Source organism: Drosophila yakuba, chromosome 2L (genome assembly GCF_016746365.2).
Source record: "Drosophila yakuba strain Tai18E2 chromosome 2L, Prin_Dyak_Tai18E2_2.1, whole genome shotgun sequence".
NCBI classification, from domain to species: Eukaryota; Metazoa; Arthropoda; class Insecta; order Diptera; family Drosophilidae; genus Drosophila; species Drosophila yakuba.
The window spans coordinates 770,585-1,006,700 of record NC_052527.2 but is presented as its reverse complement, the minus strand read 5'-3'; the positions used below and the strand labels follow the sequence as shown (position 1 = coordinate 1,006,700).

The window sequence follows — 236,116 nt, the reverse complement described above, 5'->3', positions numbered from 1 at the left end:
GGTCTGCAGCGACGACGATGGCGCTGCCGCTGCGTATGGCGCATTACTAATACGCAGTGTGTGACAACCACAAGAGACAATTTGGCAGCTGCCAAAGGGTTGGCGGCAGAAACACAGGCTGCCACACACAGACACACGAGCTGGGTATCCAGAGCCAGAGGGGTGTTGCAGGGGCAGCTGAACGTAGGCGGCAACCGGAAAGGCTGCTGCCGTTGCAGTTAAACATTCTGCACCGTCAGACACACACGCACCATGGGTTCAAAGGTCAATTTGGTGAGCCACGAACATGTACTAGCTTGTGAAAATATCCTTTTTCTATCCGCCAGTATGCTGTTATTTGCAACTATGCTTTTATTTTGAAAAACATGGCATTTGTTCGTACTAAAATAGATTATCGATGCTTTTAAGCAATTTTTTCAATTTGACTCCACAGTGCGAAAGTGGCGCACACCACCAAACGAGATGAGGGCGTGACAGGATCGGGTTTCCATATCTGCTCCCTGGGGATATAACATACTCTTACCAGCAACGATGCTTCTGGTCAGCACTGAGCCAAGGAACTTCTAGCATTATATCATTTATATAATGGCTTTGTAAATGAATGGTGCATAATAAACACACAATTTAATTTGTAGAAATAGATACCAAGTTAATATTCCGCAGTCAAGTTATGAGATCCTTTAAGTCACCTGTGTGATTTACCACAAATTAGTTGCATTTTAATGTGAAAAGTCAAGTGGCAATGCCAAGTGATATCCCACTCACGAGGCCATCTCCAGAGCCAGAACCAGATCCACAGGCATCCACAGGCATTGTGGCTGTCTCGAAAAACCAGAAATCGTGAGCGCAGTCGGCAGGATTTGGCTGTGGGTGTGGTGGCCATTGGGCGGGCGGAGTGGGTGGTTAGGTTGGAGTGAGTGGGGAAAACGGGAGGATGGCCTTGCTTTCCTGGGCCGTCCACTCGTTCGCCCGATGCTCGAGTGGCCGCAGGGCAATTGGATATAATTTCTAATTACACGCTTGGACGGACTTTTTACTGTCAGCTTAGTTTACTGATGTCTCTATACTTTGCTCCTTGTGCCTTCCACACACACACACACACAAGGATGTGCCTGTGTCTCTGTGTGTGTGTGTGTTGTGTGCTGTGTAATTTGGTGAATGTACAAGTGTAATTTGGCATTTTGATTTTTAATTGTTTGCCCATACAGCTGGCAGGCATGGAAAAATAATTCCACAACAAGTTTTGGGTTCTTTAATTAAGACAGGACATTTGTAGCCGAGCTGGCTGCCATGGCTGCGCATGGTAATTGTGCAGCAATTACAAAACCCACACATGAAATTTGCATATTATAATTCCGGCTGTAGTTGTAGTTGCACTCCTAGTTGTAGTTGTAGTTGTAGTTGTAGTTGCAGTCGTAGTTGCAGCTCCAGTCGGAATGCGGATGTGCACATAGTGACAGACGACCCTCATCTTGTCCCGCTTCTTGGCCATAAATTGCTGCTGCAATTGCAATTGCAATTGTCGTAGCTTCTCTGCCTTCTGCTATTCAGCTCTTTCAGCTCTTCTGCTTTTCTGCTGGCGATGTCAACACTTGAACACGCGCGCGTAAAAGCCGCACAGCGAAAAAAGGACGACGAAGGACGAGGGACGAGGAAGGACCCCGGAATTATGCAACAGATTCCGAAATTTTTGGCTCAGGAGCAGGGGAGTTTATTTTTGCGCAATTACAAAAAGCGCCAGCAGAGAAAAAACTGACATCACCAGCTTCAGCTGTCAACTGTCGCAGACATTTTTCAGTCCTGCGAGTGGCGTCCTTTTTGTCCTGCATTCGTCCTGTAGCTGCAGTTGTATCTGTATCTGTAGCTGTAAATGTATCTGTAGCTGTAGCTGTGTATCTCAGATGTTGCTGTTTCACGCCATTATATTGCAATATGATTATTATGCGAGCGCCAGAGTGTTGACGCCGTCACGTTTTTGCAGCATGTCAAGTGCAACTTTTGGCGGTGTGGGGCGCAGATTGGGGGCATGGAAAAGTGTTGCGTACTTTCGCTAATTAGCCCATTTCCCTTTGCAACGGACTGCAATTGTTTCGCACCTCAGAAATAGCAGTGATAATGGGAATTGTTTTGAGGCTCTTTGGGGATTGCCTCAGGTGCTGTGTAGATCATGTTGCACAGTTGCCAAATGTAAAGCACACGAAACAAAGCTTTCCCGCACTGCTATACCATTAAATAACCATTGTGCGCACAGTGGCATTGTGTAGTTTCCAAAACATTATTAAAAGGAAAGTACTGATTCTCATACTCCTATATTTCTGGCTCACATACTGATCATTGCATGTGGAAAACTACTAAATCTCCGGCATTGGGCGCCACCAGCACTGTGCGCTTCCCAAAATTGTTCAACTTTTGAAGTTGACCGAAGTGGTCAGGCGGGAGCATTTGCTCGTAACTCCCCCTCTCCGAACTTCATCCTACAGAACTGACCCACTCCAATGACCATGGACCCTCATCAAAAACGATTTAGCAGGCAAGAGCAGAAGCGACTAGCAAAGTTTTTCCTACTTTTCCTACTTTTGGCAAATGTGCAAATAACAAATGATTTCGGAGCTGCCATCACCCACTTGTAAATAAAAGTGCTTCTGCTCCCCCGCCCGTATATTTGTTTGCTGTGTTTGCCTTTGTTTTTTGCGCCTGTCATGGCCGTTTGTGTGCGAGCATTTGCCCTCTGGCCAAATCAAACGTAAGCCACAATTAAAACATAAAAATGCCAAAAGCGAGCGGGGAGCGGGGAGTGGAGTGGGCCTTGCTTTACACACATCAAACAGTGTGTAAGCTTTTTTGCCGCCTGTCGTCTTCAGTTCACTCAGCTCTGGGCCATAATTAGCTCGAATTAGCTGCGTCCCTTACTGCACTTGGCAGGTGGGGTCCTTCCTCCTTCGTCCCTCGCACATCGTCCTTTGCCATCCTTATACTCATTCCCATTGTCCGACTGAGCATTAGTTACCCTGTAGCAGAACTATAGAAAAGGCATTCAGCAACGGTCACCGAATCCATCTTCCAGCTCAGCCATTCCTCTCGATGCCCACTACCCACTCAGACGTAACCCAAGCGAGGATGCCGAGATCTGGTTCAGTCGCTGCCCTGAGTGGCCAGTGGAGCCATCGACGCTGACGATGTCTTGTCATAAATCCGAGCACTCGCCACCGAGGCTGTCAGTAATTAGCGCACTGAACGCCATTCTCGCCACCATCCCCGCCGCAGTGGTTGGCCCACAAAGCTAACGAGTCACTTTGTAAGGAGCCCAGATGATAGGTGCTGACTGGGGGGCAGCGGAGGAGAAGCGCAGGAGGAGGAGGGAGCAACTGGAGCAGTCGGAGGCGTCTGCAATTAGTGAGCAGCTCTCAGGAACGAGCGCATTTAGTGGCGTCTCCCCCTGCAACAAAGTGGCTCCGGCAACATGACACTCTTTTGGATGAGGATGCCTCGTCCTTAGTCCTTCGTCCTTGGTCCTCCCCACAGGAGTGACGGGTTGACGGTTTGACGGTTTGACTGGGTGACGGACAAAGTGACTCTCGACTGTCTGATACATTCATTTATTCGCTCTTGGGCACGTCCTGCGCCTGCCAGCGGGCAACAAGCCGCCACTCGACTTGCCAACCCAAAACCAATTGCTGGGGCCCACCACTGAAGAGCACTCGCTCCTCATCTCCCGGATGTCAAAAGTCATCACCTTTATCGGTCGCCAACATCCCGACGAGGCCCTTTGGAGGAATCCGGCAATCCGGACAGCTTGCCAAGCCGGCTATTTAGACGTGGCATTAGCTGTGGCAATATTATGACTGCAGCAAGGACCAGCAGCAGCAGCAGGAGCAGCAGGAGAAGGAGCAGGAGCACTCGGGTATATTGTAATTCATAATCCTGCGATTTGCTTGCCAGAAGACACAGCGCCTTACTTCCCGTTGTGGTTGCCCACGGCTTAAGTGGCGCCTTTGCCGTCTCCGTCTCCATCTCCATCTCCAGCTCCGTCTGGGTCTTCGACTTGGGTCGAAAATTCTGACATTGATTGTGTTTGTGCTTGGGCTCATTTGAGGCGAGGAGCACCAGAGTGGAGATGGGGGTATCTAAGCCGTTGAGCACTGAAAATATTTCCCTGGGCTGCTTAAATGTCCTGCCAGTGGAGCGGTTGTAAGTGCGCAAGGAATGTGCCACTGAGCTGGCTTAGGGGTTATGAGATGGGCAGCAGTCCAGTGGAATTAATGGGCTCGTCATCCAATCTCCCCAGTCAAATGCAATCGCAGTGCAAACTGCAATCGTTTCACTTCAATTTGTTGTTTTTATTATATGCTCCTTGCCATATCTTTATACAATCCATACATTTCTTTATCGGTATCTTTATTCGCTTAACTAAAATGTACATGTACACAACGGACAAAACAATCTGGAGAAGCCAAGTCATATCGTATATATATATATATATATATAGTCAATAATATGACCCACACCTCAACCCACATCGCTTGGTGCTTGGTGGGTGGGTGTGGGTGTCTCATATTTACAGTATTTTACACGGATATTTAAGCACATTACGAGTAGTTACCCAATCATCGTTCCCACGGATCCACCTTGCTCCTATAGCTGTACAGTAACTCGTTTCCTTAACAGTTAGATATTTTAATTATTGTTCTCTCTGTCGCTGATTCTCCGCTGATTCTCCGCTGATTCCATCTGTATCTGTAGCTCAATCTTTCCGCTCCATTTTGGTATCTCTGTATCTTGGTATCTCTATCTATTTTGTGACATTTTTGGTCGCTGCTTGGATATTTACACGGCTGCCAGCTGCTAATGATATACATATGTATCGAAGTCCTTTGTATAAATTCTGTAGAGTTATCTAACGCTTCTCCAGCCCCTCCCTTCCCTCTCCTCTTCAAACCCATTCCTATATAAAAATATCTCTGCTCTTTGGCCTATAAACTTATTCATTAGCTGGCTGACTACGGAGGCCACTACAGTTGCTAGACATTCGTGACACCCAGCTTGGCCAGGTTGCCCAGCGTGATGGCATCGCCGGGCTGGAGTCTCAGGGCCGCCTTGTAGCTAGCTGCCGCGTGATTGGTGCGTCCCAGCAGATGCAGTATGGCGCCCAGATTGGTGTGGGCATGGGCGTCGTCCGGTCGCAGAGCCACGGCCTGAAAGGAAGACGCACTCCGCTTAGGAAACAGTTCAATTGAAAGAGGCTATCTCGATCGGTGGACTCACCTTTCTGTACCACACCTCCGCCTCCACTTTCCTGTCCAGCAGCCGCATCGCAGTGGCAGCGGCCACCACCAGAGCGTAATCATTGGGCGCCAACTCCGCGGCTCGGCGATGGTAGATGGCGGACTCATGATGTCGCGACTGCAGCGAGAGGAATTCGGCTGAGAAAGAAATACCCCATATTAACGCATATATTCAAGAAGCATATAAGTTAGTACTTCAGGCTAAAGAGATGGGCTACTCACCATAATGATGATACACACTGGCCTGTTCGGGCGCCAGTTTCAGGGCTCGCTTGAACCACATCTCCGCCTCCGAGGCGCGGCTGCTCTGCAAGGAAGAGATAAAAAAGCAAATAAACCAATTATAAATGCCTCCCACTTCGCCACTAATAGATAGATCACCTACATTCCTGGCCAGCGTGATGCCGTAGGAGAGATGGGCGGCCACCTGGTTGGGCTGCAGCTCCAGGGCGGCACGATGGTGTCGCTCCGCCTCGTCCCACTGCTGCAGGCGACCGAGGACATCGCCGATCCGCTGGTAGAGCACCTCCCGCTGCTGCGGCAGTCCTGGCAGCGAGGACAGAGCCTCCCGGTAGATGGCCAGGGCACGTTGGAGCTTGCCCTGCTCCGCGTAGAGGGCGCCCAGCTGCAGGTAGGCCGAGCTGCGAGCCTGGTCATGAGCGGAGCGATCTCGCACAGAAGCGCCATCCAGGTTGGAGCCCGCCTGCAGGATTTCGATGGCCTGCTGCCGCTTGCCCAGCGCTATGAATGATATGCCCAGGTTGAGGTACGCCACTGCAAAGGGGGGAGCAGTATGTGAGTATGTGGCGCCAGTGGACAAAGACCATCTGATTGACTCACCCGCCAGATTTGGTCGAAACTTGATGGCGCGCTGAAAGCACTCGACAGCTGCGGTATAGACCTGCTGATTCTGGTGCAGGATGCCCCTGAAGCGAGAGTGAAAAGTGAAAGTGTTGACATTAATAGAGTGAACTTCTCCAGCTCTCGTGATCTAATTAGAGCGCCTAAATTGGAGGGAGCGGCCTCTTTAGGATTCCCCAGAGCCTGATAACTCGAGTGCCCGGGTGCCTGCAGAGACGCCACTCAGATGAGCAACTGCTGCTACACTGGGAACATTTTCTGGCCACTGAATAGATTAGACCGTAACATGACCAACATAATAAACTCCAATATAAGGCCATTACATGACCAAAAAGTGTCACAGAGGAGAAATAACTACTGTTTTTTGCAGCTAATGATATTTACTTACTGTCCATATCACTTTTGTGCTGATATGTGAAAAAAAAAATTTTCCATTTTTTTCATTTTTTGTAAGGGGTTACATCACGTTTTTTTGCGAAAAAAGGCAAATTTTGACATTTCAAAGTGTGAATGCCATTCGAAAGGAAATTTTACTACGAATGCAACGAGATATGACATTCTGAATTCGGATCAATATTACTCATGTAGTCGACAAAATTCGTACTATTTTTGACCGGAAAATTAACATTTTCATTTTTGACAAAAGTACGACATTCCTCACACTTCTTTTATCGCAGCATGGCAAAAACGTTTTCCACAAAAACGAAAATGACTGGATTTTAAAGCTGATAATCAGCACTAACTATCAGTTACAATTTTTGACTGAATTGTAAAAAAGAACCTATTCAATTTTTGAACTTTTGTGAAGAGTGTTGCATCATATCCTTTTTGTGAAAACTGAATATTGCAGTGCAAGTGTAAAAGCAAGCAGCTTTTGCTTTGGTGTACTTGGAATTATGTAATTAGTTGGTCGCTGCCAAGCTGTTGGCCTTTAAAGCGACGACTGCCTTGCAGTTTTCCGCAACCAATTTCAGCGCGGAGAGGCAAAGAAAGAGGTCCTTTTCAGGTTTCCAGCTTTCAGTCTTCAGTTTCCCCATTCGAATGCGAGCCAGAGCAAGTGCAGCAGCAGGAGCGAGTGCAGGACCAACAATAAAATCACGAATGTTTGACGTTGGGCAAAGTAAAAAATCAAATTACACAGCTCAGTGATTTGCTGGTATCGGTGTGCTGGTTTGGCTGCATGTCCTGAAGGACTAAAGGACTGAGGGACTGACGGAGTGAAGGACATGTGGGCGTGAGGAGGCACTCGGGACTTTGGGGAGATGGCAATCAGTCAAGCAAGCGACGGCGCCGCGAGCATTGCCATTGATGATTTGATCGCAGTAAATAATGTATGTATGTACAGGAATGTGTATCCGCAGGATTGCTTGAATAATGATGGAGTGGGGAAGTAGAGAAGTGGGGTAGTGGGAGTTGGGCTGCTGCGGTTGAGCCGGCAACAGCCAACATTGATTTTCGATTAGCGCTTCGTTCGCTTTGTAGGCAGCCTGTTGAAGGGTTTCCAAAGGACACGGGACACGGGACACAGGACACGGGGTACACATAACGGCAGCCTTAGCAGTTGTGACCTGGTTCTCTGAACCATTGAACCATTGACTTGAGCACCGTGGCATTAGCCCGGCAATGAGGCAATGGAGCTGAGAATCGGGGTTAGTACAAGCAAAATACAAGCAATAATCTGGCTTGCGACAAGCCGCCTGACGTTGACAGACAGGCGGTAAAAAGGAAAACCCGAAATGACGCACTGAATATTCAAAGCGCAACTCCGCGCTCACTTTTCTTTCGTTCGCTTCTTTTTTTCATGTGCCTGCTTTGTATTTCGTAGTTTGTATTTTGTATTTCCGCTTTTCCCCATTTCCACTACTGAGTCGCTGCTGGTTTTTCCTGCTGCTCCGCACCGTTTTATGTCGCATCGCGTCGCTGCTGTGAAATATGCGCAATGAGCAAAAATGCAATGCGAACAGACAACAGACAGCAGACAGTAGACAGCAGACAAAACACAGCCCCAGCGGAGTACTATACCAAACAGAAGGATCTGAACAGAGCCAGCACGCTTACAGACTTTGTCAGACGTTGACAGAGGGACGGAAAGTCGCAAAGGACCAAAGGACGAGAGGACGGAGGGACGGAGAGAGTGTGAAAGCTAAGGACTTTTGTCGAGCATCCTGCTTGGAACACGTGGAAAAAAATCATCAGAAGAGCCTAATCCTTCGGGGAAACCACTTGAGGTATCTCGAAGTACGTCCATGTTACGAAGTACTCATTTACGCACTTTTGCAACTCGTAAGATCGAGAATCTTCGGCATTTACTTTACCTATGTTTGACCTTTAAACAAATACTCGGCGGTTTCTCGCAGTGCATGCATCACGAAATGCGCATAGCTTCTGCAGCGGCACGCAAATGCCCTGAGCAGGATACAAATGGGAAAACGAGACGAAGGATGCAGTCGCATGGCGACTTGGAGGACTGGAGAACTGGAGAACTGAAGCACTGGAGGATTGCTGCGTGTCTCCTCGGGTAGCGCGAAAGGGAAAAAAAGGAAATGGGCTTCATTTGACAGCTTGTTCGGCATTGTATTGCCATCTCGGGGACGGAGTCTCATAACTGGAATGCTGCGCTGCATAAAATGGCCGCGCTAAATGCGCACCCAAGCGAAGGACATTCAGGGGGCGTAGGTGGGTGGGTGCCCGATGTGGGTGGGAAACGCACGGAGAGATAATGAAAATGGCTGCCATTTATCGCATCGCTTTTGCCTGTCACATGTGGGTAGGCAACATAATGAGGCCAGTTCCGGTTTACACGTTTGCAGAAAAACCTAACAGTCGCATGAGCATCGGGCTAGATTGCCAGTGTTACGTGACTTTAATGGAATGTTTCATTGCAACATATTTGAAATCAGCTTCAAAGCAAACTAGCATAACCTCTACCCCCAAAAAACCAACTAGAAAAAGTGCCCACAAACATTCACTAAGTGCTGAGAATTTCGGCAATCGGTTACTCACAGATTAAAGTGCACATCCGCCATGTTGGGCCTGAAGCGAATGGCCTCCTGCAGGACCTGTTTGGCCTCCTCGTATCGCCCTTGTGAGCTGAGTACGCTGCCCAGATTGCCCAGCGCTAGAAAGGCAAATCAAATTAGCTGCTCGCTCTGCTGGCAAGGATCGTCGAGGAGCACTTACCCTTTGGCGGATTGATGGCAATGGCGCTGCGGTAAAGGCTCTCCTCGTCCCGCCAATCGGCGTTCCTCCTCAGAGTGCGCAGGCTCATGGCGGCCAGCAGGACACTGAAGCTCAGGAGCAGGGTATTGCGAGTCCTTGGGCTGCAGGCCATCAGCTTGGCGACGCCGTAGCCCACCAGCAGGCAGAAGCCGACGCTGGGCAGGTACAGGAGTCGCTCGGCCACCACGAATCCCACGTAGAACAACAGGTTGCTGGCGGGCAGGAAGGGCAGTGCCAGGAAGGCAAGGGACATGATGAGCACGCAAGCGTTCCGATTCGCGGACGACATTCCCTCCAGCGCGTAGTCCTTGGAGGAGCTTTGGAAGCCGCTCCCCAAGCTGGAGCTGGAGCTGCTGCTGCTGCTGCTACTGGAACTCGAGCTGGAACTCGAGCTGGAGGAGCTGGAGCTAGAAGTGGAGCTGTTTGTGCTGTTGCTGCAGCTGCTGCTGCTGCGGGAGCCGCGAAAGGCGGAAGACACAAGGTGAGGGTTTTGGGCTGGAGCTGCAGGAACGGGGGTGCTGCCCTCGTAGACGTAGCCACTGCTGTTATTGTTGTTGCAATCGCGACATGGAAGCGCTTCCTGCTGCTGCTGTTGCTGATGATAGGCTGCCTCAAAGGCTTGGTACTTGGTGTTGTTGGCCATCCGCTTGCGCTTGGAGCGCGACTTGCGACTGGCCACCTTCTGGATGTGATACTGGGGGAACGTGGAGCCCACTCCACTGTGGCCCAGCTCCTTCGATCCGCTCAGCAGTTGTCTGCAGCTGCGCCACGCCACGCCCACCAGCACGGAGTAGAAACAGGCGGACTGCGCATTGCGGCGATCCCACAAGGAAGTGACTCTGGGCAGGGCATCCATGCCCCAGTCGAAGCTCAGCACGTTGGGCTGCAGCAGCAGGCGCAGATTGAAGACGGGCAGGTAGAGGAAGGTCAGCAATCTCGTCCAGGCGGAGGGTGTCCTCGCAATGGGGTTGTCCGCGCTGGAGAAGGCCGTCTGCGGTCCAGGGACGATCACCAGGCGGCAGTAGGCCATGCAGAAGAGAGCTCCCAGAACTATGCACACGGAGCGTAGGCGTTGCTATGGGAAAGTAATCATATAGGTAAAAAGAGGGACATTTGTTATGTACTTTCGATATAAGGTAGTTACACCAGCTGGGAAGACAATTTATCATGCATAGCATAGTAGGCTTACCTTGTCCACCTGTCCGCCGAGACCGCGCATCACGTCGAAGAGGGCGCAGAGCAGAAGCGCCGTAATGGCCGTCTCCTTGCAGAGGAGGCCGGCTGCGGCCAGGACCAAGGTGGCTCCCAGGGCCAGCCACTGGCGGGGATCCCCCGATTCGCGCCACCTCATGTGCCGCAGGTAGCTGAGGTACGTGAGCAGGTAGCACACGCAGGCGGCCACGTCCGCCCGACCCACCACGCCGGCCACCGCCTCCGTGTGAATCGGATGAGCGGCGAAGAGGGCGCCGGCGGCCAGGACTGCCCACACGGAGGCGAGGAGGGTGCGCGCCACCCGCACCACCAGAGCCGTGGCCACACAGTGGAGCAGATTGTTGACCAGATGGAAGCCCCATGGCGCAAAGCCGCCGCCAATGAGGTAGTTCAGCCGGAAGCTGAGCACGCACAGCGGTCGCCAGGAGCCGTGGGATCCGCTGTCCGTCAGCGGAGTGCCCCAGAAATCGTTGGAGAAGCTACGCTGCCACGGAGTTCCGCCCGAGACATCCGCATTGGCCAGGATGGCGCGTCTGCAGGGAGAGAAGAGGGATTGGGATTGCGGCTGTTAGTGGAGATATCAGAAGCATCGCACTACACTTGAGGTTTGAGCTGCAAGTCTTTAAGTCACAACTTACTTAACTATAGTTCACTTTAACAACTAATCAAGTAATAAAGGGCACCACACATCAATGGTGCAGTAATCATGTCTTAAATATAAATAAGAGTGGAAAAATGTAATGTTTACTCTTGAAAGCAGTTTTCAAGACATGCTGCTGGTATGAGCTGCCGAAGAATTCGCGTTTTTTTAAAGGAAAATCCGTGCTGTTTGCTTTATACTCTGTTTCCTGTGCCTGGGAATGCAGGCAGCCACCGTTCTGAGAACGACTTCCACTACATTGGCAACATCATCGACTGCCATCCTATTGGCTTTTCCCACACACAAGCACGCCAGGACTTGCATTTTGGTCTTTGGCGGTTGTCCTGCTCCGTACGAGCCCCTGCTCCCAGAGCTCCAGTTTCACCTCCGGCATTTCTACTCCGCCACCTGTGCACTCTCTGCACGCACGGCAGGCGGACTTTTGTAGGATTTTGCCCGGGTGTTCGTGACAACGAGGACGGCGGTGCCAGCAGCTCGTATATCATGGCAGAGGCCGATGGGGTGGCCACAGCACCCCTGTCCTCCTTTGCTCCCCTCTCCACCTCTCCACCTGTCCACCTGCCCACACCTGTGCCACCGCCAGTGGTTCACATAAACAAATGCCACTCTAATGCCGCACAAAGTCGGCGGCGCTGCCGGAGTGGGCTGAAATTCGATTTTAAGCACCACTGGAATTCCATTGCAGCATCAAGGCATGCCGCAAGCAACGCTCCTTTCCCTTCTTGACTCACTCTTCCTTTCCTCCTACATTTTTTGTAATGTAACGCAATTCAGGCTACGCTATCGCAACTTTAATAAATTTGCCTGGAAGCCTGAGCGTTTCTCCCCCGATTTCTCAGACATAATGACTCTTACCTGTCGTCGTAGACGAAGCCAGCGCCCAAGGTGTTCAGATACAGGACGAAGGCCAGGCTGCAGCAGAGGAGGCACGTGAAGTCCATGCTGCAAGAGAAGGAGAAGAGAGGGGGAGATGAATCGATTAGTTTTGCGCTTATCCACAAGCTATTACGGAAACTATCTTGAAATAAAGTGTGCCAGCAAAGTCGAGGTCTTATCGGTTAGATTACAAATTAAATTGATGCCAAGACAAGTCCATAACACAACACACTAACTTAGTTTTGGATCAATGGACAGAAAGCTCAATAGTTGGAGTTTTAGATCAGTAAAGATAGAATAATTTCCTTCGCTTTATATGAAAGATAGTAAGGTATCCTTTCAAGTGTACTCCTTATATAAGTAATAAGCTCGGCGACGGGCAAAAGTTGTGACATCCATCCGAGATCCTTTTGCAGTCCTGTTTTGCAACTCTGGACGGATCATATTTCCCATTACGGGGATTCGTGGAAGGCCTTTGTTGTTGCTGCCAGCGGCAGTAAGTAACTGCTGGCAGTAGCTTTTCACCCGCTTTTCCTCTGCTTTTCCTTCGCTTTCCGCTGGCTTTTCATTCCTTTCGGAATCGGGTGGCTACGTACAGGTAAATTGCATTCATGACTTCCTCCTTTTTGGCGCATTGTTGTCATTTCGGACTCCCTGACAGCAGTTGTTGTGCCGCCTTTGTTGTTGTTGCCCACTGCCCGTTGCCGTTGATGATGTTGCCACAGCCATTACACATAATGAGAGCCAGCAGTCTGTTGCTGTTGCATTTGCAACCCACCACCCACTCCACTTGCAGTCTGCCCCAGCTGCCGACTCTATGCACATTTGTTGCTGCGGTTGCCAACGTCAACACGCCGGCCGGACTCCCTTCCTCCCCCCAACTCCCCAAAGCCAAACCCCCGAGATACATCACCCCTTTTCCCCCACCCTCGAGCATCGTTGACACTAAGAGTCGCAGCAGTTGCAGACAATAAGGGCTATCAACAAGCCTCGGCGGCGATGTTTGTCCGTTTGTCCATTTGTCCGTTTGTCCGTTTGTCCGTAAGCCAGCATGTGCGTGTGCAGCAGGAGTCCTTGGCTTCAGCCCGGCATAATGGACCCATGAGATCCTGCAAACCGCATTCACATTACGCCATTCCCAATTCCTTTCATGTCCTGCTGCTGAGTGCGGTAGGTGTAGATGCTTTGGAGCACCTCGGAGTTAAGTATCTAGCAGTGTATATTCATTGAATATTGCTCCAAATCGATAATGCACGAATGAATGTTCAAGGCAAAGCTGTTTTCTAAAAGCACGCAACAATATATTTTGATTTGAGTAAGTAACCGCCTAATTGTCGAATTGATCTCAAAGCTGAGAAGATACATAAAGCCCGACCAGTTACAGACTGAACTAGCTCACCCAGTGAGACCAAATTGCGCCACATCAGCAGCCTCTTTGCCTTTTTCTCGACCCACTGAGCTTGGGTACATGCGAGCAATAAGCAGTTGGCTTAGGCCGCGCTAAGTCTTATGAAGGGATGGCTAAGTGGGCGGTATAGTTTTGTCGACGTTGACACACTGAGAGATTTGCGCTTATGCACGAGGTCCTGGTCCTGAGCGGCGTTGGGCCAAATTAGCAGCATTCAATATGCGAGTAAGCCGCAAACAGAAAATGGCAGCAGCAGCGGATGAGGGGACGCACATTTACTGTGGTCGCACCCGCTAAAATTGCTTTGCTAATGAGCCATAATGATGAGCTTGGCCCCTAGTTCTTTTCCGTTGTTGTTCTTTGTGGCCTTTCGTGTGTTTGCCTGATTGATTTGCCTGTAGTTTGCTTCCGAGCCATTGACTGGGGGCCATCATCTCATCTCGGGACTATCACTCTCGCAACTTGTCAACTCACTTGGCGAGCGACTCGCATACCAATTATCCACGATCCACAAATAATAGCCCACAAGTTCAAGGAAGAAGGTCCTTTGTTTCACTTTCCCGCCTTCCTTCCGCTCAATCTTGCTGTTCTCAGCGTTCCTTCCCTCGCTGGCACACATCACGGCTCATTTGGGCCATAAATCATGTTTTATTTTCGTAATTAGCCCGACCGCCGCATAAATAACGGGCTTTTCATTGTCTCAATTTTCATGGGCCCACCAACTCGCTTCGTTGTGTTTGCCTATTTAACAGTTTCAGGTTTATTGTTGATTAAATTTCCACTTTGTCTTATTCTTATTACTTGCCACCGCCGTCGCACTTTAAACTGTTTGCACACAAGTTCGAGTCCTGGCACTTGCCATTTTCCTTGCCTTTCCACTTGGCTCATGCCAGTTGGCACTTTTGTTTTTATTGCCCTGCCACCTGCCATCCTTTGCTGCTGACCTAGTAAATTGTGTCGTCTAATGGTTTTTCTTTTTCTTTTTTGGTTTTTTGCGTTCGCCGGCTGCCACTCCCCACACAACAGTCGGCGTTAGTGTGTTTTTTCATCGCTGCGTTTGTTTGTTGTGCCTTTGACAGTTTCCGCTTCCGTTCGGGCAGGTGTTTCCCTGCCACCGCCAAAGTTCCCACCTAATGTTCACCCACAGAAGCTCGCTTAACCCTTGGCTTTACCCCGGATGCAGCTGGAATTCGAACCGCCCCCTCAAATTTCGCATCGATCTTTATGAAGTGGCATGAGCACTGTAAAAATAGGGAGTGGTAACCCAAATACGATGCGCTTTTGCCGGCAAACCAGTTTGCTAGAGGGGAGTACACAACTCCCACCATTGGACTTCAATTAGATGAATGTAATTGCTTATAACTAATGCATGTACATATTAAATTCTTATCGATTTTTTATCTGTGTAGCTTGGCAGAAGGCATCACCAGGCCAGGGTCACTCTGCAGGCCACAATTAGCCGGCAGCAGCGACTTTGGGTATTAAAATTCTAAATTAATTGCCCGGCGAGTGGCGTTTGGATGGCCCAAATGCCAAAAACAGCAGTGGCAGTATGGAAATTAGAAACAGGCGTAGGTCCATGGACCCTGGAGACTAATAGACGTGAAATTTAAGCGCATTGAATTAATTTCCCTGCACACACACACCCCATACGAATAAAGTTATTTGGAGCTGGCAGCAAAAACTATAATTAATAGGCGTTTTTATTTCACTTTGCTTGATTATGCATAAAATTAATTATATGCCGACACCTGCGGCCGGCACCCCCTCACCCCCTTAAAGGGGTTAAAACCACCCCCAACACCCGCAGCAACTTGGGCATACTTTTTTCGCTTTTACTGCCCCGAAAGGTAATCGTTTGCCGCTTAAATTGCTGTCGAATAGGGCTGAAAAGGGCACACTACGGCTGAGTAGAGCTGCCAAAAGTGAAAGTTTATTATTATGCGGTATGCAGCGTTGGCCAGTTGCCCCACACACTGCACTTTGAATGGGCAGCTGTAGTTTTGGGGCTTCCCCTTGCCCTCCGCTGCCAATCTACTCCAGTTTGGTTCGTCCTGCCCAACCGGACATCAAAATAATGAACGGAAAGGCAGCCATTTTGGGAAAGTACCGTAAAAATGCCGAAAACGTTTTTAAAATGAAACGATTACACCATTGCGGCTTGCAAACGACCAAGTTATGATAATGTTTGGCCAACTAAACTCGTTTAGCTTGCCAAATACGACTGCCCCAACCCCAGAAACTCCCCCTATTTTCACAAAAAAAAAAAATCCCACCTATGTGTGAGTGCGGATGTGCAAGGTAAGCCTCACAGCAAGTGCGCAACACATGCAAACAACTCGAAATCCGAGTGCAGAGGATCGGAGTCAGTATTCCGGAGTCCCTAGTCCATTGGGCACATTGTGGATGCAGTCCGGCCCGACTTTCCGGTCAGTTTTCGCTTGGGAGCGGACTGCCCTTGCTGCTGCCAATATTTTTTGAGGTATTTAGAAGCCGAGCTGAGCTCTGTGGGTGTCTCTTGGAGCAGAGAGGCAGTATAAATGTTTATTGGCTTCAAATGCACTCGAAGAATGGATGCATCATGCATTCAGTTAACTAAAATTATGTAGTAATACAAGGTCAAGTACTCACTAAAGTGCAAGTTAAGTATGGGTCAATCGGATTCAACATTTTTTGAGTTTTCCAAGGAAAACGAAGACACCCCTATTTCTTTTAGTGTGAGAGTCAGATTGCAACCAAAGCCAGGGACAGACTCAGGCTTTTTGGCAGTTTTATGCTAATCGCAAAAAGGCAGTTCTTCCACTCCCAATCCTACACACACACACATGCATAACACATGCCCACACACACACTCGCCTTTGGGGGGCGTGGCTGTTTGAGGTAACTTTTCATATTTCGGCCCTGCAGTAAAGTTTTCGCTCGCTTTTGGGGGTTTTCCTCGAGTTTCGGTTTCGGTTTTATAACTCGTTGAACATTTGCCCAACGGTTCGTACAATTGCAGCTGCTTCCCGCATTTTCCCGTGAAAAGCTGTCTGAGCGGCTTTTGGCGAATTATGAAAGTGGCGCAGTTCCGCTTCGAGGCTTTGAACTGCGACGAGATTTGAATACGATCGCAAACTATTTCGGCAATTCGACAATAGGTGATATAGGTACTAGTCTAGTGTATGCCATGTAACCAGAAGTGGTGTCTTTATTGAGCATGATTAGTTTTCCCCATCGTGAGATAATGTATTTAAATTAATGGTGTACGCCCTGAACTCAAAGCCATAGCGACAGACAGCTCCTTCAGCCGCGCATAAATAATAATTAGGTAATAATTGGCATCTGTCAATTAACAGAGCTCGATACGCTCTCGAGTTTCGCCGGCCACTTTCCCCACTTTCTCCCACTTTCCCCCACTGCCCGCTCAACACTTCACAGCCATAATTTAATTTAAATGCCCAAAACTGTGAATCGTTTAATTATGTATTCGCTGGCACAAACACACACACACTCGCACACACACACACACAAAACACTTAACAGGGCTTTTGGGGAGGAAGGATGCTGCGGATTTAGTATGCCAAAATGTTTTGGCGCCCGAAAAACAACGCCAAAACCCAAAAAGCGGAATCCAAAGAGTCTCGATAATCGCAGTGTTGGGGAAACGGAAAATTGGGCGGCGGGAAAATGCGGCGGAAAATGAGAAGCTGCGGCCTATTTACGAATAGCATGATAGTGTGCGTAAGTGAGCGTGTGTGTATTTGAGCTGCGTTAATTGAATGCGCAACTGTCGTGCCACTCCCCCCACCGCCTTACCCCTTCCCCTTCTCATTCCCCTAGCTCCCCCATCATCTGCGTAAGCCTGTTGAACAATTATAACTGGGATGTCCAAATGCCAAGTGCCTTGAAATTGAGTCCGACGACCAACGTGGCGTATGCGTGTTGCTCTATATGCTAATTAAAATGACATGTGTCTATGTGTGTGTGTGTCTGTCTGTTTGTCTGCCTGTTTGTGTATCTTTGTGAGTGCGAGTGTGTGTGTGTGTGTGTGCGACTGTGCGCTTTGTGCTGTTTGCATTACATAATTATAATTACGCATACGCCATGTTGGCGCACATTTGATTTGACCGTTTTGCTCCACTTGACAAAATTTCGGCATGGCAGCGTTTCAAAACACATTATAAGTATGTACTTTACAATAAACAAAGTTTACATGCTATGTTTCTCGCAATTTGCAATCAAATTTACTCCCAATTTATAGATATTTGGTATTATTAATCATGCCTAATCATTTTTCTCCGTGTACAAGTGCAGCATTTGTCCATTTGCTCCTACTGTGTGTGGTAAATATTTGCGATACTGTTGCACTTGCACCGCCAGTTTCCGACGAGGCGCCCCGTTTTTTGTGGCATTTTAATAGTGGGCATCGAATATTTAACGTTTTGACGCGTATCTCAAACAACCCGGAGGAAACTCGCCGAACTGGTTGCCAAACTGTGCAAATCGAAATATTAACTGGCAGTGGGAAGATACAAATAAATTAAACACGCACTTTAACCAACCATGTTGGCGCCCATCAGGTGTCCCTATGATTTTCGAGCGGGTATGGGAGCAGGAAAGGAATCCAATTGCTAACCGCAAACATAATTAAAAACTTTGCACGACCACAGTCAATGGCAAACGCGATTGGGTACCGATTTTCGGACATTACACAAGTCACGTGGATCTGTGGGTGGAGTTGCAAGCGTTGCAGGAGTTGCAGGAGTGGCAGGAGTTGCAGGAGTTGCAGGGGTTGCAGTTGCAATAAAATTGAGCGGAAATGCTACCAAACTGCAATTTTCCCTCCGCTGCCTCGCATCGCAGCGTACGTGGGCATAAATCCAATTAAATCACAAGTTACGCAATGTGATAAGTCACGTTGTTTATTGTTTCAGCGCACACGGCGCAGTTGTGGGAAGGGGGGGAGGGGAGGGGAATCCTCGCACACCGCAATTTATGCACAACCGACAGGCAAACACTGCGCAACAAACAAACAACCCACGCTCCGACAACAAATAAAATAAAATAAAAGGAACCTGGCGAAAAAACCAAAAAAACGTAAAAAAAACAAACAGCATCCACACGCTAAAATGAAGCCCCATAAAATAGTGCACACTAAACGCAGTCTGCGGATTTGGCCATCGTATATCAGCCGCGAACACGCAGAAACCGCAGTGGATGCAATACCCGTAGTTCTCATAAATGGATAATCCCCGGGAATAAATGATCCCGGGCTTAACTAATGCAGTCCGCTTAACTTTACAGCTTAGAGGCGCCACTTGGCCTCAATTAAGGTAACCAAGTAACTGTATCGCTTTCTATAATTTAATCATTAAACTGGGAAATCTTCCAGGAACTTAGTTCGATTTGGTTGAATTTAAGCAGAAATCTGTCTTGCCACTGCTCGCAAAGGGACAAATGGAGAAACGGACAAACGGAGAAACGGACAAATGGAGAAACGGACAACCCGGTTTTCAGGTTGACCAACTTTCATTCCCAATCCCCGAGCCTGCCTGCGGTTCTGTCTCCCACTCATTATTTACTTTTGGCCAACTCTCCTTTAAGTTCGAGGAGCGGGCAGAAAAAAGGCTCAAACCCGCTTGAAATATGAGCTGAAAAGTGGGAGCTGGCAAACAATTTTTGAAGTGCGTTTGCCGCACATTCAAGTTTGTGTGGCTTTCAGCGCTGCTGTGCAAACTTGATTATTTCTGTAGTTCCAAAAAGGTAAGCTGGTCCCAAGTTTATTGAAGCATCAATTTTTTGCCGGCCAAATTATTTATTAAGTTCCCCAAAAGGGCCAGACACCGACTCGCAAGACTCGCCGCAGATTCGCATGAAAAGGGTTTTTCGCCAGCAAACTTTTAATGTCCTGCAAGAAAGTGGAAATGAGGAAGGCACGGAAAATCAGCTTTAAGGCAGCCCCACATCAAAGTCGCGATTCCTTTTATGGTTTTTTAATGCCGCAGCATTATTAGGTGCCTTCTATGTACCGCCATTCGCCATTCGCCATCGCCAGCGGCATAAAACCCCAACGAGCGGCGCGTCGGAGCGTTAAAATTTGTCACGCGCTCCGCGGCACATGGGGCGTATGTGTAATTTTTTCGCACTGCGCCCGAGGCGAATTTGCGCATCGATCGATGTGTGTGTGTGTGGCAGTGTGCGGCAGCTGGCAAATGTATATCGCAAACATTTCTATCAATCATTCAAAGCGATTGATTCGCAATGCAAACGGAGCGCTCTTCTGACCTCAGTGCACTTGCAAAAATGCTTTTTTGTTTGGTTTGAACAACATTTGAAGAATCCAACTTGCAAGTTAGTTATAAATTCATATATAAATTTAATAAATATGTCAATGCATTTATTTAACTTAGTATACAAATCAGAAAGCAAGCAGTATAGAGAATGAAGATGTATAGAACCTGCAGCTGCCGGATTCCATTGCCAAAATAATGCACATTGCAATATCGCTACAACTCACACTCTGAAATTGACAAGCGACAGATTTTGTGCCATTGTGCAAAAATGCTTGTCATCTGCGGGCTAAACCAGAGATGCAGGTGCAGAATCAGATTCAGATACAGATACAAATGCAGATACAGATTCAGATTCAGATTCAGATACGGATTCAGATACAGAAACAGATGCACATGCAAATACAGATATACAGTCCGAGCAAACAGTCAAATAAACAGGATTTTGGGGGGCGTCCACTAAATGCTGGTGGCCAGCAGTTTGCTGTTGCGAATTTGTATCTGCTATGAAATGTAAGAATGTAATTGATGTGCCATTTGCGGCGACGTGCTGATCGGGCAGGCAGCTCTCGCCAAAACCCCTCGAAAGCGTTGCAGGTGGTGACCCCGACATTTGCAAGATATGAGCGCCAGTGCACATGGAAAAACTGTGAGCTTTTCCGCATTTCATGCTATTTGCCGGGCAAACTATTTACGCCTGTGTTTGCTCACCAGATTGGAAAATGAAATGTGTTTGCACTGAATTTGTAAATGAAACTGCTAATTAGACTTGGCGGCGCATAGCTATTCGCAAATATAGACACCACAAAGTGCTAAACTTGCATGAGTTCTTGTTTGAAATAAATAAACAAACTAAACAAACTTGTGGGTGGAGCTGTATGATTTACTTTAATAGTATTACCCATTTTTTCTATCTGTGATTTCTTCGCTCGCTGCATGCCAAGCACAGCATTTTAAGTGAATGAAATGAAAACAAATATGGCAAATTTACACCATATAGAGCGCACACACACCACTGCAATTGTTGTGCGCGTGTGTGTGGAAGGATTGGCATATCTGCGGTGGTCCTGCGGTCGTGGCCAACTGTCCATTATGCGGCTGCCTCATTCGCGGATCCAGGGCTCTTATTTCAGCCTGGCCTGCAGTTCGCCATCCTAGCGTTATTTAATCGATGATGTAACCAGTGGAAAGCGACAGGAAACCCAATATTTCGGTACAAAGTCCAAAAAAATCGTTATTAAAATGCTGCAAGCTCTGAAAAAAACATCTAAAACCCGAAATCATCAGAGCTTGCTGCAAACACAGACTAATTGTCGATTTAACAGCCATTCCGATCCATCTCTCAATATTCACCGAGCGCATTGCTGCCTTCCGATTTTCCCGACCATGTTTGAGATGGGCAAATACAACTTACTGATTTTATTGCAAATTGATTTTATGTGCACCTGCCACGCCCACACACCTATAGCCGCCCCCTTAACAGACTGACTGCCAGCAGTTTAATTCAAACAAATTTTTCATGTTTACATTGCAGGGCGATAGTGGAAACTTTTTAATCAAAGTTAATTGGAAAGTTTTGCTTTGTCATTCCACACACACACACACACACACACACTCATGGCCTCACGCAGACAGAGACAGATGGCTCTATAGTCTGGCCAACACACACACAGAGCCATACACGTGCATAAAAAGGCAAACTAAAAACTGAAAAGTAAAATGTAGGTTATCCTTCAGCGCACACAAAATGGTTCTCGATTCTCTGTGGGTTACTCCATCCCTTCCCCACCTATCTGTCTGTCTCTATCCCCGACCTATCCCCATCTCTTTCCCCCCGCCCTGCAACTATCTCTACTTCTATCTCCATCTCTATCCCTATCTGCTCCTCCATCTCTGGCTGCTGTTGGCCGCCCACCTTTGATGATAAAATGTCATTTTGCTCGTTTACGTGTTCGTCGTGTGTTCGTTCGGCCTTCTCTGTTCCTTTCTCCTTTCTCCTTGCTGCTGCTTTCTCCTCTGTTCTGCTGCCATTGCCAGGGCTGACATTCAACGCTCTTGATTAAATTTTATGCAGTTTAACTATTTCTTTTTGGCCCAGCGGCAGAGGGAGATGGATAGAGTGGTCTTTGCGCCGCTCTTTTTATTGCGTTTGAAGGCTGACGGACGCATTCAACACTTGGGAGTACACTGGGAAAAACATCTGCATACTAGCATGCACCGAATAATTGCACCACACTTAACCTGATCTATATGACTACCAATGCTATGGGGACTTTTTCACTGTGCAGTCCTTTCATATCCTTTCATACCCCAGTGTGTCTTGTCTGTAAGCTTCAGTTTATGCTGCAACCGGAAAATTAATCCTAATGAGTGCTGACACACACACACACGACAGTCGGTCGGGAAAAAGAGGAAAAGCCAGTGGAAATGGAAGGGAGGAGAAAGGAGAAGGGGAAGCGGTGCAGGCAGTTTGTTTGCGCATGTGAAGCGATTTATGCTTTTCATGCCCTTTCTTTCCTGAGAGGTACATTCATCACGGATCCAGAGTCCTGAATAGCTGAAGGGCTTTTGGAGTATCTACTAGATCCGCAGTGAAACTTGAAGTTTTCCACATGCGATAGGTTACTCATAGAGTTCGATTACTTTTTACATTTATTATTTATTTTTATTTACTACTTAGTTTAGAGCAATACATGGTATGTATAAAATGTACTTTAAAAACCTAACTTTTTTGAATGCATAGTTTTGGTGCCTAAAATACATCAAACGCACATTTTTGTTGCTAGAGCTTCTCGCAGAATGTGAATAATTTAAGAAAAGGGTATTTTTGGCATCGTTTTTCCGCTTATCTCTCGCTTTTCTCTCAGTCCCGGATTTCTCTACCTCTGTTGCTTCGGGCCGAGTTTGTTTTTGCTGGCTCTGTTGTTGCACACGTGCGTCACATGTAAAATGCAATTCCCACACACACACACGCACACACACTGGCATTCAGCTGCAGTGCCTGTGTGTGAGTGAACCATGTGTGTGTGCTTGAAGGGGATTCTCATATAAAACAACATTTTGTAAGCATTTTATAGGGCCATAGTGCGGCTGACTCGCAGTGAATGGCTGCTTGCCTGGTCAGGTGGTAGAGGTAGAGGTGGAGGTTTGAGGGGTTTGGAAAAAAAATATATGAGCATTGGGGGGAAGCTTCCTTTCAAAAGTGTTAAATGCCGCGTTTTGCATTAACTTGCATTGCTCGTGCTTTCCGCTTTTCCCCCTCCAGAGCCCTTGGGGTGGTGGTGTCTTTTGTGGGGCTGCCATTGAAACGCGACCGTTTGCCACTGGCTGCAATGAAATCAGTGTCAATGTGGAGGCAGGAAATTCGCTTTGCGATGCGTCAGCTTTAAACCGTTGGCTGGGAAATTAGCTTAGGGCCGGTAGAGGATTTATCCGCTCTCAACTGCAATAGCAACGGCAACGGCAACGGCAACGATATGCTTCGATTCCAAGGCACTCGACTCCATAACTTGCTCCATTCGATGGCTTTGGCAGCCATAAATGCCGTGCGCTGATGTCGCCGAGTCACGTAAAAGTGTATTTAGCCAGGCCATGTGTGGGTGCCGTGCCTGGCACCTCGGCTAAGTCCACCTGACCCGCCTGCTCCACCTGCTCCAACTGCTCCAACTGCTCCAACTGCTCCACCTGGCCTCACCATCAGCGACAACAATGGGCGCAAAGTAAACAAATTAAAATGTGTGCACAGGCAGTGGCATATGCGCTGGGGTGTCGTCAATTAGGCAAAGAAAACAAAAAAGCGCCCACGAAAAAAGATGATTGCATAGCTCTGGGGGAAAAGCGGGTGAAGAGCGGGGGAAAAACGGGGGAAAAGCGGGTAACGTGGACAAATCATTTTGCCAGCGATTTCAGCGATTTTCGAGTGCGCAAATTGTTCCCCCTGTGTGTGTCCTCGATTTCGGCCCACTTGCTCACTTTGCCAGCCAACCGGGCCATCAACAATTGTGGCAGCACACCCCGCCTCACTTCTTTTTCCCCCTCCCCTCCCTCCTTTGGCCAACAGCTCGCATCACATATTTGGTTCATGGCAGATTACGTATACGCCCAGTTTGAAAATCGTTTGCATTGCGCAAGGGAAAGGGCTTGGGCCCTACTAAAATGCAGCCTCTCGGCGTTCCAGTTTCAGTTATTTGGGCGGCTTTTGTGTCGACGATGTTCTGGTAACAAAAGAGCAGCACGTTTTAACTTTTTGTGCCCATTACCTGTACACCCAAGGCCGCTGAAAGAGTGCACAATAATTGCAAGCCTAGAACACGATCCTTTCACTGGGTTACATGGAAAACCGAAAGTATGCAGCATATTTTAGCCAATCAGCTTTCTACAGACCGAAAATAACTCTTCGCAACTCTTAACAATTAAAAAAATAACTGAATTTTTAAACTACATTACGGAATTGAAACAAAGTGCCCCACGTTGGGCGCCAGTTCTTTTTATGTAGCTTTCATTGTACTTCTATACACTTAATTCTTTAGAACAACTCAGCAGCGAAATGCTCTAAATTCGAGCATACCCCAGGCACTGCAGCACATACTTGATAGTTTTTTCGGGTTTTGTTTCTGCTCCTTTTTGCGCATGTTTGACATCAATATAACTTTATTCCATATACCAAACCACCCGGCCAGCCCCACCACCCCGCTCGATTCACTTGTTCCAAATGTGCAAGAGTTGCATTTTTCGTAGGTCTGTGCTGTTTGCTTTCGTTTGCCTATAGTGCTTTGTTCAAATTGTCATTTGTTACTGCTGTTGCAGCTCGCTTGTTGTTCTTGCAGCAGGCACATATGGTAATGCGTTCTGCTTGTTTCGTTGCTTGTGGCTGGCAAAACATTTTCATGGTTTATTCGATGCTGCTGCCACTGCTGCTTTTGACTGCTGGCAAAGATTTGCGCTCAGGAGGAGGAGGCACCACCCCTTTTGAGTCCATTGAGCTGGGCTCTTCCCGCATCACTTTCCATTCAAGCCGCAACCAAAGTTCGCCTGTAGCTGCGTTTAATTATTTATCGTGTTTGAAGTGTGCAAAAAACAATAATCAGCAAATTTACTTTTATCTGTCACGCCCACCACGCCCCCTTTCCCACCGCCCGCCTCGTGACATTTGCAAATAAATAGGCAACTGTAACAGTGGCAACAATAACAAGCCAAATATAAATAAACCCGTAAAAATGGGAGCAACAACTTTTCACATGCGCGCAATTTATGGTCGAAAATGAAATTGCATTGTTCACGAGTGTATATGTGTTTCTATATGTGTGTGTGTGTTTGCGTTTGCAGTTTAATTTAAATATTTTACACTCGCACATCGCATCTCCACTTTTTTGCAGCGCTGAATTTGTGTGTTCGCTGCCCGTTCTTTGTTTTTGGGTCTTTAAAGTTTGCCAGTGGCTTACCCCCGCTCCCCTTTGCTCCCCCTTCCCCACTGCCATGCTCCAATATTTAAAATATGAAGACCATTAGCTAAATATTGGCTTTGGCACGCTCACGCACACGCCTGAAAAGAAGGGAAGGCGGCTAAGAACATCCCAGGAAAGCAGTCAATAATATTAACTCGAAATTGGGAGGAGGAGGGGCGCGGAAGGGGAGCAGGAAAGCAGTAAGGCAGTGGAATCGGAGTCTGCCCCGTGCTGTGCATACTTATTTGGAGCTCAAGGCGCCCAGGGGTGCTGGGTATTCGCCATTCGGTGGAAGCAGGAGCTGCTCTTCGGGGTGTGAGTGCATAAAATAAAAATAAATGTTAACAATGGCAGAACGAAGCTCGGACTGGATGTTGGAGTTGCTTCCACTCTCCGCCACTGGCTTCCACTGGCGGTGTCAGGCGGTTTCATGCGGCGCAGCACGGAAAGCCGGCAACAACAGCCGAGTACACAAAAAGACAGCGGCGTGCCAACTCTTCCAGAAGAGGGGTATGCTACTAGTACACATCATTCTTTTGGTGTTACGATAAACGCGAATTCTTCAGTGCTCAGTTAGTGCAAGGTAGAAAGCATTAGCCAAGAGAATGTTTCCTTTTCCAAAGTTCCCTCTTCAAAGTAAACTAAACCGCCCCCTAAAAATGTGCTTGCCTACGCCCCTGGCAAATGAGGCGTTTTCGGGGCGGCAATTTGTTGTTGCCTTTGCCTGTACTTATGCTAAGTAAAGCGATGATGTAAAAGACAATAACTGGGGAATTAGGGAAGAGCAGCGCCGGCAGAGACCACAAATTCAGCCTCCGTTCGCCATCCGCCTTTCGTCTTTCGCCTTTCGGGCTTGGTTCAGTTTGGTTTGGTTTGGCATTTCATAAAGTGCGTAACAATTTATTTACATATACTTCAGTGTGTATATCCGTGTATTTGCGCAGCGAGCAATTGCGGCGAAGTTAATAGGATCGGTCAATGAAATTTGTTTTTATACGCATAATTGCGGGAGGAAGCTTAAGGAGTATGCTTAAGAAGTATGCTTTAGTATACTTTCCCAGAGACTTTTCTCAAATTAAAATCATCAATTTCTTTATTTATAACTTATTGTTTAACTAGGAAGTACTGCAAAAAGTAGGAAGTTAATACCAAGCCTGAGAAATTGGAATACCTGAACAAACCTTTAACTCTGACCTTCGTTGTGCTGCGTATCCTTTTGTATCCTTATATCCTTATGTATGCAGATTTATGTGTGTATTTGGCGCACACTTTTGCGGTTCATCCGCCTTGATATTGCTGGCATTTATGTTTTAATACTTTGTGTTCTGGCGAGCTGGTGAACTGAGGGCAGAACACCCCGAACATCCCGAATACCCGAATATTGGGGCTGTCCTTCAGTTGCCGACACTTGCTGAAAGCTGCTGTCCCCGGCACGCCCACTCCCACTTCCACGCCCACTGCCACGCACGCCTCCCCGCTCGACTGTGGCTGCTGCCAGCAGTCCTGACCACAGACGCAGTACCTCCACAATGTCATTAGGCAGCTGTGCGAAAGTTTTTGCCCACCTGTGCGACCACATCGAGTTCTGAGATTGGAGGAGAGCGTGGGGAGGAAGAGCGAGTTAGCAGAGGAAGCTGGAGCAGAAGTGGAAGCAGGTTTGGTCGCTCAGCCGTCGGGCTTTAAAATTAAATAAACTAGCACACAGCTGCACCGTGTACGGTGCACTGGAAAAAATATCAGTCCCTCGGAAAGTAAGTACTGCATGCAGCTAAGTTGATTTCTCGCACATTTCGGTTTCAGTTTACCACGCGGACTTTTCTTCCAGTGCACGCATATAATGCGAAAGGGCGGAAGAGAGCACAGACACAAGGACACCCACGGAAATGTAACTAACACACACACACCTACACACACAGGCAGGCAGCAGACACAGACACAGACTCGCAGAAGGAATCTCTCGCACACACACACACACAATCACACATATATTTTAATGCAAATTGAGCAGAATTAATTTAGTGCTGTCTGTGTTTATCTCTGGTGCGCTTAATATCAAGCCGTCGTCGGTCTCCGTTCGCTATCTCTTTCGCCACTCCACTCCTCTCTCTTTCATTTCTTCCCTTCCCTTTGCCATCTCTTTCTGCCGCTGTGCTCCCGTCTCTCTCCCTCCTTCTTTCGACTGGGGCATATGTTAAACGCTTGCCAGGCCCTGGCTTTATTTTATTAAAAAGTGGGCTTCTGCCTGCTCCGCTTTCTTGGAAGCAGCTTGAGGCTGTCTGTCATTGCTCTGTTCCTGTCTCCCTCTCTCTCTCTCTCTGTCTCTCTCCTATATCCCTCTCCCTCTTTGGGGCGAAATATGTTGCCTACATTCGGGCATCGCTCATACATTCAGTGCGAGAGGACGCAAAACAGACAATTTGACAATTTTGTGGCTCACCGAGCGAAATGTTCGGCTAGTTCACGAATCCTCCACATGATTATCTTGGCAGGACGCAGGATTTTCTGTAGAGAAATCTCTGGGAATCGCTTTATAGGAAGTAGAGTTTCAATCTGCCAGCCTTGTAACTCGATTTCTCTCCGTGCACATTCATATGTAAAAATTCTTGCCTTTCAGACTCGATGCCAGGACCTACAGCTCCTGCGGTTTGTCGCTCGCCTTTGTTCGGGACTTCCGTTGGCCTCCGTGCGCATTAGACACGCATCATTTGCGCGTTTGTAATCAGGCGAAAGTGTTTCGACTTTCCCCACCGCCACGCCCCCTTCCCTCCACCGCCTTTTGTCTCAATTGTTCGCACAGAAACACAAACGCACAGGAAGCACAGCAGTGCGTGCGTTCCTAGTTTAAAGAAAGTTTTTCAATTCCAAGTTTTATGGGCGACAAGTTCGCAGCGTCCGTTCATCTGGAGCCCTGTGTGCTCGCAGCATCCTGAAATATTTCCAGGAAACTGTGAAAATGGCAACTGGCCCTATTTCGTTTTATTTCCCCCGCCGCACGTGATCACAATTTCTGATGCAGCACAAGGACTGAAGGATGGAAGGACTAAAGGCACACCTCTGGCAAAGCCGCCGTGAAAGCCACGTGCAAGGTGAGCTGAGGTGAGCAACAAGTTGGGCTGGCCAACAGTTGCGGGTTCCGCTCGGCTGGCCGGGATTCGGACCCTGATTTCAGCTGGCATCGTTTAATTTTACGCTCCAGGTGCTGGCCAAATCGCAGCAGGCAATTAAATTCCATTTGCGAGCTTTGCTGCAACAAATTCGCGCCCCATTCGCTGGCCATTTTCTTCGTTTTGCTGCCACTTCTGCCACTGCTGGCTGCACTTATTGCTGAATTTTAGTTGCCTCTTGCTTTCATGTCCTTGTTGGCACAGTGTGCTGCTTGCCTGCAATCCTATGCAAATTTCGCACAGACTTTAAAGTATTAAAGCCCCTTTTTCCTCTTCCGAGCTAGGTTTCTTTAAACATAGATCTCTTCTAGGTTCTGAGGTTCAGTCCCACACTTTCTGGCCATATCAGGTGGAAAAACACGGCAAGATACCACAGCATGCTCGGCATAAATACGCAAGTTCCGATTCCATGTGAAGATGAGTATTCCAGGAAGATAGCAGCCAACTATGCAGTGCTGCCATGCATTGTTCATAAGTTTGCTGCTCTGTTTTTTGAACTTTGGCTGCTTGCTGCTTTTGCAGGAGGAGAAATGCCGAAGCGAAGGATTTTATGAAAATAGCTGAAATAATTTTCCATTAAATTCTTGCGCATGAAATTATCGCATTAAAACGAAACAAAAGCCGCTTTTTTCGCACTCGACTGGAACCCCTTGCCACGCCCCCTTTGCAAAGCGCCTCTTTACACTGCGTCCATTGTTTGCTTAAATTTTGTTCCCCCCTCCAGTCCTTCTCACTCTTCGGAGAGGAGAAACTCTTCTGCTATTTGCCTGGTGTTTTACTGTTTGCATTCATCTTCATTATTTGTTTGCTCTGGCCCAAGTGGGCGTGGCAGTGCTCGGCAGACGAGAGGCGCAGAGAGAAAGGCGGCGAGAAGAAAGTTGCCTTCGCCGTTGAGCACTTGGCAGCGAAAGTTTTTGACACAGTTGATTTGCATTTGAAATCCTTGCCGGGTAAGCACCTCCACACTCCTCCTCCCAATCCTCCTACCAATTCAACTCCGTCGAGGATCCAACACCGCCGCCCCACAATGATTTATGGATTTTCATCATATTCTGTTGATTCGGGGAATATTTATGATTTGCCAGTACTCCATTTTCTGCTCTTCGCTTCGTCGTCCTTGGGAAATCTGCTCACTTCCCTTTCCCCCCTGGTATTCATATTTTCGGGTAACGCTTTTGTTATAAATTTTTTGAAAAAAAAAAAAAACAAAAAATGAGTACTTGCTGCGGCAATAGAACAACAAATAAAAACCAAACAAAAACAAAACAGAGACAGAGAGTAAGGAGAAAGGAAAAAGGAGAAAGGCGGTGAGAAACAAAAGGCCAACGGAAAAATGCTGAATATGCGCAAATTGAATTTGATTTTTAAGCACTGATTGCTTTTATTGTTCTGGTCGCCGGATCCGTTTGGACCACGCTGGAATTTAAATAAAATATTCTAAAAAAGATAGAAACCAACTAGGAATGGGCGAAATGGAGCAGCATCCTCGAGGATTGGAGACCCAAACTATGCCAGTAAGTCAGTGCTCCAATTTCAGCAAATACTTTATCAGCGAGCGCCATAAATCATCAAATAATTTCAAGTGTTAGATACAGCTTATGAATTTTAGCACAAACCATCAAGCAGCATAGAAGGTTTTTTCAGGATATCACAAACACAAAAAGGATAATGGAAAAGTCAGGACAATAAAAGGGCTCGTGACAGCGCGCATCTATATTAATTTATTGATATTACGCTTTTGTGTTGTGCGAATTTGCATTCACATTTTTTGCACCGGAAGTTTGCACCGCGAATAGTTGCGAATCGATATGAAATTGAAATAATCGAGTTGCAGCAACAATTAGCCCACCATTCTGGGCCCCCAAATTGATTTTGGCCTGCAAAGTGATGGCCCAGACAGAATCGCCATTTCATTGTGGGGCCCGCAAAAAACACATTAGCACCGGAATGTGCGCAAATAAATACTTAATAACCCGCGATGGAGCCCCGTGCACAAATGCAAGTCAGTGGGCTCCAAGTCAGGGCACATTAGCATGAGAATAAAACGAAATTACAGTCTTTAAAATAAATGTATGCGGAATGCGCGAGCCCGAATGCCAGCCAGCCAGTATTCAGCTAAATGCGAAATAAATTTGCCAGAAGACAAAGCCACTGGGTGGCTCACTGGGTGGGTTCATCTGCGTTTTCCGAGTATTCTCGATTTTCAGAGTATTCAGCGTTTTCTGGGCGGCAATGTCAATTCCCAGGGCGTTTGGAATGTGCCGCCACTGAAGCCGCCGCCAGGAGACGCAGAAAATCAATTTCGGCTACAAGTTTTCAATAAAGTGAAAATAATGTCGCCAGCCAAGGCGCTCAGCTCAGCTCCACTCCGCCTCGCCATTATCCTGCGGGGAAAATAGATAGGCCAGCGGAGGGGAGGGGGGTTGTATAGATGGAGGAGCGATATCGAAGATATGGCGGAGCACAGTGGCGGCGAAAATCAACGCCGAGTGTCAAACAATGAGGGTCGTTAGAGGCGGCAAATCGAAGCCAGCGATGAAGACTCCGAAGTCAAGTGCACAAAGCGTCAAATGAAAAGGAAACTGGGGGGTATCCCTCCCCCCATCAGCTCCCCATTTGGGGACCAGGATAAGTCTAGTGATGCGTAAAGCAACGCACTGTCAAAAAATCCAGCCGGAGTGGTGGGTATTCGATACGGCGGAAAGTATCAGCAAATCCGACTCCGTCCCGAAGGCTGCTGGTGTTTATTTATGTGCCTGGTGCCTGGTGCCTTGTGATAAATCACTGACATTGATGCCCACAGACGGAGGAAGAAAAGCAGGAGGAGAAGGACTACCCATCCTTAACCCATTTGGACGCACACCTAGTTCTCCAGTGCTTACTGATTCGCTGCGAGGTGTGTTTGTGTATAGAAGGTCTTTAAAGTGATATCATAGTTAAGGCAGCTAATGCAGATGCTTTCAGATATATGTTGCTATATAACAGAGTTTAAAGAGTCAGGGAAATGCTTTTTGGGTTATCTATACCAAAGTGAAATACAATCGAGTGCGGGCAAATCTAAGCCTCACCTTCCACCAGTAAATCCCATCAGCCTCAGCACTCGCACTTTAACATGGAATCACCCAAAGATCCCACCCCAGCAGCTCGCCTTTAAAGGGTGCATAATAAGTTTATCAAAAGTCAAGCAGGCGTTGGAGCAGGGGGAGGGGGAGTGTCCTTGTGGTCCTTGGTGGCGCCGCCCCGCAGGAAATAAAGCGGCGCTCAATCACGGCGCACGCCGGAAATCGGAAGTTAGCAGGCTCACGATATCGAAGGACAACAGCGCCGAGGCATCGCAAAAAGCAGCAAAAGGACCAAAATGAGCAAAAGGAGCAAAAGTGTAGTGAGCGCTCGAAACTGAGACACGAAAGTCGGCCGCAAAAGTTGGAAACTGTTTGGCAGCGGCTGATAAAATGTTGTTGATTGCGACGCAGTCGAGCGTTAATAATTATTATTTTTGGGCCATAGAAGCGCCTCCTTCGCATCCTTCGCCTCCTTTGGAGCCTGCAACTGGAATGGAAACGTGATTTCTGATGGCCAGCAATTTGTGGCAGATTTATTTGTGCATTAACCTCGAATTTGCACCGCGTCCATTTCGATTGCTCCTCAAATGCGGACACTTCTGTGTGTCTGTGTGCGTGGGTGTCAATAAATCCGGGACTGCGATTCCGAGAACAGGAGCAGCTGTTCGTCCTGGCCAACTTATTGATGCTGGTCATGTACTTGGCTGTGGAAAATGCTGGGCAGCAGCTGTGGCGCAGCATTGATTTTTCGAGTGGGCCGCACTTTTACGGCTCTCATTTGTGAAATTTTTGACAGGCAGTCGCATGTGCCCGGAAAATTCCTAATTATTAGCATTAGAGGGGGACCTTCGTTCCATTGAAGCGTTCCATCTGCGAAGAACCCGTCGTCGCAAATCGATGACTATTTTCGAAATCCCAAAACGAAACTTTGGCGTATGGCAAAGTGCGTGGCACTTCTGAAATGAAAACCCTCGTCAGACTGAAGTGGGGATTTCCTTTGCTGGAAATGTTTAAATAGCTGCGCAGAAAAATAACTTTCCAGCCGAGGACTTTCATTATAAGCGAGTTTGTCGTGTTGTGTGCGGAAATTTATTGAAAAACTTGAGTCAATTTCAGGGGGACCGGACGACTTTATAGCAGGTTGGAAATTAATTTGATTTTCCCGTTGTGGAGCAACAACGAGATAGGGGCGGTGCAACTCACTTTGATTTATGCAGCCGGAGCCGCAGCATCCCCAGCCAGGAATAGGAATCGCCCCCCAGCCAGGGTTCCACAGACGGCATCTCTCCAGGATCCGGTGCGGAGGACCAGAACGAGCACCAGGACAGGAGCAGGACAGGACTCTACGGGCAGAGCAGAGCAGACTCCTTGCGAATTGCCGGACTCGAGAGCTCACTTAGTTTGAATATTGTATGTTCGCCAGGCTGTTGTTTAATGCATGCTGCAGATTTCGTCGCATTTTCTCTGATTTTATTTGGGACACACAGCACATGTGTGTGTGTTCATTTGTTTGCTCCAATCTACTTCTATTTCTATTTAGATTTCTATTTATATTTCTATTTCTGTTTTATTCCTCCTCGCCGCCTGCCAAGTGCCGCCTGCAAGAGCAAGAAATCAATAAGCAAGTTAGTTAGCTGAAGCACATCTCAAATTGTGGTGCAAAAACATGTGTATATAAGCTTATAATAAATGCCATTTAGTGCAATTTTGGAGCGATGACAGCCAGCGATTTTTGGCCAATTACAAACGACCTCAACGGTCAGGATGCGGAGGTCCTGGTGTCATGGTCAATATTGGAAATTCGAAATTCCCATTTGGTTTTTCCTAATTAATTTCTGTTGTTGCTGTTGCCGTGCGACTAAAGCGTGATTATTTGATCTACATTCGGCGATAATTACGGATTATTGAAAGTTTTGTTTGAATTAATATTGAAATAATTTCCAGAGCCGGGCCGCGTTGGCATAAATAATTACCGGAAAAAACGGCAGATACAAAATAATCAACATGAAACCAAATGGCCTCGTTGGTTTCCACCTGCTCGCCGTACTCCCCATATGGATTGGATACAATCTAGCATTTGAATTGGAACTGGAGTTGGAACGATGTGGATCGGCTGGGAAGCAGCTACGTTTGTGGGGCTAGGAATTAGGTTAATTAGTGGTCAGTTGTTGTGTAACTGCCGTGTCCTTTGATTGCCGTCGTTTTGTTATTATTTTCCCCTGTTTTCCCTGCGGTTTGAGCCACATAGATACGCTGGCCTGAAAAATGGGCTGGATTTGGGTCCCGTGTGATACATATATGATGATAATATCAGAACGTGTCTGATTCCGGATTCCCCACTGCCCCATTGTCCCATCTTGCGCAACTCCTTCCCTTCCCTTCCTTTCATTTGCAAGTGCACAATTGCGGCATATCTCTGGCCCATTCCAGGTCCTTTGAATGGCCCGTTGTTTGTGCGTCTGGCAGTAATGAACTTTTATGCATTGTCATTAACTTTTATTGTATATATCTGCCATTCATCCTGCCACACACACCACACATCTACACACCTACCCGAGCTTTGTGTTCTCCGCTGTGTTTTTGCTGGCATTATAATAAATTTAAATCATTTGTTGCATTTATTTTAATTATGCGCAATTCAAAATGCATTATGCCTGCAACTTTAAAGGGCTTTAAAGTGGCACGGCGCTTAGGGCCAAACGTAATTTAATTCCGTTGACAGAAATTCAATTATATCCCCGCCGACTAAAACACACGGAAAATGGTTTGTCAAAATGCCTCACGCATGCAAAAGCCGGTCGGTCGCATGCTGCGTATACGTGCTTTCATTAAATTTTTATTTATATTCCCCCGGTCATATTTCCCCCAAAAATATACATATACATATAGTACACCAAAGTACGCAGCAGTACACATGTACATACATATGTATGTCTGGCCGACGTCGACAAATTCTTCTGGTGTAATTTCATTACTTCAATGTTTTACTTTGCTGAATTATAAATGAGCCCTTCAGTTTTGTGAGACGCGGCGCGGTGCGGCTGCCCCCCATTTTATAGCTAGTCATGTGTACCCACAGCCCAGATGTTCGGCTGTAAAATTCGAGGGGACCGGGTCACCCATCGGGGTCACCCATCTGCCATCTGCCATCTGCCTGCTCCATGACTTTCAAAGGGGCGTTGGTGTCAAAGTTCGCCCTCCGTTCCCGGGGACAAACGGTTTCAATGAGCCGTTGACCCACCTCCCTGTCGCTCCATTAATATTTGATAATGTGTGGCTGTCAGTTAGCCGTCCAATTGAGTGATTTCCATGGCGCTGGCTCCACTCCTCGTCCACCTGGTCGACTCTTCTACTATTCTACTACCGCTTTCGGTTCGTTTTGCTCCTGTAATTTTTCACGTTTCACAAGTAGCAGCTGCAGTGTTTCCCACTATGCAACTGGCCCCCAAACTGAAGTGCCAGCCTTTGGCCCACGACCCTTGGAGTGCCACAAGCTCCAGTATTCCTTCCATTTTTTCCTGCTTTTTTTTTTTTGGATCGTCTGGCCCCGTGACAGTTTGACATCTGTTATTGTTTGGTTGCTGGTTGACATTTCGACAAAACGCCAAACAGGCAGGCAGCCCCATGGAAATTGAATATTATTAGCTCATTTCACTATAATTGGTCTGCGAGTGAGTACGGCTCCAAATTACACATATCGCACATATCACACATACGCCACGTGCCCCAATCCAAAGGTCTATCTGTTTACCAGGGCGTTGCCCCTTGCCCCCTCCGAAGTCATTAGATTCATTTAAAGGTTGCCACGCATGTGGCAAAGGACATCTGAACATGAAAAGTAGTATTAAGTATGCAAACAATTAAAACGAATGTATAGTTCCTACACTCTCTAGAGGAATCATTTCCAGGCTGAGACTTGTGAAGAAAGAATACTTTGGTGCAATCCCAGCCTGCAGTCTGTTTCCAATTTGAAGTTAGAAAAGTGGCTGGACTATCTCTGCCATTCTAGTTCCACTGCAATGCAACGTCTCGGAATTCGGCAAACGAGCAAGGGCCAACGACGCGTATGCGCAATGTGGGGAAAGCTGCCAGCAGCTGCACACTGATTAGACAAAGTTGGGCCGGCAAATTAAGGGGCAGCCTCGCACCGAAAGCAGACAATCACAGAGTGCAAACCGAAGCCTGCAGCTGCCGGCTGGAGGAGAAGATGGCCACAATGGCCAGGAGCAGCAAAGGGCTGCTCGGCAGCAAGGACTTGAGTTCTGCGGCGGCTGGGCGAACTTTGCGACAAACAGCAACAAATGCTGGCAACCGCTGGCGCCTAACACGTTCAGTCCCTCCTTTCTGCTCCCCTCCAGTTTTAATATATTTTTAATAACTCATGACGGGGGGCAGGCGGGCCATTTAATTAGAAAGTTGAGCTTTCGCCGCGTCAATGCGCCAGATGGATTCCCAATTTGAATTTTCCGTCTCAAACTTTCGAGAAGTCCTTGCAATGCATCTATCCAATCAGCAGAACTCAAAGATGTATTGCAGTAAATAAAATGTAAGTAACAAAGTTTAAGTAAAAGTACTTCAAGGCTTCAAGGATTTTTAATAGAAACAAATATTGATTGCATCGCTGGTTATTTATTTATCTATCAATTTCTGCTGATGGCCAGCTCCACTTTCCACTGCAAACTAGTGCACTTTCTGTGATTCCAGGAAACTGAAACTGAAGTTGATTTGCCTTAGTGCCGAGAAATGTTGCTATTTCCCCCCACTCCCCAATCCTTTATGACCTTAAAAAAGTGATATTTGTGCCGCAAAAAAATATTTCAGTTCTCGGAGAACGGAGAGCTTCTCCGTTTGGCTTTCTCGTCCGATTGCATTTCTGTGTTGTGGGTTTGGAATTTGAGCAGTTTTGTTTGTTCGTTTGTTCGCTCCCAACACAAAAATAGTTTGGCCAAATAACATTTGTCAATGTCGTCTACGCTAGCATTTTCCCTACCATTTCCCGTACCAAATGGAAAGCAGGATTTGTCTCTGGCTTCGAATTGAAGTGCATCTCGCATAGGTGGTGTGTGCATGCGAGTTGCAAATTTGTTTGTGGGGAAAATTGCGGATACGGAAACTCTCGCTCGCTCTCTATTTTCCGATGTCTGTAGTAGTTTATCAATAATTCAAAGTTGCTGCGAAAAACTTTCAGCCGCATTTGGGTCGCAGATTTTCGGGGCAAATCCGTAGAATTAGCTGCACTCGAACTGGAGCAGCGATTTTCCTGAGCTCTCCAATTTTCCGGCTTGATTAGCGCTCGGCTTGCAAACTTTCGCCCGGCATTTACACGGCTTGTTGTCTGTGTTGTCTGTGTCGTCTGCGAGTTTTCCTCCGTGTCGCGGCAATTTGTTCGCTGTCACTTTGCACGCGGCTGCGACATAAATTTCCCTTTTGCCGACCCAATTTTCGGAGGCGGCATCGGCTGCTGCAGCAGCGACTGAGGAGCGTTGTCAAAACTTTGCACTTGGCTTTTATTTACATGGTGGGATTGGACTGGGCTGGGGTAACTAACCAAAAAATAAAAAATGAAAACAAAAATAGACCATAAATAAAAACCACAAGCAGCAGCAGCAGCAGCAGCACCAGAAGCTGTAGCAGCAACGTCGGCGGCAACACACAGAAAATAATGGAAAAAGTTAGTTTTGCATAACGCGCAGATCCCGAGCACACTTGAAAGTCGGGCGATGCGGGTGCCTGGTGGTCAGGGAAGGGTTCCACTAGGCGGATGGGCAGATGGGCGAATGGGTGGATGGGCAGATGGGCGGATGTGTGAGCTGCAAGTTGGGCAAGAACAACAGCTGCTGTGGCCTCTAACCCCGCAAGCTCACTGCGCGGAAAAAAAGCTGTTAAAGTATCAAAAACCAAATACCAATTACAAAGAAGAAATATTTGCTATTTAAAGAGCCCAAAAGTAGGGAACACTCTCTGCTGTTGGACACTGGATAAGAAACACCAGCTTGTTACTTGTTTTTCGCAGTGTGCCTGTAGCAGGACTAACGAAGGACGACCACACACCGTTGTATTTGGAAACTGCCAAGGTTAGGGGGAAACTGCAGGAAAGCAGGGATACAGGGAAGTAGAGCTCCCAGAGCAGGAGTTTGCATATTTACTGCAGCTGCAGACAAAGTTGCACTTTTACTACCAGCCAAGCAACTTCGAATGAGCTGACGATGCGAGGCACCGCTAAACTGCTCCAAAATCGAAAGTTCCATTGAACTTGCCTCCGTGTATTGCCAATCTCAGTCGTACTTTCAAATTGAAACCAGAGTCGAAATCGGAATTGGAATGAGTATCGTAAGCGATGGCACGGCCCCTGCAAATGCAGTACTTAAATCCGAAATTATTCTACTAATTGAGGCACACGAGCTGCTTCAGCTGATATTTTCGTAAACTCGGAAAGCATTTTCAATTATGCGGAACCCGCACTAAAGCTGGGCATATTTTTGGAGCAAAAGCGAGGAGCTTACAGCTGGATTAAGGCGCGGGAATAATCAAAATTACTTTACTTCTTGGATTGTAAGAGAGGCATACTTGTGTAATTTTGCTTGCTGAACACAAATGAATTTATTTAGGCTAAAAAACTGTATGCTGCGAAAGGCAGTTGGTTTACTAAAGTCTTTGTTCACACCACAAAAATCTCTAAACTTCCAATTTTCCGATTGCTGACCCTAATTGGCGGACTAATGGGCCAAAGTGCCACAAACAGGGATTTTCTTTCACGCAAATGTATTTAAATCTTTTCAAAATCTCTCACTTGGCAGGCGGCATTTGCAACTTGTTTAATTATTTCCAAAGCGAATTACACAAAATATAATTTATTTATGCGACTTGCCCGAACGAAAAGTTTTCTCTTCCTTTTCTAAGCAAAAACTTGGCACTTTACGTAGATTGCGGGGGCGTTCTGCTAATTGAATTCCACACTCCACACAATAATTCCGGTGCTCATTCACTTCATTCATTCACTTTTTTATTCACTTTATTCATTACCAGCAAACTAATTTGCATGTCGCCAGTGTCCGCACTTGAAAAATCCCTCAAATCGTTGGATGGATTTGAAAGTTTAGGAATTTTATGGGCTTACAGTTGAGTGCCAAGAGCGGCTCTTCAAAATATGTTTAGTTTCCGAGAATGCAAAAGCAGGTATTATCCTTCTACAAGAATAACATAATCCACAAAATCATGCATATCTCTCACTGCCATTTTGTGTTTATACATTTTAATTTGAGTTTTCTTTTTGCGCCCGCTGCCGAATTAAAAATTAAACAAATACCACTGACTGGGGCCAAGTGCAAAGGCTTTCGGAGAAGGCTATGTCTACATTTCGCTTTTTGCCCGACTTTGTGAGCAGGAAGCGCGGCTACACGAATTGCCACTTAAAAATTCAAAAGTTTTGCGGCTGCCGCATATGGCAGCCAGTTGACTGCCAGTTGGTCGACTTTGGATCCGACTTTGGATCAGCTGGCATAAGCGAGTGAAGCGGATGCGGATTCCACCCAGAACGCTGGCGAAACAATAACAAAATTCAGCCCAATCCGCGGCTCTCTGTTAACCTTAACCCCGTTCTGGGTTTTGGTTCGGGGTTTGGGATTCACCAGCCGGCAGGCAGCAAATCTAATTTCAATTGCTGTGGCATTTGCATGGGAAATTCCGTAAACTGGCACGCACTTAAAGCGTGATGGAAATATTCGCGGTGGAACGAATTTCAGGTGATGTGCAAGCATAGAACTTGAATAGGCTCAAAATAAAGCAGTTCTGGGAAATACTTCACGAAAGCTGTGTAAATTTGATAATGCCCCTAATTTGACAATCGTGATAGCTAAAAGTTAAATAAGTTGGTTTGGAAAACTCACTCAACTTAGTAAGCCTGCAATTTCAGCTTATGTGAACTACAACTCTTTTTTGTACCAGTTCAAATGGGGTAGTTTCTTGATTTCCTAATACCTCAAGCTATATTATATTTAAAAGATGCAGTTTTGCAGGACCCAAAACACAAACCTAAGAAGACGGAAAACATAAACCGGCAGCAAATTTTCCAAGCCGCATATACACCAGAGATGGAAAACTCGCAGTGATAGTCTCAAAAGCATATAATACGCCAAGGAAGGCGAGGAAAAACATGAAAAGTCAGGGAAAGTTGCAAACAAGTGCAAGCCGCAAATTGACTTGGATCTGGGAGACAGTGCACGAAATGCACTCAATGCCGCAGAAAGTCAAAAGCTGCGACCGCAGAAATTTTCTGCCCGCCCGCGTTTTCGTCTCATCCGCATCTTGGCATTTTCTTGGTTTTCCTGTGGGCTTTACTGGGTTTTGCGTTTTCTACGGGTATTCCACTTGCCTGCTGTGTGTCACTTGGGTTGCTGTTTCTGCAGCACTGCGGCTACGGCTACGGCTACGGCTACGGAAATGTATCCCGATTTTCGCCCGGAGAGCGGCGACAATGCCACGCACACAGCGGCACACTCACCCACACACACTCGCACACACACACACGCGCGGCGACACGAAAACAAAAACGGAAACGAGCGCACGAAAACTCCGTAGCTTTAAGAGCCCTACTTTTGAAAACTCACTCTCCGTAAAACGCCGGATTGGAATGATGACCAATGACCCTGCGCTGCCCTAACTATTAGCTATTCAGCCATATATATTCTGGATTCTAATCGAGGCGCAGTTTGAATCGGCATCGAAATGATTGCAGCCACATCGCGGCTGGTACCGAGGCAGCACTTGCCACTTTGGCTGGCCAGGATTTGTTGGCGTTGCCGTTTCCGTTTCCGGTTTTAGCTGCTGACCGCACGACTCGGAGGCAAAACGAAGACTGAAATCAGCCAGTTGGCGCACTCGTTGTTATATACGCGAAGTGCTCCGACTCAATCCCCCGAGCGCCGAGTGGTGAGTTCCTCGCAGGACATCTCATCAGGACTTCGGCCTGCCTGCGTCTGAGTGCGATTGAGTTGTTGCCAGTCACAGTTAATGGTTACTTTTCGTGTGCGGAGGCAGCACGAATGCAACAGTTTTCTGTTAGCCAGCCGGAGCGGAGTTTGATTATTCGGCGAAAATGAGGGAAATCATTGTCATAAATGGGCCCAAATGCAGTTCCTGTAAAGGAACTTGAGAAAGTTCTTTTTTAAATACAAATACATTCGTTAAAGGGGTGGAATTCAATAGCACTGAGAAACTGGAATTATTTTTGCTTATGTAGGAATATTTTTTTAATTGAAGTTCACCTTATTGGGTTTGGTTCTTAATTTATTTGTACATTAGTTTCTGTTTATTTGTTGAGTATAAAACTATCATTTAACGTAGGCCAAATTGTTTTTATACAAATGTAAAATTTATCCACTATCCTATTATTACACCCTGTTAACTGAAATAAGGGGTGCTTTTCTGTACACAGGTGTACAGTGCTATAAATATTATCCGTTCTGTAGCTTAGCATTGTACTGTTAGTCTACAGTGTTCTGTTATCCGACAGTTTACTGTTACAGAATTTTCAGCAAATATTTGCAGCATGATTTATAATTGACAGTTGTTTAAGTATATGTACTTTGTTTGTTTAAGTCCAGTTAGAGAAAAGTGTGCGTGTATTAATCGGATTTCCACTTAGCAGTCTGTTAATTCAAAACTGCACTGCAAAGTCAACATGTTTTAAAGTTCATGTTCATGTTACTTGCGTCTGTTTTGTTTACAGTAAACGGTTAAAATAGTAGAACACAAAATGTACAGCGAGGGGATAAATATAACAGTTTAAACCATAACACAGTCTGTTATTTACACTAACATCGATGTTAAAAAACAAAATGTTTAAATTATAGCCCAGCAATTAAATCAATTATATAAATATATTTTATTTTCTTTAATAAATATATATATAGTATTTAATTTAAAATTTTTTTATAAAAATAAAGTCATATTTTAATGCATGGGTTGGTAATTTAAAAAATCCTTCGATTGGCAAAGACATTACTTTCCGTGATGCAAGTCCTAGTAAGATAGGAGTTGTTAGATAAGAAACCTAAATTTAAATCTAAATCTAACCACCTAGATGTACTGGTCATGGAGAGCCGGAAATGACCCATTAAAACTCAGTCCATTTCCATCCGACTGCAAAAGGCGATTTAAAAACACAATCAAATATCGCAGAGCGTTTCGAAAACTATTTTAAACCGCATAAATATTGTATCGAAGACAAAGTACGAGAGCGAATGAAAAACAACTGCAGGCGGTGGAAAAATGCGGGGGACAAGGGGGAGCGCATAAATAACCATGGTGGTCATGGGCGGAGGGGTAAAAGAGGCGAAGGGGGTGGAAAGGGTTGGGCACATATAAAATACACGGGTCACCAGCGACGACGAGAAATAAATTGTATTTAGTTGTACAATTTATGGTCCCTGTGCAGAGGGTGGAGGGGGCTTCGAGGGGGGCGGTGGTCACATACTTGCACACATGCATAATTCAATAGAAGATGCGAAGCGGCGAAGGGGCGTGGGAAAAGGGGGCGGGGTCGCTGTCTATCGAAGGCTGCAACGCCTGGGGCGACGTTGATTTCGCTGTAGCGCACTTCGGCGGCATGTCCTTTGTTTCACTTTGTTATTTTGTTATTTTCAAATTATTTATTGGCCAACGAGCGGCGGAGATGCAGCTGCAGCAGCAGGAGCTTCAGCACCAGCTAGAAGTATGCACTGTGAGAAATAGGTGTTACTTTAAGTAATGTACCTTCTGTACTTCTGCACTCATATACCAATTATTTCCAAGCTTGTTTCAAACTTACTCCTGAACAGTGAGCTGTTGCATATGCCAAGGTACCACCCGATTTTTCCCAGTGCCCTTCCAGCTGCCACTGCCGACTGAGTCGGGGCTAATGTGTAATTCAATAGAGTAAGTAATGTGCATCAATTTTCAGCTCAATAACGCATGGAATACAAATGCGAAACATGTGCAAATATGCGCGCTTCCACACAGACAGCGACACAGCAAACATCCGCAGAAATAAATATCTAATAGCAGCAGAGGGGGGGAGCGGGTGGCGTGTGGCGGGAGGTCCTGCCAGGACGAGTGCGAATTCGACGCTGGGTGACGCGTTTCCGTTTCCGTCTTGCGGTTCGCTGCTGTTTGCTCTTTGCTCTTTGCGCTCCACTCCACTCCACTTCGCTCCAGTTTCGCCTGCGATTATTTGCTCGTGGCTGTTGTCTTTGCCCCTTCGACGAGAAATTGCAATGGTTTTTCGGCAATTGTTTTTCTTTTTAAATGTGTGCAGCCAGCGATCGTGCGCGAACATCCTCGCCCTGAGTAATGTGAGACCTTCAATTGTGCAGAAAATTGAACTCTGCGGCAAATGCCTGAATTTATGAGCAGTGCGTTTGTTGCCGAGGTCCTGTTGGCCAAAGGGAAGGGAGTCCATCATCATTTGCATAACTGGGCACTATTTGTCCACCAAACACGACCCAGAGACACACAACTGCTGGCCACTTTGCGCAAAGACAAACAGACGGAACAACAGGACGCTCCGGATGCCAAGATGCCAGCTGGCAGTCAAGTGCATTGTGGCGCGCAAGTAAACAAACAAGGCCACGGCAAACTGCAGACAGGTCCTGCTCACAGGACACGCAAGTACTCAGTCCGATGGGCCTCGGTGGGTGGTACTGGTTTTCCATAAGCTACGCTTTAAAATCTCAAAAGTAGCCTATCAATGAAAAAGAAAGATAAGAAAGAGATGTCTCTGAATTGATTGATTGAATGTACACCTTAATATCCTTTAGATTGATAATCCTTTACTGTATAAAATACCTACAACGAGCTCAAAGTTTTTTGAATTACAAAACTCCTTTAAATGTATGCGATACAGGCAAAGGACATATAGATACTTTTTCGCACATTGCGGTGTTGCAATAAACTACATTTTAAGAAGATTTAAGCCACACATGCTGCTTACGGGTATAAGAGCGGCCAAGTCCTCTGCCAATTCGCGTAAATTTGCCGCAATGTATCTGGCGGAACTCATGGCCCTGTTCGCTGCCCTGCCAGCTGATAATTAAAAATGTTGCCGGCAATTTCCCATACAAGTTAGACACCGAGTGCATACGGCGATTGCCCAGATAGTCCTGCAAGATTTATACCGGCTAATAGCGCTCGTAGCTCCCCTGGATTGCTCCTACCTCCGTTCCTCCGAAGCGGAAACGACCACCAGAATTGAGAATTTCAATTTGCTCAAGAAATTGCGGCCGCAAAGTGAGTGCCCGGGTGCAGTGAAGCCCATGAAGTCCACACGTGTGTCTGTCCGCTTGTCCGTTCGTTTGTCCGTTCGCTTGTCCGTTTGTCCGTCTGAATTGCCTGTCAGGAGGCAAAGGGTCGAAGTCGAACGATTGCCCTATGGACTTGGCAGCTTATGCGAATCCGACTTCGGTCTGGCCACAATTTACACCACGGCTGCAGCTCATAAATTTTCCCAAGTGGAAAATTGCTCAATTTATAACTGTGGCGAGGTGTTGATTGCACTTCGTTGGGCGCCACCTTGCTGTCCACCGCAGCATCATGCTACAATGACGAATGGCAGATGTCGCCCACTTATTAATTTGTTTATGCGACGCTAATCACTCATACCCAATTCCAAATGCCGCCGAAAAACCGCAGATCAACTCAGCTCGCAACTTAAGATTCAGTTCATGAACATCTGCCCCTTTCCCTCAGTCAACAACAAATGTTCGAAAAATTTGTTAACATCAAAAAGTACATTAAAGGCTCAAGGAATGCGCTTTCGTGCGGAAATTGCTTACGTGCGTGGCATTAACAAATGACATCCCGCGCCTTCCGTATAAGACTCGTCCTTCATCCCAAGTCTCCGGCTCCTCGTCCTTGGGGTGCATCCCACATCCCAACCCTTTCGCAGGCTGTGGAACTTGTCGCTTTGTGGCTGCAAACTCAGCCATTGGCCATCGGTGGTGGATTTGGGCCATCAGCTCGCCACTGCGCATGCCACAAACTCAATGCGGGCTCAACAAGTGTGTTGGGTTTTACCCAACGTCCGCCAAATTCAGCGGATCTGTGGAGACTCTTGTGCTGGTGGCCACATCCTCATCCACAGCCTCAGCCTCCGCCCGCCGTTCCCAGTTGACAACTCGAATGGCTCACGTAGCTCGGCAGTCGAAGCTGAAGCCACTTCACTACAAAATAATTAAAAATTGAACACACAGAACTGCGGAGCAGACAAACAAACGGCTAGCAAATGACACTCGCCACGGAGTGGAATGGAATGCAATGTGATCTGGCGGCAAGCGACGCTCTACACTGTGGAAAATTATTGAGAGAAGCATGGAGACATTTGGGACGTAGCTTTGAGATCTTCCTTCAAAAAAGTTCCCTTAAAATTGCTCATTCACATGGATTGTAATACAGCAGCATATAAAATACTTAAGTTATGTAAAATCAAATTCACATTCCTAAGTTCCCCTTAGTTTTTCCGAGTGCACAGCACTCTATATTGTCAGCGGGCAACATCTTGTTGTTGTTTTTTGGTGCTGGAACTGGCGCTGCCGTTGTCATTGCTGCTCATTTTACACAAACCAACAAGGGCCAAAGGCTACCCAACACGACACGGCAATCTCCGCAGCAGGTGCTTCTTGGTCCTTCGTCCTTCATCCTCCATCCTCCATCCTGCTCCCCGCTGTTCTGCTCCCATTTGGCGCTCATCTCGCCTGCAGCTGCTTAAATAATTTTCGCGATGGGGAGCGAGTCCGTGTTCGTGTTCGTCAGTTGCCGGATATAAAATGTCAATAAGGTCCAATAACGCAATTGACAAGCTGAAACAGCATCGCCTCGTTCTCCTTGCCAGCAGCTCGACTGCGGCAACAATAAACTGAGAACGGCGCCCAAGGACGAGCAGCAAGGGTTAATGCAGTTGGCCACCGAACCGTGCACTAACTTCCAGCATCGACATCTCGTGTTGCCCGCGGTATCACAAGGGAATCCCCCGCCAAGTAATTACAAGCTTAAAGGAGCTCCAAATTGATTACGGCTCAGTGGATGGGCGTTGCTTTCATCGGAGGCAGTTCATTCGGCACTGAGCGAAAACTGACTAGCTCAATCAAATCATAAATATATTTAATTCTTACCTGGGTAGACAAATCTTTTAGGGAATTAAATGTACATAAAAGATGTTTTTATATTAAACATTAAAATAATCCTTGTGCAGTTTAAACCCGCGCCTCCTTCTGTTCCCTGCCTGCGTTGTTGCTTCCCGAGGAGGAACCTGATCCTTGGGCCATTTCGCGCATCTCCTCCGAGGAACGACCGATCACAACGCGGCGACTCGACTTGGGAGTGCGATCCAGAGACTTATCCAAGGATCTGCGCGGTGTCGTCCGCACACTGGACAGTGGAGTGCCGGCCACGATGGGCTTCCTGTTGTTCCACACGCACAGCACAAAGCGGATCTCCTTCTTGAAGGCTTCCTTAAAACTGAGCTGTGAGCAAAATGTGACAAGTTTCAAGATGTTCAGTATCAAATAGTTCAGTATCTAGGAGATAGTCATACCCTTTCTTCCAAGGCCACTTGCTGCACGTAGAGCAAAAACTCCGTAATGCCGATGAGGAAGGCGATCAGGATTCCGGCGTAGAGCGTGTAGAATATGCCGCGCAGCTCGCCGAAGGTCATGTCAGGAGTGGCGTCGGGATCGGGCTCCTCGAAGCAGCTGGCATTGGGGTTCTTCCACCACTTTTGCTTGAGGTCGTACAGCTCGCCCCGCTCACTCAGCTTCAGGATGGCCACACTCAGGTTGGATCTGTACTCCGCACCGAAGGGAACGGCGATGGCGTAGTGCTTCTCCCCAAACTTTTCGCCCACGGAGCGCAGGTCGCAGTTCTGCTCGCGATGGTACTCCAAGGTGGTGGTCTCCATCAGGAACATGTAGTCGCCTCGATTCTTCCGCACGCGGTCCACTCCCTCCAGATTGTCCTTGGTGTAGGCGGATGGGTCGTCGTTGTTCATGAGATTGAAGGCCAGGCGGTAGACGGTCTCGTTGGATTCGGCCAGGAGATTGTACGTGCTGCCGCCGTAGATGGTGCCAAACTTGACCTTCTTCTGGCCACTCAGATCCTTCAGGTTGGTTATGCTGCCCTTCATGTTGGAGCTGGTCAGAAAGGCAGCCAGGTTGGCCGTATAGGAGTTGGCTATGATGATGGCGAAAATCCACCAGGTGGCCTCAAACATTCGCACCTGAGAACAGGCTTAGTTTTAGTGTTTTGGCCAGGTTTCATTTGAGAGTCTCACCTGTGGACTTCTCGGCAGGATGTCGCATCCTGCTGTCATGATGGAGGCCACAGTCAGCCAGCCAGTGTTGTGGATGTGCCACTGGTTCTCCAGCACCTCGGGATCCCGATTGCACGGATGCGGATTCTCCCAGTCCATTTTGGAGATGCGCGCGACAATGGTCTTGAGGATGGTCATCACCAACACCGATATGAGAATCCAGATCCAGACTTTTCCCCCGAAAGGATCCAGATACGCATTGAGTGTCTTCTCCACATGCGGACTCTTGTATGCGAGGATGCTGACACCCAGCTGCATGAAGGGCACCGTGAAGTCCACTGCGGTTTTGCGCGCCTGGGTGATGGTCAGATCACAGATTCCCATGTGTGCGTCCTAGGAAGACAGTGTATGTTACATACTAAGCCCTCAATTCGGTACCACTTACATTGTTGATTATCTCGCCAATGATGCCGTTCCACTGCTTGGTTTCCTTGTCCAACTTTCCGTACTGCTGATCAGCCACGGGAACGAACTCATACTCGAATCCCACGTATCGGGCAATGGCATCGATGAGGTCCACGGCATATCCTTGATAGAGGGCGTTGCCCGTGAGATTCAGCTCCCGCGCAGTATCGTTGTAGGAGAAGTATGGCGGGCCAATTCTGGTGGCCACCCGGTAAATCATCTTCTTCTGCACCTTGACGTCCACATTGAGCTGCGTTATCTGACCCCGTGGATCCCAGATGGCCATGCCAATGCCGTCCAAGGGGTCGTACACCTCGATGTTGAACGTTATCCGCTGGCCATCGTCGTCGAACTGCAGGATACTGGTCCGGAAGTTCGTGTTGTTCACGCCGGAAGTCTGCAACACACACCTCGCCGATTAACGGCACGATTTCCCGGATTACACCGCAAGTAGTTCTTACCCCTTTCATCAGCCGTGCCAGATAGCGCCCCATGGCCCAGGTGCGACCTCCGGATGCGGCAAAGTCGCAGGTTATGCGCGGCACCGCCATCCTGTCCGGGTAGAAGAAGCTGGCATTCCGCCAGGACTGCGCAAAAAGCTGCAGTGCATCATGTATCAAGTCGTGGAGGAGCGTGCGAGGCGGATCATTGCTCTCGTAAACGATGCTGTCCCTCTGGGTGACATATCCGTAAGGCAGGGAGTACTGCGAAGTCAAAAGGATTTAGTGTGCATCCAAGACATGGTGACTAACTTCACTTACCGGCGGAGGATCGGGAGTGACCAATAGACGAGCAGCAGTCATGTTCACCGCAAAGGTCTCGTTATCCGCCGCCAGTTCCTCCAGATGATCGGTGTAGGTTTCCAGGTTGGTCAGGAATATGTGCTGTTTTGGTCATGATGAAACCAGTTTGCATGAGCGGTGTGCACAGATTACTCACATTGTACTGCCCCGTCAGACCGAACTCAGTGGAGGAGTTGAGGAGATCCACCAGCATGCTGGGCTCACAGTCCAGAACCACTCGCCGCTCGCCCCGAATGCTCTTCCACATGACCCGGAAGTCGTCGTCCTTCTGGAACTTGCGCACCCGCACCACATCGTTGTGGACTTCTCGCAGCTGCAGAAGGTCCTGCAGTCGAGCTGCCGCCTTGGCTGTGGAGCACTCGATGTACAGAGTACCAAACTGAAGCTATTGGACTAATGGAATCCTACTTACCATCATCCGCATCGTAGACAATGGTGAACTTGCGCCACCCAAAGTTCTGCACAATATCCGCGTAGGCCTTGGACAAGATAGCCTGTGCTGGATACAGATTGAGGGTCAGCTGGTGGTTGGGCTTCTCCGCCTGAATGCCCTCATCCGAGATGTCGAACTCTATGTGCGGAATGCCGGTACTGTTGCACACCAAGGCCACAATGTCTGCGAAAAACGGGGAAATCTGCTCATTAAACGGGTGATATACATGGGTGGGATTAACGCTCTGTGGACAAACAAATCTAGTCAAAGTTTTCGGCGATTTTCGTGTGCCCCATTTTCCTTGCGTTCTATTTTGCTCTCGTGTTCTACACAAGATTTTCCCGCACTCCCTTACCGCTCGCCGCCTTTGAACTTGGTCCGAAAATAGCCGCGACACCATTATCTATGAGATCGCAGGCTGAAAGGGAAAATTCGGAAAATACGTTCGATTTTATTTGGAATAGAGATTAGAATAGATGGACTCACCCTGCTCCTGCAGTGCAACACTTCCATCCTCGGGCTTCAGGCGCTTGATGAGCGGATAGAAACGCACCGTCTGCTCGGATTCGGGTCCATTGATGGCGTTGACCACCGTCATGAACTCCTTCTCCAGCTCCAGCTCGTCGTCGTAGAAGAAGGCGCCTGTGGATTGCGCCAAAAAGTAGAAGTAAGCTGCTTTTCCGGCTAACAGCTAACGGGTAACCACATCTCACCAATGTTGATTTGTTGCCCGCGGCTGCGGCACACGAGAAATGCGCTCCACATGCAGAGGAGCACAAGAATGCGCTGCCACATGCCAGCTGCTCTGGAATACCCAACGAACATCTGTGGCCAGTGGACGGAGTGGACTGAGCTAATTCCGAAACAGTTCGCCTTCATGCGAGCACGCCGACTGGCGATTCCATGGCAACTGGGAAAGCTCTTCTGGCCATTGGAGATCGAGTGTGACAAGTGGATCGCGGAGATCGTTCATCAGCTGGCTGGGAAAGCTCTTTCAGCTGACTTGCTCAGCGACATCTAGAATATGAACTATACAGTGGGTCTTTATTTTATATTGCCTTATTCCATTTCAATTTAAAAATTGCTAGTACTGAAAAGTTGCTATATTTACTAAGTGGGTTTAGAAGGTATGGTTTAAAATGCCAGTTTAAGAGCTCACTCCTTATTTTGCTAAGTAGCCGAAGGATCATTAAAACCGGACACGGTTCAGTTCAATCAGCCGCAGTCTTTCACCCACGAGCGGAGCTCCTGGCTGCTCCTAGCTGCTCCATTGAAAGGCGATGAGGTGTCAATTTTTCATGGCAACCAGACGACAGCAAATTCCTTCCAGCCATCTCCTTTTTTGGGGGATTTGCATAAAGGCAGCATTCAACATTCGGCAGTCAGTGGAGCGTAGTTTTAATGGCTGGGGACGACGACATACAACAATATAGCCGCTGGTGTCATTTTAGCCTTTGCCCCGTGTGTTTGCTCAAAGGATTTTGCGGATGCGGAACACGTTTCGTGTTTTAGCCCGGCCACCTTTTGTCGAAATTTGAATAATTCCCACCCGAATGCGGAGCTAGGTGGTTGGTTTGGATGGGTTGGGTTGAGTTGAGTCCCCCCGGCCAACCGTTAATATTCATTTGCGGAGTAGGCAAAAAGCCAAATATTCAATATGCCGCCAGTCAGGCTGCTGATGATGATAAATGCCCACCTGGGCAGGACGACTATTCCAAGTTGAATACGTAGCGCCATTAGCGTGGAATTCCATGATCTTTCTTCTCCTTTTCGATTAAACTTTGCCCGGATTCCGCTGGCCGTAATCAAGCCAAAGCCAAGAAGTAAGCAAAACAAAAAAAAAGTGGCCAGCAAATGGCAAAGCACTTGCACAACATTTTCTATTACACGAAATATTTATGGTTATCATGCGGAGGCAGCGCAAAAACAGAGCCACCTATGAGAATGGCGAGGAATGCCCTCCAGCTGGCCAAAGGAGCCAGCCAAACCGAAACCCACACCAAATGCGCACTCTGGTCCACAGCAAAGCTCACCGAACAGAAAACAGAGCAGAACACAGCACAACAAATCCAAATCCTGGCCACAACAGCAGAAGAATCTGCAAAACTTTTGCTAGGTAGTGGGTACTAGGTAGTGGATAGTCGGTAGGCGGGGGACTTGGGCGGGGCATGAGGTGGCTCCCTGGCTGGTGCAAAAAAGTTTTAATACTTGCCATAATGTTGCCGAAAGGATTATCCAAAAGAATGACTTTTAATGGAGACAGGAAGTAAGCGCATAACAGACAGAAGTATTAACTGTTTCCTTCCGCTTGCTGGGGAGTTGGAGCTCCTCCTCCTGCTCCTTCTCCTGCTTCTGGAGGATTTCCCGGGCAGGACGGCGAACCTGCGCACACATATTTACAAAACTGTCAGCTCCTAAGCGCTCCTCTCCTTGGAATCCTTTGGTGCGTGTCCGCATGTGTGTTTGTTTGGCTGAGCTTGTGGCACGTAAGCTCTGTGGAAATATTGCAACATCCTCATAACGGCAGACTCCAGAAGTCTGAGTCGCAGCCTGAGGCTAAATGGCTCACCACGATTGCCTCCGCATTCCAGAGGGTATTACTAATGCGTCCAGAAGTTGGCCATTATCCAAAAGCTTGCTCTACATTTTCTTTGCACAAAAAACAGTTCTTTGTAAATACCTAGTTCTAGGTATTTCTATTTAAATACTTCTTTATTGTATAATGTATTGCAGAGTATCCTATGCGGCGATTTTGCTACTATTTTTATGCTCCCTGCAACTGTCGGCTTTCCAGGAGTACTTTTCTTAGCCGGGATTTGCAATGTGGGATTTCCGAGCGTCGGTTGCCTTGGTCAATGATTGCCACTCGGTACTCGAGGTGGAGGCTTCAACCTTTCCGCCGCGAGTTTTCCAATATACTTTACTTCGGTCTCATTTTGCATTTTAATGAGTTCGCCTGAAATATGAGAAGCCATGCTGAAAAACTGGGGCCAGCAAAAAAAAATAAAAGAGGAGCGGCGATGACAACAGCGGGCGCCATAATTTAGCATCCTTCGCCTCGCTTGTTTTTACCAGCAGTCCGCACTCCGCACTCCTTTTCCTGGAAGTCGCCGTGTTTTCCTTGGGATGTGAAGCCTAAGTCGGCTTCATCGTCGTGTCCTGGCTGCAGGATATTGCTTTAATTGAAATTTATGCTAAATAGATTGACACTAATGAGCAATGGCTCCTGCTCCTGCTCCGGCTGCTCTTCCAGCTCCAGCTGCTGGCCAGGTAATTCCCGGCAAGACTATCTGCATAATTAAATTGCTTCGCAGCGACTTTGCAGCGCCTTCGCCGGCTAATGGCTAATGGCTGATGTCAACCGAATTATTATTATTATTTTAGCATTTCTATATGAGCCTTACTCGATTCCGATCCCTATCCCGATCCCCATTTGCATAGCAAGTCAACCACCAACTGACAAATGGCTCAAGTTGTGGCTCTTCCGCTGTCGCTGAGTGCCCCACTTCCGGTCCGGAAGCGACTTCTGCGACATGTGTAGCTGGGATCCAAGGCTCCCCACGTAGCTTCATTGCAGAATCGACGTCCCACAGAATGGAAAAAATCTGTAGAAAAGGTCAACAGAACCAACTAAATAAATTTAATCTAGATCAATATAATTGGCCAATTTTATGGCTTTTAAAAGCATTGAATTAATTTTCTGAATTTCTGATACACCAGTTAATTAACTCGAGAGTTAATCATACGACTTCTAAATTAATAGTACTGCTGTACTATTTCTTTCAGTGCAACTCGCCATGGATTTCCCCCCACATTTATCGCTTTGCTTTGGTGACGGAAATGAGTTTTTGTCGTAAACTTTTATGGCAATAAACGTCGCTTGTTAGCCCGTTTCTCCATTCCCCCCAAAAGCCCCTGGCCCCGCCCATTTTTTCTCCCCGCCCCTTTGGCACTTACGCACTTGGCACAGAAATCATAGCCTGGCTCGAGCAGAATAAACATATAAATAGCTGCAGAGCCAAGAATGGTGTCGTTGTTTTCTACGGCGCGTTACACATTGCCGGGCTGCATAAAAATAGTTGGCCAGCAGGACAGTAGGACAGCAGGATGAGGTGGATTCCAGATCCTGTGACCATTTTCCATTACATTTGCCACGTCACGGCACATTTCTCTCGCATGTACCACTCTCTAACCGGAGTCTATGGCAGCTCCCTTCCGTTTCCGGTCCACCGTCCACCATTCCAGCTCCCCCTGCTCAGTTCCCTGTTCCCTGTACTCGATTCTCAGTTCTCAGAGCTCTGTGTTCAGTCCTCTGGCTGTTATCATATCGCTGGCTTTTGTTTCGCCCCGACTCTTTCAGCTCTTTCAGCTGTCTTTTAATTCTTTTAACAATTGCGCTAAAAGTTGTGCATTGAACACTTGGCTGCCTTTCAGCCAACAATAAAAATGGGCGCGGAAACGAAGCTGTAAAGTATACTGCCACCCTGGGTGCCCAGATAACAGAAATATTGTTTACCGCAATGCAATTGTTGCCAAAGAAAGGCGCCAGCGGGAAAGCGGGAAAGCGGGGAAGGCGGGAAAAGCGGGCAAAGCCTTTTCATTTGTTTTACTTTATTCACACCAAAGTTGGCCACCAGAAGCTGCACTACCAGTAGCAGCAGAAGAAGAGGGGAAGGGGAAAGGGGGACGTGTACAGCTTCCGTTTCCGGTGAAAAGTTTCATTTCCCATACGCCGCCGACCGAGTCGATGATAAAGTGCGAAATTAACTTTTGAAATAAACAACAAAAGCAACCACGGCTCGGCTCTTCTCCCGGGGCCATGAAATATATAGGAGCATCCACGTGTGGCTCCATGCATGTAAAACAGGCCGGAGAAATGGGAGATGAGAGATGATAAAGGTGGCGCAGGAACATCGCGTATCATTCACCAATCGAAGACCGTGCCACACTCCATTTGGTCTTGGGGCACGTAAAAAATGTGAAAAATTTCGCATAAGCAGGAAGCGAGTTCATAACTCTGCAGAAATCTCGACCTATCGCATAGGCATGCATATTTAATAGGTGGGCGGGCCGCACTGCCACGCCCCCGAGTCGCGGTGACCCTTGCTACAGTTAGAGAAACCAATCAAAGTGCTTTCAAGAATGTAATTTCTAGCAGAGTCTCTTAGAAAATGTGTAGTAAAATGATTATCGATTTGTGAAGCTTCTTTTTGAGTGGAAAAAAGTTTCAAGAAAATATGATAAAGTCAAATAATCAAGAGTTATTTCTAAGATATTTCACTAGAATTTTATATATTGTCATATTTTGTTTCCATTTTGTTGTCTATTGTCTTGCAACTTTTCTCTGTGTGCGCAGCTCACGCCATCAACACGAAAAGCAATCAAATTGCAAAAATTTGTTTCATTTTCTGCGATAACATGACTTGAATTTGATGAATGCCTTGGCAAGAGCAAGCCAAGAACTGGGGATTCCGGCGGGGGGCAGAGGGACGAAGGACGAGGGACGCGAAGGATATTGGCAACGAAAGCCAAATGCCAATCTCGGCGCGCTTTTTTACGAGTTCAGGCCCGGGGGGTGGTGGGTGGTGGGTGATGGGAGGTGGTTGCTCAGCATGGAAAAAATGTGCAGATATGGCCAAATGAAAGAGTTATGAATCCGCAACTTTGTTGCTCCCCAGGCGCTTCTGGCTTCGCTCCACTCCGCTCCGATTACTAATACGCCCCGTGGTCCCATCCGCTCTTCCTGGCCAAGGATTAAAATAAATGCGCCACATTTGTATGTGCTGCACGGAACAGGCTTCGAAGGGGATGGGTATGGGTCCTAGTCCGATTCCCCATTTCCGATAACCGCTATTTATGGTTAGCTGCATTGGCCATTCGCTTCTCCACAGCCACACCCACAGCCACATCCATATCCACACCAACGCCCACAACCACATCGTCATCAACGCGCCCGCGGGCTAGAGAAATTCGAATGCAAAAAAGGTATTTCCAGAGATTTTTGTGGGGAAAAGCCCGCGGTGGCAAAGTCCTGGGCGTGTCATCATTTTGACGGAGTCCGCTCAGGGAAACGCACCGAAATTTTTGTAATTACGACCACGTCAAAAGCACTCGCCGCACAAACAAAGCCGCCGACCAAGAAATAAATGACCAGAATAGCTGCTGGCAGCAGCGCCCTTGCCAAAATGGAAAATTCAAATTTAATTTCAGGCATTAGGCCGACTAACTTGGCTGGCCAAATAGCAATTTAATGGGCATTTTGCAGGGCAAATTAAATTATTTCGCGACTTATTAAAAATCCGGAGTAATAAATGTTGTTTTTCTAAATTTAAAGGCCTAGAAACTTTATAATGCTGATGTCAAGCCAAGGCGGTACGAAGAAAGTATGGTTGGTTTGTACCTTTCAATGTTCTTATTCTTTCTTTAAATACAAAAAAATACTGTGTACTATGAATTTGACGAATATATTTTCTAGATGCTTTGGGGCTTAAATTGCCAGCTGTTTCTATACATTTATTTATCTCGCATCTGGATGGCAATGGATGCCAATGAGCTGTTCGTTAGTTCGCAGTAAGCTGCTTTCCATCAACTACCTGTTTCCATCAGAGTTTTCTCCATTCCGGACATGTTCTAAGCATATGCAGACAGGTATGATGGGGGGTCGTCAACGAAACCGATGCCCAACCTCCTCGATTGCCGACATAAAAGTCAATTTATGGCATATAAACCGCTTTGTTGTCAAGGGAACTCAATTACGGGGAACCTCTCCCGCCAACTTTCAGTCAAAGAAACATTGCATAAACCTCTCTACCATCATTCCAGCCATCCATCGCATTACCGAAATATTTTAATGAATCAAAGTGGCCCGTTTTTGTCTAGGATTTCAATCGCGCGATATGACACATCATCAAAGTTGGCACATTTCATTACGAGCCCCATCCAGTATCGATGCCTTATCCGTATCGTTTGCATGTTGCGTGTCAGAGTTCAATATGGAAATCGCTGAGAAACAAAAGAAAACAACACAGATCGAAACACAAACAGCAGTTCGAGTGTTACACTTTAGTTTTCCTAGTCCGTGGGTGGGAAACGGGAAATGGGAAATGGGCTACATTTTCATTTCATTTCGCGCGTCATTTGAGGCGGCGCCGCTTCGAATTGTTGCAACCTTTCCACATCGAAATGGTGGCTCGAGTTGCTCGAGTTCCCTGATTGAAATCGCATAAAAACACAGCCCAAGTGGGCGGCAATTTTGCCGGCGGTGCCCATCGAAATATTTACGATTGTGTGCGTCGCCCCTTTCGAGTTTTGGCCCGGCTTTCTTTTATTAAAAGTTTTGATTGTTTTCGCGTTTCAATTCGTTGCTTTCGCGCCTAATGACAGCGCAACATGCCATGAAATATGAGTTGATTGCCAGCGAAGGCCAGTGGGGCACTCTTCACCGAAGGGTTATGAATCCACTTCAAGTCGCCTCTAATGTCCACAGCCAGTGGAACTGGAGAGCAGGCCAACCGACAAACAAGCTCATTAGGCCGCACCAATTACTCCTAATTAATGTCTTTGAGACGCATAAAATTTTGCCAAGTTTCCCGCTGTCGCCTGGCCATTTTCCTGCTTTCCTCCTTTTTTTCTCTTGCACGCCAATTAACTCTGAACGCTCATTACAGGTCGCGATGGAAAAGCTGACAGTTTGAGCCAGGTCTTTCGGTGCTGGTGGTTCCAAGTCCAGGTCCTGGTCCTGGTCCACCACTACTCCGCCACTCCCACATTCCGTCCTCTTTTTTCTGTGGTGCAGCGGCGCGTATTAATTAGCTGCTCGAAGCCACCGCCCAATACTACCAAACGCCCATCACCTGTCTAGGGTTCAAATGCACTGGAAGAAATATGCTAAACTTGTTTTGGAACACAGAAGATCACAGTTTGTTTCTTCTCTAACTCAAAAGCTAAAGTACACCTAACAGCTAATGGCAAAGTCCTGCATATCGATGTCATTAAGATCAAAAACTTAAAGATTTCTTTCAGTGTCACCTCGTCGTCATGGCTCGGCTTCAAATGTTTCCTTTTGCAGGCAGTTCAAAAAGTGTCTGCTCCTCTTTCCCAATTTATAGAAGCACCTGCACTTGGTGCTCCCCAGTACCACCATCACCATCACCCATCAGCATCATCATCTCCATGCTCCATGCTCCATGTTCATGCTCATGATTGTCGTTAGCATTACGTCAACTAATTGGCTTCATTTGGGGTGCTCCTGCGGCTGCTGCGTGGCACCAGGACCTCCTAATTGGCAATGAAAGGAGCATAATTTATGAATATGTCGCGCACTCATTTCATGCCACACTTGTCAAGCAAAAGCGAACTGCCTCCTGCCTCCTGCCGCTCAACTGATGCGCCATCGATAAAATAGAGCTCTTTGTGCGCTAATTAAAGGGGAAAAGCGGCGATTGATTCCCGGACTGAGGGCTATGATCCCCAGGCCGAACTTCAATCAAATTGAAAAACTGCGACAACGGCAGCTTACACGCTTCTGCACTCCGCCGTCGAGCTGGAAAGACAAGCTATTAGACCGCAATTCACTTGGCTCCGCACCAATGTTTCATGTTTCAGGTTCCATGTTTCGCCTTTTTATGCATCGCCCACATTTTGGACATGGACCTGGGAAATGGGAAGCGGGAAACGTGAAAAGTGAAAAGTGAACAGCACGAAGTCAGAAATTGCATTTCCCCATCTGCGAGATAGTCACTCGCACAGACAGAAGGACTCTGTGCCAGGAACAGTGCGTGCAATGCGTGTAAGACTGCATATGCAACTATCGAGGGAAGTAGGTTTTCAACTTACCTAAGGAAATCCTTGTTCATAATTCCAAGGAGGCCATGGCTTACTCATGTGTTTAGTACAAACTGAAGACACGGTTATCCGCATTCGATGTAAAACTCTGCTAATCGTACCAGACCCTATTTTTTCGCCCGCAGCTGTGCATTTTGAAGCTATATAGTTGTAGTGGCATTTGCTGTAGTTTGTTTGTTTGTGCTTGCCTTTTATTTTAATTTCCCTCGACGGCACACGTTCTGTATTTGTATCCGTATATTTGTATCTGCAGCCGAGCACTTTACACATTAATGTAAAAAATTGTGCACTGATGTAAGTGCGTCCTCCCCATGCCCCACCCGCATTAACCCCCTAATGCCCATCTCCACCCATCTGCAGCCCCCCTTTAACCCACTAACGAGGCTGACTGACGGCAGCCAGGGAAGCCGCAAACCAAACAGACAGACAGCTCCCATTTGGCATTTTCCGGGGAAAACCTTGCCGCTTTCGACAGACTGCGCGCTTTTTAATAAAAACGAATTAAAATGTGCACTAATATGTTTTTATTATTTATGCGCACATGTATTTGTATTTATTTACATGCATGCGGCAAATAAATTGCACTCGCAACTCGAGTGGATCTCCTCGGGAAAATGTGTCACTGTGGAAATTGCTTTGTCAGCTCTAGAGTCCTGTGCATCCCGAAAGTTCTATTAGACCCCCCCCCAGCCCCTCTCCTTCTGCCTTCTGGCTCCACAGGACCTGCCTCATGTATATATTATATCATTTGCCATATGCGGATTAGCCATAAGCTGCTTTTGGCAGAGGCAGCAGGGAAAGTTTACAACAGAACAGCACAGAACAGCACTGAAGAGCACTGAATAGCCAGGATGAGGTTGGAAATGAGGATGAGATTGAGCCGGAGGACGATGAACACAAGTGGGTAAACCGCTTTCCTTCAGCTCAGTCTACGGCTCATAATTTGTTTGACAAGCATCAAAACTGCCGCAACCCAATCCCCCAGATTGGCCAGATGCCATTCTTCTTATTATCAGCCATTGCAAATATTTCCATAATTCATAAACTCATATCCATACACTTCCCCATTCCTTGGTGTTTCATCACTATTTAATCAAATTCGCTTTTTGGAAAATCGTTAAAGAAGTCTATCCTAGTCTGATTGGCACTTAAGCCCTCGAGAAGTCCCTCCTTCGGCGAATGACTCAGTTTGTCCACCACTTGGATGGCCTGCAGGGCAGTTTTCAACTCCAGAAGTACAGTGCCCTTTTTGGTGGTCATATGCTTCGCCTGGAGGATCTGGTTCTGGAGTTGGTAGAGTTCCAGTTCCCTCAACCAGATCCTGGCCAAGTCCACAGGTGGCTTACTCGTATCGATGGGATGATCGGCATCTCCAGAGAACAGAACTCGCGGACTGAACTGGTCGTATATGTCCACGGAAGGTTCTTCAATGGGAAGGTTCACTGCATCCGCTGTATCCTCTGATGATTCTCCTGGAAAACTCGTTGGCTGACTCTCATAATTCTTTTGCCCAAAGTGAAAGTGGATAAATCCGTTCCAATTCAGTCTCAGAGTGCCGTGACACTCTGAGATCCTCAGAATCAGCAGCAAAGTGAAGACTTTAGCGATTTGCATTCTCTTAAAGTCACGAACTGACTCAGCAAACAGATTCCAGCGCACTGAAGAAAGCGCACAGAGTTTGAGTTTGAGATTGCTCACCAGCTGATAAGAGTTATCAGGGAGTTCAAAGAAGAGTTATCAGGGAGTTCAAGAGAGGTCACCAACAATCGGAGTGATTTATGTGTAATTTAATTGTGGGCTGTATTCTTAGCTCTTTCCCAGTGATAGTTTGAAAAGGTAGTTTCCTACTTTATAATGCAGTTGTGTCCTTTCCATCTAAATCAAACGAGGAACAGACTGGGCGTCTGGCCAGAAACTTAATGATGCATACGTGTCGCCGCCATTTGTCCTCGAAGAGCGGACAGCGTGCAGAAGGACGAAGGACGAAGGATCTGCTGCATCCGGAGCAACCAATTAGGAACAGCGCCAAAGAGGCTCCCAGCGGGAGTCCTTTCAATTAAATTGGCGACACAAAAACGGCTCAAAGAGATCCTTGCTGGCCGGCAAGCCGGGCATTTGTCAGTGCGGGCAAAACAATTTGCTGCTGTCAGGATAAGAGACTTTGACTTTGGCCATGTCCAACATTTCCGCACGCTCAATTTAATAAGGGCAGCTCATTAGCCGCCGACGGGGATGCTCTGCCAGCACCCTTATTCCCCATTTCCATCATCCCCTTGCCTTCGAAGTGGCTTCATATGGGCGTGCACTGCGAGAAACTTGAACAAGTGGTCAAAACTAAGCACTAAACAAAGCAAAGTTGATTGGTAAGGAAATTATGGTACTAAAAAACAAATACACACTGTTACAAACTAGGTAGTTACTTAAGTTAGCATTTACCCAACGAGAGCATGCTCAATTGTTTCCAGTGTAGCCGCCACGTGGGCTTTGGGCCCATAAAGCCAAATTGAAAAATGTTAAATTATCATCAAATTTCATGCACTATCAAAGTCAATTTCCTGTGGCAGCGACCTCAAGGACTTGTGTCCTGAATCCCGACTCCCGCAGCTTCCCTCCTCCATCTCCTCCTCCTCCTCCCTGATTCTGGATTCCAGCCTGCCCGCCAGTCACAAAAATAATTTATTCAACTTGATGCCGTGGTCGCCGCAGGACGATGAGGGGAGCGAGGAGGAGCGCAGGACGACCGCTGCCCTGCGGTTCATTGTCAGTTAAGCTTTTTAAAAGAAAACCACTTAGAATGTTGACATTATCCTTCACTTTCTATTTATTTTGTCATTTAATCAACTTCCTGCCCGGCGTCGTCGTCCCTGATTTGCATACCAAGCCGATGGAGTCGCTCGATAGCGGGCATGGGCTTCGGCATCGGAGACTGAGGATTGGGGGCTAAGGATTGGGGATTGGGCTGCGCATCTTGAGATGGACGCCTCGTTTGTCTCCGGTCGCCGGTCGCCGGTCTGTGGATCCCGTTCCCGGTATTTGCGCTGTGGCGCCGTCTCGCCAATCAGTCAACGAAGTGGAATGGAGCCGGTGGATTCGGCGGAGCCCGCTGGTAAATAAAAATTGCTTTTTGCCGCATAACCTGTGGCCTACTCCCCCCTACTCCCTCCTTCCAGCCATGCGACATCCGTCGATAGAGATGGACAATTGGATAGTAAAGTGAGCACTTCACACTGCGCGAAACTGGGGTCTGATTTCAAATTAATTGAATCATAAAACTTTGATCGTAGGAGTTGTCTACGCCGTCGAGTTGGACACCTCTACAAAATATGTTTGATAGTTTAGTTATTAGTAAGAGAATCCAACTGACTTCCTTTTGTTGCAGTGCATATCGCTGAATGACATTTTGGGGCTGACTGAAGCGTTTTGGCTTGCTCATTTGCCGTTATTAAAGCAATTCTATGAATATTTTAAAAGCTCCATGCCTCGCATACGACCATCACCACCACCCACCGATTCCACTGCCATAAAAGGTTTAGAATTTCACCGAGAACAGAGGAAACGAAGAAAAGTCGTTTGGACGAGCAAATACTGAGGGGGCGAGCATGTAAATACGGCCACGGGGAGTGCCAACTGTGGATGTCCTGGACGGCGAAAGGACTTCGACTGCAGGAGCAAGAGGAAGAGGCACTAACTTAAGCCGCATTTGGGCAGCCAGTCCCATAAAGGCGAAATCCTATTGAATGGCCTTTTGTTTTAGCATGGAAATGCTTTTAAACACACCGCCCGAACGGAACAAAAAGCAAAAGTCCGCAAAGGAAAAGGAGGCGATTGCTTCTTGTTTATTATTCGCTCAGTCAGCTCTAATGAAGGCCGGGCACAATGAGTCCTGTCCACTCAGGAGCACTTATCCCTGCTTATGCTGCCCACGCCACGCCCACACTCGCCTTCGTCCTGGCCAGAAAGCGTCTCTCCGGGAAACCAAAGGACACGACACGGCACGGCAGCTAGAAATATGATGGCAAAGTTTCGCTGTTTGCCGGCCAAAAAGTTTCCATCTCATGCCCAAATAATTACGCAGGAAACGCACTCGGACGCCCATCAAGGAGCTGCTCCTTAGTCCTTGGTCCTTGGTCCTTGCCGAGCAGAAATTAGATCGAGATTTCCTAAAATTTTCACAAATAATAAATATCAAAACTAGTTATGTACTTCCTCTGCATAAAAACTGCAGTCTGTTACCCCACATAACTTGAATGCACCTATAATGTGTATATACCTCCTATTCATTACATACTTTGTCGATTTTGATGTGCAATATTTTGTTAAGTGTACACTAGTTCCTCACCCTCCCGAGACTATGAAATGTTATATGAATACGTGACTGAGGAGTCGAAAGGGGATTAGATGGCTTCACTGCGGAATCGCGTTTGAACTGATTAAACATGAAGCCCGAAAACTAGATCAGCAAACTCATCGCAAAAGTGCTGTGGATTGTGGATAGAAGAAAGGGTCCTGCAGGACGAGCTGTGTGTGTGTGTGAAACTTCGCTCATGTGCGAGTTAATTAGAAGCCTATTGATAAAGTTGAATTGCAGCTAATGTGGCAAAGTTGGTCGGTCGCACGGTGGCACAATGGCGGTCGGTTGGCCAGGTTACCCGGCCAAATTGGATGGACATTTATTAATTAAAATGCCGCGAAAACACAAACACAAGCACTCACACTCCCCCTGCAGCACTTTCATTAGCGTTTTGTCAAGTGCTCATCAAAAACAGAGCGACTGCGACTGCGAAGCACAGGGGCCAAATTGATGGCCGTGTTTGCTAGTTTAATTATGCATTTTCAGCGAGTCCTTCAGCGCATCACAATATGTGCTGGAATAATGCAAAAGGACACGAGTGGCCCGCCAACAGACCAACAAACCAACAAACAAACAAACCAACAAACCAACAAACGAACAAACAAGCAAACAAACAGCAAACAATTCACGCACATCACACAGAATATGCGGCTTATGTCAACAATAATTTTTGCTTTTCTGTTTTTTGCTGTTTCAGCCTGCTTCATTTCCCATTTGATTTTAAATTCACCTGCGGTTGTTTGCGCACTCGCTGACCGCAAATTTCTAATAACAATTTGTAATTGCCATAAATTAAATCACTTTCGGTGTCCCCGTCCCCCCGCTGATCCTTTCTGTCGAGTTGTCGAAACTATTTTCATTATTTGTTTTTTGCGACCTGTGAAATTCTACAAAACCATTTTTTATTGCCATAAATATTCCGAATAGAAGATATATCAGGTTAACCATATTCCGCTGATTTCTCACCATTCAAAACGATTTATTACTGATATTTTCGTGGCTAGTACAACTTTTGCGGGCTTTTCAGATTGTTTACTTTTAATTAAAAATTATGCACCACTCTGCTTGGCTTAAAAACTGCCCTATTCGCTTGCTAAAATATTAATCAAATTTTAAAATTTCCAATAAAATTGTCTACAGACTAAATACAGGTATATAGTACATACTACATATAATATAAGGGTGCGCGCAGATAAGAAGTACATTTTACAAATCAACCCATCTTCAGCAGTCGCATTGAGTCACATACTTTCGGGGGTGAGACTTTCACGCACTTTCACCCTAACAATTCCCAACTGCTTCTGGCCATCGCCGCATGGAAACCCATCCCCGGAGCGGAGCAAGGCATACTTACCTGGCGTAGAGGTTAACCGTGATCACGAAGGCGGTTCCTCCGGAGTGAGGCTTGGCCATTGCACCTCGGCTGAGTTGACCTCTGCGATTATTCCTAATGTGAATAACTCGTGCGTGTAATTTTTGGTAGCCGGGAATGGCGTTCGCGCCGTCCCGACATAAAAAATAAATTTAAAAGTAGCTCTAAGGTCTCAATTATATTAATTATTGTATTTATGAGGCGCCAGGAAAAGGTCCTCTGCGTTAGACTAAGTTTGGATTCTACAAATTGTTTTTTTTTTGGTATATTGTGATATATCTGCATAATGTTGGCATATATGATATGTCCGTATAACAAACTTTTTACAATTGCAACTGTAACGTTTCAGTAGATTTGAAATACGCATTTCTAACCTTGTTCTCTGTGTTCATCCTGTTCACTCTTTACATTTTATTTATTAGTTAAATTGAATTATAAAAGTTGTTTAAAAAAGTTGTTGACTCTCGAGGCACTTTTACTACTACTAATCCAGAGCCATTGCTTACTATCTTATCTTCTTAAACAAAAATGAACAAATCATTTCTGCTTCTTAAAATAATGCAAAACACATACTTTAATTTTTTATTTCATGCATAGAACTAATTTTAAGGCATCTTAGTCTTATAATTGTTTTAAAAAATTTTAAAGTCGCTTCAAAAGGAATTATTAAATGGAAAACCAAACAGCATCTAATAACGTGGAATATTTGTATCATGAACACAAGAGTACTTTCAATTTGACACTGTTGGAGCCGAAATAAATCTAAGCCCACAGCGCAGACAAGTTTGTTAGATTTCTTCTCGTCCTTTATAAATAAAATAAAGTAAGACAATAAGAAAATGCCTAACTAAGTTTTAATAATTTATAGTTTATGTCGGGACGGCGCGAACGCCATTCCCGGCTACCAAAAATTACACGCACGAGTTATTCACATTAGGAATAATCGCAGAGGTCAACTCAGCCGAGGTGCAATGGCCAAGCCTCACTCCGGAGGAACCGCCTTCGTGATCACGGTTAACCTCTACGCCAGGTAAGTATGCTTTTCCCTGCTCCGGGGATGGGTTTCCATGAGGCGGTGGCTAGAAGCAGTTGGGAATTGTAGGTACGCCTGCTGTATATAAATGAGCCCTAAAGTATGTGACGCCCCTTAAGAAACATTCTTGCCTTATCAAATTCTGGAATATGTATATGTACATATGAGAAATAAGTCGAGCGATAGCAGCACTTTTACTTGGTTTTCGAAAGTTTATTAGACTTTTTGCGCACCTTACAAGCTAGGTATCAGAGATTCTAAAAACATCCGCTCAATGGGTAGATCGTGCCGTGGTTCCTTTCCGGGTTTCGCATTCGAGGCCGCACACACAACGACGATGCTCAGAACTTGAAGTACTTGGTGTAGTAGTCGTTGAAGAAGGCGTAGTCGAAGTGACCGTAGTTGGAGTAGCTCTTGTACTTGTAGTAGGGCTCCATGGTGTCGGCGTGGTAGATGGACACGTCCTTGAAGTACATGTTGGGCACGAAGAACTCGTACTCGTCGATCTCGCGGTCGAAGGGGTAGCCGAAGGGCATGCTGTCCACGAAGCGTGCTCCGGATCCGATGCCGCAGGAGTAGGTGTAGTCGAAGGTGGAGAACTGCTCGTGGGCGGGGGCCACATAGGGGACAACCATGAAGAACATCTGCATGGGCATGCCCTTCTGCCAGCCCATGGGCAGGACGAGGCGGTCGGGGAATCCGCAGTGGGGCTCGCTGATGTCCAGGGGGAAGTCGTACTTGCCGTCGAAGGCCATCATCATGTAGTAGTAGAGCTCGCTGTAGGTGGTGCGATCCTTGACGGTCCAGTAAAACTCGCTGGACTTGCGGGTGACCATGTTGGTGCCGGCCTTCAGCTCGTAGTAGAACTCGTCGATCTCCATGAAGTTCATGCGGTTCTCGGCCAGGGAAATGACCTTGCCGAACTCGTCGAACTTGGGACCGAGGAAGGCGCGGATGACCACCTTCTCGACCTTCTCGGACTCGATGGTGTAGGTGTAGGTGAAGGGCTTGTGGTTGAGGCGCATCTGGCGGGCAAACAGCGACTTGTCCCACACGAACTTGCCGTCCTGGAAAATCATCTTGTCGTTGAGCATGCTGGTCACATCGAAGTCAACCAGATCGAAGTAGGTGGTCAGGTCGCTGACCTCCACGTGCTTCACGGTGACGCCGGGCATCAGGAGCTGCTCCTTGGTGTACTTGGGCAGGTAGTGCATGAACTGGAAGTACACCTGGGCGATGGACTTGTAGAACATGTAGTACATGGGGTCGCGCATCATCGTCTCGAAGTTCAGCATCACGTTGGGGTACACGTCCATCTGGTGGTAGTCGGCGTCGGCGAAGTACATGTGGGCGAGCATGTACCAGAACTGGTAGAACATCTTGTCCATGGCATCCACGTTGCCCTGCAGCATGTTGCCAATGAACTCGATGGCCTCGGGTTTGCGCAGATCGATGGTGTGGCCATCGGCGGTCTTGTAGTAGCCGAGCTCGACGATGTTGTGGATGCGCTTCTGGAAGCCGGTGATCTTGTCCAGCATGTCGTAGTTGGCGTAGGTGTCCATCTCGTAGTAGTTCTTGCGGTAGCTGTAGCCGATGCCGCTGTAGTAGATCATCTGGGGATCGTAGCCCATCTCGATCTGGTGGTACCAGGAGAACTCGGGGATCTCGCCGAATCCTTGCGACAGGCGCTCCATGTAGTACCTGCTGAGCAGCTGGTGCACGTTGTACAGCCACCACTCGCCGCGACGGTCGCTCTTGAGGTCGAAGGTGTTGCCGTCCAGGAAGAAGGAGTAGTCCATGTTCAGGTAGTACCAGTAGGCGTTCCAGCCGAGATCCTCGGTGAAGTAGGACAGCTTGGACTCCTCGTTGTAGATGTTCAGGTCGCGGCTGTAGTCCACGGGCATGTAGAACTTCTTCACGTCCTTCATCATCGACAGCCACTTGCTCTCCTGGTTGAACTCGTAGATGTTCTCGCGCAGGATGTACTTGTCCTCGCTGTACCAGTGCTCGCCCAGACCCATCAGTTTCCACCACTGCCAGGTCTTGAAGTCCTTCATGTAGGTGTAGTCGCTGGACTGGTACATGCTTGGGTAGTCGTATCCGTAGGAGTGGCCCTTGTAGTACACGTCCATGTACTCCTTCTCGTACATGCTCATCTTCATCCACATCTCGTAGTCGAACTTCTCCGCCTCGAACACGAACTTGCTGTTGAAGAAGAACTGCGGGAAGATCTCGTAGATCGAGGGCAGCATCAGTCCGTGGAAGTCGTTGCGGTGGATCACGGCCAAGGTGAGGGCGTAGACGAACATGCCCTCGTTCACGTGCATGCGGGCCCAGGCCACGTTGGCGGCGAAGGTCTCCCAATCCTTGGCGTAATAGAAGAAGTTGAACAGACCGCGGGCCTGCTTGGCGTGGGACATGACCAGGGCGCCGAAGAACTCGCCCTTGGGCAGCAGGGCGTGCGCCTTGTAGGCCTCGAAGAACTTCTTCATGTAGAGGTCGTAGTGCTGGTAGTGATTGGGGATTATGATCGGTTATTAGGGCTAAGACTAACTTGATCCAATGCTGTCTGCACTCACCGTGTAGTAGGACTCCTCAAAGTAGAACTTCGAGCCCTGCTTGATGTACTCCTCGAACATCAGCGGATCCTCCACGCGGTAGACGATCTCGAAGAGGAACTTCTGCTTGAGCAGGAAGGCCTTGTCGGCGATCTTGACCTCGTGGGTCTGGTGGAAACTGGCGGCGGCGACCAGGCCCAGGCAGGCCAGCAATGCGATGGCGATCTTCATGTTGGAGGACTCCTGCAACTCTACGCTTGAACTCTACACTCAACTGCTCCGGATCAGATGCACCCAGTGGATCCAATGCCTAAAGACTGTTGCCTTACTGCCGTCCACCTGGCTGCTTTTATACCCAACGCCAATCGCCCACGATCGCGGCATATGGAGCTCGGAATCTTTGGCGAGATATCGCGGTGCAGTTTGGGGGTCACTGGGTGTATCTCAGGTGCTGCGACCGCGCCATCTGTCCAATTTCGCCGCCAATTCGTCGTCCACCTCTTATCACCCGAACTCGCCTTGCTACCCTCTTATCGCTTATCGAAGCCAGGGCTCAGCTCACTGCGTTGCCAAGAGCTCGTTCTGCAGGTGCAATCAAGCCGGCATTACGTCAACCGAATTCAAATCCGTGACCGGCTATCTCAAGTCCCTCGTTCGATGCATCTTTGTTGTCGCCAAAGTATTTTTAGAACTGGTGCGTCTTTTGCTGCGAAACAGATACATTAGAATGCCTTGCCAAAAATGTAAATAGTTTGAAAATATGTAATAATATTGAATTCCCAACAGTCTACGTGCATTAATTGACTTGGCCCAGACACTTTCATCTGGGAAACCAAGAGAAGAGCTGCGTGTGCCGCCATATGAGGCTGCGTGAAATCCAATCAACTTTTTCTAATCTGGCAAAGTATAAAGTAAATTCAATTACGCGGCTACTTTGTAAGTCCCCCAGGATCACACGCCTAGAAAGAGGAGATGTCCTGCCTCCTGTTTCCTGCCTCCTGTTTCCTGCCTCCTGTTTCCTGCGTGTGTGACATTCATGTGGGTAGAGTGGCGCGTACGTACTCCCAAAAGAAATTTTCGAAAATAAATAGAATTCCGGCAAAGTCAAAGCTGGGTAAACAAGTGCCAAGTGTTGGGCGCCGAAGGGGAATCCATGGCAACTAATCAGAAATTCCGTCTCATGCGCTGATGTGAAGTGTGCCAGTGCCACCAACAGCAGCCAGCACATAAAAAAGGGCGACAGACAGTGCAGGACGAAGACGGACCCGCGATAAGGAGATCCAGAAGCCCAGGACAGAAAACCAGAGCCGAGAACCCAGAAACCCAGAAACCCAGCCCAAGTGGCATCGCTACAGCGCCTGGGATTATGCAAAATTCAATTTGCAACTTAAATGTGTTTATTTTGCGTTACGCTGCTGGGGCAATTTTTATTTTCACTGAAAATGAGGGATTTACTTACTTACCAAGTGGGTGGAGCCAGTTGCTCCTGCTCCTGCGAGTCCTGCTCCTGCGAGTCCTGCCGAGCGATAAGGAAAAGGGTGCCCGGAAAAGCGGGGAGCGGAAAGCGTTACCAAACCAATGAGCAATACCGCCATCAATTTTCCAATCTTATTGAGCGTTTAAAAATGTGAGTGTGTGCACTGAGAAAAATGATTTCAAGTCAAGCTGAGCTATATATGTGGCATGTAATGTTCCTATATAGAATCAAGCATATAATCTACTCAGCAGGATATATAAATCAAATGATTTCCGACACATTAGCATTTTAATAGTAAGTAAGGTTTTCGCGCTGTGTACCGATGTGGGCGAGTGTGTTGGTAAGGCGACAACGACATCGAGAATGTGAACGAGAACGAGAAGGTCCTGTGCCCGGCTGCAAATTGCTGATTTACAAACAAAATGAGATTTCCGGCGGAGAACCGCAGTCCGCCTCTTTTTTATGGGCCGAGCAGGCAACATAAACAGTTTGCTCCCCATCCTTTGCATAATAAACGGAGCTGCAGAGTGCAGGGACAAATTGCCGAATTCAATTTGATAGTGGAATTTAGTCAGCCGTTTATTTAATTTTATGGCCCAATCAAAGCTATCCCATGATAGATAGCTCCATCTCGCCTTTTCTTTCGATGAAAATGATGAAGATGGGGACTTAACACAGCATATTTAATTACTTGTCAGTCATTAATCGCTTGCTTATGACAGCGAAATGAAAATTCAAATGGGATGGGCATTGTGGCAGCTTGGCAATTTGGCATTTTGGCTGCTGCCTCGCAAATGACAGTTGAATGGAAATTTAGTTGCGAACAGAGCGTTAACCGGAAGCCACACAAAGCCGCACAGAAACCGCCTACGAGGAAAATGTTTTAGTTGCCGCACGCAAATTAGCCGAAAGTTTTCCCTTGAAGAACGGGCTCGGTCTTGAACTCTGATGGACCGCCCACCACCCAGCACCACCCAGAACCACCCAGCACCACCCAGCACCACCCAGAACCACCCACTGCTCTCGCAGAAGCCGCAGAAATGAATATTTGATGGCCGTAGTGCCGGCGAACAAATTAAAAGCGCTGGCAAAAGCGTGTTGCATACTTTATGGCGCTAATTTGGAAGGAGCAGGACCTCATCTGCGTGTATCTATGCAACGGAAGGACCAGTTGCCGAAGTTAAGACCCCACTCCCTCTGCTTTTTGTTTATGCACGCACATTATTTGCCAAGGATTGGCCACTTCCACTCCCATTTTGGCTGCTTTCGGCAACTGAACCGCATTTCAGTGCTGCAAATTTTGTCGCTACAACTATATATGCATTTAAGTGCATTTCATTGTTCTCGCTTCGGGCTGCCAAAGTTGCTCCAAGAGCTCCCGAAAAATGTCCACACCACTGCGAAGGACCAGTTGAGAAATGAACCCTTTCGAGTGAACTGTTGGCTGTTGGCTGACACTCATGAATATTCATTCGCAATTTGTGTAAATACCACCCCCGCGCAGCGCGCGCTTTTGATAATGTGTCGCATTTTAATTATGAATTAATTGCGAATGATTTCAACATCGGGCATTTTAATTGACATGCCATTGTGTGGCGCATTTCAGCCATATCTGCCATAGCTGCCATATCTGCAAGGTGTCATCCACTCAAGCACACACGCATCATTTATCACGCGACTGGGAATGAGGATGAGGATGTCCAGGTCCAGGTCCACATATAGTACATATATGTATGGAAGGGGATGTCGCATCCATTGTGTGGTCGCCACTCGTTTCAATCAATTTCATTTCGTTATCGTTATTGACATTTTGTAATTTAATCGTGTGCTTTGTCGCTTGCTGACCGTCATGCTGCACACAAGCACAGCGCTGCACTGCGAGAAATAACTTGAAGTTGGCAAAGAAAATGCATAAATGAAAAATAAAATACTAGCAAGTATCAGTATGCTGTAAGTCCGATGTTTAATCAAGGAGTTAATCGAATTGAAGGAATAATTCCAAGCTTTTTGATTAATGTTCACTGTTTCCGGTGTAAGCAAACTCACTCATGTGGCTGCTTTCAACTTTATCAGCTTGTTTGGCTTGGGGTTTTCGCAGATCGGGCGGTTTAAAAAATGAGGAGGCCAGCAGATGACACGGAGCAGCAGAAGATGAAGGGGCAGGCGGCGGCATCCGATGACGTGGCCAACGCCAGCGAAATCATTATTAATGGCCAAAGGAGCCAAAGGAGCAAAGGGTTTTCCCGGCCGCAGTGATGAGCAGGTGCAGCCACTAATTAGTTGCAGCCACAGGAAAATTGTGAAAATCGGGCAAACGAGGATAATGATGTTCCGGCTGATGTTCTGAATGCATAGGGCAACTAGACGCCTAAGGGACTCACGCCAGCCTTAAAGTAGAAATCTCCTCCAGAAATGTTGCCCTTTGCCTTGATTTCTGCGGTTTCACACACACACATGAGGATGGAAAAGCGCTTAAAAACTCATTTTGCCTGGGGCAAAAACCGAAACGACAGCTGCGTCACTTTAATATAAAATGTAAATTTACACCAAACTACTTTTTGGTTGTCTGTTTTTGTATCTGCTTGTATCTGCGTCGCCTTTTCCGAGTCAGCAAAGGTTGCCCTTCTCCGCTTTCCGCCCCCTCATCAGATTTTCCCTTGGGGTCAACCGCTGGAAAATATGGCTAGCGGTTCGCATGAAATATTCGATTTGGGCAGAAAAGTGAAAGCGAACCCAAGAATAAATACGCCGTAATATTTTAATCAAATTATGCAATTCAGTGGACTTCTGTTTCTGTTGCTCTGTGTGTTTGTGTGTGTGCCCCTGCCTTTCGCCCTGCGGATTTCAATTACGACAACATATGACTTTTGAATTAAATGACCTGAAAATTGTCCCTACCCTGTCAGGAGCAGCATGAAAAGGACCTGCAGACGCACAGCCACACTTTACGATCCCATCAACCTGGGTAATGACCAAATTAGGGCGACTGCTTCGAGTGTTTCGAGTGTACAAAACACACGAGGGTTCGAGTGGGTGGCTGTTGTCGAAGCATTCGATACCCTGGCAAATTCATTGTTCCTTGGCCAGCAATTTTGCGGGAATTTCTTTATTCCCTCTGTCATTCCTTGGGCACGCGGGCCTCGGGGCAAAGGAGCAGCTGGAAATGACCACAAAGACATGGTAGCAAGGACGACAATGTTCGGATGGAAGAGGATGGAAGAGGATGGAAGTGGATGGGGCAGGACACAAATGAGGCGAGACAACAACACAATAATGTACAATACTCCATGTAACAGGCAGCATGTAAGCAACATGGAAAAGTTAGAGCCATTCGGTTAGAGAGAAAGCCGAAAACGCTGTACAGAACTCAAGAACTCAGTCCATAAATTGATAGCATATACTGCATAGCATACGCAATATTTAACTTTATTTTAATTGAAATAATTCCCAGCTTTGCAGTTTTACAAACACAGCATCCTATATAATAAAAGTGAGATATGAAATAGTTATATTTATCCAGCTTACTCGATCAAACACTGCATCATAGCAACAAATATCATATAGCTTTTCTGTAGGTCATCGATGCAGAGCATATTGCTCGGTTTTCCAGCTGTTTCATTTTTTTTCTGCTCCTCTCTGCGAACACACTCATATTTGTGGCCAGTGAGAAGTGCAGGAGACAAGATGGCGAATTGCAGAAGGAGCTACACCTAAGCGGACACAAACGGACACGTGTGTGTACAATGTTGGCGGCACAAGGACATGGACATGGACATAGACATGGACACAGACAGGGAAAGGGAGACGAGTCGAGGGGTGTGGGAGGGGGGACTTAGAACTGCGGCCAAGGATCAAATGAAGCACTCCAATGGCACCCAAGTGGGCTAATCAGCAGCACACACAGCCGCACATCCTTGGAAATAGGAAAAGAAAAAGCGCTTGTAACGACGCACAAGCGAGTGAGTCAGGGAGTCAGTCAACATTCGAAATAAAAGAGAAATGAGCAAAATGAAAAAAAGAACACCAAATTGCCATTTTTCCTACGCTTCCTGCCTTCTCCGCAGTGGAAAAGCGAGGGTGGTGGTATAAAATGAAGTGGAAAAAAGTAAACTATGAATGCGACCATATGCACACACAGACGTACAGATCATGCATATGTATGCGCAGATATCCTGTGTGTCTGCTCCGTAGGACTCGGTTTTTTATTTGTTTTCTGTTGTTATTACGACTCCATTGCGTTTAGATGGAGATTAAGTCGCTACCCCTTGGAGTCCCCACCACTACAGTCGACTCTTCAGCCTGAAAACCTCTCCAAACCCACAGATTCAGCGACTCATGCCTTTTGACAATGGGTATTTCCTGGACGCAGGGCTATGCTCTACTACGAAATCATAGAAATAAACTAAATATGCCACGAAACTATCCATTCAAAGAGAGTTCCTGTTTATGGTCCTTCGAGCCGGATGGTAAGGTACCATATGTGTGAGTACTAGGTATGTCATTAGTCGGGAGACCCAAGCACAAAGTTCTACTTGTTTTTCGCAACATTTGGTTTTTGTCTATCTCCCCCTACTTTTGATTTTTTTACATTTTTTTTTTTTTGCTTTACGAGCAGTTTATTTGCTGGCCGTGTTTGTGTGTGTTCCATTTTTATTCCATATGCGAGATAGCGCGCAACTCTGCACCAACATTTGTTTATGATTTTAGTAACAAATGAAAACGGTGCAAAAAGAAAGCGGAAAATATTGTATATTACCACCAAGGGGGAGCGGCGAGGCAGCTTGACTATTATATTGCTTTTGTGGCAATGCCAGGATATGCTGTGTTGGTGTGTGTGTATGGGTGTGTGTGTGTGCTTTTATTAGTCACTGTCACAGCGAACGCGCTGCATAGTTGCTCCCCAAAGTGCCATCGAGCAAAACGATGCTCATGCCGATGTGAGTGTGTTGATAAGCGGCATGGTAATTTCCCGACTCCGCTCCGCCCTGTTATTGTGGAAATATTGAAGCGAAAATGTATTAAAAGCACACCCTCACCTCAGCTAGGGTTGCCAGGTTCGCTTACGCTTTACTTGCAGGGTCAATGGCTTTTTAAAAATAATTTAGACATAAAAAGCGCTTAGCAACTTTTAAAATCTCATTGTTTGAAACGATTCAAAAGAAAAACTATATGGCAAATGTAAAAGCACTCGACAACCCTGGCGTGCGAATAACACTCAGAAAGTATGCAAAGCCAAAAACGAAAAATATGTTTTGGCCCTATAAAAACAGCAGAGTGTACACATATTCTGGGCGGAAGTGAAATGAGTGCGGCGAAAGCACATAAAAGACAATTGACTGCGAAATGTGAAATGCGAAACTCTTCATTTGATACAACATTCGCCTGACATCGAATGTCCTCGCACAACGAAAAAGCTCTTTTCTCAATTTTCTTTTCTCTTTCGAGTGTCTGAAGAATGTTATTTATTTCAGATGCTTGTGGGTATGAAATCTAACGGTTTCAATTGGGCGAAATCGATTTTCTTACTAATAGTTAGCATTTTGATGTATTTAGAGCATTCTTTGGCATGTACTGCATTAAGTGAGTGAGTGTTCTTTTAGGCCTTGTCACGCTTCTGCTACGCACACACATCAGGAGTGGCATTCATTAGCTTTATGCCCAGGACGTCGAGGTTTATGGCTCTGGTTATATGTTTGTATGATTTTTAAGCCTCATTGCGAAAGCCCAAAGGTGTTGTGTGTTCGCCATTACACCTACACTTCAGCACACTCGTATACTCGTATACTTTTGCTTCGAGCTGCGCAGCTCGAGCATAATTTCTAATTAACTTTCAGCTCGCAGGCGACGCGTGGGCACAACTCGCATCCCAGATCCTGGAGTACAGATCCCAGTGTTCCCTTTAGCACGTCATCATAAAAATGTTTTGCCAACACATTTATGCGACGCCTCTCGGGGGTCCGGGCGATGGAAAACTCGATGGGGAAATGGGGAAAGCTGGGAAAATGCGTAACAAATGAAGCGCAGAGCACGAGAGCTCAAGAAATGGTTGTAAAAACAGCAACCAACAACCAGCAACAAGGACGCACAACAACACCTGTAACACCCTGCATTCTTCATCATCTGCTCAGCGCTCTTGTTGTTTTTGGTTTTGCTTTTGTTTTTATGCGTTAAGTCATTAAAATGAAAATTTATTATGCGCACCCCTCGAAGGAAAAAAAAATAAGGCGAAGGACACGCGTCGCCTACACGGCGTATACGCAACGCCGTGCAGCATATATTTCTCATTAAGCCCAAGCAGAATGCCGTTGCCATAATGAAGCCAATAAAGCTTTTTATCTGGCAGACAACGTGATTTATTTATGTGCCTGGGAAATTATACCCAAAGCCGCCGCCTTTGATTCCAAATCCATATGAAGCCGCCTGTTGAAGCGGAAGAGCAGCGGTGTCGAGAAACCGAAACCACACAACTTCAAGCGCTCATTAGAGGCGCAGCGGATGTGTTGCCACATTTGGTGGGGCTTATGGAACTTGAGGGCCAGGAAAATTCTTGTTGATATTGAGATTAGTGGCCCCGAAATCCTGAAATGCATCCAGTTGCTTTACTTTAAGCTAAGGATGACTCTAAAAAGGAAAAAAGGACAAATGGCTAGTTGAGAAGCTGCTCCTGCTGCGATTACACGTTCGCTCCACTCTCATTAAACTTGGCTGGGGTATAACTAATAGCAATTACATGTCGCCCCCTGCGGAAGTCCTTAATTTGTCAATGTGTCTGTGAGAGTATGTGTGTGTATGAGTGTGTGTGTGTGTGTGTGTGTGGTTGGGGTGGCCAACTATCACGAGCAAGTTTGTCAAGTGAAATTTATGCGAGAGCAGCGGCCGTAATTGAAGCGGAAATCCACAAGCTGCAGAAGAAGAATCTAATAATTTACTTTATTTGCACCTTTGAAGAGTCGTCCTTGTGGCAGCAGCATCCCTCCCTCTCGTCCCTCAATGCCACTCCCCTTTAGATGTGGGCAAAACTTTTACACGTACACATGCCATCAGCAAAATGGAAAAAGTTTCCTTTTCTCACTAGCACAAGCAACTTCCCACTCCTCTCGATTTTCCCGCTTTTCCCACTTTTGCTGCTCATCAAGGCGCGCAAATTAAGAAAATTATCATGCATCGTACCTAGGCGACGGATCCCATTCCTCGCAAGTAAACTTTCCGTTCAGCGGAATCCAATTAAACATAAAAATAAAATAAATTGTGACATTTTCCAATTAGCGAAGCGAATAGTTGTCTCCCCCATCGGTACACACATAAAAAGCAGTGAGCTATTGCTTTTCAATATTTTGAAATATATGAAAAATCGCTGCTGTTTGCGTTCTCTCTTGTTTTAATTAAAAAACTGACTGATCTGAATAATCATAAAGTTAATTATAGTTTATTTGGAATATTTTGCTGTGTAGCATGAGTGATGAGCCCGCTGACAACATGTGTCATGCAAAGTCCCCTTCCATTCTCAAGACGAATGCGGCACCGAGATGTCTATCGCTGCTGGGAATCGCAGTTGGATTTGGTGAAAAGGAGGCGGGCCTTGGGGAAAAGGGGCGGGGAAATTCGGGGCAAAATCCTGGAGGTGGGGGCTAATTAATGGCGACGCAGTCAAAGCAACAGCAACAAATGGGAAGTATTTTCCGGGCCAGAATTCGAATGAGGAGTACCCAGGAAAAATAGAATATCTCATGTAGTTGTACTTGAATTTAGACTCTAGAAAAATATGTAGTTTCTTAATTGCAAAGAGAGTTTCTCAAATTCTTTTCACCATCCAGACTTGAGCTGCCTGATATCCCCAGGCTCCCAATGGAGCAAAGGGCATTTCTCGGTCCAACTAGCTGCAAATTACAAATGAGTTCGACACAAGAGATACACATACCCACTTCTAGGAGGGGGCAGGAATGTAGTCGAATGTGAAAATAATTGCCAAAAATAACAGAGAATTTATTTATGCTCCACTACTTCGCTGCCAGAAAGGAAAGATAGAGGAGGAGCCCGGGCAATTGGCAGTGGGTTTTTATGATTTTGCTCGGCTTGGCCATAGACAGCTCTCTAAATGAGCAAAAACACATAAAAATGTTGAGCCATTTCTCTGGACAGAAGCGCCTGCTCTCATCCTTTTGCCTTTTGCTTTTGCTTTTGCTTTTGACTGCCGCCTTGCTTTCTGGCAATTTGCAACTAATTGCTACAAATTAATTTTAGTATGCTTTTAATGGCATTTTGAATGTGGCTGCCGACTGGACGGACTCCAGACTCCACACAATGGAGCTCTTTGTGCGAGTGCAAAGCATTTTTGTGGCTGCCTTTTGCTGTCTTGCCTTGGATTTAATGAGCTGCGACACAATCGCCATGGCGCATGAAGAAGGACTAACTCATTCAACAATGGAACGCATTTAGTTGACAGGGTCGAAAGGGACACGCCCCCAAAGAAGCCACGCCCACTCGCATTGCCAGGCCGACAAACTAGGCGAAAGTTTTGCAAGAAAGTACGCGCGAAAAAAAGGAAATAAACTCCCTGTCACAGGACTCAGGACTCAGGACTCAAAGGCAGCAGGCAGGAGGCAGTGCGTGCTCATTAGATCACCATTGTGCTGCATCCGGAACGGAGTAATGGGGTTTCCGGCTTCTGGCTTCCGGCATCGCTTCCCTGCTCCGCCCACGTCAATTTGTCGTGTCAACAGCAAAACTAATTTATTTACGAGCTCGCTTTAAAGCCTGATTATTCATACGCACTTGTGGCCCCTCTTGGGCTGCCCACCTCCTTCGTCCTTCGTCCTTCGTCCTTGATACTGCTGCTTCATGCTGCGCCACTGTTGACTTTCATTAGCTCAAATTACGCAAAAGTACTCGAGCGTCGCACGCATAAATCAGCCTGCAAATCAAATTCACTTGCAGATGCAGTCCACAGCCTCCACTTTCATCCTGCAGGCAGCCCGTAAACGGCGACCCCGATACGAACCATTGGCCGTTCCTATCACCGATCCGTGCACTGCGAGAAAAACATGTCATTATTATTATTGTATTCCCAATGAGCTGCTGTTTCAGTCGAACTACAATCACTTGAATGCCTTCACATAGCTTCTTTATTTCTACTTTATATTATATGAAGCTTATCTCATTCTCTTTGTATTCCAATGGTTTTCAAGCTCACAACTAACACCCATTTGCTCGCAGTGTGCCGACTCTATCTGTCACCGGGCATGCGGTAGCCACGCCCTGGTCATGTCGATGCCACCGCCTGTGTTTGGTTTACGTGCTTAAATTGGCAATTAGCAGATTAATTGTCACTGCCAATATATGCGTCAATATTTCGTGCAACCGACAGATGCAGTTGCAGTTGCAGTTGCATCGCACGTAGTTCTACTACGTAGTACGTAGTTTGCTTTACGGCCCTGTTGTTTACACAATTGTTGCTTTGTTGCTATGTTGCTGTGTTGCTGTTTGATTTCACTAACGAGCATTAGCATAAATTGCTCCAGTTGAAGGGCGCATATGCCATGCGATGCGTTTGCCTGCATCATTTAGTCCTGGCCACTGCAACCCAAAATGAACGAGAACAGTGGAAATTTCTGGCACAGCAATAGCCGCCCATTATTTGGGCATTCTGCGAGTCAATCAGTTGTAAATTTTTAATGAGTTTTCATTCTGCATTGCCACTGCACGTACAATCACTCTGACTGACTGACTGACTGGCAGAGTGACAGGCGGAGCAGGATGTGGCCACCAACCACTAGCCACCAGCCACTAGCCACTGGCCACTGGACACTGGACACCAGACACCAGGGATGTGGTTTTGGCCTCTGCCTGCGACTAAGCAATTTGTCACACTAATTAGCTGTTGCTGCGGCCTGCCGCTAGGTGGCGTCGGGCCATGTCACAAATATTACGCATACGCCACCGCTCCCTTGCAGCGGATATGCGTTGCAAATGGGAGTGTAAATGAGCTGTGACACGCCCATCGATACTCAAGTTTTTCTTACACAAATAACCAAACTAGTTTTTAATAGTTTAGTGGCATATATGTAGCATAAAAGAAGCACATAATATGCAAACTTTTTATTCCCTTTAAATTTATCTAGTTTAGAGCATCCTTGACGGCGAGTATCCTGCTCCGTCCGCTGCAGCCGTCTTGCCTCCGCTCTGGCCGCAATAATTTCACACAAAATATTTCCGCAACACATCGTCGATGGCAGGTCCTTTGCCGAGGAGGTCCTTGCTGCTGCTGCTGCATTTCACTTGACTTCACGTTCCCATCCAGCTGCAACTTATCATTCCATAAGCATTTGTTTTTGCTCTTGTTTCTGTTTTTGTTTTTGTTTCTGTTTTTGTTTGCCTGCCCCGAACCCGTGTTGTTTTTTCTGTGTGCAGCATAACAAAATATTTTGTTGCATTTTGTTTTCTCGCTCGGCACTGTGGCCCCCAGTGAGCACTTTATGTGACAGACACTTTAAAATGTGGCAAAGTGCTCCTTTTGGCAAGCCATTCTCGATGCCACTGGTCACATCCTCCTCCTCCGCCGGCGCCTGAGTGCCATTTCAAGGCGGAATTAATGCAAAATTATGTGCCACGTAAACTAATTTTTATAAGGGCTACTGGCCTACGATTTACGAGCATTCGCACTTGCCGCAATCCTTTCATAACATTCGGCGACCATTTTATTGCCCCGTTTGCTGCCACTTAGGAATGGGGCGAGAAAAAACCCAAAAAATACCGCGTGGCGCATTAAAATGTTGCCCAGGCCCCCAGCTCCATGGCCTCCCAACCACTATACACAGTAAAAAACATTTCCAACATCTAAGATTCGTCTTAATAGGTATGCATATACTTGCTTGTAGAACTATGCCTCTAAATTGTATGGGGATCTTTATAAAACTTGGTGGAATGAGTCCAGAAACAGGTGCACATTTCTCTAACTGTAGCTGTTGTTGTTCAAGTTGAAATTTATATTAGGCCAACAAAGTCGCCCTGGAGAAAAGGCGGGGAGGGGTGAGGGGGAATGGGGCTGCCTTTGGCGATGGCGCCTGCTCTCAAGTGCTCATAAATTCACGAAAATTTCACAGCCGCCGACGGACCAACAAAATAAAAAGAGTCCTGCATGGTAGAGGGGTGAAGGGGGGTGCTGAAGGGCGGAGGATGGCGGGGGAGTGGCGTCAGCTGTTGCAGCCCTTGGCCAGAGAAGCCACCCCTCCATTTCCCATTTTCAGCACACACTCGACTTTGGTTTGGCAACATAAATTGTTAAAGAATTGCCACTTTACAGTCGTAAGGAGCACATAAGCCGGACAAATAAAACCCCTTTTTTTCCCAGGGCCCCACATCCTTGAGGTGGTCCTTGCTGCTTGGTCCTTGGTTGCTGGACAGCGGGGATGCGATGCAGTGGAGCAATCAGTCGCAGACTTTGGATTGGATGTCATAAAAATGCCATCCACGGTAAGGGAGCACTTAAAGCTGCGTTGGCGTTGGTTCTTTGTCATCATTATGGCATCCAATTTGTACTCAATAAAGGAGCCAACTCAGCCATGATGAGAGCGATGTCCTGCCACCGAGTCCTGCCAATTGTTTTCCATCACAGTAGCATGTCACGGGAATGAGCTACGGACCACGGATCACGGATTGCCTGCCAATCCAATCCACTGAGGGCTGCTGCAATTTTCGGCCATTCCGTTGGTCATGTGTTTGCTCTTCTATGGCATCTTCTGTGCGTCCAAAGGCGGTGGCCGGAGGTCCTGGCATCTGAAGTGCCGTGATTTATAAGCGCTTTGCCGGCGATAACACAAGTGGGCTGGACCAACAAACAATGGCCAATGGGGATGTGGGATGTGGGTTAGTAGAATGGTAGGATGTAAGGATGTTAGGATGCTAGGATGGGTTGCAGTGCAGAGCACACATGCAAATTTGGCATTCCACATCCACAGGACCTTCTTTCAATTTTCTTTGTCCGGTTTTGCGGTCGCTTGGCTTTCCGGCAAATTTTTATCTCAAGTTTCGGGGGTCCCGTTGACAATAAAAATGGCAATAGGATGGCGGAGGGCATCGCAACCTCACAACCTCGCAACCGCACAAATGCCTTTCTTCCTCGCCCATATCATTAATTTTGCACAAAAGGACGAAATGTCCTTTTGCCAAGTGCAGAATCGGGCACAGGCGGCGGCATCCTTCGAACGGACCAGCAAATAAATAAGGCAAACAGCCGGACTTTGTTGTGCATTGGCAGCTTTTGCGGTTGGCATTGCTTCGGTGTTGCACTCTAAAAAATAGTAATTTTAACTTTATCAAGGACATTGAACTATATATTAATGATTTTTCAAACACATCTATTTTCAAGAAACAAATTTGAAAGACGAGAAACATACAACTTTCTCTTGCCTATTTCATGGTTATGGGACTCCACTCCCTTTTTCTCGCAGTGCATTTGGGCTTTCCGATGAAACTGCGGTTGAGGTCGAGCAAAAAGAAGAGGCTGCAACACGTTCGACATTTTGTGGTGCTCATGCTGCGTTGGGTTTTCCAAATTGAAATTGTTTTGCCAAAACAGCAGCCCCAGCAAACCAACTAAGGCCAAAGGACCACTGATTAGGAGGTATATAGATGTAATAATAAAAACGAATACAACGAGAGCGCCGACCAACCGCATTTCTACTTAATTAAGAACGCAAAAAATCAATTAAAACGACTTCTGCACTGCTTGAAAGGAATTTCAAATGCCAACCGTTTCGCTGTGGTGAGTTGTGCGCCGAAATGTTGCCAGCCTGTTAGAAAAACATAAGAGACAAACTGTGGTGAGCTCTGGCCTTTGAATTTCTATCAAGTCGAAACGAAAATCCAAACTATATTTTATGCCTATTTTTGAACTCTAGGGCACACATCACATGCCAGAATGTCTGACTCGGAATCGAATCCCACGGTGGAGCCCGCTCGTTCAGCTGAAGGCGCTGCAAAAACGCACAAGGAGCGCCATGCAAAGCCGCCAGTTCGATACAGCAAATCCAAGCGCCAGTTTCAGTGCTGCATCGCCAGGGAATGTAAGATTACAGATTACAGGGTATTTAGTAGTGGGTATATCAATGCAATCCTCTTCCCCCTTTTCCGCAGACTACAGCGAGTACTCCAACATGGTGGACACGCTGCACATCACGCCGCGGATGATGGTGCACAAGAAGTGCTTCCGGGTGAACAGCACCTACGGCCTGACCCTCAACATCAAAAACACCGGACTGGTGAGTGAGTTACACTCCTATACATTCCCATTTTCATCGAACTTGTTCGCAGTTCCCCCGCCTCATCAATGTGACCACCGACAGTCCCGAAGACACTTCCGTTTCCATACCGGAACTGGACCTGCATCGCTACCTGGACACCGATGAGAGCCTGGAAGTGAAGATCTGGATCAGGGCCACTTCCAAGCGCGACATCAATCGCAGGCGCCACATCCTCATCGAGTGCTATCACCCCAATATCATCTTCCAGGTGCCCATAATTGGTAAGCCCATCTGGTTGCTATGATTCCAATCCCATTGCCCTACTCCTTGGCAGTACTGGACAAGCTGGAGAATCCCTCGATCAGCGACACCATCACCTTTCCCAGCTGCGTGCCCGGCAACAAGACCCACTACGAGATGATCATCTACAACCCCACCAAGGATAGTGTCCGCGTGCGATACAGAAAGTGAGCTTCGCCCTTATATCGTGTATATCATGCACATAGATCATGTTCCCATTGTTGCAGCACCAATCGGGGTCTGCAGATCAGCAACAACAACAAGGACATCCTGCCGCCGAAGGACTACGCCAGGTTCCTGCTGGTGATCCAGCCGAAGAAGCTGAACGTCTACAGGGGCTTCTTCAACATCAAGTTTGGCGTGTGTGAGTATGAAATAACTTTTGTATATCCTTTCTATTTCCCAATAAATCCTTTTTGCAGTGCCACCCAAGCCGGTGATGTTCTTCTTCACGCCCAAGTCGATGGGCGTGCACCTGAGCATCGGCAGCGTGCTCTTCGCCATGACCAAGTTTTCTCGCGAGGATGTGCGCACGGTGACCGTGTGCAACGAGAGCACCCACGAGATCTTCGTCGCCGGCAAGTTCCACACGGAGCCGCCAGTGGTGAGCGACAGCCTCGACAAGGAGGACACGCTGTCCAACAAACTGATCGACGACGCCGTCAGCATGCACAGCGTGCTGCTCTTCGACTTCGAGGAGAACACCAGTGTCCAGAACGTGCAGATCGATGCGGAGGCGGCCAAGCACTTCGACTACGATGCTCCGGCCAGGATTGGAGCCGGTTTTTCCGCTGACATTAGGTTGATCTTCCGGCCGAACTACAATCCGGAAAATCCATTTTCGGACGACGTGGAGCCGCCGTACTTCCAGCGCTCGCGAGTTACTTTTTGCTTCAGCGACGCCCAGGACTGCATCGAATCCCATCACGTCATCCTCTCCGGATCTATCGCTGGCATTGAGCTGGAGTTCCATCCGAAGATCATTGACTTCCGGAAGATCTACCTGGGCGAGGAGCACTGCTCCCAGATCAAGGTGCTCAATGTGGAAGGTAATCCTAAACCCAATCCTCTGCCCATTTATAGATCATATCAATTGCATATCTCCACAGATGTGCCCGCCAAGGTGGTGTACACAGATTGCTCGGATCCCGAGGTGTCTGGGATACGCATCACGCCAGCAGAAGGCTTCTTTCTGGACCCGTGCACACGCGGCATCTTCAACGTGTCCTACTACACGCTGCTGCCCTCCAGATTCACCAACACCCTGCGCTTCAAGGTGCAGAATGGAGCCCACTACAAGATCCTGCTAAAGTAACTACCAATGTAACGAAAGCTAAACGTAGCTCCTGATGACACGAATCTCCTCCAGAGGCACTGGACAGCCGGTGCAGCTGCGCACCTTCCCCCAACTGGTGGAGTTTGGCAGCATCCCGATTGCGGTGCCCCAGAAGCGGTACATGCTGCTCATGAATCCCCTGGCAGTGCCCATCACGCTCCAGGTGAAGACCACGGAGGATGGCGAGGAAACGCCGCTGGTACTCAACATACGCAGCGCCACGGAGTTGCTGCCCATCACAGTGCGGGATCCCATACGACATCTGCAGCGGGTGCACGAGGATCTGCAGAGCCAGCAGCCGGAGGAGCAGGGAGATTTCCGCTTCACCTCCACCGAGGCGGAAATGCTGTCCATGAACTCGGTCATGTCCAGCAATTCCATCTACAGCTCGGAGTTTGAGGAGGAGGTGATGGGTAAGCCTCGAAACTTCGCTATATACATGTACCATATGTATTACTTTCCACGTAGAACCCATTCCGCAGATGGCCGCCCATCTGCTGACCAGCCTGAAGAAGCAGAAGATCTTCGAGAAGTCCGAGACCGATCGCCGCGTGATCCAGGAGGCGCTGGTGGGTCTGCTGAACTCCAAGTACTTCTCCGTGTTCACCAAGCACAACAACTACATATTCATGGACTGGAACGCCGTGCCCAGCGATCCACGGGAAGTTTACTGCGACAATGAGATCATCTACCTGCGTCCCAACACCGGACGCAGCATCACCATCCTCTTGGTGCCCAACAAGGTGGGCTACTTCCACCGATCGCTGTCCGTGCGGATTTGTCCCGTGGTTGCAAACCCTGCCGTGGACTCCAGTGAAGATCACCCGATCATGAAGACTATGATCAAGTCGGAGTTCCTGTGCTCGAAGCTCTGGTTCGAGTACAACTGCGTTGTGCCCGACATAGTGTGGTCCAACATGGTTGACCTCTCAAGCCGAACCATTTACGCTGGCGAGGACTACGACTTTGAGATGACCTTCGCCAACAAATCCATCATAGGCGCCTTTCTGCACTTCGATGTCGTTGTAAGTCCTGGATTTATTTGGTCCCTTGAAACGAATCGAAAATATGGATGCCATCAGCTGAAACTACTCTTTCCCACAGCCCAACGACATGACCTTCCGCGACGGCACTTGGAAGTTCTTCATCGACGGCGGATCGGAGGTCACTGCCAGGTGCGCGGTCACCTTCCGCTCCTTGGGCAACACCAGGCTATCGGGCATGGTGAACATCGTGGGCGCCAGCCGCCCCTACGCCTTCCACCTGTTCGCCAACGTGCTGCCCACGGAGATTCGGATTACGCCCACCTATGTGCACCAGCGCCTGCAGGTCTACGAGAGGAGCGTGGTGCACTTCTACATCGACAACTACACACCCACGCTGACGAAGCTCAGCATGAGGCTGGTAAGGATACTCGGATATACTTCACCACCGACTTCCTTTCAGAGATACTGTTGTACTGCTAGAGGGATATAGAGTTCCAGTACCTGACGTCGCGGGGAGGAGCGCTGGCGGCCACGGGACAGAGCATGTACACCACCCTGGTGTCGGTGTTCACCGATCCCGATCTGTACCAGAACATCCTGTACATCGACCTGCAGTTCGACCACGTGATGATGCTGCCCATCACCTTTCTGGTGGAGGGAGTGCCGCTCTACTTTGAGCCCGATATCCGCAAGGGATTCGATGCGGGACTGCTGTACACCGACACCAAGGAGCAGTTCCAGGAGAGCCTCTACCAGCACCGCTTTCCCGTGCGAGTGATCAACAAGGGTCATCGCGCATACCGTGTCCTCATCATCCGGCTGAATTCCCATGGACCGGGGGCCAATGTCACGTCGGGTTGTGCCACCAACGCGCTAACTTCTCGATTCGACATGGAACCGAAGAACATCTACTTGTCGCCCAGCTGCGAAAAGCGGCTGGACATCCTGGCCAGCTCCTATGTAGAGGGCCACGCCACCGGCGACTTCCTGCTGCAGGTCATCGACCAAAAGTACCCACAACGCAAGCACATCATTCGGATTAGGACTTGCGCCGAGTTTGTGGACTGCCAACTGCACTGGACTCCAAAGCAGGTTAGCTATTGTTTATATTCATTTATTAACAAATTAAGTATTTACTTTATAATTAATAATCCAAGCTGAACTTCAACTACAAACGCTGCGAGCCGCTGAAGGAGCGCTCCTACGTGGAAACCCCAACACTGGTGAACTCCTGTTCGGTGCCTCTTTACGAGGTTACGCTGCAGGTGACGGGACCCTTCAGGATAAAGGAGTTCTACGAGGACAACTACGAGAAGGAGATTCAGATTGGCATGAATGGCTTGGAGCGAAAGGAGATCTTTGTGATCCTCAACAGGGGTGGACTGAAGAACCAGTATTGCCGCCAAATCGAAGGAAGGATCGCGGTATTTGCGCTGGGCAAGCAACAGAAGTCTCTGCCCATCCGGCTGGCCGTAATGGTGCCGGATGTGGTGATCTTGCAACCCGATCTCGTCCTCTTCGATCGCGGCCAAGCCTACGACAGCGTCATCAATCTGGTCAACCAAGGCTGCATGCCAGCCGAGTTCAAGTGGAAGCGGCTGGAGACCACCGAGGTGTACATCGGCGACGAGGACGATCCGGATGGCATTGCTGGCGAAATTCTCTCGGAGATTCTGCGGATGTTGGAGTACGACTTCAGCTGCGAGGACCAGCCCAATATGACCAAGAGATACCAGGAGTGTCGCTGCCAGTTCCGCCGCTTTGAGGAGGAGGGCGATTTCATTATGGAGCTCCTCGACGAAGTCGTCCACGACATGGACTTGAGGCACAAGCCACTGCTGTTCCCGCCAAAGGATCCGCCCGTCGATCACGACGACCGCGATCAGAGCTCGGCGACCGTGGTGCGGGAAACCATCTCGGACATCCTCAATCGCTTGCACATCGACTCCAGCGACCAGTGGTCGGAGGCTTCCTCGGAGTATTGCTTCTCCAGTCGCTTCATCTACTTCTACGAGAAGCGGGGCATCGTCACGGACGTGGACTTGGAGTGCAAGCTCCACCTGCCGCACATCCGGCGCAACCACGAGATGCGCGCCGTCTTCGAGTTGGTCCTTCTGGGCGGACGCACTCAGCGATTCACAGTGACGCTGGTCAACCTGCCGCAGAAGATCAAGTTCCACAAGGACAGCGTCTACATGGGAATTAAGGTGGGTATAAATATTATGAAAGATTGATCTTAAGATCTGTATAATAGCCATGGTACGAGAGTTTCGACACCACGCTGCGCGTCACCAACCTCAGCACGTATCCACTCCAGTTGGTCGTCGTCGAGGTGAAGGCGCCGGGCAAGGAGCAGTCGCAGGAGAAGCGTCTGGTGGACGGCTACTGCAAGCTGGTGACCAGCGATATTGTGCAGCTGGAGCCACTGGGAGCGGATCAGATACGTGTGAGGGGCATCCTCGGCTTCAGCGAGAGCTTCTACCACTCCTTCGGAGCGATGATCAACAACAGCGACTCCAGCTACTTCTACCTGCGGGGGCAGGGCGTGATGCCCATGCTGGAGATGGCCTCTCCACTGCCCTCCACTCCTTTGGATCCCCTGGAGGTGGAGGAGGAGTACCGCATGCTGCAGAAGATTTACCACTACGAGATCTTTCGCTCCATCACGGAGGTGGATGAGGAACCGAAACGCGCGGAGGGCGAGGAGGAGTGCCAAGTGGAGGAGAAGCCCTCCATCTCCGAGGATTTCTCGTTGCTCTCACTCAGCGAGTCTGAAATGTCATCCGAGCGGAAGGAACAGCACGACTTGCAACTCTTCCGCATGGTGCACACCTACGTGATGGTGAACAACAACCAGGAGCTGCCGCACGCCACCGTCCTGAGGCAACTGATCCTGGCGGAGCGGTACCTCAAGCGCCTCCGCTCGAATCAGGAGTTGTATGAGCTGCATCAGCAGGTCTACCGCTCCTACCACAAGATGCACACCTCCCCGGGACTCAAGCAGGCGGCGATGGTGAAGCACTTCACCGTCCAACCCATTCCCTGCGAGCAGCACGGTTACGTCCTGGACTTGGGTTCCCTGGCCAGGAACACCGTGCGGCGCTTTGAGCTGAAGCTGCACTTCTTCGGACCCGGGAAACTCATTGCAGCAGCTCGCACGGCCGTCCGGATTCCAGGCTTATACGTGGACTTTAATGTCACGGATCCCAAGCAGTAATATATATACCATAATTTATAAGATCTAGTGATTCAAGTAATAGCATCCCTTAGCTCCGACAAGAAGTTCTCCTTCTGGGCGGAGAAGTGCACGGCACTCGAGTACTTCAAGGACAAGTACAGGAACATGATGGAGCGACTGATGGACGCGGAGCAGGATCCCAAGGTGAAGCACGCCCACTCCTTTGACCTGGACAGAATGGTCCAGCACCAGCGGGATCTGGCGCCTAGGGACCGGCGCCTCATGGAGGAATACTACAACAGCCTGAACCGCTCCGTGTATCCGGACCACAAGCACCACTTTACGCTGGCCAAGATCTTCTCGGGCTGCCTGTCCAACTACTCCGGAGTGGACGTGACCATCGTTGGGCTCTTCAAGCCGGAGTCGCGATTCTACAAGAAGGACCAGCACGTGGAGGACTACATCTTCATCGATGTGAGTTACTTTGGTATAAGCTGATCCAATCCTCAGGTGCTGACACCTATCCCACAGTTGCACATGGGACCGACTCTGCCCATCCTCCTGAAAGCCGTGCTCGTGTCCTAGGGAACTCCTTAAATTTTGTATGCATTTATTGTGGGTTTCATTTGGAGTGGATGGGGGCCACTTAGTCTTATGTGCAGTAATAAAGCTTATACTCTAAAGTCCCTCAGCAGTACATGTTGAGCTGGCGGAAAAAGTAGTGGAAGATGAGCAGGACGCAGAAGGAGCTGGTCACCGGCAGACCAGCCGCCTTGATCCATCCGAGGATGTTGAAGTCGTCCGGGTAGAACTCGAACTGCTCCGTGGGTATCTCGCCGCAGTTGGAGATCACCACCGGTTCCACTGGGAAGTCATCCGTATCGGTTTTCACCTGGAACGGAAAATCGGTCAGAAAGAATTTCTTAAGTTTTAGCCACGACTTTGTAGCCGATTTTTTAAGTGTAATAATGGTCAGCATACTCACATCCTCGATGGCATAGATGGTGTCCATTCCCTCCAGCACCTTGCCGAAAACGGTGTGCTTCCCGTCCAGCCACTTGGCGCCCACGGTGGTCACATAGAACTGACAGCCATTGGTGTCCGGACCGCGGTTGGCCATGCCCAAGTAGCCGGGTCTGTTGTGCTCCACTGACAGGCCCTTGTCTTCGTCCGGGAAGTAGTCGCCGTAGATGCTGATGGAGCCAGTGCCATCGCCATTCAGGATGTCGCCGCCTTGGACGAGGAAGCGGTCCACCACGCGATGGAATCGCGAGCCCACGTAGCTGGTGCCATTGATGCCGCGCAAGCAAATGTGCCGGAAGTTGGCCACCGTTTTGGGAGCCAGCTTCCCAAAGAGTCCGAACGTGATTCTGCCCACCGGCTTCTTGTTGTGCTTCACGTCCATGTAGATCCGCGACGTCACCGTGAAGCTCAAGCCACTGGCCACGGCCAGGAAGGCGCTGCACAGGATTATCCTATTGAGGAACTTCATGATTTTGCGGTGCTAACGCGCTGATGAAATTCACCCAACTGACACGATGACTGGACTGTGGAAAGCACGGAAAGTGAAAACAGCGAATTCTGGGTCGCGGGCCTGGATACGGAAGCCACAAAAGTTCCAGGTTAAGTGCAAGCACCGCATGATGATGGCATACCCCCTGTTCACAAATCGATTTCAGCACCCGGCAGCAAACATTGGAAAGCAATCGTAATGTTTGGATCAACTAAAGCAAAACCTGATGAACATACTTAATGAAAGTCAAAAGTATTGTTTTGTAAAAAGAGGGGTGTATTAAATTCGATTCCATAGTTTCCTTTGCATAAAATCAACTGAATTCGTTCTGCATCATATGACTTGGTATTTAATTGCGTAATTATAAACTTATAAATATTTAACTTTATGGTAATCTGTTTAAAAATAAAGTTAAGCGGGGTAGGGGATTAAACCCATATCTTAGGCTAAAAAACTTAGGGATAGACTTCGTCTACACAAAAAATATACCGAATACATATATACACTTAGATTAACTAGCGGAGGCTAACCTGGATACAGTCTTCATGTGGGGACTCGATTTCGGAAATCACTGCCTCCGTGGCGCGTCTGAGATCTACACAGCTGAATCTTCCGCAGAAGATTCGGGTAAGTCCTACAAGCGCTTCTTCTGCGGATGCACGTACTTGCAGTTCTTGCCCATGTTGCAGTGTCCTCGCATAAACTGCTTGCAGACGCCGGTGTTGCCACCGCCTCCTCCTCCACCTCCACCTCCTCGGTTGGAGCCAGATCCTGCTGAGCGCCAGTTGCCGCCGGAGTTGTCCTGGAAGTTGTTCCCACCGCTGCGCCAGTTGCCGCCGCCGTTGTTCTTGTTCCTGTTGTTGTTGTTGTTCCTGGGTCCGCCCATCATTAGTCCCGGTCCCATTCCATTGGGCGGCCCGTTCATCATGGGTCCATTGGGCGGCCCGTTCATCATGGGACCGTTGGGTCCCATCACCGGACCATTGGGTCCCATCACCGGTCCTGGGCCCGGACCATTCATCATCATGGGCGGGTACTGATTGAATCCGGGTGGTGGGCCGCCTCCGAATGGCGGCACCGGACTTCCAAACTGGTTGCCCATGAAATTCTGCGGTGGCATTTGGTTCATGTTGTTCATGTTGCCCATATCCATGCCAGGGCCACCGGGTCCGTTCATCATGGGCGGCACACCGGGTGGAACTCCGCCCGGACCCATTTGATTCTGCCAGATTTGCGGCGGTCCATTGGGCACTTGATTGGGCATCATGTTCGGTCCAGGTGGCATTCCCGTGGGTGCTGGCATGCGTCCCATGAATGGATCGAATGGATTCTGCATCAAGTTCGGTCCAGGCCCAAGTCCGGCCATCATGTTGTCATTGAAGCCCATGTCCGAGCCGCTGTTATTTGCGCCGACTCCCGAGCTAGGCGCGTATCCCTTGGGCTCCGGCCACGCCAAGGTACTGTAGTCGTTGACAGCATCCGGATTGCCCGTGAGGTCATCCATGGGAATGACGGGAATGTCGTGAGCGAAGTGCGGCTCCAGTTCCGCCTCCGCAGCACTGTCGGGAATCATGTCGGGCGAGAAGTACAGGGCTCTGAGCGTGGTGGCCTCCCTGTCCATCTGCACCTGGCGCTGCTTGGAAAGGTTTCCGTTCGGGTGGTCGGGCACATTGTCGACTTCGATGAGCGGGCGCCACTCCATTTGCGGCTCCATGGTGTCGTCGAAGCCACGTCGCGCAATGGTCAGCGCATCTCGCTCGCTGAAACGCTCCATGTTCTTCATTTCGAGGAAGGTCTGCTTCATCACATTCACGCGCTCCGATCGATCGACCTCGAAGTACCGGATCTGGGTGAGCTTTTCCTCCGGCTGCCAAGTTAGCTTCTTTTTCGGGCCCTTGCGGCGGTGCAGCATGAGCACTCCCGGTGGTCCATCGGGTCCACAGCCCGGCCCCGGTTTCTTGGGCTCCTCGGGAAGATCTTCGGCGTTGTCAGAGGTGTTACCCGCTTCGCCACCTTCTCCTGCCGCAGCCTTCTCCTTTTGCACCTTCTGCTCGATGTCCTCCTTGACCCGCTTCAAGGGAATGTCGTCGTCATCGGCATCTGTGTCCTTGCCTGGTGACGCGGAGCGAGCATCATCGTTCTCCTTGCTGCTGTCGTCCGACTTCTCCTCGCTCTTCGACTCGTCTAGCGTATCCTGGTAGAACTTGAGCGGCGCCAGTGGCGCATCCTTGTCCGTGGGCGATGTGGCGGACGTTCGCTTGCGCTTCACCACCTTCTTGGGTTCGATGGAAGCGGCCAGGGCATCCGAAAACAGATTGGTCTCCACCAGGGTTTGAACTGAAAAAAATGAGGGAATGTAAGTAATTGTTCTAGTAATTGGTTTGGTTAACAAATTGGTTTAATGGTCTTCTTTAAGTGGCCCATTGGCTTTGGTGGATTTTGCTTTTGCTGGAAATTGGTGGAAGTAAACAAATTATAAACAACAACAAATTCTGGCCTTTTTTCAAACACACAATGGCATTTTTGATAGTTTAAGTAATTAGCACCGTATATCTAACCGAACCTAAATTCAAAAAGTAGTTGAGACTACTACTAAACAATTCATAAATTATCCCAGTGCTATAATTTTATGGCGACTTTATTAGGTTCAATCCTTAATCAGCTAGGATTGTCAAAATGTAACTTTTAGACCAGTTTGTCATCTTTTTTATTTGAGTGTACTGTACTGCTAAGCATCATAATTGTGAGTTATAAACATTCTCGTTACGTTTAAAACATAAAAAGTACAGCCATTAAGTGCATTGTTAGGACTAATTGCTATATAATAAAGTTAGTTAATCTTCGAAGCTGAATATTTTATAATCAATTACATTTGAGAGAATAAATATTTATGTGAGACGCCCGTCAGCACAATGATAAGGGTAATTGGGTATTAAACACTAATCTATCCAAGGAACCCAACTGCGATCAGATTACGCGCACCGAGCAGCTTGCTGCCAACGTGACGCATCCACTGATGACGCACTACGTAGAGGATGTGGGTGAACTGGGGTTCCCTGGTCTGGCGAGGCGAACATGTATGGCGACCCTCGGTGACGCACGACAGCAAAATCGAGGCCAAAGCGAAGCAGCTGGGACTCATGCCCACGGTGGTGATCGATCGATCCACCTACCAAACTTCTAGAACCGCCAGCTCAAGTCAATATTTTCGTTTTAGTTTCTTTTGCGCTCAATGCATTTTTTTATTCAATAGAAAAATCGTATTTTTCTAGAGGAAACCGTATTTTTATTCGTAAGTTTTTAAGTTTTTGGGCTGCTCGCCAAGTGAATCTACATACCTTATAGCTAAGCTAAGCTAAATACGTTCAAGATTTCAGGTTTGGATACTTAACATCAAGCCGCGACGACGACGGCGACATCGTCTGTGCCTTAGATTTCGTTTTCATTCGGTCTCAGCGCATGCGCAGTGCCCAGATTTCGGGACTCAACTTCGTCCGCCGTCATCCGGGGTTAAGGACTTAGACTCACACTCCGGCAGCTTGCAGTTCAAACTCGATCCGGGGATAACTCCGCCACTCGCATGGCAAACAATTGATAATGTATAGTAGTAATGCAAAGTACCCACAACACTAAAAGGCCCCACTTCTGCACTATTTATATTAATTTAAGACCCGCCCCAAGCAAAATTAAACACCTTGAGAAGGGAATAGAGATCAACAAATAATACGGCGGAGTTCGACTTTCGAATCCGATCGAAAACAAAAGCAAAAGCCACCAAAGCTGCTGGGCTGTGGAATAAAATAGAGAAGAGCATTAGTATGGATTCTCGCATCAGTTGCTTACTTTTTTTGGGCGCTATCAGCTTGGCGGCTCCGGGCCTCTCCACATGTCCCGCGACGTTGTTGATGTCGATCTTGGCCTTCTTGTCGCTGGCCGCATCCCGGGGCGGCGGCGATGGACGTTTCAGTGAAGGCGGTACCGTCATTAGGGCAGGGGAAGCGGCAACCGCCGACGATGTGGGCTTCTTTAGACCCTTGCGCGATGGGGGAGGCGGCGCCTCTTCCGTCAGGCCATGTGATCTGAATTTGGACTGGTACGTCTTTACGGTGCCTGTCTTTTCAGTGTCCCGGCGAATCTCTATCGAAATGGACGCCTTGCGGGACATGATAGGTATCGATCTTGGCTTCTGTGCGTCGCTCTCCTTTGCCGAAGCTGTAGGCGATGAACCTGCAGCACTGGCTGCGGCCACTGCTGGCGGAGGCATTAGCTTGTTGTCTTTGTCCTTGTCCTGCCTCGAAGATGAGGACGATGACGACGACGACTTGCGATCTTTGGAGGAACTAGAACCAGAGCTCGACGACGACGACGACGATGAGGAGGACTTTGAGGACTTGTGTTTATTCGAGGAAGAAGAGGACGAACCGCTGCTGCGCTCCCGGTCCTTGCTCGAGCTGGAGGAACCGGAACTAGAGCGAGGCTTGTCTTTATCGCGGTGTTTATCGCTAGAACTGCGATGGGAAGAGGAAGAAGAGGAGGAACTCTTGGAAGAACTGCTCTTCGAAGAGGAGGACGACGAGGAAGAGGACGACTTATGGCTAGATGAGGAGGACCTATGACTCGTTGAACTCTCCTTCTTTCTATCCTTCTCGCGCTCCTTCTCGGACCGTTTACTTTTGTCGCTCTTCGAGCTCTTATGCTTCTTATTATCCAAGTCCTCCCCAGACTTAACCTCCGCCGCTGAACTACTATCATCTAAACCGGATTTTTTCCCCAGACTAGCGTCGGCTAATGAGTGGGTTGCGGAGGAGCCCTTTTCCAGGTGTTCCTCCTCGCTGCCTTTCGGTGCTGTGCCGGAATCAGCTTCATCGCCGCCATCTGGGTTATCCAACAAGGGCTTCCACTTGATGGTTATGCTGTTGGAATTGCTGCTGTTGGCCGCCGAGGTGATGGTATACGTCACAGGTGCACCGGCGCTATCCGTGCTGTCTGAAGAAGAGGCGGAGTCCGGGACCGGAGCGGAGCCAGCTCCAGAAACGGATGTAGGAACCTGAGAAGCAGTAGTGGCTGCTATTTGTGGCGCAGCACCTTGGATCGTCATGCTTGTGTTTTCCGTCACAATCTTCAGCCACTGCTCTACCAAACGCTTGGCTAGAATGCGTACACCTGGAAAACGTCGGAACGGTCGAGAAAAGGCAATTAGTAATCCCTAGTTAATCAAATGCACAAAAAGACAGCCCAGAACAGGACTTAGAAATACTAATCAGGTCTGAGGACTAGGACTAGAGTAGAATTAATCTAAGAAAACCCGAAACTTACCTTCATTGCCGCCATCCTTGCACAACCCCTTGACCAGAATGGGTGCAGAGTTTATCTTGAGGCGATTGACATCCACGGGAGAAAGGAGCAGCAGTTCCAGGATCTCCTGCACCAGCGGCCAGTTCATCGCCCTGATGGCATCATTCAGCCAGGTGTAGACCAGCGACCAACCGCCCACAGCCATAAAGTCGCCCAATAGTTCCGTCTTTGTGGATTTCAAAATTTGTACGTACACACATTTCGAAACTAATTTCTTTGAATACTTTGCCATCAAACTGTGGGTGAAAACTTGTTATTAGCAAACGCCGATAGGTGTCGCTGTTGACGACAAGTGGTAAACTTACCCCGAAATGCGTTTAACCTCCACAGCACTTAAAATGCCACCATTGTTGTCCAAGAGCACCCGCAAGCACCTCAGCAATTGCAATGGAACTATTCGAGGCTGTTGAATAAAAATATTAAGTAAGACACTTATAATACACGTCAATAATTTCATATTCTTGTCAATAACTCACCATTTTGGCTTGTTTATCGTGGGGAAACAAGAGAATTGATCTGGCAACGTTGAACTCCCTATTGCCGTCTCTCTCCCACACTTGTAGGTATGACCATACGCGAACGTGTGCGTGTGTTGGATCGTGCGTGTGTGTAGCGACGCTTACTTTTGTTGGTATGCGTGTCTTAATAGATACTAAATTTCCACTGATTACGTAATTCCATTAGAATTCGCTTTATCAAGTACTCCAATAGTATCTAAAATAGGAGAAAACACTAGTCTCAGAACATATTCTGCAGGATAAAACTATGCTAGATCCCTACAATTCACTTTTAAAACGAGTATAAAACAATTTCCAGCCGCAGCGCCGGAATATGATGAAAGTTGTTATTTTATTGTGACAACTGCCAGTAAGGCAATAATCCCTTTGCAGTTTTTATTTTTGTGGAGCTGCAGAAAACGTGTTTTTCGCGTTGCGATTTTTTCAGGCACTGGTGAAATGCGGACGTGTGCTCGCGGCTATCGGTAATCGATAAGCCAGTGCAGCCCTGAGGACTGTCCACTCTCTCAAAACCGAAAATAAAATATTTGTACTGCGTATTAATATGAAAACATGCGATTGACTGAACGTTTGTAGCACAAATGTCTCTCTGCCTCGTTATGGTTTCAACCTAAGTTTGACTTTAGGTTCAAACAAAAGTGAAAGTTACTCAGTTTTTCTTTTCAAGCAGGTTGGCAGCGCCTTGCCACGCACACAAAAATGACGCCATTTTGATTTTCACAATTTTTCACAAAGGCGTAATTACATCCGCAGCCAAGGGAAATGCTAGAAAAGTGCCTTTTTTCTAGCAACTACAACAATATCGGCCACTTTATATTGATTTTTCTTTAATTTTCTTTGTTTCTTTGTTTAATTCTAATTTACTGGCTTTCGTTCACGTCCACGCCCCAAAATTGGACATGCGGTTAGGTCCGCACACTTTGGTCGAGCAAATAGGTAATAAGCCTACCAGAAAATATATATTATATGTACAATGGTTTATCGGCCTTACAATTTGTTAAATATTTTATTTGCGACGATTTTTCTTTCTCTCCGAAAACTCCTGCGTGCGCTTTGCTTAGGTTTACAAAATCGTGTGACCTTTACTAGCTTGGAAAAAATTATTTTGCTTAGAAAATACCACATTGCATAGTCGGGATCTAGTATTTTAGTTAATACCACTATTTGGAAACTACTCTTACAAATTATTATTATTATTCTTCCTCTACAGTTTCAAAATTAATTTACTGTGCATAAAAGCGAATGCTTTAATAAAAAAATTATTAAATTACGATTTGGATTAATCATTCTTATGCATATATGTGATGGAATAAGTTATAGATTTTTTATCTTGTTTTCAAATAAGTAAACTATACAAACTAGTATCTACTATCAAGAAATAAAATGTATATTATTTTATTTCTTAAAAGTATATTATTTTATTTCTTTCTATTAATTTCTATTTCTTTCTATTTTCTATTTCTTTCTAAAAATTCAAAACTGCATAATATATGCAGTAAAAATATAATGTTCCCAACTCAGAAATTGGTGTTATATTGCAAATGCAATTTTGCTGAAAAATTTATCTGACAAACGATACAAATATAATTGTATTTAAATTTATGAATATGAAATTTATTTATACATTTATAAACAACCTAAAATTATATATTTATGCAAATAATTAATCAGCAAAGTAGTAACCACAGAGTTTTTCGTGATAAGGTCACACGCATTTATCGTTGATCTGGCAGCCTTGCCAAAACAAGCGTGCAAGAATTTTACCTGCAGAGGAAGTAGGCTCCTAAAAGACCCGTAAAAATGAGCGAAAGTGAAGCGGAGGAGACTAAAATCAGCACTGAGCCGGTGGACAATGCGTGGGCCATGAAAATCCCGACCTTCAGACAGGAGGACAACCCGCATGGGGTGGTGGAGGAGAGCTCCTTTGCCACGCTGTTCCCAAAATACCGGGAGCGCTATCTGAAGGAGGTTTGGCCTCTGGTGGAGCAATGCCTGTCGGAGCACCACCTAAAGGCGGAGCTGGATCTTATGGAGGGCAGCATGGTGGTGAAGACCAGTCGCAAGACCTGGGATCCCTACATCATCATCAAGGCGAGGGATATGATCAAGCTGATGGCCAGAAGTGTTCCCTTCGAGCAAGCCAAGCGGGTCTTGCAGGACGACATTGGGTGTGACATCATCAAAATTGGAAACCTAGTGCACAAGAAGGAGAAGTTTGTGAAGCGGCGACAGCGTTTAATAGGACCCAACGGAGCCACCCTCAAGTCCATTGAACTGCTGACCGATTGCTATGTTTTGGTCCAAGGAAACACAGTCTCTGCCCTGGGTCCCTACAAAGGCCTTCAGCAGGTGCGGGACATTGTCCTAGAGACCATGAACAATGTGCACCCTATATACAACATTAAGGCCCTGATGATTAAACGGGAGCTGATGAAGGATCCCCGCCTGGCCAACGAGGACTGGTCCCGGTTCTTGCCCAAGTTTAAAAACAAAAACATTAGCAAACGCAAACAGCCAAAGGTCAAGAAGCAAAAGAAGGAGTACACCCCATTCCCGCCCAGCCAGCCGGAGAGCAAGGTGGACAAGCAGTTGGCCAGCGGAGAGTACTTCCTCAACCAGGAGCAGAAGCAAGCAAAGCGGAACCAGGGGCGCACCGAGAAACAAAAGGAGGCGGCCAAGCGCCAGGACGAACGCCGCAACAAGGACTTTGTCCCGCCCACGGAGGAGTCGGCTGCTTCAAGTCGGAAGAAGGAGGATGGCTCCTCCACCAAGGTGGACGTGAAGGCCCTGAAGGCCAAGCTGATCAAGGCCAACAAAAAGGCAAAGAGCAGCTGATAGTTTTCATAGTTTTAATTATTCATAGGCTTATTCAATAAAAATTATTTTCTGAGCAAAGGGAAAAGTGAAGAAATGAATATCAAAAGTTTTTTATAATGGGATGAAAAAACTTCAATCTGTTTTGATGAGAAATTTTGTGGGGACGGTATCTTATTAGTTCTTGTTTTGTTTTAAAAAGGTCAATCACATAAAATCCATGGGAATCATATTGATAATTCTGACATTTCTAATTCGTTAGACTCGGAAAGAAAATAAATTTTACTCAAACGCATACAATAAATTTGGTTCTATTGCTGTGTCCGCTAGTGTAAAGAGACATCTCTCGTTCTCTCTCTCTCTCTCTGCCGCACTCTCTCAACAAGTGGCTTAATACAAAAATATACAAACAACTCAAAAGGCCATCGAATGAGCCAAGTTAGTACGATTTCTGGTACCGGACTGACATGTACTAACCGCGCTTAAATAGCGGATGACGCTCGCGTGCGTTCCACAAAACAACAAAAACAGTAACTGAAAAGCCACAACAACAACAACGGTGTTGCGGGGTTATTGTTATTCGTACGTTTATTTTTCACAAGCGACAAAAAATAGAAAAACGGTCTGTGAGAATCAAAAAGAACGGAGCGAAAGAAAGCCGTCTTAAAAATAAAAATCGAAGAGAAGCGAGAAAGCACTAGACCAAAGGCGGCGGCTGCCAGAAAAGGACGGAGCGAACGGCGAAGACAGGTAAAAAGGAGGTGGCAGAAGAAGAGGAAGAGAGGATTAAGTGCTCAACTACAGTTACTTTTAATGTTTGAATTAAAATTGAAACAATGCTCGAGTGATCGCAATTGTAACGGCTAAAACCGAAGCTAAACCCGAAAAAAAGGCCCGAAAGCCAGTTAAAATGCCAAGCAAACGTGACAGAGATTCGGATTCGTGCTAATTAGAAAAAGAATGTGTTAGGTGAGAGGATGATATCGAAATGCTAACGTGATATCGATACCTGTGTGCTGTGAGTGTGTGTGTGAAGGGAGTGTATACACATGCATATGTATATCACACATTTCACCGGAAAATGCGGTCAATTAGAATAATACATATAGCGAATTGAGCCTGTGTCTGTGAATTAGTGAATGAATTGAACAAAGCATTGAAAATCAATACGAAACCTGCCGCCGCTCCCACTTTTGTACATACAGTGATGCCTCGAAAATGTGAATACTTAATTACGGGAAATCTAAAAAATGCACTCCTCCCGATTTCAGCGTTTGGTTAGATTAATAATTAGAATATTTGAGCTTCAATATATTGACGATATATTTACTTCATCAAAAGATTATATGTTAATTATAAGTGCACTATGTACTTTCAATTAGTTTACTTTTTTGGGGGTCCACTGTATATCCGCGCACGCACATTACTATGAAGCCTCACCTGTGTGAGTGCGGCTTGGAGGCGACATATGTGTGTGTGTGAGAGAGACTCAAGAAATATCAACAGCGCACAGTGAGAGAGGAAAACGGAAAACAGGTGGAAAAGAAAGCTTAAAAAATGCGGTCGGTCAAAAACTAAAGTTGCAGCAGTAGACGAGGGGGTGGCGGGTGCCGGGGAGATGGAGACACGGAGACAAATACCTTTTCAAGCCGCACACACTAGCGCAAACACAGACATCAGCTTACCTGCCACGCATGCGCGCGAGGGGGACGGCCATAGTGTGGATCGGGGTGTCGATGTCTCGAATCCCCCTCCAGCCCTCCCCCGCCCCAAAAGCGGGTTCCCACCCAAAGAACAGCAAAAACAACTATTGTTATTTGTTGTTTTGCCATTTGCTTCGTAAACCAAGAAGTATGCGAGATAAAATAAAAAGGCAAGTGTACCGCACACCGCCTTTTTATCTAAATCCCAGCTGTCTGAATTATTTGAGGCCCTAATACCCATCTCATGCTTATCAGGACCCAATTAATTATCTTCGCCTGAATGGAAGCATGTTTCCAGGTTTTTCGGTTTTTGTTGTGGCGTACTTATGTACATGCCACTGCAGTATGTATCTGGGATTACCTTACCTAGGTTAATAAGTTTCCACTATTTACAGATTATAGATACATGTTGTATCTACATAGGTCTGGATTCATAGTCTACAATCTAGAGATACAAAAGTAGTGATGTTATCTTATGCTTGTCTATGCTCAATAAAGTGATATCTCATTTAGCATTATGTTTGTAGATATTTCTAGAATTTCAAAAACTTAGTTTGATGTCCCAACTAAACCCTAAATCACCGAGCACTAGTACTTTCTCTAAAAGCTGGATTTATGGAAGCCCAACTATTTCGACGTTACTCAAGTGCGATAATGTTTATCGCGTTTCGTCATTGGCCTTTAAGCTGCTGCTGCTGCTGCTGCAGAGTAGAGAGCGAAAACACGAATCTGTCAAATTCCACAAGTGTGATGCAATTTGGGGCTTGTACGAACAATAAAACGCGAAATATAACAACACAGCGGCGCAACTTAACGAAAACAAAACATTTAAAGGGGTGTAGTGGGTCAGTGTTTTCTTTTTACGCGCACTTCGCCTTGTTTGTTTACTGCGATTTTACTGCGGTTTGGACAAGATCGTAAGCAGATAGTGCACTCCAGCTGACCCCCCAACAGTTTCTCTTTCACCTGTTGCAAGTACACAAACACCCCCTTTCCCCATTTTCCTGCCCGTTGACCATGCGTCACCGCTGGAATGATACACCGAAAAAAAAGGGTCAGGAAAATCATGGAAAATATTTCCAAAATCAAAATATAATCAGGACTATATTTTAGAGAACATTGGAACACTGGACTACAATTCAATGTGATCACAACCAGAATAAGGGGTTTTTCACCCAGCATCTTTATAAATACAGTAAGGAGTTGCGATTTTTGTTTAGTGTAGATAGGCATGCGACGCCGCAGCCACCGTTGACTGCGCAGTCTGCGTCGCGGTCGGCGTCTGAGCCCAGCCTAAAACAGCGGAAAAGTTGTTGCTGTCACTTGAGTCGAGGGAGCGGTTTGGATAGAGTCTCCGAGGGTTAGAGCGAGAGGGAGCGAGAGAGTGTGTTTGCAAATCTCAGTTTCACGTGTGTGTATGTGTGTGTCTTTTGCAGGTGTGTTCACTTGCTACACAGAAAAAATAGGATAGCTTAATCCGAATATTGAACAGAATGTTACTGTGACTTGGAACGGTCACTTAAGCTGATTGTTCGATAAATTAAAGATAAGAATATTATTTTAAGAAAATAAAAAAACATATTCCCCAAATTGTAATTGTATTATATTAGGATGAATATAATCGGAAGTAAACCATCCAAAGATATTTTCTGTGTAGTCGAAGTGGAGACAGTGAGATTAGAGGAGGGGAACCTGGGGAAGTGGAAGTAGCGCGATTTTTGAATTCCAATGCTGATCCAAGCCAACAACGAAATGTTAAAGTTTGAGAATAATTGCGGCCATGTGCGGATCGTTTGGAGTGTGTGTGCCAAAGCTAAAAGCTAGTGGTGGCTTGGAATTGGAATGCGGTCTGAGTCAGAGATGATTGGCTGCGCAATATCCAAGTGGCTTGGCGGGATTAGGGGCCTTCGGATGCAGAGGGATTTAGTCTCAGCTGCACAAAATAAACACAGCATAATGATTTAACACACACTGTAGGACCAATTTTCGTATCCGACACTCATAAGATTGCAGCTCACAGACTTGGTCATCGGAAACTTCAAAATCTCGAGATTCCAGATTGGGAACCAGACTTCTAAGGGGCACAACCACACCCCTGCAAGTTCGTTATGTACGGGCCCAAAAACGAATGAATATGATTAATAGAAAACATAAAACTAATTATAAATAATATTTTCCAATGGCGATAGTTCAGCTCAACATACATAAGAAGGAAAAGTATAATATGTTGGTAACGATATAAATTTAAATTGATGTTTAAGCTACTAAGATCATCATTTAAACGGTAATTGAAATAGTGAATTCATTAAGGAATATAAAAATTACTGGTCTTAAAGAAAAATGTCCTGATTTTCGAAAATAAGAAGAGGCTAATAAAAACCACTGTTATTTTTAGACGGAGCTCCAGGCGTCGATCGAAGCCTGTACCGGGATCGGAAGACACCATGGTGAACCACCACTCGAACGGAGGCGGCAGTGCCGGCAACAGTAGCGGAAGCCTAAGAGGAGGCGGTGCACATGGAGGCGGCGGCGGAGGAGGAGACTATTCCGGAGACGATCGCAGTGGAGGCGGCGAGGAGCGGGAGCGGCTGGAAAGCGATTTGCACGACAAGCCCACCTACCTGCTGGAACACCTGGCCACCTTCACGGTGAACAAGGAGTCCGGCATCGTGTATCCGGCGGACGGAATGCGTCGCCTCCTTCAGCTGGAGAAGACCACGGGAATTTGGTCGCAGAAGATGCAGCTCTGCCTAGACTACCAGTGGGTGCTTATCATGGACTATGAAACGGGGGTAAGTTACAGAAACTGGGATATGATTATTTTGGAACTCATATTCATCCTTGCTTTCCAGAACATCATCGAAAGATTTCCCGCCTCCTTGGTTCAGGAGCCCACCGCATTCACCTCGAATGACGCCATGGAGCTATACAACAACATTCTGGTCTTTATCGTATCCGGAGGCGGTGGCTCTCGCTCCGAGATGCACATATTCCAGGTGAGAAATAATTACATTTGTATTTTCTGACCGGATCTTCTATATTAATCAAATGCTTTATCCCTGCAGTCACAAAGCGTGTCCGCCGTTCATTTAGTTGAGGATCTGAAGCAGCTGAGAAGCGGCAAAATGATAACGCAGCAGCGCGGTGCCACACCCACGCAATCCGGAGGCGGCGGAGGTGCCGCCAGCATGGCCATGATGATGAGCAAAACCTCCTCGTCCTCGTCGCATAGTAGAGTGGAGTTGCACCAGCACAGGGAGCAGCGGGCAGACCGCGAGAGAGAGCGGGATCGAGACCGAGAGCGCGAAAGCCACCACCACATGCACCAAAGGAGCAGCATGGAGCAGTATGGAATCCGGGCCGGAGTTGGAGTCTCTGGCGACGATGTGGCCCACATTAGTGGCGAGACGGATTCGGAACACGGTGGAATTGGAGGCGGTGGCGCAACGGAGCGCGATGAGACTAGCTCCACGTCCAGCGAGAAGTACGAGCGGGATGTGGCCGTGCTGAATCACTGTTTCGATGACATCGAGAAGTTCATAGCTCGTCTTCAGCACGCCGCTGCCGCTTCCCGGGAACTGGAGCGTCGGCGTCGCAATCGAAAGTCGAAGAAAAGGGATCCGGGGGAGGGATTGCTCACTTTGAGGACGCGGCCACCCCACGAGAAGGAATTCGTGGACATCTTTGCCAAGTTTAAGCTGTCGTTTAACCTGCTGGCAAAGCTGAAGGCGCACATCCACGATCCCAACGCCCCCGAGCTGGTACACTTCCTCTTCACGCCGCTAGCTCTGATTGTGGAGGCCTCCAGTGACACGTACTACGAGTCACAGCTGCCGGCGCGCGTGGTCAATCCCCTGCTGACCAGAGAGGCCATCAACCTGCTTATCAACTGTGTAACCAGCAAGGAAACGGAGCTGTGGCGCTCGTTGGGCGATGCCTGGGTTATCCCGCGAGATCAGTGGAAGGATGACGTTGGATCCTACCATCCGGTCTTCCTCGACGGCTGGTCACCGGACTATTTGATCAACGATGAACTGGAGCCAGCACCAAATTCCCCGCCCGCGCATGTAAGCAAGCGCAGACTCGAGGTCCAGGCTGGATCCGGACTAAATGGTCGTGGGGGAGGCGGTTACGATGACTACGACTCGGGGAACGGGATGAATATGGCCATGGGTATCGAGAAGTACACCATCCACCACGGCAACGAAGGGTTGAGGGAGCGGGAGAGGGAAAGGGACCGCGACAGAGATCGGGCGGGAGCCATCAGCGCGTCCGACTTTAACGCCCGCAGCGAGCTATCGTTCGACTCGATTGAAGGCAGAGGCGGCGGAGCAGCGGGACATGGACATGGTCATGGCCATGGACCAGGAGCAGGACCCACCCTCAGCGCCATCACAGCTGGTCTGCAGAATCTTCACACGAGGGAGTCTCGCAGTGGAAACGGCTACGGAGGAGGCGCTGGTCCGGGGCCTTCGTCTGAGTTGGGCGGTGGAGGCAGGGGTCTGCCAAACGTCAGCGATGACCAGATGCTCGAGTCCTGGCTGGAGGATCTGCAGGCGACGGGGGCCAAGATTGTGCTGGTCACCTATCCGCGCACCGCCAACAACGACAAGGAGCTTAGCGTGATGCGAGGCGAATACTTGGAGGTACGTTACTCACCCACCCAACGTTGCTCACCTTGGTTTTGTTCACTAACCATCTCTTCTGAACTTTAGATCCTTGACGACACCCGAAAGTGGTGGAAGGCGCGCAACATGCGGGGGCAGGTGGCCCACGTGCCGCACACGATTGTGACCCCCTTTAACTTTGGGGATGGAGATGGAGCCCAGTTCTACGGGCAACAACAGCAGCCGCAGGCGGGTCCTACGGGCCCGGGCAACAAATCGCGATCAGGGGTGAGTAAGGATGGCAACTCAATTCGTAGCTAGACTTGCTAACAGAATAATCTTAACCCAGGATAATGCCGGCATGGAACAGCGATCGCCGGATCCCACCGACATGATGCGCAGCAAGCATCTGGGCAAGAAGGGCGAGTTCCGCTACTTCTAGGATCGACATACGATTACCATATACATATACACATATTCCGTAGTGAGGATCTAGCGTTATAGAGAGACAGACATCAGCAGTTCCGTCTAGGATGCTAATCGTGGTCACCAGCGATCGGATTGGCTCCAATACCTTGCACTCGCTCGCAGGAGTGTGCAAACCAGAACTAACCTTAAGACTAACCTAAGTGGAGCTCCAGATGGGAGCTGTTGAGCAGCACGTGGCTCCTGCTGATGCGGATGCTTAAGCTGATGCTGATCCAGGCAAAAAGGGGAGGCGCCGGCAATAATTTGTTTTAATAAAATTATATCCAAAGGATCCCCTGTTGTGATCAACTGTAGCCGAGAAAAACACTAAAGGTTAATTAGGGGATAAGAGAATCCTAGATATTTGTTGATGATGAGATTGTAGTTCAAAAACTAAGCTAAGATATTACTTTGTAAGTTTGGAGAGCTGCTTTGCTTTATTTATATGCTCACAAGAAGAAGTTAACTGGTGCTGTACGGTGATCAAAGCCAACGATTGAACAAAGAGCATACTACGAGAAATCGAATCGATTAAAGAAGACTACAGGAATCACTTTCGACTAAATGATGGACAACTTCTCCACGCGGGACAGAAGCGGGGAATCCGAGTGGTACTCCATGCTCCTCACGGCGAAGTCGCCCACTTCGTTGGTGAAACACTTCAATGTGGATATGGAGAAGGGGCGTCCGGGGAAGTTGTAGTAGGTGAAGTACTGCCCGTTGACGGCGATCAGAAAAGCCCGATCGCCGAGGCCAAAGGCGATCTTGAAGAGCTTTCCGCGCACAAATGGGAATTCGCCCTCGGTCTCCTCGTCGCTTAAGGCAAAGCTAGAATTATTAGAATTAGTATGTAAAGTTAAAGACTTCTATTCAAATTTAGCTAAATTTAGGTATTGGAGTCTTGGACTCCATTGTACCTGTTGTCCTCGCGCTGGTAGCTGCGTGACACCGTTGTCCGATCGAAGTTCACGTGGAACCGGAGCACCGTCCTCCCGGTGTCGTTGCACTGGAAGCAGATGGAGAACTCCGTGGTCGGTGGCCCCTTGGCGATGCACTCCATGGCCACCACAGTACCGGTTTCGTATCGCCTGGGCACGTCGCTCTGGAAGGCCACCTTGTCCGGACACATGAGCGTTCTGGGGAAGACGAGCGGAAAGAGCATGCGGTGGTGGAACTGGGTGATCTTCTCGAAGTCCCCGTAGGTCCGCACGTAGTTGATTTGCTTGGGGAACTTCACGAACTCGAAAGACCCGTACAGCTGATCGTTCACGTAGATCTCGAAGCATCGCTGCAGCACCGCCACCCGGAAGGTGAAGCTCTGGCCCGGCTGCAGCGGATTCTTGGGGCCGTCGCACTTCCAGTTCTTGGAGATCTCCTCCTGCTGCCATCCCTCGCCCGGCTGGAACATGCTGCGGATGATCTGGCCCTCGCGGAAGTTGGCCTCGATCTTCAGGAACACCGTTTCGCTCTCGTTCAGCGCGTTCACATTATCCGTGAGGTCCAGCGAAATTCTGTCCGCAATTCGAGAGGTTTCGTTAGTGAGAAATTAAGGATTTGGAGTTCATGGAGGGTCAAGGATACTCGGCACTCCACTTCGCTAAGGATACCAACTTCAGTTATCTACATGAAGGCAAATCTCTGGCAGAGCCTTGAAAGTTTTTCGTTGGCATTAGAATTTCATTGTTTAGTCAATAATCGGATAACTTGAATACAGTTTATACCTAATCGCAATAAGTAATTGAACTAATTGAAATTAGTTGCTTGATAATTTATGAATTCAACAGCTTGACACGTATATAGAGAGTTAAAAGCGTAATTTAGCTGGAACATTTAAACCAACTGTCTCTGTTTGATGGCTAGAAACTTAAACCTTAACTCAGATGAAAGTGGTACAGTAATATTCTTTTCCTGGAGAACCGCGTATCCAAGGGATAGCAGCATTTACTTATTCGGATGAGGCTTGACGCGCCCACTGACGATGAGGACGTGTCCGAAGGGGACTTCCGTTAGGACCTTTGCTTTCCAGACGTTCATCGCGGCTCCACGGCTCCACTGCAACTGAGTCGACGAGTGCGAATCCTCGATGGAATCCAGCCGGATCCGGCTACGGCGCCGTTTTATGCGCCCTTATGCTAATAGATTCGCCATCCGTCGCCTTTCCTCGTTCATTTGTTGTGATTATGTAAAGGCGGGTGAAATGGGGAATTACCTGCAGCCGCATGCAAACTTGACATGGACGTGGACGTCGACGTGGTAAGGTTACCCCCAGGCCCATGCCCATACCCGAATCCCTGCCCCCGCGCATAGCTCAACCCGTTCAATCGAATCCCATATAAATCCCCGCCCCCTGTATCCGACCCAGTGAGCCGCGCTCCATGACGAGAACCTTGCGCGTTTATTTATTTGATTCAATCCTTGCCTTTGTAACCCATAACTGTCATCCTCGAGTTCTTTTCACGGTTGCTGTCACGCCCCCAACTGCCGACTGCCCATTTGTTGCTAGTTACCAGTGGCACTGCGAGAAAAACTAGGCTGCAATTAGTTGTTATCCCTATTTTTGCTTAAACTTTAAGTATTTGATCATCATCGTAGCACTTGTACCATAAGCAAAATCAAATACTTTTTTCGAAGATAAAACATTTATGATCCTAACTCGAAACAGTACTTATCGCATACAAATTTCCGATCATAAAATTTATTGCGCATATAACCTCGCAAGCTACTGGTTATAAAAATACAAAGCATATTATGGGTTTGTGATCTAGAATTGCAAGTTGGAGGAGTTTTACTTGATAAGGACTCTTTGATGGTTGCTCATATCCTTTTTATGAATATCATGCTGCTACATTTGAATACGCCCTGTCGACCCGAGGCATTGTACTATTAGAATGTCTTCTCGCCGTGTTCTCCATCTTGGCCTCTCCCTTTTGACGGTTCCATTGTTGTTGCGTGTCTTGGGCGAAATAAAACAAGGTAACAACAATTGATTCCCTGTCTAAAGTTTTTGCATTTGCAGTAAAGTGCGACTTGGGGGCTGGAGCACTTTTCCACTCCCTCCTCGAGACATCCCCCTCCCCTCGCGCCTTCGACTCCAGTCCGGGGTAATTCATTTCTTTTGACGTACCTTGGCATATTCGCTGAAGTTCTGTCTCCGTCTCTGTCTGCGTCTACACCTTTCGCTTTCGTCCACGTCCAAACCAATGACATCTTCCCAGGGCTCCACTCGTGCCCTCCAACAGTGGAAGCTCCTTAAAGCTGACCAGTCTATCTATCCAAGCCTGAAGTTTTGTGTTTTATTAGCCTTATTTCCCCTTTTGAACAATATCCAGGATTAAGACGGTTTTTTGCGAAACTGACCTCTTTTTGGAGGCTTTACTGTACTCCTCCTACCAAAAACGTGGCCTCTGTTTGTCTTCGCTGTTTCTGTCGCTTGCACCTGATGGAATTGGGTCCAAGTCTCCAGCTTAACTCGACTTGGCTGGGCGCACTTATTTCTGATTGCGTTTCACCTTGGAGCACCAAAGGCACCCAAGCCACCTGGCAACCCACCATCTCCCGATCCAACCAGCCAAGGATGTGCCTGGCTTTGCCTGCTACGAATGGCAATCGCTAATTGGTTAGTTATGGCCACTGACAATCAATCCGTCAATCGGCAACTAGACTGCCGAATATAAACATCCGGGTGACCTTGCCAACTCCTGCCCGACCTTTCGGATACCACCCACGCCCACTTCCACCCCCCGGGCATACGCCCACTTCTTCGGCCCTTCGCAAACTAAACAGAACTAATGAAATAATCGTGTCGATTTCAACTTTAATTTCCGCTTGTCACTCCAACTGATAACCCGCGAGCAAGTGGAGCAATGCGAGCAAGGTTTGTGTACGTTGCACAATTATCAGTTTGGTTTCGGCTACCTTTTCACCTTACACTAGCAGAGTGCCACGTTTGTCCTACCCAGAAACCCTTTGCTACCCCACTGCACTGGAAAAAAACCAACTTAATGCTCCCAGGGTAACATAGATACCTCAATTTCAAGTCGCTTTATGTTGATGATATCAAAAGGATATCTTTTCATATCCCCCCAGTTCAAGACAATCGCTTTGAATATTTCGACATTTCCATTCAGTCCTGGGTGGTGTGATGATAGATCTTCGAAATGATCAGCATGTGTCTGTTTTTCTCTCTGTGCCTTTCCAGACCAGAGTTCTTATCTCGTTCCCAAGTCAGTTTCCCCAGCCGTATCGAATCGGTTGTGGCGAAGCGACGACACGTCTACAGAAATCAGATTTTACAGTCGGGCAACTGGCGACGGATCCGCAAATCGTACAACCAATATAGTGATAATGGGTTTACGGCCAGAGAGACCGTGCCAGCGCACCAAGTGGAGTCGATTCCCAGCCCGAACCCGAACGCCCATCCGAAGAGCAGTGCTCCATTCGGATACGGATTCGAATTCGGAATCGGACTCCGAAAACCAAACGGAAGCCGAATATGGCGGCGGAATTAATCAGCCGGCGTCTACTTTTTGGGAGCGGAGCGAATCACGTCGCTCTTTGGTATCAGCGCCAGGCTAATCATTCCAGATCGATGGGGCTTCGAGGAGGCGCTGCTCAGGTGCTCACACTCACACTCACCCCGATCCTCACCTGATGACGTAGCCAGTTAGGATGCCCAAGCGTGGCCAACTCACTAGTTCACTCGATTCCTTGATTGGGAGATACTACATCCACCATGAATATCCAATCCGATCCGATTAGAAACGATCTCCACCACGTGGCGCTTTAGTCGGACATGAAAATAACTTAAGCCAAACGAACAAACTACTAGGCATCACAGTTTGCATTCCCTTGGCCCAAGTAATTCGCTGCCCGGGACTCGGATGGCTCCATGGAGCGGAGTAGCTACACGTAGGCACCTTCTACACTGAGTGGCCCATATCTTGGCGATCGCTGGGATCGGGGCGGCACTACATGCACTTGTCGCGACTCGGAACGTAACTGAAACGTCGGATTTGACGGTGAAGTTTAAAACACCAGCTCCCGACGAAGAATCGGGGCCCACGAAGTACACCCCGTGTCGTCGATCGGCTGTCCATATCTCACCTGTACAGGTGCGAGTGCAAGGAGCTCGGGAGAGCGGAGGGAGAGCCGAAAAACAGAAACGGAAAGCAAATAAATATGAAATATTGAACTGGAGCAGAAAGTGGGTGATATTCTCGAGATAGCACTCACACCCGAGCGTGCGTGCTGTCTTTGTATTGGCCATTAAACGCTGCTGTCAACGTAGCCGAAGGGCTGAAGAGAACGGCTGAACGGCATGGAAATGCCAGTGCCAGTGGAAATGAATATGGAGGTGTCGCCCCACAATTTGTCTCAATAGATTCCGTCGTGGCTGGCCTTATCAGCACAGGTAGTGCGCTCACAGGTGAGGGTGCTCGCCCTCGCCCCCGCCCGCTCCCTTTACCTGCGACCCGGTCGTGCGCATCCATTCAAGCCAACTCACAGCTGAGGTCACTACTATAGTGCTGAAGTAATTGGATCTTCATTACATTAATATCTAAAACAGGAAGGATACCATGACATTCTTATGTCTCAAACTTACTTCCAACGATATTACTATACTTACTTCTATAATGTAAGGGGTTATGTTAAAGAAGTACTTCCCAATTTGATTGCCGGCTACATCTTTTTGCCCCCAGCTGTACCTGTGACAATTGACAACTCCAGTCGCTGGAGCGATCTGCTCCACACCGCCGCTGTCGCCGGCGACTTTATCAGAAGACAAGGCGAACACGCCAGGAGAACCCAGCCATAATGTTCTTTGATGTTTGCACGAGACGGAGTGTCATTAATTGATTTATTACCCAAGTTGATTGCCTGGGCTTCCTTTCGGCCTGCTCTGGACAGATTTGGGGATGTCCAAGTGGTTAGATGGCCAACTAATTAGGTAAATGTGTTTGCTCTGATGTTACCTGACTCCGGGTGATATCTTCTCGCCTTGGCAGATATATTTCCAGCGGCGATAACGTCGAGGGTGGGAACATCGTCGTCGATCGGCCACTTAGATGATTGGGATGGCGACAAGGTGGTCCGCTTCGGCTGCGTTTCGTCATCCGTTGTTTGCTCCATTTCGATCATTGTTTGAAGTGGGAACAGAAAGTGAGCATACACCCCATTTCACCCGGCATTCCCATTCCCATTCTTCCATTCTCGATTCAATTTCCAGCAAATGTGTGCACTTGCGGCCTGTTTATTCAGCTTGGCAATGTCTCGCTTGTGAACAATATATACCACTATATGGCCACACGAACTGCTCGAGTTCCAGGGAAATACATGTCTTATAGGTCGGTCTGCTGCCTCTTGGCCTCCATCACATTCTGCATGACCAGTTCATACAGGTTTTCTTCCTCTTCCTCCTCCTCCTTCCGGTCTTCTGGTCTCTCCTGGTCCTGGCGCACATCCACCGCGTCGTGCAGACTCTCCAGCTCCTTTCGGTAGTTGTGCAGGGCTTGTTGGAGCAGTTTCTCCACCGGGGAGTAGGTGGAGCGCGATCTCAAACGGGCCTTGGCTATTTCCAGAGCCTGAAATGTGAATGTCCTAAGCACCTGTGATACCCTAGGAGATGGCTCACCTTCAAGGTGTTGGTATTCCGCAGGAGAGCCTCCTCGTAAGACAAAACCTTGGGAGCAGGTGCACAGATTGAGGTCTCGGCCAGCTGCTCGTTCTGCCGCTCCAGTTTTAGTTCCTCGGCTTGCCTAAGAAGTAGCTCAATGTATATAACCTTGTATATCCTTGCACTCTACCAGGGCCAACCTACACCTTCTCCAGCTTCTGGTCGATCTCCGCCTCGAGTGCCATGTATTTGTCGTTAATCTCCTTGATGAGGTCCATTGTGCGGCCTTGCAAACGGATTTTGTAAACAAAATCCAAACAAAAGAGTTGCCATGCAACGGTACCTTGTTGTGGCCGTTACCGGGTGTTGCCAGCTGTTTGGAAACTGATGGAGGCAGAGAAAGAGTTGCCACATGGATAGATAAATATAACGGTAGTGTTAACCCTTAAGGTCCAACGGTATTTTGCTAAGAATTTGAAAATATTATTTCACACTTTAAAGTAAAGTTAATTTGATATTTAAATAAATTAACATGAGCAACATGATTTTGTAAAGCATAACATATTTCAGAGTATTAATGGGTGTACAATTATAACTCTATTTCCATATCAGTTGGTTGCAATCAGTTCAGCTTTATCTGCATAGCCAATAAATGCGAAAGTAATTACATAGGAAAATGCGATAGTTTATCTCCACAAGATTTATTATATTGTGGAATAAACCAATTTTGTCAACTGCCTGCCATAGAAATATTAGTTTGCTGTTCGAAATTAATTTTCATTTCAGATATCGTATGATCCATAAGTTGTTATATCCGCCTTATTTTCCATGGAAGATATTCGTATGTCAGCATTATCTAGGAGTATATTGTCTGGGTGGAACCTTTTCCGGTCTTTACACTCTCAGGTTATAATCTCTGTTTGATCAAATTACGACTTTAGGCGCGACGAACTTAAATTTCTTTTATCTACTTTAGCGACTAAGGGTGATTATAGCTTGTGATATCTTTTGGGACCTTCAATACTATCAAGTATCCATGTTTTGGTTCAAAGGTCGAGAAAAGGTCTGGGTCTCAATTAAATAGAGATATTTAATATTAAGAGTCTTTCACCAGGTTTCAAATTGAATTGTAATGATGACTCGCTAAACACCTCAATAACATAAAAGTGTTTTTAACTATGACTTGCCAAAAGGAGAATAGTAGCCATGAAGAGATTTCTGTTGAAGATATTTCGCTAAACTCGCCGCTCAAAGTCCAAGTGGCAAACGCCTACCCAGTTGTGACGAAAAGGCACTACCTTGTTTGGTCATAATTTGTGTTTATTATCTGTCATAATATTTAGATCCGCGCAAATCGGGCACATACCTTTGTTCACTGTCACATCACATGTGGGATGAAATACACTAACTATATACATACAGTATTCTCTACCTATCCGTCTACTTAAGTAATTTGCTACTCAATCCCGATAGAAGCTCACGCCTCCTTCAGAAATTGGTTGACATGGGGCGCCACTAGCTCCGGGGTGACCAGGTGAAGGTGATGGGTGCCAGGCACCTCAACGTAGACCACCTTCGCGGCATTCTCCCGCAGCGTGGCAATCACATCCGCATACACCTGTGGCGTCTCGAACTTCATGCCGGGAATGCCCCGGATGTTGAGCACGCGACAACGAATCTGTCGCGCGTAGGCCAACGTCTGCTCCGCGGTGAACATGCCCAGGAGGCTGATTTTCAGCCGCAGATCCCTGGCAAACAGGTAGCCATCCTTGCTCGGATTGTGCCTCATGCCCCTGTTCATCAGCACCCGAACCGAAGGCTCATCCACTGAGCCATCGTACGCGTCCAGCACCAGTTTGATCATCTCGTCGTACGAGTAGCAGGGCTGCTTGCTCTCCGGCAGCGTTTCGTAGTCCAAGAACTTGTCCAGCGCCCTACCAGTGCCCTCCGCCATCCGTTGAGTGCCGCGCACCGTGGGACCCGCGATATCGATGTTGATCAGCTTGTCCACTTCCGTGGGAAAGCTAGCCGCGTACATGAAGGTCAAAGCTCCGCCCAGCGAGTGGCCCAGCAGGGTGACGTTCTTCCAGTTGTACTTGCGCACTATACGCCGAATCAGGCATATGCCGTCCCAGAAAATGAAGTACTGCATGCCCATCGGATAGTGCGAGGATTTGCCGTGCCCAGGAAGATCGATGGCCAGGATGGAGGTGTCCGCCGGAAGCAAGGGGCACAGCCTGTCGAAGCTGCCGCAGTTGTCCTGCCAGCCGTGAAGGGCGATGATGGGCTGCCGCTCCTTCGAGCCCCACCACTTGGCTGCAAGCGGGAAAATCGATTAGTTCACAGAAGGAAAAGGTACATAACTTAGATTTATCACGTGCATGCTAATAGTTTCGAGGAATCGGATGATGTTTCAAAAAGTATTACTCAAAAAACAACTAAAGAGATAGCGCTGTGTGGTCGGTCAAGTAGCCTAAACATTTTTAGTCCGCCGAAACTATCAAAATAGTTTTCTTTTCGCGCAGCTGCGTCACATAAAAAATCACGTCAGATTGCCATGAATGGTCGATGATGTTGATAAGGAAACGGCTTGCAGGTGACTCACCCTCAACGGTTCCCCAGGGAACGGCGATGGAGAACTCCTCCCAGCTGTCCTCGCCCAGCAGCTGCAGGGGCTCCTCCGTCTGGCCATCTGAAAACAAGGGGAATCCACATCCACATTAGCAAGACTAAAACCAAAGCAAGCTGTGACGAAAGTGTGTCTGGTGAAATCGCCCGTAAGCCAGGTGAAGCGCAACCAACGAAAACTTCGGACTCAGGTGCGCAGAGCGTGCGAATTGGTGACCTGACCACGACCTCCTCCTCCGGCTTACTCACTTGTTTCTGGCGCAGGTGACGCCGATGGAGATGGCGTCGCTGTTGTTGTTGCCACGCGTGTCTGGCCCATGGCTAATTGCTGCTCGGAAGTAGTGCTCCGTAATGCTGGACGCGGATCGGGCGAGCTCCTGCCTCGGGGAATCTCAAAGAGCGACTAACTAAACTTTGTTTCGCAAAGTTTCCCGATCCGCTGAATTCGATTGTCGATAGGTATTGACAGAGATGTCAGAATGACTAGGAATGGCTAGAAAGCCAGATACGAGGCTATTGTGTGATGTGCTCACCACTGAGCGCAAACCATTCTCGACCAGGTGGCAACTACCGCACATTGTTTTCATTTGCGATTGCAAACAAAATTTAATATTTCTCGCGTTTTAAGCAATTTAGCTGTGAAATCAACATGTAAGTTTACTCTTTTATATACCAGCTCTAACAATAGCTAACCCTCGATCCCAACAGGACGGAGTACTGGAAGTCAAACGAGCGGAAGTTCTGCGACTTCTGCAAATGCTGGCTGAGCGACAACAAGGCGGTGAGTTTATGAAATAAAGGATCTATTCTTCACACCAATGACCGCTAATCCCGCAGAGCGTCGCCTTCCACGAGAGTGGCAAGCGGCACAAGCTGAATGTGGCCAAACGGATCACCGACATCAGTCGCAACAGCGAGAAATCGGAACGGGAACGCCAGAAAATGGACGCGGAGATCCGCAAGATGGAGGAGGCGGCCATGAAGTCGTACGCCCAGGATGTGCATTCCCGCGGCGACATGACCGCCAGATCCATCAATACGGTGATGAGGGCCACGGCCTCTGCTTCCGCTTCAGGCGGTGCTAATTCGTCGGCTGGAAGATCCCGCCAAGTGGACCCCATGCGCCTGGAAGGACTCTCCGACGAGGAAGAGGACCAGAGGCGGGTGGCTCCCGGCAAGGTGACCAGCGAAACTGCCGCTCCCGAAGCCTCGCTCTGGGTGGAGGGCAAGTCGGATGAAGGACACACCTACTACTGGAACGTGAAGACCAATGAATCCGTCTGGAAGCCGCCGAAGGAGGGCTATCTGTCCTACGAGGAGTACGAGCGCATCAACCAACTGGCCATCGATCAGCAGGAGATCTCCCAGGCGCAGGAATCCCTCAAGTTTCGCGCCAATGCCGACGAGGAAGTGGCGAGGGTGAACCGTGAGAAGATGAAAGCCTTCCGGAAGACCGATAATCCCAAGGAAAAGAAGCAGAAGGAAGAGAGGCGTCAGACATTCAAAACAGAGGAGGAGGCGGCCACCAAGGAGATTGGGCAGTGGCAAACTGTCGAAGTGAAGTAAGGCATTAACAATTGAATCCATGCTGTTTACTCGGTTTTCTTCCATTTACTAATACTGATTATGATTTATGTAGAGCGCCTGAAGAGCCCATCGATTGGCAGCTACCCAAGACGGATTACTACAGTGCTGCTCCCGTGGTTTCCGCCTCCACTGAACCAGAACCACCAGTCAAGAAGTTCAAAGAGAAAACGATAGGCGGTCTGGATGCCGAGATAGCCGCCACTGCGCCTGCCACGTTCAAGAGGAAGTTCATCAAGAAGGGAAACAGCCGCCAGCGCGTCGAGGACTAAGTAATCTTTGGACTCCATATTTATTAGATATGGTTAGGCATAGGAGATGTTTAGGTTTTTAAGTGTTTGCTTATAACAATTACAAAGTGAGATGCGTTCAAATAATATAGGATTTCATAAAGCTATTATTGCAGATGTATTAGTTCCCCAGCTTAAAGAATGTAGTTTAAAACATTGGATTGTTTTGCTACCTAGCATTTGCTTAAATTAAAATGCATTTGTTTCATATTCATGATTATAAATTTTAAATTCCGATAACAGTAGATGATTTCTGTACAATCGGTGTGTATCTCCGATAACAGTAGACGATTTCTGTACAATCGGGTTGTGTCTCGGCTTTAGTGATGGCATATTTGGGTCTAAAAACCACTGTCAATTTTAGTACATTTTCAACGACGACCCGCGGTATATTTCCCGCGTCCGCAGATGGTCACTCTGCTTCAGTTGTTGTAGGCGAGCGGTCGAAATTGCGTCGGAATTGCGTTGAATCGAGTCCGAGTCGCGCTGTTTTGTTTCGAGTGCGCCGTGCTGTGGTGTTTGGTTTGGTTTCGTTTCGCTGTTCGTTTGTTCGCTGTTCGCCTTCCACTCGTCTGCGATTCCGCACTGCAAACAAACAAGAAGAAGGGGAAGCAGCAAAAGTGGCGAGTGCAATCGCAGCGTCGAAATTTCAATTGAAATCTGTGTGGCAATTGCAGTGTAAATAAATTGAATTAAAGCAAAATTCTGCCAGTCGAAGGAGTGAAAAGTAAACAATAACACGGGCAATCGAAAAAGTGGTTTTCGATAAATTACACCGCACACACAAACATACACACACCTGTAAATGTGTGCAAAGTGAGTGTGTCAGTGTGCGTCGAAGGAGAGGAAAGGTCAAGCCGAAAATTGCGTAAAGGAATTTCGCAAAGAGAGAGGGGAACGGGGAGTTACGTCAGTTTCGCATGCACAATAAACAATTTCGATTCCCTGGGCGATCCTGATAGCCAAAAAACGATAGCAGCGGAGATTTACGTCAGTTCCGATACCGATACCTATACCGAAACCAATTCCCGAAAGAATTCGAAAAATCAGGCAAGATTCAGTTCGTGTACGCTTACAACAGCTCCGCGCCCCACGCCGCCTCCTCCTACCGCACCGCCGTCGCCCCCTTTGCGCCCTACGCGGCCGAGCGGTCCACCCACCACCACCCACTTCCGCCCCCGGAGGAGCGGCTGCCCTCGGACACCGAGCAGCTAGCTGGATCCGACGAGGATCGGGCTCAGGGCCAGGAAGAGGAAGAGGCGGAATCCGAGGAGGAGCGCGCAGGTAGCGGACCCTCCGTCAGGCCGCTCATCGCAGCAGCAACAACAACAACAACGAGGACGACGACAACAGTAGTACCGGAAGCGGTACCAAAGGCGACGGCCAAGGGAGCAACAGAGACGGCGACAATGGCGGTGGTGCGCAAGAAACAGGACGACAAGTACCTGCTCGCCCTGCGGGAACTGGTGGCCAGCGGGACGGGGGGCAACCGGCAGTGCTTCGACTGCGGCCAGAAAGGACCGACCTACGTGAACATGACCATCGGATCCTTTGTCTGCACCCGCTGCTCCGGAGTCCTGTAAGTACCCGCCTTCTTCTTTTGTCCTATGTATAAGGATAATGTAGGGTAGTCCTGTGGAGGGCAAGTCCGGGAATTTGGCATTAGTCCCTGCTAGGTGGTCTTTGTTTGGGAAATATAGCTTGGCAATTCATATTTTTGCTATTTCTTTGGTTAACTGTGTCCTGAGTTTACCAGGTATTCATGACAGTTCTAAAAAAGATTATATACTATTTTCAATCCACGATATTGTCTTTACATTGAACCAGCTTGTGATTTGCTGATCAAGGATGGTGGATTATATAAACAAAGGAATCTGAATTCATGACATTTATTATAGCGCTTACTTAAATGGTCTACGCTTGAATTCGCACATATTCTTATCACAAGTGCTGGCTACCTAATTTGAAACTTGATAACTACCAAATGGTTTACCCCGGGGAATTCCACTGTATTTTCTAGGATCTCATTAAATATCGCCTTGAGTGGACCTAAAAATAAAACTGAAAATTGAGAAGCATCTTCGATCCGTGGACCTTTCTTGGTCTTTCTTGGCCGTGTTATCTTCACTTGAACCCAGCAGCTTTGAACTCCTCGCCTGGCGTTCATTTTCGATCGACGGCCGAGTGGAGTGACCGATAATTTGAGTTCGATGCAATGTCCGATCCCGGCTGCCATTATTATTTTGTATTGTGTGTGAAAGCGAAAGCAATTCCCCGACAATTTCGAACAATTTCGCACAATTTGGCTTCCTTTCCTTTTTAAAATGCAAATCGAAGACACAACTTTCAATTGCGCGACATCGCGTTGAACAAAATTGCTTTGTCTTCGCCGGCGGCGCTTTCTATTCGTGTTTTTCGTGGGGGGAGAAGTTTTCGAGGACCGCCCACCTGGCGGTTGAGTTGTGGGTGTCCTTGGCACCCCTCAGTTGTGTTTTTTTACCTTTTGAAGTAATTTGGCAAATTGGCTTTGATTTGTGAGCACTTTGGCTGAATTAGGGTCATATATTAGCACTCCACCGGCAGTGCATTTCATTTGATTTACGCATTTCCGGATCAAGCACATTACATGATTGCTCCTAAACTTCCGCTTGGCCCAGGTCCAGATGCCCAGTCTCCCACGAACTGTGCCCCAGATTGTGGCCTCTCAATTGGACAGCATGCGGGCTCCTCCGTTGAGTTATCTCCATCATCGAAACCAGGTTGAAAAGTGGCCAACTGCAATGCGTTCGCCCTGCTGCACTGCTGCTCTCCACTCTGCAGTCCCCAACTCCCCAACTCTTCTTTCGATGACTCATGCCCCATTCCTCGGTCTTCGGTCTTCGGTCCTCAATCCTCAGTCCATAGTCCTCAAGCCTCGTTGCCAACTGCCAAGGGAAACAAATGTTGGCATGTAAATGAAAAGCCACATAAATGCCGGGGACGCCAAACGATTGCACTGCGAGAAAGAGTTAATCATCGTAGTTGCCATAAACAAGTACTTCTTCAATCTAGATACTCCTGCGTTTATTGAGTTAAGTTGCACTATGCACTCATCGAAGTGAGCCACGTTTCTCCCTGTGTAGCCAAAGGGGTGTGGAAAGGTACTGCAGCAAATAGGGGACTCGGCCGGGGAAGGGGGCGTGGCAGGGGCGACAGCAGGCGACAACGAACTTCCTGGCTGAAAATGAGACTGAAACTTGGACTGCGACAAGGGAGCGAGTGCAGGGAATACCAAATGAAACCAAATGAAACCGACTCCATGAAGAAATGAAGAAATGGCCGTGCATGTTCGGCCCGCCTTTGGATATCGGAATCCGCTGCAGACCAGACCGGCCGGTCACTTGGAGCGCTTAATGGAGGAAGCGGTTCAGGAATGAGAATGGGCTTGGGAGTGGGTTTCAGAATGGGAATGTCCGTGGCGGCGCGGGGGGAGGGAGAGGAAAACTCAAACCCGTCCGACGGCTTTTGCCACTCGATTGTTTCGTTGGGCCGAAGTTGCTGCTGCTGCTGCTGTTGCGCCTCCAATTGCAGACAAATTGTTGCACCTCAATCAAGCAGCAGTCGCCGCCATCTGCTGCCACACCGCATTTCGGTGGCTCCGTTTTTTGTGGACTCTTTTCGTGGCTTTGGCTTTGTCTTTAGCTTTGCCTTTGCCTTTGGCTTTAACTTTGGCAGAGTTCAAAGCTTGTGCTGGCTCATAAAAGTCAAGAAACTTGTTGATTAGATAAGGCGAAAGCAAACGACCATTGGGAGCAAAGCAGAGCAGCACTGGTGAGCAGGAGTGGTGAGCCACTTTCTCAGGCTTCGTCATCATTGCCGCCGCACACAACGCACCAACTACACACAGCAACGGGCATTTGAATACGGAGTTGGCGGCTTAATAGTGCATTATCCAATTATTAAATAACCGAGCGATGTGAATTAGTGCGAGTTCAGGCGAAAAATGGAAAAACCCATGGAGTCGATGGAACTTGCGATTTGTTGGCAAACATTGAAGCTGCTGCCTCTACTTCTTCACTAAATTTCAGTTAGATATATTATCAGTCATAATGTTTACTTTACTCAAAACATTTGTGAGTCAGCTGTGCTTTTTTCTAACTAATTACATATTACGAGTGTATAAGCAGTCTTTATCTTTGAACTTTCAAAGCAAGTCTGTCCACTTCCTTTGCGCTCAAATGTTTATTATGTGCGATTTCATAGAATTTGTTTGGTTGTTAATATTTGGTGTTTCAACTTTTTTAAACATATATTTTATCTGCGCTATTTCTTTGTTCGCAACTGTATGTTTGCAGTCATTCGCTGGGTGTTTTGTGCGATTCTATCTGTCTGGGAGTCGGCGACTACAGTCATGCTATTGCTCACAGGAAAATACATATAGTATATATGGCATATAAGGTTGATGTCGAATATGAAATAAGCACACAATCTGATCCGAAGCTTCTAAAAGCACCAATAAACCACTGCCTTTCACTGTGATATCACTTTGTAAACCTCATCATAGCATGGTATCCGAAACCTTTGGATACATTTTCGCGTGTCGTGTTGTAGTTACATGCGTCAGCGGGCAAGTGAACTGTGGAGCAGACCCAGACCCCACCCGTATCCCCATGGCCCCGATCCCCTTCCCCTTCCCCTTCCCCATTGCAGTTGCAGTTGCAGTCGAACTGTCGAACTGGGCCAACTGCCTTCGAGTGGAGCCCACAACAACTAAAGCTGGGAGCACGTCGCTCGCTCTCTGGTTTTTTATTTTTCATTTGGCCCGTTCTGCGGCTCGTATGTTAATTTCCGATTATGAAACAGCATAAACACGTCTGCATTTGACAGCCCCGAAAAGAGAGGAGCACTGGGGGAGGGGTGGAGGGGAAAGGGGCCCACTTTCACCAGGCGGTGTCAGCTGTGTGGCCCCTTTTTTTACTGCCTCTCTATGCGCCGAAAAAGCCAAGACGACAAACGAACAAACGAACAAACTAAAAGAAAAGCAGCCAAAAGGCGAAGCGTAAGAGCAATTAAATAAAAATACAAAATACAAGAGGCCGAGTGTGTACACTGAACAGCACTCCCATTTTGTCTCTATTCAAAATGCAAAATGTATTCCACACTGAGAAAAAAGCACGTCTATTCAGCTGAAAGCTGTATTTTATCGCAATAATCTGAAATTCCCTATTACGATACAATACTCTTGCTCTTCGCAATGACGTAACGAAATTAAAGCGGAGCAAATGTTTAATGGCACTTTAGCAATCGTTAAGCCACTGGATCAACGTGATAAGATAAAGATTAAATTCGCGTAAATACTCTCGAACATGACCCCGTTTTTTATTTCACTGTATTTGTGTGATTTGAGTTCCTGGAATTAAACTGAGTCGCCTCTAACTCGTTTAGCATTTGAGGAAATGTTCGTGAATCGCTTTTGAGTTTTGAAGGAAGTGAAAATGGGTGATAAGGAGGGGGATTGTGCGGGGCGTGGGGTCCATAAAGATAGGAATATAAATACAGAGGAGGAAGAGGTGCGGGGTGGGGGTGGTGGTGGGGGTGCCGGCAATTATTGCGCAGTTTTGATTCAAAAGCAAACACAAACAAAAGCACTCTCAGAAGGTGTCGTTGTTGTAATTACTGCTGGTTGGTTCCTTTGTTTCGCCGTTGTTGTTAATTCCCCCACCCACCTCAGCCCCATTCCCTCCCCTCTCCTCCCTCTGCGCGATTTGGCGCTTGCCTTGAAATAGAGATTTGAAATCTATTAATAATGCAGAGGCGCAAACGCGGCGCGTCAAGCGATTGGGCTCTCGATTTTGAATTCCCAATTCTCAGTTCTCGATTCTCGATTCTCAGATGTGAGTGCAATTCAAATGCGGAAACTTGTGGGCGGGAATGGCGCGAGGAGGGGCGTGCTCCACTTTCGCCCACCAGGCGCCACACCCTCCCCCTGGAAAGAGCACAAACAGCTGGAGAGAAGGGCCAAATGCCAATTAAGAGTGCTCGATACACGTAAAGAAATAAAGGGAACAAGGGAAACATTTAATCAATCTCAAATCAACTGGAAAAGCTTTTAGTTCTCGTTGAGGCATATCCCCTTTTCACATTGGTAATTTCCTAATTATAGTTAGGGTATAAGTTTTTTTTCCAGTGTATGCCGGCAGAAAAGAGGTTCCAAGAGCACGCTGTAGAGAGAGCAACGGGCAGGAGGCGCCTGCCCACACGGAGATTTATGGTTTCTGCTTGGCCCGCATCCCCATTTCCTCCCTGGGAGGCACATCGTCAGTTGGAGCCCGCTGCGTGCCCCCAATGCCCTATCTGGGATGTTATGGGATGTCCTGGGGTGAGCTGCCATATGGTCACATACATGTGCATGTATACAGTGGATCAGGGGGATCCGCACACAGAACTGCAAATGCAGCTTCTTGGCGCAACTAGGCATTCAATTAATCAAATTATAAATGTGGCAATCATTGAATAACTCATCTCAGTCATAAAATGCAACGATTTATGGCGAGCAGTGCGGTCAGCCACTGTGGAGTCCGCCGGAGATGCCATAATCCGGCTGCCCACGAGGCTTTGTCCGACAAATCTCTTTCCGGCCGAGTGAATGGCTCAATGGCAAATCCGGAGGTCCTTTTGCATTTTTCATTCGCCATCCCACGGCCACCGAAAGAGCTCAAGGCTCTTCTGGCAATTTGCAGCTCTGGCCCAGACGATGGCGTTATTAAAATATTCATGGGGCCCCCCAGTGGAGGGTCCTCATTCCAACTGCTCCTCCTCCTCTTTGAACTCCTCCTCCGCCTGCCAAGTTTAATTTACATTGTGCGACAAACGCGACAACTGTCAGCGAATGCCAAAGGCGACCACTCTGCGCCAAAAGCGACACTAGCAAAAGCGATAAAGTATATTAAGTAATGGTGCTCCTATATTTGGGCTTTGCTGAAATAATACTGCGCAAGCTGATGACTACAGCGAGCTACTTGAGCTGACCATTTCTCGCAGTGCAGCCACACAGAAGTGTGAGTTGCATGGTTGGGGGTTAGGCAGCAGACTCGGACTCGTTTGAAGGCGCCCACATAGCTTCTCTGGGGGATCGGAGGAACTGGGGGATCGGGGGACACATGGGAGGCAAGAAGCTGAACGGGAATCGGGTTCGGAATGCGTGGGATTCTCTTTCCATTTGGCCTGGCCTAATTGAGTAACGCCATCGAGGGAGCGGGAATGGGAAACTGCAGCGTCTGTCGTTCTGCTGCTTTTTCAGCTCGGCATAACTTTGCAATTAAATCGCTCCCCAGCTGGACAGCATTCTGCATTCAGCACTCTGCATTCAGAGTGGGTCAGCGCTTTTCCCGCAAAAAGTTCTGCCCGCTTTCCATGTTTTTCCGGGCCTGGGAACCCGCGGCGTTATGAATAAGCGCGAAGTGTGCATTCGGGGAAATGTTCTCGAGTGGAGAAGTGAAAAAGAGACGGATCGCTGGTCTGCGGCTTTATCTGTGGGCTCAGCTATAATAGTAGTAGTCTAGTAGTTTGCTTCCTCCAGCCGCAACGACCTTGAATTGTGATTTCCCTTGCACAGAAAGAAAAGGCATCACATGTAACATCATGCACTCAACTAAGGCGAATAAGTATGAATCTACAAATTTCAAGTTCACACCAACCCAATTCATTTTTCCGTGTAGGACACTTGACCAGCGGGGATCGCCGTAGAGCGGGATGCAGTAGTCCGGACTTTTGCCTTCCGATCGACCTTGGCTCACTTAGCGTGTTTGTCTAGTCGAGGTCAGTTTCGCACTTTTGGGCAGGGAAAGGGGACGGCAGCCAAATCAAAGTTAGCGGCAATTTTCATTTATTTGCCAAACAAACAGATATTCAGCCAATATTTGTGGAGCCCACTCGCAAGTACAGTGGGCGCTGGGCAATTAAATGCCCAGCCAAGTAATTGTCAACTTGCAACTGGTAATTTCAGTTAGCCAATTTACAATTAAGAACAAGCCAATAATGGCATTATCAATTGCAAGACAACGAAAGTCTAGATAAACCAGACTTTTTGTTTAAAGTCTAAAACATGAGGAATATGGGACACACTTAGATATCAGGCGAATGAATAGAACCACTAGAATGATATTGAAATTTGCGATTTTTCATGCTGTCAGTATTTTTATGATCTAAACAGCTAGTCACACTATCAGTTACCCGGTTCCACTTAGTCAGTGTCCACTGTGCTTGGAAATGTGCGCGCCTCAATGGCCAGGCTTTGTGTCTCGATCCCGTCGCCTTCGCTTCGCTCTTTCGCCTTGTGTGTCACTTGCGGTTTGAAATTGAAACCAGGCGGCATTTTATTTTTAGCTCTGGATGAGCACATGAGCATGAGCTTACTGGGGCCCCTGTAATCCCGAGTCAAAGATTGACTTTCAGTGTAATTCCAGGGACGCCACCCACAAAGCGGCGACGCGCTTACTTACGACTCACTCGCCTCTGATTCATCGATGGCACTTCTTTATCTTGAGGTCAATATCAATGCCAATCAATCTCCACTCTGCTGCGAGCGTGCTTTGTGGCTTATGGTGCCGCTTTGTTTCCTCTGGGGGAAAATTCGTGAAAAGTCAAGGGAATGCAGCTCAATTTGTCGCTTAATTAGGAAGTAAAGACGCAATGAGGGAGTAATGCTCCGGAATGGTGATCATGATCAAGTTGCAGTTCTGCCAGTTGTTCTTAGGGTTAAGTGCAGATCACTGTTTTATTATTTCGGATGCTTTGGAGGGAGGATCTAGTGCTCCATTGGGGCGTGTTAATGATATTCCCAGTCCGCATTGTGAGCAACCATCGATTCCTGGTACGCAGGCCCCTTGACTCGCACTTATCGCACTTGTCGCTCGCAATTTGCATGAATTCCGAATTCCGCTTTGTCTGAAACGCATTTGCGCCAGACTTCTCCGGCTGTGGTGGTCTGGTCCGGTCTGGTGGGGCGACAGTTGGGTTCCGAGCTCATCACCAGTCACTCCAGCAGTCGCATTCCCAATCCCTCAGCTAGAGGTCTTCGATCAAGAGCGCTTCCCACTACGCGATTCAAACGCAGTAAGTTGGCCTAGGAGCAAATCAAAGCGAGGTTCTTCAGTAGCAAGGAAAAGAAATAAATTTAAATGGAGATTTGTTCTTAAATATGGATCATTGACCGTTTCAAGTGAATGCTCAAAATTGTACCAATAAATTTCGATTTCCTGACGCCATTAAAGTGATTTAAGCAGTGCAGACCCACAAATTGATAAGAATGAAATGATAAATTGTCTTGTTTTCGATTTCTGAATGGAGCTCGTAATAATTGACTACAACGTGTATTGATGGCTGTGGTGATATTGATTCTATTGGCCATCCATTTTGGGATATTTCGTAAGCGGCATTCAGGCCATTAAGGCTCTGCATCGTTGGGAAACTGGACCACGCCACATTGTGAAGCTAGAAAGTGCTTGGCCTAAAGAGTGGGGCTCTAAAAATTAAATTAGCTCTTTGGAGTGGTCATAACTAACTGTAATAACTGCTCCAGTGGCCCCAGAGTCATTCTTCTCCATCTCGTCGAGATCTCTCCTCTCACTCTTCTACGGTTGCCAAGCAACGAGTCATGTCTTGGGGCAAGGTCTCCCGTCTCTGGGGTTCTTTGGAAATTGACTAATTGCTTTTTTCAGCCCCACAGTGAATGTGCTCCGCTTGCACAGCGGGAAAAAGAGTGATATCGCTGTGGTTTGCAGTGCTTACTCAGGCAGTAATCGGATAATATATATCATATATGCATTATTTCGATGTTCCATGGTATTTCTCTTGGTGTAAACCAACATATACCCAACATATATCTAGTATACAGATATGCTGCTGAATTGGCACCGCTCTTGAACCCCCGACTGTCTGGGATCCGTGACTCATGGGAGTGAAAAAGAAATGGTATTCGTATTTATACTCGAGAAATTGCGTAGATGCTTTTGTTTTTGTTTCTCTTTCTGTTTCTGTTTGGAATCTGTTTTTTGTTTCGCATTTATATTTGCATACCCTCGACGGGGGGAATGCTGAACTTGTTGTGCATTTAATTTAATGGACGTGTTGTTTGCTTTGGGGAATTTATTCAAATCTGGAGCTGGGCAGCTGGCTGAACTGCAATTCCGCTCAGTGCATCTAAACGTATTTCGTAAATAGTTTCCTGAACCCAACAAGTAATGTTTTAGCTCTTACTCAGACCAAAAAAACCATTGCGAGTGTGTCGGACCAGACGTCAATAAATATAATCATTATCAGTGATTGTTTGCTTGTTAAATGCGAGTATTCGCGTTATTCATAATCATCGAAATGGCGTTGTCCACAAGTGCCCCCTAATGTCCCCTCTTCGGAGGTTGGGGTGTTCCCCACTTCGTACCTAAGTTGTTATTTATTGTCATATTTTAACCTGCAGTTGTTTGCTTCTCTATTTCCTCAAATTTCGCTGAATTCGCCTTTTGCACAATGAACTATATATATACATATATATAGTATGTGGTAGGTCCGATTCCGAATCAGATTCCGATTCCCATTTCCACTTTGATTCCCATTTAGATTTTGATTTGGATTTGCTTTGTATCTCGTGGATTGTTCGACGACGTACTCGAAGCTCATTGTATTTATTTTTTCTATGCATATCGCCTGGGTTTTTTGTATTTTCTGCCGCAACGAGTTTTACTTTTGTTTTTGTTTGAGAGCGGAGCTCAGCTGAGTTGCTTTTTTTCACGCTGAGTGCGCAAAACGCGCAAAAACGGGTTTTGCACATTTGAAGCCAACTTAAAATGCCAGAGTGTGAGTGATTGTAAGCTAAGCTTTTTGTTTATCTGCACTACAGTCGCTCGTCTCTGTCTTCGTCTCCGTCTCTGTTTTAGTCTTTTAAATTGTCTCTGTGTTTGTTTTAATTTTCGTTGTATCCACTTGTGCCAAGCACGAAGCGAAACCGAAACCGCCGAGATTTCAGATCCGAGATCTCTGATCGTGGTGCCCATCTCATCCGCCGGAGACGGCGACGTTGTGGAAACTCGGCGCAGGGTGTCGTGGAGGGAAGGGTCGGTCATACATATGTAAACCTGTGGTAACCTTCCTCAAAACGATCCATAAAATCTCAAACAATTCCCAGCTTATTAGCTTAAATGCATCCTTGAAGTCGTCGCCGCCTTTTAAATTCCCATTACACTCGAAGTTATTTGCCAATGTTAATGTGCATACATGTATTTCAAACACCTAAAGCACCTGATTTTATGATTATTCTCTCTTCCCTTTCAACATTGAGCTGGTTTCGCTTTTGGTATGCAACTATTAAGGCTTTTAAGTCGGAGCAAAGTCGATTATTATTTCTGTAAATTGGTAAATTGTATCAGAGCGGATGAGTCTCGCAGTCATTCCCCTTTGCCTGCGCCCTTTGCCCTTTGAACTGCCATGACCTGCGAGGTGTGACACAGTTTTCCGATTCCAGCTGTGAGTTCCAGCGCTGCTTTGTTGACTCTCAATTAGCATGGCACTCTGCCATTCTCGGATCTCGGCCTGCAGATGTGGCTGGGTGAGAACTCCTCCGTCGATGACGCCGAGTGTGTACCAATGCGAGTGTGTTTACTGGCTGGGCTCGTATAACAATTAGCATTGCAATGCTAATATTGAACACCGCGCAAAGCGGCTCAGAGTTTGCACTGGGGAAATTGGCAACTGAGACCTAAATAAAAGCTTTCATGCATTTAGTTTAGGGGATTCATTATTGCAAATTCTCGATCATTCTTTAAGCAGGAAATACGAATATCCTTAAACATGTGATGATTAAGTTGGTAGTCACATCCTTTGGCAGCGGAACTGTGGCATTTACTGGCGCTAATATATTTTCCATCCGGCAGATTCGAGGTGATTTGTTTCCCAGAACCGCATTCAAAGAGGGTGGAGCAGCACTTCCCCGGCATATTGGGTTTTTTTCGCATTAACCGAAGACGCAGCTGCATAGAAATTTGCAGTCATTACGGCTGTGATTGTCAATTACCCTCCTCCCCTCTTTATTTTTCCATCTTGACAAAGCGTTTCAAATGCGCGCCTTAAACGGTGGGCGTGGCAGAGTGAGTGCCTCTAATGCCGCCACTGCTTTTACATTCCGTGCGGAGGCAACTTTCACTTTCTCCGACGCGGCTGGATTTCAAAAATAGCCACTGCCACATGGCGCATTATTCTGCCGTGCTCTTTGTTTTTGCCACTTGCAGCTGCCACTGCCACTGCCACTGCAGCTACATCTGCATCCACATCCACGTCCACATCTCCTCCTCCTCCTTCGATGCCCTAACAAACTGCCTGTGCGTGCTTCTCTAGATGTGGCCACTCGGAAAACTGGGCACCACTTGAGTGGTGTTTGCCACACACAAAAAAACATCACGTTCCGTGCTCGCCTTAATCCGGCAAATGCCTAGTTGATATTTTAATAGGATTGAAACGGAATAAATTATGAAGGTAAATCGGATTCGAAAATGATTCTCGTTCACTGGGTTATGGCTTTGCAGCTACCAGCTTATCCTGCGCCTGCAACTTCTTAGCTGTGTGTTTCGAAATGGAAATTAAAGTGTCATTGGATAAGTAGAACACCGTAGATTGAGTTCACTTAAAGATTCAATCAAGTCTCTATTAAGGAGTGTTGTTTCGAGGGTTTCAAGCACACTGTTCTTCCTTCAAGTGCTTTTAACGTGGTCACCATTGTGTTGAGGCTAACTGACTTAAGATACTCACTAATAGCAGTAGTTCAAGAGCGGTGCGATAAGATAAGACAACGATAGAGTAACTAAGCTCTTTTTCTGCCTGTGCAGCGATGGCCTTTCTGTATTGAGATGGCTTACAAGCCGTGTAAGGTCAGACAACCTCCTGTTGATTTCCGCTGCGGAATCGCAGCTTCACAGATCATTTAGCCGCCGGCGGAAGTCGTCCTCCGCTCTTCAGCTATTCAGCTGTGCTCCGTTGGTCACGGGTCAGCCGTGGAGGAGTTTGCTCTAATCCAATCCCCTGCGATCCGCTCCACTGCGAGCCCCACTTAAGTGAGAGTTGATTGTTTTCTGGTGAGCACTCAAAGACATCCGCTTTCCTCCTCCGCCGCTGTTTCTATCTCTGCCAGGGTCTTCCACTTTCCGTCCTCAAATTGAGTCACAATTGCATAAGAAGCATGGGAATGGACGAGATGAAATGACAAAGGACGTCGTTCCCTTGGCTGAGATGGCTGTAATGCCATTAGCCAGCAATCAGCAGCTTCTAGAATTTTCGCTGCATGTTCCACATCAGCTTGCCGGTGTTGATACCCCGTGCGAGATGGAGTATATGGGTTATACTAATTTCAATCAATAAATTAACCAATTCAGCAAATGTAAACGGTTAATCTTGCAAGCATTCTTTTGGTTTGATTGGATTTGGTACTCCTAAGCTGCAGGGTATCATCTGGTCGTTAGACTCGTAACTCTTGTTCTATCTTTTTCCACGCGGCAACCAGTTAACCAGCTACCAACAACCAACATCCAACAACCTACAACCAACTGGAGCCAGCGAAGCGTTCATGTGAAACGTCCAGTTTCTGCTTCCCCCTGCAATGCATATTTGGCCCTCTTCTGCCACTTTTGCCACTTTTGGTGCTGTTTTTCTGCTGCTGTTGTTGTTGTTGCTGTTGCTGTTGCTGTTGCCATTGCTGTTGCCATGTTGTGGCCAAGTTGTTGCTGCCACCCGTGTGTACTCGTTTCGTTCGGGAAATTCGTGAAAAACCGAAATTAGCCATCGTTGTGGGGCGAAATTTGCTGGAAAACTCTCCACCAGCCAGTGCGGCTCTTCGGTTTGTTTATGGGTTTCATTTTTCATGCCGTTCTGGGCACTCCAAAGTGCTCCAATTGCTTTCTGCCCCAAGGCCCCAAGGCCAGCGCAATTAATTTGCGCAATTAACTGAAATTGAACGCCTATTTGACGGGTCATTCTGGTGGGTACAAGTGGGTCAAGCAACCACCACCATCTTCGCCACCTGACCGCAAATGGGCGACAAGTTGGATTAATCTTGGGCAATTTCCGAAATAGAATAGAGAACTACTTGGGAGAATTAGGGAGGATGGTTGTGGATGTTGCAATATTAATTAGTGAAGTTCGTGTTTCATTATAATAATTATCCATTTGCATCTTTTCCAGACGCGGCCTGACACCGCCTCATCGGGTGAAATCCATATCGATGGCCACATTCACACAGGACGAAATCGACTTCCTGCGCAGCCATGGCAACGAGCTGTGCGCCAAGACCTGGCTGGGATTGTGGGATCCGAAGCGGGCTGTGCACCAGCAGGAGCAGCGCGAGCTGATGATGGATAAGTACGAGAGGAAGCGATACTACCTGGAGCCGGCTAGTCCGCTTAAGTCCCTGGCCAATGCGGTGAACCTGAAGTCGTCTGCACCGGCAACAAACCACACGCATAATGGCCATCACAATGGGTATGCCAGCATCCATTTGACGCCTCCAGCTGCCCAGCGGACCTCGGCCAATGGATTGCAGAAAGTGGCCAACTCGTCGAGTAGCTCCTCTGGAAAGTCCTCTTCTTCGATCAGCAGGCCACAGTACAATCACCACAACAACAATCACGATGCCTTTGGTCTGGGTGGCGGATTGAGCAGCCTCAATAGCGCCGGTTCCACATCCACCGGAGCCCTTTCCGACACCAGCAGCTGTGCCAGCAATGGCTTCGGTGCGGACTCCGACTTTGTGGCCGACTTTGGCTCGGCCAACATTTTCGATGCCACATCGGCGCGCTCCACAGGATCGCCGGCGGTATCCTCCGTGTCCTCAGTGGGTTCCAGCAATGGCTACGCCAAGGTGCAGCCCATCCGGGCAGCTCATCTCCAGCAGCAACAGCAGTTGCAGCAGCAGCAGCAACAGCAGCAGCTCCTCAATGGCAATGGCCATCAGGGCACTGAGAACTTTGCCGACTTCGATCACGCGCCCATCTACAATGCCGTGGGTAAGTTTCCATCTCTCAGTCCAGCTTTCTTCTCCATTCAATTAGTTTTTACCAAAAAAAAAAAATGCTTTCTTGATCCGTCCATCAGTCAAATATAAGCTATGTTCAGCACAACATTTTTGTACTATCATGATTTATTATTCAGAACATAATTAAACATTGTACAGCTTTAGACTTTCTGAATCAATCACCCATCGAAGCAAACCAAATTGTACATGTATCGAACGCTAAACGAAACGCAGTAGTTTTCAAATAAGAGTTGTTCAAACACATACCTTCGCTCCTGCACCTGCGGCTTGGCATCCTGAAAGATCCTGCAGCTTGCTTGCGCCCTCCGCTCGCCTTCCACTTCGAGCACCCCACACCAAGAGTTCGCATCCACTTTCTAATGTCTCACTGTTTGGCTGAACGCAGCTCCACCGACTTTTAACGATTGGATCAGCGACTGGAGCAGGCGGGGCTTCCACGATCCCTTCGACGATTGCGATGACTCGCCACCAGGCTTCCGTCCTCCAGTTCCAGTTGCAGTTTCAGTTCCAGTTCCAGCTTCTGCTCCAGTTCCCGCAGTATCATCACCATTGCCAACCGTGCGAGAGGAACCAGAGCTGGCGTGGAACTTTTGGGAGGAGGAGATGCGAATAGAGGCGCAGGAGAAGGCGCAGGAGTTGAGCTACTCCTTTTCGAATAGTACTCCGCCCCTATCCCCTTTGAATCCCTTCCTGCCCTACCTTATCAATGAGGAGCAGCATCGAAATCACCCAGAGAAGCCCTCCTTTTCGTATTCGTTGTTCAGCTCCATATCAAATAGTTCCCAAGAAGATCAGGCGGATGATCGTGAGATGAATATTTTAAATGCCAATTTCCATGATTTCTTTACGTGGAGTAAGTTCTTGATTGCCTTGAGTTCTGTTTTCAGTTATGGTTTCTGTTGCATTTGGCTCGCTCTTTTAATTGATCTTGTTTTTGTCCTGTTGTGTTCGGTTTTTACTACAAAAACATAGACACGAAGAGTTTATTAACTGGTCTCCCCATGTTGCAGGTGCACCCTTGCAGAACGGCCATGCGACCAGTCCGCCCAAAGGCGGAAGTGCAGCGATGGCGCCCAGTGAGGACAGATATGCCGCTCTCAAGGATCTGGACGAGCAGCTAAGGGAACTGAAGGCCAGCGAAAGCGCCCCGGAAGCGCCCACGCCCACCAATGGCAATGTTCAGGCCACAGATGCCTTTGGTGGAGGTAAGTCCTTCACAGAGCTCTTCTCTCATGGCCCCCGCTAATTGGGTTCTTCTTTACAGCCCTCAACAACAATCCAAATCCCTTCAAGGGCCAGCAACAGCAGCAGCTCAGCAGCCATGTGGTGAATCCATTCCAGCAGCAACAGCAGCAGCATCAGCAGAATCTCTATGGCCAGTTGACGCTCATACCAAATGCCTACGGCAGCAGTCCCCAGCAGCAGATGGGGCACCATCTCCTCCAGCAGCAGCAGCATCTGCAGCAGCAGCAGCAGCAGCAGCAACAGCAGAGCTTCTTCAACTTCAACAACAACGGATTCGCCATCTCGCAGGGTCTGCCCAACGGCTGCGGCTTTGGCAGCATGCAACCCGCGCCTGTGATGGCCAACAATCCCTTTGCAGTGAGTATGCGAGCCGACTCTCTGGATTAATTCGACAAATTGAAAAGTGGTGGCAAGGCGGTAATCTGTTAAAAGTGATGAACGAGAGAAATAAAATAGTGAAGAATTCTAGATACGTGTTGTTTTCCCTTTTGGACCTTAACACACCTCAGTCCCCATTGATGATACTTACGATTCCTCTAATTAGCAATTGTAGAACGTTGTGTGCCGACCATAGTGATAAACAATATCACAGAGCTGCGTAATTCGCTTCAATAAATATTAATCAAGCAAACAAGCAATCATGTGCACGTTAGTCTGTTTCTCACGTTCCTTTGCCACATATTAAATCCAGACGGTCGGTGGATTTCCAGACAGGATTGGTTCCGTCCAGTTCAACATTTGCTAAAGACACAATTCTTCCTTTATATTCCACAGGCCAGCGGCGCCATGAACACTAACAATCCATTCTTATGAGACTCAACCCAGGAGAATTCGCCACGCGCCACCTGGCAGAGGCGCTGAGCCAGCGAACAAAGAGCAGAAGCGGAGGAACCGAACCGAAATTAGTCCATTTTACGAACAATAGCGTTAATCTATGTATACATAATGCACGCCGGAGAGCACTCTTTGTGTACATAGCCCAAATATGTACACCCGAAAGGCTCCACGCTGACGCCAGTCCTGGAGGATGGCGGAGGCGGACTGGGGCGTTGATATATTCTTTTACATGGTAACTCTACTCTAACGTTTACGGATACGAATATTTGTATTTGCCGTTTGCCCTAGAACTCTATACTTGTACTAAGCGCCCATGAACACTTCATCCACTAACATAGCTACTAATCCTGGTCCTAGTGGAGGATGCAGTTGGTCCAGACCCTCTGTTATTTGTTTTGCCTGTCCTCGTACTTGTCTTTGTCCCATTTAGCACTTTCGTTGCGGATAAGAACTTTGTCAGTTATTGATTGTGTGGCCTTAATAAGATTATAAAACTAAATATTATAATGTACGACTATACATATACGGATACAGATTCAGATACAGACACAGATACAGATATATATGCTTTTGTACCTAATTAATAGCTTCTTGTTTCCATTGCTAATCATCTGCTTTCCGTGTGCTAATTTTATATACCAGTACGTGCGATATCGGCCGTGCAGATAGATTGCTCAGCTCGCGAGTCGAACCTCTTTTGGTTGCACCCACGGCAGACATTTGTACATATACTACTGTCTGATTGTAAGCCTCGTGTAATACCTCCATTAACACCCATCCCATACCACCCCACCCGACCCCAGCCATCCGTTCATCCATCGATCGAACCCCGAATCCATGACTCAATTCACTGCTCACATGTCCATGTCCAGATAAGAAGCAAGAATTTTTCCATTTTAGCCTTAACGTGTCAAACATTATCGAAGCCTTAAAGTTATTTAAAACTACGAAAATTTCAATAAAACAAATAAGAACGCTATCATTGTTTTCTCTTGATTCCTGGTTGTGGGTTTTTGTCGTCGAATTTTTAGCCCAATTCAAAACAAATGATTTTAATGAATTGGCATACTTTTAGGAAGTTTCTTTGGGGTAGAACAAATGTGTACAATTTCTGTGCATCATTTAGTCAATGGCGATGTAGCAATCTGATCAAGTGGGAAATGGGGATGCAGGACTTTCCGGTTCCAAGTCAGAAGCTTCTCCAGACTCCAGGATGAAGACGCAGACTCCGAAAAGTATGCTACTGATAGTGATTTCCAATGCGTAAGTAACAAAGAGCCGGGCGTTGGTTTTATTTGAATGTATTTTTATTCATTTCCGTTTCGGTATAATTTCTAGTTTGTTCTCTTCGTCTTTAGTACTAGTTGGTTTAGCAATTGTTTAAATTACTATAAATTATTTAAGTTTTATGTTACGTAGTCGTATAATGTAGATTTATAATTTAAAAATTCGCGCGTGAAAGAAAAAGGTCTAAAGTCATTTAACTGGCAGCCACTCCTTTCTCCTTCTATCGTTACGTTCCTTCGCTAATTACTTTCCTAGAGCTAAATAAAAACAAAATAATAATCGTAATGGTAATAATCGTAATAAACCGTAAACGTAGAAAAACAAATAATAGCAATAATTCAAAACAAAAGTTAAAGCTGGAATCGCTGCGTTCTACTATCGTAATCGTAAATAAGAGTACACGTATATCTAGAGATGAAAGAGTGCCTAGGTTAGCAATGCATCAACTGTACAGTATGGCTTATACGCGTATAAGTCGCCGCCCCTCTCCACGCCAGCAAACGATTAGATTATGTTTATAATAATGCGGGGAGCAGACTTCGCCCGGAGATATCAAGTGTATTTGTTTTGCGTGGTTATGTCGTAGTCGATAATTAAATGGATAAATAACAAAAATGACTGTAGGAGCGTTTTCCTCACTCTGGCTTTGTGGGTTGAGTGTCCTGGATCCAGGATCAGGATGTCTCACCTATGTATGTACATACACGAAATCGATATCTATGCGGATTGGTTACGATCGTACACATTTTGCTTATGGTTAACGCGGGGATAATAGACATCATATCATATCATATCATATCTCATATTACATGTTCGAGTGTTCTGATTAAAAGCGGCCTCTTTTCTCTGTGTACATAGGGAAGCTACAACTTTGCTTTAGAATATAGTATAATATGTGCACATGTACGGTATGTAAATATGTAAATGTATTGCATGTTGACATCTAGATTTGCTCAAATCGAATCGAATGCAATAATGAGTTCTTGAGTTTTACGTTTCTCGTTAACATAGCCAATGCGGTAATTAAGCGGTAATTTAGTTAATTCAATTATATAAAAGTACAAAAAGGTCCTTTGGCCGTGGCTATATGTACGGGTCGCGTTGAACCAACCGATCTATATACACACGCTGGTCTGATCTAATCCAAAACTGAGTCCATAATTGAATATCCAAACCGAACTACATTGAACTACACGTCGCGCTGAGCTGAGCTGCCTACAAGTTAGCCTTGGTATATCTTTGTGTTGCATATGTGTGTTGTTGAATACGGGTAATATGAATGCTGAGATTCCGCTGCTCTGGTCCTGGTCTTTTACCCTGCTTACGTGCCATTGGCCTTCGGCAGCGATCGCACCAGATACAGCTTTTCGCCCTGCTTGTTTGTGTAGATGGGCGCTCTTTGGTAGTGATCGACCAGTTGGTCCAGCGAGTGGAACTTCCTCTGCCCAATGCAGTACATGTTCTGCTCCACGTGCACGCGGAAGTGCTTGTTGCGCCCTGGGGCCTTCAACGAAACCGAATAGTCACCCATCTGCAAGGAAGGATGAATTCGTTAGTACGTATAATTAAGTTGGCAGTTTTCTTGGTAAAATGCCACAACATTTCATAAAAGTTAAAAATTCGTGGGGAATTATGTTGCGGTATTTCAATGGTGGATTCCACTCACGTTAGTCTCACTGTCTCTGATGAGGAAGTCGCCATCGTGCCCGTGGCCGTTGAGCACCGTGTCGCACTGGCTGCGGGTAATGGCTCCATAGTACCACGACTTGCCCGCCAGATTTGGCCGCTCAATTGGCTGGCCAGAGGATTGCGCCGCCGGCTTATTACCCTCATTGCGTCGCTCCATGGAGTCACTTCCTCCGCCACCCCCGGCTCCGCCATTACTTCCTCCTCCGTTTCCGTTTCCTGCACTGGCACTCGTGTTACGATAGGGCGTGGCCAGGTAGTCGTTCAACTCTTGGAGATAATTGCGTGGAACTAAACCGACTTGGCCCTGATTGTTGCGAGCTTTGTACCAGTCCGGATCGGAGGCGGGCCGATCCACGATCTCCAGGCGATCGCCTTTCTCGAACGAGAGCTCCTGGTCGTTGTTCGACGTGAAGCTGTATAGGGCGACCTATAAAAGTGAAAGAAAATTATTATTAACATATTGAGAAAACATCTTAAGCTTGATGTGAATGAACCTATACTCACCACAATATCAAGCACGTTCTCGGCCATGGCGTAGGTGTGGATCTCGCCGTCGTTATCACAATCCTCCGTTGTGTAGTTGCTGGGGAACCAGCCGACGGAATTGCCGCTCTGTCCACGCCACCATCCGTCGTTGGACTTCTCCAGGATGAGGATTCGGGTGCCCTTGGTCAGCGAAAGTTCATCGGGCTGCTGGGCCTGATAGTTATACTTGACCACAGCCGTTCCGATGGCCTCTGCGGGATCTGGGGGCAGTCGGCGCGACATGGTTGGACTCTCGATCTGTCGCGAGGGTGAACAATTGGGCAGCGTCTTCGATCCGGAGCCCTTTTTCACCTTCTTCTTAATGCTGCATATAAATCATAAATCAAAATATTAAGGTTCAGTATTGGGATGATGTTTTTTGGTTAGATTTCATGGGGGGGTTTTAAGGTGGGTTAGACTAGCCCTAGTTGGTTTGGGTGTTAGTGGAGCTTTAGTTTTAGGGGGCAGGGGGCTCGACAGAAAACGAAATCAAAACGAATTTGTTGTTTTGAAATACAAAATACAAAAGCCGAAAGCAGTTATAAGTTAAATTACGATAACCAAAGCAAAAGGTGGAGGCGGGCATTTGAACGCGATACAGATACATCTACGGATACGGGTACAGATACAGATAGAGAGGGCTTAATTCTGCTGAAATCAGAGCAAGAAGAACGCTTAGATTTAGTCGGCCCAGGAATCTGACGCACCTGTCGAAGAGCGAGGGCTTCTCCTTCTTCACATAGTTGCTTGGCACGTAGCCGGACTGGTTGCGGCTGTTCTGGACGCGCCACCAGTGCTTGGAGTCGTCCAGCAGCAGATAGCGCTCGTTCTTGCGCAGATCCAGCTCCTGGGCACCCTGCGCCGCATAGTCGTACTTGGCTACCACGTAGCAGACGTCGTCCTGAGATTTGCCTGCGGGTTGAATAACGGGAAAAGTTAGTATAGGTTTACCCAAGAAATTTACCAAGTGCACACAGTAAGAAAAGCAAAATGGCCCAGTGGTTGTTACCAGTGCAGCATTCATATCTGCACCCCAATGCTTTTCCTGCTGTGATGTTACAGTGTTTGCAGTTGCTCACCGTGCTTCATGTTGCCCGCCATTGATTGGGTTCCAGCGTTGCCGGCGGCACTGCCACTGGAGGAGTTGCCGCTACCGCTTCCGTTGGCGCTACCGCTGCCGTTGCCGCCGCAGTCGAGCGCTGGCTGGCCGAAGGTCACACTTTTGTGCTGGGCGCTGCAGGAGGAGGCGGTGGACAGGGTGCGGTGGTGGTGCAACTGCTGTTGCTGCGAGAGCGAAGAGTGCCGCTGGTGGTGGGCAGGTGAGCCGGGAACGGGCACGGGCACCTGGGGACGGTACTGGTAGATCTGATTCTGGTTCTGGTTCTGATTCTGGTTGAGATTCAGATTCTGGTGCTGCGGCAGCTGTGGCGGATGCTGCTGCTGCGGATATTGCTGCGAACTGGCTGAGGAGTCGGGGATGTTGCGCACGAACCGCTGGGGGTGTTCCAACATTCCAGACTGGCTGCTCCTCCGCCGCGGGGGGATTCCTGCTCCTCCAGCTGGGACTGCCCTGGTGCTCCTGGTGCTGCTCCTGGAGGCAAGAGGCGGTGGCTCAGTGTTGGTGGACTTGGAGTTGGGGTTGGAGTTGATGAACAAGTCTTTGATGGTTTGGTTATGTGTCGCAGTTGCTCGCTGGCACTCTAAGCTTGCTGCAGATCGCCTCTAGCCAATGCATAATTGCTGTGGGCGTGGTTTCAGGGGGCGAATGGGCGTGAGCGTGGGCGGAAGCGTAGGCGTGGCAACGTAAACATAAGCAACGCAATAATATAAGCAATGAACGTAGAAGGAAAAAAAGGAAAAGAGAGCAAATGATATATGCAAATTAGGCTTAATTGTTTAGCACTCAAGAAGCTAAAAAGCGTGAAAATGATTAGCTTAAACAATACAATGCAAGTACTCAAACACGAAACACGAAAATCCAAATAGGAAATCAACTCAAAATTAGCCGAGAGATGAATGTTTGTTTTTGGGGTCAGCGAGCCGGCGATGAAGATGAATGAGTGGAGTGTTTGTGTTATGATGATCATGATGATGATGATGATGATGATGATAGTTTGAGCGGGAGGTGGATATGGGGGCTGAGGGATCTGGCCATTCCAGTTGTGGGGCAATTAAAATCTGTGCAAGTGAAAGTTGCCTCCGCCTGACTCCACTCAATTGAATCCAATTGCCAGGCGAGCGAATGAGTGGCCATCGGGTATTGATTTGTTCACCGAAGCTGCTGGCTGGAGAACCAGAGTCTCGAAATCCGGACCTTTTCAGGCCAAGAAAGACACAGAAATCAACTGAGACATTCGACCGCAATGAGTCACGAACGGGAATGGTCGGCGGTATTGGGAAATTGGTTTCTCGACCGAGATTTACAGAGTGACATAAGGCAGTTAGCGGGCGGCGGAGAAGGTTATTCCGGCCACAGATCTCTAGAGAGGCTTCCCGAGTTCGTGGGCCAGGTTGGCGAGCGGGCCAGCAAAATCAAAGTCAATGTCATAGCCGAGGGCCATCTTTGGATAATTAAAAATCAATAAGAGTGGCCTACGCTGAGCAAACGCTCTACTCGGGCTTTGACTCTAGGCCAACTTTGGTTTCCCTTTTTCAATGATTGTTAGATCATACACGAGAGGCTGAGTCAGCTGAAAGTGTTTTCAATACATTCAATTCTTCCAGCTCTGTGCCATATCTACTAGCAACTGACCTAGAACCAATCGGTGTATAAAAAGAAATGCAGAAATGTTTGCTTCTCCGTTAAACTTCCAATCGCTGCCATAATAATTTCCATGTGATAACGAGTGTTTTTGTTTATTTTACCATCGATTAGTCAAAAGTTTTGCATTAGCCAGAGATACGAAAAAGCCCCCGTTCAACTGAAGAACTAGTCGCAAAGTGAATCACTTTTCGCTGCTATTGTTTGTGTTTTCCCTATTTCTTGAGCGGAGAAAGCGGCAGTGGAACCGTAACCGTAACCGTAGTCGTAGCCGTAACCGAACCCAGATAGCACGGAGAAAGAACCCGAAAAAGATTATGTTTGTGCAAATGCTCGAGTGATAAGGGGGCGGTTCGGTTCGGTTTGGTTGGGGACTTGGTAAACATGAAACGCCTGGCTGGCTGACTGCCAATGAACTGAAATGCACCACCGTTGGATTCGGATTGGTGTTTGGATTTCTTTGGCTTGGCGATTGTTTTGTTATTGTTTGCGCTTGCATAAGCCCAACAGCCGAGACATTGACATTACACTGCTGATAAAAGCCCACGAAATCGGAAGGAAACTGAATTTAATCATTTGTTGGCGATATGATCTTGAATTTACTGATAAGATTGGGTATTGTTAATGCGGAGAATATGTAAACTACTTGGGTCTTATCATTGGAAATGATCTAAAAAACATAATGTGTGCTATTACTAAGATATGAACTTGAATAATCCGATAAGATTCACAACTGTGGGTGCAACAACATTAGGGGAAAAACAAGATTATCTATTTTTTAAGAATTCCACTGAGTTTCCAACTGGGAGTCATATGATTTCTGCCTGTAAACATGACTAATGTGGTATGATTTGTTAGCTTCCTGCATGACATATATATTTTTTTCCGTGCACTCGCTCATTGTTTTCCTGACAGCAGTTCGTCTTTTCGCTGAGGGAAAGAAAGAGTTGCACGTGCTTGGGGGACAAGCCCACAAGTTTATGAGGCGGAAAGTTTGTTTCCCCTTGCTGTGTCTGCGTATTGCTTGAAGATCGGTTCCAGGCGAGGGAGTATAGCCACTGGTCCCCAAGAAAAGCCATCACGAACAAATCGGTGGCCCCGAAATGGGAGCATTTGGGTCTATAACATTGAGTTACGACTTGGGTGGATGGGTGAATGGATGAATGGGTGGATGGGGCAGCCAAGGAGGAACTGAAAGTGGGGCACTCTTATCTGGATCTTGGGGCGTGTGGCGTGGGAGGCAAAGGGCAGCCTGTTTACATAAGATCACTCATTCTGTGGGCTAAAAGTTTACTCCCGGAGTTGATTAAGTAGATGCTTTTGCTGGGGAATGGGATTTGAATGGGGTTTCGGTTTCAGTTTCGGTTTTGTTTTTTGTATTTTCTCGCTTTTGTTGCCGAGGGAGTTTGTGACATTTGCCGGCCGTTTCCTAAAGAGTTGCTGCGCAAAATCTCTGCGAGGTGGTGGCTTTTTGGCAGCGAGAGGGTGAACTTCTCATCCTGCAAAGGACTCGTGGCCAGTGTTGGTAAGAGTACCAGCTTTTGTACCTCAGATAGGCTTACACAAGGTACACAAGTACCTATTGTAGTATTCTTTGAGTAACAACCTGATTTTAAATCTATTTACGGTAAGCCAAACTATTAATATTTAAAGACTTGTTTGTATTTAATCAATTTCTTGGTTCATTCAAGACGAATCCTACCATCTAGACAAGGAAAAGGTACATCTTTTGCTAGGAGCTCTGCAACACTGGCACTTCGGTGGCACAGTTAGCCGTAAACACGACCATGGTTACCCAAAAAAAGGTGATGGGAAGCGGAGGGCTAAGGGTTGCAGCACCGCCCACTGGGAGGGTGGTGGACCGAACCAAAGGACTCCGCACCCCCAGGTGACGAGGGCGGGAGACAGAGAGAGCGCAGGTCAAGAGAGGGAGAGAGAGCCGAGAGAGATTCGAACAGGAGCTAAAAGGAGCAGCCGAATATTTTGTGTGTACCTACCGGAGACGAAGCGGTTGGACTGGCAACTCCTATATTCCTCCTGGATCTCCTTATCCTGGCACTCCTTATCCGTATCCGTATCCTTATCCGGAAAGTCCGAGACCGTATTTCTGAGCCTTAACCCTTGGCAATCCTCAGGATTTGGGTCGGGAAGACGTGGGCTAAGACACTGCTCCTGGAACTCCTGGAACGCACTCTATTTCACTTCCACTTTCCACTGGGCTATTGCACTTTACACACACTTGAAACACAACTTTAATTATAATACACCTAGCCGTTAGTGTGTGTGTGTGAGTGGGGCGGGGGTGAGCGTGTGTGTGTGTACATATGCTGCTGCCGCGATTGAAAAACACACAAATCTTCGCAAATAAACGCTTTTTAACGCTTCTGATCACCGCACACGTTAACTACGTTTAGTGGCAAATTGTTTGCACAATTTTGCAGCAATCCCTTGCGGTTAACTAATTAAATTTTAATGATTTCACCGGAGCCGTTTCTTTCACGTCGCCCATCCGATTTCGATATGCGGATGGCGATAGCGATTGACCAGGACTAGGGTTGTCAGGTGGCGTAGCAGCGGAGACTTCTAAGCGAACTATCGATTAAGACTTTCCGCCCTCTGCAACACTTGTCCGGTCATCGAGGCTATCGATATTAGGTGGCGTTATTTGTTATGATTTTGGGTTACATGGTCTTTACCGGGAATACCATGCTGAAAACCCAGAGAATTGTTCTCGGCATCAGCAGATCGTACACTGCCAAGGCGAAAAGAATTGTGCTGGCGCAGGACAAGACGAAGATCAAGGAGTACTCGCCGAAAACGACGGATAACCATGAGCACCGAGTTTACGTCTGGGGCTTTCAGGAAACCGGAGCCCTCGGCATTCAAACCAACGTGAAGAAGGCCAAGGAACGCTACACGGAGATGGTACATCATCCGACTCGATTGCAGTTCTCCAACAACAACGAAATCACAGACGTTGCTGCCGGGTACGGATTCACCGCATACGCCGTAAAAAGAGATGACGGAGAGACGCTTTTTGGCAGTGGTTTGAACACCGACTCCCAGCTAGGTTTCCAGGTGAAGGGAAATCCCAATGATCCGGCCAACCTGGACGTGATCATCTATCCCACTGCCATTAAACTGCCGAGAGTCCAGGGAGAAACTGATGAGGACATGCGTGTGAAGAACATGTCGGCGGGTAGAGCTCACCTGGTGGTTCTCACCCAGAATGGAACCATTTTCACCCTGGGAAACAATTCCTACGGCCAATGTGGACGCTCCATCATCGAGGAAGAGCGGTACAGCAAGAGTGCCCTGATCCACAGAATATCGCAGGAAGATATATGCGGCAAGGAGGATGAGGTGGTTCAGGTGGAGTGCGGCCAGGATCACAGTATGTTCCTGACCAAAAAGGGACGCGTTTACACCTGTGGCTGGGGTGCGGATGGACAAACAGGGCAGGGAAACTACCACACCGCTGGGCAGATAACCCTGATCGGAGGAGATATAGAAAAGGAAAAGATTGTGAGGCTCAGCTGCTCCTCGGACTGCGTTTTGGCCCTCAACGAGGCGGGCGATGCCTTTGGCTGGGGCAACTCGGAGTACGGACAGCTAGATGACTCTGAGCTGGCCGAAACCCAAATAAATATTCCAAGAGCTCTCAAACTAACAAAGTCCCTCGGAAAAATCAAGGATGTGGCTGCGGGAGGCTCATTTTGCATGGCTCTCAATGACCAGGGTCTAGTGTACACCTGGGGCTTTGGCATCCTCGGTTTCGGGCCCTTCGTGGAGCAAACATCAAAGCCACAGCATCTTTTGCCGCCTTTATTCGGACGCAATGACTTCAGCAACGAAACCACTGTAGTTTCCATCGGATGCGGAGTATTTCACATGGGCGCCGTCAACTCGGATGGAGACCTCTTTATGTGGGGCAAGAACAGATTCGGGCATCTGGGACTGGGTCACAAGAAGGATCAGTTCTTCCCCTTCAAGACGGCCATCAATGGAAAGGTCACCAAAGTGGCCTACGGAGTGGACCACACCATCGCCTTGTGCAAGTCGTTCTTCTAGACTAAGCTGTTTGTTAGGTTAGTTCATTTAGAATATATTCTAGTCGAAAATACCATTGCCCATGGCAGCCCAACCAATAAAGAGAAAACTGTTAAAGATCACAAATTCGCGTTTAATACATGTAAGTAGTTTTAAAGAACATTTAGATTAATTTATTTGTTTCTCTGACGCATGCTGATAGTTTCCGTTCCACTTCGCTTTCTGCCTGGTTTTGGTTTTGGTTTTGCTGTAAATAGCTTCGATCTGAATCCGTTCTATACTTTAATTGTTAGAATAGTTGAAGAGCATATATATAAAATATGTACTTGGAATGCCGCAGTGTGTCTGTGCGTGTGTACCGATCCAATCTCTTCACATCCTTTTTAACCCGCATTCGAGGCTAATACATTGCACGTATGTATTTGTCACAATTTCGTCGATCGCTTTTGATTGCGTTCTAGGTACATTTTCGTTACGCTTCTTTACTAGGGTCTATGGTCTATGATTCGCTAAACTCGCTTGGCCAATGATGATATATCCACCCGGAGTGGGGTGTGTGTCCTGCTAACCAGTGGTAACCAGATCTAGACTTGTAGGCATGGCTCTTTGAAGTTCGAACAGGTCTCCTCGCTCCGCTAAATGTATAAATAGATTCTAAGTAATAATTTGTTTAGGTTGTGTATTCATATGGGTGTTGTAGCTTAAAAGATCCTCCTCCAAAGCTCAGGCATGTTGGCTAGCCTCGTTGGCCTCGTAGGCTTCCACCTCGGCGATGTTGGCCAGGTCGTACTCGACGACGCCCTTGCCCATGAACTCGGCGTACTTGGCAGACTCCGGCAGCGGATCAGCCGATCGCTTCGAGACTGCAATGGGTCGAGGAATGGATAAGTAAAGTTACGTGCACCTGAAAGCCACTGATACTCACCGCCCGAGACGAACTTTTCCATCATGTAAACCTTCATATCGAAGCACTCGTTGGCAATCCGCTCCGAGATAAGCGAGACGTCGGTGATGCGGGGCATGACCACGCGCATCTGCCGTCGCACGCGCTCCGTATCTATGTTGTAGTACCCAGTGCTCATCTTCTTCATGAGATCCACGAAGCTGGTCGGGGGCAAGGTCGTGTCCCGATCCAAAGGCATGATGAAGCACCGCCCGGTTGTGGTGTCGATGATAGCCGACTGGTTCTCTTTGAAGTCGTGCATGAAGCGACCTCGGCGTCCATCCTTGAAGTCCGGAACATCCACCCGTGCGTAGCCCTCCTCATCGCTGTCGCCATCCAGTTCGATGTCCTCGCGGAAGAAGCTCTCGTCCAGCGATCCACTGTTGGGAATCGGTTGGGCAAACTCGGGCAGCAAGGAGCGCCAGTTCAGGGCGAAGGGTTCCACGGTGCGCGGGTACACCCGCGCCATCTCCATCGAGTCCTCCGGATAAGGAATCTCGCACAGGGCATGGTAGCGCATGCTGCTGTGCGAAGGAGCATAGGCTCGGTACAGGGTCCATCCGCCCAGGACACCCAGGAGCATCACGACCACGGCGATCAGGAACAGCAGAAAGGACTTGAGGCAATGGTGCTGTGGCCGGTTGAAAACCATGGATTCCGTGTCGGCTTCATTGTCGCTGTAGGCGACCTTGGGCTGTGCAAGGAAAATTTGGGTTTAAGGAAGGGGATTTCAAAATTGGGTTACGCCATTAGGAGTCACTCGCCATTTCGGAGGAAAGTAGTACTTTTATTTGTAGATGTACTTCTATTTGTATTCTAAAGTTATCTAAATTGACCGACTTGTTATATCTGTTTCCTTATCACCCATTGTTCCAGTCGAAAGTCATAAAAACGACGATAAGTCGTAGAAGAATACAAATAACGGCAGTTGAATGTTGGCTGAAATGTTGATAGTGCAAGTTCCACAACTCAAAAGGGGTGAATTTGCTGAATATTATTAAATGTGTTTTCTGCCAGCTCAGCTGGATAATATTATTATTGGAACTGCGTTGCTTAGTCTACTTTGACTCAGAAGATGTGTCGTTAGCAAGAGATTACTGTATGGGGTCAGAGAAGATCCCCCTGCCACAAATGATTCAATTTAAAGCATTTACATGCTCTAGAGTGGACCTTGTTCTACTAGATAGTGAAAAGTTAATATTAAACTATACAATTGTATACAATATTTATTTATTTATTAATCGTAAAAATACAAATTGCAGGATAAGTAATATCTCCACAGAATGCAGTAAATTGTTGACTGTGCAAATCGTAAAAACCTGATACAGCTTGTAGATGAGCAAATGGGCTGGGAGCTAGGAATGAGTATGTGCTTATGGCTGCCAGCTGATAAGACACGACTTTCTCTGGATACCCGTGCGCTCTACCTACTCCTCGTGCTCGAGCACAAATCGAGGCCAAAGTGCACAGCGCCAGCACACAAAGGGCTGGAATTGGCACCGAAAGTGGCTTTCCCCAGCCGTCAGGGCCAATCTCCGCCAGCAACAGGAACACCCTCCACGCTGACCTCGGGGAGCGAGCGAGTCCTTGGCGCGGAGAGCCCAGGAAAGTGAATGGGCACACGTCACTTGGAGTGGAGCAGCAGTGCACGGGGGTTTCGGGGGCCACAAGGACACCGAGGAGTGCGGAGCTTCGGCGGGGAAAAATCGATGGCGAGCTGCTGAGGCTGTAATTCGGATTCCGAATCGGATTGCACCTGCCCCCAGCGCCACCCACTCATCACGAAACTTGTGGCTCTCGGGCCGAAGGACGAAAGACACGGACATGGACGTGGACATGGCGCGAGGGGTGGACAAGGACACAGAACGATTGCGCAAAAATAAGGCCACATCTCGCAGATGCGACGCCATGCAAAACTCACTGCGATTAGGGAGCCATGGTGCATGAGGGCCTCGTCGTTGAGGTTCATGGGCAGAGGCACCTTCTCCTGGTCCGTGGGCTCTCCACGCAGTTTTCCAAGAATTGTCATGGCTGCTCGGCTGTATTCTGTATTCTCGATGCCTCCGAACGAGCACTTTGTTTGTTTTTACTGAAAATTTAGTGCGCAATTGTTGACGAGCTGAAATCTCGATCCAGACGACCCAATGTGGCCAGTTCTCAGTCGCCGAGTTGACCCTTTTGAAAAAGTGGCCAAAAGTGAAGCATCCGATGAGTGGTTGTGAACTCGGATAAGACAATGTGCCGCACAAAATTCAAACTCAAATTCGAATAGAAATTTGTATCTACATGAAACAAATGCAATAAGCACGGAATTTAGTTTTACAAACAAAAATATGATACTTTTATGGAAACACATCAAATGTATTTTCGAAGTTTAAGCAGAAAGGGTTTCCAAAAGCAATCCCTACTAATCTTCTACTTGAAAACCAAAACAAACATCTAAATTCCCTTCCAAGACAAATGGCTTTAGTAATAGTTTATGGAAGTTTATTTCGCTGATAACACAATACGTTCTACTGGCAGTTTTTGGGACATTTTCGAAGTTGCGAGCGAGTTTTCTTAACATACATTTAAACACAAAATGATTAAAACGTTCACCTGCAGCAGTTACGATCCTACGACCTCTGGACTACACAGCGGTCCATACAGACCACGTTTCGACCTTTATTTCTGCACTCTTAAAGTCTAATCATACAGAGCAGAGCGTCCTACTTATGACTATGTTGGTTGGAGAGAAAGGCCAAGTGGCCTTTGGGACACTTGTTGGCGTAGTGACCCTTGTTACCGCACTTGTAGCAGGTGATCTCCTCCAGGGGCGTGGGCACCTTGACGAACCCGGGTCCATGCGACTGATTGTGGTGATTGGATTGCATGTCATCGCCGCCCTCGGAATGACCGGAGTGTCCAGAGTACCCGCCTGAATGTCCGCCGGAGTGGTCCATAGCGTTGATATTGTTGCGGTGCTCCAGGCTGCCCACATACTGTTTGCACGAGTTGGCTTTGTGGCCCAGTTCGCCGCAATAGTGGCACGTGGGCAGTTTCTTGTGCAGCTGATCCTTACCCAGCTCCGCCAGGGGGGGCAGCTCGAAGTGGGGATGCATGTGCTTGCAGGAGGGGCCTTCGGGACAGAAGCCCGCCAGGTAGTCCATGCACAGGACACGCCGCAGATGCTGGTGCCGGCAGTGGGGACCGTGGCGGCAGAAGCCTCTCTTGTACCAGGGGCAGTCCTTAACCTTGCTCTGGGGATCGATGTGCAGAAAGGGGCACTCTTTGTTGTGGCAGGCGTTGAACCTCGAGTAGAAGTAGCACTCGGGCATCTTGGTCATGTCGTACTCGTGCAGGAACTCGCACTGGTCGCCCTTTTTGCACAGTCCTCTCAGCCAATGCTTGCACACGATCGTCCTGTCGCCGCGAATGTGTCGGAAGGGGCAGGCACTTCCCTTGTCGCACTCCTGGCCGTTCCTCGTGATGAAGTTGCAGACTGCCGCAATGGACTTGTCCATGCCGTAAAAAGGCAGCGGAATGGCGCCCACCTGCTCGATGAGATCCCGCTCCGCCTTGAACTGCAGCCCACTCACATTGGCCAAAAGGATGTCCATCTCTGCCGGATTTGCGGATTCTCGGATAGATGAGAAAGCTTATTAACCTGGTAAACAATGCAGTTTTCTTATTTTTTTGCGCGTGTTTTGTTGTTTCAGTGCGAATAGTGCTGACACGCAGCCGGCGTTATCGATATCGATAGACAGCTAGACAGGCCTTGGCCATCTGGCTATTTAATAGCCAAATCTACCGACTTCACAAAGTATACATTTGTTTTACAAGCTGTTGCTAAATTTATAAGAATGGTTATAAATAAAAATACGTATATTTTTATATTATTGTATACACCTATTTAACTTAACACTACTTAAATTATTTAGCTATTTAAGTCAGTTTCTATTGGTCAGCACTGTTGGCGGCTAAAACATTGCATGGAAATTAAGTATCCGCCCTGTTAGTGTTGATGATAAAACGGCTTATCTGCAATTAGACAAGCGAATTTAAAAAATTGCCCTTACACAAGAGCAACACTGGAACGGCTTTTAGATTAAAACATTGAGCACTGGTAAATTCGATTATAAACCACCCCCGCCGCCAGAGGCCGATAGTCAGCTGGTATCGATCACTTGTTTACAACTTTTCGCAATGTTTACAACGTAAGCAATCCGCGTGAAAAGCCTTTAGTTAATATAGCGAGAAACTGAAAAATGTGGAGCGAGCGCCGCTGAAGAAACCACCCAACCAACCAACACCCCACGTAGTCCACCCACTCCAAAGGTCAAATGCTGCCTACTTACGAGCGCTTCACTGATCCCAAAAGCGTTTTCTTCCGGCTTCCCTTCGCGAGATTGGCACTGGTGGCTCTTAGTTTGCCCCTAGGTGGCTTCTTCTTCTGCGTGATTTGGTCTCTGACCTTTGACTTCGTGAGGAGCACTTACACCCACTGCGATGTGACCAACTATCTGCCCTCCGTCTCGGCGGCCATTGGGAACTATGAGCCCCAAAAAACCGTCTGGAGACTGGCCATCTTCCTGCATTTACCTCTCCGTTTGGCAGTGGCCAAAATCTATTTGGAGCACTACCGGGAGCATATCCGCCGAAGCAGAAGATTGCTGGGCATCCTGGCCTGCGTCTTGAATGTCGTGGAGGATCTCGCCCTCTTCTGCTTGTCGTTTTGGACCTCGGCGGATCACTACGAGACCCACAGGAACGCGTTTGTGGTGTTCATTGCCTGTTCCGAGTGCTATATGTTGGTTTCCTACCTGCTGAACAGGAATATCCGCAAGACCGTGCTCTTGCCGCACGAGGAGAAGTCGCTGAGGTACAAGAGGAATCTGTTCTTGGTGAATGTGATTTCCTTTGGCATGGCAGGATACTGCTTCGTGAGACACAACTCACACTGCGAGGCGGGAGGTGAGTGGGAATCAGCTTGCGATCACCATTGCGATCATAAACTCTTTCTTCCCGCAGTCTACACATTCTTCGCGTTGTTCGAGTACATCGTAGTGCTGACCAACATGGGTTTTCACATGACTTCCTACTGGGACTTTTACGCCCTGAACGTGGTGTGCGATGCCAAGCACGGCCTTTACCTATCACAATCGTAGACCAATGAATTATATCAATCCCAGCCTGCGCCGCCATTTTAGCCAGCCGGTCGTCCTCGAGTATTGTGTACATACGCGGTATTAGCTTAAGTTCAATGTTTACTTAATTTTACCAATAGGAAATTGCTTCCGTGGGATTCCGAGAGGAAACGATTCAGTATGACAGGATCTGATGCATACACACGCTTTTAGCTTTAGGCTCTAACACGATTTTACACCTAAAGCATCTAGTTAAATTCGAACCGAGTTCTACCATTATGTAATGCATTATTTATACACATGCTCAGTTAAGAACAAGGCTTTAATAAGGTTCTATTTTTTACGTACTGAACTTGCGATTGGCGTTGATGCTCTAATTTCGTATTTTGTAAGTCTAAAATTGTATTTATTAGAATTCAGATAAATTATGAAATTTTTAACTGCTTCTTATTCTTTTGATAAATGTAGTCAACTCTTAATATTTAATATCAAGCAAAAGTCTTAGTTTTATATGTCATTTTCGAGTGTCTTACTTTGTCTAGAGGGATAACAGAAATCTAGGATTTACCTTCTCTAAAATGAAGCACTTTGTGGAGGATCAAGCCAAGTTGTTGCCCAGTTCCATCAAGGACTTGCAAGCGAGGCGGCATTTCCGCATCCCAGTTGGTCCACCTCTCGCGCTGGGACTTTTGCAGATGCCCGTTGGCATGGCATACAACCTGGTGATGGCCATCACCACGGATTTCCAGTCCACCACGTATACCTCCTGTCATGCCTTCAACATCTTTCCCACTACATCGGCGGCTGCCAAGTCTCAGCACAAAGTTTGGGCTGTGGTTTGCTGGCTGGAATTCCCATTTCTCATTGCCAGTGCATGGCTGCATATCCGCTTCTATCGGAGGAATCTGCCCAGGCCGGTGCGTAGTTTCGGTTGCCTGATGGCCATCGTTATGGCTGTCAGTAGTTTCAGTATGCTGCTATGGGGCAACTTTGCCCAAGAGGATGGCGACTCATTGCTGCACATAGGCATTGCCTTGTCGCTATTCGGATCGTGTGCCATTTACATGGCAGGTTCCTTTGTGTGCGCCAAGTACTATATGCGCGAAAGGAGTGGGCAGATGCATGATGAACTCTCCTTGCGGCTGAAGAGCGGCCTGGTGCTCACCTACTACACGTGGGTGGTGATCATGTGGATCTTTTACTTTGTACACCAGAAGTTTTGCCTTCCCTTGGGTGAGTAGAACCTAACCGAGAGTAAGGATGTTTATAATTATAATTCCCGGTTTTGCTGCAGCCTACTCCGTGTTCGGTATAGGCGAGTTCATCTCCTGCGAGTGCTTCTTTATTTATCTGAGCACGGTCTACTTTGACTTCTACCACGTCTACATATACTACGATCAACGTTTGGGTTTCTTCCTCAGCGAGTTGTAATCAGTTCCCAATTGCTTATGAAATGTATTAAACAACAATATACAAAGAACACAAAAAGATTGCTTAACGTTACGTCTCGTAGATGCGCACCAGGTCGTCCAGACTGATGGGATACTGGGTGACCGGGCAGGTGCCGTGCTCCTTCATGTGGCTAACGATGCACTTCCAGCAAAAGACGTAGCCGGATACGGAGCAGGCAGTGGGCGTCTGGATGGACAGCAGGCAGACCGGGCATTCTCCACTCTGTGGAAGGCTCTGCTGCACTTCCTTGGGCAGCTGCTTTCTTGGCATCGCTTCCGGATTAATCAGGGTTCCACCCACTTTGCGCCGCTGGTCGTTGGAGTACCACCACTGGACAAACTGGAGGAAGAAGGCCAGGACCTCAAGCATTTTGAGGACCACATAGGTCCACTGATCCTCCTTGGGAGGTTCGCTGGGATAGCGAAGGGTCAGGCCCAACAGTCTGAAGATGGGGGAGTGGTTTGAGGCGTACTTCACGAGGTAAAGGAATGTGTGTGCCGCCTTGGCGGCATGGAAAGCATGGAATGCGCTTAGGAGGCGTTGCTCCCAAGGACTAGTCTCCTCGTGCCTGGTGATCCTGCTCCTAAGCTTCCGCTCCACGTAAGGCATGAAAGTTAGCAGTGTGGCAGAGGCGATCTGATGCCTGCGGTTCAGCAGGTCCCCTGTGCTTGTGACCGTTCTTTGCAATCCGTAGAAGCTCTCCCCGAAGGAGGAGGCTCTCTTTCGCAGGTACAGGTACTGCAGCAGCCAAGTCAGCAACGGGGACAGCTCCTCCTGAATCCTCAGACTCCCCCAGAGTTTAAAGTCCAGGCGCAGTCCGAAGTAGTCGAATATCTTGCTCAGTGCCGGGTAAATCAGGTTGTCCAGCGTCTCTGCCGCCGAAATTTCGAAGATTGACGGCACATTCTGGAGGTTCTGGCGCACATTGGCGGCTTCTGCCATTGTTGTTTATAGCATTAATAGGATACAAATAAATTCGAATGCAATTTGTGTTGTTATTCTTATCAGCACTGGTTGATATCGCTTTTGGCTTGAAAATAGTCGAGTGTTCATCAATATATCGATAAGTCGTTGGCACCATCGATATTTTTGCTAATAATCTGCAAGATTTGTTTATCTTTCGCTGCAGCTTCGTTGTTTATTTACCAACTGATCAAAATATATACATTTATGTATTATATACAACCAAGAAGATGAAAACCTCTGGGGCCGGCAATCCTGACGAGCTGAACAAGTCATCGCACAGCAAGGTCAGCAAGAAGTCCACCAAATCGCGATCCAAGTCGGCGAAATTGGAGTTGACTGGGAAGAATTCCCTTTCGGCATCCGCATCATCCTCCTCCGTTTCCGTAGTCAGCGGGGGCGTTGCAGTGGGCAGTCTGCCGGCCACGCCCACCCACCTAAACATGGTGACAACGCCCACCACGCCAACATCCAGTCTCGGTAACTACAATCTGTTCGACGCCTCCTTTGCGGTTGCAGGAAGCGGTGGGCACGGACTCGCTGGCGGCATCGCGGGCTCAGAAGCCTCCGGCAACTCAAGTCGAATGGTGAGGATACCACTCTCTGGGCACTCTCATGGTACCAAATCTTCTTACTTTAGGGTCACCAGAAGAGCTATGCTGGCTTTGATCCGCGCAGCATTAAGATCTTTTGGGAGCAGCACGACCAGACCGATGTGGAACTGTCCCAGGATGTTTGCGCCCGTTTGGCGGAAGATGCCTCCTACAAAGTCTGGGAGCTGATCAATGTATGTCCGGCTTATTTCACCTCTTTAATCTCTCTAATCTATTGATTTCTCAGAATGTCAAAATATACTCTCGCCACTCGGGCGGAGTGGTAACCTACGATCTAGTAAACGAAGTGCTTAAGGATGCTGATGTGCCGCCCATGCTGGGTGCGATGGACAGCGACTGGGATCGGATCGACTATGATGGCAGTTTTTACTTTCACTCGGATAAGATCTTCGAACTGAGCGCGGAGTTTCAGAAGGAAATTAATCTGTGCACACCCGATGATGCAGACTTTCAGAGCATCTGTCCCGTGGAGGATAAGCACACGGATCAGCTAAGGCAGTGCGTCCAGAGTCTGGTTACGGCAGCCCTTTTTGCGGACAGCAAATCCCAGACGGCCGCCGTCTGCCATGCTTTTCAGACGCCCCTGATGGGATCTATCTACCGTGTGATAGTGAGTAAGATGGTCCAGTTGCTGGCCTTTAAGCAGCAGGACCATTTGAGCCAGAGATGCTGGCGACTGCTCCGTGCATGCAACTACAACGCCACTGCTAATCACAATGCCTGCCGGCCGGAGTACTTCAACCTGGCGGAGGTACTTGTCAGTCAGCTAATGGCGCCCTACGAAACCATTAAGGCTCCACCTGTCGATCCAGATCCAGCCCAAACCACCTCCATCAAAATGGAGTTTGAAGAAGAACTTAAGGTTGAGCCTGAGCAGTGCCCTAATCCGGAAACTCAGGAAAATCCGGATGTCATGGAAGTCGATAAACAGGAGCAGGACCCGCAAATGTTTCCGGGTGAAAACACAATGGAACACACAATCTACAAGCTGCAATCGGAGGAAGAAGAAGTGAATCCCCAGCCGGAGACAGAACACCTGTCCAGCTACTTCGCCAGTCCAGTCGGCAATGGTCTGGTGGACGAGCTGTGCGAAACTATTGGGCAACTGGCATCTCAAAGTGGCTACCTACAAGCAGAGTGCCTGTTCTTGATCAAAAGACGCCTAGCGAGATTCTTCGAGGGCCGGCATGTTTCCAGTGAAAGAGGTAACGAATCCTTTCTATATGTTAGCTTGGATCCTAATATATATAATTCTGAATTTAGACTTTAGGTATATCAGTAGAGCAGTGCGTGGGCTTATTGCCCTCGGAGAATATGCCTTTCGTGAGTTTATTCCCTACATCTACAAACTTCAAGTCGAGGAAATCCCGGATAGCCTGTGGCCGGATCTGGCTCCCGCTGCCATCTTCCTCGGCGGCCGTGATGACGTATACCTGTATGAATGGCTGGAGCACGGATGCGGTGCTGCTCTGCAGCCCTTCATGGTCCACTATGCGCGTAAGAAACACCAGAGAGTTCCGTGAAAAGCTGTTAAGGAACTAAAATTTATTGCAGAAGCCTATGAAAAGATGGTAACTAGGCGGTATGTGAAGGCCAAACAACCCGCTTACAGGATTGAATCAGTGCCGGGAGTGCGTCGGCTGGAATGGAGTACTCTTGCGGCAGCTATGTGCCATGGGGACGATCCTAGCAAGGCACTCAAACCGAAGCCTACTCTCTGCGAGGCTTTTCCTGACCTCCAGTCACCAAATCTTCAGCTTAACTGCGCGGGCAACATTCGCTTTAAGTTCGCAGGCTGCCGCCCGGTGCTGCTGAAGCCGAAGGTTTCGACTGCTCCCCACTCGGCAGACTCGCCTTCGTCGACAGCAAACGGGGGTGCCGGCGGCGGTGCCAGCTCCGATATTCTGATCGCCAAACGAAAACTCTTCAAGCCGCTGACGAACGTGAGAAAGTGGTCGCCCATCAGTGGCTATCACTACCTGAGGATCTGAAAGGGACTTAGAAACGTATTACAAACCTTCTGGAGGTCCAGGAGGAGACCTGCGGATCTCAATAAAACTCTTTGTTTACTCTAGTCCTGCTCTCCGGTCTTTCGAAAGGCAAATTGTTAAAGTGGGTTTTTAAACTAAGGATGATTTCATACTGATTCAACTTTACTCGCAATACATAACAAACGCAGAACTAAAAGGCTTCTTCCTGAGCTGGATGTCCATTTTGAGACCCCAAAGGCGGTACGGGAATACCCGCAGCCTTCATCTCTGCCACAATACGCTTGTTGATAATGTTTCGGATGTTGGCATTCACATTCGGCAGAAGTCCACCTGTTCGAGCTGCGTGCTCAATCCGCTGGACGACGTCGATTTCGCGGCGCGATGATATCAGGTTCGAGACTAGCGCCTTGTCCATGTTGCCCACCCGCCCGATCCTGCCACATCGATGGATGTAGTCGGAGACATGCAGCGGGAAGTCAAAGTTCACCACATGTCGTGCTCGAGTGGTGTCCAGGCCACGACTTCCTACATCGGTGGTGGAGAGGACGTCACAGTGGCCGTTTTGGAATTGCTCGAATCGACCCAGACGGATCTTCATCAGCATATCCCCATTCAGATTTAAGCAGTTCACTCCGCTGTTGTTCAGGAAAATGGAAACGAAGTCACTGGTGGTGGATTTGTTGCTAAAGACGATTAGGGGGCGACGCTTGACAATATCTTGCTTCACGAGCGACAGAAGTGTGGCGGGTCGATCGGCCTTCGACATGCGCAGGAACTTCTGCGTCACATGAGGCATCAGACGGTGCAGGTGCGGACTTACCACCTCCCGGATGGTGTCCACGTCGATGACTTTGTGAAGGATCTCCCTGGTGTTCGTGGGCATGGTGGCCGAGGCCAGGATCATCTGGGTGCCAGCATCTTCTTTTTGCACCAAGTGGAACTGGCGATAAAGAAAAAGAAGGAAGCTAATTCAATCTGCTCCTTTGGGTGTCCCCAACCAAGACTTACGGGAAATCTCCTAAGGAAGTAGGTGAGTTTGTCCGTGAACGTATCATCTAGCAGGGTGTCCGCTTCGTCTAGAACCAGGTGTCGAACCTGCTCCATGCGATAGATGCCTGTGGTCACTAGTTTGCTAAGTGCCCCCAGAGTGGCCACCAGTATGTCCACCTCCGCGAACTGTGGGTTCATCATGAGCTGCTTGGTATTGCCGCCAAGTAAGGCTTGCACCTTGAGATTGGTGCCCTGGGTGAGCTTCTCCGTGACTCCAGCAATCTGCGTGGCTAGTTCTCTGCCGGGCGTGAGGATCAGGACACGGGGAGTGTTGAGTTTTCGCTCGGTGACCTCTTCCCTCTGGAGGAGTTTGTCCACGATGGGAAGGAGATAAGTGAGAGTTTTTCCGCACCCAGTTTCGGCGGCAATCAGGCAGTGCTCCTTTCCATGGACAATGGGCATTCCTTGCTTTTGGATTCCTGTCAGTAGTTTGATGCCCAGCTCGACTCGCAGGTTCTCTAGGAGTTGTGGGTGAATGCTCATCCCCGTGCTGGCGAGGAACTCATCGACGGCCTGCATTTCCTGCTGCAGTTCCTCACCTTGCACGCTGGCATTCAGAATGAAGAAGTCTCCCTTGGATTTGTTGTGCAGCCAGCCCTTGGAGGCCAGCGCAAGGCTCCCAAACTTGGCATCTGTCCGCTCATATCGGGTCAAATCGAACTCTTTTCTTCTGCACGAGATTAGGGGCTCCTCCTTCTGCTTTTTCGCCTTGTCCCTCGAGGACTTCGCCTTTGGGGGCTTCGCTTGCGTCTTAGCTGTCGCCACCGCCGCTGCTGTGGCATATGTAGCCGTTTGGCGGGCGGTTTGCACCCGGAGCACCACGGACAAGTTCAGCATGCTTCTGGGATATTATTCAATGTTTTCATTTGCCGGCAAGTCAGCTGTGCACACGCATGCCAGTGTTGGAAAACGCCCGTCGAATTCAATTCCAGCTGTGGCGGTAAGTTTGAAAATCATATTTATTCAACAAACAGCAACCTTAATATACTAAGAGTATTCAAACATTATCTGGTTTATTTATAAAATTACATTCCTTGCTGCAAATACGAATCATTCATCAGCCGTTCAACTTCCAATAACCGTGGCTTTATGTCCTGGTACTCGGCCATCTGCTCCTTCATCATACATCCCACTCTTACTCGTTCGGCGTTGATATCATCTATACGATTTCGATTTGCAATGCTTTTGGTCATAGCAATCTGAAATCCAAGATATTACACCTTTAAATCGAAGGCACATGCACCTAAATACATGCCTCGAGATCCCTTTCCTGGATCTGCAGCTGTTTCTCCATGAACTTGATGCTCAGGTCCAAGTTGTGCATGCGCAGCGGGCGAGTGAGTTCCTCGGGAGACAGGCAGTTGAAGTTCCTGCGGATTTCGATTAAAAGCCATGGGAAGTGCTGCTTAACAACCAAACTGAAAACTATTCACCAACCAGTTCTTGCCCTCGTGGGGGGCAAACTGTTCCTTCAGCATCTCCAGTGTGGTCAGCTTGGTCTCCACGTCGTTGCCGGAGAAGAAGCACTGGTTCACATCCAGGACAACCTTGGTCATGAGCCGCCGGGTGCTGCTGACTATTTGCTCTGTGTCCAGGCTTGTGGATTCGTGCGCCTCGAGGATGGAGGCGCAGGATTCAAGATCTGAGGAGCTACACAATCGTAAGTGCTGGTTCAATTTATAAACTACCCCTGCTCCTACTTTAAGTCCGAGAAAATTTGTCCAATGGCTTCCTCGTAGGCCTGCTTCACCTGGGGAATGATCGCCTGAAGCCGTTTGAAGGCTGCTTCGGTTGCCTCTTCAATATTATCCATACTTTCCACACTTTCCTGGATAAATTATAATGACAAACAAAAATTGGCGACCAAAAACATATGTGACCATTTACAGATAGCTCGGGAATACCAACCCCTGTAAGAACGTAGGTTAGGGTATTCAAGTTGCTTGCTTACTGTTTCTTGCTTACTGCTTGGCGGTACCAATAGGCGTATTTAAAAAATTTATTAAATTGACCGAACAACATGATTTCAACGCAGCCAATTCAAATATCACAATTCGTAACACCCAATGCTCACAACTCATTTTTAACGCCAAATTCAAAGTATATTTCACGAACTGAATTATACAACTTTTCACATGTCGTATCGGCGATGGAAACTTGCTACCAACACTCAATAACTCCACTTTTCGGTTTCCCCGAAAGTTGTGCTGCCACTGCACTTTTCCACATCGGGAAAACTTGCCACAATGGAATTTCCTTTTATCTCTTCGCTCTTTCGAGAGGGTTTTTAATTTGTGCAACGTTTTGGGCAAATTGTTGAGGCGGGGACGCAGTTTTTAATATGTTTTGAGTAATTTGTGCGCATTTGCGAATTTTTATCGCAGTCACAAAAGTTGGTCCTTTGTGCTCCTTATCGTGTGCCCCTTGTTGGCGCGGCTGTAATGATGACTTTATGACTTTATTTACGTGCAATAAAGGAAGCATTCTGCGGCAAATTCAGGTTTAAGCATCACCGTGCCACTACTTTCGAATATAAATGCGATCCAGGTTAATTTATTCGCTCGCCGGGTCCTGCATTTCCATTATTTTCCGGGTCCAAAAGGAACTCAGCTGCGGAGTAGGCAGAATTCGAAATGTTCTCCCCTGCACAGGAAAAATCATTTCGGCATCAATCTTATAATGACCAATAAAAGCCAGAGAAACGATACGATACTCGGAAAACTGCCATCGGACTTTCATGTTGTTTAAAACTCGGGCGAAATTCAAAAACATACTATATTGTATAGAATAACCAGTACTTCCCCCGAATGAATACACATTTTCTCCGTGTGTGGCCTGGGTCTCAGATATGCTAAATCCCGGCCAGAATCCTGAGCTGTCCCCTCCAGAATCAGGAGGCGTGCCAGTCGGTGGCCGTGTTAACATGCATGTGCTGCTACTCTGCCGCATGTCTTGCTAAAACTCGGCTCTGAATTTGCATTTCAATGATTAAAGTGTTAAAATGCCGGCCGACACATGCGGACTGTTCAGAAACCACCGCCCAGGACCCCACACCCGCCTTCGTCCTGCGGATAGTTGGTAATGGCTTTATAAAGCGAACACCTCAAGCAAGATGCGATTTTAATATTCTTATTCTCGGGCGCATGGTGTGAAGAACTTGGAGATGTTGACTTTTTGTGGTGCGACTGCTATGCAAATGAGCCTAAATTCTGAGACAAAGTTTTGCATACTTTTCTGAATTCTGAATTCTAAATTGCGAATTATACCGGTCCAAATAACTATGTATTTCTCGCACTGTTTGTCCTGCTCAAAATACTGCAGGAGTGCGGATATGCTTTACCAAAAAGTCTGCTCTTTAATTAGTGAAAACGTAAAGTTCCGCAAATATTTCTTATTAATAAACTCCATATCATTTACTTAGAAACCATGGGAAAAAGTTGTTCCTTTGAGTTGCCATATAATAGCTGAGCAGTCAGTTCTTGAGCAAAGTTCAACTGTATCCTGAGGAAGGAAGAAAGTTCTTGATATTCAATTGCAAACGTTCGTGTCTGATCCTTTGACGTGAGATTGCTGGAATGTTATTCGAGTTTAATTTTACTAATCAGTAAGTAGCGTGTCGTCCTGTCAAGCGTTTCTCCTGCATCAAATTGGATAAATCACTAGGTTTTAATTGAGACTCCATTTAGCTGGTGGGCGAGGCCACAAAAGGGACATTCTGGTCCAACTCCAATCAAGCCAACGCCATCTGCACTGAAAGAAACCCTCAAATGCAGCAGTAAATCCTGTTGTTTCCTCAGTTAAAGTACATGAGTGTTTATTGGAACTAAAACTAGTTATTGCACTTTGCTGATGGTGTTATTCAGTTTGCTATCCCGCATGTCATGGTCGCCCTTGATTATGAGCTATTCACATATCAAAGGGAAGCAGCAGTGTGAGTACCATCCCAATTCATTCGATGTTGGCTAGGTAGTGATCTGTTCTTTCTGTGTGCCACAGTGGGCACTGGCTGCCAGCGACAGCCATCGGCCATTGGCGACACTTTCGGGCGTGACAGGAATGGAGGAGCTACCGGCGGGAATACAAGTGGGGATGGTTTGGGGCTGGGGCAGCTGGCTGGTGCGTCAGCCGCAGTGCGTGAAATGCATTTAAAATTTTCCTGCATACTTGTCGCCTCAAATTACAGCGCATTTGTCGAGTGGTGCTTTGTGCTTTGTTCGTGAATTTGGAAGCTGCATTCGCATGCAAATCCACAGTGGAGGCCACATGCGTATGCCTGGTATACATCAGTTCTGCAGCTGCTTGTACAGAATATGCCTTGGTTAAACGACTTGTTATAGTTTTTGAACCAACAGGCGAATTCGCCGCGAATCGGCGGTCGGGAGGTGACCACTATTTATGTGACCGCAGCTGTGGGTACTCATGCGTGCAGACGAGTTTGAAATGCTGGAAATGCGCTTTAAGCACGCATTAGAACAATGCATAAAACCACAGCTATAGCCATATACTCGGCCGTATATATCTGTACGTATCTGGATATGGCAGCCGCAGTTCTACCGATTTTGCGGATTAACACTGCACACGCAGATGAAACCCAAGTAGAATGGTCGAAAGTAGCGCCAGACAATTGGTATTCAAGCCGAGTATTCAAGCCAGCTACACATGTAAGCCCATCAAATCGTTGAAGACGCCTCATCTTCCGTGTTCGGCTGGATTTTACATGGAATGCCACAACCTTTTGTTTGCCTAAGCTTTCGAGGGGTTTTTGTTTTTGGGGAAGAGGGGTAGGGTAGGGTGGTACACAAAAAACAAACACCGGAGCAACAACAACAAGCGACTGGTGGGGTTAGTTTACCGAAGCGGCTTTTACGGGCTTAACATATTAATTAAACTTGAAGTGGAAACACGAAGCCCGGCTGGGTCAACTTTAAATTAAGTTTTAATCTGTTGCTCATATTTAAACAGCCAGCAGATTGCGGAGTGTGTGGCTGCACTGCGAAAATTCCACTCGACGCTCTTTGTGATGGAGGCACAAGTGTCAGCTTAAACTGAGGAATGCCACACAAAGTTGCAGCAAATACTTCTTTTGACTCTGCCAAAAATACAGGAGTTTCAATTCAAATGAAGTGCTTTTAACTCTATCTGCAGATGTGTTTATGAACAGAACGATCTGCCTATTTATGTGGTGACCTGATGGCAGTGCAAGTAGTTCTCCGTGTAGTCCCCCAAGGACACTTGATGGTGCGTGTGGGTGCTGCGTGCTTCCTTGTAAGCTCCGGTGTTCCGGCTCCGCATCTCTAATTGAAATTGGTCATTTGGCACACTACTTGCAGCGACCGACGACATAGAGACTCAGGTCTCAGTTCGCAGGACTGACGGATGACAGGCGACAAGTGAATGGCAAGCAACGACGTCGAACTGTCAACTTATCCCGCCTGCACAGAGAGAAAAGTAGCTAACTTGTTGGTTGGCACGCAAAGTGTATGATTATAATCGTGTCTCAATAGTAGGACCTATCTTCATAGTACAGCAGTGGTATTGGAAATTTTGTATCCACAAGATACATTTTGTATCCTGGCGCAGATATTTGCTTGCTGTGTGGATTTCCCCCGCTGAAAATCAACTTGTGGCTCCCCCTCCTCCCCTCCGGTTAATGCAGTTAACTTGGATTCCGTTCGTGTCCAGGAGAAATCGCATAACTCTTCGCTGCCCAAATCCCATCCACACGTGCTAAGGCACACCTGTGCGGATGGCGGATGGATAGACGGATGTGAATGCGAATACGGATGTGGATGTGGGCCTGTTCCGCAACGGCAGATTGACAGCTTAATAAATTAAAATGCATTAAGTGGCTGGCGTAGATTTGCGGCAGCCATAAATCTTTCACCCCTAGCGCTGCTAAAGTAACACAGGCTGAGGCTGAGGCTGGCTTCGGGCTTAAATATTATATTGTAATTCAAATATTTATGGCCATCAGCGTAAATAAAACTGTCTACTAAACACGGATCGGGGGCTCCCAGTGATGTATGTGGCTCAGGTGAGCGCCGCCACCTGTCACCTGCCGTTCCCGTTCCCGTTCCCATCTCCGATTTCCCGGCTCCACCCTCTAAGCTGCCACAGCAACAAATTCTCACGCACTGAGACATTGACACGGGCTGCTAAGCTGTTGAAGTCGGGGTCCTGGGAACTCCTGGGAACTCCGACCTTCGCCCGGCAGCTGGCTGCCAAAAAAAAGCCGTCCTGTGGGCCTGTGGGTTGGGATCCTCCGGCCAGACTGGCGGGGGATTCCCCCCGGATTGCCTAGAAAATCAAATACATGCAAAACAGCTTCGCTTTCAAGAGCGATGCATATTTGTCAAGTTGAAAAAGCCGGCATTTCAATTGTGTGTGTATCTGTGTGTGGATAATGAAATGAATTTCGGCCGGGATTCGTGGCAGCAAACCCAAACCCAGTTTTTGAGATTGAATTACTACAGAGGCAGAACTTTAAGCGCTTTCTAGAAATACAAAAAAAGTCCTTCCATTTCAGATTCAGTGAGCTCGGGAGTTTTCAGTGTAGCATCTCATGATATTTTTCCAGAGTGCATGGGAAATGTAATAAATAAACAAGCTCGCATTGATATACCACAGAAATATACGGCGGCAAAGGAGGCAGTGGCCGGGAATCGACAAATCATAATAATCATGGGCATTCGCATTCGCATTTGGCTGGGCGTATCTTAGCATTTTCTGGAACTTGGGGGCTACTGGAACTTCTGAGGGACCGTGGCTCGCAATCCCTGACCGTCGGTACGTATAGCTGAGCGCTTCAATAAATTGTCCGTTATCATTTTCATGTTTTCGCATTGACAACGGTTGGCTTTCGGGGTCGAGCTGCCGGGTCGACGGGTCGTCGGGTCGACGGGGCGTATGAGCAACGTCAAGTTCGCATCGAAAAGCGGCTTGCAGGATGGCGGAACTGCTGTGGATCTGGATTGGCTGGAAACGTGGGCGTGGGATTCCGTGTTCCGTGCTGGGCCTAATTTGCCGGAAATAAATGTGCAGCGATGTGTGCGGACTTAGGAAGCCAAGGCAGATCGCGTCTAGCTCTGGGAATCGGGAATCCCAAGAATGGAGTGGGTGGAGGAGCCGCAGCCGTGCATCCTCCATTCCTTCTCCTGCTACTGGCGAGATGGAGTGCCGGTTATTATTATTGAAGCGCCAGGAAATTCGAAACTTGTCAGCAGTTGCCGGAAAGGGCAATGAATGTGGGAGGATAGGTGGATGGGTGGCTGGTTGGATGGGTAGATGGGTGGATGGGAGGTGCTGACGAAGTCCTTGTGGCAAATCGAATTCCGTTCGATAGCATTCACCGTGAAAGTTGAGTGAATTGAAGAAAATTGAAGTTTAAAACTCTACATGAGTTCGGATTGACAGATGCGATTGGACAGAGCAATATTGTTGCAAATGAAAATCTCAAGGAATCCATATCCTAATGCCACACTCGATTGAAATAAATTTATTACTTTAATTGGGTTTGCCTTATATACGCACATTGGTAACATTAAGAATGTGATTAAATATTCCTCGGCAAATGAACAATTTATGTAAGTAAATATAAATGAAACGCACTTTAAATTAATATATTAAAAATGCATTATATAGTTGGGATTAAAAACATTTCCCGTTGGCAAAAAGTTTTCTTCAAGATAAATTGTAAAATGTTGATACGCTGGCGAAGCTTTCACGAAATGAACTTCCGGCCATTTCCTCCTGGCAGGGAATCCTGTTTGCCTCAAACACGTTCTTGAATCTTTAAAGACTCTTTTTGTGAAGAGGGCTTAAAGATTCTCAGGAGCAGCTGCGAAGGAGGAGGCGTGTCCTCCAATAAGTGTAATGGCTGCTGTTGTCGTTCGAGGAAAGTACGCGACATCGATAGTTCCTTTGGCGCGTCTTTGGGCGGGGGAGTCCGGGAAGTCCGGAGAGTGCGGCGGATTGGAAGCCATTAGCGGGCTTGGTCAGATTTACGCTTGAGGTGCTGAAGGCACAAGGAGGAGGAGTTTCGAGGAGGAGGAACTGGAGGGAGTAAGCCCAGTCAGCATCACTTTCACCGCCTCGGTCGTCATCAATTGTTTCGTTAGCAGCCAGGACTTGTCGGCAATCAATCAGTTGCTTCTGCTCTCGGGTTTCCCGGAGACGCCGGCTCTTTGCATAATTAAAAAAGTATGCGTTATGTCGTCTACCTGACGTTTATTTTGGCGAAGGAGTCCCCGCGGAGGAGCCGCGTCAGCAATCCCGACAGCGAATTTAAATTACAAAGACTTCCGCCGCCGCCTCTTCGCTCCGCCGACTGGGTAAGCAATCCTCGACAGCACCTGGCACCCCATTTACCTGCACCCCATGCCCATAGCCACCACCTCCAGCCTGACTCCACGGATATTATCCCACTACTGTTGCCGCTCTTGCTGGGCGCAGATTCAATTAAGCTGATGAGACGACAGTCGGCAGCAGTGCTGCCCACCAGCCAAGTGATGGATAATGCAAAATACAAATCACACGGAAATCACGTGGGTTTACAAGGTGCTTAAGAGCAAGCAACAATTTGTAGTTGATTCAAGGACTCACATGGAGCGACAAGCATATGACTTGTGTCCGGGACAGCATCACTGTGCCAACATGGCAAATCCAGCTGACAGAGGCGCTTAACGCGTGGCAATAAACTCACATTTTGCCCACCCGATGAGGTCTCCGTTGCCATCCGTTGTCCATCGCCGGGCATTCCATTTAAATACGTCGCTGTCAATTAACCGACACCACGGAGTGGAGCAGCGAAAGGGACTGCACCCACGTGGTGCCGTGATTGCACCGCCCACCAGGACGAATGACCAGGACGGCTGACTGAGTTAACTCAATTATGAGCATCGATGGACGTAACGAGCGTTCGATAGACACGTGTAGTCGGGTTATTATTATTGGCCGAGTGTGCTGGATTTAATTCCATTCAATTGCTCGTCGAAGATGGCATCGGCAATTGAATTTCCCCCCTGCATTTCCACCTCCGAGTCCAAAGTGCCTCTTTGCAACTAATTGCACGGCAGAATTGCAATCCGAATCGGAATCTCCATATAATCGAATCGAGTTCGCATCGTCGGCAAATTGAATAAGTGAATGATTTGCCGCGACACTTGGCAGGCATCTCCTCCAGCATTTCCCCATCCTGCCGCGCAATTAGTCAATCAGCAGAAGGCAACAACCCGGATTCCCATTGGGAGCAAACAATGTTCTCGCGGTGCGAGCCCAATTAACCAGGCACAAGAACAGAAGCCCAAGGATCCCTGCCATCCCGCTGATAATCGAGATGGAGATGGTGGTTGGGTACTTCACGGAGTATATTGAGCAGGAGGGATAATATAATTAAATATGTTAAATCAGATGAACATAATTTAACTTACATCCGTATCATTACCAACCCACTTTTTATCTCCCAGTGTAGAGCAGCTGGTCCGGAGGACTGGCCTCCGGCGTAATTAGTGCACTCGAAGGTGCAGTCCGGCTCACTTGACCGTGCGCCTTTGTTCGCGAATTCTCGTTTCGGCTGGCTCCTTTTTCAGGGGATTTTCTCGAGTGCGTTTTTCCCTTGGTTTCTGTTGGTCTGTTTTCCCCTGTTTTCCCGGCTTTGGCGCCTTTGTTGATTCTTTTAAATTTCGCCTTTCAATTATTTTATGCAAATAAGCAAGCGGAGCGCAGATTATGCCAGCTTGACGGGATTCGCCATCCCGTTCCGAAAAAAACCCTCTTCTCGGATTCCCGTATTCCGTATTCCGTATCCCATTTTTCCTTTGCCGGCTGTTTTATCCCCGGCGGAGCGAAAGAAATCCGCTCGCCAAATGAATTGTTTGGCATTGTCGTGTGCCCGGCTCAAAACGCAGCGTAATCATCTTAAGTTGCTCAAATGGGTTTGTTCATTTCGAGTGTTTTCGAACAACTTCAGGAATAAAGCGATTTCGCCGTAATGTTTGTCCGTTTTCCTTTGCTTAATTGGAGCTCCTCGGGGATCCATTTGGCTTTGGACTCCCGGCTGGCTGCCTGTCCCACTTCGCTTTGAGGGTTTCTCGATTCATTAATCCATTTTATCGCTTATCGCAATGTTTGATTTTTCGAGCGTTCACTTGAGTCATTCCTGTCGGTCAACAAGTCACGTTTCCCCCAAATGCACTAAGCTTTTAAATGTGTGTCGTTTTTATTTATATTCCCATTATGAATTCCTATCGCTAATCGATCACAGTTTATTTCCCACGCCAACCTCAAAAATTTCCAATTAAATAATCAAACAAAAAAGGAATGCTAATCAAAGTGCGATTATGGCGTTTAAAGCAATGACTCGAAATCAATGGTTTAATACTTTACATTATCCCAGCTTTGTGGTCGCATTATAAATTAATGTAATTTTCTCTTAAACGCTCCTTGTAATTTCCCACTGCTTTCCACCGCCTGCTGTTAATTAATCAATTACAAGTAGAGTCTTATCCTTTGCCACCTCAAATTATGAGCTCCCCAAGGAATCTGTGAAATATTTATGATTTCCCCCCGCTCCTCACCATTTCAAAATTTAATTTGAATTATCGTCGCTGGCGAAAATGTAGGTGTCAAAGCCAGACAAGAATCGGACCCGTAGAGGCCTTCAAAGTGCTCCGCCAGCTGAAGGATTCCTCCCCTGCGAGTCCTTTGCATTTTTCGTGTGTGAGAGAAAGGAAAATAATTGAGATGTCGGCAGAAATGTAAGTGGACTTTTATTGACTGTTTTCCTGCTTGGCTGGCTGACTGAATGGCCGGAGGGACAAGGTCGGCTCCTCCCCAGCTTCTCTTCTACACCTCTGCCATCGTCCTTCGTCCTTCTCCGGTTACCGAGCAGCATGCAATGTCCTTTCGCCCAGATATCTGGGCAATATCTCATTGCGGCCGCAACAAATGGCGTGCATCGCCTTTGTCTTCGATGAGAAGGTGAAAAATGTGCTGCTGGAAAATCGATAGATTGACTTGCCAACCGTTTTAAGCATTTTCCCCCGCACCTCCTCCCTTCTTCGGCTCTGATTGGCTCTTTAAGATTGGCCTTCAACCTGCGCCACGCTCACGTACCATTTTATGCTAATAACAATAACAGCGAAAGCGATGCCGAGCACGGAAGTTGTGGGTTAACGGATATGGCGATGCCTGTCATAAGAAACCGAACTCCTACCTCGATTCCCTTGAATGATATTTGACATAGATGGGTGGTCTTATCAAAGACTACATGGCTGTATCATAAAAAGAAACACCTCGATTGGAATAAATATATTGTATATCATATTGTTGCACAACTTAAAGAGAGACACTATTCCCACCTGTTGCATGCAGAGGTATACCTTGCAGGGTATAGAGTATTGGCTCCGTTTCCCGGGCAGCTGCAATGGGTAACTGAAGACGGGAATTGCCGTTTTACCTGCCACGTCGGCCACATCGACGTTGTCGCAGTCCCATTCAGCGATATTGTAGTCGTTCCCGTCGTGGTTCTCGTCTCCCCGCCACTAACCCCCCTCCACCTGATAACCCGAGGGTCCTCCAGAGTCGTCGAGTGGCAAAGTTGGGAGCTGGGTGCTGGGGGGTTGCGGTTAAATTGCGTCAAGCATATTTGACATTTTATTATATAGGTTACAACGCAATATCGGCAGAAGTTGTGGGCCCGTCACACATGTGTCGCCACCGCTTTGCAGGCCCCGTGTGATGACTTCAAGTGTTTTTCATTAACTGCTGCTTATGAATATTAAATTAAAACTGCCATTCTGCTGGGCAATACCAGAAAAGAAGAGCGAAACTCACAGCCTGGAGGTTGGCGAGCGGAGCACCTGAAGGTCGAGGAAAGCCGCTTAGGAGATGGAAATGGAAAACAATGTCTAAGACGTCGCATATTAAAAGAGCTACCCCAAATTGAATTCTGCGCCAGACCGGAATAAAGCTGTTTGACGTCGAAACGCGAAGAGACGCGACGCGACGCGAATTCAATTGCAGCTTTAAGGTCTTTCACTTCTCTTGGTTCCCGGACAGCAGGCAAATGCAGCTCATGAATTTCAAATGAAATTAAAAACGTGTTCGCTAAAAATAATAATGCCAGAACAACAGCAAAGGAAACAGAATATCGTTGAAGCCAGGCGGAATAGTTGCATCCACTCGAAAGCAGCTGAAAGGAGGACAGGAGGTCGGAAGGCGGCGACTTGAAGATTATTCCACAGCACGCCAGGATTTAGTGATGTAAGCTGCCCTGTTTCCCTGTTTTCCTGGCTCCCCTTCGATTCCAGTCTGTCCACAATTAACTCGGGGCAATAGGAGGTGGCGGAGTGCAGGGATGCGGCAAGGACTCAAACGATTCGGAGGACTCGATGCTGCCAGCTGCTACAACATGTAAACACATCGGTGCCACGAGTGCTCTACCAACTGCAACTGGCATTCGCAGAGAAGGGGGAGATGGAAACGTGATTTTGGGGCCAAGAATCGGAATATTCGAATCATTTTAGTACAGAAATTTGATACTTCTGATACACTAATATTAATAATACCAATTTTTGTTCCGTTATCTCAAACTTGCAGTCACTTTGTCATCGCCACTGTGCTTACACTCATTTCAAAACTTGAATTGAGAAGTTTTCCGGCTTGCCACGCCCATTGGCTCCTCGGCCTTTTGTCCCACTTAAGACTCTGGAGGCAACTTTTGTGTTACTTCAAAATTCAATTTTACGCAATATGCGCAAATCACGATTAAATCTTGTGCGTGCTTTTCATTGCATACTTTGCGGCTGTAATCGGGCTTTAAAAAGGGGGGGCCGGCTTTCCCTCATTTCCCTGAGCTGCCGGCCAGAAGAAACTATGAAAATGTGTTTTCAAATTGCGAAACAATTTGTTGACCGTAATTGAACTTTGTCGTCCCCAAAACGCACTTCGCATCGACCCCGCCCCGCTCTTTGGTCACCATAATTGTCGTAAAGCAAACTTTTGTCCGCTCATTGCGAGGCTCGTAAAAGTTTTTCCTCGCCTTGCCCGCTTTTCCTCGCTCTTCTCCTCACTTTTCCTCATTTTTCCCGCTTTCTTCGCGCGCCGCCTGCGGCGAATGGTTGATTTCTGTCTCTGTGTGCCTGCTTTTATGCGCGTGTTGTGGTCGGTCCAATTTATAAGGCCAACCGCAAATTACCCCTCCCGAAACCCCCAAAGCGCCACCAGATGCAGATGCACGGAGACAAATAATAACCCATTAAAATCTTAAGCGGCCCAGGTGACCACCTTGCACTCCGCCCAGCATCTGTGACCAAGGTGCAAGGAGCTATTAAAAACAGGATCAATAAAATCTTAATCATCTTAATAAACGAAACTTTCCAGGATACCACAGTATCATATGTACGCTAAAGTACAGAGAAAATGTAGCTATTTTTCCAAGTGTGGCAAGAAAGACTGAAAAGTAGAAACAATGCATTTGCAGCTCTTGTGTTGCATTTGCATTACCCGTGGCATTTGGCCTCTTTGCTCAGGACTTGGCATAATTGTCGCCACACGCATGAATATTTCAGAAGGAGCCTTCGAGGGTTTATGGACCGAGAATGGGATGAGATGGGGACCACAAGAAGTGTTAGAACCAAATCCGAATCCAACCCAAAGCCCATGCCCATGCCACAGAGTTTTGTCTCGAAACTTTTTCGGCATAATAATTCATGGCCCGACTGCCTTGGCCACAAATTCCAAATGCAAAATGCCGATAATTGGCACTCCTCGCCCTGCCAGCGACAAGTTTTCCCCCGCTTTCCCGCTTTCCAAGTGCAAGTGCTGCGCAGCCAGTCGGAAATACATTCAGAGCAGACCCCTTTCCCCGCCCGATTCGCACTCAATTGTGATGTTTAGTCGCTCGTTGTCACAGGCACAATGCTCCTCCTTCGCCACTCCTCCTCCGCCGACCCACTTCCTCCACTTTCTAAGCTCACAGGCACAGTGGTCGAGGACTGAGAACTTGCTGAAAAGTCCTGGCTTCACATTAAGCGTGCGAATGCTCTTTGGGCTCTGATAACTATTACAGGCGAAATTTACAAGGACTTTGTTTCACAATACAGAGTTGCTTCCTTTTGGACACCTTTGTTTCTGGGCTACATGCAAATTGCAATTAGAACACCTTTTCGATTGAACATGTTGAGCTTGTATATGCTCATACTTTATTTTCTTTTAATAGCTGCAAATCTAACCTCTTGTCTGCAAGTGTGCAGTGGAAGCCCGCTGCTGAGCCGCCAAAACCCCTCCCAGAATCCCTGGAATGGAAAAGCCAGCCACTTTCAGTCAACACTGTGCAGTGGTGTGAAAAGCAGTGTTAGCCCGAGGGCGTGGCATCATTCCGCCCCCATTTGTCAGGCGTAATTAGCCGCAAAGTATACTGTTTGCACAATAGTTGCTCTGGTCGTCGCAGGTCCTTGCGCCACTTGGTTTTGTGATGGGGCCGTTCTCTTCCGCACTCCTAATACACAGAGAGAAAAGTGGATTATACTGGCATTATGCACAAGTACTTACCAATGCTGATAAGCTGCGGTGTAAGCTATCAACATCGAACTGATACTCCCGCAAATTGCTCAAACTTATCTGCCAGCTGAGTGTCGAACACGATTTGGTTATGTATAAATAGATAGCCTTGCGTTGTGTCAAATTTGCTGCTGCTTGTTATCCAGCTCGCCACTTGTTTCGGTGTGTCCTCGCCCCAAAAAGCACTTGCCCTTGCCCTTGCCCCAAACCAAACCGAACCAAACCCAAGCACTTCCCTTAACCCATACCCATTGATGGCTGCTCACATGAGCAGACCACTCAAATCGCTCGATGGCCGCACAATGCAGCCGGCCAAACAGAAACAGCAACTCAATTGGGGGGAGCAGCTACAACTATTACAAAGGCATTGCTGACGTTTTTGCCGGCAGCTGGACAGCAGGACACTGGACAGCAGGACAGCTAGACTCCTGTCCCTGGATGGAGGGAACCTGCAGGTCCTGCCCCCGGCGAGAGTGCAGCTGTGTGGGTGTGTAAAAAATACCACAATTTCAATTTCAAAGTATCCTTTTAGTCAAAAGGAAATGACATTTACGCGCTTTGTTGTGGTTTGCCCATGCATAAAACATTTTTAGTTTAAATTTTTCACGTTTCGCCCACTCATACCGTTTTCACCCTGCCACGTTCTCCTCAGCTTTTTTTCCCCGTATTGACGCACTTGCCGCTGCTGCAGTGGGCGTGGCACCGCCTGAGGGGCGGCACATGTTGTGCGGAAAACCCGGGTGTTCCGAATCCAAAGGAACCGAGTGCCGAGAACCGGAGGGAAACCAACCGCACAAAGCAAGGCGATGGTGATGGCGATGGCGATGGCGATGCGATGACGACAACTGCAACAGAAGCTTAAATCTGCGACTGCGGGGAATGGGAAATATTTATGAAAATTAAATTCTCATTCGAACGCAGTGGAGCCGGCCTTGGGTGGTGAAAGCAGGCGAAAGTGGCTGGCGAAAGCCAGAAGGAGTCCCGGCTGAGTCAATAATTATGCCTGGTACTTGGGGAGTTTGGGCTGTACTCCCGCTTCATATTTGATTTGAAATAACATTTGGATAGCACTCGGTGCAGTTGATTGTTTAGGGCCTAACCAAATTAAAAGCGTCTGCTGTATAAACTCATATTCCATATTCCCTGCCAGTTCAGTCAGAAAGTTGCTTTCACTCCGCACTTTCTTGTTCTAACTATTGTGAGCAAATCATGCTACACCTATAGAAGTCGTGGCTTCGCAGGACCTGCTGTTTGGTGTGGCAACAATGGGTGCAAAAATCAATGCACAGCTCCAGGCTCTTCCCGCTTCCCCGCCCGCCCCCGCGCCCCCTTCCTCGACGGGATGTCCTGCCAAAGCGCTGCAAATGCGCTTCCTGCTTCCTCCAGAGACTCGGAGACGCAGAGGGGCCGTGGAGGTGCGGCTGACATTTGTTGAATATCAACAGGAAATGCAGTGAATAAACACGTCGAGTTGTCGATTCGTCGATTTCATGAGTTGCATTGTGAGCTGCGGGCTTGCCATCGCCTCCGTTGTCATTCGGAGCCTACACGGCGAGAAAAGAGTCTGTAACTCTTGAATATCTTATGTTGTAAGTTCTTTTGTTCTGCATATTAGCTTCAGGTTTTATACAACAGCCTTGCAAGAAAGAGAGCGGATATATGAAAAGGGATATATATAATAATTTTTCTCAGTGCACCGGAAGAGCGTCCGAGGAGCGGAAGAGGTGAGGGCGGTGCGGATGAGACGTCCGTGCATTCAATTCGATGCGATTCAGCTCGAATCTCCACGAATCTCCTCGCCGCTCCTCGAATCCATTCGATTCGTTCGTTTCGATTCGATTCGATTGAGTTCTATGCGAGGCGATATTTGAATTGAATGGCGGCGGAAGTCTCCTTCGGGCGACGGCCAGCAAATAATGCCAAATGCATTTTCGATGAGTGAGCAGTGGGACAACAATTGGAGGCGATGCACAAATTTGCATTGCAGCCCGTTGCGTAATTGCATTCGTCAAAAAATGAATGGCGAATGGCATCCATTCGTTTGTCCGTTTATTCATTGGCACGCTCATGAGTCGGGCAATCAAATTAAATTCCAGGCTAAAATGTTTTGCGAACCCCAATTTGAAGGTGAGCCTCGAACGTGGGCAATCAAAGTCTCCGCTTTTCGGTTACATTTCAGCTCGGCCATCACCTCCATCACCCCCATAAGCCATCATATTTTGTCCGTCCGTATGTCCGTCCGTTCGTTCATCCGTCCATCAGTCGATCCATCAGGCAGTCAGTCAGTCAGCCAGTCAATCATTCGAATCGTTTTCGTTTGCGTTTCGTTTTCGATTCCAATCAATTTGTTTGGCATTTTTGGCTGCCAGTTTTTCCCCTTTCCCCGTTTCCACTTCCATTTTTTTCCCGCTTTTTGTTTGCTTCTATCGACTTGTGCTGCGAATCAGAAACAAAAAGTTTCAGCGTTGCTTGTTGCATTTTTAAATAAAGGATTCTGGACGGTGGCCAACAAGGGGTTAAGGGGTAGTACTGAATTTTGTACACTTCCGGTCTGAATAGATCCATCTTCGTTCGTTTCGAAATGCTGTTAAAGGTGCTCAATTTTATTTTGAAAACAAAAAAACAAACAAACAAAAATGATGCACTGGCTTTTAAAATGGCTATAATACATGATGATTTTTTCTAAGAATACTTTTATCTTACAATCTTACTTTTATTATCAATCTAAGCAACCTTCTTAACTATCAATGTCTGTTAAAAATACCTTCTTCCTAATTTATGTTTGATTCAAGTGTAATAAGTGTATTTCCTGGCCGTTTTTGCCTGGCAATCAAGTTTGCCAATTACTGCTGATATATTTCAATGTATTTTTCTTTTAAAGTTTTGCTGCTGGTGCTTTTCCACTGCACTTGCCGTCCAATTTGGACAAATTTCGTTATGAATTTCGAGTGTTGAAAAAACTAATCTCCAACCGCATCTTTTGTGTCTGTCAAAATGTACAGATAGTGTTTCATTTATTTGAATTTTTGAGCATAAACTTTGATTGGCATTGCCAATATTTCACTTTCACTCAATTAAGATTTTCTTTTTGGATTGTCAGTTTCTGTGGAAAAATACGATATACTTTAAATCTACTTCTATCTTTTCCACTTCTGTTCCGAAATTACAAAATGGTTCGAGTGTTTATCCTGTTCGTGTGATTGTCGATTTCTCTCTACAAACAACACAAGAGAATTGTATGCTCAAAAATACAGAGGCATATTTTTCAAACAGATTTCATGCTACCAAATCCCGTAGAACTCATAAATGATTTAAAAATACAGCCATTGAACAGTATTTCCTTCGGCAAATCGAGTGTTCGATCTGATAATACAGCCACTCTTTAAAGAGCTTTTCTGACCAAATAATAACTGAACTGAAGGTGTTTTCTTTAAGAAATGATTACTCACTATGTGCTGGCAGATATGGGATACATATATAGTAATGATAGTTTCGCCATTGGGTATTTAGGTATTTGCCGAAAGCCGTGCCTCCCTAATTGTGCACAATTACTGGGTTTAGGGAACTTCACGCTAATTGACACTTTGCAATCCAACGGAAGACTCATTTCACAAGTCCGCAGGGATCAAGTGTGCGATTGGGTGGCGCTGCAGGCGGATGTGGATGCGGAGGCAGAGACGGAGGCAGGGGAGAAAGTTTCGCTTTCTCCATAGCTTTTCATCCTTTTTTCGTTGCATACCCCCAGGCGCAAGCAGTGCAGCAAACATTACTTTGTGGGCTGCGACGGGGTGTGGGCGTGGCAGGATGTCTGACTGCGCTCATTGAGAAGCAAATGCGAAACTTTTTAATTGACTTTTTCAATTACAGTTTAATTTTGTTGTAAGAAATGTTGGCACTGCCAATTGAAGTTTTCTCGAGCGCACACGAAAAGGCCAAAACCGGCCAGAAGACCGAAAGTGTGAGGGATGGGGTGGCTAATCTATCATTGTCCACCGGCCAACTGGCGATTGTGTGTGCGAGCAATTTGCAAAACTTCAGAAACACGCACCAGGCAGCCATCAGCATCTCGAGCTTGGCCCCGTGCACTGAGAGAAATCGGATGCAGAAAAATGTATCCAACTTGCAGTCTGCAAGAAAAGTGTTTCATGCAATCAGACCCTTAAAATTGATTTCGCATTTCTTTTCCTTTCAGTAGAAACTTCATTTTAGCTAACTTGCCAACTAACACTCTTTTTGTTGCTCCGTTCCCGCCAGCGAAACCCATTCGGAAAATCTAAATTTATCTGCAACAAATTTCGCCTTTTCCTTTCGGACATGGAGAAAAGGCCAAGAAAGCACGCCAACTATGCATAAAGATGGGAAAGTGGATGAGCATGCGGGTGGCGAAGTGCTTGGGAGGGAGACGTGCTTGGGCAAGATTGCATCCTAAAAAACATTTCCTCGAAGGGCTTTTTATTATGCGACCGAAAAACTGGCCAAAGTGAAAAAGTTTCTGCTGTCCTCGGCTCAAGTAATAGAACTTTCCATTAATTTTCCAACTCTTTGCCTTTCGATGTGTGACAGGTACGTAATCCCCAGAATAATTCGATGTGTGCACTCCAAGGAAATCTCCAAATTAGCCGCCACATGGAGGTGCTGCCGTCCATGGAATTATTCAGAAGACCTGCTGGCCGGCACATGATGCATTGTTGGCTGATGGTTTATTATTCCAGTGGTTTTTTGTGCCGAAACAAACATGTTACATTTATCTGGACGGGGATGGAGCAGACAAAAAACGGACAAAGACCTAAAAAAGAGAACGCCAGCCCAGAGGTATCGACAGGTAAAGTACCTAATCCTAATCGGATAACTAGTATTTTAATACATTTGCATGGCATGGGAATACGCTATATTTGGATGTAGACATGAACCTCTAGAAACCTGGACAAACTTCAAAGTTTTCTCTGTACTTCTCCCAGTCGAAAGCACTTCACACTCCTCGGATTAGAGGGTATAGCAAAGGCAATAACTGAGATACGAATGCGAATACGAGCGGAGAACAACAAAAGGCCACGATGAATGGCCTGAATGCGAGGTGGAGTTGCCGGGTCAGGACCTTGGTCGAAGCCAGTGATAATGGCTGCTGGTGGGGATTAGGGGGGTCAGCCGGAGGATTGGGGAGCCGTTACAAGGATCCACCTGGTCCGGAGTGCCTCGAATTAATCCCCGGCGTACACTTTGGCCTCTCTCCTCGGCAGCCGATTTTAATTGAATAACTGCACGAACGAAATGTTATGTTGTGTTGATAAGGCAATAAGATATGGCACCGTTCCCAGGGGAGTCACTTTCCGGGGACGTGGAGACGTGGGAAAGTGTGTCCCCGCAGCAAATCACGGGCAGCGGAATGGAAACGGAGGGCACTCAGATTACGTTGGATTCGTCGGACAAATGGTATAAAGTAATGCAGGAAACTGGGCCATTGTTCATCTCTTCCCGCTTCCATTGTCACCTCCATCGCCCCTGTGTGGACACGTTGATGGTTTTCCCAGGAAAAGCCAGCCTAAGCTCCCATTTACATACGATCTGCATGCATATGAGGGGTTTCGGAGAAATGTTTATGGTGAACCCGCTCATAACCGCAGATTGCCACTTGATTTGTCCTCCGCCTTTTATGCGCGCCAATCGCATTTGTTTTGGCTTTGTCTTGCCCCTGCTTTCCATTGTTTTCCATGGTTTTCCCTTCAGTTCCGGATTTTCTTTTTGACAGACAAGCAGACAGACAGACAGACTGTCAGGCAGCCGGAGGAATGCAAAACCCATGCGAGCTGTGGCCCTCGGCAGCCGTAATCACCGCAGTGAAATGTGTGACATGCGATATCTATTATGCAAATATTGGCAGGCTGCAAATTCACAAGCCTCCAGATTGCCACCACCTTTCACCTCGCCTGATCGGATAATCCTGATTTACAACGTCCTGCGAAATGGAATGTGACTACAAATTGGACTAGGTGTGCATACTCATCATCATAGTGCATCCATAGCTGCATCTCAAGGCATTATTATTAACACAATTGAAATCTCGCACTGTGAATTTAATCGGTTGAAGTTCTCTGGCACTCAACTCACTACTAAACCGTTTTGAGCTTGCAATGAAAATCAGTGAAAATAGTTTAGTTATTTGGCCTTTAATCTGTGTTTTGAAACTGTTGTTCTCCCCCTCACTTTCTGTTTTTAATGCGCGACAAACTTTTATGATAAGCCCGTCTCGTCATCGTGGGAAATGCCCCAGTTCATCCCCTTCCCCACTTTACTTTCCTGTGCCATCAGAAATTAGCGTCCATTAATTAGCTGGCTCTGCAGGATTGGCGCTAAGTTGCTGGTCCCGGTTTTCTGTGCTCTATGGCCTCTGCTCCTTGGGACCCCGGATTGCCCTGTGGCTGCTCCTAGTGGGGGTCAATGCTGGGGGACGCCTTTGCCCCTGTAGATAATTACCGCAGCATGTCAAAGTTTTGAGTTCAGCCGCAGTTCACCGGCTCATCCGGAGTCGTGCTCCGCCTGCTCACCTCTCCTCAGGTAATTTATCTTGGCTCCACTGGCGGCAATGCTTTAATAGATCATTTGCTGCATCATTGCGCATACGCCGTGTGAGCCCCGCTGCCGTTTCCTTTGTAGCTCAGCTAATCCTTCTGCTCGACGTCTCGTTTTCATTGCTTTGGAGGAGGGAGGCGTCCTGCCCGCCAGTTGTCACGTCGCCCGCACATCGCTCTCCACGTTGGATTTTCCCCCCGGTTTTTGCACATCCAGATATATCACTGTCTGCGGCGGAATGCGAGTCTCCATTAAATGTGGGCCACCGCCAACGGAAGCCACCGAAGCCACCGTAGCCACTGGAGCCAGCGATGCCACCAGCGAAATTCTCGCTTGTTTGCGTTTCATTTTATTTTCGCTTGCATTTGGCAGACACCGAAAAACAGCCAAAAATATCCCCTGCTTTTCGCTTTAAAGCCGTGTCCTGAAGTGGACCACTATAATTCTATTATGGCTGTAATGCAATTTTATTTCACATTGTTTATGCTCGACGCCAGTCATCAAGGGAAAACTACGGAAAAACTGCTTTGGCTGGAACTTTTCAGCATTGAACATTTACTTTAAGACGCTCCCCTCATTTCGAACTTTTGCAATGACAAATAAGACAGCAACGAGTGCACATAAATTCAAATTTCCAGTTGGGTACTTAAAGTAAGCAATCAAGAGTAAGATTACACCAATAAATTGTCCAATTCACTTTATCAAGAACTTGGCTGATGGTGAAGAAAGCTTTAAAGCCACGGGTTGTGTCTCTCTGGAGAAAGTATTAAAGAAGCTTTTTTAAATTTGAAAAATTTGTAAATATATAACTTGTTAAATAACTAAAAGTAGTCTGTAGTTGGGTGTCCAAACGTGGATCAATTTCTAGATCGTTGGTAACTATACCTTATGGTGACTATATTCCTTTTCCCTATTTTTAGAATTTTCGCCTTTCGTTTTCATATTTTCAGTCTGCCATTTCGCATTTTCGTTTTCATTTATACGCTCTGTGACGCCGTAGGACTCGCTCCGCAGTTGCCCTTTCCCTGCCATCCACTGACCCCTCTAAAGCAGCCATCCGAGTCCCTGCTCACCCCTTTCTGACCCCTCTTGACCCATCATCGGAGGCCACTGGTGTCCTTCTGTGGATGTGGATGTCGCGTTGGCTGTCATCATCAAATTACGCCTGGCTTTTGTGGCTGGGTTTTGTTTTCGGGCCAGCAGAAGAGCCAAATTAAATTTCCTTACAGGGCTATCAAGAGCTGGCTCTGCTAAATATTTGAGTATTATTTTGTTTAATATTTTGTTTACTTTATCGGAGATATGACGCCTTTATGTAACCAAATTCATCATTGCATTTGATAAGTTAATTGTGTAACTGAGTTTACAAAATTATTATTAATACAAATTAATGAAGATTGCCTTTTTGTTGGGTTTGTGAGCTCTGTTGGCCTTTGTGCGCTCTTCGGCTCTGGTTCACTGTGCTGATAAACCGGGAATGCTCTTAAAGGCGCTCTTTCGATTCACGGCCCTGTTTCTCTGGCACTCTCTTTGATAAATCACGTATACGCCGTGTCGATCGTCGCCTGATGGCAGTCGCCAACGAATCGCGCGCGCAAACAAACCGCCAGCGAACCGCAGCGGAGGAGCATCTCCGCCTGAATGGAATAACCCTCGCCTTTGGTTGAGGAACCGAACATCGTAGATCTCGAGGCAGAAGATTGGTCACCAACCAAGTCACCTTTGACCCGGACAACGGATACGGACTACGCAGCAGACCGAAATGGCCGCTGGAATGTTGACTGACCGGGAGCGGGAGGCGATCGTCAGCAATCTGACCAAGGACGTGCAGGCTCTGCGGGAAATGGTGCGGAGTCGGGAGAGCGAGCTGGTCAAGCTGCACCGGGAAATCCACAAGCTGAAGGTGAGGGGGTGGAGGTGGAGGTGGTCAACCAGGTGAGGGGAATGTCGGGAAAAGCCATCCATCCATCGCTGTCTATTGCATCGCTTTGTTTGCTCGCTTTTTGTTTGCTGCCCCTGCCAGATAAGAAGGAGCCACACAGACCGCACTATTTTTCGGACTAAATTCGAATTCGCTTTGTGTATCGCAGAGATACAAAGTATCTGCAAATACGCACGCCGACAGGCAGACCCCTCCTCTATCTCTATCACATCGTTATCTGGGCAACAGCAGCAGACTCTGCCCAGATATCAGATACACCCCATATACCCCATATACCATGCCTACCCCACTGAACCGCAGAGGCGGAGGAGTGGAGGCAGCAAAAACGGGGGCTAACCCATGCCCTTGCCGGCGTATCTACTAGATACTCGTATCTATCTAATGCCCCATCCCCGCCTTATAATTTGTACTTGAGCCCCCGCCGTCCCCGGCTGCCATCCACACATATTTAAACTGTAAGGCAGATTTATTGAGCCAAGTGATTAGCACTTCTTGGCGAGATCTCATCGTCGTGCACAATTTTATAGCCCAAAGAGCGGAGTGAAAATTCGAGACTTGCGACTGCGAGATACTTGGTAGCCACTGCTCAAATAATCTGGAAGCCGAAAATCATTTAATTTCCATTATCTCACTAATTGGAGCTGTAAAGAGAAGAGCTGAGACTGAGAAATTGCTAATATAAGATAATTTGGCGAGGCCTCTCATGGTTAATAGTAAGGTAAACAAACAGAAATGGGCATACTACGTTTTAAATAAGTTCCCATTTTAAAGCATTGTTATTTAAACAATCATAAATATATGATTTGTTTTATCGATCAAGTGGCTGGATAATGAAACTCTTCTGACTCACTTTTACCGGGATGTAATTCTTCTCTTCGGCACCCAATTCAAATGCCTCACGAGGCTGCGTCGCTAATTGCCGAATCACCTCCAGCTCGAGCAGATGATCCGGTGCCCGCGCCTCTGTTTCCCCAGATCTCAGGTCTCCGTCTCCAGATTACTTTGCGGGCAAACAGAGATACAAAGATACATAGATAATATAGTTCCGACCGAGGCAGCACGCGCATCTCGAAAAAAACAGAATCGGAATCGGTTGGGAACTGAAACCGACACAAAAAGCGGCGAGCGAGAAAAAAGGAAATACGAGCTGGGCCCGCGAAGAGTGTTTTTGAAATGCTAATTTCTATGCAAATAATTTGGAAAACAAGCAAAAGGTGGTTGGCGACCAGGGACGAGAGCGGGATGGTGGGTGGTAACACCTCGCCCTGACATTCGGCTTATCATGTTTACCCTCTGAGCTGGAAATGGAATCGTAGCCGAAACTGAAACAGAAACTCCATGACTAGGGCCAATTTCTGGGGAGGCGCCACGGATTTGGATTTGCCTTTTGGCTACGGCCTTATCTATGCCGTTTTTGGGTCACACCGCCGAGGGGAAAATTTAGCATTCTATTTACGGATCGAGATAAGGGAGTCGAAAAACGCACCCAATTGGCATGCACTGGCAAAAAAGTGCGTGAAAAGCATTTTATCTAAAACTACTTACTAATAATTTTCAGTGCTACTTATTGGTAAATGAAAACGAGTCTAGTACAGTATATGAATTATAAATAAGCCATTGACATTTGGTTAAATAGCTTCGTTCTCGGAGTGTATTCCATCCCAGAGTTTGTCATCGCGAAAGCACGTGAATGCCATCCGCAGTGGGTCAGCTAATTGAGTTGGTCTCGGGTGACGAGGGAATCACGCGCCTCCATCGATTGATTGTCTCCCAATTGCCGGGGGATTGATTAACGGACGCATCGCAATTGTTGCTCCAACCTCTGACACCCATCTCCTTTGTTTTCCAGAGTGTGCTCCAGCAGACCACCAACAACCTGAACGTCAGCCGACATGAGAAGGCCAAGACGAAGCTCTACTCCTTACCAGAGCAGTGTGGCGAGCAGGAGGACAGGGAACGGAATCCACATTTGTGCAGCTCCTGCGGCATGGTGCTGCCCACCAGTCCGGAGTTCGCCCTGGAGGCGCTTTCTCTGGGACCGCTGTGCCTCTCAGCATCCACATCCTCCGCCTCCCCATCCGGATCGACATCTGCGGATGAAGTGCGACCCAAGGCCATGCCCGCTGCCATCAAGAAACAAGGTGTCTCCGCCGAGAGCTGTGTGCAGTCCATGCAGCAATCCTACAGCATACCCATTCCCAAATACGACAAGGATTTCAGGTACGTCTTGAAATGAGCTCTTCCTTTTTATGCCTTGCATCCCATAGCCTTGGTCCTCCCCAGTGATAAGCAGCAAATCAAGGACGCCATCATGGACAACGACTTCCTAAAGAACATAGACGCCTCGCAGGTGCGGGAGCTGGTGGACTCAATGTACTCCAAGAGCATAGCAGCCGGCGAGTTTGTGATTCGCGAGGGCGAAGTGGGTGCACATCTGTACGTCTCCGCCGCCGGCGAGTTTGCGGTGATGCAGCAGGGCAAGGTACTGGACAAGATGGGGGCAGGCAAGGCGTTCGGGGAGCTGGCTATCCTCTACAACTGCACCAGGACGGCCTCCATTCGAGTTCTAAGCGAGGCCGCGAGGGTATGGGTGCTGGACAGGCGGGTCTTTCAGCAGATCATGATGTGCACGGGTCTCCAGCGAATCGAAAACAGCGTGAACTTCCTGAGATCCGTGCCCCTGCTGATGAACCTAAGCGAAGAGCTGCTGGCCAAGATAGCAGATGTTCTGGAGCTGGAGTTCTACGCCGCTGGCACCTACATCATCCGCCAGGGAACCGCCGGGGACAGTTTCTTCCTGATCTCACAGGGCAATGTCCGAGTGACCCAGAAACTAACTCCCACCTCCCCGGAGGAAACGGAGCTGCGAACGCTTTCCAGGGGAGACTACTTCGGCGAGCAGGCGCTGATCAATGAGGACAAGCGAACGGCCAACATCATCGCTCTGTCACCAGGAGTCGAGTGTTTGACCCTGGACAGGGATTCCTTCAAGCGGCTGATTGGGGACCTCTGCGAGCTGAAGGAGAAGGACTACGGCGATGAGAGCAGGATGCTAGCCATGAAGCAGGCGCGGGAAAGCCGCCGGGATGAGCCGAAGGAGCAGCTGCAGCAGGAGTTCCCCGACCTCAAGCTCACGGACCTCGAGGTGGTCAGCACTCTTGGCATCGGAGGCTTTGGCCGGGTGGAGCTGGTCAAAGCCCACCACCAGGAGCGCGTGGATATCTTCGCCCTGAAGTGCCTCAAGAAGCGACACATTGTGGACACCAAACAGGAGGAGCACATCTTCAGCGAACGCCACATCATGCTCAGTTCAAGGTCGCCCTTCATCTGCCGCTTGTATCGCACTTTCCGTGACGAGAAGTATGTGTACATGCTGCTCGAGGCCTGCATGGGTGGCGAGATATGGACGATGCTCCGGGATCGCGGCTCCTTCGAGGACAACGCGGCGCAGTTCATCATCGGCTGTGTGCTGCAGGCGTTTGAGTACCTGCATGCCCGCGGTATCATCTATAGAGACCTCAAGCCCGAGAACCTGATGCTGGATGAGCGCGGCTACGTGAAGATCGTGGACTTCGGCTTCGCCAAGCAGATCGGCACGAGCACCAAGACGTGGACCTTCTGCGGCACCCCGGAGTACGTAGCACCCGAGATCATCCTGAACAAGGGCCACGATCGAGCCGTGGACTACTGGGCTTTGGGCATTCTTATCCATGAACTGCTCAACGGAACGTACGTTACAGAGATCACCATTTGATATTTTAAACTCCCCCAATAATGGTCATGTTTCGCTTGTAGGCCACCGTTCAGTGCTCCAGATCCCATGCAGACGTACAACCTCATCCTGAAGGGCATTGACATGATAGCCTTTCCCAAGCACATCTCCCGCTGGGCCGTGCAGCTCATCAAGCGGCTATGCCGCGATGTTCCATCGGAGCGTCTTGGCTACCAGACTGGTGGCATCCAGGACATCAAAAAGCACAAGTGAGTGAGAGAAGGAGTTTCAGAAAGCTGATAGATAGCTATTGATGATGTGTTTTACTTCTAGGTGGTTCCTGGGCTTCGACTGGGACGGCCTGGCCAGCCAGCTGCTGATTCCGCCCTTCGTGAGACCCATCGCCCATCCGACGGATGTGCGCTACTTCGACCGCTTTCCGTGCGATCTGAACGAGCCACCGGACGAGCTCTCCGGCTGGGATGCAGATTTCTAGGCCCATTCCGCCGACCCCTTGACTTAGTATTTGATCACTCCTTAGTTAAATGTAGGTTACTTTACTGATTTTCGTATAAACGTAGAAAGGAACAAGGAAACCATCCAATTGAAGTTTATCAATCAATTTACTGGGCTGTAAAAGTACACACTGGATTTGGCAGCCAGCAGCTGGCAAATTTGGGAGCATCGTGCGATCAGGGGCGTGTAGATCTTATCGCAGCCCGGCGTTGGCTTCGCAGCCAGTTTCAAGCCGGAAGGCACGCCCCTGAAGAACTCGTCGTAGCTAAGTCTCCTCCTACGGCCACGGGGCATCATGCAGGACTGGCAGTTGCAGGCGGACTCCCGGTGTTCGTAAAAGGCGTACCTGGCACGAAAGGCGCATCCCAAAAGGCTGACCTCGACGCCGGTTCGCTGGTAAACGGGAGCATTGAAGATGTCCGCCACGATCTGCAGGACACTTTGGCATCGCGAGTCCTCTCCCACCACGATGATCTTTGTGTTCGGTGTTTGGTGAAAGCCCATCTCGTGGGCAATGGCCCAGTGGTGCATGATCTGACCCTCGATTAGAGCCCGCACCTCAATCTCCGGTGCGGAGAAGCGGTGTCGGCCACGTAGGCTCTCCGCCGTCAGCGGGTTTATGTTCGCATCCCAGCGAAGAGTGCCCTTGGCAATGGGTATAATCTCCTGGTCCCGGAAGTGGACAGCCACATTGCCATTGTTGCCCGGAGGCGTAGCGTCAAGCATTTCGTAGAAGCGCCTCCAACTGCCTCCCGCCACATCCTCACAGATGGCTCTTCGTGTCAACTCCCCATTTTGAAAGCACAGGAGGCCCATGTACTCGTCTCTTCTTGTCGGGTGGCACAGCACATGGCCGTCCTCCAGCCGCGGAGCCTTTTTCAATGGCATGACCACCACATCACTGGTATCCAGGGAGAGCATGAGGAAGTCCTTCTCCACCAGAAGCCCTGCCATTTCCGAGGCTTTGCTCCCGGCGGAAGCCACCACCATGCAGTCCGGCCTGAAGTTCCAGCGTTTCACGTAGTAGTCCGCGACGCGTCCTTGCAGCTGCGACGAGGGAATGGGCTTCATCAAACGTCTGCCCAGGTCAGGAGCACAGGCGTTTAGGCACGTCGGAGACCAATTCTTTTTCCGGATGTCGAGCAGATTCATACCTGAGCCATCGGTGTAGTCTATGGAGGCAATGCCTCCGATAAGGAGCGATGCCAAAAAGCTGCTGATCAGCGAAATCTTAGCAGTTCTCTGGTACTGCTCCGGGCACTGGGTATACACCTTCCGTATCTGGGGACCCGTGAATCTCGTATATGCTCTGGAGCCCGTTATTTTCGACAGTTCAGCGGGACCGCCGACGGCGTGCTCCATTTCACGGGCCTGCACGTCCGTTGAGCTGTCCATCCAAGTGGGCGTCCTGGTCAGCTCGAAGGCGCTCTCAGTGATCTGTTCGTGGAGCCGCAGGTTGATATTCAAATTGCACAGACGCCTTAGGCCCAACTCCGACCAGAAGACACAGCCATGCTGCTGAGCTGCTCCGGCAATCGAGGCCACCGAGTGCATGTCCGCTCCCTGCTTCACCAGACAGTCTATCAGCATGTCTAGTGCCTTTACCCACATCACCGGGTTGGCCAGGTACTCGCCAGGACCGCCATCTGTTAGAATTCCATTCGTTGTCTTGAACTCTGGAAGATCAACGTCATAGCGGATCTGTGCCACATAGGTAACGTTCAATTTGGAGTCGAGGATCAGGGCGCGGAAGAGTTGGGTGCCCAAGTGGAGGCCCAGGTAGCTGTTGCCACTGTAGTCCTGCTTGATGCGGTGGCACATGTTCCATCGGTGGATTCAATGCAAGCTGCAAATCAAAATTTTGTGGGAACGAATTTTTTTAAAATTTTCTAAGGCAGACGGAAAGTCAGAAACACATTGACCAATAAATGTGTAGTGCTATCTGTAGTTGCTTGCAATGTAGATACATATATTATTACTCGAATCTCTTTCTGTTTCCAGATAAGTTATTCGTGAGTTATTGAAAATATAGAAAATACAAAATACTTTAAATATATATTTTGGTAAAATTGATAACTATCTGAAGTCTTTTAAATTGTATTTGGAGATTTCAGCAAGAAGTTTGGATGTGGGACATGTTTCTACATAAGATTGCAATGAAAAAGTGGACCTTAATGTCAATCTCATGTTTTTGTCATAATAAAGTAATTTTTTTTGCATAAAATTCCAACAAATAATCTCAGAATGAAGTGTTATGTCTCGTTGAACTCGTAATAAAATTCCGCATCAAACTGCATTTCCACTTTAAAATTTTTATTTTTGGCCATTTTTTGCAAAAAATGATGATCCAAAAATGCAAAATTTTGAAAATAAAAATTTTTTTTGATATCATTCAAAAAGTGTTTTGAGTTTTTAGTTTGGGTCAATAGCTATTCAAAACAGTAAAAATGTTGGTTGTGGGACAATTTTAAGCCGAGTTATGACTTGAGACTGCGAAGAAAAAGTGGCATAAAGCCAATCCCACGTTTTTTTCATAAAAAAGTAAATTTTTTTTGCATAAAATTCCAACAAATAATCTCAGAATAAAGTGTTATGTCTCGTTGAACTCGTAATAAAATTCCGCATCAAACTGCATTTCCACTTTAAAATTTTTATTTTTGGTCAATTTTTGCAAAAAATGATGATCCAAAAATGCAAAATTTTGAAAATAAAAATTTTTTTTGATATCATTCAAAAAGTGTTTTGAGTTTTTAGTTTGGGTCAATAGCTATTCAAAGCAGTAAAAATTTTGGTTGTGGGACAATTTAAAGCCATATTTTGGCCGAAGACCTGAAAAAACCCCTAATGAACAATGTAGTTGTTGATATGGAAAATCGATGTACATTCAAATCAAAAGCTTTTTTTTTTGGCCCAGCTTAGCGAGAATAGTTTCATAGGAAACACCGATTGGTGAACTACTGCTGCTGCTGACCAATGCGCCTCTGCTCCGTGATCTTGAACTGCAGCAGGACCACGAGGTAGGTTGCCATGAAGGAGATGTTGGTCGTGATCAGCTCGCGGTTGATGTTTGCATAACCGTCCAGGTTCATGATGGGCGGGTTCTTGTTGATGGCCACGAGCAGCATCTCCACTTCCTTCTGGGTGGCGGAGTCCACGGCGGTCAGGTTAATATTGAGCAGCTTTGTCTGGAAGTCCAGTCCCACCTTGCGGGAGGCGTAGTGCGCCTCGTTGCAGATGATGTACAGCAGGCCCATGCAGTAGAACACGATGACGAACAGACCCACCTGGAAATGCCAAAATCAATAAGAGTGGTTCACTGGTGAGGCAAACAAAACCACCTCCTTGTACGTTGCCCCGTGGTCTATGATTTCGCTGATGCTGCCGTAGGTGGCGATGATCGTTGTGAAGAAGATAACCAGGCAGTACATGCCGTACATGTTGGAGTACGCTCGTCCCAGCTGCTGCATCATGTGGCTCAGGTCCACCCACAGATGGCGGTACTCGGTTAGTTTCTGGGCGGGCTTCTCGCCCCGGATGGTTGTCTGGATGTTTAGTTTTTGTAATTTTGCAATTTAGCAATGAAAATATGTTTGTTTTACCTGCAGAGCGTCGGAGAGAGCGCGACTTGCAGTTCCGAATGCGTTGCAGTTTATGTACCTTTCGGATTTCAGAAAGGAAGTATTTATTGTCCATTCGGGGCCTCTTCACTGGGTTTTGCCATGGATCAGGTACTCACCACAAGCTGCAGAAGCAGTTAAGCATGGCGATGATGGGGTAGTAGGCGAATGTGTACCACAGCCGGAAGTCCGGCTGCAGGAAGTACTGCGACAGGTTGATGGCGATGCTCAGGAGCCAGGAGAAGACGCACAGCGACCAGGTGAGTGGGTAGAGATTGGGAAATACGATCGGCGAGCCGGTGGTTTTAAAGAATTTGTACTGGTAGTTGGTCCACATGTTCTTGAAGATGGCCACCTGGGGACCGTGCCGCCAACTGGCCACCGGGAGCAGAAAGTTGGTGAAGAGCAGACTGATGAAGATCACGTTGTAGATGGCCTCATCGAAGCGCTTGTCCGGGCTGGTGACGAATTTCTTCACCCGCTCGCGCAGCACCAGCACCACAATGGTCGTCTGGCAGCTGTAGATGAAGATGGCCCACATGACCTGCTTGGAGCCCCAGGAGTAGCCCGTCCTCGGCAGGTTCTTCTCGGGCGGATTGCGGTGAATGGGCATCACGCCCATTATTTGGAACAGCACCAGGAGGCTCTTGGTGGTTTGGTAGAAGGAATCGTGCTTGTCCAGTTCCAGGGGATCATCCACAGTTTCCGGCTTGCGTACGTACACCTCCTCCATGGCATCACCACGAGCCATCAGCTTCAGTTTCTCCCGGTAGCGCACCTCGTCCTCCAGAAACTGGCGCTGGTTGGGATTCAGCATGGGCACCACCTTCGAAGGCGGCGTTAGGCCACGACTCACTGCCCAAAACGACATCGTGCGATCAAGGAAAGTCGTACGGGTGCCCAATGACGGACCTTTTATACTCCTCCACGCAGCCTTGCTATTGACTTTCGATTGAAAGACAAACAATGAAAGGAACACGCCCGGGGCGGCGCCCATTTGCTTGCCCTCCATTAAATATGCTTAAGTCCGGGACATGAGCACGAGCCTAGTCGGGCAGCTTTCCTGCAGTCGGAGAAAGTGGTGCGATATCTTTATCGCATTACCAAATTAGTTTTAAAGCTTCCCTTCCTAGCAAAAGGAAGGTGCCATTCAGAAGCTGCCATTTGAAATATTCCAATATGCCATTTGAAATATTCTTGTAGATATACTTGATGTTATGAGCATTCACTCGGCCACAGCTTTTCTCTCAGTGTCCGCTCGTTGTGGTCATTCTGCTGACACCGACCAACGGGTGACCCCAACAGCAGGGCAGGATGTGGATGTGGATGAGGAGGTGGAGGCGGCCAGCTGAGGGCGACCGAACGGAGAAGGTACATAAAATGCGCTTAATTTGCCGGAAATGAAAGTTTAACGATGTGTAAATGCTTACGAATGCCGATAGAGGCTCGCACTAATGACCAATAAAAATGTGCCACCAACGGGCCGGACTGCCATCTCCATCTCCAAAGCCATCGCCATCTTCTCCTTTGTCACAATCCTTGACCCCTGGCCCAGTTCATCTGGTCCGGAGTGTGTGTGGGTCTGACTTTTGATCTATTTCTGCCTCAGATACCAAAAGGCCCGGCATTAATGGCTCTAAAGGCGCTTAAAGCCTTGCGAGAGTGGAGAGAAAATCCATGGCAATGACAGCGGTTCCGGATTCCGAATCGCCTCGAGCAACTCCGCCGGGATAAGCCAAATGCGAGCTACAAATCTTCCCCGAAGAATGTTTGCAATTTGCGAGCCACATTTAAAGAGTTTCACGGCTTTGAGTTTCGGTGGACTCGTAGCCAACTGTTGCGAGTTCGACCCAGCTTTTTGGCCAGATTTTTCCCTGTTTTGGCAGCGAAACTCACTTTCATTGCACACAGTTTGGCAAACTCAGCTCGTTTAATGCGAAAACTTTCAAGACAAACGACAGGCGGGAGTGCATAAATAAAGTGTTTAGCTGCTTTTTGTGTGCGCCGTGTCACATAATTGAACCCAACTTAAGCAAGCCACTGCAGCTGCCCATTTAAAACGCGCTGGCGTAGCTTCATCCTGCACGATGCGGCTTAAAGAACTGATGCAGCGCATCCCAAGATTTGTGCCCTTTCCCAAGACGTGCCTATTCCGAGTGTCACTGCAACCCAGCGAATCTCTCATGGCCGCCGGCTGTCAGCCACCAGGCGTCCTTGGCGAACAAGTTACATTTCGATTTCCGAATCCTGTGGCTTGAGTTCCTCCCTCTGCTCCTCCACCACCGCCTCAGTTTGCCATCCATCACGGGTCTGCACTGAAAGGAAATCTCACTTTATCTGAATGCTTCGTTCCTTGAGTAGAATGTTCGATTCTAGGGAGACTTGATTTAAGTGCTGCAGGTAGAGCAAAAAGGATGTACAACACAAAACACATTACAACACAATTTGATTCCACTATTAATCTAATAAAGTTTTTCCTCCTTTAAGCCAACCATTTTCTCGCCGTAGAAGTAATGCAAGTATCTTGTGCAAAATGGTGCTGAGAAAATGTGAGAAAGATTTACTTTTTGCAGAGAAGACTTTTATTAATATCAAGGGAAGCGCGGAGGAGAACAAGCCAAAAATGGATTTTAGATTGGCTGCAGTCCTGCGTCCTAAGCAGAGGATGACTCGGTGGTGGCTTCCGTGGTTGTGGAAGTGCTGGCTTCGGTGGTCGTTGTGGAGGTACTGGTACTGGTGGTGCTGGTGGTGCTGTTGCTGGGAAGAGTGGCATTTGGAGGCAGACCCCACGGACCGCCGGGACCACCTGGTCCTCCTGGTCCTCCCTGGGGACCACCTGGTCCTCCTGGTCCTCCCTGGGGACCACCTGGTCCTCCGGGTCCTCCCTGGGGACCACCTGGTCCGCCAGGTCCTCCCTGTGGACCACCCTGAGGTCCACCCTGAGGTCCACCCTGGGGTCCACCCTGAGGGCCACCACGAGGACCTCCACGTCGGCCACCTTGAGCGGCAGCCACGGCAATCAGTGCGAAGAGGGCGACGATGATGAAGGAACGCATCTTGTTTGGTGCTTATATCTGTCAGTGGAACTGGACTGTGATAGCTAGTCGCCAGTTGCGCAAGCCTTTTATACTCTCACCTCGCCATTTCCACCGACTTGATAACCAGATGGTTTTCGGTGACGTCGTCGGCGATCAAATAACTGTCAGGTGTAACTTGGTAAAACCGGAGCCAGACAAAGAGTCTTGAGCTGAGCTGTGCCAAACGCTAGATGGATAGATGAATGAATATCTGTTTTTCCCTGCGTCACAGACCGCAGAGCAGCTGCTCTTGATTCGTTTTCGTTTCAATACTGTCGTCGTCGCTCTGGTCTGCGTTTGGGTTTTTGTTTGAGTTTGAGTTTTTGCTTGTGTTTGTCCAGTCGACTATTTATCACCACAAAACGTGGGTGGTGCGGGTGGTGCGGGTGGTTTTTATAGCTAATGGAGTTGTCGCCTTCTGATTCGATTTCGTTGCGTTTGCGGCTAATTCATCAGTTCGACCAGCAGCGGATGCGATTTATGAGTTTGCCTGCGTCGGTCCTTCAGATGCAGGACCAATAAATAAATGTAAATTTAATTTGCTTTGGTTGGGGAAAATTGCAAGGTCTGAAAGTGCACTTGAATCAATTCGAACTGTGAAAGTGGAGTAAAAGTAGTTTATATTTTATCCAATCTACTTAAAATACCAATGCTCACACAATAGTTTACTCCTTTGTGCAATTTATACAATAACCAGCCTCGTTTGACGCTGCATTTAAATGAATCAAGGCAGGACAGCTTAACCACTTTCGAGTTTAATCACATTTGCGAGCTGTGTAGACGCAGGCGAGGATGGCACTTTGGCTAATGCAATTAAACATTAATCATACGCACTGTGTGCCCGGCCGGACCAGCAGGATACATATGTCGATGTCCGAGGGCCGTTGCCGGGTTACAGTCACAGTTTTAGAGCGAAGCATCCACAAATTAGCAAATTGGACATAAATTGACTAATTAGTGCTAAAAGCAAGTGGCCAATGTTTGCTCCAGCCACACCGAGCTGCTGTGCACCAGGCTGCAATCCCTTCGCCCCTTTGTTAATTCCGTGATATGGAAGGGAAAGTGATAATTCAATGTGCGTAAATGGAAACTAATTTCGTTTTATTGCGGCCTCCCCTTACTTCTTACCTCCTTACTCGATCCACTTGGCTGGGGAAATTAAAATGCAAATTTCATTTGCATTGGAAATTTATCGCTTTAATGAGCGCTGCAATTGCAATTAAAAAATCTCGAAAATCTGAACAACTGTGGAATGTTTCCCATTCCCCGCCCCGACTTTTGCCCATTTTTGGCCTCTGGCCATAATCCACGGCCCAATGCGTTCGCCTTCTATAATTTGCCGAGCTTAGTCCGACCAAGATCTTCAAATTTTAATTAAAAACGCTTTGCATATTTTTCCGCAATTGATTTTTGTTTGCAGCCAAACCAAGTGCAATTGAAGAGGGAGAAATGTGGGGAAAATGGGACGTCGGTGTTGGATCGAACAAAGTGTGCCATTATTCCGGTCACGCTTTTGTTCTCGGGAATTGATGGTTTAATCAGCTGTCTATCCGATCCATGGGAAGGCATCCATCTGCTAGGATTTGCCTCGCTGCCTCGAAGGTCCTTTTTTGGTGCCTGATAATTGCAAAACACACAGGCGCCTAGTGCATCAATTAGCAAAGCAAACGCAGCCACTCAGCCGGCAAAGATAAAACGCAAACCACTCCGAAGGACCTTTCCCCGGAATCCTGAGAATCCTACGAGTCCTGAGACTCCCGACTACTGCACTACTGCAAGTGCATTCTATTAGTTGCCCAAGCCCCAAACCGAGTTTTTATCTCTGGGCAAACAGTCGCAAGTGCCGCACAAAAGACAAAGAGACGAGCCATTGTCCTCGATGGATCACCCCTCCATTCCCAGCTCCACTGCGCTCCAAAGTCTATATTGCCATGCAAATGCTATGGCATTAAAGGATTTCCCAACTGCCGCGTTCTTGCTTCCATTTGTTAGTATCGCCATCGCCATAGCCATCGCCGTCGCCATGGCCGGCTTTTATTGACTTTGCGCATTTAACTTTTAATTTTCACCATGTTAAAGAGTCGAGTTCGGTGGGCGGGTGAAAAAGTGAAAAGCGGGGGTGTTGCCAAGCTGAATGGCAAAACTTTTTCCGTTAAATGCTGAAACAACCCCGTGCGCTTTAAGCGGTTCTTCTTGTTCGGCGTTTGGGACTTGTAACACCTTTTAGTCCACTAAATGTATTCACATACCCTGGGCTCTGCGGGGCATATTGCTGAGATGGATGTTTTGGCATTTTCGCTTTGAATATTATTAAAGTTGACGAATCACAAGTTTAGTAGGAACATAAGTCATTTGGTTTAGGTGTTTAATAATTTTTCACAGGATCGATTAAAATCTAGAGTTGCTTACTAGCATTCTATGCTGAGGAAACCTCAGTGGTGCTGGATTCAGTGGTGCTAGCCTCAGTGGTCGTGGTTGTGGTGCTGTTGGACAGTACAGTTCCATTCGGAGGCAGACCCCATGGACCGCCAGGACCTCCCTGCTGCTGACCTCCTTGCTGCTGGCCGCCCTGTTGTCCTCCTTGCTGACCTCCCTGTGGTCCTCCTTGTTGTCCTCCCTGTTGTCCTCCCTGTGGTCCTCCTTGAGAGCCGCCCTGGGGTCCTCCCTGCTGACCACTTTGAGGTCCTCCTTGGCCACCTTGTTGTCCACCTTGTGGTCCTCCTTGAGCAGCAGCCAGGGCGATCAGGGCGAAGAGGGCAATCAAAATGAAGGAACGCATTTTCTGTTTGGTAGTTTGCTTTGCTGGGTGAAAACTCGGGTTGTAATACATCTTCCCACAGCCAAAGCCCTTTTATATGGTCGAAATTTTCCATTAGGCACAAACTTGTTTCTTCAAAAACAGCTGCGGCTGGGGCGCCGTCACAGAAATCAAACAAACGTCTGTGTTATTTTGGTAAAACCGAAAACCAGACACAAAGAGAGTTCAAAGCCTGGGGAAAATGTTTACTGTTTGCCACTGACTAATTTACCTGAAGTGCGTCATCTAGCAGTTGCTCGTATTTGTTTTGTGCTCTCTGTTTATGAAATTTTCATTTCTTATTTTGGTCTCAAAATGTAAAAATCAACTGCAGCTACGTAAACTAGTTAAATTGATTTTGAAATACTAAAGAATTTTTTAACATACTGCTTTCCTCCATTAAATCGAATTTAACAGATAATAGAGTTGGGCGAAAAGTGCAATAAAAAGCGTATTTTACGCTTTCAAAGTACTAGATAACCTAAAGTCGTTAGACTCGCCTTTAGCCCCGTAACCTTGTTTTCCGCCGTGAAATTATTTTCACACGGAGCGCTTTAGAATATTCCTCGCCCGCGGCGGCATCGCCATAGAAGTGGAGAGCCGTGTAAATGTGGCATCCTCACTCCCCGAGCCGAAAGCCATCGCCACGCCAAGCCGACTCATTTCCATCCGGAACTGAGCCTGGAATGACATGAAGCGGCATTTGTGCGCATTTCGGGCTCAATTTTCCGGAGCCCACGCGGCGTATACTTAACCGGGCCGCCTGCATTTTTGTACTTTACGTCGCTTAATCGGGGATGGGGAAAAAAAGAAGAGTAAAAGCGCAGCAAAATGAAAGCGGCTAAAAAATAGATGGCGGAGAGCCCAACCAAGCTGCATGCAATATTTATGATTATTTTTTCAATTTCGCTTCGATCGCTGCGGCCTTGGGAAATTTCATTTGCTGCATTTCAGCGCCGCTGCTGCTCATCCTGATTTTTCCGCTTTTGTTGCTGCTGGTGCTGCTGCTGCTACTACTGCAGCCTTTTCAGGAAGCCAGGATGTGTTTTCCTTTCAATTTGTGCTCCTCAAGTGTACGAAGGCAAGCAGGAGCTCAGTAAAGAAAGCGATGACTTGACTCAAGTTGAGTAAAGTTGGATAGAACTTCCTGCCTGCTGCGTGGCTAGTGCACACAGAAAATAATCTGGGATTTGAAGGTATCGGTATTATTGCTGAACTGCTGGAAATACTTCTTATTCTAAGACAAGCGCTTGATTTCAGGGACAAACATTTTCCTACCAATCGAAATATTAAGCTTAAGTAGGGGCTTGCATATGAATTTCTCTCTCTGTTCTGCGAAGGGGCAACTAATTCCACCTGAGGATAATATGATTTCCCTGCATCTTCCGCTCCGAATCCACGCGTTCTTTGGCCCCCCTGCAGATTACATTTGCTACTTTCGCAAATCTGCGTGTGTTCCTGTACTTTTGCAGTTGCTTTCATTTTTCAAAAGCGCGAATTTAGTCGGCAGCCAACTCATGTGCATGAATGTATGAGTGTGTGAGTGTGCGAGTCCCGCGCTTTTCCCCGCATTTTTCCTCCTGATGAATGGTTCATGTGTTTCACTAACCAATTTGTGCTCTGCGCTCGACGTGATTTACAGTTCCCCAGCGAGCTGTTTTGCCTGCTCCACTCGCCTCAGTTGCCTCTGCTGCTGCCTCAGTTGCCCAGTTTGCCCCACTTGCTCCAGTCGCATGTGGCAGTTGGCTTAACCCACCGGTGGCCACAATGGCAGATCACTGCATCTAGAGCAAATCAAGGGTGGTCTCGTTTCTATTTGACTGGCAGTCAATTGAATTAGGCACTATTGGAAAATACCATGTTCATCATTGATGGATTTTCTTATTTTATTTATTTTCTTATTTTATTGTATTGTAGTGCTTTTGAAGTTGCACGGTTGTCACTCACCTCTTGCAATATTTGATATAAACCTGAATGAGTTGCTGCAACACATGTTGCTTCTATTAGGCATAAAGTACTTAAATTTGATGTTTATGTTGCCATGAAAACTTTGCGGCTCCAGTGGGTTAATCGCTTATGCATCTCAGTGGGTTTAAGCCCTGCCGCAGAGTCCAGTCAATGGCAGAGCTGGCTTAAAGCGCCTTTGCACTGCACTCTGGTGTCCGCGCTTCCCGGAGTGGGAAATGCAAATCAATTGATCACTTCGCCGGTCCACGACTGATGGCCTTCCACCCACCGACCACCGACCACCCAAAAAGCCACCCCTCCCCCTGCGGCCAAGCACTTCAGTGCACTAAAAGTGGCCGCTTCGCTGAGCAGCAGCGAGTGAATGAGGAAGACGACTTTGTACTGCATTTCATGAGCCACCGCATATGCGTTTGCCCCTACGCTTTTCGCACTGCTGTTTGTCGCTGATTTCGGTGTGGGGAAGTGGAACTCTTTTAGTGGCAAGTTGCGGCATTCTCGGGGGAGGGAGGTTGCATTCCCCGGTTTTGCTTTAAAGTGGTTTTCAGCAGCAGCACAAAAGTGTTGCATACTTTTTAGCGTCAATTGCTGCTTCAGAATAATACGCAGCATTTTTGTCAGATGAGCAGGGGCTTCATTAAACGATTTGCAGGCATTAGCTTTCATGTTGCCATAACGCTTAGAAGCGAATATAACCTAATTTAATCACAACACATCACATATAGGAAACTGATTTAATTTAATTGCACGAACTTGTAATAATAAGGACAAGGATAAGGAACTGAGCAAGCCTGTTGGCTTTCATTGGGATCAATCCATAAGTTAGGCTGAAGAAACCTCAGTGGTGCTAGATTCAGTGGTGCTAGCCTCAGTGGTCGTGGTTGTGGTGCTGTTGGACAGTTCAGTTCCATTCGGAGGCAGACCCCATGGACCGCCAGGACCTCCCTGCTGCTGACCTCCTTGCTGCTGGCCGCCCTGTTGTCCTCCTTGCTGAACTCCCTGTGGTCCTCCTTGTTGTCCTCCCTGTTGTCCTCCCTGGGATCCTCCTTGCTGACCACTTTGAGGTCCTCCTCGGCCACCTTGCTGTCCTCCTTGTGGTCCGCTTTGAGCAGCGGCCAGGACAATCAGGGCGAAGAGGGCAATCAAAGTGAAGGAACGCATTTTCTTTTTGGTAGTTTGGCTTTGCTTGGTGGAAATTCCGGTTGTGATGCTTTTTCCAACAGCCTAAGCTCTTTTATATTCCGTAAGACTTTCTATTTTTCCACAGAAATCCCCTCAAAAACAGCTGCTGCCCAGCTACGTCACAGATATCATATCACAGAAATGTCTGGGGTAAATGGGAATAACCAGAATACAAGTTGGTCTTGAAAAGTACAAATGTTTTGCATTGACTCATTCATTTGTCGTCGGTGCCTTAATGGTAGCTGTTTCAGCTTCTGGGTTTTAAATTTCTGGTTCTGTTTTTGTTTTTCATTTCTGTCTGCTTAGTTTAGTTAAGTTTTCATTTATTTACTATTTGCGTTCAGCAATTGTTTTGATTTGTTTACATGACAGCAAATGCTACGCCATAAAATTGAATTATTTTCAAGTTTATTTTCAGTTCTAAATAAATCTTGTTAATAAAACAAGTAAACTAATTTTGTCCGTGTTCGAAGACAACAGTAGCACTCAATTATATTTTAGTTACACTTCAAGAAAATATTGACTTTGGGAAGTGCGTGGGCGGTGGAGTGGAGGAGAAAACAGTTGATCCCTCACGGCGCGAATGTAATAAATTAGCCAGCAATGAACTCCAGAGGCGCTGGCATCATAAATCATCTTTGGGACTAGGATTTTGAGTCCTAATTATCGCGCTAGTCACTGGGCCAAAGCCTTTGCTTCTGCTCCATCTAGCGCCAGGATCCAGGATTCAGGATGCCCCGCTTCCCTCTCCAGTAACCATGACGAGTCCATCCATGACCAAAGCTAATCACGAGCACTGGCCTGTGCGAAACTGAAGCCAAGCGCAAAAAATGTTGCCACGCATAAAAATTTTGTGGGCCGCAATGGAAACTGAGGCGATTATCCCGTGTTTTTTCCCAGAAGGGCGTGAGTGGGTGGAGCTGAGTTGGCGTTGCGATGGCTTGGGTTGGGTTGGGATGGGATGGGATGGATTGGGAAATGATGGAATGATGCCTCGATGGAACCAGCAGCCGCTCAATTATTCCTGCCTATTTATCCCGGCTTCGATTTTGTGTGTGTTTTTGCGGAGTTAAAGCGCTGAAATTGTAACTGAAAGTTCGTTTAAAGACGTCTCTGGGCGGAAGCTGTTGAAAAAATTTGATTTTAATTGAATTTCTCATTTTCGGCGTCGTCTATTCAGGGGTTTTGCTGAGGGCCGTGACGTTGGCAAATTCAATTTGCCGCTAAATGAGCTAAATGCGATTAAACTCTGGCAGACAGACTGCACATCGGCATATTAAAGCCCAAGCCGAAGCCTCTTAGCCGGAGCCAAATACAATTTCCCCAGGACCAGCAAGACATGACCGCCTTTGCGGCATGTGTAACATATGTCAGCTGGCCGGACTCGGCCTAAATCAATACAATTGTTTGGGCCCAGTTACCGCAGCTCCGCACTTGGTCCCTATTGTCCTTGTCCAAGGGGCCAAGTCAACAAGCGGCGAAATGAAGAAAACAATAAGCCGAAAACTATTGTTCGCCCTCGAAGTTGCGATGCCCTGAAAATTGCGCTACTAAGGAACTGGTGTGGAAATAATATTTGTGTGCTCTTGTATATTTTAAAGGTATTTAGTTTGTGATAAGTGCGCAAACATCCAGATTCTGAGTTTGAGAAATTTTACTAAGATGGATTACATTTTGTAACTATCGAGAGTCTTTTGTTGGCATAGGGAAAATTCTTATGAAAAAAAATTCCTTTGCAAGAAGAAGGGTTTCAATATCGTCGACATTGAATACTATTAAGACAAATGATTTTTGCAGCATGTGTTTGTGTTTCCTCGACCATTGATAGTAATACATTTATGGAAAAAAAGTATCTATTATTTTTATAAATATTAAAAAAAAATGGTTCTAGCGAGTTTTCTTATCGCTGCAACATAAGAAGAGTAGCTATATAAAAAAAGCAAAGAGATACTAATTAAAACTCCCAGCTGACAACTGCAGAAATGGTTTATTTAGACTTAATATATTTTGCAATATTAAATGTAAATGTTTTTAATCACTTTAACCACGTTAAACATTTAGTATGCAAGAGAATACACACTGTCCGCTTGATTGTGGGCCGCAAAGGGTTCATCATTTAGTTGGTTTACCCTTTTTTGGGAGGCGTCTCTGTGGGCCATGGATTTGCATCTGGCTCGAGAAACGAGCGACCGACAACAAGTTGTTGTCCCCGCTCCTTAAGTCCTTTTTGTGTCTGCGCCTTGGGTTTTTGCCAATTGGCGCCGCAGGACAATGGGAAGCCCAGGCGGTCAGGGAGCAGAAGAAGAAGGGAGGAGCAAGGAGCAGCAAGGAGCCAGCAAGCCAAAGAGTTAATAAAAAGTTGTCGTCGAGCAAGTTTTGCCTTGTATTTCCTCGGTCAGATCTCCCTTCTTCCCACTTCGAATTCATTCTTCCCTCGTTGTTTTATGAGGCTTCAGATTCTGATTCAGATTCTGATTCAGCGGCTGCAGCGTCAGCATTTCTATCGCTTCAGCTGTTTGTTGGTTTTCCACTTTCCACTTTTCACTTCAGTGTCCTGGCCTGGGTGCTCTGGATGGGATGGGGGTGCTACTTGGCCTGTCTTGCGGCACTGCGTTTCGTTTCTGTTTTTATTTGCATACAATTTGCCAGTTTATGGCCGTCAAGAGCTGGCTCTGCTTTCGTCCGCATCGGGGGTGTATATAGACACATATAGTATACATCCCCTGCTCCTGCTCCTGCGCTTGGCAAATATATGTTATTTGTATTTATTGATTTCCAAGTGAAAACATTATTGAGGTTGGCCTCGGCTCTGTCATGAAAATTGTTGCGTACCCAAAGCAAATTTGCCCTTGCTGTAGCTGTATGTAGTATGTGGCTCGCTCTCTCGTTGAAAATGTCGAACAACAAAAGGACTTCATTATTATTGGCTTCATTGTGCGGCTGTGTCTGGGTGTGTGTATGTGTGTGTGTCTGCCAGGATGCCAGGCCCATCGTGAGCTGGCAAACTGATTAAATTGAATTTCATATGCAAAAGGTGAAACTCAATCAAGAAAACATAAAGGCGCTGCACACACAAAATAAAACCTGGCCGTACGCACAATTTCAAATAGTCGAGCGTCTAAATGTACATTCGTCTAATTGTGATTTTTCAATGAAAAGCCCATTAATTTATAAATAAATAATTGCAAACTATCGTCATAAGCTCGAGCTAATATAAGTAACGCAATGCTTTTACCAGTTAGTAAGAATATAACCCATCGGTGATTTCATTGGCAGACCTTATGCAAGTACATTGTACGCCAATGTTTATTGAATATTTCGCTCCGAAAAGATGCTGCACTTTTCTCTCTCTGCAAGTATTAGTGGCCGGATCTATCTGGAAGTGTGCGTATGTGCGAGTGCTCAGATTAACCAAAGCCAAGGCAGGGCTTTGCGGCTTTGTTGTGCGGCAGTGATATGCCCCACCCCTCGACCTTCAACCTTCCACCTCCCAGCTTCCACCTTTCACTCCCCTCCTGCCACCTTTGCAACCTTTGAGGTCGAAATTAATAGCAAAATGGAAATTAAAAGCCACTCGGCCAGAGCAAAAGGGAAAATGCTGCGCGTCAGGGGTGAAATTGAATGACTCGCACTCGCTTGACTGAAAAGCTGCAACTTTGAGGGGCATTTAGGCTCTTTCAACAGCCATCACCACTGCCCCCCTTCCCGCCCACAAAATGCGGAATACTTAAAAGGGAAAGCCATCTTGGCAAGTCCGTTGTTGCTGGTTTTATGTTCATAGCTCGCATAGGTGATAATTTCATTTGGCCAAATCAAAACCTGAGACTCTCACACACTCGCAAACTCGCAACAGCCAACCTGAGTCTCATACATTGAGCTAATAAAATTTTAATGAAATTACGAGGGCCTTCACTTCACTTCACCCTCGACCCTTGGCGTAATAATCACGGCCGAAAAATTTTATGCCGCCTACGTGGCAAAACACTGAACCGCCGAAAAGCGGAACCGCCGAAAAGGGGAATTCAAGTGGAGCATAAAAGGAGCTATTAGCTGCCATATTTCCCCCATTTCCCCACTCCAGCCCCTGCCCAGGAATTCTTTCCCCACTGCCCCACTTCCTCCTTCCCCCCTGACCGTTCATAGCCTATTCGCGGCGTTGAGGACACGCACATTTCAACAGGCATTTTGTGAGTGCACTGCTAAAAAAGAATAACGAGAATAATATTATTCATAAACCAAGAATACTCACACTAAGGACGCATGAATAAAATTTCTTGAGATCAAACTTAAGTTTGAATTGGAAGGCGTATTTTCACTTGTCTCTTGAATATTTTACTGCATTATCTTGATCATATTTAAGCCATTTTTCAGAGTGTGTTTCTGCGCGAGCATGTATTTGTGCGGAGGCGGGTGGGCGTGGCACCGGGAGCGTGTGAGTGAGTCTGCATTAATGATGCATTGCATCTGCCATCCCGCGTGCCAGCTTAAAACGCTTCGCGTCGCTTAATTAGAGGTGAACTGGGGACGGGCCAAAGGGAAGTTCGGGGCACGTGCATTTTAACTGACTTCTTGCCCCGTAATTGCGAAGGAACACAAGTTTTGATTAAAGTTTGTCCCAACTACACGGGGTTTACAGCCAGCGATGAGCGGCAGTTATTGGCGCTGCCATCTAACTTGTTTACTTAGAGATAGAAATGGAACTCTGTTGCAAAATGTAGACAGTCATAAAGTATTTAGAAATTTGAAAAATATTGAAACATGGCTTTATGGTCATAAACCCTTTAAAGTCCTGGCATATTGGGTTTAGCTAATTCCTTTTGTCAGCCGTGCTCATCTCTGCCTGGCGCATTACGCATACGCCGCGTGAGCGCCGGAAAACTTTCCCTGCAGTGACGTCTAATTAAAACTTATTTTTGCAGTTTGCAAGACAAAGGGATGACTTCTCCCCCGCGTCTACCGTTTTATAGCCTCTTTTGTTGTTGATTATGTTGACGCCAATGGAAATATTTATCAAGTCATAGCGTTGCAGGTGCAATATATGGCGTGATGCCGCCGCGGGCAAACAATGCAGATTACGCATACGCCATGTGTTGCATGTGCTGCATGTGTGGCTGCCGCGTGTGGGAAGCGCGTGTCAAGTTGTCTTGCCAAAAAAAGTTAAATGAGGTGGAGCGCGGCGAAACTTTGACGCTGATTTGGACACGTTTGGCTTAGCTTTTCACCTGCGTTGCGGGCGCTGTCTGCTGTAATTAAAAATTCAGCAGCTGCGCGAAATTAATGTGGTTGAGTTGGCTTAAACGGGCTGAATTTAGTGCTGCACTTCAGGGCTCGCTTAATGTCCGGCTCTCTCTCCAATGGATTCTGCCATATCCTTCCGATCCAGAAGCTCCGGGGACAAACATTGCGGTGGCCAGGACTCGGACCGGGGCGACATCTAATGACCGCACGGCTCGTTTGCTTCATTTGCACTGAAATGGATGCACAACCGCAAATCAAACACAGTAAACTGGGCTGAGACCGGGTTGAATTGGCAGAGGGAGCAGCCCATGGCCAGCAACTCAGCCACCATGAGAATTGAGAAATTTCCAGGAAACGTTTTGACAGTTGAACTCTCGGCCCGGTTATTTGATCTCCGCTTCTGGGCAGCAGTAGTAGTAGTACTTGTTTTGGCCATCTCTTTTCGGAAGGCCCCGTTTCGGTTTTCAATAGAAATGCAAATCCAATTCCGTTCCACTTCGACGAGTCCTGACATTAGCAGGGTAATCCGATCATTAAGTGCGTGCGACAGATTGAAGGGGCAATATTTAAATAGTTTCTCAAATGTGCAAGGAAAAGGAAAAGAGGTACGTTAATGTCTTAGAGGTGCAGAAAAGGAAATTGAATAATGAGTTCTTCACAACGTCTGCTGAAATAATTGAACTGCTCAAATGAGTGCACGAAATTTCAAATTCCGAAGCTCAAAGTAGTGGATTATCTGTTATTCAGGACCAGATCGAAAGTGAGATGTACTAAAGCAAGTTGGCTGCCACATACGAGTAGACGTGCCATCCAATCAAAATGCGGATGAGCACATTGGACAGCAAATATTTCCAGCTTTTCGCCAGATTTGACGGAATTGCTAATGCTTAACCGAATCCTTGAGTTTCTGTTATTTTGTGGTTCATTACGTTCTGGAGCGCAAAATCAACGCTGCCTCGCTTCTTGGCATCGTCCCCGAAGTTTGCATTTGGCTCGATAAACTCGCACATACTCACATACTCACATACTCAGATACTCAGATAGTCGATAAACTCGAGCGTAGACACGTACGACAGTTGTTGTCGCGCCTTCCCGAAGGACACCCTTCCCTGAGATTTTCCGGGTGCCGTTCTGCCGGCTGCTCCATCAACAGTTTGTGGCAGCTTGTTGAAATTAATCATTTGGCTGCCAAGACGCAGTCCTCGCCTTGCCTTTTTTACTTTTTCGGGGGTATTTTAGTTTGGATAAGAAGCTTGCCACTTGTAAAGGTAACATAGGTTTCTCTCTCTTTTCTGCTTATTAATTTTCCGATTTCATTTGGACGAAGAACCATTTCCGGTTTGGGTTTATCGGATGAAAGTAAAATGCTTCACTAGGGTATTTGCATTTTTGGCCTTCGATCATGCACCTCCATTTTCCTAACCGATTTCGACCGCTCCGTTCCGCTCCCCCCTCATCGGTGCCATCCATAGCAATCAGTTGGCAGCCTCGAGTTGCTCCTTCTCATCTGTCGCCATGTTGCTACTTCCGTTTCCGCTTCTAGTTGGCTTTACGTACGTGTGTAGGGGTGTGCCTGTGTGCAGTGTGTCAACAACATTATGTTATTTCTTCGTCAGACGTGCGCATGTGTGTGTGCTGGCGTGCCACTCGCGTAATTTCCCATGGTAACTGAACATGCGAGTGCATCCTCCTCTGCATCTCCTTCGCTCACATCCACATCCACATCCACTCCTGGTGGCAGCTGCTTCCTGTCTTTTCCAGTTGTCGCGACAATAACTGCGAAGATTTCTCCTGCATTTGTTTACAGCTCGCTTATAATAAATTGCAATCACGACTTCAATGGCAACAGCTCACCACCACTCGCCATTTCGCTGACTCTGATTGTATCTAACGGCGGCATTTGCATGGAAGCACACTTATTTTCCCTCCCCTCTTCCATTCCCCTCCTCGAGAGTTTTCAATCAGCAGCTCGCTGGGCCAGAAATCCGTTTTCCGCTACTCGTTTACCATTTACCATTTTCCATTTGCCATTTCCCGCTTACCCGTTGTCGCTCGGCTGCGATTCCTTAGCCGCGATTCCCCCGAGATAACCAATTAGAACGCTTATGCCTGGCACCTTTTAATCCAACTTCACTGCAAATAATAGAAAATGTATCCAATGGATATTATTATTATAATTATGGTGCATGTTTCCCATCAATATGAAGTTTATTTCACTTGAAACCAAATTTTTCAGCATGCAAATTGAATGAATAAATTCAAATGAAATTGCGATTGTGATTGATTTAAACGATTTAAGAGCATATGTTTTTTGCTCTCAGTGCTCGCATCTCAATTAAAAGTGCGAATTGTCATCAGTGCGGAAAATGTTTAACGTGGATGTTTTCATGCCTGATTAAGCAGAAGGTCCGGGGATGAGACCCATAAGAGAGATCCCAACCTGTGTGCGATGTGTGCGAGCATATTTTGTCATTTCCAGCGCTGACAGCAGCCACGTACCAAAAGGAAAAGTTGAGTGAAATGCCGGGAGGAGGGGGGAAAACTTTTTGGCCAACATTTTGGCGTTGCCTGGCTCTGGCTCTGGTGCTGGCTTTCCTCATTTCGACCCCCGGTTTTTCCATCATGCTGCTGTTGGCTTGTTATGTGTAGCTGTTTCAGTTCACTCGCTTCTTTGAATTACAGGCAGTGCATGGCAGGCAAATTTATTGGCAAATTGGGAGCACAGTGGTTTCCTTTCATTTCCCTTTTCTTTCTCTCCTTTCCTTTCAATTCTTTTTTGCTGGCTGACAGAGGGGCACGTGTGTGGGCCGGCGCACTTGAGTGTATTTTTTACAGCTTGCTTTTTGTTTATGTTGTTTTTATTGATTGAAAATAACTTAGTGCCGTTTTATGAGCCACCTTCCGGGGGCGATAGGGGAATAAACTTGAGCGCTTTACGCCAAAGGTAAATAAAGTGCAAGAGCTTCTGCGGCACCGATGGCTCGTGGGAATCATTGCAGACCCCCGAGCATTGTTGTTAGCCATACATTCGCAGCTCGAGATAATAATCCTGAATAATTAGCGCGAATTGGCGTGTGGCTCCGCAGAGACACCGCCATCACCGTCGCATCAGGAGAGATCTGCCCACTTAATGCACTTTGGCATATGCGTAAATTGCCTTTGGCGCGGGTGCTAATTAAGTGGGCTTTGCGCCCATGGGCTCAACTTTAATGAACCGACCGCAGTGCCACCGAGGCGAGAGCCACCAAAGAGGTCTCCGGACAATGTGCGCGATGCCCTTTTTTGCGCGGGGCTCAACCTGTTGACCCAGAGCCCATTTGTCAATGCGGGCGACAAGCAGAGGCAGTGGCGTAGGCAGCGATTGACTCGAGGGGTTTCATTGCGGGCTTAAACCTTTAAAAAGGTAATCTTATAAATACTTAAACAAATAGGGAGTAATGTCAGAGGTTAGCTGGAAGCAGGAGAGTATCTATCAGCGTGTTAAACATATACTACACATAACATAAAGCATGAAGAATAATTCGCACTCTCGAAATTGCTAAGCTTCATTGTCCAGTTTCTAATCCTAATATTTTTTGCCGTCAACATAACTAATGGAACATTTCAGTATTGACAAATTTACCGACCAATTCAACCACATATCGCCACTGCACATGTCCCCATTTTTACTCATTTACTCATTCTGGTCGCTCTGCCTTTTTTCGGGACCTGTCTCTGGGTCCGGCTTGACCATATTAATTAGCTTGATTAAAATTAATATTTGCGCAACTTTTGCGACGCCACGAAATGTCGTCGTCGGCTGAATGGACCACGAGCAAATGGGGACGTAGAGGGCAGCAGCTGTGGCAAATATGTGCAATAAATAAACATTTCGCCGCTGTGACAGCCCTTCGGGCAAAAGGTACTCCAACTGTAATAAAGCAAATACAAAGACAGCAGCTCCGTTTTATTGAGCGGAAGCGGAGCACGACCTGTGACCCCTGACCCCTGAACAACGACCACCGACCTCCGATCCCCGACCATCAACCACCAACAGTGAGCCAAGTGGCAACAAAGAGCGCGCGGATAAATCCTGGTGCGTCAGTTTGGGGCAATGGAAACTGGGGAGTGGAAGCCACTGAATGGAGCCATGAAAAATGTTGGCGTATTCATTCGTTTCGGCTATGAGTGTCACCATCACATCTATCCCCAGCCACTGTTTTGCACAGGGAGAAATGTTTTGTGCAGAGAAACCATTTAAACTTCCAAGTAATACTTAAATCATTTTATTAAAAATTTAGAAGGTTTCTTCTTTGTAATAACAAACAAGAATTGTTACAAGAGAACAATGTAAAGAACTAAACTATTTTTTACCGTGCACGTTTTCCCTCGTGTTGTCGTCAATGTTTATTTGGCCGATTCAGGTTCATGTGCTTTTTGTTTTACGAGCATAAAGATAAATTCACACGCCACCAAGCTCGCGAGGATCTACGGATAGAAAGTGCATGGAGCAAAGGAGCATAGGAGCTGGGTACAGGTTAGGTCGACCGCCCGGCGATTCGGTCATCCGATTTATTTATTTATTTATGGTAACAAATTGCAGCGTCAACTTAATCACCAAACTCTATTAGTCTCGGCGGCCATTGTGCAGGATCCAGATCCAACTCATTTCACGGCTTTGTACAAAGTCATTTCTCTTGGCCCGCCCGGCATTTGTATCTGAGTCCGAGAATCTGTGAGTCTGCAGCGGTCTCGGTTCCCCCGAGGCGGCACTCAATAAAACAAGTTTAATTAATTAATCATTATTCTGGCTTGGCATTTCTGCTTAGACTTCTCTGTTTATTCAAGTTATCCGAGTGGTGGGAAGGTAGAGTTTGGATTGCGGTAGTATGGTGTGTGGTGTATGCTGCGTGGTGTGTGGATTGAAGTCGATTGGGATTACAATGCTAAAACTTACGACTTAGTCTTGAGCAGTTCTCAAGTGTTTTGGCTTTCGCCCTAACATCTCTGGACTCTTACATGGTTCAAGGTTAGTCTGCGATGATTAATCATACTCACTGGCTGCCAACCCCTACTCTACTCTGGTTCTGGTTCTGTTTCTGATTCTGGCTCTGGTTCTGGATCTCGGCTGATGCTAGGTTCTAACTTTAAGTACGATTCTTAGTATTGCTCACTGGATACACTGTAGATACACCGCAGATACAGCCGTCCTGCGGCGGCACAACAACAAGAAAACAAACACTAATGCAGCTACTTACGACTAGGAGGATGATAAGTTGCAAGGGTTAAGGATTAGGTTAATCACAACTGGCTGGGAAACTGGAAGTGGCCGACAAGCGCATCTACTTAACCTAGATGATGGTCCTACGCGGCCCAGGGTCAATCACATTGCGGAGGAGATTCTACACAGAGAGATGCGATTAGGTCTAAACTAAGCTTAAACGACCTCGATGTTATCTTATCAATTCAAAGAAACGAATGGAAATAACATTTTTTAAAGACCTAAAGTTATCTTCTTTCTTCGCCGAAATACCTAAGGAAATAATATCCATGCTTAGTAAGGGATCACTACACTAGGACTTAGGAAATGATTATCATGAAATAGTCTAAAAAATAGTATTTTAGCATTTTGCTAAACATTTGGCACCCCGGGGCGAATACTGATGGTAGTTCTCAGAAAACTTTCTGATATCGAAAACATAGACTCAACGTGAATATGAAGATCAACTCTACCATTTCATAAATTTCTTAGTTTACTTTGTAAATTGTTTCTACTTCTAGACAGAGCACAATGTGCCTGCAGTTTTTTCTCTGTGTAGCTGCTTCGGCTAAGTTCAGGAAAATGACTAGCTATGAGAACTCGACGAGGAGGGGAGGTTCCTATCGTGACTTATCTAGCGATTTACCCTAATGCGTTTGATTGCTTTAAGCTGATGATTGGTCAGTTGCACACGCGCGATTCTGGGGCAGATTTTGTGGGCGTGTGATAAAATAATTGCTTGGTGTTTCGCTTCTAATTGACGAGGACATGGATTTGGACTGTGGACAGTGGACTGGACATCTTATTTACTCCATGCCATTCGCAGGCGTCTGCTGCTCCTCTTCCTGTGAATCGCCGAGGGAAAGCCTCGACTTGCCCGCTGTCTCCATGGATTTCCAGGTGCCCCCACTGGTGGCCTGCTGCAGGGATATGCGGGGAATGGACTTGCAGCTGCCCAAGATGGAGGTGCTATCTCCGGGACGGTCCTCGGATTCGGCCAGGGCGCTGAGGCTACAAGTGGGCGGCAGGATGCGGTGTGGAAAGCGTGGCGAACCTCTTACCCGTTCCCTTAGACTGGGCGGCTGCTGCACCACCGAAGGTCTCCGGTTGCTGGGCAATTGGAAGTTCACCTTGGTCTCCAGCAGCTTCACGTACTTTCCACCCAATGTCTGGTCCCCCTGTTCACCACCCGAAATAGTGGGGATGGGCAGGAAATTCGGATCCTTGGTAAGGTGATCCAGGTGTGTACCGCTTTTGGTCAATGAGCCCCTGTGGATGGGCTTTAAGTGGTTACCATTCGGGTGGGAGGACGACTCCGAGGGAATGGAATCCTGATTGGGATTATTGTATATGGCATTGCAGGACGCCGTTTGAGAGGAGGGAATCAGGCGGGTGAACAGACCCATGTGCGACTTGAAGGCCGCCTTCAGACCCTTTTGGTCCGCCAGGCTGGCCGTGGATCCCTTGTTGCTCGAAGTTGTGCGAGAAAATATCCCTCGTAATCGGTTTATCAAGCCCGTCTTAGCCTCCGTGGCCTGCTGATGGGCTAAACGGAGGTTAATCAAGTCCTGTGCGGGCAGGCAGGCCTCTTCTAGTTGCGGCTGGGAGGCGAAGGTCACGGAGCGCCTCATCGGGATCTGCATGTACTCGGCTGAGGGCCAACTGGCCCGGGGAATCACAGGAGGCAGCACGGAGAGCAGGAGATTCGGCAGTATTCCCGAGATGCTTGGTGTCCGGTTTTTACTGGCAGCCGGAGTCTGCGAGATTCCACTGGTTACCGTCAGTTCCGGCTTCAAGTGACCTCCACCCGTTAAGAGCGAGGTGGACGACGAGGTTGTGGTGGAGGTGGTGGTTAAACCCGACTCGAGGAGCCTCTCCAGCTTTCGAATTTCGGCGTCCAGAGCCTGGATTTCCTTCTTATAGACCCTGTTTTGCACCTCCACCCGGTACTGCAGTTCACGGCGGTCATCCACCACGAATCGGCGTGTGTTGCACTCCATTTTGAGACCCATGCTGTGGATAACTGGGTCGATAATGTCGTCTGAGGAAGAATGGTTTTTAAAAGATTAAGGGAAAAGGTCCCAGACAGAACATAGGATTAATGGAAATTAAGAACCAAACCGAATTTTGTAAATAACCATTATATCATTGGTCCTCTGAGCAATACATACTTCTTGCCCAGATGTCGTGCAGTTTTGGGATGAAGAGCAGGCAAAGAGTGGCGGTGGTGCTGGTTAAAATCAGAGCTGTGATTGTGATGAAGGCCAGGGTGACCCGCTCGGAAATCAAGTTGGCCAGAACCACGACAATGGCGCTGGTGATGACCACACTGTAGACCGACACTCCAATGTACTGTGAATCGTTGAGGGCAGGGATCTTCACGTGGCGCGTCTCCCAGGCCATATAGACACCCACCACAAGAAGTAGACCCTTGTAGGCGTACAGGACACTTAACCACGTTTGCGTGTGCTGCGAACGGCAAACCTCAACCTAAAAGAAAAGTATAGAAAAAGATATTCATAGATTGAAAGTGATTAGATTATTATTATTATTTGGATTATTATTTGTTATATATATGTTTATTTTACCTGAGGCTGGTAAACGACACTCCTGTCAGTCGCACTGATCTCGAGCGTCAGGTTGTGAAGATGCCGCTCCATGGGATCGGTGACCACCCAGAGGGTTACGAGCAGCGCGTCCACCAAAAGCAATCCCCCGACCAGCAGGATCAGCTGGATATCCTGCAGCATCTTGTCCTTGAAAACGCTGCCGGTCCGCGTGAATATCCGGTGAACTCTGTAGGTCTTGGCGAACATCGAACCAAAGGCCAACGAGAATCCGGCGGAGAGCAGATAGACGCGGGCCTGGTGAATAACGGGGAAGTTCAGGTTAGGGAGAATGTACTGTAGCAGCAGCAAGGTAACACACTAAGTGTCATGTCAGGCAGAGCCAAAGAAAACAAGCCGCCGGCAACAATGGGGGGAAACAAGTCATCAATGGACCACAATTCTCAGAGTGCTGGAGACTTTGTTGTGCGTTTCAAATTTATGCAAATAAAGGAATATCACAAAAGTTGTAAATTTCTGTGTCATGTGTTTGCATTTCCCTGCCACAATCCCCAACAATAACAAAAACAAAAACAAGCAGGCAACTGGAAAAGCGGAACACCAGAAGAAGTGGTTACAGAAACAGGAACAGAAACAACAGCGGCCAGCAAATTTCCCAGGAGTGGCGTTCGAGGCAGTTGTTAAGGGGAAAAGTGGAAAAGCGGAAAAGCGAAGGGCCTGAAGATCGGGATGGAAAGCTCGTCAAACTCGACTTGGCTTCTAGCTTAAAGATGAGCAGATTTGCAGAGAAAACCAACGGCTATTTATAGCCAGCAGGCGCAGTAGAGTGTCTTGAAAATACACACGGGACACTCGCTTTTCAGCTTAGATTTATAAACACTTTTGAAATAACATTCATCTGTACTTTCATCAGTGAGTTTTATATTCCGCAGGTTGTTTTATCGCCATCTACATGTAAATGAAAAGCAACATTTCTCTCAGTGCATAAATAAAGCAAACACATGAGCGCGACTCGAAAGTTCCAGCCTGAAACTGAAAGTCATATTTGATGAGGACCCCACATGCCTGCTTACACACAGAAGCCCGTCAAAGTCAAACAAAGACGGCTGAGCGGAAAGGCGGATAAGGATGCGGATATGGATAGGAATGGGGATGTCGGAGCCGAAGGATAACAACTCACCGTGCAGACCGTAGCGAAGGAGTCCTCCGCCGAGGGCAGCGTCGAGTGGTCCAGACCCAAAAGGATGACGGTGGCGTACACAAAGATGCAGCCCACTGCGGTGATGTTGCTCAGCTTCGGGCTGGAAAGTTTAATTGCTCTGTGGAGTGAGAAGGGGAATGGTCATGGTTATACGCTGAGGCGCCTCAAACCTTTGGAGAAAAAGTGCAGAGTAACCGTGGAGTGCGAAACATATATACTAACGCAGCTAACGATGGCTCGAGAATCCAACTGAAAGGCCAACCAATTACTTCACTTCAAAACCGAAACGAGTTACGTGTATAATGGTTTTAATCGGTTGAGCACTAAAAGCAGTTAACTCATCAAGAAAAATAAAGAAAAAGTCCGCCCAAACTCTCTTTTATATAGCCACTAAATATTTTATAGGCATTTAATGAAAAATAAGAAATTCCAAAAATCAGAGGCCATAAAAAGAGTAAGCCAATGATTTATGTTCCTATCGCCTTACTTGAGCTTCCGAAAATGCAGATTGAACGCCAGAAAGGCGATGGCCAGCGCGATTCCCACGCTGGAGAGGGTGGCGATGGTGTAGAAGGCTAGTGGTGCGATGGTGGCCACCCGCAGCTTGAACACCCGCTTGGCGATGGGCACCTGCCCACTGTGCCACTTCACCGGCCGGCAGCGGGGACACCGGAAGTCCAGGGCATCCGTGGCCGGATAGTAGAGGGCCACCGGTTCCAGCAGACCGCGCTGGATTTGGTAGAAGGCAGTGGTGCCAACGCGATCTGGGCCGCTGAAGGACACGGGACCCTACAACATAAAAGAATGAAATACTCGTGATGAACTGAAGAACCTTAGCTCAAAGTTGAAAGGGGTTGGAATTCAGTTGAGTAGATTCCTTACCGACACTCCGAGGAAGTGGAGCTTGCCCATCTGCTGCAGGAACTCCCAGGCCATGTCGCTGCGGGTGTAATCGAATCCGTCCAGCTTCGACTGCTCCTCGTTTCGCCGCCAGTGCTCCTCGGCGGCTCTCAAGGCCAGGGCGATTGCCCACACGGCGTCGTAGGTTTGCGGCGCGTACTGCGAGATCGCCTCCGGAAAGAGGTGTCCTCCGCTCATGCCTCCCAGGCCTCTCCTCCGCCGCCGGCGGGAATCAGAATGTGGTGCAGCGATACTGATCCTGGAGCCAGAACCGGATCCAAGTCCATCCTGGCCGTGGAACTGGGCGGATTGCTTGCGCAGCTGGGAGTTGAACATGTGATTGTTCTGCGGAGTGGAAACGCGATTAAACAAGCCTCGAATGCCGCAGGAATGCCGCCAGTAATGAGATTGCCTACAGCAGCTACCACTCTTGCCCCAATTTCATGACCAGCACTAAAAGAGCCATAAAAACGCGTCTGCGATGGTGAATGCGAATGCGATGACAGGCCGGACTTATGCGGCTTCCCACTTGGCAATCACCATCGCCATCGCCATCGTTGAAACCATCGCGAAACGCAATCGCAGCCTCGGGATTGTCTAATCAAATAAATCATTTCATTTCGGACACGCACAGAAAGACGGACGCGACAGGACAACGCAAAGGACAAGATAGTCGCCTGTGTGTACAAAAAAGATGGAATAAAAGTCTTGGCAATTCCGGAAAATGTTACTTAAAGCAGCCAAATATACAAGTGGGTCTTTGAGAGTTGGGTTTCATCCAATTTATATGCATTTCTTCTTACAATTCAACCAAGATTTAGTTCTTACTAATTCCTCAAATTGAATTATTTATAGTTAAGGTTTTGTTTTTCTCATCAAAAACATGTCAAACTAATTTCTCGCAGTGCGCCTTCTGAACTTACCAGTCCACTGTAGCTCACGTTGTTTCCAACGATGCTGTTGTGCGTTGAGACCACGATGAGGTTCTCGACGGCCAGCTGCAGCTCGTGGTTAGAGCAGGCGGTGCGCTGGTCCGGCCACCATGGGGCACCCATGCTCTCGTGGAGGATCCAGGCGTAGTCCGCCCCGAACATCCGAAGCCTGTAGGCCTCGCACAGGATCTGGGGGGCCAGCTCCTGCGAGAAGCTGCCGATGATGATGCGCGTGTCCGTCTCCTGTGGCGATACGAACGAAACAGAACGGAACGGAACGGCATGTGCCCATTTGTCATTTGTCATCCTTCGATTAGCACCCACCCACACTTAAAGAAAAATGGGTAACAGTCATGCTGGAAGGGGTCTCTGGGCGATGGGGCCTGCTAATGAAAAAATTATCCATGCGGGCTGAACGAACCAAAAACTTGAAGAAACTTAGAGAAAACTTGTTTAAAAACTAAGTAAACTAGGTGCACAGGCAAATAAATTGGTCTATAAAATACGTTTCATTTTCATATTTGTTCATGCAAAAGCTTTTAAAATCAACAGAACAACGTTCTCACTATTTTAGTTTACCCATATATGAATGTTTATATAATTTAGTTAATTTTAATGTTTGTCTTTTAAACAAATATTCAAAAATATTTACGTTCTACTTTGTCGATATAAAATACAACGAAAATGTGTGTTTAAATCGAGCAACAGTTTCCATGAGGTGCACCTGGGCACCTTGAGCTTACCCTGAGTAGGAGCAGCTGCTCCTTGAAGTCGGTGGCCGCAAAGGTGATGGTGGCGGCACAGGATATGTTGGCCGCCTCCAGTTCGGTGACCAGATTGTTCACCGCCAGCGAGTGGACCTCCTCGTTCTGCGAGAAAGTGGTCACCGTGCCCCAGCCGAACTTCCGAATGAAGGCGATGCGCGCCGGATTGTGCGAGGAATCCGGGGCCACGGTCCTGTAGAAGTAGGGGAACTCCCGCCTGTCGCTCAGCGCCGGCGATGTGGAACCGAAGGATACCTTTCGTCGAAGGAAATCGTTAGACTATCTTTGTATACTGTACACAGGGTCGCTTGAAATGCAAGACACGCTTCTAGAAATCCAGCCCCCCAGCTCACGTGTCTTCCCAGTTTCCCCACTCATTTAACACACGCGCAGCCGAAATGAAACTTCAAAGGCCAAATGCAAATGCTCTAAGTGAATTTGTGGACCTCATAATTTGTGGGCTGTGGAAATGTTTATGGCTCAAAGGTTTATGGGGTGCTGGAATCGGCTGGATTCCGCAGCATTTATGCTAATCGAGCTACGCACGTGAGTTGATTAGATTTTTGAGAAATTGCCCGATTACGGGGAGTCGGTTGGATGAGCCGGGCGAGCTGGATTATTTGCATTTTAATCAGTCGCAGATGACTCACCTGCACGATGTTCCAGTACGGCACCACCTTCGCCAGACTCTCGGTAACCTCCGAGCAGGCCGATCCCAGCAGCATCACCATCCTCGTCGAGGGCTGTGTGTAGATGGCGTGGAAGAAGCGATCCACGCCCACTCCGGGATCGCACTGAATGTCGTAGCGGGAAAGTGTGAAGAAATGGAGGAGCAAAGGACACCACATCAGAGATGAGCAATGGAGGGCAGGGCAAATATCAGGGGCAGAGGCCGTTGCTCACTGACTCGTTTCCCCGCAATAAAAAAGCAACATGATGGCGCAATAAACATTTTTAAAATGTCGACTTTGAGAGAACAGGCACAGCCAGAGATGCGGCTCCAGATAAGGTCGATGTGCATATGCATACACTTAAAAAAATCTTTCAAAAACCTAGTAAATTAGGTGCTCAAATCATAGAAGAGTTATTTTGTCTTTGCTATGGTTTAATTTATAATAAAACAAGAGAGAACGCTATAGTCGAGTTCCCCGACTATCTGATACCCGTTACTCAGCTAGTGGAAGGGAGAAGGAGAGTCTTAAACACAGTTTTTGGCGGTTTGTAGGCGTTATAGTGGGCGTGGCAGAAAGTTTTTTGGCAAATCGATAGAAATTTACAAAACCAATACAAAAATGAAAAAATTTCAAAACATTTTTCAAAAGTGTGGGCGTAGCAGCTTTGGGCGGTTTGAGGGCGTTAGAGTGGGCGTGGCAGAAAGTTTTTTGGCAAATCGATAGAAATTTACAAAACCAATACAAAAATGAAAAAATTTCAAAACATTTTTCAAAAGTGTGGGCGTGGCAGTTTTGGGCGGTTTGTGGGCGTTAGAGTGGGCGTGGCAACATGAATCGACAAACTTGCGCTGCGTCTATGTCTCTGGAGTCTGTACGCTTAATCTCAACTTTCTAGCTTTTGTAGTTCCTGAGATCACAGCGTTCATACGGACGGACAGACAGACAGACGGACAGACGGACAGACGGACAGACGGACAGACAGACGGACGGACAGACGGACATGGCCAAATCGACTCGGCTATTGATCCTGATCAAGAATATATATACTTTATATGGTCGGAAACGCTTCCTTCTGCCTGTTACATACTTTTCAACGAATCTAGTATACCCTTTTACTCTACGAGTAACGGGTATAACTAGACGAAAATTTCGTTTCACTGTTCTGCGTTATCTGTTTTTAATATCAAAGGATAGAGTTAGTAGATTGCTGGTAACAACTTTACATTGCTAGGAATTTAGTGAGCGACTTTGTTTTTCTTCAGTGACTGTGTTTTATACATTTGCGTGTCCCATCAAAGCAGGCAACGACTCATCGCAATAAAAGCGCGAAAGACGGAAGGTTGATGACATATTTGCCTCTCTTTTAGGGCCACAGCCACAGACGCAGCTGCTATCCGCTACGTTCTTTTTGTTGCAGATTTTCTTATTAAGTTTTAATGTTGCACGCGCTACTGAATGAAAATTCAATTTCGTAATGGAACAGCGACGCCTAGAAGTGGCGCCCAACGAGGGGCATACGGTTACGCCACGTAGGAATGACATTCTCACCTGAGTATCGTTGGTCACGAGCTCGAGGGTGTAGCCGGGCAGCAGGCGCTTGCGGTTGATGTGCTCCACGGCCATGGTGGCAGCTCCCAGTTCGCTCAGACCATCCGGACGTGGACCCCGCGATGTGGACAGCTCGAAGAGTCCGAGCAGCACGATTTTGCCATGATTGCGCTGCATTTCGGCCGGCGACATGCGGCGCTCGCTTTCGAACACCTGGTTGACCTTCAAGTATCGCTGCCTGGGCGGCAGATTCAGGAGGTGGTGGGCGTGGGAGGCATTGGTGCTGCCAGGTAGATTGCTGTGTGAATTGAGGCGCTGCTGCCGGCGTTTGACTTTCGTCCGTTTGTACTTCCAATCGGAGCGGGGTGGAACCGGAATCCCCCCGGCAGCCACAGTCGATGCCGATTCTCCGGGTGGCGAGCTGGACGGGCTGGATGTGCTAATTGAGGCAGCACCTGGCCTAATTGCCTCGTAGCCCAGGGCCTGCAGCTCGGCTGATGACTCCATGGCAGCCGCTGCCGACGTTGCCCAGGCAAGGGCCAGGACCAGCCTCAGTCCCACGGCCGGCCATGGTCCGTATCTGGTCCTTTGGACCGGTTGAATTATGCGCATCCCGTCGGCAATGGCCAATGGCCCATTAATCACCAAGGCATTTGAATCGTCGGCTATCAGGGGCTGCAGCAACAAACAAACACGAGCCACACAGCACACAGCACAGGACACCGGAATATATATCGCCTTTTTATGCACTCTGCCGACAGGATACGCTTATCGTGTCTCTTCCGACGAGCGGCTCTTCCTTCTGCTCCTCTGCTCCCTCTGCTCCCTCCTCCTGTATCGGCGTCAATTTTATCGCCTTTTTATTGGCTTCACTTTTGCTCGCATTTTGTATCTTTTTGCACATTCACTGCCAAGCATTCGCCCATAAAAGTATGCAATGCTAAGGAGCTTCTCGATAGGTCCGATTGACACGATTGAGTATCACGGGAAAAAACTACGCGACATTCGCTATTTGCTGTTATTTCTTTTTTAGTTTCAGTCACTTCTCGTAGAAAAAAGTTTATTCTAATTAAGAATTTTTTATATTCGATTCAAAAATTATTTGAATATTTTTTTTGTATTTCTTAAGTGCTGTAGTATGAAAGTAAGCTGTACAAACATTGAATTTTTTATGTGAAAATGAATGGTCATGGAAATACCGAAACAAAAGGGCGGCCCAAAACGGCATTTCACACCAATTCGACAGTCAAAAGGATTAAGACGAAGGCTTCGATGAAATGGACACACCCCGCCGCTCGCTTCTCTGCTCATGACTTGTTGTGTGCCTGCCACTTGGCCATTATTTTTTATGCTAATGGCCAAGCATTTTGCGCTTTCATTGCGGGCTTTTGGACAACTTTTTGTCGACTCTCACGCGCCACAGATTTCTGTGGCAAACGCTCTTCTCTGTATGCGCGCGTATGCATAATTGTTTTGAGATTACCAACTTGCAGTCCCTTTGCCGCACTCCCACCCGCTTTTCCACCGCCCACTTACCCACACCTAAGCCCACTTTATAGACGCTTTCTTTCGCGCTTTCTGCTTTTTTCTTTTCCACATTTCATACAGCACGCTTTTCGCTGTTCGCCTAAAATAACTTTTTGGCACATTTCGCTTTGTTTTGTCCCCAGAACAGTGGCGTGCCCCGAAGGGGGTTCCAAGCCCACTTAACCCCTCTCTGGCACTCCTTAACCCCTGGGTGCACCGCCTACAGTTGACATTTGGCCTCTACTAACCCGTTTGCACAGAGCTACTCGTGCCACTAACAACTCATATTCGTACGTGCACTGGCGGAAAAATGAGGAAAATTCGCAAGCTAATGTTGCCGGTCTATGAGACCTTCTTCTTTTGACACAAGTTGTCTATATAAGTGTCTATATAACTAGTTGTCTGGTTTATTTGAACACTTAAGCTGCAACGGTTTAGAGGCAACTCAATTTAGAATTATTTTAAATTAAACAAAACACGTGAGTGGTTATTTAATTAAAGCTAGCTTATCAATATAGACAGCTTTGTTTATAAATCAAGTTATTAAGAGAAGCGATGGCCATATTTCAAACTGAGCTCAATTCCGTGAATTGACAATGACCAAACATAACTATGGCCAAACACTTGAACAATCAGAACGAATTCATAGATTTCATTGAGCTCAAGTTTTCAAGTACAAATGTACATACTTGAGTGCCTTTTATTGTTTTTCAAAGGGTTAATCCCCCTATAAATGTATGTTATATATAATTATCAAAGCGTACAAAATGGTGCATAGAGACCACTCCTGGCTATTTTTTGCCAGTGCAGTGCACATTTGAGTATATGAATATTTAGCTGCTGCTCTGCTCTAGTCCTTTCTATTATTCTGCCATATTTCACAATTGTTGCCGTGGTATTTAAACCTGCACTTATTTATGGCCATGTGTGTGTCGACCCCCTCAGCTCCACCCTGCCGCTTTTGGCCATCGCCCGCTTTAGTTGTTATTTTCATGCTTGACATAAATTATGCAAAATGCTGGCTGCATTTGTAATTCAGATTCCATACTCGCTGTTCGTCGTGTGTAAACTGTAAACTGCAAGTTGCAACTACTGGCAGGCAACTACTGGTGGCAAAAAGGGGAACAAAAAAAGAAAAGCAAGAAGAGCTGATATGGAGTGTGCTGAGCACTTTGCCCATTCAGAGATCCAGAGATGCCATCCGAGATGCGATGTCAGAATGCCTGATGCGATTTGCTATGCAGCCAATACTCAGCTGCAGGCGGATGAGATGGGTGTGGGAAAAATAGCTTTGGGGATTTCCACAGGGATTACCACAGACAATGCAGATCCGCTTTTTCGGGTTCACTTAACTAAAACGAGTATTGTCTCTGCTCAGTCGTGGGAAATTACATTCATAAATATTGCGCATAAGACACACATATGGCACTCACACTGGCACTAGCACTGACACACAAATGACAATTTATTGGCATATCATACATATTCAAGCCATAATTTCATTTGTTTTATTTAATTTGCCATTTCGGCATCAAATCACGCACCACGACGATGGAGGCTTAAATCTCTCGAGGGTTTTGTATCCGGATTTTACTTCTGCGACTGCGAAGTGCAACCTACGAGCTCCAGACCGCAACTGTTGGCCGCCGTCCAAGTCGCGCTGCTTTTGTCTGCCGACTCGCAGATTGAAATGGCAGCCTCCAAGGAGGCTGGGGTTTCAACTTCCATCATCCACCTTCAACCGGCTTCTCTCTCTCTCTTCGGCAACCTGAGGGCGCCTGCGCGGCAGAAAGCGCGCCAAAATTTCATTCATGAAAAAGCGAATCGGAGTTGGGGGCGCTCGGGGACAAGCAACAAGCTGTGGCAATTGAAAACTGGCTGGGAAAGCTGGGAAAGTTTATATTATGTAAATTAATGCCCAACATGAAACTAAATAATTTGCAACTGTTATAATGAAAAATTCATTTATCCCGCTGCCAGAAGATTTCGAGAAAAGAGGACAGCTGTCGATTCGCATTGCCTTCGCTGGAGGAACAAAAAGTACAGAACAATGGCGAGCTGACAGCGAGGACACTCTTAATTATGGCTGCATTGAGTCAGTGAGACTGACTGACCACCGTCTGAAGCACTGAAATACTGAAATAGAAGTGTCCGCCCTGGCATTTGTTAAACATTCCATTTCCAGCTGGCAAACAGTCGATGGGAAGTTCTTTGGCTTTTCCCAGCTCGACAGGGCTTGCATAATGCGCCCGAGTTTATTTTCCCTTTCCGTTTTCCGGCTGGCCTTTTGCTTGGTTCGCTTTTGTTTTGTTTTCGTTTCCCCTATTGAGCTGCAATGAAAAATAATTTGATTTGATTGCTATTCCTCATCAATCTCTCCATCCATTTCCACATCCACATCCATCCGCTTTCAATGACCTCCATTCAAAAAATTGTAATTAATTTTCTGGCCCCCAACTACCAGCCACCGAATTCATGTGGAGAGCTGCATGCGAGTGGAATGGTAAAGTTGATTTTATGAGCTGCCAAACTGCAGGCCCCTTCATTACACTTCTGCTGGCTCCCCGGTCGGGCAATCCATTTGCGAAAATGATTCAATTCAATTCTCTTGTACACAGCAACAGAAACTATCTATTCGGTAATAAATAAAAGGTAGATATCGAAAAAGTATAATAGCTGATCGAAAATGTTTGAAGACCAAGCAGGGACATTGAATGAAGTTTGTAAAGAGTTAATCAACCTCAAAAATAAAGTGTAAGCAAACTACCGGGGGATTTTTTTACTGTGTAGGGCCTTGTAAGGTAACTCGATAGATGAAATGGGGAGCGACGAAGATAACGGGCGAGCCAAAGATTGCGATTATCGCCACTTGACTTGAGCTGCAGCCTCCTCGGCGCCATCCATGCAAATTTGATGACACCTCCACCACTGCCCCCCTCCCACCTCCTCTTCCACCACTGGTGGAGTGCCAAGTGACAGAAAGATACAGCATCCATTGGATTCTCGAGCTTTCAGCTACAATGGCAGTGCAGTGGGGATTGCGAATGGGAGCGGGATTGGATTGCGACTGTTGTTTGGTTCCCTCGGCTCAAGTTGGCAAATAAAATGCAATTACACCGCAAAACTCAATTTCAAGTGTCAAAAAGTTGCACTGCACTTAAGAAGTTAGTGATGTTGCGACTGTCGACTACCCCGTACCCTGACTACCCCATGAAAACTGAGAGAGCTGAAAGGCCAAAGTTCAGCTGGGGCACAAAGCGGATTATGGGCACAACGCCTGCCGGAGGAGCAGCCCGAAATAAATCCCGAATATGACTTCCTCTCCAAGTGGGGCTCGCTGCAGGAGTGATAGCCCTGATAATTTATAGCCCAAATGGGCGATATATTGGCCGTGTTCTGTTTATGTTTCTCTTAGCTTGCAAACTAATTTGCCGTCGAGGGAAGGGGCTGAAAGGTGGACGTGGCGATTGCCTGTGTACAAGCGGCCTCCATTTGCATTTTAAATGAGCTGGCTGGCAAACTTTTTACAATGCCACTTGAAATGTCGGGAAACTTCTCTCAGGCGGGTGCTTGGAATACGGCTTGAGGACTGGACACCTGCACCGTATTATAATAACAAATATTTGCTGAGGAGAGAAGGCATATCAAATAGGAAGTAATACTTGCCGTCTTTGCAGGAATTCAGCCTACGCTGACTGTTTGCTGTACAAATCGAATCAAGATTAAGTGTCGCTTTAGAGCAGTCTACGTATTTAAACTGTGTGATTATGGAGGGCCGGATTAAGTGTTCGCCGAACTGGATCTGTGTTTGGATAAAGGGTATTCACTGTTCACACTGACTGTCCGTCGTGTTGACAACTATCTGTTGTTTGCTCGTTTGGTTCGTTCTGTTCGTTTGGTTCGTGTGTCTCGCTTTGTTTGCGGACACTTGGCAAATTGGCAGCTTCCCTAGTTTTAGGCTTCTGGAACCCAACTTTCGGGCAAGACGAGTCAAAACAGTTTACACGTTCCGGTTTCCACTGCCAGTGCCACTGCCACTACCACCGCTGTAGCACATGGCGTATGCGTAATTTAGTGCTGCATACTTTGCGGCGCAAATTTGCACTTTTGTGACTTGTTTAGCGACCCTCTGCTGATGTCCCCGTCTCGACAGCACTTAAAATCAGAAATTCAATTATCTCCCAAACACGCACTACCCCTCATCCCAGCCCACTCTCCACTTTTTCCAACCAGGACTCCCTTTGGAGCAGGCCTGGTTCCATTTCGCACGCTCATTTCACACCTGCGCGCCTTTTCAAGGTTGACAAAGGAATTGGTAGGGAAAGGCAGTTGACTGGGAAAGAGGCGGAATGTAGCGCACTCTTAACTTTATTGTCCCTCGGAGTGTTTAGTCAACAGTTGAAATTGCTGGGTTCGGCAATTTGCTTCACCCGAATCCCTCTCCACCATGGACTAGTCCTGGTTAAGACAATTTTAAGAGGTAAGTAATACAGTTGTATTTCTACAGTTGTGAGATTTGTGAGAAAAAACAGTTACATTGTATACGTATTAAACAAGCATCAGCTTATGCAGTCCAACGATACAATTACAACATCATCAAAGGTAAGCGGATTTAACTTTTTTTCTGCGTGTAGCAGACTTAGCTAAAGTTCTTGAAATCCGCGTCGCTTTCAGGGCAATTTAATTATAATTTTCTTCTTTTTGGGCCTGGTCTGGCGAAAAATTCATTATCGCCGGGGCAAATTAGCTTGAAAACAATTAACACCTGTTCGCCGGCTGCTCGTGGCAGGCCACTTCAAAAACTAACACGGCCGAGCCATTTACCATTTACCTTTCGCAGGAGCAGGAGCAGGATGCCTCTTCCGCCTACGCCTCTCTCTTATTCTAATGAAAAAAGTTGTACAAAAACTTTTCAAATTACAACGGAAATCCGTGAAAATCCTTTTAACAAAGCACAACATGACCAGTCGGCGAGGGGGGAGGGAGTGGCAAAGGGAAGTGGAGCAGCAGGTCGGTCTCCAAGCTGATGCTGATGCCGCTGCTGATGATGATGATGCTGCTGATTATGATGGCGCTTTAAACAGACATCGGCCCACATCTGCCGTAAGCCGGTACCCCCATCACGTGGAACCACCGCCGTCACCACGACAAACCACCGCCAGTACCACCGGCTGTCGTCCACTTTTGTGTCGCGGTTTTTCCAGCAGAGAAAAGGAAAAGCTGCGACTGTGACTGAAGCCTGCAAATTGAGTTAGTCGCCAGATGGCCAGGAGGCACACAGAAAAAAGATCAATGGTTGTTTGATATATATGATTAACAGTGTTTACACGGAGTTGGCGGTTAGTTTCCGTTACAATTTCATTTAGTATACATTTTTCAATAGAATACCTAAATTAACTTACTATGATAGCTCACGCACTCATCACTTTTGTTCTGTTCGATTCTGAAATACATTTACACACACTTTCCCAAGTTTATTTATTGACTGCGGTTCAGACTGAACCTCTCTCACCATCCCATTCGCTGATGTTTCCACAACAGCCGCTGCCGTCGGAAAACTTTGCACTTTTAATGAAATATATTCAATTTTTCAGGTGTTGCAAATATTTAACATTTCGCAACTTTCTGAATATGGATCTCAGAGAGGGTGAGAAAAAACCCACACCACACCACACAAACCATCAACCATCCAACCACCCAACGCACCACAACTGCGGTCGCTGAGTGGTTTCCGCGCAAAAAGGTTCAAGGCGAAAAAACGTGAAACATTTTAAATGTTAATTAAGAACGGAACAGAATCGGATAATTTGCATGTGCTCCGGGTTCCTGCCGCTCCATCCCGGTTAATTGGATTAGGTTCCGTTTGAAAGTTAACGTTTTCGGGTTTTCGCCACAAATTGAATTAGCTGGTCCGAAATCCGAACGGAATCAGCGCAGAAATCCACACACAATATTTTCGGCAGGCTGTAAATTCAACTTCATTGGATTTATTCCGAGATCGGATTTGGCTGCTGATTGGCACACGGGATAATTCTTTTTTGTTAGAATCAGTTCTTTGAATCAGCGCTCAAAAATAATGAACTGCTCGTTGAATTTTTCTTAGGTTAAGCACTACAATTTAGTCACTTTTTAAGATAATTTCAAATATTTATTGAGGTATTTGTACAACATATATGTATATATGGCGGTTGCCCGAAATAGAGTTCTACCTTTACGTTGAAGAAAATGCACGTATTCCCTGTACCGAGGGTGCACTGTACTAATATTTTACCCGCTGAGACCGCTTCGTCTGTGAAAAATACAGACTGTTAAGTGCTGGCGGCCAAGAGTCTTCTTTTATACCGACCAGCATCAATGTTGCGCCTTCAACTCGGTTCAACCAATGTGAGTAAGCTCGGCTCGCCGGTTGTAAACAAACGCCAGCTGTTGCATGTGGCACCCTTTACGTGGCATTCTCTCGCTTTCTCAGACAGCTTTTTCTTAGCCGAGTCGCGAACCAGTTTATGGCACTGCCATACTTTTCATTTTGCCATAAATGAGTAACAGCCAGTCCATCCCACGCAATTGTTCTCTCTGAAGAAATTGCTCCACTTTAATGCCTCAACAAAATGATTAAGGGATTCCCAGAATCTTATACTACCTTTGTAGTACATCATCATTGCAGCTTGTGTTTTATTTCAAATTAGTATTTGAATGTATTGTAATGAAGCATTGACATTTCTTGATGTTGATATAAGCCTAGCAGTAAACAAATAAATAATTATAATAATATATATGCAGTGCGTTTCAGCGTGGTCGGTGCTATTATCCGAACTTGCGATGACGTCTCCTGCCGGTCGGCTTTGGCTCCTTCACCTTTTGAACCCTAATTGGCTTCTTACGACTCAACGGCCGACTTATGTAAGGCGACCTTTGGCGGACTCCCCAACAACTATCGCTGATCCAAGGCGGCACGCAATGTCCCCGTATCAGTGCTATTTGCCGTCTCCATTTATCACTGCTTATGTATTATGTAAATTGGGCCTATAATGAGGCCTATCATTTGCGGAAGCCAGATTGCGGTGGCCAATTTGTTTTTGAAAGCAATTCTCTCATAGGTAGAGCATTTCTATCTTTCCCGTTTTCCTTTTCCCCTAAAACAGTGCACCTGCAACACGCTCTAATTAAAATGACAAATACAAAATATACGAAAGCGTTTCATCTCGGTACCTTGGCATCTGGCAACGGGGTAACGGGGCGTATGCGTAATTTTCTCAGCTGGCTGCTTTCTCGCACCCTTCGGGCTGCAATTTTCCACTTTAGGCTGTATCTCAGATCCACGCAAGTTGAGCAATAACAGAATCGTTTACTTGATCATTTGAAATGATAACAAGAGTATTTATGGGTGTGCTGACACAACACGAAAACATATTAAACTAACAATGAAAAATAATTACAGAACGAGGTTTTAAGTTTTTCTAAATTGTGTAAAAGCTATCGGTAATCCTTTTTTGAGCTCCTTATATGTCTTAATATTTAAAAGGTATCTTTTATTCGTCCATTTGCATGTTTTGGCACTCGCGTCTGTTTAGGTAATTTTCCTACGAATTTAAACTGTGTCAAAGTGCATTAAACAATTGTCGTTTATTTTCGGGTGTTGGAACGTTTGTTTTTGTTAAGGGGCGGAGGAGGGGCGGTGATATATATGCGGTGAACATAGGCATAGACACAGACAGAACAGAGACAGATGAGGCCTCTTTGACGCGTTTTGCTGGCGTCACGAGCGGCTTTCTCGCTCTCTCGCTGTCGCATAAGGTGACCAGAGAATTAGAGAAATAACGTAGAGAACCCTTGCCGCAAAGTGAAAACGAAATGTGGCAAAAACAAAGCCAAAGAAATGTGCCTGGCGGTGGGCTCTTCTTGTTTTGTCGCAACTGCTTAATTTAAATACATTGCTCACTTTCTGTTCAATTGGCGAGCCCAGCGGACATCGGAGGAGCCGCTTCAGATCGCGTTCAGTTCATAGTGGATTCCGTCCGAGATTGCGTTCCGTTACACCGTCCGCTCAGCGTCCGTCGATCGCCAGGCAGTTAAGACCGCGACCTCGCGGCATTCCGGCTGCAGTCTCCGGTTCCGTGTCGCGTCGAGCGTTTCGTGTTGAGGTACCCAGAGCTCCTTTCCGATCCCTACACGTCCAAAAACCTTTTTACTTCCGTGTGGGGTGCTAAAAAATGTCTCCAGTTGGGGAACACATTTAATTAGTAAGGTAGTTCCGTTCCCAGGTCATTAGTACAGTAATGTGTTATTGATTGGTACATTTTAATAAATTGTGTTACTAAATAACATACAAGGAAAACACACCGATATTTGTTTTTACCTTGGAGGGGTGTCTACTATTTATCGGCATTTCCCAGTTATGAGCGGCTGATATAACCGGCATGAGGACCATACAAATGTCGGTCGAAGAACAATTTAAGCCTTTCCTGCATACAACTTGCATTGTGAATCACCTAACCAGAGGCAGAGACCTGAACAAGGGGCGTAATTTAATTTTGGTGCTCTCACCACTCATTTCTCGTTCTGTTTCCAATCAACACCCCCACCTTGGACTTTTCTAGTAAACAAACCTTGAAGTCAAGCCCCCACGAATCCAGACCAAAGCAGGGAAAAGCAAACATTGTCCCCTAACCCCAAAACCCCCACCCCTCTGGGGTGCCTACCATTTTGTGGTATCCGCAGGTAGAAGACAATCCTCTACAACGGCTACAGCAGTGCAACGCATTTTGAAACTGTTGATGCAACGGCAGCAGAAACTGCTGCGGAAATTATTCCAACTGACTGCATTGGCAAAACGTTAAGTATACGCAGTGGTGTGCGGGCAAAAAAAGCTAATAGCAAAAAGCCAACGAGTGCGTGCAAAGTGAGACATATCGCAGAACAATAATTATCGCGGGGAGTGCCATCAACCAGCTCCATCCTGGGTAATCTGTGGTTAATCGTCCGAGGTGAGCTCATCCAAAAACAGCCTGGAAAATTACAGAGCGGTGGCGACAAGTGAAACCTGAAATGTAGTTATTAAATTGCCATTAACAGTTGGCTGTTTTTGCAGCACGCCGAGAACCGATCAAGCATTTTCACTAACTATCGCCAACTATTTTTGAAGTTCAGGTTAAATAAATAGCTTATTTTTCCAGTATTTTTTCGACCAAGTTTAACTAATAAAGTAAACATATTTGTCCAAATCGTATAACGAACTCAGTAAAGGGCATTTCTTATGAGCTGTATTTCTTTTGTTTCAATCGAGAAGAGTGTGAAATTTGACCTTCGATCGCTTTGCAAGTTTTTCGCTTTCGTGCCTGTCTATAATTTGCGTCAGCTAAGCGAAACCGAAATGAATGGGCCAAGTGACAGGTTGAATCGATTAGGGGCTCAAGAGCCTAACACTAAACATTTATAATGGAAGCCAAGAAATGCTCCCTCTGTCTCTACTCATTAGATATCGTTCTTTCTCCTTAGCAGTCGAAGAAACCCCTGACAAATGTCAAGTTCAAGTGCGCCCATCTCGCCAATATCTGTATATCTCGGATTTGCATAAGTCAAAAGTTTGGCAAAAGGGAAGTGCCAATAAATTTTCTGTCTTGCAGCGGGCAAAAATCAAAGCGACAGGCGAAACTCGTCGCTGCAATTATCTTAATTATCTGCCAGAGATTGGGGGATATGGCGTGGATGTTTCGCCACTGGGACTTTGGGAATGCAATGCGAATAGCAATATGACAACCGAATTCAGCCGGATCCCGGCGGACGCGGAACGATTTGTTTGTTGTGGCCAGGCCAAGAAGCTAAAAATAGCGCTGCCCTATTGATTTGGCCCACTGCCCAGGAGATGGCCAATAGGTTTCGGGTCTTCGGGGCAAAGGACCGGGGACTCTCACATGATTTATGAATGACAGGTAACAAGGCGCACTCTCTTACAGATCGATAAAAGTTTTTAGCTTTTAGCGACGAACCCTTCCCGGTGTTCTTCCTTATCCCTGAGGACATTCAGTGGCAATTGCGAAGTCACTTAAATCGATTAGCACCGCTATTAAATCAAATTACCTGGAATGGTTTGGAAAGTGGTTTTGCACTGAGAAAGTAATAATAGTTTTTCCATAAAAACAAAATTGTATTTTGCTTTGGACTACGCAGCTGACTTATGTATGTACCATATTCCTTAATTAAAAGATTAAATATATTATTAGCAATACTGCAAAAAGGCTAATTTCTCTGCGTGGCTTCTAATCAATTTCTGCGTGCTCGTCTTGCGGAATTTTCCGCTTTATGATAATTATGGAGCGTCAATCAGCTTTTCGACGGTGCGTGATGTCTGCACCGCGTCTCCATTTCAATTTCAATTTCCATTTCGTTTTCATTTTCCTGCCGGCATTTGCCATAAATGCGCCGCGAGAAAGAGAGAGAGATTCGGTCGTATTTATGGCACACAGGACACTCGACTCCTGAGTGGCTTTTCTGAATAAAAAGCTGACCCAGCGAGAGAGTGGCACATTCGCAGGAGCAAGCTTGAAGTGAACGGTTCGCATTCCGAGGAGCTGAGAGCCAGGAGCAGAAAAAGGATAATCAGACACGGCTGAAAATAGTGAAAACGAAAGCGGAAGAAGGCTGAACCTAAGGCCACGCTGTAAAGCTTTAAAAAAAGAAACCAAGAGTTTATAACCACCTCCTATTTGAACCCGAATTTAAGGTCGAGCAGGACCTGACACAGTGACAGTTGACCGCTGACCCGGACTCTGAAAAATCGATTATCCGTGTGTGTGCACAACAGCCCGCGAGTGCGAGTGCAGTTCAGCGTCTTGAAGAGAGCCAGCACCACCCTCCGCCCGCTTGCGAAGGTCAGCCCTTCGATTGCCTGATTGCCTTTCCAGAGCGGTCAGTTTCCAAAAGCCACAACAACGGAGCCGTTAACAAACAATCGCCGCAGCAGCGAGGAAGGAACAAGGCTTAGAGGCGGCACGCAAACGCCGCCGAACAAAAGGAAGACAACGCCGCACCGGTAGAATGGCCTACCTAATCAACATCCTCAAGTTCAATGTGAAGTACTTAAAAAATCAATAACTGGACACCAGCACCGACCGACCAACCAGCCAACACACATCCATTCATTCCGAAACAGGAGCAGCCGCATTCAATCTGAAACACAGGGGAATCCCCCAATCGCTTGCTCTCTCTCTTTCTCTCGGTCGCCCTGTCTTGCTTGCACCTCTCTTGGTTTTTGGTTCTCGGCTTTGTCGCCACCGCTCCGCTGCGCCTTAATCTGCGCCACCGGGAAGCTAGGACACTTGGACAATGGAAATGGAAAAGTCTGACAAATTTTCAGATTACCTCTTCGCCAAAATGGGTCCCCCCACCTCAACTGAGCTGCCCCCGAAGACCACGGAACGCAGCGATGCCCCCGTGGAGTTGACCGGGTACCGCAGGTGGCTCTCCGAGAACCTAATGCTGCTGGTCACCCTTTCCGGAGTTCTCCTCGGTGTGATACTAGGTAAGTCCCATTAGTATATACACTTCAGGTCAGATGGACGATTTCCAAACGACGACCTAATTTTGGTGCATACACCATAGATTTATTGAAATATTCCATTAATATACTACTCATCCGATAGGACTTTCGTTGCGGCCGCTAAATTTACACGGGGACTCCATCATGCTGATTTCGTATCCTGGCGAACTGTTTATGCGCGTGCTCAAGCTGATGATCTTGCCGCTAGTGATATCTAGCCTTATTGCCGGATCGGCCAGTCTGAATGCCAAGATGAACGGCAAGATAGCGCTGCGCACGTTGGTTTACTTCGCCAGCACCTCGTTCTTCAACGCTGCACTGGGAATTGCTCTCGTTCTGCTCATCCATCCTGGAAATCCGGATCTGCACAATGCGGACGATCGATCGACAGATCGGCGGGCAGTGAACCTTCTGGATAGTCTTTTGGATTTGGGCAGGTGAGTTAAGCGTGCTTATTCCTCTTTAAAGCCACCCAAAAATGCTTATAGAAACGTGTAGAGCTATAAAACCTGTTAGCATCCACAGTGGCGCCCTCTACATGTCAACTCAAAGCGGCAACTAGTGTCTTACCGCGGCAAGCAGTTCAATTCGTTATTACCAATAAGTGAATATGCGAACGGAACTGCTTAAAGCAGTGCAAGCGAAATTGCTTTGCGGTTTTAAAGCGTTTTTTGATTGTTTAAATATTTCTGAATAAGATTAACCTTTTTACCATTTATCTTATATTTTTATTAATCTATTATGTGTGCATTTCTATCCCCCAGGAACGTATTCCCGGACAACCTGTTCCAGGCCTCCATTCAGCAGGCGCACACCGTCTATTTGCCCAAGCCGAGCATCCTGCACGCCTTCAACGAGACGATGAATGACACCTTGGCATCCGGATCGGAGGCCCAACGTTTGCCTGAGGATCTCGCGGAGGAGGTGGTGCTGGTGAGGGACATCCAGTACCGCAGTGGAACCAATACACTAGGCATCGTCTTCTTCTGCCTGGTGTTTGGCACTTTTTTGGGAACCATCGGCCAGAAGGGTCAGGTCGTGGTTGACTTCTTTGCCGCCATTTTTGAGGTGATCATGAAGATGGTCACCTGCGTGATGTGGCTGACACCTGTGGGCATTAGTTCTGTGATCGCTGGGAAGATACTGAGCGTGGGCGATTTGGGCCTGGTGATGTCGCAGCTCATGTGGTTCATCGTCACGGTGGCCATCGGCGTGTTCATCTACCAGTTTGTGGTGATGCAGGCCATATATTTCGTCGTCGTGCGTCGCAATCCGTTCAAGTTCTACGCCGGACTCATCCAGGCCATGCTTACCGCCTTCGCCACGGCCTCAACGTGAGTTCTGTGTTCATTCGGGGTTTATAAGTCCTTGGGTCTATAATCTGTTGAATCTGTTTGACCTTTGATGGAAGTTAAATTTGCCTTTAGCAAAGGGAAACTTGTATAAACCTTATTCGGAAAATTTGTTTGCCAAGATTATGTGTTAAAAATGAACTTGGAGTCCGCTCATGAAGTGAAATAACCAAACGAAGTTATTGGAAAGTTTTTGAATAATTCTAATGCCAGTTTAACTGTCTCTGATTCTGAACAACTTTTTGTTTTACAAGCTACAAAATTAGACTAATAACTTTAAAGTTTAGAACCCTTTACTGCTTTCTTTAAAAGTTCACTGACTAGGAGAGTTCCTTCAGATTCCGTAGGAGTGCGTTAAATATGTGTTTTTTCTTTCTTTCGGTATTTGCCACGACCCGATGTATCCGAACTACCCACTAACACTCATTCACCACAAAAAATGCAACACACTCCTCGACAAAACTGCGACTGCCACGCCCCTTAGCGCCGCTGCCCTGCCCATTACATTCCGCTGCATGAACGAGAAACTCAAGGTGGATCCGCGGATCACGCGATTCGTCCTACCGATCGGATGCAACATCAACATGGACGGAACGGCCCTTTATATCGCAGTGGCCTCGATATTTATTGCCCAGATGAGCGGCATGGTTCTGGGATTCGGCGAACTCCTCACGGTGCTCCTGACCTCCACGGCTGCCTCCATGAGCTCGGCCAGCGTTCCGAGTGCTGCCCTGGTGCTCCTTCTCGTGGTGCTGACCGCCATTGATGCTCCTGTTCAGGATGTGACGCTCCTCTTCGCCGTGGACTGGTTTGTGTGAGTATGGATCTGATTAGGATTCCAATGTAATTCTACTGCGAAACAGCTTCATCGAAGGTTCTTCTCTTGCAGGGATCGGATTCGCACCACCAACAATATGCTGGGTGACTGCTATACTGCAGCCGTAGTCGAAGAGTTGTCGCGAAAGGAGTTGATGGCTTTGGATGCAGCTTCCGTAAACTATCAGGTATGAAAAACTAGTTGACGACACTTTACCAGTCTGATGACTATCCCTTCAGGACATGCCCGCTGGCACTCCCAACGGACATGGACACCACGATGGAGGACTTCTCGAGGGGCAGACCGAGCTGGAGACGAACAGCAAGTGCGTTATGACTATGACGGACTCGGTGGTGGTGGACATGAGTGCGGTGATGAATAACGTGAACCTCCAGCAGGAGCACTGTAACCGCAGGGTCTAGGATGTTGTGTATACTCCAGACTCGAATTTAGTTCGTCAGCATCAGCTCTATAGTCCCAGAACCGCCACCACCACCACCACAATTACAACACCTATGATATTCACCACCAATAGACCGCAGTGTTCCCCAACAAACAAATTTTTGATATAGGATCTTTAAACAACAAGCGATCGGATATACTCGTATATCGAGAGACTGTCTGACGAACCCACCCGCATTGAATTTACTCCTCTTTTGGACCAGTGTCGATAGCAATTAATTAGCCTGAACACTTAAAGGACTCCGCATACGTAAATATGGAAATATGGAATATTCACCTTGTAGGACTCGCATAGGAATATATATGCCACATATAAGCACACACATCTTACCTTAAACCCAAAAGACGAAGAACGCAAAGCGCGCGATTTTTGTGATCTGTCCTGGGAACTATGTGCATAATCTATGGGTATTATTTTGTAAGCTCGATTGTGATGGGGGGTCACCACGCTGATTTGTTTTATAATGTTGCTAATTTATACGTTATATATGTGTTGTTTGGGTGTATTTTGAGAGATCAATGTTTAAGTTGATTGAGGGATAGAAGTAGAATCGCAGGTTGTACAAGAAGCAGGCCTAGGTTTAGTTTTAGTTGACCTTCTGTTTTCCTGAAACTCACGTTTGGTTTTATGTACGTCCCAGATGAACAATTACCAACTAATGGATATAGAATATCACTTACCAATTACTCATCTTCAGTTACTGATACCAAATATCACACACGCATTCGTAGACTGATAGCAGACTTAGTAGCGATAACAAATATGTATCTGCATATATGCAATACTATCTAACCAATATCCGACATTCGATTTGTACGCAAACGCATACGCTGAATACAATAAAGTTATTATACCACCTAATTCAAAATAATATGTAGTGTACGCTTTCTGAGCCGTTTTCTCATTTAACACCCAATGCAACGATGTGTCTACAACCAAATGATTATCTTTATATTTATGTAAATTGGCATTTTCCAAAGAAGCCAACATTTTCGGCATTGCATCATAATGTATTCCCATATTTTTAACCCGAGCTTTTATGCATATGAGGATTATGTTTGAAGGTCATCTGTTTTTCCCCCTTGAATGGACTTCCACGCGACATCAAACATTTGGGTGATGTATTATTCAGAGACTAAGTGGTCTATTTATTGTCCCGCTAATTATCTGTCACTAGATTGAGTATCTTCGTATTCACACACTTTATCTTAGTCTGTGCCATTTTTTACTGCGACTTTATATTTGCGTTTCGGACGCGAACGGAAATTTGCCTATCAACATGCCCATAAATCTGCCGATCGATGGGTGAGTACTAACGATCGGACGAATGAATAGAATGAATCATCACTGGGCCCAATAACTCAACGCCTGCACCACTCGGCCAGTGGTTTTGCACAAGTGAGCCAAATCGGGCTTATATAATTATATGGATACATTCAAAAGTGCATGTGCATATGAATGAGTGAATAAATTACTCTGTACTGAGGGCCCGAAGATAAGGTGCACGGTACCGAGAGCTGCGAAGGAAACTGGATTATGGATTCGGTTATTTTTCACACTTTATAGTAGTTACTAGCATGACGAAGTAAGATATTTATTCGGCTTACCCATAAAAATACTACATATACAGAAAAATGTGCACTAAACGATTTGCCAGACATGCTGCTCTATGATAAGTTCACTACTCTATATGTTTTCTATGACGCTTTCGTTATGCCGGGTGTAGGATCCGAAACCCTAAGATCCGCTTTGCTGTTCGATTCCGCCGCCATGTCAGGTGTCAATCCGCGGCGCAGACTTCTCGCAGACTCGAGAGCCCAACTGCACAGGTGAATGAAATCGGCGGCGGGCAAACAATGAGCAAATGAGCTGTGAGCAAAGGTGGCAATATTTATATTTATGGAGATGCAAGATGCAAGTTGTAAGACGCGAATAATCGACCTCCGTGTGTGGTACGGAGTGCGTGCACAGTGAGAAATATAAAAATGATTAACTGATATAAAAACCTATCAAGCGTGGAACAACAGCCAATCTCCACAAACCATTCGATTATGCATTTTTGTTCAGTGTGCGCCAACAAGCAGATCAAAATTTGCGCCACGGTTTTCAGAAGTGCGCAATTGCAAACTCGAGCTGTCGAGCGTCAAGCTCTCTTGCCAGTCCAACTGTCTGCCCCTCTGGCACCTTGACCCCTCCGCCATGCCCCTCGGGGGCTCTTGGGCCCCTTTGAACCCCCTTGCCACCTGTCCACCTGTCCGACTGTCCCACTGACTGGCTGAATAATGCTGAATGCCGAATGAATGCTCTTGTGGTTGCGTTGGCTGCGGCGTTGCTCCGACTTATGCGACTGGAGCTGGCGTTGGAGTGTTTGGCGTCTGAAGGTCTACTTGGCAGCGGCTTTGGAGTGTGTTGGCGTTACGTTGGCCCACCCTTCCCCCTCCTCACCGTTTCCATTTTCTCTATCTGCTGCCCGCTAAAATGAAATACGAGTGCAAACAAACCGCACAACAGCAACAAAGCATAGAGGTTAGCTGAAGGGAAAGATCGAAGTTGGTATACTCTGAAATAATGAGAAATCTGCAAGCCAATATCAGCCTATATTGTATCACTGAGTTGGGTGAAGAAACAGTTTCCATCCCCGCCTCCCCAGATGGGCCAGATGACCTTGATTCATGCAGCATCAGCGGCACCCCGTTGCTGTTAACACCAAGGAATAGAAAACAGAAAACAATGTTCATAGCTCGACCACCGGCAATAGCCATAAATGGGGTCTTTCCCCGCTTTCGTGACTCCTCCGGCAATTGAAAAGCCCCTTTGCGTGTGACAAAGTTCGTGATCGACCCATTGGACCCTATATAGGGCAAGGCATGGGTATTTCGTAGGGGGTATCGCATTGTGGAATTGTGTGAAGAAACAAACGGCGGCTGCTCGAGTCAAGTTTTGAGCTCGGCTTGCGGCGCATTTTGAAGAATAATGGCCAAGGCACATGTGTGCCAGAACACAACTTGGCTCACGATATATTGACACTTGGCACATATGGCACGCCGCATGCAGAATGTACCATATCTATGAAAAATGCATTATGGAGCTGTTGCTGGAACCTTAAGCGACTAAAGCGGCGCATTTGCATAAGCGCAAGCTAATTAATTCAATTAAGAGGCGAGTCAAAGCAAATCTCCGCCGGGGCGGTTTCACTTTCTTGGTTTGATTATCGATTCCCAGTGCTGCAGTGCTCGATTCTACGGGCCCCGGGAATGATTGAGTACTGGCGGAAGTTGTTCTCGTGTTGACAACGACAGCGAGCTTATCGCCACGACGATTGACTGGATTCAGATTGACTCTGATCGATGCGATCGGCAGGTACAGCTGCAGCCCCAGAACAGATGCAGATTTAGACTCCGACTCGGATTCGGATTCTGGCGGAGATCCAAGCCACCACAAGCACGACTCGCTGCCGCTGCTCGGACATGAGTTTATGGCCAATCTGCTCGTCTATAAATTTGCAATCAACTTTTATCAGCCAGCGTCCAGAACGTGCCTCCGCTAACGTTTCTATTCACACGATGCCAGGCCGCGCGAAACGGGATTGTGCCAGTCCCAGTGCCAGTGCCAATCTATCTCAAGTTGTACTTGGACAAAAACTATTGGGAAATCAATGAGATAGAAATTCTAGCCGCAAAATATAAAGAAATTCGTTCAGATTAGATAACTACAAACGTAAAACAAAGAAATTTTAAGTATCTAGTAAGAGTAAATACCTATTGCATTACTAATTACGTGCACGAAGTATAGTTCTGCAGACAAAGAAATATGGATAAGTAAAATCCATATATTTTTAATATTAACTTATTTTTGCATCCTTATTTTTTGCCAGTGTATGCCCCACTCTACTGCAGTCAATATTTTGTTGGTGTGACTTTGAGCGGTGATAGATTGGCCCACATTCGTCGCGTTGCAGTTGCTCTGGCAGATCATGCTGCTGCCCCTGTTGGTTTCCCTTGGCCAGTGGAAAATGCAGTTTCCCCGATGCAGTTGCAGTTGCATCATCCACATCATCCGCAACATTCGCATCATCATCATCGTCATCGTCGTCGTCGTCGCCAGCCTGGTAATCTAACCAAATTACTGTGCTGTTCACAAACACGTTCTCTAAACGGTTTCATAATAACAACGCGCTCCTCAAAGAATTTCCAAAGCGGGCTTTCTTCTTGGCTTTCTTCCAGCTTCCTCTTCCTCTTCTCATGGATTACATATCTCGGTGTATATCTATATACGCCTGGTTTCGGTGTGTTGGTCTAATGCAAATTGCAGTAATAATTGGCCCATTATGCCACAGAACACAACAGAGCGAGACGACAACAGATTGCGAGATGGGAGAGGACGGAGAATTCGCAGTAGGTCGCCTCATCTCATCTGCCACGCCCACCCCATCCCCACTACGCCCCCTTTCACACAACAGAAGGAAGCGGCGAAAACCATTTAATGCCGTGCTTTCATACTTAAAAGTTGGCATTAGATGCGCTTACACCAAACCAAATATGGTTATGAAATGGGCAAAGCGAGCGGAGAAGGGGTTAATATGCCTTAACCCCGGAGGCGAAGGAAGAAGCACGAGCAGAGGCAGGAGAAGGAGCAGGAGCAGAAGCAGGAGCAGGAGTAGGAGCACCAGGAGTAGATTGCATTGAGTATTGCGCTCATTAATTAGCCGACATTGCAAATTAATGCCTAATCAAATTTTATTGAATTATAAACCAGTCGGTAGTCGAAATGCCAAAATGCAGAGCCCAATGCGAGGTGGGCCCAAGGGAGGGGGGGAGGTAAGCTCCTCTCTCGTTGTTGGTAATTAATGTGCAGCAAAGCGGCCAACAGGCATTAAAATTAATTTGATTTTGTCAAAGGCAACAACAACGAAAGCGCAGCTTACGAGGTCTCAGTCGAGGTCTCTGTCCCAGTCCCTCGCAGCAAGCTGACAAGTGTCCGCCGTCTAGGTAAGCTACACTGTGAGAAATTGCCCAAAACTGTGTGACTGATATTAATTTTTTCATTTGTTGGTGGGGAATTTAAATACTTCAAGCTTTACCATACCTCTTCACTATTTAGTGCATAACCGCATTACAGGGTGCTGCCATAAATGACAGACTTTTCAAATGCCCTACCAGTAAATCTCCTAGATTGATATCGCATCGTTCGATGCCATCAACTAATGATTCCAGATAAGAGCTGAGGGTGTGCAGGGTATGAGGGGACTCGTCCTTCCACCTCCAAAACGATAGAGTCCATATGGGCACCCTGCAGGGTACCAAACTGAGAGCCAGCCCAACTCTACAAGCTGGCCTGCAGATCGTTGCTATTTTAATTAACTGCCCGGTCTGTGCATTAAAATTGTTTTGACTTTGTTAAATGCTTGCAAATCGCAAAGCGACATGAAAATTTACGCGCCAGGCAAAGCAGCGACTAGCAGATGAAGATGGAGATGCCTTTGCTAAAAGACGAATCGGAATCGGGCATCGGGATCCCAAGGAACGTGGAGCGGTAGCCTGAAATCGATACTGCGAACATATACTCACTTTAGTCGCAGCATTCGATGCGGACATTTGCCATTTACCATATGCCATTTGCTGGCTGCTGGCTGCTACTTCTGCCGAGATGTTCTTCCACCACCCAGCTGACCGAGGCAAAATACCGCAATCAGGCAAATGGCCAAGTGGATGATGCACTGCCTCATGACCAGTTGCAGTCCATCCCCGGTCCGTCCTCGGGCCAACCCATCCCATTCTCAACGCCATCCCCTTTCCATCCGGACACGGAGGAAAAAACCTAAAGACTGCACTTCTAACACATCAACAAAATGCCTTTTAATGATATGTCGAATTAGCTAAAAAGTAGTTTGTGCTACAATCAGTTATTTATGGCTTATTATTTTAGAACAGAATAAGCTAAGATAAGCTGCTTTAAATGACCGAATATTAAAAGTCACTTAAGACCTTGAGTTAAATTCTTGCCATCATACGACATATATCACTAAACGCATAACGATATTTTCCCAGTGCAGTGCCATTGTTCTTCACCACCCAAAGAACGCGAAAATGTTTGCCAATGTAATTAAAAATACATTTGTGGTAAAGAGCAGTGAGAAGCGAGCGTAGGCCGATCGACCAGAAGGAAGTTGATGCTGCAAAACTGGGATGCTGGGATACTGAGATGCTGGGACACGGAATGCCCCATCTGTAATCGGCGATCAGTGCAAATTGTCGTGAATTAGTCGGCCACTCAAATCTATGGCATTAGGCTGGCTCCAAGTCGGTACGCGAGTCACATTAAAGAGCCGCCGCCCGTTTTTGAGGTCCCGATCGGGAAAAACCAAAACGGGAGAGAGCGAAAAGTAGTACCACATCACACATACGCCGTGTATGACGGCGAACTAACTAAAGAGCCATACGCGTGAAATGTCAAAAGCTGAAAATGCCATTTGCTGTGCTCCAATCACTCGTTGGCCTTTCGGCGTTGTACACTGGCGAAAATTTCGACAGGATGCTCCCACACAAAGTTATTTCTTATCAATGTAAGCAGCATTTAATAGCTTAATTTTAACAAATATTGGATCTAATGGCAATTCAAATAACTTAATGTGTTC

General features: G+C 47.3%; 31 protein-coding genes, 3 long non-coding RNA genes and 2 other non-coding genes across 53 annotated transcripts; 14 read left to right on the top strand and 22 right to left on the bottom strand.

Annotated features, from left to right (window-relative positions):
• Positions 1–4,316: 4,316 nt before the first annotated feature.
• On the bottom strand, positions 4,317–40,321 carry LOC6526372 (protein O-mannosyl-transferase TMTC2). 4 transcript variants are annotated; one of them, XM_002087455.3, is made up of 11 exons: positions 40,068–40,320; positions 32,665–33,059; positions 12,091–12,177; positions 10,552–11,107; positions 9,324–10,437; positions 9,147–9,261; positions 6,123–6,208; positions 5,668–6,056; positions 5,505–5,589; positions 5,263–5,420; positions 4,317–5,192 (listed from the first exon to the last, which is right to left on the bottom strand). In XM_002087455.3, the coding sequence occupies exons 2-11, from the start codon at positions 32,742–32,744 to the stop codon at positions 5,019–5,021; spliced, it is 2,844 nt and encodes a 947-aa protein (XP_002087491.1). In that variant the 5' UTR covers positions 32,745–33,059; positions 40,068–40,320; the 3' UTR covers positions 4,317–5,018. The 4 variants fall into 4 exon arrangements, 2 of the variants coding, with proteins under 2 accessions (XP_002087491.1, XP_039226389.1); XR_005560043.1 differs by having other exon boundaries at positions 5,051–5,192; positions 5,664–6,056; positions 40,068–40,321; XR_005560044.1 differs by having other exon boundaries at positions 5,051–5,192; positions 5,505–5,584; positions 40,068–40,321.
• LOC120320549 lies at positions 38,778–39,605 on the top strand. The gene is made up of 2 exons (XR_005560045.1): positions 38,778–39,415; positions 39,477–39,605. It is a non-coding gene; the product is annotated as an uncharacterized LOC120320549 (long non-coding RNA).
• Positions 40,322–45,573: 5,252 nt separating the features above from the next.
• On the bottom strand, positions 45,574–49,461 carry LOC6526371 (glutamate receptor ionotropic, kainate 3). The gene is made up of 11 exons (XM_002087454.4): positions 49,156–49,461; positions 48,929–49,084; positions 48,798–48,860; positions 48,422–48,625; positions 48,146–48,357; positions 47,968–48,090; positions 47,668–47,910; positions 47,187–47,603; positions 46,763–47,134; positions 46,028–46,708; positions 45,574–45,956 (listed from the first exon to the last, which is right to left on the bottom strand). Exons 1-11 carry the CDS (start codon positions 49,319–49,321, stop codon positions 45,687–45,689), a joined length of 2,907 nt encoding a protein of 968 aa, XP_002087490.2. The 5' UTR covers positions 49,322–49,461; the 3' UTR covers positions 45,574–45,686.
• Positions 49,462–62,983: 13,522 nt separating this feature from the next.
• Positions 62,984–63,148, top strand: LOC6526369. The gene has a single exon (XR_005560452.1). It is a non-coding gene; the product is annotated as a U1 spliceosomal RNA (small nuclear RNA).
• Positions 63,149–63,882: 734 nt separating this feature from the next.
• LOC6526368 lies at positions 63,883–64,047 on the bottom strand. Its single transcript, XR_005560443.1, has one exon. It is a non-coding gene; the product is annotated as a U1 spliceosomal RNA (small nuclear RNA).
• A 187-nt stretch (positions 64,048–64,234) lies between these two features.
• Positions 64,235–66,931, bottom strand: LOC6526367 (larval serum protein 1 beta chain). The gene is made up of 2 exons (XM_002087452.4): positions 66,622–66,931; positions 64,235–66,549 (listed from the first exon to the last, which is right to left on the bottom strand). Exons 1-2 carry the CDS (start codon positions 66,829–66,831, stop codon positions 64,384–64,386), a joined length of 2,376 nt encoding a protein of 791 aa, XP_002087488.1. The 5' UTR covers positions 66,832–66,931; the 3' UTR covers positions 64,235–64,383.
• Positions 66,932–80,907: 13,976 nt separating this feature from the next.
• On the top strand, positions 80,908–87,798 carry LOC6526365. The gene is made up of 15 exons (XM_002087450.3): positions 80,908–81,138; positions 81,209–81,333; positions 81,386–81,596; positions 81,650–81,782; positions 81,843–81,979; positions 82,038–82,664; positions 82,725–82,926; positions 82,985–83,364; positions 83,420–83,976; positions 84,056–84,355; positions 84,418–85,029; positions 85,095–86,144; positions 86,192–87,150; positions 87,208–87,589; positions 87,647–87,798. The coding sequence occupies exons 1-15, from the start codon at positions 80,994–80,996 to the stop codon at positions 87,698–87,700; spliced, it is 5,874 nt and encodes a 1,957-aa protein (XP_002087486.1). The 5' UTR covers positions 80,908–80,993; the 3' UTR covers positions 87,701–87,798.
• On the bottom strand, positions 87,709–88,670 carry LOC6526364 (peptidyl-prolyl cis-trans isomerase, rhodopsin-specific isozyme). Its single transcript, XM_002087449.4, has 2 exons — positions 88,101–88,670; positions 87,709–88,007 (listed from the first exon to the last, which is right to left on the bottom strand). The coding sequence occupies exons 1-2, from the start codon at positions 88,605–88,607 to the stop codon at positions 87,804–87,806; spliced, it is 711 nt and encodes a 236-aa protein (XP_002087485.1). The 5' UTR covers positions 88,608–88,670; the 3' UTR covers positions 87,709–87,803.
• A 213-nt stretch (positions 88,671–88,883) lies between these two features.
• On the bottom strand, positions 88,884–95,596 carry LOC6526363 (serine/threonine-protein phosphatase 1 regulatory subunit 10). Of its 2 annotated transcripts, none has more exons than XM_015197896.3 (6): positions 95,493–95,596; positions 94,460–94,697; positions 94,289–94,386; positions 93,945–94,219; positions 92,472–93,791; positions 88,884–90,965 (listed from the first exon to the last, which is right to left on the bottom strand). In XM_015197896.3, exons 2-6 carry the CDS (start codon positions 94,460–94,462, stop codon positions 89,263–89,265), a joined length of 3,399 nt encoding a protein of 1,132 aa, XP_015053382.1. In that variant the 5' UTR covers positions 94,463–94,697; positions 95,493–95,596; the 3' UTR covers positions 88,884–89,262. The 2 variants fall into 2 exon arrangements, with proteins under 2 accessions (XP_015053382.1, XP_002087484.1); XM_002087448.4 differs by lacking the exon at positions 95,493–95,596 and adding an exon at positions 94,764–95,466.
• Positions 95,597–96,215: 619 nt separating this feature from the next.
• LOC6526362 (KRR1 small subunit processome component homolog) lies at positions 96,216–97,416 on the top strand. Its single transcript, XM_002087447.4, has one exon. The coding sequence runs from the start codon at positions 96,302–96,304 to the stop codon at positions 97,334–97,336; it is 1,035 nt and encodes a 344-aa protein (XP_002087483.1). The 5' UTR covers positions 96,216–96,301; the 3' UTR covers positions 97,337–97,416.
• Positions 97,417–97,748: 332 nt separating this feature from the next.
• Positions 97,749–104,385, top strand: LOC6526360 (epidermal growth factor receptor kinase substrate 8-like protein 2). 2 transcript variants are annotated; one of them, XM_015197851.3, is made up of 6 exons: positions 97,749–98,065; positions 101,414–101,810; positions 101,871–102,014; positions 102,084–103,664; positions 103,734–103,913; positions 103,975–104,385. In XM_015197851.3, exons 2-6 carry the CDS (start codon positions 101,463–101,465, stop codon positions 104,065–104,067), a joined length of 2,346 nt encoding a protein of 781 aa, XP_015053337.1. In that variant the 5' UTR covers positions 97,749–98,065; positions 101,414–101,462; the 3' UTR covers positions 104,068–104,385. The 2 variants fall into 2 exon arrangements, with proteins under 2 accessions (XP_015053337.1, XP_002087482.1); XM_002087446.3 differs by lacking the exon at positions 97,749–98,065 and adding an exon at positions 101,256–101,302.
• A 114-nt stretch (positions 104,386–104,499) lies between these two features.
• LOC6526359 lies at positions 104,500–109,109 on the bottom strand. 2 transcript variants are annotated; one of them, XM_015197895.3, is made up of 4 exons: positions 108,741–109,109; positions 106,039–107,046; positions 105,011–105,604; positions 104,500–104,921 (listed from the first exon to the last, which is right to left on the bottom strand). In XM_015197895.3, exons 2-4 carry the CDS (start codon positions 106,125–106,127, stop codon positions 104,654–104,656), a joined length of 951 nt encoding a protein of 316 aa, XP_015053381.1. In that variant the 5' UTR covers positions 106,128–107,046; positions 108,741–109,109; the 3' UTR covers positions 104,500–104,653. The 2 variants fall into 2 exon arrangements, with proteins under 2 accessions (XP_015053381.1, XP_039226683.1); XM_039370749.2 differs by lacking the exon at positions 108,741–109,109 and adding an exon at positions 107,218–108,527.
• A 221-nt stretch (positions 109,110–109,330) lies between these two features.
• Positions 109,331–110,397, top strand: LOC120320608. Of its 2 annotated transcripts, none has more exons than XR_005560138.1 (3): positions 109,331–109,728; positions 109,793–110,252; positions 110,320–110,397. It is a non-coding gene; the product is annotated as an uncharacterized LOC120320608 (long non-coding RNA). The 2 variants fall into 2 exon arrangements; XR_005560139.1 differs by lacking the exon at positions 110,320–110,397 and having other exon boundaries at positions 109,793–110,040; positions 110,099–110,238.
• LOC6526358 lies at positions 110,308–111,145 on the bottom strand. Its single transcript, XM_002087444.4, has 3 exons — positions 110,911–111,145; positions 110,725–110,848; positions 110,308–110,674 (listed from the first exon to the last, which is right to left on the bottom strand). Exons 1-3 carry the CDS (start codon positions 110,982–110,984, stop codon positions 110,432–110,434), a joined length of 441 nt encoding a protein of 146 aa, XP_002087480.1. The 5' UTR covers positions 110,985–111,145; the 3' UTR covers positions 110,308–110,431.
• An 860-nt stretch (positions 111,146–112,005) lies between these two features.
• Positions 112,006–113,795, bottom strand: LOC6526357 (probable serine hydrolase). The gene is made up of 3 exons (XM_002087443.3): positions 113,584–113,795; positions 113,312–113,398; positions 112,006–113,022 (listed from the first exon to the last, which is right to left on the bottom strand). Exons 1-3 carry the CDS (start codon positions 113,651–113,653, stop codon positions 112,184–112,186), a joined length of 996 nt encoding a protein of 331 aa, XP_002087479.1. The 5' UTR covers positions 113,654–113,795; the 3' UTR covers positions 112,006–112,183.
• Positions 113,796–113,797: 2 nt separating this feature from the next.
• On the top strand, positions 113,798–115,315 carry LOC6526356 (WW domain-binding protein 4). The gene is made up of 4 exons (XM_002087442.4): positions 113,798–113,985; positions 114,043–114,115; positions 114,172–114,896; positions 114,974–115,315. Coding segments are annotated over exons 1-4 (1,017 nt in total). The 5' UTR covers positions 113,798–113,983; the 3' UTR covers positions 115,191–115,315.
• Positions 115,316–116,172: 857 nt separating this feature from the next.
• On the top strand, positions 116,173–133,318 carry LOC6526355 (arf-GAP domain and FG repeat-containing protein 1). 3 transcript variants are annotated; one of them, XM_039370743.2, is made up of 6 exons: positions 116,173–116,787; positions 129,408–130,228; positions 130,643–131,110; positions 131,268–131,462; positions 131,522–131,859; positions 132,277–133,318. In XM_039370743.2, the coding sequence occupies exons 1-6, from the start codon at positions 116,618–116,620 to the stop codon at positions 132,313–132,315; spliced, it is 2,031 nt and encodes a 676-aa protein (XP_039226677.1). In that variant the 5' UTR covers positions 116,173–116,617; the 3' UTR covers positions 132,316–133,318. The 3 variants fall into 3 exon arrangements, with proteins under 3 accessions (XP_039226677.1, XP_039226679.1, XP_039226678.1); XM_039370744.2 differs by lacking the exon at positions 116,173–116,787 and adding an exon at positions 124,205–124,301; XM_039370745.2 differs by lacking the exon at positions 130,643–131,110 and having other exon boundaries at positions 116,469–116,787.
• An 817-nt stretch (positions 133,319–134,135) lies between these two features.
• LOC6526354 (cytoplasmic protein NCK1) lies at positions 134,136–141,126 on the bottom strand. 2 transcript variants are annotated; one of them, XM_039370746.2, is made up of 6 exons: positions 140,599–141,126; positions 136,920–137,580; positions 136,548–136,752; positions 135,820–136,165; positions 135,293–135,742; positions 134,136–135,157 (listed from the first exon to the last, which is right to left on the bottom strand). In XM_039370746.2, the coding sequence occupies exons 2-6, from the start codon at positions 137,350–137,352 to the stop codon at positions 134,948–134,950; spliced, it is 1,644 nt and encodes a 547-aa protein (XP_039226680.1). In that variant the 5' UTR covers positions 137,353–137,580; positions 140,599–141,126; the 3' UTR covers positions 134,136–134,947. The 2 variants fall into 2 exon arrangements, with proteins under 2 accessions (XP_039226680.1, XP_039226682.1); XM_039370748.2 differs by having other exon boundaries at positions 136,920–137,431.
• Positions 141,127–141,229: 103 nt separating this feature from the next.
• LOC6526353 (RCC1-like G exchanging factor-like protein) lies at positions 141,230–142,777 on the top strand. The gene has a single exon (XM_002087439.4). The coding sequence runs from the start codon at positions 141,272–141,274 to the stop codon at positions 142,670–142,672; it is 1,401 nt and encodes a 466-aa protein (XP_002087475.2). The 5' UTR covers positions 141,230–141,271; the 3' UTR covers positions 142,673–142,777.
• Positions 142,764–145,744, bottom strand: LOC6526352 (integral membrane protein 2B). Its single transcript, XM_002087438.3, has 3 exons — positions 145,516–145,744; positions 143,577–144,288; positions 142,764–143,514 (listed from the first exon to the last, which is right to left on the bottom strand). Exons 1-3 carry the CDS (start codon positions 145,621–145,623, stop codon positions 143,375–143,377), a joined length of 960 nt encoding a protein of 319 aa, XP_002087474.1. The 5' UTR covers positions 145,624–145,744; the 3' UTR covers positions 142,764–143,374.
• A 320-nt stretch (positions 145,745–146,064) lies between these two features.
• LOC26536409 (cleavage and polyadenylation specificity factor subunit 4) lies at positions 146,065–147,320 on the bottom strand. Its single transcript, XM_015199247.2, has one exon. The coding sequence runs from the start codon at positions 147,191–147,193 to the stop codon at positions 146,303–146,305; it is 891 nt and encodes a 296-aa protein (XP_015054733.1). The 5' UTR covers positions 147,194–147,320; the 3' UTR covers positions 146,065–146,302.
• Positions 147,321–147,743: 423 nt separating this feature from the next.
• On the top strand, positions 147,744–149,237 carry LOC6526351 (post-GPI attachment to proteins factor 2). Its single transcript, XM_002087437.4, has 2 exons — positions 147,744–148,547; positions 148,605–149,237. The coding sequence occupies exons 1-2, from the start codon at positions 147,917–147,919 to the stop codon at positions 148,739–148,741; spliced, it is 768 nt and encodes a 255-aa protein (XP_002087473.1). The 5' UTR covers positions 147,744–147,916; the 3' UTR covers positions 148,742–149,237.
• A 61-nt stretch (positions 149,238–149,298) lies between these two features.
• LOC6526350 (post-GPI attachment to proteins factor 2) lies at positions 149,299–150,208 on the top strand. The gene is made up of 2 exons (XM_002087436.4): positions 149,299–149,953; positions 150,015–150,208. The coding sequence occupies exons 1-2, from the start codon at positions 149,299–149,301 to the stop codon at positions 150,149–150,151; spliced, it is 792 nt and encodes a 263-aa protein (XP_002087472.1). The 3' UTR covers positions 150,152–150,208.
• LOC6526349 (peroxisome assembly protein 12) lies at positions 150,124–151,202 on the bottom strand. The gene has a single exon (XM_002087435.4). It carries the CDS (start codon positions 151,112–151,114, stop codon positions 150,221–150,223), a length of 894 nt encoding a protein of 297 aa, XP_002087471.1. The 5' UTR covers positions 151,115–151,202; the 3' UTR covers positions 150,124–150,220.
• Positions 151,203–151,260: 58 nt separating this feature from the next.
• LOC6526348 lies at positions 151,261–153,823 on the top strand. Its single transcript, XM_002087434.4, has 5 exons — positions 151,261–151,722; positions 151,776–151,922; positions 151,976–152,954; positions 153,013–153,246; positions 153,304–153,823. The coding sequence occupies exons 1-5, from the start codon at positions 151,366–151,368 to the stop codon at positions 153,738–153,740; spliced, it is 2,154 nt and encodes a 717-aa protein (XP_002087470.1). The 5' UTR covers positions 151,261–151,365; the 3' UTR covers positions 153,741–153,823.
• A 61-nt stretch (positions 153,824–153,884) lies between these two features.
• LOC6526347 (probable ATP-dependent RNA helicase DDX28) lies at positions 153,885–155,661 on the bottom strand. The gene is made up of 2 exons (XM_002087433.3): positions 154,749–155,661; positions 153,885–154,680 (listed from the first exon to the last, which is right to left on the bottom strand). Exons 1-2 carry the CDS (start codon positions 155,625–155,627, stop codon positions 153,931–153,933), a joined length of 1,629 nt encoding a protein of 542 aa, XP_002087469.1. The 5' UTR covers positions 155,628–155,661; the 3' UTR covers positions 153,885–153,930.
• A 70-nt stretch (positions 155,662–155,731) lies between these two features.
• Positions 155,732–156,681, bottom strand: LOC6526346. Its single transcript, XM_002087432.3, has 4 exons — positions 156,491–156,681; positions 156,228–156,440; positions 156,046–156,160; positions 155,732–155,989 (listed from the first exon to the last, which is right to left on the bottom strand). Exons 1-4 carry the CDS (start codon positions 156,601–156,603, stop codon positions 155,816–155,818), a joined length of 615 nt encoding a protein of 204 aa, XP_002087468.1. The 5' UTR covers positions 156,604–156,681; the 3' UTR covers positions 155,732–155,815.
• A 20,798-nt stretch (positions 156,682–177,479) lies between these two features.
• LOC6526345 (cGMP-dependent protein kinase, isozyme 1) lies at positions 177,480–182,174 on the top strand. The gene is made up of 5 exons (XM_002087431.4): positions 177,480–177,819; positions 179,708–180,078; positions 180,142–181,587; positions 181,654–181,839; positions 181,904–182,174. Exons 1-5 carry the CDS (start codon positions 177,679–177,681, stop codon positions 182,064–182,066), a joined length of 2,307 nt encoding a protein of 768 aa, XP_002087467.1. The 5' UTR covers positions 177,480–177,678; the 3' UTR covers positions 182,067–182,174.
• Positions 182,175–184,012, bottom strand: LOC6526344 (xylulose kinase). The gene has a single exon (XM_002087430.3). The coding sequence runs from the start codon at positions 183,905–183,907 to the stop codon at positions 182,189–182,191; it is 1,719 nt and encodes a 572-aa protein (XP_002087466.1). The 5' UTR covers positions 183,908–184,012; the 3' UTR covers positions 182,175–182,188.
• A 92-nt stretch (positions 184,013–184,104) lies between these two features.
• Positions 184,105–188,153, bottom strand: LOC6526343 (gustatory and odorant receptor 21a). Its single transcript, XM_002087429.3, has 4 exons — positions 185,823–188,153; positions 185,686–185,743; positions 185,425–185,628; positions 184,105–185,370 (listed from the first exon to the last, which is right to left on the bottom strand). The coding sequence occupies exons 1-4, from the start codon at positions 186,713–186,715 to the stop codon at positions 185,041–185,043; spliced, it is 1,485 nt and encodes a 494-aa protein (XP_002087465.2). The 5' UTR covers positions 186,716–188,153; the 3' UTR covers positions 184,105–185,040.
• Positions 188,154–188,262: 109 nt separating this feature from the next.
• LOC6526342 (cuticle collagen 2-like) lies at positions 188,263–188,810 on the bottom strand. Its single transcript, XM_039370523.1, has one exon. The coding sequence runs from the start codon at positions 188,757–188,759 to the stop codon at positions 188,358–188,360; it is 402 nt and encodes a 133-aa protein (XP_039226457.1). The 5' UTR covers positions 188,760–188,810; the 3' UTR covers positions 188,263–188,357.
• A 2,301-nt stretch (positions 188,811–191,111) lies between these two features.
• Positions 191,112–194,777, bottom strand: LOC6526340 (tenecin-3). Its single transcript, XM_043206778.1, has one exon. The coding sequence runs from the start codon at positions 194,701–194,703 to the stop codon at positions 194,365–194,367; it is 339 nt and encodes a 112-aa protein (XP_043062713.1). The 5' UTR covers positions 194,704–194,777; the 3' UTR covers positions 191,112–194,364.
• LOC6526341 (tenecin-3) lies at positions 191,197–191,559 on the bottom strand. Its single transcript, XM_002087427.3, has one exon. It carries the CDS (start codon positions 191,557–191,559, stop codon positions 191,197–191,199), a length of 363 nt encoding a protein of 120 aa, XP_002087463.3.
• A 9,955-nt stretch (positions 194,778–204,732) lies between the features above and the next one.
• On the bottom strand, positions 204,733–217,750 carry LOC6526339 (gamma-aminobutyric acid type B receptor subunit 2). 6 transcript variants are annotated; one of them, XM_039370301.1, is made up of 11 exons: positions 216,629–217,234; positions 213,788–214,852; positions 212,216–212,359; positions 211,545–211,820; positions 210,793–211,044; positions 209,852–210,214; positions 209,457–209,758; positions 208,949–209,087; positions 207,790–208,065; positions 207,373–207,691; positions 204,733–207,242 (listed from the first exon to the last, which is right to left on the bottom strand). In XM_039370301.1, the coding sequence occupies exons 2-11, from the start codon at positions 214,397–214,399 to the stop codon at positions 206,008–206,010; spliced, it is 3,918 nt and encodes a 1,305-aa protein (XP_039226235.1). In that variant the 5' UTR covers positions 214,400–214,852; positions 216,629–217,234; the 3' UTR covers positions 204,733–206,007. The 6 variants fall into 6 exon arrangements, with proteins under 6 accessions (XP_039226235.1, XP_039226237.1, XP_039226238.1 ...); XM_039370303.1 differs by having other exon boundaries at positions 213,788–214,829; XM_039370304.1 differs by having other exon boundaries at positions 216,748–217,234.
• A 4,176-nt stretch (positions 217,751–221,926) lies between these two features.
• LOC120320516 lies at positions 221,927–223,219 on the bottom strand. The gene is made up of 2 exons (XR_005560008.1): positions 222,524–223,219; positions 221,927–222,461 (listed from the first exon to the last, which is right to left on the bottom strand). It is a non-coding gene; the product is annotated as an uncharacterized LOC120320516 (long non-coding RNA).
• Positions 223,220–223,305: 86 nt separating this feature from the next.
• LOC6526338 (excitatory amino acid transporter 2) lies at positions 223,306–230,353 on the top strand. 3 transcript variants are annotated; one of them, XM_015197852.2, is made up of 8 exons: positions 223,306–223,455; positions 224,033–224,298; positions 226,668–226,832; positions 226,954–227,287; positions 227,615–228,184; positions 228,687–229,016; positions 229,092–229,206; positions 229,259–230,353. In XM_015197852.2, the coding sequence occupies exons 3-8, from the start codon at positions 226,685–226,687 to the stop codon at positions 229,439–229,441; spliced, it is 1,680 nt and encodes a 559-aa protein (XP_015053338.1). In that variant the 5' UTR covers positions 223,306–223,455; positions 224,033–224,298; positions 226,668–226,684; the 3' UTR covers positions 229,442–230,353. The 3 variants fall into 3 exon arrangements, with proteins under 3 accessions (XP_015053338.1, XP_039226241.1, XP_002087460.2); XM_002087424.3 differs by lacking the exons at positions 223,306–223,455; positions 224,033–224,298 and having other exon boundaries at positions 225,831–226,832; XM_039370307.1 differs by lacking the exons at positions 223,306–223,455; positions 224,033–224,298; positions 229,259–230,353 and having other exon boundaries at positions 225,830–226,832; positions 228,687–229,020.
• Positions 230,354–236,116: the final 5,763 nt, after the last annotated feature.

Bases quoted from the DNA above. Each gene is read 5' to 3' on its own strand.
- LOC6526372 (XM_002087455.3), bottom strand. From the start codon at position 32,744: ATGCCGTCTGTGGAACCCTGGCTGGGGGGCGATTCCTATTCCTGGCTG. The intron at 9,262-9,323 runs GTAAGTGCTCCT...TTGCCTTTCTAG, and splicing joins TGCCATCAATCCGCCAAAGG to CGCTGGGCAATCTGGGCAGC. The intron at 5,590-5,667 runs GTAGGTGATCTA...TCTTCCTTGCAG, and splicing joins GCATCACGCTGGCCAGGAAT to AGCAGCCGCGCCTCGGAGGC.
- LOC6526371 (XM_002087454.4), bottom strand. From the start codon at position 49,321: ATGAAGGCGAACTGTTTCGGAATTAGCTCAGTCCACTCCGTCCACTGG. The intron at 48,626-48,797 runs GTAAGGGAGTGC...CGTTTTTCGCAG, and splicing joins AAGTTCAAAGGCGGCGAGCG to ACATTGTGGCCTTGGTGTGC. The intron at 47,604-47,667 runs GTAAGAACTACT...TGTGTGTTGCAG, and splicing joins TGGCACGGCTGATGAAAGGG to ACTTCCGGCGTGAACAACAC.
- LOC6526367 (XM_002087452.4), bottom strand. From the start codon at position 66,831: ATGAAGATCGCCATCGCATTGCTGGCCTGCCTGGGCCTGGTCGCCGCC. The intron at 66,550-66,621 runs GTGAGTGCAGAC...AATCACTACCAG, and splicing joins TTGAGGAGTCCTACTACACG to CACTACGACCTCTACATGAA.
- LOC6526365 (XM_002087450.3), top strand. From the start codon at position 80,994: ATGTCTGACTCGGAATCGAATCCCACGGTGGAGCCCGCTCGTTCAGCT. The intron at 81,597-81,649 runs GTAAGCCCATCT...ACTCCTTGGCAG, and splicing joins CTTCCAGGTGCCCATAATTG to TACTGGACAAGCTGGAGAAT. The intron at 83,365-83,419 runs GTAAGCCTCGAA...CTTTCCACGTAG, and splicing joins GTTTGAGGAGGAGGTGATGG to AACCCATTCCGCAGATGGCC.
- LOC6526364 (XM_002087449.4), bottom strand. From the start codon at position 88,607: ATGAAGTTCCTCAATAGGATAATCCTGTGCAGCGCCTTCCTGGCCGTG. The intron at 88,008-88,100 runs GTGAGTATGCTG...TTTCCGTTCCAG, and splicing joins CCATCTATGCCATCGAGGAT to GTGAAAACCGATACGGATGA.
- LOC6526363 (XM_015197896.3), bottom strand. The intron at 94,220-94,288 runs GTAAGTTTACCA...TTTCACCCACAG, and splicing joins GAGGTTAAACGCATTTCGGG to TTTGATGGCAAAGTATTCAA. The intron at 90,966-92,471 runs GTAAGCAACTGA...CATTTTTTTCAG, and splicing joins GCTGATAGCGCCCAAAAAAA to TTCAAACCCTGGTGGAGACC.
- LOC6526362 (XM_002087447.4), top strand. From the start codon at position 96,302: ATGAGCGAAAGTGAAGCGGAGGAGACTAAAATCAGCACTGAGCCGGTG.
- LOC6526360 (XM_002087446.3), top strand. From the start codon at position 101,271: ATGTTTAAGCTACTAAGATCATCATTTAAACG. The intron at 101,303-101,413 runs GTAATTGAAATA...TGTTATTTTTAG, and splicing joins CTAAGATCATCATTTAAACG to ACGGAGCTCCAGGCGTCGAT. The intron at 103,665-103,733 runs GTACGTTACTCA...TCTGAACTTTAG, and splicing joins TGCGAGGCGAATACTTGGAG to ATCCTTGACGACACCCGAAA.
- LOC6526359 (XM_015197895.3), bottom strand. From the start codon at position 106,127: ATGAACGTCTGGAAAGCAAAGGTCCTAACGGAAGTCCCCTTCGGACAC. The intron at 105,605-106,038 runs GTAAATGCTGCT...AATTGCGGACAG, and splicing joins GTCAAGCCTCATCCGAATAA to AATTTCGCTGGACCTCACGG. The intron at 104,922-105,010 runs GTACAATGGAGT...TAATAATTCTAG, and splicing joins TACCAGCGCGAGGACAACAG to CTTTGCCTTAAGCGACGAGG.
- LOC6526358 (XM_002087444.4), bottom strand. From the start codon at position 110,984: ATGGACCTCATCAAGGAGATTAACGACAAATACATGGCACTCGAGGCG. The intron at 110,849-110,910 runs GTAGGTTGGCCC...GCTACTTCTTAG, and splicing joins GACCAGAAGCTGGAGAAGGT to GCAAGCCGAGGAACTAAAAC. The intron at 110,675-110,724 runs GTGAGCCATCTC...TTCACATTTCAG, and splicing joins GGAATACCAACACCTTGAAG to GCTCTGGAAATAGCCAAGGC.
- LOC6526357 (XM_002087443.3), bottom strand. From the start codon at position 113,653: ATGGGCCAGACACGCGTGGCAACAACAACAGCGACGCCATCTCCATCG. The intron at 113,399-113,583 runs GTGAGTAAGCCG...CCTTGTTTTCAG, and splicing joins GTCACCTGCGCCAGAAACAA to ATGGCCAGACGGAGGAGCCC. The intron at 113,023-113,311 runs GTGAGTCACCTG...TCCCGCTTGCAG, and splicing joins TCCCTGGGGAACCGTTGAGG to CCAAGTGGTGGGGCTCGAAG.
- LOC6526356 (XM_002087442.4), top strand. The intron at 114,116-114,171 runs GTGAGTTTATGA...CTAATCCCGCAG, and splicing joins GGCTGAGCGACAACAAGGCG to AGCGTCGCCTTCCACGAGAG. The intron at 114,897-114,973 runs GTAAGGCATTAA...TGATTTATGTAG, and splicing joins TGGCAAACTGTCGAAGTGAA to AGCGCCTGAAGAGCCCATCG.
- LOC6526355 (XM_039370743.2), top strand. From the start codon at position 116,618: ATGGCGGTGGTGCGCAAGAAACAGGACGACAAGTACCTGCTCGCCCTG. The intron at 130,229-130,642 runs GTAAGTTTCCAT...GGCTGAACGCAG, and splicing joins GCCCATCTACAATGCCGTGG to CTCCACCGACTTTTAACGAT. The intron at 131,860-132,276 runs GTGAGTATGCGA...TATATTCCACAG, and splicing joins TGGCCAACAATCCCTTTGCA to GCCAGCGGCGCCATGAACAC.
- LOC6526354 (XM_039370746.2), bottom strand. From the start codon at position 137,352: ATGTTGGAACACCCCCAGCGGTTCGTGCGCAACATCCCCGACTCCTCA. The intron at 135,743-135,819 runs GTGAGTATAGGT...TCACTTTTATAG, and splicing joins AGAACGTGCTTGATATTGTG to GTCGCCCTATACAGCTTCAC. The intron at 135,158-135,292 runs GTGAGTGGAATC...CCTTCCTTGCAG, and splicing joins TCAGAGACAGTGAGACTAAC to ATGGGTGACTATTCGGTTTC.
- LOC6526353 (XM_002087439.4), top strand. From the start codon at position 141,272: ATGATTTTGGGTTACATGGTCTTTACCGGGAATACCATGCTGAAAACC.
- LOC6526352 (XM_002087438.3), bottom strand. From the start codon at position 145,623: ATGACAATTCTTGGAAAACTGCGTGGAGAGCCCACGGACCAGGAGAAG. The intron at 144,289-145,515 runs GTGAGTTTTGCA...TTCCTTGCACAG, and splicing joins ACCATGGCTCCCTAATCGCA to CCCAAGGTCGCCTACAGCGA. The intron at 143,515-143,576 runs GTGAGTATCAGT...GACCCATTGCAG, and splicing joins GGAAAAGTTCGTCTCGGGCG to TCTCGAAGCGATCGGCTGAT.
- LOC26536409 (XM_015199247.2), bottom strand. From the start codon at position 147,193: ATGGACATCCTTTTGGCCAATGTGAGTGGGCTGCAGTTCAAGGCGGAG.
- LOC6526351 (XM_002087437.4), top strand. From the start codon at position 147,917: ATGCTGCCTACTTACGAGCGCTTCACTGATCCCAAAAGCGTTTTCTTC. The intron at 148,548-148,604 runs GTGAGTGGGAAT...TTCTTCCCGCAG, and splicing joins CTCACACTGCGAGGCGGGAG to TCTACACATTCTTCGCGTTG.
- LOC6526350 (XM_002087436.4), top strand. From the start codon at position 149,299: ATGAAGCACTTTGTGGAGGATCAAGCCAAGTTGTTGCCCAGTTCCATC. The intron at 149,954-150,014 runs GTGAGTAGAACC...GTTTTGCTGCAG, and splicing joins GAAGTTTTGCCTTCCCTTGG to CCTACTCCGTGTTCGGTATA.
- LOC6526349 (XM_002087435.4), bottom strand. From the start codon at position 151,114: ATGGCAGAAGCCGCCAATGTGCGCCAGAACCTCCAGAATGTGCCGTCA.
- LOC6526348 (XM_002087434.4), top strand. From the start codon at position 151,366: ATGAAAACCTCTGGGGCCGGCAATCCTGACGAGCTGAACAAGTCATCG. The intron at 151,923-151,975 runs GTATGTCCGGCT...TTGATTTCTCAG, and splicing joins AAGTCTGGGAGCTGATCAAT to AATGTCAAAATATACTCTCG. The intron at 152,955-153,012 runs GTAACGAATCCT...TTCTGAATTTAG, and splicing joins GCATGTTTCCAGTGAAAGAG to ACTTTAGGTATATCAGTAGA.
- LOC6526347 (XM_002087433.3), bottom strand. From the start codon at position 155,627: ATGCTGAACTTGTCCGTGGTGCTCCGGGTGCAAACCGCCCGCCAAACG. The intron at 154,681-154,748 runs GTAAGTCTTGGT...CTTTATCGCCAG, and splicing joins ACTTCCTTAGGAGATTTCCC to TTCCACTTGGTGCAAAAAGA.
- LOC6526346 (XM_002087432.3), bottom strand. From the start codon at position 156,603: ATGGATAATATTGAAGAGGCAACCGAAGCAGCCTTCAAACGGCTTCAG. The intron at 156,441-156,490 runs GTAGGAGCAGGG...ACGATTGTGTAG, and splicing joins CAAATTTTCTCGGACTTAAA to CTCCTCAGATCTTGAATCCT. The intron at 155,990-156,045 runs GCATGTATTTAG...CTTGGATTTCAG, and splicing joins TCCAGGAAAGGGATCTCGAG to ATTGCTATGACCAAAAGCAT.
- LOC6526345 (XM_002087431.4), top strand. From the start codon at position 177,679: ATGGCCGCTGGAATGTTGACTGACCGGGAGCGGGAGGCGATCGTCAGC. The intron at 177,820-179,707 runs GTGAGGGGGTGG...TTTGTTTTCCAG, and splicing joins GGGAAATCCACAAGCTGAAG to AGTGTGCTCCAGCAGACCAC. The intron at 180,079-180,141 runs GTACGTCTTGAA...GGTCCTCCCCAG, and splicing joins AAATACGACAAGGATTTCAG to TGATAAGCAGCAAATCAAGG.
- LOC6526344 (XM_002087430.3), bottom strand. From the start codon at position 183,907: ATGTGCCACCGCATCAAGCAGGACTACAGTGGCAACAGCTACCTGGGC.
- LOC6526343 (XM_002087429.3), bottom strand. From the start codon at position 186,715: ATGGAGGGCAAGCAAATGGGCGCCGCCCCGGGCGTGTTCCTTTCATTG. The intron at 185,629-185,685 runs GTAAAACAAACA...CTAAACATCCAG, and splicing joins CTCTCTCCGACGCTCTGCAG to ACAACCATCCGGGGCGAGAA. The intron at 185,371-185,424 runs GTGGTTTTGTTT...TGGCATTTCCAG, and splicing joins ACGGGGCAACGTACAAGGAG to GTGGGTCTGTTCGTCATCGT.
- LOC6526342 (XM_039370523.1), bottom strand. From the start codon at position 188,759: ATGCGTTCCTTCATCATCGTCGCCCTCTTCGCACTGATTGCCGTGGCT.
- LOC6526341 (XM_002087427.3), bottom strand. From the start codon at position 191,559: ATGCGTTCCTTCATTTTGATTGCCCTCTTCGCCCTGATCGCCCTGGCT.
- LOC6526340 (XM_043206778.1), bottom strand. From the start codon at position 194,703: ATGCGTTCCTTCACTTTGATTGCCCTCTTCGCCCTGATTGTCCTGGCC.
- LOC6526339 (XM_002087425.3), bottom strand. From the start codon at position 214,399: ATGCGCATAATTCAACCGGTCCAAAGGACCAGATACGGACCATGGCCG. The intron at 209,759-209,851 runs GTAAGGAATCTA...TTTATGTTGTAG, and splicing joins TCCACTTCCTCGGAGTGTCG to GGTCCCGTGTCCTTCAGCGG. The intron at 207,243-207,372 runs GTATGTATTGCT...ATTCTTCCTCAG, and splicing joins GCACGACATCTGGGCAAGAA to ACGACATTATCGACCCAGTT.
- LOC6526338 (XM_002087424.3), top strand. From the start codon at position 226,637: ATGGAAATGGAAAAGTCTGACAAATTTTCAGATTACCTCTTCGCCAAA. The intron at 227,288-227,614 runs GTGAGTTAAGCG...TCTATCCCCCAG, and splicing joins AGTCTTTTGGATTTGGGCAG to GAACGTATTCCCGGACAACC. The intron at 229,207-229,258 runs GTATGAAAAACT...CTATCCCTTCAG, and splicing joins CAGCTTCCGTAAACTATCAG to GACATGCCCGCTGGCACTCC.